Consider the following 204,965-nt stretch of genomic DNA (forward strand, 5'->3'; position numbering starts at 1 on the left):
TTTCACTCATAGAGTAAGAATTACTAGGCCAGGTACGGTAGCTTATGCCTTTGGAAGGCCAAGGCAGGAGAATTGCCTGAGCCCAGGAGTTCAGGACCAGCCTGGGCAACAGGGAGACTCCATCTGTACAAAAATAAAAAAATTATAGTAGAAAAGGTCAAGTAGAACACTGAAATAGACTTCATGCAGAAGTTAAAAACAGCATCACATAACAGTGGTAATGGTAAACATTAATGCTACCCTTAAAGATTTAAAGAATGCAGAGATAGTGGTTCCTCTTATACCTGCATTTAATTCACTTGTCTGGCCCTGCAGCTACTATGATGAATGTCATATATTTCCTAAGACAGTTTAGCATGGTTTACGGTTTTTGTATCTGTTATGTCTGACCTCATCTCTCCCACCCTTTTTTCTTTTTCTATTTATAGGCATATTTGTTTTGTTGCTTATTCATCATCTTTCATTGGGTTGCTTTTGTTTGCTTTTTCCTCCAGCAGTTTGGAATATGTGTACCCTAGCCCGACTCATCTACGGCTTTCCTTTTTCCTCTTCAATGTTTCCTCTTCAATGTTTCTTTGTAGCATTGGGCACGCTGACTGTCTTTTTTGTTTTGTTTTGTTTTGTTTTGTTAGGTTTTTATTTAGATCATATTGCCTCCTGCCATACAGGGCTCTGTCTGGCATTTTCTTCCTATGTTCTTTATCTGGGTGACACCTATTCATTCTCTAGCCGATAACACTGTCTGATAGAACTGACTGAGATGTTGGAAATGTTCTATAGCTGCACAGTTCAAGTGGTAATTACTAGCCCCATGTGGCTTTTTAGTGCTTGAAATATGGACAGTGAGAATGAGAAACTGAATTTTAAATTTTATTCCATTTTAGTTAATTTAAATTTAAACATCCACCTGTGGCTCGTGGCTACTGTATTGGAACGCTGAACTCCCAATCAATAGTCGCTTCTCAGAAATCTTTCTCTGATCTCCCTGATCAGGTCAAATCTCTCTAATATAGGCTCTCATGGTAGAAGGTCTTCTCATTTTTAGTTGTGAGTAAATTGCAATTTTATATTTATTTCTGTGATTACTTAAGGTCTTTTTTGTCAGACTATAGACTTCAGTAAGATAAGACTTTGGTTATCATTAAGCAAGTGCCCAGCATGTAGTGGATCATGATATATATTTGTTGAACAATTTGTTGAATGAATGAATGAATTATAACAATGCTTTACCTCTAAGGAGAGCAGTAGAAGGGTAGATAAAAAGGGATTTCTGATTTATCTTTATATATCTCAACACAGAGAACAAATTCATGCATTAAATATGTGCAATTAAAAACATTTAAAATTTTTCCTCAGCTTTACAAAACCCACTGTACAGACAATAACTTCATATGAACAGGTAATAAATCATACATGAATAAAGAGAAAGAAAAAAGGAAAGAGAAGAAGGGAGGGAAAAGGAGAAGGAAAGAGTTGATCATTCTATTTTGTGACACAGATTAAAGGGGGACAAGAATAGAAGCAAGGAGATCTGCTAAGAGGCCAAATGAGTGATGAAGGTAGCTGGATTTAAGAAGTAATTTGGGCTGGCCATGGTGGTTCTTGCCTGTAATGCCAGCACTTTGGGAGGCCCAGATAGGAAGACTGCTTGGGGCCAGGGTTTGAGACCAGCCTGAGCAACATAGTGAGATCCCTATCTCTACCAAAAAAAAAAATCTTTAAATAAAATAAAAATTAGTTGTTGTTGTTGCACATGCCGCAGTCCCAGCTACTCAGGAGGCTAAGGCAGGAGGATCACTTGATCCCAGGTGCTTGAGACTGTAATAAGCTATGATTGCACCACTACACTCCACCTTAGGTAACAGAGTGAGACCCTATTTCTTTTTTTATTTTTTATTTTTATTTATTTTTTTTGAGACAGAGTCTTGCTCTGTCACCCAGGCTAGAGTGCAGTGGCACGATCTCGGCTCACTGCAACTTCCGCCTCCTAGGTTCAAGCGATTCCCTTGCCTCAGCCTCCTGAGTAGCTGGGATTACAGGTGTCTGCCACCACGCCCAGCCAAAGTTTTTTGTATTTTTAGTAGAGATAGGGTTTCACCATGTTAGTCAGGCTGGTCTTGAACTCCTGACCTCAGGTGATCCACCCGCCTCGGCCTCCCAAACTGCTGGGATTACAGGCATGAGCCACCATGCCCAGGCCCTATTTAAAAAATAATAATAATAATCTGGAGATAGCCTGTAATCCCGGCACTTTGGGAGGCCGAGGCGGGTGGATCACAAGGTCAGGAGATGGAGACCATCCTGGCTAACATGGTGAAACCCCGTCTCTACTAAAAATACAAAAAATTAGCCTGGCGTGGTGGCGGGCACCTGGAGTCCCAGCTACTGGGGAGGCTGAGGCAGGAGAATGGCGTGAACCCGGGAGGCAGAGCTTGCAGTGAGCCGAGATCGCGCCACTGCACTCCAGCCTGGAGAGCGAGACTCCGTCTCAAATAATAATAATAATAATAATAATAATAATAATAATCTGGAGACAGCATGGAAAACAGTGAACTTGGAGTTTGAATTAAGGTCTTGCCAGAAGCTAAAATATAAAGCTTTAAAGTGTACATATATTGTAGTTATGAGAGTGCCTATGATTGAGATCATCCAGGGACAGTGTGATGTGCAACGGATAAAAGGGCTGAAGTTAAAGCCTGCTAACATTTGAGGTAGAAGCCTTGAAAGAAGTATCTCCCCAGAGGAAAGAATTGCAGGCAGTTGGAGAAATAGAATAAAGCAGTGTCTTGGGAACTGTATTACTTTGTTTCAAATAAGCAAGTTCTGGTTTACAGCAAGATTCATTTCAATCTGTGAAAACTAGAGTAACTTAAATTTTAACGTCCCATCTTTTGTTAAACTTCCAAGATTTTGCTTATAAAACAATCAGGATTTTTTCCCCACTAGATGGCGGTATTATTTAATGTTTTATAGAGCAGCCTGCTTTGCCTTTTTTTTCTTCCACTGCCTTAGAAAAGGAAAGTGAAGGAATATTTATTCAATATTTACTGAGTTAAGCACTTAACTGAGTACCCTGTATAGGCAGGGCGCGGTGGCTCACGCTTGTAATCCCAGCACTTTGGGAGGCTGAGGCGGGCAGATCACGAGGTCAGGATATCGAGACCATCCTGGCTAACATGGTGAAACCCCATCTCTACTCTAAAATACAAAAAAATTAGCCAGGCGCCGTGGCAGGCGCCTGTAGTCCCCAGCTACCGGGGAGGCTGAGGCAGGAGAATGGCTTGAACCCGAGGCGGAGGCTTGCAGTGAGCCGGTGATCATCATGCCACTGCACTCCAGCCTGGGCGACAGAGCGAGACTCCGTCTCATAAAGAAACAAACAAACAACGACAACAACAAAAACAACTGAGTACCCTGTATATGCTATCTCATGCAGTCCCTGCAATAATAATGTAAGTCAGAATCTTGGCATTTCTCTGTGCAAAATGCTTCAGTGGATTCTGATCTCCTTTAGAATAAAAACCAAAGTCCTTACCAAGGCCCATAAGACCTTACACAATCTCCATTGCCCCCACCTACCATAACCCATACCTTGTCACATTTACAGAACACACTTTTACCTCAGGGCTCCTTTGTTTTTTTAATCAACCTTTTTGAGGTATAAATTAAGTAAAATAAACTGCATCTGTTTAAAGTATACAATTTAATCTTTTGGCACACGTACACACTGATACCTTCTCTTTCTTAGAGGCAGGAGCAAACTTTTTGGGGTGATGAGAATATTCTGCATATTTGGTTTTTAATATTCTGCACATTCTCATCACCCCCAAAAGTTTGCTCCTGCCCTAAGTAAAAGAAAGAGAAGGAATATTTATGAAATACTAATTTCTATTTACTTTGTGTTTGCGTTACTCTTCTTTTTCTAGATTCTTATCATTGTGTTAGACCTTTCTTCTTTTCTAATATAAATACTTAAAACTATTAATTTTCCTCTAAGCTCTGCTCTAGTTACATCCCACAAATGTGGAGATGTAACTGAAGTATTGGAGAGTTATCTTTCTTTTCTTTTATTTATCTTTTTGGAGACAGAGTCTCACTCTGTCACACAGGCTGGAGTGCAGTGGTGCAATCTCGGCTTGCTGCAACCTCTGCCCCCTGGGTTCAAGCTATTCTCCTTCCTCAGCCTCCCAAGTAGCTGGCATTACAGGTGCCTGCCACCATGCCCAGCTAATTTTTGTATTTTTAATAGAGACAGGTTTCCCCATGTTGGCCAGGCTGGTCTTGAACTCCTGACCTCAGGTGATCCACCCGCTTTGGCCTCCCAAACTGCTGGGATTACAGGTGTGAGCCACTGCACCTGGCCGGAAAGTTATCTTTCATTACTACACAGTTTGAAATGTTTTGTAATTCTTGTGATTACTTATTTGATCCATGGATTATTTGGAAGTGGATTGTATTTCCAAGTATTTGTGATTTCCTAGATATTTTACTAATTTTTAATTTAATACTATCATGGTTTAATTTAATTTAATGCCATTATGGTATTGCTTATATGTGGAGAACATACATACTGTCTATGATTTCAATCATTTTGAATGTATTGAGACTTTCCTGGTGAAAATATTATTTTCTTATTTGTTTTTTCCCCTACTTTTTTCTTATTTCCCTCACTTTTTGCCCGCTTGTGGACTATTTGAATTTTTAAAAGAATTTCATTATAATTTATCTATTGACATTTTAGCCCTTTCTCTTTGCATTTTTTTTCCAGTCATTATTGTAGAGGTTAAAATCTACATCCTTAACTTTTCACTGCACACTTAGAGTTAACACTGATCAGTTCATTTATCATGTAGAGAACTTGCAGTCATATAGATCCCTTAAGACTGTCTTTCCATCCCTTGTGCTATAGTTGTTGTATGTATCATATCTACATACATTATAGACAATGGTGGCTGGTTAATGTTTGACAACCGGATCTAAAGAAAAAGGTCCAGTTTACAGTGTTTGCTGATTTCCATAGTGTAAATATTCTCACCATGGCCAATTTCAAGTTACCAGTGTATCTTCAACTGGTTCATAAATTTCCTGAAAATTTAGCAATTGGTTCTCATGAGCTAGTACATGCCAGCTTTAGTATCCTGATGATTATAAACCCAACAATGTTATAATTTTGCTTTAAACAATCACATATATTTTAAAGAAATTAAGGCCAGGTGCAGTGGCTCATGCCAGCACTTTGGGAGGCCAAGGCAGGTGGATCACCTGAGGTCAGGAGTTCGAGACTAGCCTGGCCAACATGGTGAAACCCCGTATGTACTAAAAATACAAAAATTAGCCAGGCACGGTGGCATGCGCCTGTAATCCCAGCTACTCGGGAGGCTGAGGCAGGAAATCGCTTGAACCCGGGAAGTGAAGTTTGCAGTGAGCTGAGATCACGCCATTGCACTCCAGCCTGGGTGACAGAGCAAGACTCCAAATCAAAAGTAAATAAATAAGAAATAAAAATAAAGAAATTAAGAGAAAAAAAATCTGTATTTTCCAAGAGATATACATATATCGTTTGTTATGCTCTTCATTTCTTCCTAAATTCTGAGTTTCTAATGTGGTACCATTCTCATCAGCATGAAGGACTTCCTTTGCATTTCTTGTAGTGCAGGTTTCCCAGAAACAAATTTTACTAGTGTTATTTTGTCTTAAAATATTTTTGCAGGTTTATTTTTTGTGTGAAAAACAAAAACGATATAAAAATTTAAGAAATATTTTAATTTCATTTAAATACTTGGCCAGGCACGGTGGCTCACACCTATAATTCCAGCACTTTGGGAGGCAGAGGTGGGCAGATAACCTGAGGTCAGAAGTTCAAGACCAGCCTGGCCAACATGGTGAAACCTTGTCTCTACTAAAAAATACAATAGCCAGGCATGGTGATACACACCTGTAATCCCAGCTACTCAGGAGGCTGAGGCGGGACAATCGCTTGCACCTGGGAGGCGGGGGTTGCAATGAGCTGAGATTGAACCATTGCACTCCAGCCTGGGTGACAGAGCAAGACTCTGTCTCAAAAAAAAAAAATTCTTTATAGTCTAGAATTCTACTTTTATAGCTTTTTCTTGCAGCACTCTAAAGAGATTATTGCACTGTCTTTGACCGCCATAGTTTCTCAGTAATCCATTTCTTTTGAATAGTTGTTCATCTAAATATGATGGGTTGCTTTTCTCTATCTATGTTAAAGATTTTTCTCAGGCTGGGTGCGGTGGCTCAAGCCTGTAATCCCAGCACTTTGCGAGGCCGAGGCAGGCGGATCACAAGATCAGGAGTTCAAGACCAGCCTAACCGACATGGTGAAACCCCATCTCTACTAAAAATACAAAAATTAGCCAAGGGTGGTGGCGCATGCCTGTAATCACAGCTACTCAGGAGGCTAAGGCAGGAGAATCTCTTGAACCCAGGAGCTGGAGGTTGCAGTGAGCCAAGATTGCACTACTGCACTCCAGCCTGGGCAACAGAGCGAGACTCTGTCTCAAAAAAATAAAACAATAAAGATTTTTCTCTTTATCCTACATAAACAAAAGCACACTGGGGCCCTGAATAATTGTTTAGAGTGTAAATGAGTCCTAAGACTAAAAAGTTTGAGGCCAGGCGTGGTGGCTCACACCTGTTATCCCAGCACTTTGGGAGGTCAAGGCAGGAGGATCACTGGAAGTCAAGAGTTCAAGACCAGTCTGGCCAAAATGCTGAAACCCCAACTCTACTAAAAAATGTAAAAATTAGTCATGTGTGCCCGGGCATGGTGGCTTATACCTGTAATCCCAGCACTTTGGGAGGCCAAGGCAGGTGGATCACCTGAGTTCAGGAGTTTGAGACCAGCCTGACCAACAAGGTGAAACCTGGCTACTAAAAATTAGCCAGGCATGGTGGTGTGTGTCTGTAGTCCCAGCTACTTGGGAGGCTGAGGCAGGAGAATCACTTCAACTCGGGAGGTGGAGGCTTCAGTGAGCCCAGATCACATCACTGCACTCCAGCCTGTGTGACAGAATGAGACTGTTTTTTTTTTTCTAAAAAATGTTTGAGAACTGTGGACTTATATAGCATCTCCTGCGGGTGGAGTGGGGATAATCTGTAACTTACATTTAATAGTGATGCCATGGACTCTGCTGCCTGTTGGAATCTTCGCTCTGCCACTTACTGGTTGTATGACCTTGGGGTAAATTTCCTTAACTTTGCTTCGGTTTCCTTTCATATAAAATAGAGATGATGATACTACCTAGTCAGGATCCCAGCAGAAAAACAGAACACTCGCTAAGCATTTAAAAGAGGAGAATTTATTATGGGAAATGGATTTTATGTGTAATAGAAGATCTGAGAAGCCAAGAAGAGGAAAGGAGAAGCAACTGAGAGAATAGTGACAGCAGGAAGCCTCTACCATCCTCAAGCCAGAGAGACAAGAGAAAGGGACAGTGTTCCTGGTCCCTAGGAGCTGTGGTTCCCCTGGGAAATATAATGGACCTGTTGAGGAAGACCTAAAGCCACAGAAACAAAGAATGTGAAGGAGAAATGCCCTGACTCCTCCTTTATGCCTGCTTTGCAATCTCCCACCAGTACCTCCCATTAACTGAATCCAACTGGAAGCCACATTTCAGTGGCTGGGTCTGGGAAATGCAGCATGCAGGGTCCGGCCCCTTGTGACATAGAGTAGAGCTAGGAAAGGATCTAGGAATTAGAGAGCAAACAGATCCTAAAAGATTAGCACTCTGTCTCATAGAAACATTGTGATTAAATGATTTAACATTTGGGAAATAGGCCGGGTGCAGTGGCTCACGCCTGTAATCCCAGCACTCTGGGAGGCCAAGATGGGCAGATCGCAAGGTCAGGAGTTCGAGACCAACTGGCCAACATAGTGAAACCCCGTCTCTACTAAAAATACAAAAATTAGTCAGGTGTGGTGGCATGCACCTGGAGTCCCAGCTACTTGGGAGACTGAGGTAGGAGAACCGTTTGAACCCAGGAGGCGGAGGTTGCAGTGAGCTGAGACCGTGCCATTGCACGCAGTGAGCTGAGACCATGCCATTGCACGCAGTGAGCTGAGACTGTGCCATTGCACGCAGTGAGCTGAGACCATGCCATTGCACTCCAGGCTGGGTGACAAAGTGAGACTCTGTCTCAAAAAAAAAAAAAAAATTGGGAAATGCTTAGAATTGTATCTCGCACATAATAAGTGCTCCACGGGGGTTTGTTAAAGACAGCATTACTTCCAACTGTTATAATACTGTTTTTGTGTTTGTTTTAGGGTATTAAGACTTTTTATTATGACAAACTGCAAAGTTTTGACTTTTTGTTTTTAGTGCCTCTGTTGAGAGAACTCTTGTGGCCCTTTATCAAGCAAAACTTTCCAGTAAGCACACATATTTATATCACACTCAGTGATTTTTCCAGGTCATCTATTGTGATGGACAAAGGTAAAGATATTTGATAACTTCATCAATGGTATTTTCATTTGAATACAAAATAATATTTTAATGTTGCAAGGCACTGAATAAGCACATTTTCTGTGCCTAGAACTGGGCTGGACCCCACAAAGGAAGAAAGAAGGATGACAAAGGTGCCATGCTTATTTATAATTTAGGAGGAGAGAGAAGACATACACTCAAGAAACAAAATCTATTCCACGCTGTATTGGAGTATGCTGGATTATATAACATAATGCTGACTGAGGAGTGTGACAGTGCAGGAGTCAGAGCAGGGTGATCTCAGAGAATTGCCATCATTTCCCCTCCTTTTTTTTTTTTTTTTTTTTTAAGAGATGGAGTCTCACTATGTTGCCCAGATGGCCTGGAATTCCTGGCTCAAGTGATCCTCCCACCTCAGCCTCCCAAGTAGCTTACCACTGTGCCTGGCTCCCCTTTATCTGATGTAGTTAGAAAGCACTAGCTGATTATCCAAGCCCGTAGGGGGATAGAACTGATACCATGTACAGCACTTGCAAAGCTCCTTCGAATTTCCCATTCAGTCCTGTGAAGTTGATGTTACCATCACATTCTTGGTCTGAAACAGCCAATAGTGGAGACAGTTGGGGCTCTCAGTGGCTAGGCAGCCTGGAGGTAATACCACCTACATCACAGGGTTGTGATGAGGCCAGTAAAGTACATAGAAGAGAGCAGCTGGCCTGTGGGAAGAGCTTGGGGCTCAGTGATCTATTGCCTCTATGGAGAGGCAGTAGAATGGAGGAACTTCCAGCAGGGTCTCTAAAGCCAGAGAGGCTGGGTTCAAACCCACCTTCTATCATCTACTACAGAAGACTTGCCTAGTCCTCTTTGGGCCTCAATTTCTTCATCTGAAAATGGGAAAGAAAATAGCCAACTCACAGGGTTATTTTGAGATATAAATGTAATACTTTTTGAACATGGCACATAGCAAGAGCTCAATAAATATAATCTTATTGTTATTCCAGCTAAAAAATTCTAAATCTTACCTAATTCAGTGTCTCCTTTAAAAATAACAGATATGTGGCTGGGTGCGGTGGCTGAAGCCTGTAATCCCAGCACTTTGGGAAGCTGTGGCTGGTAGATCACTTGAGGTCAGGAGTGCGAGACCAGACTGGCCAATGTGGTGAAACTCTGTCTCTACTGAAAATACAAAAATCAGCCAGGTGTTGTGGTGGGCGCCTGTAATCCCAGCTACTTGGGAGGCTGAGGCACAAGAATTGCTTGAACCCAGTAGGCAGAGGTTGCAGTGAGCTAAGATTGCATGACTGCACTCTGGCCTGGGTGACAGAGCAAGATTATGTCTCAATAAATAAATAAATAACAGATATGTAACTCTCATTTTATTTTGTTGTCATTGAATTAATAGATAACATAACCTTGCTGTGTACGTAATATGAAAAATCAATACAATGCCAACAGAGTATTAAAAAAGAGAAATTATGTGTAATAGTGTATATTTCAGTATTTAAATGATTACAGTAGAAGGCCTAATGTGATAGTTGTAGTCAGATGTTTACAACTACTCATAATGAATAATTTTAGAGTAAGAAAATTAAGACAATATTTAGCTGAATATTGCCATCACTTCTTTTTTATACTTAGCATTTTAAACTTTGGCTAAATAATATATTCCTATTCAACACACACCTAGAATCACCCCACATGCGACAGCTCCAAATGCAGACTGAAGTTGTGTTATACTGGAGGTGTGTATGCCACACAAATGGCACAAAAGAGGAGTAATTTTATGCAGTGATAAACCTTTCTTAGTAATACTCACCCGGCTAATTTTTTGTATTTTTCTTGAGGTTTCACCATGTTGGCCAGGCTGGTCTCAAACCCATAAGCTCAGGTGATCCACCCTGCTTAGGCTCCCAAAGTGCTGGTACCACAGGTCTGAGTTACCGAGCCCAGCCTACATACTAAAATTGTGACAAAAATACCTCATAAGAAAAACATTCAGGATTTGGACCAACCCAATTTTTTTGTGAGTTGTTGTCCCTAACAAGTGACAATATCTAGCATTCCTAGTCTTCAATCACTAAACCGAGTAGCATTCCCAATAATATGACACACCACAGCCTCCACCCCAAATTTCCCAACAAACCCTCCTCGGGGGTGACCCTTTTTCTATAACCTACAAGCATTTAATGTCATTGCGAAAGCAATCACTAGGTGGCAGCCTATATCAAGGTATTCAAGACCATGCGCGACCCAAGGTTAAGATTAATAAGACTTCCTGGGAGGTGAGCGGGGTTGGAAATGAAGGACAAGAGGATTTCAGCTTTATTTGTAATGTTTTATTTCTATCACTACAAAAAGATTACTCAAATATGACAAAAAATATTAAAAATGGGTGTGAATGAAAAAAGCCATGGAAATTGTACTTTTCTCTATTTTTACATTTATTTATTTCTTTATTTATTTAGAGATGGAGTCTCCCTCTGTCGCTCAGACTGGAGTGCAGTGGTGTGATCTGGGCTCACTGCAATCTCCGCCTCCTGGGTTCTAGTGATTCTCCTGCCTCAGCCTCCGGAGTAGCTGGGATTACAGGTGTGCGCCACCATATCCGGCTAATTTTTGTATTTTTATTAGACACGGGGTTTTACCATATTGGCCAGGTTGGTCTTGAACTCCTGACCTCAGGTGATCCACCTACCTTGGCCTCCCAAAGTATTGGGATTACAGGCATGAACCGCTGTGCCTGGGCTTTTACATTTATTTTTAAAAGACAAGCCCCTTCTTAAAGGATTTACAAACAGAAAGATCTGCACAGAATATTGCTAAATCATCAATCTTCCATTCACAAAGGGAATAAAAATTGTGGTAGCTGAAGAATCAGGACTTCATTAATGGTTAAGAACAATTTAAATGTTCTGTAAGAAGATGTATATTTGGGCTGAGCGCTGTGGCTTACGCCTGTAATCTCAGCACTTTGGGAGGCTGAGGTGGGTGGATCACCTGAGGTCAGTAGTTCGAGACCAGCCTGGCCACATGGTGAAACCTTGTCTCTACTAAAAATACAAAAATTAGCCAGATGTGGCGGCACACGCCTGTAATCCCAGCTACTCAGGAACCTGAGGCAGGAGAATCGCTTGAACTCAGCAGGTGGAGGTTGCAGTGAGCCAAGATTGAGCCATTGCACTCCAACCCTGGCGACAAGAGTGAAACTCAGTCTCAAAAAAAAAAAAAAAAAAAAGAAGAAGAAAAAAAAAAAGATGTACATTTGTAGGAAAGAGTGAAACTGCCTTTGTAAAATTATGACTAAGACAGCAAAACTAACTTAACCAGCTCCGTCTTGCTTCTAACATCCAAGCTGTCCTTGTTCATTCCTGGGTGTTGCCTGAACTAACTTGGGGAGAAACTTAGATTATAGTTTAAAGCAAAGACGGTAACAGCCCCTTCACAAAGCAGACCTCCTTCTTGCCTGGGGACTAGATTGCCTCCGTAAGACTAACATTAGCCTTAAGATTAGAAATTATAGTTTAGGGATCATGTAGCTGGAGGCTACAAGATTCTGACCCTCCCTAAACTGCTCCTAAGATCAGTGCTTGTGATATATTGCAGACCCTGAACTTGATGGATCAGCTGGCACCCCCCAGATCGATTAACTGGCTCATCTGATCTGGGGGTCCCCCACCCAGGAACTGACTCAGCACAAGGAGACAGCTCTGACTCCCTATGATTTCATCCCTGACCAATCAGCACTCCTGGCTCACTGGCTCCCCCCACCCACCAAGTTGTCCTGAAACACTTCTCACCGAATGCTTGGGGAGACTGATTTGAGTAATACTAAAACTCTGGTCTTCTGATTCTAGATCCTTGAGAAATCGCCACACTGTGTACCGCAATGGTTTAACTAATTTACACTCCCACCAACAGTAGAAATAAAAACAAAACAAAACAAAAACAAAACAAAAACAAAAAAAGTGTTCCTACTTCTCCACATCCTCTCCAGCGTCTGTTGTTTCCTGACTTTTTAATGATCGCCATTCTAACTGGTGTGAGATGGTATCTCACTGTGGTTTTGATTTGCATTTCTCTAATGACCAGTGATCATGAGTTTTTCTTTATATGTTTGTTGGGTGCATAATACCATTTGACCCAGCAATCCCATTACTGGGTATATACCCAAAGGATTATAAATCATTTCACTATAAAGACACATGCACACGTATGTTTATGGCAGCACTATTCACAATAGCAAAGCCTTGGAACCAACCCAAATGCTCTTCAATGATGGACTGAATAAAGAAAATGTGGCAGATATACACCATGGAACACTATGCAGCCATTAAAACGATGAGTTCATGTCCTTTGCAGGGACATGGATGAAGCTGGAAACCATCATTCTCAGCAAACTAACACAGGAACAGAAAACCAAATGCCCCATGTTCTCACTCATAAGAGGAAGTTGAACAATGAGAATACATGGACACAGGGAGGGGAACATCACACACCGGGGCCTGTCAGGGGGTTGGGGATAGGGGAGGGATAGCATTAGGAGGAATACCTAATGTAGATGATGGGTTGATGGGTGCAGCAGACCACCATGGCACATATATACCTATGTAACAAACCTGCACGTTCTGCACCTGTATCCCAGAACTTGAAGTATAATTAAAAACAAACAAACAACAACAACAACAACAACAACAAATACCTCTGGTCTCTGGCACAGCCGGCTCTGCGTGAATTACTTTCTCTATTGCAATTCCCTGTCTTGATGAATAGACTCTTTCTAGGCAGTGGGCAAGGTGAACCCCTTGGGCAATAAATAGTGATAAACTGCTTGGAGAAGTACAGGAGAATAGCACAGAGAAGGTGGCATTTCAGTTAGTCTTTAAAATCAGGCAGGATAGCCAGGCACAGTGGCTGATGCCTGTAATTCTAGCACTTTGGGAGGTCGGTGGGAAGGTCACCTGAGGTCAGGAGTTCGAGACCAGCCTGACCAACCTGGTGAGATCCCCATCTCTACTAAAAATACAAAAACATTAGCCGGACCTGGTGGCACATGCCTGTAATCCCAGTCACCCAGGAGGCTGAGGCCTGGAGAATTGCTGGAACCCGGGAGGCAGAGGCTGCAGTGAGCTGAGATCGCGCCACTGCACTCCAGCCTGGCTGATAGAGAGAGACTCTGTCTCAAAAAATAATAAATAAATAAATAAAATTCAAGCAGGAATAATACGAATGCATATTAAAAAGCAACAATAAGCATGACAGCTAACATATTAAACTTCATAGCTGACAGTATTCTTTCACGTGTTTTATCAACTCAAGTTCATCTCCTTCTCACATTGCTGCAGACCCTTAGGAAGAGTTCATTACACCAGTGCTACTCCTAGTGTGGTTTGCTAACTGGGCATGATCTCGCCTCACTGCAGCCTCCGCCTCCCAGGTTCAAGCAATTCTCCCACCTCAGCCTCCCAAGTAGCTGGGATTACAAGCACCTGCCAACACGCCTGGCTACTTTTTATATTTTTAGTAGAGACAGGGTTTCGCCATGTTGGCCAGGCTGGTCTTGAACTCCTGGCCTCAAGTGATCTGCATGCCTCGCCCTCCAAAAGTTCCGGGATGACAGACATGAGCCACTGAGCCTGGCTTCATTTTTATTGTTGTATTTCATCAAAGTATCAGGTTTCAATGGGTTGAAAGCATACACACACACACACACACAGCTGGTTCCCCCCACCAAACCTTTGAGAAGCACTGGCCCCAAAGCACCAAAACACACAGAAGGCATGAAAGAGGTAGGTGTGGAGAGCTAGAAGAGAAAGCTCACACTTCATAGTTCCCACCTGTAATAAGTGCTTTCAGTAAATTTTATTTAATCCTCCCAATAACCCAATGGAATTGGTGTTATAATCTTAACTTTACAAAAGAGGACAGCAAATTCAGAGAAGATAATGAACTTGCCCAAATATGGCCAAGAATCAAACCAAGGTTTGTCAGAATTCTGTTTTTCTAAAATATTTATGCTGAATCAATTGCCATATCAGTGTCCTTTTCTCCTTGATCAATATCTAAAAATTACAGTTTACTGAAACCAGTTGCTCCTGGGCTCACAGTCATGGACATGTCTTCAGGATGTGGCTCACCATTTTTTCCCTAAGTTAGGAAAATGATCTGTCTTCTTACCCAGTGGAGCATGGTGTGTGTCATATGTCAAAAGGTCAAAACAATAATAGCAAACCGGTTCCCATTTCCTGTTCACATATACCTACCTATACACACACCACCCCTACACACACTTCTTGTCAGGCAAGAAAAATAAATCATGCTCTCTCACTGTCACTGGAAAAATAGCATCAGGTATTTTCCTGACTTGAATTTTCTTTTCTTTATGTTAAGGTGCTTTTTTATCTTAAACTTACAAATTTGTGTTACTGACATGGATCTTAGAAACTTTACATAATATAAATTTTAATGTTATTTCTTTTTTCTTTTTTTTTACGTGTCAGGGTCTTGCTCTGTTACATACACTGGAATGCAGTGGTGCAATCATAGCTCACTGTAACCTTGAACTCCTGGGCTCAAGTGATCCTTCCACCTCAGCCTCTCAAGTAGCTGGGACTACAGGTATGCACCACCATGCCTGGGTGTTTTTTTCTTTTTTCTTTTTTTTTTTTTTTGTAGAGACAGGGTCTTGCTATGTTGCGCAGGCTGGTATTGAACTCTTGGCCTCAAGCAATCCTCCCGCCCTAGCTTCCCAAAGAACTGGGATTATGTTATTTCATTTACACCACACAACATCCCTATGAAGTAGAAATTATTATTCCTGTTTTATCGATAGGAAAGGGAGGCTAAGAGAAATAACTAGCATAAGGTTGCAAAATTAGCAAACGACAGAACTGAGATAGAAATCGCATGTTTGACTGAGAAGCCTGTGCAAACTCTTGATATTCTATTTAGTAGTTAAAAGATTAAAATATGAGCAACAGACACCTTTTAATCTCATTAACTCTGAGACTTCTGTTCAATGATTTATCTATTTTATGCAGAATAAGGCTCTTAGAATTACAGTCACCTAGAACTATGTCTGCCTTGGTCTACATGTCTATTGTGGCCTATTTAAAAAGTTAAGAAGCTTAAATAATTTCTTTTGGCAAAAGAGTCACCTAACATCTGTCTCATGCAGAGTCAGAGCTGGTCTGCTCATGGATGCTCAAGACAACTACTCTTTTTCTGGAGTGGGGCTGAGTATGGCCTTGGGAATCTGCGGAACCAGGGTTTAAGGGCTGCCTAACTTTCTAGGCAAATTACTTCATCTTTCTATACTTAAGCTTTCTCATTTGTAAGTTGAAAACAATACCAAACTCCAGGGTTTTGTGAGGATAAGGTGTTTAGCACAATGTAAAGCACAGAATAAATGCTCAACACACATGAATACTGACATAAACATTACTTCGCCATCCTGCAGACCAACTCCAACTCTGCATGAAACAGAAAAACGAAACATTTATTTGGTACTAATCAAATTTCCTTTCATAATCTTTTATGGGTAGACAATACCATTGTATCCCCATTTTAAGAGGCAGTCTTTCAGTATTTTCAAAGCATAACTTTGAAGCCAGAATGGCCTGGGTTAGATTTCTTCTTATACTTATTATTATTATTTGAGACGGAGTCTCGCTCTTGCTGCCTAGGCTGGAGTGCAATGGCACTAACTTGGCTCACCCGAACTCGGCTCACAGCAACCTCCGCCTCCCGGGTTCGAGCGATTCTCCTGCCTCAGCCTCTCAAGTAGCTAGGATTACATGCATGCACCACCACGCCTGGCTAATTTTGTATTTTTAGTAGAGATGGGGTTTCTTCATATTGGTGAGGCTGGTCTGGAACTCCTGACCTCAGGTGATCTGCCCGCCTCGGCCTCCCAAAGTGCTGGGTTTACAGGCATGAGCCACTGTGCCCGGCTCTTCTTACACTTATTACTTGCTTGCTTTAGACAAGTAACTTCACCTCTCCAAGCCTGCATCCTGATGCAAAACAAACACCAATATCCATTTTATTATTTATTGTAATAATTAAACGAGGTAATAACATATCTGAAGTATCTTTAATGCAGCAGGTGTCAAAAAGTGGTCGCCATAATTATTTTTATTTTGTAAGGGAGGATTAAACACATTTAAATAGGACATCACAGGAGTGGAGCTGGATCCCAGGTCCGACTGATTCCTAGGCCTGCGTTCCTTATTGATTACAACATAAGACAAACAAGTCGTCTTTGGTGAGAGAGGTTGGGGAGAGAAGAATGTTTAATTTCTCCGTGCCCTGCAATGACATGTATAACCTTCACTGTTGACTATTTGGCCAGATTGTTGAATTATGTTTTGTTCTTTGGCAACTGGGGGTATGGAACGTAGAATAACAACGCCTTCACACTAGTAACCTCCAGGCTTGTCCCTAGGATTCTACAGCATGAGCTTTGTGGGTAAAGAGAAGCTCACCGAATTCAGCCTCCAGCAGCACACACAGCTCGGAAGCAGCGCCCCGCCCAGATGTTTATATTTTGCTCCATCGGCCCCGCCCCCCGACCACGAGGGGCTCTAGCTACGCCCCCAAGCTCAAGTTTCTGGGGCCGGACTAGCCCAGCGCGTCTGCCTACCCACAGGGATTCCCTCTCCAGCCAATCCGCTCAGAGCAGAGGAGCTGCCCCGAACAAAGATGGCGCGGGAGGCGTCTGTGAGGGCAGACTGATCCGAGCACCCAAACCCTCGGCGGACAGCGGAGCCAGTGGTAGCGGCACGGCCCCAACCATGGAGGAGGGCGGCAGCACTGGCAGTGCTGCCAGTGACAGCAGTACCAGCGGGAGTGGCGGGGCGCAGCAAAGGGAGCTGGAGCGCATGGCTGAGGTCTTGGTCACCGGGGAGCAGCTACGGTAAGGCAAGAGACACAGCGGGTGAGCTCACGATGGCACTGCCAACGCGTGCCCGCTGCAGTCCTGCGCGCACGCGCTCCCTGGCTCGTGGCTTGCGACTCGCGTGGGGCGCCCGGACGGCTGCAGGCGCGTGGATGGTTCTTGGTGCGCCCGCGCTTAGCGGCTGCAGCCCGGGTCCCTGAGGACTCGCCACACGGGGCTGCTTGGCAGAAGCCGACGAGCGGGTGGTGAGCGCTGCGCCCTAGCCTGGCTGCTGCAGCCCTGTGCCCGACAGACTCCCTGGCACCCACCGCGCTGTCCGTCTTCCCGTGTACCTGGACGCCGCCAGGCCTCCCGGCTGACAGCCTGCGCCTCGTCCGCCAAGAGAGCAAGAGGGGTCGGTGTGAGGTCCCGAGGAGACCCCAGCCCCTCTACTCCTTGCTAAAAGGAGCAAGACCAACGATGGCCTTCACTAGATTTTCCTTTTTGCTGACAAGTCTTCCTTCACTTCCCTGAGCCTCGGTGTTTTACATCTGTAAAACAGGGCTGATCACCACGCCTCATTTCAAGGACTTTTGTGGGGTTAAACTGAGAGAGCATTTCTGAAACCCTGCACCTATCAGTTAATTGGCACATCGTCCTCAATCATTTGGGTCCGCAAGGGGGCGTGGAGGCACCTTGTCGGGCTGCCTTGAGGCTGTGCCAACTCCCAGGGCTCGCACGTTTTGGGCAGCAGGATCCATGGGGACCCTGGCTGCTGCAAGAATTAGGACTTGAGGCGTCTCATGGAACTTGGGAACAAGCGATGACCCCCAGAGTTCCCCTTGCCATTCCCATCCCTGTATGGTCCTTCCTCTAGGGCTGTTTGGGAATAGTACTTATAGTCTAACTGGTTCTGCAGCTGCCCTTCGTGTGGTCATAAATCAGTTTGCCAGGAAAAAAGAAAACCCAGCTCTGCGGCGTTTGAGCCACAGCTTGTACTCGGGCCCCTGTTCCTTCTAGTTCTTAGCCTGAATTCCCCAGCTCGTTTTAGTGTGTCAGTGGCTGTGTTTCAGGACCTGAAAGAGTGTCTTGCAAAGGTCTCTGAAGGAAACCAATATTGGAAGTCAGAATTAACTGATTTTTAATGTTACAAAAGGCAAATTGCGCCTATCGATTCTTTGTTGATTTTTAAAAATTTGTGGTCAAAATTAATTTCCTTCATCAAGAGTACTTTCTAATGAAACCTGTCAAGCCTGTCTGTGTGAAGGGACCACCAAACAAGCTTTGTGTGAGCATGAAAGCTTTTTAATCCCCTGGGTGCAGGCAGACTGAATCTAAAAAGGAGTCAGCGAGGGGAGATGGGGAAGGGGTTGCTTTATAGGAGTTGGCTAGATAATGGATAATGGTGTAAGTTTGTGAAGTGCAGTCCAAGAAGGCGGGGGTGACTGCGTAAAGCCCTGTTGTAAAGAGTAGAGTAAGGAAGAAGAGACCTGATATCCCTTGGAGAATAAATGTTGAAGGAGCAGGAGGGTGTCTTGCTGAGAAGATTCAAAGGAGGGGCTACAAAGTAGAAGGTCATCAATATATTGTACAAGGAGAGAAGCAGAGGGGTGGAAAGAAAGTAAATCATGAGAAAGGGCTTGGCTGAAGTAATGAGGGCTGTCCCTGAAGACTTTCGGCAGCACAGCCCAGGTAAGCTGCTGGGACTGATGGGTGTCAGGGTCAGTCCAGGTAAAAGCACAGAGAGGCTGGGACGAGGGGTGCAGAGGAATAGTGAAAAAGGCATCTTTAAGATCAAGAACGGAATAGTGAGTTGTGGAGGAAGGTATTGAGGACAAAAGAGTGTACGGTTTGGGCACCACAGGGTGGACAGGCAAAACAATTTGGTTGGTAAGGCGCAGATCCTGAACTAACCTGTAAGACTTGTCTGGTTTGGGGACAGGTAAAATGGGGGAATTGTAAGGAGAGTTTGGAGGCTTTAGAAGCCCTAGCTGTAGCAGGCAAGTGATAGTAGGCTTCAGTCCCTTTAAAGCCTGCTGTGGGAAAGAAAGTTTAATTTCTCTGCTCTTCATTACTGGGCCATCTTTTTAAAAGTCTTTCGTTGGATAGGGTTACTTATTTTTCATTTATTTTACAAACATTAAATTGCATGATGGCTCTTTTTGTCCAGCAAGTACTTCTTCCTTCAAGATGCAGTTTAAATGCCTCTTCCTCGCAGTCCCCAGAGCACTTGTTATTCCCTGCTTTTCTAGAGCCTGTCTACACTGCAGCAGTTTTGAGAGCCATCCTTGTCACACAGGAGTTAGACCTGGGTTTGGATGACTGCTCCACCATTATGTAGGCAAGTGTCAGCATTAAGTTGTTTCAAGGAAGACTTTAAGCTAGATTGAATCTTGGCTTTGCTGCTTACCAGTGTGGGACCTTGGACAAGTTAGTGCACCTGTAATCCTAGCCCTTTGGGAGACCAAGGCAGGCAGATCCCTTGAAGCCTGGAGTTCAAGACTAGCCTGACCAACATGGTGAAACCTCATCTCTACTAAAAAACACAAGAATTAGCCGGGTGTGGTGGGGCACGCTTGTAATCCCAGCTACTTGGGAGGCCGAGGCGAGAGGATTGCTTGAACCTGGGAGGCAGAGGTTGCAGTGAGCCAAGATAGCGCCACTGCACTCCAGCCGCCACAACAGAGTGAGCCTCCATCTCACAAAAAAAAAAAAAAAAGAATGAAGAACGATGGGTAATAATGGAATTTACCTCATAGTGTTACTGTGAGGATTAGATGAGTTAGTGCTTAGAACAGTTTCTGATAGATAGGTAGTAAGCACCAGGTTAATATTAGCTAAGGTAGAATTCTGTGACTTTGGACAAGTAAATTCACTTCTCTGAGTCTCTGTTTCTGCGTTTGAAAAAGACAATGAAGATGAATGTATTTCATGGAGTTGTGAGAATCTGCCCCTGGGCTTCATGTATTAATGAGCATTCAACAAATAGTTCCTGGAATTAATTAGTATTATTGGTCTCTCTGCATCACTGCATGTGACTTCCAGCCAAGCAAGATCGGGCAGGAAGGATTGGGTGGTGGTGAAGAGCACAGGATATAGAACTAGGCTGCCTGGGTTCTTATTCTGCCTCCACCATTTATTCTGTAACTTTAGGACAATACGTTTAGCCTTTCTGCGCCTCAGTTTCCTCTTCTACAAAATGTTATTCTGATGATGCTTCTTCAGGAGCTCTGTGAGGATTAAATGAGATGCTACATGTAAAAGGCTTAGTAAATGTTAGCCACTTAATTCTACTTTGGAAAATTTTAATCATTGCTCTTTTTTTTTATCTCAACTGTTTTGGCACTGTAACTAGCACATAGTAACTAAATGAATATTGTAAGTATTCAATCTACTTCTGTTAGTACAGAGCAATATAATAGTCAGAATTTAGGAATTAAAGTGGTCGTATGCCTGGTTTCCTAGTTATTGGAGGATTGGAAGTTCAGTCATTATTGTCACTTTCACAGAGTTCTTCTGTCTGCAGCTACCCTCTCACTGCAGGGTTGTAAGTGCTTTGCAATGTCCAGGCCTCTTGCCTCTAAGTGCTTCACACACTCTCAGTTCCCCTCTGCTTTCTCTCATTTTGCATTACTTTCTGGGTCATCAAAGATGAGGTAGAGGTGATAAGAGGAAACCAAGGACTAGGATTTGAAATAAAAATTTGGCCTCTAGACCCAGTTCTATCAATTTCTTTTTCTTTCTCTAATTGTAGCTATGCCCCCTTGAGCAAGTCACTTAACCTCTCTAGTCCTAAGCGTCCTTCCCTACAGAATGGGAATAATAATATCTTCTCACATTAGATTTGTGGTATTGATCAAATAGGGTACAACATGGGAAGAAACTTTGTAAAATAAATCAATAAAGCAAGAAGAGTGTTGTTATGACTATTGTAACCTCCAGATGTGAAATTCGGGGCTGGTTCCACAATCCTGACACTTTATTTGTTGTTTGTTGTTTGTTTTTTTGAGATGGAGTTTCGCTCTTGTTGCCCAGGCTGGAGTGCAATGGCGCGATCTGGGCTCACTGCAACCTCCGCCTCCAGGGTTCAAACGATTCTCCTGCCCCAGACTCCCGAGTAGCTGGGATTACAGGCATGCGCCAACATGTCCTCTTTTGTATTTTTTTTATTTATTTTTCTGGAGGCACAAGAATCGCTTGAACCCAGGAGGCAGAGGTTGCGGTTAATTTTGTAATTTATTTATTTATTTATTTATAGTAGAGACTGGGTTTCTCCATGTTGGTCAGGTTGGCCTCCAACTCCCGACCTCAGGTGATCCGCTCACCTCGTCCTCCCAAAGTGCTGAGATTACAGACATTAGCCACTGCAGCCAGCCAATCCTGACACTTTTTTTTTTTTTTTTTTTTTTTGAGATGGAGTCTTGCTCTGTCACCAGGCTGGAGTACAGTGGCGCAATCTTGGCTCACTGCAACCTCTGCCTCCCGGGTTCAAGCAATTCTCCTGCCTCAGCCTCCCAAGTAGCTGGGACTACAGGTGCGTACCACCACGCCCAGCTAATTTTTTTTTTTTTTTTTTTTGTATTTTAGTAGAGACGGGGTTTCACCCTGTTGACCAGAATGGTCTCGATTTCTTGACTTCGTGATCCACCCGCCTTAGTCTCCCAAAGTGCTGGAATTATAGGTGTGAGCCACCGTACCTGGCCAGTCCTGTCACTTTAAAGGGCAGTTGGTTGTATAAGGACAAGAAATTAACTAACAGACCTAAAAATGTCTCTTGCTTCCTTTTTCAGCTTAACTGCAGGACCCATTTGTTCAATTTTCTTCATATTTTTCCCTTGTCATAAAAGATTTTACTTCCTTCCCCCAATGTCTTTCTGGTTTTGCATCTTAAAGATGCATTTGGGGCTGGGCATGGTGGCTTAACACCTGTAATCCCAGCACTTTGGGAGGCCGAGGTGGGCAGATCACCTGAGTTCGGGAGTTCGAGACCAGCCTGACCAACATGGAGAAACCCTATCTCTACTAAAAATACAAAATTAGCCAGGCGTGGTGGCACATGCCTGTAATTTCAGCTACTTGGGAGGCTAAGGCAGGAGAATTGCTTGAACCCAGGAGGCAGAGGTTGCAGTGAGCCGAGATCGCGCCATTGCACTCCAGCCTAGGCAACAAGAGTGAAACTCCGTCTCAAAAAAAAAATGATGCATTTGGACACTACTTCACAGCCCCCAGCATGGGTATAACAGAAAAGACAGTCACAAGTGTTTGTGAGAATGTGGAGAAATTAGAACCCCTACATACTGCTTGGTGGGAATGTAAAATGGTACAGCCACTTTGGAAAAAAATTTGGCAGCTCCTCAAATAGTAAACATAGAGTTATCATATGACCTAGAAATTCTGCTTCTAAGTATATACCTAGGAGAAATGAGAAAACATGTCTACATAAAAACTTGTACACAAATGTTCACAGCAGTATTATTCATAATCATAAAAAACAGGGCTGGGTGCAGTGGCTAACGCCTGTCAATCCCAGAAATTTGGGAGGCTGAGGTGGGTGGATCACCTGAAGTCAGGAGTTCCAGACCAGCCTAGACAACGTGGAGAAACCCTGTCTCTACTAAAAATACAAAAATTATCTGGGCATGGTGGTGCATGCCTGTAGTCCCATCTACTCAGGAGGCTGAGGCACAAGAATCGCTTTAACCCAGAAGGCAGAGGTTGCAGTAAGCTGAGATTGCACCATAACACTCCAGCCTGGGTAACAGAGCAAGATTCTGTCTCAAATAAATAAATAATCAAGGGGCCGCGCATGGGGGTTCATGCCTGTAACCAGCACTTTGGGAGGCTGAGGTGGGCAGATCACTTGAGGTCGGGAGTTCGAGACCAGACTGACCAACATGGAGAAACCCTGTCTCTACTAAAAATACAAAATTATCTGGGCATGGTGGCGCATGCCTGTAATCCCAACTACTCAGGAGACTGAGGCAGGAGAGGTTGGCAGGCGGAGGTTGCAGTGAGCTGAGATGGTGCCATTGCACTCCAGCCTGGGCAACAAGAGCAAAACTCCATCTCAAAAATAAATAAATAAATGATCAAAAACAGAAACAGCTCAAATATCTATTAACTGATAAATGGATAAACGAAATGTGATGTGTCCATATAATGGAATATTATTCAGCAATAAAAAGGATTGGCCATATAATGCAATGACATTTATTTATTTATTTATTTATTTATCTGGGATGGAATCTCACTCCGCAGTGGCTCACGCCTGTAATCCCAGCACTTTGGTAGACTGGGGCAGGTGAATCACGAGGTCAGGCGTTCAAGACCAGCCTGAGCAAGATGGTGAAACCTCATCTCTACTAAAAATACAAAAATTAGCCGGGTGAGGTGGCAGGTGCCTGTAGTCCCAGCTACTTGGGAGGCTGAGGCAGGAGAATTGCTTGAACCCAGACGGCAGAGGTTGCAGTGAGCCGAGATCACACCACTGTACTCCAGCCTGGGTGACAGAGCAAGACTCTGTCTAGAATAGAATAGAATAGAATAGAATAGAATAGAATAGAATAGAATAATCCAACAATATCACTATTCTCTTTCTAGCAATGGTAGCAATTATAATAATAACAATAACACTTACATGGCACCTATTACCTGCTAAGGACTCTTCTAAGCACTTTATGTGTAGTAATGCCTTTAATCTTTATAGCAACTCTGTATAGTAGATTCCTTTATTACTTTTATTTCATAGATTTAAAAATTGAGGAAAAGATCATTTAAACCAACAGGCCGTAGATTTTTCAGCCAGAAAATTATGGGAGAGTTGAGAGCTTCTGCTCTTAAGCTACAATAGTGTTCCCAACTAGTGACTTAGAGGGTTAAAAAAAATGAAACACTAAAACAACTTTAAAACAGAATCATGTATATGAGAATATCACATTGCAGTGTGACAACTTTGGTAAACAAAAAAGTAGACAAGTAGCTTTTCCATTCTGTTAGGGAAAATCTAATTTTTTCCTGTATTTATATTTCGACAAGTTAGGATTGTTACTTTCTCTACTAAATATTAAACTCAATCTTTCTTGACATGTGGTTTTGAAAAGTGAATTTGGACTCCACTGATTCAGAATTTGCAACCATTTTAATAGGAAGATAAATTGCAGTTCTATTTTGCCATCTGTGAGAATGGGAGTAGGGTAGGGAAGAGAATTAAGAATGTATAATAAAGAGAATGCTTAAATAGAGAGAAAATGCGTTAATCATCAATTTCACTTTAATTCATTTAATTTCATTAATTCATAATTAATTTCACTTTTACTCCTCTACCAAGATGAAATGTGCTAATTACAACAATCTTACCCAATCACTAAGGCTGACTTCCCAAAAGCAACTTACTAGGCTATGAGTTTAGTTAGCTAAATTGGAGGAAATGCAGTTCTTTCAAATTGTTTGTCACCTTTGCCTTTTTTCTATAACAGGCTGTCTTTCAGGGTCTTACAGGCTTGATATTGTCTTTTTAATAAAAACGTCCTTAATAAATATTGAATTGCTTTCCTGAATTTATTTTGCAAATGTTAATGCAGTTTTCAGAGAAAAGGTAAAATCAGCCCAGCTGTGGTGGGTCAGGCCTGCAATCCTAGCACTCTGGGAGGCCAAGGTGGGCAGATCACTTGAAGTCAGAAGTTCCAGACCAGCCTGGCCAACATAGTGAAATCCCGTCTCTGCTAAAAATACCACAAAAATTAGCTGGGCATGGTAGTGCGTGCTTGCAGTCCCAGCTACTTGGGAGGCTGAGGCAGGATAATCGCTTGAACCAGGAAGGCAGAGGTTGCAGTGAGCCAATATGGCACCACTGCACTCCAGCCTGGGAGACACAGTGAGACTGTGTCTCAAAAAAAAAAAAAAAAAAAAAAAAGGAAAAATCAGCCATTGAACCAAAGATCAAGCTTTAATAAATCAAATCTGAGATAACAAATTTAGAGCATACACAACAGGAAAAGGGGAAATAATTCATTTTATTCAAACAGGAACCTAAGGAACTTTACAGTTGGTATAGGAATATCTTAGGGGGTGTCCCCTTAGAAGCTAGGACTGAAATTTTCTTCTCCTAAACAGCAGAGAGAGATCCTGGAGTCAGGAAATTACTGCCTATACAGATTTTTAAAAAAGAAGGCTTTAGGAAGTGAAGAGTCCCTGTATTTGGAGTCAATGGTCAAGAGCCTAATTCATGTAGGGTGTTTATTCTATTTTAATTAATTTATGTATTTTTGAGACAGGGTCTCACTCTGTCACCCAGGTGGAGTGCAGTGGTACAATCTTGGTTCACTGCAACCTCTGCCTCCTAGGTTCAAGTGATTCTCCTGCCTCAGCCTCCTGAGTAGCTGGGATTACAGGCATGCGCCACCACGCTTGGCTAATTTTTTTATTTTTAGTAGAGATGGGGTTTCTCCATGTTGGCCAGGCTTGTCTCAAACTCCTGACCTCAGGTGTTCTACCCACCTTGGCTTCCCAAAATGCTAGGATTACAGGGATTAGCCACTGTGCTCGGCCTTGTAATTACTTTTCTAAAAGCCCATTGCTGATACAAGTTATGGCTTCCATCAGCTTTGGAATCAATAAACCTGAAAATAAGTTAAATAAACCTCAAGAAAAGAGACTGCAAGATGAAGGAAGGTCATTCTTCTGTCCTGTTCTGTTATTTCTTTCTTTTTTAATTTTAGAAAAAAATACATTGCTGTATCTCTCTCTCTCTCTCTCTCTCTCTCTCTCTCTTTTAGACAGGGTTTCACTCTTGTCGCCCAGGTGCAGTGGCATGATCTTGGCTCACTTCAACCTCTGGGTCCCTGGCTGTAGTGATGCTTCCACCTCAACCTCCCAAGTATCTGAGACTCAGGCATGCACCACCACACCTGGTTAATTTTTGTATTTTTTATAGAGACAGGATCTCGCCATGTTTCCCAGGCTGATCTCAAACTCCTGGATTCCAGTAATCCTCCCACCTCAGCCTCCCAAAGTGCTGATATTAGAGGCCACCAGCACCAGCTTCCTGTCCTGTTCTTTCTAGTTTTCATTTGAGTCAGGAGTTCATTTCTCCTTCATTGGTGGCTCTTAAATGGTTGGTTTCTGTGAGTTTAGTGATTAGGAAATGATGAAGGAAAGAACAAGCAGTCCTTTCTACACCGTAATTATACTTTTCCATGCTCCATTATCTACCAAGGAGAAGTGGGTACCAAATCTGAGATCCTTGTTCTAGTATTATCGGCCTTAACTAAACTTAGAAGTTTATGTCAGTGATTTTTTCTATGTATCATTAGATACATGGGGGACATAGTGAAGATGGAGTAGGGGAGAGGATTTAGTGGTACATACAGCATGCTTGCAAGCTGGTACCTTCAGGATCAACTTGAGCTGTTTTCATCAGGGCTGGCTGCGGAGAATCACTTTTTGGTAGCTTTAAAAATATTTGTGAGGTTGGATGGGGAGGTGAGGAGAGAAAACACACCCGGCAGTGTGAGACAAGATATGGTTTAGGGCCAGACGCAGTGGCTCACGCCTGTAATCCTGGCACTTTGGGAGGCCGAGGCAGGTAGATCATGAGGTCGGAGATGGAGACCATCCTGGCTAACATGGTGAAACCCTGTCTCTACTAAAAATACAAAAAAGTTAGCCGGGTGTGGTGGTGGATGCCTGTAGTCCCAGCTACTTGGGAGACTGAGGCAGGAGAATGGCATGAACCCGGGAGGCAGAGCTTGCAGTGAGCCGAGAAAAAGAAAAAAATGATATGCTTTAGTATTCCCACTTTTCAGATAACAGCTGTTGCTAGGGTGTGGCAAAAGGGAACAAATGTCACAGCCTGTAGCTTGGGGAAGCCCATGGCAGCTGCAGAGAAGGTAGGTAGCAGCTGAGGGAGGCTCAAGGTTCAAGTCTTTCCCCTATAATCCTCAGGCTGCTAGTTATAGATCTGTTTGTTTATGTTTGTTTACTTTGATCCTTGTGTCCTCCTATCTCCCTGCAATACTTTTACCTACAGATTTTGGGTTCTGATATTTACCCAGAAGCTCCCTTTATTGAGCAAGCCTTGGGCCAGTACCTATCTATATCTTGGCCTTGTTTAGATCATCCAACTCTATGAAGCTCCCCTTTGAGTGGTGAAACTGTTACAGCTATAGAGAACCGAACCTTGTCCTTTGTGTGCAGAGCACGCAGGATTCAGAAGGACTAGTCCTAGCACAGTACGCTCAGTAGCTACTCTGACCTTGACTAAAGGTGTAAGAAACAAATGAACATTTTCATGGCCGTTGTCTCATTGCATACCACCCTAGTTTCATGAGAGTTAAGTTAGAGTTAGAGTGAGATGAAGTTTCTCTGTCGCCCAGACTGGAGAGCAGTGGCACGATCTTGGCTCATTGCAACCTCTGGCTCCCAGATTCAAGTGATTCCCCTGCCTCATCCTCCCCAGTAGCTGGGACTACAGGCGCACACCACCACACCTCACTAATTTCTGTATTTTCAGTAGAGATGGGGTTTCACCATATTGGCTAGGATGGTCTCGAACTCCTGACCTCAAATGATCTGCCCGCCTCGGCCTCCCAAAGTGCTAGGATTACAGGTATGAGCCACTGCACCTGGCCAGTTGCATTTTATTATGTATGAAGTTTGGCTAACATCTAACAAATATTGAAATTCTGGAGGAATACTGTGTGAGTGGTGAGTGGTGTCCGAAAGCAAAGAAGATAGTGTAGAGGGGGAACAGTGTAGAAATAAAGAATTATGTGCTGGTTTAAGAACAACCAATACGTGAAAAGGCAATTTGCAAAGAAAACAAATACTTTTAGAGGATTGGCTTTTTTTTTTTTTTCATGTTGAAGGATTGAGCACATATTTCTATCGAGGATCTTGAGTTAGTTTGCTACTTAAAATGCAAGTTCTTTATACAAATAAGGTTTGTGTCCTATTTCCAAACACATACAATGAGGGTATTAAAGAGGGAATTCCTTTTTTTGTTTTTCTTTTTTGGAGACAGAGTCTCTGTCACCCAGGCTGGAGTGTGGTGGCGTGATTGCAACCTCTGCTTCCAGGGTTCAAGCTCACTGCAACCTTCACTTCCAGGGTTCAAGCTCACTGCAACCTCCGCTTCTAGGGTTCAAGCAATTCTCGTGCCTCAGCCTCCTGAGTAACTGGGACTACAGGCATGCACCACCATGCCCAGCTAATTTTTTGTATTTTAGTAGAGATGAGATTTTACCACGTTGTCCAGGCTGGTCTCGAACTTTTGAGCTCAGGCAATCGATCCATCTTGAATTACAGGCATGAGCTACCTTTCCTGGCCTGAATTTCTTGATTTGAAGAACTATTGTTTTGCTTCTTAGTTTCTTTCTCATTTCCCAGGAGAAAAGGAGAATGGGGTAACCTTGGACCCTCTTTTCACTGAATTTTTTTAAAGCGCTACTTATTTTTTACTCTTTCACTTTTCTGTATATGAAAGTGACGTACACAGAATATATTCACTGCAAAAAGTGGGGTTTATTCCCTGTAGTGGTATATGACTGTGTTTTACATTGAAGTGTGAAATGCCCCTTAATCATCTTAAGTTATAGTGTGGTTGAAAAATAAGACTTTACCAAAGCTCTTTCTATTTTGTTCTGAGGAACTGATAATAATAAAACTGTTTAGGGATGTGGTTTTGAGGGAATTACCTAATGTATGACTCTGATTCATTTTCCTTCACATTGCCGATCACATTCTACAAACCAGTCATCAATAAAATAAATTCTAACAGTAGAAACAAATTCTACTGTTATACAGTGAGCATAGCCTAGATCGTCATGAGAAAGGATTAGCAGGCCTTGACGCCATGATAAGGAACATTTTTTTCTATTGCCATACTTGAAGAGCCAGAAGCCATCACATAATATTTAAGGACATCCAAGTATAAGCAATAGGAGTAAGCTAGAGCTTTTTCCTCTAACTTTGTATTATGAAAAGTTTCAAATGTACAGAAAAGTTTAAAGAATTTTACAGTGAACACTCATGTCCACCACTTAAGATTCCACAATTAACATTTCACTGTGTTGCTTTATCATATAACTATCTATCTAGCTGTCCCTCTATCCATCCATCAATTAACTCATCTTTTTTTGGAAAGTATTTCAGAGTACATTGTAGACAATAATACACTTTTCCTAAAACCTTCAGCCATCAGTGTACTGACTAGTATTCACTATTTGCTTTTGGTTCTTTTTTTCAGAGATAAAATGTATATAGAATAAAATATACCATTTGATGAATATTGACTAAGGAAATTGTACATCTATGCAATCCAAATCCCTATCCAGATATTTTTTAATACTCTTGACTGCAAGAAACAGACAATCAATTTAAACTTATTGCCTCCGATAAGTGGAAGTCCAGGAGATACAATGCCTTAAAATTTAATTCGTTCTCTGCAATTCTTTTGGTTCTCTTTTGTAACTCCTTCATGAGCCAGCTTTTTTATTGGTTGGCTTCATCTTCCAGCCAGTGGTAGAACAGGAATTTCAGGCCTCATATGGCTTATAATAATGTCCAGGAGAAAGAGAAGCATTTCCACTCAGGATTCCAATCACAAGTCCTGAGGTTTGCCCTAATTGCGCTGGTTAGGTCACATGCCTATTCCTGAGTCGGTGGGATTGTAGCCAGGGGAGAGGAACGACACTAGCCAAGGAGGCATCTCCCCCAATACATACACACAGACACACATATATACACACAGACACACACACAGACACACAGAGAAACATACACAGACACACACACACAGACACACAGACACACATATATACACACATGTACACACACAGACACACAGAGACACACACACAGACACACACACACACAGACACACACATACATGCAGACACACACACACACACACACAGACACATATAGGAGTCATTCCACGATTCACGCACAACCCTATGCTACCACTTCCAGAAAAATTGCGCTGGTTAATATAATTTTCTGCTATTTTGAGAAAGGGAAAATCCCACTAGTATATGTTGTTTTGAGAAACAGAAGAATAGTGTAACAAATTAGAAAATACTCCAGTGAAAAGACAATTTTTTATTTCTTTGCAAATGTAAAACTGCGATGCAGGAGGTCAACACTGTGATAGTAATCCTTAAACTTATAATAGACAACTATATTTCAGCTAATTTTATGAGAATTTCTGTTAAACAAACCTTATTTTTGGCAAATGATACCATTTCTTCACTTGCTCAGCTCGTATTTACTCAGTGCCTGTTATTTGTCAGGCATCTCAGTACTTGCTGTGAGAGATACAAAGTGAAATAAGAGGTTTTTATTCTTGAGCAGCTCAAAATATATCCTGCCCTGTTTTACTAAGTGTGTGTACTAAGTGGAATTCATGACCTAAAACCACATTATATTAAAGACTATGGAGAAATGGTTATGTGCTTTTACCAGTTATTCGTCTTCTCTTCTCTCTTCTCTCTTCTTCTTCCTCCTCCTCCTCCTCCTCCTCTCCTCTCCTCTCCTCTCCTCTCCTCTTCTTTTCTTTTCTTTTCTTTTCTTTCTGGAGTTTTACTCACTCTGTCTCCTGGGCTGGAGAACAGTGGTGTAATCTCAGCTCACTGTAACCTCCACCTCCAGGGTTCAAATGATTCTCCTGCTTCAGTCTACCAAGTACCTGGGATTGCAGGCATGTAACACCACACCCAGCTAATTTTTTCATTTTTAGTAGAGATGGGGGTTTCACCATGTTGGCCAGGCTGGTCTCCAACCCCTAACCTGACCTCAAGTGATCCACCTGCCTCAGCCTCCCAAAGTGCTAGGATTACAGGTGTGAGCCACCGCGGCTGTTTTTGTTTTTACTTTCTTTGTTTTGCTTTTTGGATCCATGATCTTGCTCTGTCACCCGGGCTGGATTGCAGGGGCATGATCACAGCACACTGCAGCCTTAACCTCACCCACTCAAGTGATCCTCCCACCTCAGCCTCTGCATAGCTGGGACTACAGGTGTGTGCCACCACAACTGGCTAATTTTTTTTATTTTTAGTAGAGCCAGCATCTCACTGTATTGCTCAGGCTGTTCTCAAATCCTGGGCTCAAGTAATCCTCCCACCTTGGCGTCCCAAAGTATTGGGATTACAGAGCTGAACCACTGTACTGGGCCTCAGTTATTTTTATTTTTTTACTATAGTAATTAATTTAAAATGTTATTTGTTTTATTAGAAAGAGAACACAACATCATATTTTTCTCCTTCTAGGAGAAACACCTCCTCCAAATAGGATAACCAAATGGTATCACACTCATAGGTAACATTGTTTGTTCTGAAATTATACTGCATCCTTAGAATTATGATCCTATACTATTAGAATTGTCATACATCAAGCCCTCTCCTTCCCTCCTTTTAGCTCCTGACTTAGCAGAAGTGTCAAAAAGCTATAGAAAAGATTGGATTGTACATTTTGAAGCCAAAAGTTGACTCAACAGTGGCATAAAGGGCTCTGTCTTCCTGTTGAATTCTGGGCAGGATTTTTCTCAGTGCCTCATCACTGGTTTGATTAACAGTCAACAATCAACAATCTTGATTAATAAACAAGAATTCTTTATCCAAGGCCGGCACGGTGGCTCATGCCTGTAATCCCAGCACTTTGGGAGGCCAAGGCTGGCAGATGGCTTGAGGCCAGGAGTTCGAGAGCAGCCTGGCCAATATGGTGAAACCCCACCTCTACTAAAAATATAAAAATTAGCCGGATGTGGTGGCGTGTGCCTGTAATCCCAGCTACTCGGGAGGCTGAGGCAGAAGACTTGCTTGAACCTAGGAGGTGGAGGTTGCAGTGAGCAGAGATTGTGCCATTGCATTCCAGCCTGGGTGACAGAGTGAGACTCTGTCTCAAAAAAAAAAAAAAAAAAAAGAATTCATCTGTTCATTTGTATTTGTCCTGAGGCAAAATCAATTTTATGAAGGGGTTTATATCACATAGGAGTGGGAGTTGGGAGGATGCCTGGGCGGAAAAGGGCAAAAAAGCACATATTATGGAAATCTCATGTCTCATGCACTATTCATATAATGAATTTATTTAAAAATTTTTACATAATAACTTTAATAAATATATTGATAATTCAATAGATATAAAAACTGAGAAATATTAAAATGAAGTCATTCAAAATCTAAGGGTGGAGGAGTTGGGGAGTATTGATGATGTTATCAGGCATTCTTGGCAAAGAAGGACACTTAAAAAAGGAAGTCATGCTTTAACACAAGGGAAGATTACTGTCTTAGAAACTTCCACAGAAGCTGGGTGCGGTGACTCACGTCTGTGATATCAGCACTTTGGGAGGCTGAGGTGAGAAGGTGGGAAGATGGCTTGAGCCTAGGAGTTTCAGACCAGCCTGGGCAACATCGGGAGACCCCATCTCTACAGAAGTTTTAAAAATTAGGTGTGTTAGTGCACACCTGTGATCTGAGCTACTCGGGAGGCTAAGGTGGGAGGATCACTTCAGCCCAGGAGGTCGAGACTGCAGTGAGCCATGTTCGGGCTACTGCACTCCAGCCTGGGTGACAGAGCGAGAGCTTATCTCAGAAAGAAAAAGAGAAGAGAGGAGAGGGGAGGGGAGGAAGGAAGGGGAGGGGAGGGAGGAGAGGGAAGAGGAGAGGAGTAGAGAAGGGAAAGGAAAAACTCCTGCAGGGCAAGGGGGCTTAAGACTGATAAACCTCGGATGAGTGATAAAGAGCCTACGTTGCGGGAAACAGGCCAGAATTGACCCTTTAGTTTCTGGGTTGCCCTCTGACCTAACAGGCTTGTGGCAGTAGCTCAGTACAGTATGAAGATCTTCTCATGACTTTTAGATGATTTGGGACAAAAAGTTAGCGATGATGATAATCATTGTAGAGGAGGGTGATCAAGGTGTCTTTTTTGTTGTTTTGTTTTTTAGATGGAGTCTCACTCTGTTGCCCAGGCTGGAGGGCAGTGATGCAATCTTGGCTCACTGGAACATCCGCCTCCTGGGTTCAAGTGATTCTCGTGCCTCAGCCTCCTGAGTAACTGGGATTACAGGCATGGGCCACCATGCCCAGCTAATTTTTGTATTTCGGGTAGAGACAAGGTTTCACCATGTTGGCCGGGCTCATCTCGAGCTCCTGACCTCAAGTGGTGATCCACCCACCTTGACCTCCCAAAGTGCTGGGATTACAGGTGTGAGCCGTCACACCTGGCAAGGTGTCCATTTTTATATGAATTTTTTTTTTTTTTTTTTTTTTGAGACAAAGTCTCACTCTGACACCCAGGCTGGAGTGCAGTGGCATGATCTTGGCTCACTGCAACCTCCACCTACCAGGTTCAAGTGATTCTCCTGCCTCAGCCTCCCAAGTAGCTGGGATTACAGGTGCCTGCCACCACACCCAGCTACTTTTTATATTTTTAGTAGAGATGGGGTTTCACCATGTTGGCCAGGCTGGTCTTGACCTCCTGACCTCAGATGATCCACCTACCTCGGCCTCCCAAAGTGCTGGGATTACAGGCATGAGCCACCGTGCCTGGCCTATATGTGAGTTTTGAAGAAATGCAACAATTCAGTCATTTGTTAAATAATAGTAATAGCAATGTGTCATGTCCTATTTTATGCTTTTATATGTACATTATTTCCTTGAATTCTTATAATAATTTTATTATTTCCATTTTAAAATGCTCATATCTTGGTTTCAAGATATGAGCAACTTGCCACAGTCACATATGTGGTAAGTATGGGGGCTTGGTTTATTGGTTTTGAATCCAGGCCTCTCAGAATACATACATACAGCTGTGGAAGTAGCCCTGTAAAATATCAAGAAGTAAGGCTTATTCTCTTTGCCTTCAGCTCACCATCTAAGCAGGATGGGAAGGGGGAAAAGACGTATGCATTTAGGTACTAATTCAAAAGGGCAGTATATAGAATTGTTTAAACAATAATGGGGATTTCTTTTTTTTTTGAGATGGAGTCTCACTCTGTCAGCCAGGCTGGAGTGCAGTGGCACGATCTCAGCTTACTGCAACCTCCGCCTCCCAGGTTCATACCATTCTCCTGCCTTAGCCTCCAGAGTAGCTGGGACTACAGGTGCCCACCATCACGCCCGGCTAATTTTTTGTATTTTGAGTAGAGACGGGGTTTCACCATGTTAGCCAGGATGGTCTTGATCTCCTGACCTCGTGATCCACCTGCCTGGGCCTCCCAAAGTGCTGGGATTACAGGCGTGAGCTACCGCGCCCGGCCTAACAATGGGGATTTCTTAAGCTTATGTAACATTAAATTTTGGGAGAGGTTTGGTCAGAATTTCATGTCTATTCCTCCCATCCAGGTACTAACCAGGCCCGTCCCTGCTTAGCTTCCGAGATCAGATGAGATCCGGTGCTTTCAGGGTGGTATGACTGTAGACTCAGGTCTATTTCTCTCTCCCTCTCTCTCTTTTTTTTTTTTTTTTTTTTTAATACTTCAACTTCTAGGGTACATGTGCGCATTAGGTCTATTTCTCTTAAATTTCCTTGATTCTACTCTAAGCATTCATGATGTCTTCATGAAGACTTCTTTTATAGTCACACAATGGGCACCCGCAGCAATCAAGACTGAAGACAGAGCTGTCTGCCATTCACCATCCGCAAAAGTCGTGAACTCTGATCTTTTTGAATCATCTTAACTCACAGACCTACTAGATATTAAGGCACAGCAGTGTCCTTCCTTGGTTGAAGAAGTGTTCCACAGAAAGATACAGGGTGGGAAAAATTAGGAGACATTAGCATACATTTTGTTCCTCACTACTTACAATGTAATTGTCCTGGTAAACCTCCTCACCATGAGGATAGCCTGTTCATCATGCTCACTCCTTCACCCCAAACCATTCCCTTACTTGGAAGATAGGTCCCCACCGCTGCCCCTGCGACGATTTGCTCAGTAATAAAGTAAAACAGAGCTCTTAACATATGACTGAAGTGGCAATGGGCTTACGTTCAAATTTCATGGAGTGATTTTTGTATTACTTGAGTTTTGATGTCTTTCCAAGAAACACCTCCACCCAGAAAGAGTCCCAGCCAAAGCTGTATAAAAGTCATCTCTTTGTATAAGCAAAGCTACTTAAGGAATAATTAAGATGCAGACTTCTGGGAAAACTGCAAAATGTTCTTTAGTTGCATAACTCAATTGAGTAAAGGTCTTTTAGGTCATGTGTTTCAATATATTTGTCATCCCCTCAGCCTCCATTTTCTGCAAACTGGAAATTGGAGATACCTTTGTTTTTTTGTTTTTTGTTTTGTTTTGTTTTGTTTTTTGAGACAGAGTCTGGCTGTGTCACCCAGGCTGGAGTGCAGTGGTGCAATCTTGGCTCACTGCAACCTCCGCCTCCCAGGTACAAGCAATTCTCCCACCTCAACCTCCCAAGTAACTGGGACTACAGGCACGTGCCACTACACCCAGCTAATTGCTGTATTTTTAGTAGAGACGAGGTTTTGCCATGTTGGCCAGGCTGGTCTCAAACTCCTGGCCTCAGGTGACCCACCCCACCTTGGTCTCCCAAAGTGCTGGGATTACAGGCATGAGCTACTATACCTGGCCTGGAGCTACCTTTGATTATCAAAGTGTCAATTTTTTTCTCCATTATTAATAAGGTTTAAGCTTATACCTCAGTATATCATTGCATTGACATTACGACAGTAACTCTGGCATTGATTTTGTACTGCATCTTACCATAAACATATAATAGGAATGAATCCAAATAAAAGTGGTTTTATGCTCAGATAATACTGTATGAGTTTAGCCTTTTATTCTCTGAAATGGGTAGCACGTGTCCACATGCAGCAAACCTTTTGTACTCAAGTACTGACAAGGAACTGTGATATGAAAAGCATGATTTTTCTTATGCCTGTGTTGACTACAAAAGAGAGAAGCTCCAGTTAAACCCATTGAGAAGCATCCATGAAATACAAGAAGCTGGGCTTGGAGCCAACACATTTGTCTACATGTTCACCATTTGCTGAGTTTGCGCTAATGAGAGCTTTAAGCCAAAAAGAGCAGAGTTTGATTACTAAGGACTTTATTATAATTTACAATTACATCTTTCAAGTGAAGGTATAGTGGTTAGGGGCAGGAATTCTTTAGAAACCTCTATCCCAATGCACCAGGATTTATTGAGCCATTTTGTTTATCATGGGACAAAAAGTTACTTGATTATTTATATGCTTAATTAACCAGGGGGAATCTCTTCAGTTGTCTTCCTCTGCTTTCAGTGGTTATTTGGCTGCTAGATAATTTCTTTCCCTAAAGGGGAACACAGAGAAGGAGAGGAAGTTGGTTTGGCTACTTGTCAGCAGTTCTGGAAGAATGTTTATTCAGGGAGGAGTTTGAAATCTGTGAGGATTTGGGGATTATCTGGACATTTTTGGTTCCTTCATGTTGTTCCTATCTATCTGTAGTCTATGATTTCCTGGTCGAAGCCAGATTTACTGAGAGTGCATGAAGCTGGTGGATTAATCTCATAAAGATCTCTCCCAGGCCAGGCATGGTGGCTCGCACCTGCAATCCCAGCTCTTTGGGAGACCGCAGTGGGCGGATCACTTGAGGTCAGGAGTTTGAGACCAGCTTGACCAACATGGTGAAACCCTGTCTCTACTAAAAATACAAAAATTAGTGGGCATGGTGGCATGTGCCTGTAACCCCAGCTACTCGGGAGGCTGAGGCAGGAGAATTGCTTGAACCCAGTGACAGAGAAGACTCCCTCTCAAATAAATAAATAAATAAATAAATAAATTAATTAAAAAAGATCTCCTCTCCGTAGGTTCTTGATTCTTGAGATTCAGAAGACTGCTCTGTCACCTGTAACTCTGCTACCCTACCAGTGTTCCTCCATTGAGTCTCCAGCCTCTGCCAGAGAAAACTTCTAGTGGCCAAACTTCTATCTCATCTTCGTGAGCTTCTAAATAGACAGGTGTTGAGGGGAAGGCCACCATCACTATGATAGTCATACTAACAGGATCTATATACTTTTGGGGAAATCATTGCAATCTTTATTAACAGCTTATGTGAAAGGAAATTTTATTATGATATATATCCTCACAGTTGTTTTGTTTTTTGATACAAGGTCTTCCTTTGTGGCCCAGGCTGAAACGCAGTGGTGTGATGATGACTCACTGCAGCCTTGACCTCCTGGGCTCAAGCGATCCTTCCACCTTAGCTCCCGCTTGAGTAGCTGGGACTATAGGTGCACACCACCACACTAATTAAAATTTGTTGTTGTTGTTGTTGTTGTTGAGACACGGTCTCTCTATGTTGTCCAGGCTGGTCTCAAACTCCTGGGCTCAAGCGATCCTCCCACCTCGGCCTCCCAAAATGCTGGGATTATGCCTTGGGTGTGAACCACTACATCTGGCCTCTAATACTTAAAAGTTAGGGCCAAGCGCGGTGGCTCACGCCTGTAATCCCAGCACTTTGGGAGGCTCAGGCGGGCGGATCACGAGGTCAGGAGATCGAGACCATCCTGGCTAACACGGTGAAACCCCATCTCTACTAAAAAATACAAAAAATTAGCGGGCGAGGTGGCGGGCGCCTGTAGTCCCAGCTACTCGGGAGGCTGAAGCAGGAGAATGGCGTGAACCCGGGAGGCGGAGCTTGCAGGGAGGCGGAGCTTGCAGCGAGCCGAGATCGTGCCACAGCACTCCAGCCTGGCCGGCAGAGTGAGATTCTGTCTCAAAAAAAAAAAAAAGTTAGTAATTGAATTTACTATTATTAATAGAACATAATCACAGTTAGTTAATATGCCTGGAGAGTCCTGGGAATTGGACTTTCATGGAAAAGTAACGAAGACAATACTTATTTATAACTACCCTTAGGTCTATTCAGAATCTTTTTCAAAGATTACATCTGAAAAATGCAGTTTGTCATTTAAAATTTGCATACATTAGAAGGCAGACATTTGTACCACATAAGGCCATGTGGCTTTGGGAATCGAATCTGTGTGACCTGAAATGCCTTCCATGGTAGAATGTTGTCAAAGTGAGATATGTTTTTCTCATAGGGCAGATATTTTCTACTCGAAGAGCCCCTATGTCCCATTTGATAATTTTCCTGCATAAAGGTCAAGGTGATTGCAGGCCTGTCTCCCCCTCTCCTTCAGACTTTCAGGAGTGGAAAGTGTAAGCAGTAGTTGAAACCTGAAAGAGAAGTACAACTGTAATTGCTGGACTCATTATTCTAGTGACTTAAAAGAATGGGCGCCCTTCCTGCGTTGAACCTTTTAGTACCTTGCATAGACTTCCATCAAAGGGTCTCCAGTGTTGTACGTTTCTGTCCCCTTTGTGTGGTGAAGTAGATAAAGGTGAATACCACAACATTTTATGGTCCAGATTAAGGAACAGCTTCACTGGGAAACCATAAATGCAAAGCGTCAGCAAGAAGGGATGTAGGGTCCTCTGTCCTCTTACTATCCTACAATGAGTTGGGCAGGTACATCAAGCTGTCTGGCCAAGCTGCATGTTTCTGTTCCTTAGGGGGTTCCCTATCGCTCTGTTAGAGTGTAAGCATGAGAACGGCTGAATGGCTTTATTTCTGGAGGACAAATATTTTGAACTCAGGCACAGAAGAGACAGAGCTGGGAAAGAGTAGGTGCTGAAGCCTTGGGGGCTTGGCTAAGGCTGCAGCTTCTCCTGCTGTGGAAAGGCCAGGCTACTAGTCCCAGCACACTCACTGCCTGGCAGATCAAGCTGAGCCTCTGAGGTCACATCCACAAATTCTGTGGGTCCCTCCACAGCTGGCATGTCTGCACACTTTCCAAGGTGAGGTACGGTGCCCTATTTATTCATATATCCAGGGTTTCCCTGCTTAAAATCCAGGAAGAGGCATACCATTGTTTCCATGGTACAAAGGCATTTTGACTTACACCGGTGCTTTGAAATGAGGACTTTAAACTTTACCTTATCTTATTAGATAAGGATGTTTAGATCAAAGGTTAAGCTAGGTTATTTTTTTAACCTCTGACTCTTTTTAATTGTTTAATACTTTTTAATACTCTATTTTATGTCCGCCAAGATACATGGCTAATTTATTCCTTGGAAGTAGGTTGTAAATTTTATGCTATTTTTTGCAGTATTTATGGATTTTATGCTATGTTGATTTTCTTTCAACCTTCTCAATATATAGTAACAGCAATAATAAAAATAAAAACCAGTATTTACTGAACCATACTATGTGACTGGTAGTGGCATGCAGTTTACTTGAACTGTATCATTTAATCCTTGAGTAAGTATCATTAGTCCCATTTTAGAAATGAGAATGCAAAGGCTTAGACAGATTAAGAAAATTGCCCAGGGTTACGAGGTGAGCAGGTGGGAGCTGGGATTGCAGCTCCAGTTTCCCTCCAAAGGCCATGCTCTTTGATGGTTGAGGACATAGCTGGGCTCAGCCCTAAGCTGTTGGAGTGTGGTGGTCAGAGGCAGAGATGCCCCAGCTATTGTGGACATGCAGCCTGGACCTTTGAACTTTGACTTTTCTTTGTTTCTTTGTGTTTTTTTGTTTTGTTTTGAGACTGAGTCTCGCTCTGTCTCCCAGGCTGGAGTGCAGTGGCGCCATCTCAGCTCATTGCAACCTCTGCCTGCTGGATTCAAGTGATTCTCCTGCCTCGGCCTCGCGAGTACCTGGGATTACAGGCATGTGCCACTGTCTGGCTAATTTTTGTATTTTTAGTAGAGACGAGGTTTCATCATGTTGGTCAGGCTGGTCTCAAACTCCTGATCTCAAATGATATGCCTGCCTCAGCTTCCCAAAGTGCTAGGATTACAGGCATGAGCCACCATGACCGGCCTTGACTAATCTTTGAATATTTGTGTCTGTGTTGGGCAAAAATTAAACTTACATAGATGATTATAATTGTGTCAACTACATATATGGAAATGATTAATAACAACATTAATACATCACAAATGAAGAAATATTTATTAATAAAAACTTGGGTCAGTTGCATGAATAATTATTTATTTATACTATTATGTATGCCTAGTTACCAGACAACATAACTGATCAGTGTATGGTATATGTACACATATAAGAAGATATCACTATGGTTTATGATTAAAAAAAATAGAAGTTCTAGAATATGAGTATAGTTGGCTATATTTTAGGTTCTCGAAGAGTTTCTATGACATGAAACTCTAGGAAAATGCATATCCCCAGCCTGTATGTGTTTTACATATAAGGGTTAGATTATCCAACAGAATCTCATGTAAGGATCATCAAAACATATTCCAGGGCGGGTGTGGTGGCTCACACCTGTAATCCCAGCACTTTGGGAGGCCGAGGTGGGCAGATCACAAGGTCTGGAGTTCGAGACCAGCCTAGCCAACATGGTGAAACCCCGTCTCTACTAAAAATACAAAAATTATCTGGGCATGATGGGGAGCATCTGTAATCCCAGCTACTTGGGAGGCTAAGGCAGGAGAATCGTTTGAACCCAGGAGACAGAGGTTACAGTGAGTTGAGATTGCACCATTGCACTCCAACCTAGGTGACAGGGCGAGACTCCATCTCAAAAAAAAAAAAAAAAAAAAAAAAAATTCAAAGCATTATTTGGTATATTGTAGTATAAGAGCTTTTCAAGATATTTCTCAATTTCTGTAAGCACTGGACAATTAATTCAAGACACTCCTGCTTTCTTTGTAGGAATGGATAAGGAAATAATTTTGACTATAACTGAATTTTTTCACACAAGACCTTGAGATTTGGTAGAAAATAGGATCTGCTTGATCCAGCTGCCTTGGTCTCCCAAAGTGCTGGGATTACAGGCATGAGCCACCAAGCCTGGCCTTTTTACTGTTCTATAAAATAAGAATAATAAAAGGGTTATTTGAGGTACATGCATTTGAAGTTCTTAGAATGAGACCTAGCATGTAGGAAACACTCATTGTTTGTTGCTCCTGCTATTAATAGTACTAAATAGGTCAACATGACTCAGTTAACATTCAGGAAGTACCTTTTTTTCAATTATGAAATGAGGATGTACAAATTTTCATACATCATTTTAAATGTAGAGATGTTTAAATTATAGATGCCTATGTGAGGGACAGGCAACAACTATGGCTACCTGTATAATAAAGTTTTACTGAAACACAGTCATGCCCACTGATTTACATATAGTCTGCAACTACTTTTGTGCTTCAACAACAGAGTTAAGTAGTTGCAACAGAGATTGTGTGGCCTCCTAAGTCAAAAATATTTGCTATCTGGCCCTTTATAGAAAAATTTTGCCAACCCTTGGTGTATATCTAAGAAAGAAAAGATGTGTGTTGTGTACATATGTGAATGTCTGTGTGTGGTTTCTATATCGTTAAACTAAGCAACATTTACTAGAAGTTGTTGACATTCTCCCAAACAAGAGATTATAAATGTATAAATTGATTTTGAAAGCTTTGGTGTTATGATAATTTTAATTTTAAAAGCCTTGTATTGGGCTGGGCATGGTGGCTTACATCTGTAATCCCGAGAACTTTGGGAGGCCAAGAAGGGCAGATTGCTTGAGCTCAGGAGTTCAAGACCAGCCTGGGCAACATGGTGAAATCCCACTTCTACAAAAAGTACAAAAAATAACTGGGTATGGTGGCATGTGCCTGTGGTCCCAGCTACTCAGGAGGCTGAGGCGGGAGGATCGCTGGAGCCTGGGAGGCAGAGGTTGCAGTGAGCTAAGAGTGTACCACTGCATTCCAGCCTGGGTCCCTGTCTCAAAAAAAAATAAAAACTAAAAAAAAAAAAAAAAAAAAAAAAAAAAAAGCCTTAAACTTTAGGAAAGCAAGCTTAGAGACATTGTGATAAGTTTTGATCAAGGGTAAAAACTTTACTTAAATAATTAGCCATATAGAACCCTAAACCATTTGTTTTCTGGTTATTTTCCTGTCAGCATAGATGCCTAACACTTATTTCATTGATACAGAAGATGACATTAATAGCATACATGCCACTAAAGACTAATGGGTTCTCTCTGTGCAGCCTGTGCCAAAAGCCCATATTCCTTTTGGTGAAATTCATATGAGACCACATGTATTGTTGTTTTAGCCAAATGTGGAATACTGACTTAATTTTTCTCCCATCTCTTTTGGTGAACCCTCTATCAGCTGCTGTAAATTTAAAAGTAGTATTGTAGGTAGAAAGTCATACTGTTCTTCAGCTTTTCCCTATCCTGTAATAGAATGATTTATTCATTTTGTCATATATTTATCAGCTGCTTGTTTCTGTTACTGTTATCAGTCTTCCTCATGTTATGAGACAAGCAATTACTTTAGAAGCCTGTTATTATTTAGCTGGATTGCACTTGACTAACACAGGAGTCTCTTTCCATGTCTTTTAATTCTTGTTCTTTGTCTCAGGATTTTATCTAGGAGCTGAATGAAGGCTGAAGAAGGAATTACCTACTCTTTTCATTCATTTTCATATCTTCTTTAAGCGGGAAAAGTTGTTTATCAGTTGGACCCAAAAGGCATGCATACATTCATTCAGATGCTAGATATAGACTTATAGGTTAATGCCTTAAATCTGTGCAAGAATCTATGTGTATTTACATTGGTAGTCAAAAATTTCAGTTAAGTAAAGTATCTGCTTTCTGAGATGAGTTTTCTGGCATTGGCAATTGGAATGGTTTTTGTTTTGTAAAACATTTTTTTTTAAAAATCACAATCTGTTATGAGACAACCATAATTTGTGCTCCGTGAATCACTACATAGCTCAGAGAAACTTGCAAACCTATTTCAAGATCGTGCAGTCTATATCATCTAGAAGTTCTTAAATGTCTCTGGATATCTCTTACCTATCTAATTTTAAATCCTTCTAGCAGTTCCTATGCTTCCCTAATGAGACTCCTGAGCATAGTCACCGTTATACAGTCATTTTTTTCTGAGCTTTGTTTTTTAGCCTTCCCTTGAATTTATAAGAACCTCTATATCCTTTCAGTAAAGTCCCTCTTTGCTTAAATTAGCCAGACTTTGTTCTTGTTTCTTGTAATCAAAGAACCATAATTAACACGGAGATTAGTACCAGGAATGGGGTAAATATAAATTATATATGACAAAAATTATAGATGTCGGCTGAGCGCAGTGGTTCATGCCTGTAATCCCAGCACTTTGGGAGACCGAGGCAGGCAGATCATAAGGTCAGAAGGTCGAGATCAGCCTGGTCAACATGGTGAAACCCCGTCTCTACTAAAGATACAAAATATTAGCCAGGTGTGGTGGCGTGCACCTGTAATCCCAGCTACCCGGGACGCTGAGACAGGAGAATAGCTTGAACCCAGAAGGCGGAGGTTGCAGTGAGCCAAGATCATGCCACTGCACTCCAGGCTGGGCGACAGAGTGAGGCTCCATCTCAAAAAACAAAACAAACAAACAAAAAAATTATAGATGCCTATTACACCACCACCACCCCTGCCCTTTTTTTTTTTTCTTTTTTTTTTTTTTTTTTACACTGTTGCCTAGGCTGGAGTGTAGTGGCATGATCATAGCTCACTGCAACCTTGACCCCCTGGGCTCAAGTGATCCTACTATCTAAGGTTCCTGAGTAGCTAGGACTACAGGCATGCGCCACCACACCTGGCTCATTTGTAAATTTTTTTGGAATGACAAGGTCTCACTATGTTGCCCAGGTTGATCTGGAACTCTGGGGCTCAAGTGATCCTCCGGCCTCAGCCTCTCAAAGTCCTATGATTACAGATGTGAATCAGTGCACCTGGACCTTACACATTTTTTTTTTTCCCCTAAAAGCACAAATACAGAGCTATTTGTATTAGAGTATTGCCTGATACAAGGTATCAGCAAAGGCTAATTCTGGTTGGTATAGAATAACCATCTTATCCCTCACATTTATATGAGCTCTAATACCCAAAAATGTTTGACTTCTAACTACATTTGTTATATAAATGGCTGAATGTTATTCTATTTTTGCAACTCTCACAGCATCTTCAATCTTCTAGGCATAGAGTAGAATATAAATAAATGTGAAATGCACGTTGATTGATCCCTAGTGAAAAGTAAAATTGCTTTTAGTTTCAAAGCATTGAAATTTCGTTCTCCTCTTTCCTTTTTTAAAAAGTAGGAAAACTCAGAGATTTTAAGAATTGAAGCTCTCTGTGCTTTGGAATTCACATTGGGAGTAAGAAGCGGAGTGTTTGTACTTAATTGGTTTCATTTGGTTGTTTGCAGTTTCAGATCTGTGCACGGACAAGGATATTTATACAATTCTCTCATGAGCCATTAACTGTCTATTAGTCTTTTTATGTTTCAGTCTGTCACTTCAGTGTGCTATTGAAACTGCTAAATATTTAGGTACAAACACAAACTCCCACTTCAGAATCAGCTGATTATGTAATTGCAGGTGAGAAGATACACAAACATATTCGTATTTTCAACTCTCCCTGATGCTGTCAGAAAGATATGATAATTTCAGCCAAACATGGTGGCTCACACCTGTAATCACTGCACTTTGTGAGGCTGAGGCGGGTGGATCACGAGATCAGGAGACCGAGACCATCCTGGCTAACACGGCGAAGCCCCATCTCTACTAAAAATACAAAAAATTAGCTGAGTGTGGTGGCGGGCACCTATAGTCCCAGCTACTTGGGAGGTTGAGGCAGGAGAATCACTTGAACCCAGGAGGTGGAGGTTGCAGTGAGCTGAGATTGTGCCACTGCACTCCAGCCTGGGCAACAGAGCAAGACTCTGTCTCAAAAAAAAAAAAAAAAGATATGATAATTTCACTCTCATGGATTCACAGCAGCTATTAGTTGATGGCTGGAATGCTTTCTGAAGCAAGGGACACAGGTCATACTGTTAGCCTTTGTTCTGTAGAATCACAAGGAACACTTGCTGGGTGACATGAAAAGATAAGGAAATTCCACTATTTCTGTATTTCATAACAGTTTTCCTTTTCTTTTATTTCATTTTATTTATTTCTTTTTTATTCTTTTTAAACTTTTTTTTCAATTTTTCTTTTCTTGATTTTAGTTTTATGCTGTCTGTGATACATATTATGAACATCTGCTAACATTCAAACAGCATCTTATATTTTGGAAAGAGATTTTATATACACCATTCTATTGATTCCCAACATTCTACTGACCCTTAATCCTGTGAACAGAGAGGAACCTGAGTGATTATGTTGATTCCCAATTTAGAGATGAAAAGCTTTACGTGAAGTCTTGTAATACTTCCTTGCCCTATGTTGTGTCCCCAGGATTTGGCACAAAGATGGGTATATAATAGACATGGAATAAAAATGTGCTAAATGGCAAAGTAAATGGATCTCAGAGAGAAAGTAAGTGACTTGGCCATGGGCACACATGACTAAGTGATGGAGACAGTGCTCAGATTTAGGATTTAGGATTTTTTTTTTTTTTTTTTTTTTTGAGACAGAGTATTACTCTGTCTCACCTAAGCTGGAGTGCAATGGCACGATCTCAGCTCACTGCAGCCTCCACCTCCCCAGTTCAAACAATTCTCCTGTCTCAGCCTCCCGAGTAGCTGGGACTACAGGCATGTGCCACCACACCTGGCTAATTTTGTATTTTTAGTAGAGATGGGGTTTTACTATGTTGGCCAGGCTGGTCTCAAACTCCTGACCTCAGGTGATCCACCCGCCTTGGCCTCCCAAAGTGCTGGGATTACAGGCATGAGCCACTGCACCTGGCAGATATAGGATTTTTTTGACTCCAAGTTCCATACAGCTTTCTAATGTTTATGCTCCAAAGAGGACAACTGAAGTAGTTTATAGTGATGCTAAGAGCTAAAGTAAAGAAGTACATTTGAAATCTTAAGATGTAGATTTCTTAAGTTGGACGAGGAATTATTTTCAGCTAAAATTAAGTTGTATAGTTCTTATGTGTTCAAGGGAAATTTTTAAAAAATATGCAGAATTGGAGAGGACATCTTGAGGGTCATGCCATTTTGGAGTTTAGAGTGAATCAGCAAATTTCAGGGTTTTTAGACACGAAAGAACCTGTACATTCGGAGACAAGTGAAATATACTAAAATTGTGTGCTCTGTGAGGGGAGGGTCTATGTATGCCTGTTTACTACTCTATACCCAGTGTCTGGCCCAGTGCCCAATGGACAGCAGTGAAGTAGGAGTTCAAGTAATATTCATGGGCTGGGTGAGCTCCTTTTTTTTTTTTTTGAGATAGAGTCTTGCTCTGTTGCCCAGGCTGGAGTGCAATGGTGCGATCTCGGCTCACTGCAACCTCGGCCTCCTGGGTTCAAGCAATTCTCCTGCCTCAGCCTCCCAAGTAGCTGGGATTATAGGCACCCGCCACCATGCCCAGCTAATTTTGTATTTTTAGTAGAGGTGGGGTTTTGCCATGTTAGCCAGGCTGATCTCAAACTCCTGACCTCAGGTGATCCACCTGCCTCAGTCTCCCAGAGTGCTGGGATTACAGGCATGAGCCACCGCACCTAGCCAAAAATACTAGTTTTTTGCCCTAAGTTTGTTGACATAAGTCACCCCTTAAAATAAGGGTCTTCCTAAAGGTTACTCAAACCATGCATGGTTGATTAACATACCATCTTTATGTCATCAACATAGTGAAGTTGTTGAAATTTAGGCTGGAGGAAACAGCAATGATCTAATCCAGCTCCTTTAAAGGACTCTTGCTTGGCCATCTGATTTGGTATTAGATCGGGGATCAGAACTGACAGTCTTGGTCTCCTATTTCGTCAGGTCAACTATGAAAGTACGTATGAGGAATCTAGTCTGACTCCTCTGGAGACTGAGTGGCACCCGAGGTAACCTACAGAGACTAAGCAGGACATGAGTCTCACAGCTCTGTCCTGGGCTCCTTTCTGGTCAGTCCCGCAGGCATATTCATGGGGCTGTGCCATTCAAACACAGCATATTTCTGCATTTCCAATTTGGTCTTCCCAGCTTTATCAGTACTTAGTCTCAATCTTTAATTCAAGATTGAAACTGGGCAGCCCTCACTGGTAAATTTAAAATGGGTAGCACTCCCACCTCCCTTCTGTAAATGTTATTCCTGACTCTGGGGGTCAGCGGTTGTTACTCTGACATCTTGAGCCTGAACACTCTTCCCCACCCCAAAGTGCCTCTATCCCTCCACAAGAGGAGGAGGAAGTAAAGGCACTTGGTTTAATTGGCTGTGTGAAACCTCAGTTCTCGCTCGCTCTCTTTTTTTTTTTTTTTTAAGATGGAGTCTCACTCCATCTCCCAGGCTAGAGTACAGTGGCCCGATCTCAGCTCACTGCAACCTCCACCTCCCAGATTCAAACAGTTCTCATGTCTCAGCTGCCCCGAGTAGCTGGGACTACAGGCTCCTGCCACCATGCCCAGCTAATTTTTGTATTTTTAGTAGAGACAGGGTTTCACCTTGTGGATCAGGCTGGCCTTGAACTACTGACCTAAGTTGATCCACCCGCCTCGGCCTCCCAAAGTGCTGGGATTACAGGCATGAGCCACTGCGCCCAGCGTAAACCTCAGTTATCTTTAAATCGATTGCAGGTAGAAAAAACTGGATACATTTTTTTTTAATTAACCTTATTTTTATTTTTATTTATTTATTTTTTTGAGGCAGAGTCTCACTCTGTCACCCAGACTGGAGAGCAGTGGTGTGATTTCGACTCACTGCAACCTCCACCTCCTGGGTTCAAGCAATTCTCCCTGCCTCGGCCTCCCAAGTAGCTGGGATTACAGGTGTGTGCCACCATGCCCAGCTTATTTTTGTATTTTTAGTAGAGACGAGGTTTTGCCATGTTAGCCGGGCTGGTCTTGAACTCCTGACCTCAGGTGATCCACCTGTCTCGGCCTCCCAAAGTACTGGGATTACAGGCATGAGCCATTTTGCACCCGTCGTTTATTTTTAAGAGACCAGGATCTTGCTCTGTTGCCGAGGCTGGAGTGCCGTGGTGTGATCATAGCTCACTACAGCCTCAAACTCCTAGGCTCAAGTGATCCTCTCACTTCAGCCACCCAAGTAGCTAGGACTACAGGCACATGCCACCATGCCTGGCTAATTTTTGTATTTATTCATTTTTTTCTTTGTAGAGACAGAGTCTCACTATGTTGCCCAGGCTGGTTTCGAACTTTTGTCCTCAAGCAGTCCTCCTGCCTTGGCCTCCCAAAGTGCTGAGATTACAGGTGTGAGCCACCATGCCCAGCCAGTGAATACATTTTTTACCTAAACTGTGAGAGTCTCCTCTGTGCCGGGCCCTGTGCTAGCCCTTGATGGCAATATGAAAACCACTGGAATCTCGTCCCCAAGAAGCTCACAGCATGAGATTCCAGACAGCTACAGCCAGAGATAGAAATGTGGACAAACAATTACAACCCAGCCTGAGAATTTCTGCAGTAGAAGGATGTGCAAGGTGAAATGGGAGCTCCGGATAGAAGTGACAGACTGCCTGGGAGAGTGAGATAGCCAAGACTTCCTGCAGCAGGTGACAGCTGAGCCAGGTTTGAAGTTTGGAGGTGTTTTTACTAGGAGTGCAGTGCAGGAAGGGAGAAGCACCATACAGAGACAAGAGCAGGTAGAAAGAAAGGTGTGAAATAACATGGCATGTTTAGGAAAGTTCAAATAGTCCTGTTGTCTAGTGGTTTTCGATGTTTCTGATGTTTCTGCTTGCCCATCCCTATCTGTAAAAATATTTTAGGCATAGATTTTTCCCCAGTACAGGGGTTTTTTTTTTTAGACAGAATCTTGCTTTGTTGCCCAGGATGAAGTGCAGTGAAATGCAGTGGCATGATCTCGGCTCACTGCAGCCTCCGCCTCCCAGCTTCAAGCGATTCTCCTGTCTCTCAGCCTCCTGAGTAGCTGAGACTACAGGTACATGTCACTATGCCCAGCTAACTTTTGTATTTTTAATGGAGATGGGGTTTTACCATGTTGACCAGGGTGGTCTCGAACTCCTGACCTCAAGTGATCCACCTGCCTGGGTCTCCCAAAGTGCTGGGATTAAAAGCACAAGCCACTGCACCTGGCCAATTATTAAAATGTTATTTATTTATTTATTTTTATGGAGACAGGGTCTCACTATGTTGCCTAAGCTGGTCTCGAACTCTTGGGCTCAAGCAGTCCTCCTGCCTCAGCCTCCCAAAATGCTGGGATTATGGGCATGAGCCTCTGTGCCTGGCCTAATGTAACAGTTACACACATGTACTACTATACTAATGCATTATGTATATCATAAATGTACACACACAAAAATTTTTTGCTGGGCACAGTGGCTCACACCTGTAATCCCAGCACTTTGGGAGGCCAAGGCAGGCAGATTGCTTGAGCTCAGGAGTTCAAGACCTACCTAAGCAACATGATGAAACCCCATCTCTACTAAAAATACAAAAAAAGAAAAAGAAAAAAAAAGCCGGGTATGGTGGTGCATGCCTGTGATCCCAGCTACTCAGGAGGCTGAGGTGGGAAGATCACTTGAGACCAACGGGTGGAGGTTGCAGTGAGCCAAGATTGTGCCACTGCACTCCAGCCTGAGTGAAAGAGTGGGACCCTGTCTCAAAAGGAAAAAAAATCATTTAAAATTCTTTTAAGAATAAGCATAGATATGCTGATGTTTTCTAGCTGTGAACCAATGGTTGGTCTTAGGCCCCCCCTTTGTAGGCCACTCTTAAGACTCTAAGCCCTGTGAGAGAGGCCAGGTCTGTCAGATTCACTGCTGTATACCCGTTGTCTAGCATTACTAGGCACCCAATAAATATGGGTTGTTGGATTGAGTTTGATTTTCCCTATTGCTGGACCATAAGCCTCAAGTGATGGCTGGTGACAAATGTTTATAGACTTTACTGAAGGCAGGCCTTCATAGGATTTCCCAGAGCTCTATGCAGGACACCAGAGCTTTGATTTTGAGCTCTAGCCCTCTCTGTTTATGTTAGGGTTGTCAAGACCCTCACATAATTTCTCTGCGTCTTCTGAGGGCATTCGCATTGTTCATCAGGGCCAATAGTATTCCTGTGCATTACATGGCGCCCGTGGTAAGTGATTAATAAAAGGGATATTGTGACTCTCTTGGCAGGGATGAAAGGACTATCAACATGGTAAATAGCCCTTGTATAAGCAGGCGAAGAGAATGAGGCTATTCTTCCTCCCACCATGGCTCTTACTGGTGATGATAACAACACCAAAAGCATATTTTTCTGTTTGACTTTTGAATCCAGGGGTCTATGATGTTGTAGCAACAGAACTGTTTTTCACATGGCAACAAAACATAAGATCTGGCCCATGACACTACCTTCCTACTAATGGATGGATTGGAACAAGGTTGAAGGGTAGTGTTTTGTGTGCAGTTAACATTGTATTACAGATTAATTTGAGATTTTTAAGAAATATATAGGGCACAGGTTTCTTCACCAAATTTCAAAGAAACCTAGATATATCCTTTTTAAAAAAATATTTTCTTCCCAGAATGATTTTTTAAATACATATGCCTGCCGATAATGTTATATGTTTAGTTAATCAGTCTATAAATATTTACTGAGGGCCTGTGGGACCAGCTTTTGCTTGTACTAAACAAAATATCAAGAAATAGACACCACGATTCCTGCCCTTAGGGAGATGACTTTTTACATAGAGAAAGAACATAAGGACTGGCGTGGTGGACTTTGGGAGACAAAGGCCGGCAGATCGTTTGAGGTCAGGCATTTGAGACCAGGCTGGCCAACATGGTGAAACCCCATCTCTACTAAAAATACAAAAATTAGTGGGGCGTGGTGGTGCATGCCTGTCATCCCAGTTATTTGGGAGGTTGAGGCAGGAGAATTGCTTGAAGGTTGCAGTGAACCGAGATCATGCCACTGCACCCCGGCCTGGCAACAGAAAGAAACTCTGTCTCAAAAAAAAAAAAAAAAAGTGGGGCGGGGGGAAGAAAGGAAAATAAGAATCCATGAATCAATGGAGGGCAACTGAGTTACTGTGATATAATATGAAATGTATTTAGTCCCTGGTTCCTCACAGAGCTTAAACTCTCAGAATTTCCCAAGTGACAAGAGAGTCTATTGTTACAATAAGCCCTTATTAGCACAACTGAGTTTATGTTAATAAAGTGACTTAGGGTGGGACCCCTAGCTAGCCTCACAATGGGGCTGGCCATCAGAAAGACCAAGTGATTAGAGGATGAGAGGGTTGGAACTTGCAACCCCATCCACCAACCACCAGGAAAAGTGGAGGCCAAAGGAGGCTGGAGATCAAACTCTAAGGCTCTTGAACAATGAAATTTGATGAGCTTCTGAGTTGCTGACATGGGTAGGTGCTGGGAGGGTGGCTGGCCAAGAGAGGGCATGGAAGCTCTGTGTCCCCCTTTCTATACCTTGCCCTATCCATCTCCATCTGGCGTTCATCAGTATCCCCTCTAATACACTGGATAAAAAACCAGTAATGGGTGAGGCACAGTGACTCACTTGTAACTCCGGTGCTTTGGGAGGCCCAGGCAGAAGGATGGCTTGAGGCCAGGAGTTCCAGGCCAGTTTGGGCAACATAGCGAGACCCTGGTAGTATAAAAAAAAAAATGAAAAAAAATTTTTTAACCCAATAAATGTAAGTAAGTGTTTCCATGACTTCTGTGAGCCTTCCCAACAAATTATTTCAACTTGTGGAGGAGATGAGGGGAACCTTGATTTAAAGCCAGTCAGTTAAAAGTATAGGTGACCGCCTGCTACTTGTAATTGGTATCTGGAGTGGGGACAGTCTTGTGGGACAAGTGTGGCTGGAACTACAGGCATGCGTCACCCTGCCTGGCTAATTTTTGTAGTTTTAGTAGAGATGGGGTTTCGCCATGTTGGCCAGGCTGGTTGCAGCTCTTTTCTTACAACAAAGAAATTGAGGACTTGAGTTGCTATTGAATCAAGCTGTTTGTCCCTGAGCTTCTCTTGTGTAATCAATGGGAAAATTACAAGTCTGATAAATGCAGACTCGTTTTCTGGACATTTTACATTTCGTTGGAAAAATAAATCAGTTATCAGATTCCTCCAGGGCAAACGTAACTGTGATGTAAATTAGAGTCACCAAGGAACAGAGCCCTAGGCTAAAATAGATGCCAGGGCCTCATTTAAAAACCATGACATACAGCCCACTACTTCTCAGAACACAAGTATCATTTACTTCTTAGTGCCTGGAGTGAGAGTTTGTCATGATGGCTTTGCTTCCTAGCATCTCACATAATAACAAATGCTAGGATGGAACGATATTGGAGACAGGTGCAGTAGCGTGATTATGTTAAGTTGAGAAAAGACTTTCAAAGGCTCTCTAGAATCTTAATGATTTCCAAAGGGTCCTCTTTCAGCTTGCCTACCTTGCCTCTGGTAGCCTAATTAATAGAGTGTGACTTTTTAGTTCTTGCCAAGTGCCACCCCAGTTCAAATGACAGCTGTCAGGAGAATGTGACAGATAACTGATGAAATCTTTAGTTACCTAGCTATCTTTAGAAGACACGGTCTTTGGCTTAATGAGTGCTGTAGTTTATAAGTAGCCACAGGTGTTTGGCACCCTGTCAGCATTCTTGGGGCTCTAAATAGAGTTAAGTTTTCCGTCTTTATATAGGCATCAGCAGAGTTTGAATACCTGCCCATCTACCATAGCAAAGTAGAAAGTTACAGAGAGAAAACAGAGACTTTAGGGTGGCATGAAAGGTATAAATATGCAAAATAACACTACAGATAAAACCATTAATGTAACCAATTGCAAACCATGCAGAAATATTAATAAGACTAAATATACTCTTTCAAATGTGAGTCTTGATGAGTGAAAAACCTTAAGTTCTAGGTTCTATATGTGGCCCTGCCACTTGCAAACTATTAAAAACCAACTCCAATCACCAGACTTCTGAACCTTTTTCTCGTCTACAGACAGGGATTAATCATCTCTTAACTAGGTTACATGCTTGTTTGCCAAATCAAGTTTTTGCAAATGAGATGCAGTATGTAGAGGTAATTTATAAGCCATAATGTGCTGAGCACATGAAATTTGCATTTATTATTATGTAGAACCTCATTAGGTATCAGATACATAGAACACTGGATAAGCTGGAGCTACCACCTAAAGTCTCACTCACACCTGACATAAATTTCCACTTGGCTGTTGATAATGGTTTTGGTGCCTCTTGTATTTTTTTCTGATCCTCAAACTGTTTGAGTGACCTGGGGATCCAGATAGAGGTGTATGTAGATATATGAGATTTTATCTACCAAAGCCTCATCATATACAGGCATATACCAAGAGTACTCAGGGGCTACACTGGGAAACAGGTAGCCCAAAAATTTGACTCTAAGTGTATAGAACACCTGCAAGAGTCAGAGCACCTATGTTAAGAAAGGGAAAATGCAAACCTGGTGTAAACCAATATACAGATTACCAGAAGGTGCTTTTCACTGGCTGTGTCTAACAGACATAGAAAAGAAGATTTTCCTGAGGGTGGTATCAGATATGATATGTGAAATAGCATTTTTTATGCAGCCCTGGGAAACATTTTTGTTTTCTACATAGTCAATAGTGAAATATAAATTTTTAGGGTTTTTGAATTTTTTTCAGGCCTAATTTTTTATTTTTTTGAGATAGAGTCTTGCTCTGTTGCCCAGGCTGGAGTGCAATGGCACGATCTTGGCTCACTACAACCTCTACTTCCCGGGTTCAAACAATTCTTCTGCCTCAGCCTCCCTAGTAGCTGAGATTATAGGTGCCCGGCTAAGTTTTGTATTTTCGATAGAGACAGGGTTTCATCATGTTGGCCAGGCTGGTCTCGAACTCCTGACCTCAAGTGATCCACCCGCCTTGACCTCACAAAGTGCTGGGATTACAGGCGTGAGCCACCACACCTGGCCTCCAGGCTTCATTTTAACTCACATTCTGTTAGACATAAAAAGAAATCACAGTACCACGTATATTTGATGTCTGCACTGAGTACCAAAGATGGCCTAAACATTTGACTACGTGAGTTAATGATGAGTAAGGGATAGTTAACCCCCAAAATGCTTAATGTGGAGTGGTTTGGGATCATTTGTGACTTTTTTGTTTCCTAGTGTGTGTGTGTGTTTGTATGTGTGTGTTTCCATCACTGCATCTGAGATTTTCAGTATTCAGCATTTTTGGTGGGTGCCGTTTTATCTTTTCAACGCAGCAGAGCTGCCTCTGCCCATTGCCTCACAGGACTTCAGTGAACAGGAGCACCTTCAGTGTTGGCTCTTTATCTTTGGGACTGACCAGATACTGTGGCCTTCTATCAATTTCCCTGCTAGCTAATGCTCTGACTTCTTTGCTCAGCTGTCCATTGTCTCCTGGAGTGCCCTGTGAACCAGACTGAGTTACACCTATCCAGAGCTGCCTGGATCCTGACAGCAGAGCTTCAGCCACAGCCAGGACTGTGCTGTGTACACACATTCTTTTTTTTTTTTTTTTTTTTTTTTTTTGTGAAACGGAGTTTCGCTCTTGTTGCCCTGACTGGAGTGCAGTGGTGCCATCTTGGCTCACCGCAACCTCCGCCTCACGGGTTCAAGGGATTCTCCTGCCTCAGCCTCCCAAGCAGCTGGGGTTATAGGCATGTGCCACTATGCCCGGCTAAGTTTGTATTTTTAGTAGAGACAGGGTTTCACCGTATTGGTCAGGCTGGTCTTGAATTCCCGACCTCAGGTGATCCACCCACCTCAGCCTCCCAAAGTGCTGGGATTACAGGCCTGAGCCACCACACCCAGCCCCTGCTGTGTACACATTCTGTGAAGAATAAGATGTGCCTTCCTGAAGGAAGAGTTATGTAACATTTCTTATCCAGTGGAACTAAACACACACATGGATAGTCCAAATAGTTGTTCATATTAATAGAAAGGTGATGGCGGAAACATTCTGAAGTCCTTCTCTTCCATGGACATGACTGCTATCGACACAACTGTCAAAGGACCCCACACTAGAGGCTCAAGGTTTGCATTCTGTACTACACTATGGTTTCTTTCTGTCCAGCCTGAAAAGAAGATGAAAATCCAAACCTTTCTACTCACAGAGTGTCAGTTACCCTAAGCCCTGTCCCACACACTTTGGGAAATATGAAAGAAGAATGAGATAGTTTTTTACTCATCAAATTTGCAGTATACTTGAAGAGAATTAATGCAAATAAGATTAAAGTAATACAAAATATTATATAGGTAAACATGAGCATTTTAGAAAGTAGATCATGTCTGTTGGACGAAAGAACACATCGTGGAAGAAGGCTGAGGCATTTGAGTTTGGTGGATAAATAGGAAAAGAGGGAGAGCATATTCTGAAAAGGGAGTAGCCTAAATATAGGGAAGAGGCAGAAAGGAAGGATTGGGCTAAAACTGGAAGAGGAAAATAATGTTGGCTAGATTGAGTTTTAACACATTAAGGAAACTTTGACTGGCATACACACACATAATTCCCTAACATATAGAATACAACATTTCCATATGGAAGAAACAACACCTGTTTCAGTTACATAATCCTTGAACTCCAGAAACTGGGCCAGCACGAACAGTTGTTTCAGCTATGCAAGGTATGCAGTTGGGAATCAATAAATGTGTTTCGGTTGAGAAATTTTTGCCAGCCCCTTAACTGAAAGCTGCCTCCGCGATAGCTGCGAATGTCCCTGAGAACACTTCTGAAGACTTGAAATATTTTTAAATCCAGAGAAACCTTGTCTATTTTCATGTCATAAACGTGCAACACTCAAAGCCTGTGGCACTCTGGCAGCCTCAGCATCTGTCCTGTGAACTGAAAATAGATGATCGTAACCCTAGACAGTGTTTGTACAGCATGCTTAGCACAAGATTCGCTTTAATGTGTTCATCCTTGTTTGGAAGCCCAAAGGAAATGAGATTTGCTGTTTTGTGCTCCCTGGCCTTGTGGTTTACGGTAGATCTTTTCAGTACAAAATGTGCCCAACACAGTTGATTCTATTTTGGTCTTGTGTGTGAGGATGTATCCTAGAGGCTGTCAACCTAAAATCTAGTTTTTTTGTTTTTGTTTTTTTTTTGAGATGGAGTCTTGCTCTGTTGCCCAGGCTGGAGTGTAGTGGCCCGATCTTGGCTCACTGCAACCTCCACCTCCAGGGTTCAAGAGATTTTCCCTCCTCAGCCTACCTAGTAGCTGGGATTACAGGCGCCTGCCACCACACCCAGCTAATTTTTGTATTTTTAGTAGAGATGGGGTTTACCATGTTGGCCAGGCTGGTCTCGTACTCCTGACCTCAAGTGATCCCCCTGCCTCAGCCTCCCACAGTGCTGGAATTATAGGCATGAACCACTGCACCTGGCCAGAATCTAGTTTAAAGAGTGTTTATTCAAGCTCAAAGTTTGAGGACTGCAGCACCAGGCACTTCCAAGCTGCCTTGGGGAGTGGTCTGGAAAACAAAAGAGAGGTTCACATTTTTAAAGGAAAAAAAGGACGAATCAGGAGAGGGGGCAATGACAAAAGTTGTTCATCAGGGATTTTCATTGGTTTACAGAAATAACATTGATTGGTGATTGGCTGTACATTGTTGAACTACAGAGTATATGGCATTTTATGGCTACTTAGTGTCAGTCTATAGCCCACAAACTAAGTGGCTTCAAGAGGTAATTAGCTCAAGTGAGACTGGGATGTGACTGCTGTTACCTTGTAAATGTCTTTCTAAAGCCTGATAGTTTAAAGGGGCTCATATTCCTCAGATAAAATGTTTTTATTTCTCAAGGTTCATCAGGGTGTCCATAAAAACCTGAGAAGTTTGAGTTGAGAGATTCTAGAGATAAATCCAGTCAGTTTCCTCAGGAAGCTGAGGTCTAGTTGGGTGAGAGATCTGCCCAGGCCACGTTACCTAAACCAGCAATGCACATTCTTCAGTTAGGTGTCCTGACTCCTCCTAGAGACAACACAGGCCCTGGCTTCTGTTGTTCCATCGAGGCTTGGGCAATTGTCAAGTTGACACCATGCCCTAGTGTCACCTCTCTGCATCCTTGCCCATCAGCGGGACAAGCCGTCCTGCTTTTCTTTCTAAATCCTGAGGCTTCCTAGTTTAAATTTCTTCCCCATCAAAATGGGAATGGCTTTCATACCTACCCAGCCTTCTTTTCTTTTTTCTTTTTTCTTTTATTTTCTTTCCTTTCCTTTTCTTTCTTTTTTTTTTTTTTTTTCTTTTTTTGAGAAGTTTCACTATGTCACCCAGGCTGGAGTGCAGTGGCACGATCTTGGCTCACTGCAATCTCTACTTCCTGGGTTCAAGCGATTCTCCTGCCTCAGCCTCCCAAGTAGCTGGGATGACAGGCGAGTGCCACCACACCTGTCTAATTTTTGTTTTTTTTTTTAGTAGAGACAGGGTGTTGCCATGTTGCCCAGCCTGGTCTCGAACTCCTGACCTTGAGTGATCTGTCCGACTCGGCCTCCCAAAATGCTGGAATTACAGGCATGAGCCACCACACCCACCCTCTTATTTATTTCATAACGCAATGTTGGCTCTGTTTCATTCCAACCCCACTGGCTTTGCAAAGTGTGGTCCCTAATCAGTATCATCAGCATCACCCAAGCCTTTTTTTTTTTTTTTTTTTTCTTTTTTGAGATGAAGTCTCGCTCTTTTGCCCAGGCTGGAGTGCAGTGGCATGATTTTGGCTCACTGCAACGTCTGCCTCCCGGGTTCAAGTGATTCTCCTGCCTCAGCCTCCCTAGTAGCTGGGATTACAGGTGCTTGCCACCACGCCAGGCTAATTTTTGTACTTTTAGTAGAGATGGGGTTTCACCATGTTGGCCAGGCTGGTCTGGAAATCCTGACCTCAGATGATCCACCTGCCTGGGTCTCCCAAAGTGCTGGGATGACAGGTGTGAGCCTGCCAAGCCCCCAAACACTTTTGAAAACTGCAAATCCTTGGGCCCACCCCAAACCTATTGAATTACAAACCATAGGAGGTGGGGCCCAGCCTTCTGTGTTTTACAAGCACTTCAGGTGATTCTAACACAGTCTATTTTTGAGAATTACTGCGGTCACCTTTTCTGACTGTAATAGTTGCAGTAGTCTGCAGATTACCTAGTGTGTATTTTTATATTCCATGGGGGGTGGTATATTGGGTAATATTATTACCCAGCCTGTCGCCAGGCTGGAGGGCAGTGGTGCAATCTTGGCTCACTGCAGCCTCTGCCTCCTAGGTTCTAGCAATTCTTCTGCCTCAGTCTCCCAAATGGCTGGGACTACAGGCATGTGCCACCATGCCCAGCTAATTTTTGTATTTTTTAGTAGTGGTGGGTTTCACCATGTTGGCCAGGATGGTCTCGATCTCTTGACCTTGTGATCTGCCTGCCTCAGCCTCCCAAAGTGCTGAGCTTACAGGCGTGAGCCACCACACCTGGCCTATTTTAGTTATTATTTAAATAATATTTTTATATTTGATCTTTCTATATATTTTGTCTTTGTCTAAAATTGTCCCTGAGACTGTTTCTTCTTAGGGAAGATGTTTTCAGTTTCCAGGACTAAACGTTTCATTGCAATGCAGTGTCTTTCTCAAGAGTGAGTAGCATCTGGGTGTTTCCAGAAATGACTTGCAGGGCTGTCACAAACAGATCCCAGGCTAACTCTCTCATCAGCGGTCCCCTCTTGGTTAAAGCACTAGATTAGCAACTTCTGTTTCCATAGTGGCACTCAACCAATATTCTGGTAGCAGTCAGGAGGTCAAGGTGGAAGTCTCATCTGGGAAAAGAGGCAAGTTACCTAACTCCTGTAAGTCTCCGTTTTTCCAGCTAGAAAACAGTGATATTGGCAAGGACTTGAAGTAGGTTGCCTGACATTTCTTTCCAGTTAAGACAATTAAGTGATTTTGGCTATCAGTTAGGTTGATACCGTAGAAGACATGAGGTTGATTCCAGCAAACCTCGCAGTAAGGAGTGGCCAAGCACTCTCTCACCTGGACTTTTCTCTGTTTTGACTTACCACTCCACCAGAAGGGCTGTCTTTCTAATCCTTTAACAAAAGAGAACAGCCAAGTCTCTCCAGTAGTTGCCAATCAATTAATTGTTCCTTGATTCAGGACTTCATTTGTTAAAAAAAAAAAAAAAAAAAAGCTGAAATGCTACTTAGTGGCCTCTTGATGGCACTTCTGGCAAAATCTGACTCTCATTTAATCCTCTCAATAACCCTATGAGACATACTCTATCATTCCCATTTTATAGATAAGAAAGTGAAGGCACTGAGAAGTTGAATGCTTTGTCCAAAGTTACACAGTGAATAATGGGTGGATGTTGATTTGAACCCCAGCTGTCTAGCTCTACAGGTCTGCTCTAAGTGAATGGTGAATAGTGAATTAGCATGGCAGGAAGTTTATTTGCTAACGAATGCAACTGGGCCCCTTATCCCAACTGGAAGCTATGCTTTCCTTTCTTCTCTCCTACTTGCTGCCACCTGAATAACAATGATTATTGGCCATATGCTTGACCTTGGAGACCAGAAGTGAGGGGAGGGACACAATGTATGCCCCAGTTTGAGAACTAGTGTTGTAAGTGAAGAGCAAACCCTGTGTTTGTGGAAAGGAAGGAGCCAAGACACAGCTTCGTCTCATTACAGAGGGCACAGCAGGGACAGGGACCCAGATTGGAAGGAAGCAGATGCCACAGGGCAGGGAGTGTGCTACCCCTGTCTTCTACCAAGACAGCAAGGACTTGTGATGCAGTAACCAGTACTGATCTTTTGAGTCACTCTGTCCTCAGCAAGTTCCCTGAATGATTCTGGGCTTGTTTCTTCAGCTGAAAAATGGCAATTAGAGGCCTAATACTCCTGGGGCTGGTGTGTAAGCAAATAATGATCTGTTTGGGGGGGAAAAAAAAAAGTCTTGGTGCTTCTTGGAAAGGTACTTTGCAAGTGGGAAGAGCACCATTCTTCTGGTTATCAGAGAGCTAGATCAGAGGTGGAGATGTTGATGTAATCTCTGTTCTTTGCTTGTTATTGGAGACCTTTTGGAAAAGAGCTCACATGGAGGAAGAATGAAGTAAAAGTCTCAAGTCAAAGGCAACAAGGAAGGCTGACTTAGGGACCCTGTATTTACTTCCTATCTCAAGGATGAGATGAGAGATTGAAAGGGCCTGGTGAACATTTACACACGCATCATTAAAAAGTATTCATTATGTGTCCCACATGCATTGACACCAACTCTTTGGAATGGTCTAACTCACCAACCCCATTTCCTGGATGCTGCCAGGAGTGTCATCTTAATCATACAACATTGGCTCATGCAAACATGAGGACAATGTGATGACTTCTTTTGTAGGCACTTCTCTGAGCCCCATCTGTATTTATATTGGTAGCAGTATCTGTGTGATATATAAATTGCATACATTCTCACTTTTATCATGGCACTTTAACACAGCTAGAATGTTTTCTTCTCCTTAGCCTGTATGAGCATAAAATAGGCAGAAAACAGATACTTCTGCCATTTACCATTTGGTAGCACAGAAAGCTCTCTAAACATAGAAATCAGAAGATCTGGGTTCAAGTCCTGACTCTTCATTAAAAATGTGACTTGAGCAAGTCACTTTAATTTTTCTGAGCTTCCTTCCTTATCTATCAAATTATTAATAATGACATTGCCTTCTTGATTGACGGATATTTTATATTATTATTATTATTATTATTTTTGCGATGAAGTCTCTCTCTGTCATCCAGACTGGAGTGCAGTGGCGCGATCTCAGCTCACTGCAACCTCCACCTTCTGGGTTCAAGTGATTCTCCTGCCTCAGTCTCCTGAGTAGCTGGGATTACAGGCACATGCCACCATGCTAGGCTAATTTTTTTTGCTTTTTTTTTTTACAGATGGGGTTTTACCATGTTGGCCAGGGTGGTCTGAAACCCCAGACCTCAAGTGATCCACCCACCTCGGCCTCTCAAAATGCTGGGATTGCAGGCACGAGCCACAGCACCCAGCCAACAGGGATATTATAAGGCTCAACTCTGATAGTGTATTATGGCTCCATTCAGATGTAAGGTATTACTGTTACTATGTCTGCTGTCCACCAAAGAAAAAGTTAAGTTTTTAAATAATTAAAGTTAGTTTTATTTGGAAGGCTTACTGAGGACTATAGACAGGGCCCAGGAGCTCAGGAGCAGCCCTTTAGAGAGGTTCTATCCAACTGCCCCAGCACAGTATTTCAGCCCATTGCTTATATACAGGTGGTGGAGGTTCAATACATGCAAAATCACATCAGACTTGTTCAGAAATTACATTAAGCTGAATCACGTCAAGGTTTGGATATAAGAGTGCATCTGGTTGTAGATTACAGAGGCATAATTACTAACCCTTCAGATGTTATCTTATGGGTAGGAAAAGGCAAGGACTAGAGTCCTTTATCATTTGTTTATTTATTTTCTTTTTTGTTTGTTTGTTTGAGACAGGGTTTAGATTTGTCACCCAGGCTGAGGCGTGTGCTGCCACGCCTAGCTAATTTTTTAATTTTTGTTGATAGAGATGAGGTTTCACCATATTGCCAAGACTGGTCTCGTACTCTTGGGCTTAAGCAATCTGACAGCCTTGGCCTCCAAAGTGCTGGGATTATAAGCGTGAGCCATGGTGTGGGGCCTCATTTATCTTTTAAGGAGTATGGTGACTCAGGCAAGAGACCTAGGGGGCTGTGTGCTCTATTCTGTTTTTTCTTCAAAGTATCTGTCTAGAGAGCTACATGTTGTTACAGAGTCAAGGGCTTTGTGAAATTATGTTGGCAAACAGAAATGAGCAAACATGCCCTCTTATGTGTGTTACATTGTCTCACTCTGCTAATACTCCATGTTGATTTCAAAGACAGTACATGATATATGAGATTCAGAATGAAACATGCTTCCTTCCTGGGTATGTTTATCCTCTCAATCCATTGCAGTGACAAGACACAGAGCTTGCATGGAACTTTGCTTTGTACTAACTTGACATGAGCCCTGGAAGGGCTCTGTATAGAAGCTGGGACTCTGATTTGTTCTTTATTCACAGAGCCATTGCTAGTAAAACATTTGGCATGGACCACCTTTTTTTTTTTTTTTTTTTGAGATGGAGTTTCACTCTTGTTGCCTAAGCTGGAGGGCAATGGTGCGATCTCAGTTCACTGCAACCTCCGCCTCCTGGATTCAAGTGATTCTCCTGCCTCAGCCTCCTGAGTACCTGGGATTACAGGCATGCATCACCATGCCTGGCTTTTTTTTTTTTTTTTTTTTTTGAGACGGAATCTTGCTCTGTTGCCAGGCTGGAATGCAGTGGCGTGATATTGGCTCACTGCAACCTCTGCCTCCTGGGTTCAAGCAATTCTCCTACCTCAGCCTCCCAAAGTGCTGGGATTATAGACATGGGCCACCGTGCCTGGCCTAATTTTCTATTTTTAGTAGAGTCGGGGTTTCTCCATGTTGGTCAGGCTGGTCTTGAACTCCTGACCTCAGGTGATTCGCCCGCCTCAGCCTCCCAAAATGCTGGGATTACAGGCCTGAGCCACTGTGCCCGGCCATGGACCACCTTATAAAGTGGTTACTACAGCTATTTGCAGTGTGTGTGTGTGTGTGTGTGTGTGTGTGTGTGTGTTGTCCAAGACCAATTGTTTCTGGCTCTACAGAATCACCTGTGCTCTATTTACATGAACCAGTTCTATTCTCTTTCCTGCCTATTTCTGTATTTGTTCTTTTGTTCTGATCAGGTTGGGAAAATTCAAGCATTTTTTTGAACCAAAACTACATGAAATGTGTATTATTATCCCATTTCATGTAAAAAATATACATATATAGCCATATGTGTGCACATACATAGAAGATTTCTGTAAGAATACATAAGCAGCTATTGCATTAGGTTCCTTTGGAAAGTGGAGGTCAAGGAAAGCCTCAAACATATGTATGGCACAGTAGGTAGAAACGTATAGTGACCTCCTATGTCCCCATCTCCTAGCTTCAGCAATGATCAGTTCATGGCCAGTTAACCCAGCTTTAATAATTGTCTGTTCATCTGAACCAAGGAAAGAGACTTTTGATTTTCATTTTTATACATATTTGAATTCTTTTCGACTGTGAGCATATATTGTTTTGATAATTAAAAATCTGAATTAGAAAATAAGTTCAAGTATTAAAAGGATATGTAGTGTGTTAGATTTCATTTTTCCTGTTTTTGTTTTTTTCTTTTAGACTCAGAGTCTTTCAAGGGTGAGTGATAAAGAGTGACTTTCCCCGGGTTCTCAGATCCCCAAGGACATATATAAGCTGTTGCAGAACATCTGGAAAGGAGGATAGCTGTAGTTTAAAGCACATCTATGTCAATACTGTCGCCCAAATCACAGGCTCACGCTGTCAGCCCCACTATTTGGCTTGCTGTGTTTGTTAAACTGTTTACTTTGGCTGAGATTTATGACGCTGTTTTAAAATGAGAATATGTGGTTTCAATCTCCCCTTTGTTCCCTGAGTCCCACAATCTGCTGCAGTTCTCTGCAAGCTATTTTTGAAAAACAATTTCTACTTTTCTTATCAGATGGACAGTGATTTTGCAGGTATTATGAACACCCTGCACCCAGTAATGTTTGTTCTCTTAGGGCTGGAAGAGGAAATGGTCTGATGCAATTTCAGCAGCTGGTTAGCTGGACAGGAATAGAACATTACAGAATCACCTTGAATCTAAAGCCTGTGAACCAGCTGTCTGAGATGAATAATAGGAAGGTTTTTTTTTTTTCTTTTTTCTTAATTTATATTTCATAGCCAGTGGGATTGAAAATGCAGCTAAAATACAGATGGTCACTCTTCCCAATGGTTTAATGTGGATTGATGGGGACTCTGCTGCTCAGAAAACTATTCTAGCTATGCTTCCCACCATGCTGAATACATAATATGCACGAATTAACTTTCACATCAATGAGATTGCTATCTCCTACTATTTGCTATGCACTAGAATTGCAACAACAAATAAGCAACTCTCCTTTAGTATCCCTGATGTCATCTAGTTGTAATACAGTGCGATGAATGCGTTACTGTTAGCACTACAATATTGTGGGAGAATAGAGGAGAGAGAAGGCTGTTTTCTGGCTTTGAAAGGCTGGGAAAATGTTCACAGAGGAGGTGCCCTTGAAAAGCTGACCCTTGAAGAGAAGTGAAATTGTTTTGAATTATTGAAGGCAGGCAGAAGGAGCATTCTAAGCAGAGGCATGGCGGGTGATTAGCATGGAGGGTTCAGAGGCTGAAGAAGAGTTCAGAATATTCAGAGTACAAAGCAGGAATGCATGTGACTGGGAGGTGAGAGAGACAAGGAAGCTGAAGAGGAGGCCTAGGATCAGGGTGGCAGGCCTCCTTAGCTCATGGGTAGGTGAGGTTCTTTTGGATTCAGGGAGTCAAGGCCCACTCAGCCCTCTGACGGGATTGGTAGTGTCTTGGTTATTATAGGAGTGCACATGGCTTGGAAGAGGAACTGGAAAACTCTAAGGAACTGAGGAACTCCTGCAACTTGTTCCTCTTGGATCCCTCATTTGCTGCTTTAGGGGCTTCCTGTTGCTTTCTTGCCTTCTCTTTGCTGCCTCCACTCCCCTCTCCTTCCTGATGGTCCAGTTTCCTTGATGACTTTTAGCACTGAGTTTATTTATTTGTTTATTTATTTTTTACCTTTGCTCCAATAATTCTTTTTTTGTTTTGTTTTGTTTTGTTTTTTTGAGGCAGCGTCTTGCTCTGTCACCCAGGCTGGAGTGCAGTGGTGCAATCTCAGCTCACTGCAACCTCTGCCTCCCGGGTTCAAGGGATCCTCCCACCTCAGCCAGCATAGTAGCTGGGACTAAAGGCATGTGCCACCACACCCAGCTAATTTTTATATTTTTAGTAGAGATGGGGTTTTGCCGTATTGCTCAGGCTGGTCTCCAACTCCTGACCTTGGGCGATCCGCCCACCTCGGCCTCCCAAAGTGCTGGGATTACAGGCGTGAGCCACCATGCCCAGCTGAAAATAACATCATTTCTATTAGTGTCTTTATACATTCATTGGTTCACCAAATATTAAGTATTTGCTGTGCCAGGCAAAACACTTATATGTGTGCAGTGTGAAAATTTTTATCTCTTTATTGGGACAGTTTTTCTGGAATATACAATTTTCAAAGCTCATTTTTAGAATTCTGTGTTTCTGACTACAAAAGAAAAAAAGATAATAGCACACTTCTTACAGATTTTAACCCCTGGTGACATGTCTAAAAATACTGAGTTCTAGGCTATATCCTGGATCCAAAATTATTTCCCACCCCCCACCCGGCACATCATGCTCAGTTTTCTTAAACGTGGAAATGTACCAGGCCCCACTGGGACGGTAGGAATATTGTGTAGTACTTTTCCCCTTCCACCCTTGCAGGGAATTCGTGGAAATCAGGAATGTTTAAGAATTAGCCCTAAGCTGAAGGGTCATGGAAGGATAATAACTGAAAGGTTCTATTCTGTAGTTTTTTTTTTTTTTTTTGAAACAGGGTCTTGCTCTGTCACCCAGGCTGGAGTGCAGTGGCGCGCTATTGCCTCACTGCAACCTCTTGCCTCCTGGGTTCAAGCAATTCTCCTGCCTCAGCCTCCCGAGTAGCTGGGACTACAGGCACACACCACCACGCCCGGCTAATTATTCTGTAGTATTTAAAGATAAATAGGCTGGGTGCAGTGACTCAGGCCTGTAATTCCCAGCACTTTGGGAGGCCGAGGTGGGCGGATCACCTGAGGTCAGGAGTTTGAGACCAGCCTAGCCAACATGATGAAACCCCGTCTCTTCTAAAAATACAAAAAATTAGCTGGGCATGGTGGCAGGCGCCTGTAATCCCCACTACTCGGGAGGCTGAAGCAGGAGAATAGCTTGAATCCAGGAGGTGGAGGTTGCAGTGAGCCAAGATCGCACCATTGCACTCCAGCCTGGGCAACAAGAGTGAAACTCTGTCTCAAATAAAAAAGATAAATACTACCTAATAATTCTTTTAGATTGGAAAGTTTACAGCAGCTAAATCTCTTGGCTCATAATATATTCCTCCTCCTACTATATATACCAAATTACACAGTAGCTTGTTCTTCCACATTTTAATTTCTAAGTAAATTGGCCTTCATTATTCTTGGATTCCTGACAGACATCGCATCTAAGAATTAATATTTTGCATTCTGCCACTCTGAGCATGTTAAACAAATTACTCAGCGTCGTTGTCACTGAATTAATTAGAAGGATTCATGTGATGACTTTAGCACACCCTATGTAAACTTGTTTTTTTTTTAAAGCTGCTGCTTAGTTTTTATTATTAATAATTACAACTCTACATAGGTATCATTTGTGGTTTTAGAATTGACGGCCTCAGGGAGTTGTTGTGAGGATTAATGCCCATAAAGCAGTTCAAACTGTCCCTAGCACATAGATGCGTAAAATTATCTTCATTTTACCAGTAAAAACTCTGATGCTCAGAAGTTATAGAGTTACTGGCAGCACCAGGGTGAGAACCAAGTCTTTGTATTCCTGATCCCGTTTTTCTCATTATCCTCAGAACTGACATTTTGGGGTGAAATCTGTGATAGTCGGAAATGAACAAATCTGTGTGGAGTGGAAATGTAGCAGGCCCTGGTGGGACAGCAGGGATAGTGTGCAGTGCTTCTCCCCAGGAAGTACTTCAGACCCAGGAAGAGTTGGTGGGTCTGCACTTCCCGAAACACCATCCCGGAACATGGCCTGGTTGTCAAAAGGAAGAACTGAACCTTGTTGGCTTGCTGGGAAATACTCCTGCCACCTCTTTTGTTCTAAAGATCACTTGGGACTTCCCTGGAGCTGTGTGCTAGAGGCTATTTTAGTTGGTTTTGTTTAGACTTATTATGTATGTTGAGGTAATATTATAAATTAATTTAGTGGCTTAAAAAATCTCCATGTCTATTAACTTCTGTCTGCTGTATATGTATGTATGTGTTTATTTATTTATTTTTGAGATGAGGTTTCTCTGTGGTGCCCAGGCTGGAGTGCGGTGGCATGATCTTGGCTTACTGCAACTTCCACCTCCCAGGCTCAAGTGATGTTCCCACTTCAGCCTCCCAAGTAGCTGGGATTACAGGTATGTGCCATAACACCCAGCTAATTTTTGTATTTTTGTAGAGATGGGGTTTTGCCATGTTGCCCAGGCTCATTTGAACTCCTGAGGTCAAGTGATCCTCCCGCCTCAGCCTCCCAAAGTCCTGGGATTATATGTGTGAGCCACCATGCCCAGCCTATCTGCTTTAATTGCTTTTTCTTCTTTGTTTTATCAAAGTATTTTTTCAAGAAGAATTTCATTTTTCAGCTATGTGATTCATTTGTCCTGACAGTTTATAATTTGCTTGATAAACTGTGTGACATTCATTTATTTTCCAAGATCTGTATCTCCCTCTTCAGAATTATTGTATCTTTGAGTCCTTATTTTCCTGACTTTATGTTCTTTTGAAATTGTTTTTAAATTTTTTATAGTTTAGAACACTTTTAGGAAATTGTCTGTTTCTTGAATTGTGTTTTCTTTCAGACAGAGTTCTTCTTATCTGCTGAATGCTCTTTTTCCCTTCCCTCTGTTTTTCCTTTCTTTTCTTTTTTCTTTCTTTCTTTTTTTTGGTATTATTTATTTTTGCTTCACATTATCACCTAGCGGTTTGCTTTTTCCCATGATGTTTATGCTTAATGCAGACAGTTCTGTCCATGCTTTCAATCTGTCCATACTCTATCTGTGCTCGGAAATAAAGACAGGTGACATCTCCTTAGCACCTTCCTAAGTCATCTCAGAATGTCATTTTCCCCTCTGAGCTAAATTTGATAGCTAATTATTTGTTCCAGTGTTTTACAGCTTAAGGGCTCCTGGTGATGGAAAGGAGAGAGTCTTGCTTCTGAGGTTTTGTTCAACTTCCTGTCCTAGGGTTCATTTCATATAGTCAGAGATGGATCCCACTGCTATGGAGGGATATTTTGGCCACTGCAATGGTCCCCAAATTTATTATTGAGCTTGGGAGGCTTCACTGTTAAAGAAAAGATCTAGTTCTTCATTTCCTTCATTGCACCTATCTTTCCCCATCAGCCATTTCAACTGTCTCCTAATCAGAAAACAGAAAACTCAGTTATTTATGGTTTTTTTTTTTTCTTCAAACTTTGGGGTTATTAATGAAAATTCTGAGGATTTCATTGACTTAGCAACAAGGCTTCTGGGTGATGAGAGTCTACTCGCCTTACCTTGCCACTCCAAAATCTCCTGTTTGTTTTTTTGACTGCTACTTTATTTATGTTTTCATCTTTTCCCTTTATTCAAAAATTACAAAGCCTTTTTTTGGTCGTTTCAATGAGTAGAGAGTATTTTAAGGCTAATCCACCCTACCTGTAATATAGGCCTAAATCACTTTATTATATCATGATTCCTTTTGTTTGTTTGTTATTTTTATTTTATTATTCTTTTCTTTCCAACCTTTGTTTTCACTTCAGGGAATTCACGTGCAGGTTTGTTACATGAATAAACTGCATGTCGCAGGGGTTTGGCGTACAGGTTATTTCGCCATCCAGGTAATGAGCATAGTAGGCAACAGGTAGTTTTTGGATCCTCACCCTCCACCCACCCTCCACACTAAAGTAGGCCCCTGTATTAGTACATTCTCATGCTGCTAATAAAGGCATACCTGAGACTAGGTCATTTATAAAAGAAAGAGGTTTAATGGACTGTCAGTTCCACATGGCTGGGGAAGTCTCATAATCATGGCAGAAGGCAAAGGAAGATCAAAAGGACTTCTTACATGGTGGTAGACAAGACAACTTGTGCAGCGAAACTCCCATTTATAAAAACACCAAGGCTAGGTGTGGTGGCGCACGCCTGTAATCACAACACTTTGGGAGGCCGAGGTGGGTGGGTCACTTGAGGTCACGGGTTCAAGACCAGACTGGCCAACATGGCAAAACCCCGTCTCTACTAAAAAATACAAAAAATTAGCTGGGAGTGGTGGCACGCAGCTGTAATCCCCACTACTCGGGGATTGAGACAGGAGAATTACTTGAACACAGAAGGTGGAGCCTGCAGTGAGCCGAGATTGCACCACTGCACTCCAGCCTGGGTAATAGAGTGAGACTCCGTCTCAAAAACAAACAAACAAATATAATATAAACAACAACAAAAAAACCCATCAGATCTCGAGATTTATTCATTACCACGCGAACAGTATGGGGAAAACTGCCCCATGATTCAATTTTCTCCACCTGGCCCTGCCCTTGACATGTGGGGATTATTACAATTCAAGGTGAAATTTGGGTGGGGACACAGTTAAGCCATATCAGTCCCAGGGTCTCTTGTTGCCTGTTTACTTTTTGGGTTTTTGACACAGAGTTTTGCTCTTGTCACCCAGGCTGGAGTGCAGCAGCACAATCTTGGCTCACTGCAACCTCTGCCTCCTGGTTTCAAGAGATTCTCCTGCCTCAGCCTCCTGAGTAGCTAGGATTATAGGCGTGCACCACCATGCCTGGCTAATTTTTGTATTTTTAGTAGGGATGGGGTTTCACCATGTTGGCCAGGCTGGTCTCGAGCTCCTGACCTCAAGTGATCCGCCTGCATCGGCCTCCCAAAGTGCTGAGATTACAGTCATGAGCCACAACGGCCAGCCTGTTGTTCCCTTCTTGATGTTCATGTGTTCACAATGTTTAGCTCCCTTTTAGAAGACAGAACATGTGGTACTGGTTTTCTGTTCCAGCATTAATTTGCTTAGGATGCCACTTAAAAACATTTATGGAGTTAGGGTTTCTTTTTCCTTGTCTGGCTACTTCTTTCTGCTGTTTTTTTGTTTTTTTGTTTTTTAATTATTTTCCTTAATATGAAGAAAAGGAGATTCCGTGCTTCGGTTTCACTCCACCAGCTTTACCAATTTATAATCTTTACAGTTCCCATTTCCTACCTGGTCCTTGGCAAATGAAAGCTAGTCTAACTCCAAGCACATGGGTTGAAGTATCTTCTGAAATACTTAAACGTGATGATTCAGGTGCTCTAAAAAAATTACATAACTAGCTTTCCCTAGAAGAGGAAGCCCTAAGGACTCAAAGTGTCTTCTGGCATCAATGTAGGTTCCTTTCTTTTTTAGCATAAAATATTAATCCTAATGTACTAACCTGCAAGTTGAATAAAATATATCCCCCATAAGGTTGTCAGAAAATGCAGAGTGCCCACTAAAATTTGAATTATAGATACAGTATAATGAATTATTTTTTTGTTTTTTTGTGTGTGACGGAGTCTTTCTCTGTCGCCCAAGCTGGAGTGCAGTGGCGCGATCTCGGCTCACTGCAAGCTCTGGTTCCCAGGTTCACACCATTCTCCTGCCTCAGCCTCCCGAGTAGCTGGGACTACAGGTGTCCGCCACCACACCCGGCTAATTTTTTGTATGTTTTAGTAGAGACAGGGTTTCAGCATGTTAGCCAGGATGGTCTCGATCTCCTGACCTCGTGATCCATTCGCCTTGGCCTCCCAAAGTGCTGGGATTACAAGCGTGAGCCACCGCACCAGACCTATGAATTGTTTTTTTTAAAGTATAAGTAGGTCCCATGCAATATTTGGGTCATGCTTTTACTACACAATGGTTTGCTATTTATCTGAAATTCAAATTTAACTGGGTTTCCTGTCTGGTTTTTCCTTCCCAAACCTGGTAGCCCTACTCTATCACCACCATCTTATGAGAATGTTTTCTGGGTCTATTGGATACCTCTCCTTCAGTATTTTCCTGATATCACTGATATCCTCATCTCTGTTACTAGTGGATTCATTGCTATGTCCTTTCCTTAGCCAATCCTATAGTATGACTTAACTCTTAAGTTTTAGATAATAAATATTGGCAGATGGTAGAACATTGTACAGTAAGTAACATTTATTACTAATTATTTAGCATTCAGCCAAAGAGCAGTAATAAAGGATATAAGATAGTCTTTGAGTGACCAAAATAGATGTCATAAATTCCATGCCCAAAATGCTCATTTTCTTTCTTCATAGATGCTCGTATCAGGCTTTTGCTCAAAATATTTTAACTCCTAAATACTGACTATGTAGCAGACCACGGCAGAACAGAAATAGCAGATCAGGGGAACTGCTTGAGTTTAGGAACAAGGACAACAGGTGCATATCACAGCAGGACAAGGGAAGGAGACAGGAGAATGAGAAACAGACCCTAGGAAGTTGTGGAACCACTGGGTGCAGAGTACATAGCTCTGGCCATTTATGTGATCTCTGAAGGCACCACTGTGGCAACATTCCGTGTCATGGAGCCATAAGCTGGCATTCACCTGGAGGGTGTATTGGGACAATATTGGTATTAGTAACAGATACCTGAATCAATTCAGTAAAGCACAGGGAATGTATCGATTCGTGTAATTTAAACCCAGGTTAGGTGACTTCATGAACTATTGAATTCAGGTGCTCAAACAGGGTTGTTTGTAATCTCTCTCTCTCTTTTATCTCTATCTCTTTATCTATCTGGTCCACTTTGCTCTGTGTTGTATTTCTTTCTAGGCAGGTTCTTCCTTTATGATGGCAAGATTGGCTAGTAGTAGTTCAAGATGCATATTTATATATGTATATGTATGTATATATATGTGTATGTATATATTTTAAGAAGGAGTTTCACTCTTGTTGCCTAGGCTGAAGTGCAATGGTGCGATCTCAGCTCACTGCAACCTCCACTTCCCAGGTTCAAGCGATTCTCCTGCCTCAGCCTCTTGAGTAGCTGGGATTACAGGCACCCGCTACCATGCCTGGCTAATTTTTGTATTTTTAGTAGAGACAGGTTTTCACCATGTTGGCCAGGGTGGTCTCAAACTCCTGACCTCAAGTGATCCTCCTGCTTCGACATCCCAAAGTGCTGGGATTACAGATGTGAGCCACCACACCCTGATGTATGTTTTTAGTGCCTAGAATTACCTAACAGGCAGGCAGTAGACATCCATTAATATTTGTTATATGAATGAATGACTACAAGTAGGGTGGGCCCTGAACAATTTGTGATAAAGCGGGTGCACTTTGTTTCAGCATATTGCTAAGGTTTTTGTTTGCTGGTTGAAACAGTAACCCCACTGGACAGAGAAAAAGCAGGGAGTGAGAAAGAGTAGGGGATGGAGAGCTTTTCTCACTCTCAGGAATGGCAGGAGAGTTCTGGGTTGGCTGTGATTGTTTTACCCTCGTATTTACCTCTGTCATCTAGATCAGAGGCTGGAGTCACTTTCTGGAGCCTTTGAGCTCTGACAGTATGGAAATCACCAAGTGAGCTAAAGATACTCAATAACACTCTCATGCCTTTGGAACTTCTGTTATGTTATTACTCTCTGGGATTGGTTTAATAATTTGTGCTGTCATCAAAATTTCCAAAGTAATTGCTAATTTTTCTTTCAGGCTCAGGCTGCATGAAGAAAAGGTTATTAAAGATAGACGTCATCATCTCAAGACCTACCCAAACTGTTTTGTCGCAAAAGAACTGATTGACTGGCTGATTGAACACAAAGAGGCTTCCGACAGAGAGACGGCAATTAAACTCATGCAGAAATTAGCAGACCGGGGCATTATTCACCATGGTAAGTGAGGTGGTGAGTCAAGATGACTTGAGAGAAAATGAAGGACTAAATCTTTCCATGAACATACCCACTTAAGAAAGAAAACATTTTGCTTTATTTTATCTCTACTGTATCTCTCCCTGATTTCATTTTCTTCCTCTAAGAGGCATTTTGGTTATTTCTTTTTTTCTTGTATTTTCAGTAGAGACTGGGTTTTACCTTGTTGGTCAGGCTGGTCTCGAACTCCTGACTTCAGGTGATCTGCCCACCTCAGCCTCCCAAAGTGCTGGAATTACAGGCGTGAGTCACTGTGCCCAACTAGCATTTCGGTTATTTCTATGTACTGCTTTATACCTCTTTCTCTATTCATCTTTAAGGAATGCATCATGTTGTCTTAAAAGTTTTCTCTCATTATAGAAGTGCATATTTATCCTTTTGCAACTTGATCAACACACTGTGAGCTTCATCCACGTTGATAGTATATGTCTTATTTGTTATTTTTGCTGTTGTATAATACATGTGTATAATTATGCCACTATATATTTTTCAGTGGGCATTTATGTGGTTTCCAAGATTTTGCTGTTACTCTCAGTGGGTTCAATAAAGATTCACCAACATGTCTTCTTGAAATCTCTCATCCTGGCCTCGACCTTCGCACATGTCGTCGTTCTCTTGGAATGCCCTTTCCCCTCACGTTTTGCCCAATTTCTCTTTGTTCTTCAGGTCTCCACTTACATGCAAACTCTTCAGGGAAGCTTTCTTTTTCCAAAGCTGGGTCACTGTGTTCCTGGGGCACTAAAGACAATGATGATGATGATGATTATGGTGATGGTGATGGTGATAATAATAGCTAAAAATACTGAGGACTTACTCTGTACCAAGTGCTATGTAACTATTTTACATGTATTAGCTCATATGGTAGATACTTGCATGCATGAAGAATTTGGTAGTGAAATAATTCTTATTAGCATCATACTTCACTTGAGTAATTAAATAAGAGTGATTTTTTTTCTCATTTGCTTCTCTGTGCATATTGTGTTTCAGTGTGTGATGAGCATAAAGAATTCAAGGATGTCAAACTCTTCTACCGCTTTAGAAAGGATGACGGCACCTTCCCATTGGATAACGAAGTGAAGGCCTTTATGAGGGGACAGAGGCTGTATGAAAAGTATGTTCCACATGAAATCCCCACTGTAATCTTGACTGGTAGAGAGAAGCAGAACTGTGCCAGTCTCATTATGTTGATTTCAGCATGGCTCTTCCATGTGGGCTGGTTACATAACTGTTCTTTTCCATATGAGAAAACTATCACCCATTTGCTTTCTCTTTGCCAGAAAATAAGTCAATTTCATAAGATTCTTATTAAAGAATTTATTTAAATCTTATTTTCTATATTTAAGTCAATTCTACAAAGCTCCAGAATTTTTGTTTACCATCAAATGATGTGGATGCCCCTTTTCCTTTCTTATTTTTATTTATTTTTTGGCACTGAGTCTCACTCTGTTGCCCAGGCGGAAGTGCAGTGGCATGATCTCGGCTCACTGCAACCTCTGCCTTCTGGATTCGAGTGATTCTCGTGCCTCAGCTCCTGAGTAGCTGGGAATACAGGCGTGAGCCACCACACCTGGCTAATTTATGTATTTGTAGTAGAGACAGGGTTTCCCCATGTTGGCCAGGCTTTTCTCACATTCCTGACCTCAGGTGATCTACCCACTTCAGCCTCCCAAAGTGCTAGCATTGCAGGTGTGAGCCACCGTGCCTGGCCCCCTTTTTTCTTTTAAATACTGTTGTTGTGTAAATTGGAGGTTCAGGCTTATAAGTGACTGGAGAAGCAGCATCAAGAGCAGGGGAATTGGTCAGACCAGGAGACCAGTAGTGGGAGAACTTCAGATAGCCGGATGTCTATGAGGAATAAGCTTTCAGCTCTTTCAAGAGATAAGTACAGTGTAGTACAGGAGTATTTGGTTGATGGGTCTTGAATCTTCTAAGTGGGCATCTCTGGGTTTATCTGCTACTTCTGTGGCCTCTTTACCATCCTGCCTTCCTCATTTAGTTTTCCAGGGCAACCATTAGAAAAAGGGGTGCAGAAGCAATGGTACCTCCTTTGTAACCCTGGCTGCCTTACAAGACTTGAGGGAATTGAAAAACACATATTTATCGGCCAGGCGCCGTGGTTTATGCCTGTAATCCTAGCACTTTGGGAGGCCGAGGTGGGTGGATCACTTGAGGTCAGGGGTTCAAGACCAGCCTGGCCAACATGGTGAAAGCCTGTCTCCACTAAAAATACAAAAACTAGCCCGCCATGGTGGTGAGTGCCTGTAATCCCAGCTACTCGGTAGGCTGAGGTAGGAGAATCGCTTGAACCTAGGAGGCAGAGGCTGCAGTGAGCCGGGATCACATCACTGCACTCCAACCTGGGTGACAGAGTGAGACACCATCTCAAAACTAAAACAAAAACAAAACATATTTGTCACATAAAATAGCCTGTTCTATAATGGGTGGGGGTAAGGGTCTGGGTGGGTGTCTGAGTGATCAGATTAATTGGCATGACGGTTAAAAGCCAGACGGAGTTTGAAGTGTAGCCCTGTCACCTTACCTTTGTAAAGCTCAGTGTCCTCTTTAGTGACAAGACAGCAGCAATAGAACTCACCTCCTAGTGCTGTTGTGGGAATTAAAAGGCTTAAGTATTTAGCTCAGGATCTCTGGTGTATAGTAAGACCTCACAGAGGATAGCCATTCCAGATATGAGTACAGTACTGATGGCCACCCTCGACTGTGTCCTTCCTGTGTTATGCACTCTGTCCCAGTTCTTGTCTCCGTTTCTTGAGGTGGTATGGTCACCACTTGATGTCCTAATTTGTACTCAGTCTACTATCACTTGCTTTCTATATTGAAATGGAGAAACTCTCTCATCTTTCTGACTCACATGAATTTGAGTGGAAGGGATCCATCAGTACCTCCACTTGTTTACTTGAGTGTGTGCATTTGTTTTGTTGCTTTCTTTTAATTTCTTAGTTCCTTTTGTAGAATTCTAGCAGGTGTTGGGTATTTCAGTTACGATGATGTTCCTTTCAAACAATGATTCTATGTTGGCCAAAATATGCATGTCATCTCCATGGATGAAGGCCAGTGGATTCTGTAACACTTTTCCTTTTTTTGAATTAAAAAAAATTAACAATATTATTATTATTGTTATTTATAAAGACAGGATCTTGCTCTGTCTCCCAGGCTGGAGTGCAGTGGCATTATCATAGCTCACTGTAACCTTCAATTTCTGGGCTTAAGTGATCCTCCTGCCTCAGCCTCCCAAGTAGCTAGGAGTACCGACTTATGCTACCACGTCCAGCTATTTTTTTTTTTTTTTTAACTTTTTGTAGAGACAGGATCTCATTATGTTGTTCAGGCTCATGTCAAACTCCTGTCCTCAAGTGATTCTCTTACCTTGGCCTCTCAAAGCATTGGGACTAAGCCGTGAGCCACTGTACCTATAACACTTTTCTCTAGCTACAGCTTATCTCTTGGGATCCGCATAACCACACTGTGGGGCAGGGATCAGCTATAATTGAAAATGTCTGGCAGAGAACTGTTATTGCTTAATGGGATAGTTATGATGGCAAGATAATAATAAGAAAAGTTAAAGTTGCTCACACCTTCTGGAAAGCAGACTTACTCCAGCCTCATATTCCGTTGCATCTCCTTCCACCCTGTGGACCAGTCACACAGCACTGTGTATCTCTGAGCATGTTCTTTCCTTTCAGGAGATGCATTAATGCATTAATTATTCAACAAATCTATATTGAGCCCTTTCCACTTGCTAGGCACAGCTAAAGATGCTAGAAATGCCTGTAGCAAAGCCCCTGCCTTCATGAGCTTGCACTTCAGTTAAAGAGGCAGACATTAAAGGCACAGACACATGAAGATGTGATATAGTATAACACGGGTGTCATTGGTGCTAGAAAGAAAAATAGATTTACTGAGGATGGTGGGGTACTTTAAATAGGGGGATCGGGGAAAATGTTTTTGAAGAGATGACATATGAATAAAGGAAGACTTGCAGATATCTGGTAGAAGAACATCCCAGGCAAAGGGAATGGTAAGGATAAAGGCTTTGAGAAGGGAACGTGCTGGACATATTTAAGGGCAGTAATGAGACCAGAGTGTCCAGAGGGCAGAAGAAAAGAGGAGAGTAGTAGGAGATGAGGCAAGGCCAGTTCATAATAGGGCCCTTAAAACCATGGTAAGAATTGATGATTTTAAGTGTAATGGGAGGCCGTTGGAGAGGAGGGAGTGAGGAAGTGGCAATCTGATATACTTTTTGCATGTGCTGTTCTCTCTGCCTAGAGGACTCATGCCACTCTCACCCCTTTGCCTAAATCACTGACTCCTGTGGCTTCACGTTAATTGTGAAGGTAGCTTGAGTAATGTGTGGTGGCTCATGCCTGTAATCCCAGCTCCTTGGGAGGCCGAGGTGGGCAGATCACCAGAGGTCAGGAGTTTGAGACCAGCCTGGCCAACGTGGGAAACCCCATCAATATGAAAAATATAAACATTAGCTGGGTGTGGTGGTGGGCACCTGTAATCCCAGCTACTCGGGAGGCTGAGGCAGGAGAATTGCTTGAACCTGGGAGGCGGAGGTTGCAGTGAGCCGAGATCACACCACTGAACTCCAGCCTGGGTGACAGAACAAGACTCCATATCAAAAACAAAACGAAACAAAAAACCCACAAAAAACAAAACAATGTTTATTGTTTGTAAGTTAAGCTTCTTAAAGCACTTCCTTTAGATTATTTTATCTAAGCTTCTTTTTAAAATAGATGGAGCATTACTTTACTGGCCCATTTTCAGAGAGAGCATCTGGGATCCAATGCATTTAAGTAATTTATATGTGATGTTGACACAGTTTGCGAGGGACAGGGGTGAGACAAGAACCTGGGGTGGCAGGTGTTGGGGCTGCTGCTGTCTCAGCAGCTCTGAGGGGGCGGGCATATTGTCAGTATTTCTTTTTGGCTCTTTTCTTGCTTGTTTGTTCTGTGTTATAAATAGGACTTTGTGAGACTTTGTGGTTTCTGACTGAGGTTTTGCTGAACCATGTTGATTTTGGGGAACCCTGGCTTTCTGGGTTTTTTTTGTTTGTTTTTATTTATAAGAGTCTCACTCTGTCGTCCAGGCTGAAGTACAGTGGCATGATCTCGGCTTACTGCAACCTCTGCCTCCTGAGTTCAAGCGATTCTTGTGCCTCTGCCTCCCAAGTAGCTGGGACTAGAGGTGTATGCCACCACACCTAGCTATTTTTTTGTATTTTTAGTAGAGATGGGGTTTCAACCTGTTGGCTAGGCTGATCTCAAACTCATGGCCTCAAGTGATCCGTCTGCCTCGGCCTCCCGAAGTGCTGGGATTACAGGCGTGGGCCAGTGTGCCCAGCCTGGGTACCCTGGCTTTCTAACCCATAGCAGTGTTTCTCAGACTGCTCATTGGTGGGATAAACCCAAGTCTGAAAACTACAATTTCAGTAACTCTGCTGGCTCTTAGTATGTGTGTCACTCTAGTTACTTTACTTGAGACATGCTGGAACAAATACTAATGAAGAAGCCAGAAGCTGGCCCTTTGAAGTTGTCCCAGTGTGAGTGAGGAAAGCTTTAGAGGAACTGGAGGCATGGATCATCCTGCATAGTGAGTGACAATGGCTGTAGGCTCTGGAGTCACACAGCCTGGGTCTTCCATCGCAGCTTCACAACTTGCTTGCTTTGTGACCTTCAGCAGGCTGCCTAAATCTCTCTGATCTGCAGTCTACCATGGAGATAAGGCTGGGACCCACTGCTGGAAAAAGCTGTAGCGGGGACTGATTGAGATCCATCTGTACAGTGCTGAGCACACTGCTTGACGTGGACTGAGAGCCTAGGGAATGTTAGCTGTTGTTATTAGAGTAGTAAATAATAATATCAATACGTGACACCTATTCTTCTTGTTTTCTCATATTATTTTAGGATGCAGCCTTGCATAGCAGATAAGAGCCCAGGAGCCCAGCTACCTGGGTGTGAATCTTGGCTCCATGCCTTGGGGCAAGTGGCTTTATCTCTATGTTTCCATTTGCCTATCTAGTAAATGGAGATACTGACTATGCTGACCTCATAGACGTGTTGTGGGGGTAAAATGGACTAATGGATATGCACACAGGACAGGGTCCGCATCAGATATGAGTATATGCTATTGCTCACCTCCTGCTGCCAACTTTGGGGAAGCATGAGAAAGAGGGTGTGTGCTTATGGATTGATGCCCTGATGTTATCATTTTGACAAATTCATCTGAGTGCATTCAGGGCACAATACACTTTCATCAACAAGCTCTAAGCTCTGTTGAGTCTTCATTATGGCCAGTCAATGGACTGAAGGTGCAAAGAATAAGGCATAGCATTCTGTCTCTTTGGGAGGGGCTTACAGCTTTCCACTTAATTTTGCATGGGCACAAGTACCCAAGACCCTCAACACATGAACATAAGTCATGTTTTCCCAAACAGTACAATTTTTACTTCTCAAAGGAGACCTTTATAAGCAGGATAGTACCCATAACTTAAAAGAACAATGTTGAATCTGTATACGCGACCTTAAGATGGTAAAAAGTGTTTTGAGTGCATGTTCCCCACTGTAAAACTTGATTGGTAAAATAGATTTCTTTAAGTAAAAAGCTGACCAGTCATGGTGGCTCACACATGTAAACCCAGTACTTTGGGAGGCCGAGGCGGGCAGATCACTTCAGGTCAGGAGTTCAAGACCAGCCTGGCCAACAGGAGGAAATCCTGTCTCTACTAAAAATACAAAAATTAGCCAGGTGTGGTGGCATGCACCTGTAACCCCAGCTACTCAGGAGGCTGAGACAGAAAAATTGCTTGAACCCAGGAGGCGGAGGTTGCAGTGAGCCGAGGTTGTGCCACTGCACTCTAGCCTGGGCAGCAGAGCAAGACTCCATCTCAAAAAAAAAAAAAAAAAAAAAAAAGAAAAGAAAAGAAGAGAAAAAGAAAAAAGTTGAATTCAGGATTATCAAGTCCTCTGTATAGTAACAAATAAAATCAGCTATAAAAGAGAATGTGCGTTTGAGGTACAATTTGGTCTTTCCTTACTAAACCTAGTAGTTGAAATGTATATTTTAAACTAACTTTGATTTCATCTTCAGATTTAGAAAAGACTTCTTAATTTTAATTTAACCTCAGTCTTGATATGGAACTAAATCCCCTGTTAATCTGGCTCATAGACACATTAGTCTAGTTTTTTGTTTGTTTGTTTGTTTGTTTTTTGTTTTTTCATCCAAAGGGCCATGATTTTCTCAGCAGCAAGAGTTTCTATCTCCAGCTACTATTAGTCTCTTTATCCTGCTTAGGAGTTTAGACCTGATTGAAGAATTGGCTTAACATGCCCGTATGCCATTAGATGTCTATTGAATTACCACTGCTTCCTTCAGTTTCTCTTCCACAGGACCAAAGAGAAATAAAAGGGAGAAAGTATATCCAAAGAGGCAAAGCCCTTCTGCATGTTTTATCTTATCAGAAGTTTCTCTACCCTGTGCATTAGGATCTTTCTCCTGTTCTCTCCCAGTGCCTGGGACAATAAATATTTGTTGAATGAACAAAGGGCTCTACATGTTGTGATTGCTATGAGCTGCTGAGCCTGTACCATGAGCTACACAGAGCTTGCTTTTAATGACAAGCAACAATAGCCAGAGATTCACCTTGTCTGGCCTCTTTAGAGCCCGCAAACCATCATATACATTAATTTGTTTGATCCTCTGTACAACTCTGTGAATTATACCCAGCAGGCATAATTATTTGCATTATAAAAATGGGGGACATGAGCTATAGAGAGAGGTTTAATGACTGAGATAGACCCTAGGTATGGAACTGGAGTGAAAAAAACAAAAGTCTTCAAGCTTTTTCTCCATCTTGTTCTATTTCCAGTATAGAGGTGTTTTTCAGGTGACCAGCCCAGGCAACATAGTGAGACTGTTTCTATTAATTTTAAAATAAGGCCAGGCATGGTGGCCCACACCTGTTATCCCAGCACTTTGGGAGGCCAAGGCGGGCAGATCACTTTACGTCAGGAGTTTGAGACGAGCCTGGTCAACATGGTGAAACCCCATCTCTACTAAAACTACAAAAATTAGCTGGGCATGGTGGCAGGTGCCTGTAGTCCCAGCTACTTGGGAGGCTGAGGTGGGAGAATCCCTTGAACCCGGGAGGCGGAGGTTGCAGTGAACTGAGATCATACCACTGCACTCCAGCCTGGGTGACAGAGTGAGACTCTGTCTGAAAAATAATAATAAATAAGTAAATAAAATAAAGTAATTTTTTAAAAAGAAATGTTTCTCAAACTGAGATCCTGAGTTTTACAAATTACAAACAGTAATAAAAATATTTTCTAGCCAGGCTCACGCCTATAATCCCAGTACTTTGGGAGGCTGAGGCGGCCGGATCAGGAGGTCAGGAATTCAAGATCAGCCTGACCAATATGGTGAAACCCAGTCTCTACTAAAAATACCAAAATTAGCCAGGTGTGGTGTCATGTGCCTGTAGTCCCAGCTACTCAGGAGGCTGAGGCAGGAGAATCGCTTGAACCCGGGAGGTGGAGATTGCAGTGATCCATGATTGTGCCACTGCACTCCAGTCTGGGCAACAGAGCGAGACTGTCTCAAAAAATATACATATTTTCTAATATATGCATATATATGCACTTTCACACTTTACTTGTGCTGCCCAATTAATTAGCGGTTTCGTAGAATTTTAGAATGAATGTTCTCAGCCTTCTTGGTTTATTTGAAGAATGTCCTAAGATTGCAATGTAAGTGGGTTAAAAGTTGTTACCTTTTGTAACTTTTTATTTGTGTGACCAGAGATGTTTACACTATGTAACTAATGTCAAGAACTGTTAGGAGTCTAGGATTTGTACCCTACTTGCAAGCTCACAAGTTTGCTGCCAGCATTTTGTGGATACTGGCAGAAAACAGAAGACCCTGGACAAAGACAGCTCATTACTCTCAGCAATAGCAACAGCCAGAGTATCATCAATTTTAACGAATCAGTTCCGAAGCCATAGTTCTCACAGAACAGCACATGCGGTGGGCTGTGTGACAGCAGAGGAACCCTAAGCTGGAGGAACCTGAATATTTTATAATGGTCTTCAAGAAAACTTGCCCTCTGTCTGAGATAAGGAAGATGTTATCTTCATTATGCTGGCAGAAAACAAATCTGCCCTTTTGCTCCAAAAAGAAATACTACCTTTATCTTTTAGGTCTGTTCACTGCACAGACATTCTTGAAAAGCTAATCTGGAACAAAAGCTGTCAGTGCTTCTGCTTGCAAGACGTAAAGAAACCCGACAGATCCATAAAGAATCGTCTCCCAACAACTACAACAAAATGTACAAGTAAATTGGATTCTGTAGCTGATCATTGGAGTAGCCATAATTATCCTCACCAATCCTCTTACTTCTGAATTTTTTGTGTTAATCAAGACTACCTTATAGGTTTCCCTGTTTAACTTTTATAAGTAAATGTCATAAACATGAAATTTGGAAATGGATTATCTGAAACATTTCAGAAAAGAAGTTAGTTTTAAAAGTTTTAAACCTATGCTAATTTTAAAGGGCCATCATCTCTTCCCATAGGGTATTTAATAACTTTAGAACAAAATTTAAGTGGTTTTATTGTTCATGTGCAGCTTAGAGCCATGGGAAATTTTTCACCTAGAAATACATGTTTGTTGGATGCTCCTGAAATCTTCTTTCTTTTTTTAATTTTTTTTTTTTTTAATTGAGACAGAATCTTGCTCTGTCGCCCAGGCTGGAGTGCAGTGGCAAAATTTTGGCTCTTTGCAACCTCTGCCTCCTGGGTTCAAGTGATTGTCTTGCCTCAGCCACTCCAGCAGCTGGATTACAGGCGTGCATTGCCACACCTGGCTAATGTTTTATTTTTAGTAGAGAGTGTTTTGCCGGGTTGGCCAGGTCGGTCTCCAAGTCCTGGCCTCAAGTGATCTGCCTGCCTCGGCCTCCCAAAATGTTGGGATTACAGGTGTGAGCCACCACACCCAGCCTGCTTGCCTGCCTGCCTGCCTTCTTCCTTCCTTCCTCCCTTTCCTTCCTTTCTCCCTCGCCTCCCTCCCTCTCTCCATCTTCCATCTCTTTCTTTCCTTCTTTCTTCTTTCTTTTCTTTCTTTCTTTCTTTTCTTTCTTTTTCTTTCTTTCTTTCTTTCTTTTCTTTCTTTCTTTCTCTTTCTTTCTCTCTCCCTCTTTCTTGCTTGCTCTTTGTCTCTCTCTTTCTTTCCTTCTTTCTTTCTTTCTTTCTTTCTTTCTTTCTTTCTTTCTTTCTTTCTTTCTTTCTTTCTTTCTTTTCATTGTGTTCCTTCTTGCTCTGTGTGTGTGTGTGTGTGTGTGTGTGTGTGTCTAATTTCTTTGTAGAAAGCCATGCAAAGTTGTCTAGCCTGACACATTATTCAGATTTGTAATTTGCGCATCAGGGGTCTTGGAGACTGAAGAGACTACATAAAGCAAACTCAGTGTTTTATAATTCTAAATCTCAACAAAAGTTTTATACTGTAATTATTTTAAAATAATTTCTCTGTGTAAACAATGCCTTATAAATTATAAGTGCCATTTAAAGTATGTCAAAGGGTGTGCTTGCATGTTGGAAATAACCAGCCCTAGGTTACCTAACTTTGTTGGCTCACTCATCTCTCATGGTGACAAGCTTGGTCTGCCAGGGAAGGGCCATCTCAGGAGGCAGCCTCATGGCTAGTTTCATCCAGGTAGCTGAGCTCAGTCCTCTTTCCTGGGAACACAAAAACTAGTCAGTGTCTACATATTTGGTTATACCAAGGGATGGTGGTAAAATGCATGTGTGAACATAGAGCTATTGGAAAACAAGTGGTGGGAGGCAACCTCTTCACATCTATTAGTATGGCTTTTTTTTTTTTGCCAGAGTCTCGTTCTGTTGCCCAGGCTGGAGTGCATTGCTGCAATCTCAGCTTACTGCAACTTCCACCTCCTGGGTTCAAGTGATTCTCCCGCCTCAGCCTACCGAATAGCTGGGAGTATAAGCATGTGCCATCATGCCTGGTTTTTGTAGAGGCGGGGTTTTGCCATGTTGGCTGGGTTGATCTTGAAATCCTGACCTCAAGTGATCTACCCAACTCGGCCTTCCAAAGTGCTGGAATTACAGGTGTGAGCCACCATACCCGGCCAGTATGGCTAACTTTAAACAAAAAAACAAACACATTTGTGTTGGTAAGTGGAGAAATTAGAACCCTTGTGCATTGCTGGTGGGAATGTAAGATGGTACAGCAGTTGTGACAAATGATACAGAAGTGGCTTAAAAAAGTATATGTGTAATTACCAGGCCAGGTGCGGTGACTCACACCTGTAATCCGAGCACTTTGGGAGGCCGAGGTGGGCGGACCACCTGAGGTTGGGAATTCGAGACCAGCCTGACCAACACGGAGAAACCTTGTCTCTACTAAAAATTCAAGATTACAGGTGGTGCATGCCTGTAATCCCAGCTACTTGAGAGGCTGAGGCAGGAGAATCACTTGAACCCAGGAGGTGGAGGTTGCAGTGAGCCGAGATGATGCCATTACATTCCAGCCTGGGCAACAAGAGTGAAACTCCATCTCAAATAAAACAAAACAAAACAAAAAACCATTAAATACCGTGATCCAGCAATCCTAATTTTGGGTATGTACCTAAAAGTAGAAAAGCAGGATCTTGAAGAGATATTGGCACACCCATATTTATAAGCAGCATTATTCAAAATAGCCAAAAAGTGGAAGTAACCCAAGCGTTCACTGATGATGAATGAATAAACAAAATGTGATAGTCACATATAATGGAGTATTATTCAGTCTTAAAAAGGAAAAACATGGCCGGGCACAGTGGCTCACGCCTATCATCCCAGCACTTTGGGAAGGCCGAGGTGGGTGGATAACCTGAGGTGAGGAGTTTGAGACCAGCCTGGCCAACTTGGCGAAACCCCATCTCTACTGAAAATACAAAAATTAGCCAGGCGTCATGGTGGGTGCCTGTAATCTCAGCTACTCAGGAGCTGAGGCAGGAGAATCGCTTGAACCCAGGAGGCAGAGGTTGCAATGAGCCAAGATCGCACTATTGCACTCCAGCCTGGGTGACGAGTAAAACTCCGTCTCAAATTAAAAAAAGAAAACAAAACAAAACAAAATTGAAAAAGAAAGAAAAAAATATTCTGGCACATGCTTCACAACAGGGATGAACCTTGAAGACATTGTGCTAGGTGGAATGAGCTCATCACAAAAGGGATAAATATTATATGATCTCACTTATGTGAGGCACCTAGAACAGTTAATTCATAGAGATGGAAAGTAGAATGGTGGTTGCTAGGAGCAAGGGAAAGGGGGGAATAGGGAGTCATTGTTTAATGGGTATAGAGGTATAGTTTAGGAAGATGAAAAAGTTATGGGGAGGGATGGTGCTGATGGTTGCACACTGCTATGAATGTACTTAGTGATACTGAACTTAAAAATGGTTAAAATGGGGCCAGGCGCGGTGGCGGAAGGCTGTAATTCCAGCACGTTGGGAGGCTGAGGTGGTTGGATCACCTGAGGTCAGGAGTTCAAGACCAGCCTGACCAACATGGTGAAACCCCATCTTTACTAAATACAAAAAATTAGTTGGGCATGGTGGTGTATGCTTGTAATCCCAGTTACTCGGGAGGACGAGGCAAGAGGATCACTTGAACCTGGGAGGCAGAGATTGCAGTGAGCAGAGATCGCGCCATTGCACTCCAGCCTGGGCAACAAGAGCAAATCTCTATCTCAAAAAAAAAAAAAAGTTAAAATGGTAAATTTTATGTTGTGTATATTTTGCCACAATAAAAAATAAAGTAAATCGATATTTTAAAACACATAAAAAGGCAGGGAGTGGGGAACAGACAGGCTTATCTTATCAGTGTACTGGAAAGCAAGAGAAAGCCAAAGTGATATCTAAACAGTTGGGGCCAAATGTTTTTGATCAGAGGAGTTGCAGAGATAGCAGAGTAAGCCTGGAGATGTTGATAATGATGAAGGCAGCAAACCCAGGGCAAGTAACCCTTACTGATGCTTACTGTATACCAAGGACTTCACAAGTATCTTCTAAAAGCTTCATTCTAATCCAAGAAGATAAATATGGCTATTCTCCTTTCGGAAAATAGGGAAATTGAGTCTAGAGAGGTTAGCTAACTTGCCTAAATTCACACAGCTGGAAAGAGTAGGAGAGCATCTTCAAACCCTGGTTTCCAGCTCCCATGATTTTAACTCTTTCCTTCAGTCCCAGGCAGCAACAGTAATGAACCCACTAAATAAAGGTAAACGATATGCAGCTTAATCAGTTTTTAAATGGGTGGGGAAAAAAGTGTCTGTTACCTGGTTCATGCCAACTTCTTGGGTCTGGTTTTGGAAATCACATCCTTCTTACTGTTTCTTTGTAACACCCCCCTCCTCCTGCTGTAACATATGTGGCAATGATATTAGAGCTTTGTTAACATGCAAAACAGGCAGCCGGCCAGCGGTGCTTGCCAGAAGCCATCAGCCCTAGATTGTCATCTGCAGATTTCTAGCTCTGGTTGATTATGTAGAAGTGACTTGATTTATTCTTTATTGATTGATAGATTCATTGATTGATTTTTTTGAGACGGAGTCTCATTCTGTCACCCATGCTGAAGTATGCTGGCATGATCTTGGCTCACTGCAATCTCCACCTCCTGGTGAGTTCAAGCAATTCTCCTGTCTCAGCCTTGCGAGTAGTTGGAACTACAGACGTGTAGTTCCAAAACCACGCCTGGCTAAGTTTTGTATTTTTAGTAGAGACGGGGTTTCGCCATGTTGGCCAGGCTGGTCACAAACTCCTGAGCTCAGGTGATCCACCCACCTTGGCCTCCCAAAGTGCTGGGATTATAGGTATGAGCCGCCGTGCCTGGCCGTGACTTGATTTAAAGGTAAATATCTTGCTTTTCAAATGGTGGACTGGATTCATTGATGTATAAAAAACACATGCCTTCCTACACTACAATTGTATTCAGCATGGTGAGATATTCAGCTTGTATGTGGGACATTTCTGTTTGTCCTTCCAGATCCATTCTCTATCCCTTTCCAATCTGCTGTGTCCCCAAGAGGCTGACTTATATGAATGGTTTCACCAGAGTCCATTGCTCTTTGGCTTCTGGTTCAGCTCAGTCAGTGGGAGGCACTAGTAGAAAGTAGGTGGGAGGAAGGAGATTGAGGTCAGGGTATTTATTCCCCTGCTTCCTCCCTACCACTGAAGGCCACTGTGTTAGTCCATTCTCACACTGCTATAATGAACTGCCAGAGATTGGGTACTTTATAAAGAAAAGAGTTTTAATTGACTTACAGTTCTGCATGACTGGGGAGGCCTTAGGAAACACAATCATGGCAGAAGGGGAAGCAGGCAAATCTTACATGAGGGCAGATGAGGGTGAGAGAGAGAGAGTAGGAGGAACTGTCAAGCACTTATAGAACCGCCAGATCTCGTGAGAACTCACTCACTATCATGAGAACAGTATGGGGGAAACTGCCCCCATGATCCAATCAGCTCCCACCCAGGTCCCTCCCTGGACGTGTGGGGATTATGAGGATTACAATTCGAGATGAGTTTGGGTGGGGACACACAGTCAAACCACATCAGTCGCGGTTACTGTCATGGAGCCCTCCCCTTAACATCTGTCCCCTTTGGTCTCTGGAAGCTGGTCTCTCTCTATAATCCTGAGGCCTAGAGTTGTTAATGACCACCCCATTCTGTCAGCCCAGGAGCTTCACTATCCTTTACAATTTCCCTTAACCCTACCCATAACTTTGGCAGTTCCTTTATTATAAACTGGTTTTTTAATTTTTATTTTATTATTATTATTATTATTTTGAGACGGAGTCTCACTTTGTCGCTCAGGCTGGAGTGCAGTTGCACGATCTCGGCCCACTGCAATCTCCACCTCCTGGGTTCACGCCATTCTCCTGCCTCAGCCTCCCGAGTAGCTGGGACTACAGGCACCTGCCACCACGCCCGGATAATTTTTTGTATTTTTTTAGTAGAGACAGGGTTTCACCATGTTAGCCAGGATGGTCTCGATGTCCTGACCTTGTGATCTGCCTGCCTTGGCCTCACACCTGCTGGGATTACAGGTGTGAGCCACTGCGCTGGCCTAAAATGTCTTTTTTATTAACCTATTTGCATAGCCTTGTTATTTCTGGCTGGGAGCCTGTGAAATCCACCTGGGAAGTGAGACGAGTTCATCTCCCATCTCCTTGAGTGGACAGGCAGGCAGAATTATCCACACTCTATAAATGGAAAAGCCACTTGCTCTTTTTGTTTTGTTTTGTTTTCTTCTGATTGTGTACTATGCATGATGTGATGGTTGAAGCTGGCACATTGGCACATGATCCACTTAGTGGCCACTGTTGTATGAGCATGGAATATGGCTGGATTATAATAAATTATTTTGACATACTTCCTCTCTGCTTCTGTATCACCCTGGTTCCAGCACTGCAGCCATCTCAACAGGGTGATTGAGTCTTGGTATTTCAGTCTGTCCAGCTTGACTATAAACTCTCTGAGGTCATGCACCTTGAGGCCTCACACAACTTTGATATACATACATAGCATATGCCCCATAAATGTTTGTTGAAGAGATGAATAGATAAATGAACGCATTTTTTTGTTTGTTTGTTTTTTGAGAGTGTCTCGCTCTGTCACCGGGCTGGAATGAAATGGCACAATCTTGGCTTACTGCAATCTCTGCCTCCCAGGTTTAAGCGATTCTCCTGCCTCAGTCTCCCGAGTAGCTGGGACTACAGGTGCGCGCCACCACGACCAGCTGATTTTTTGTATTTTTCGTAGAGATGGGGTTTAACCATGTTGGCCAGGATGGTCTCAATCTCTTGACCTCATGATCTGCCTCCCTCAGCCTCCCAAAGTGCCGGGATTACAGGCGTGAGTCACTGCACCCAGCCTATAATGAATTAATTTGACACCCTTCCTCTCTACTTCTGTATCACCTTGGGTTCCAGCACAGCAGCCATCTCAACAGGGTGATTGAGTCTTGATATTTCAGTCTGTCCAGCTTGACTGTAAGCTCTCTGAAGTCATGCACCTTGAGACCTCACATAACTTTGGTATATATACATAGCATATGTCCCATAAATGTTTGTTGAAAAGATGAATAGATAAATGAATGCATGGTAATTCTTAATTAGGAAAGAAGTCAATAAGCAGTCCCTTCCTCCTTTTCCTAACCTTGAGAATGTTGACATTTCAGTAAGACTAGTAGTAGATATTGGTTATTCTAAGGTCACTCTATTTGTGTTTATTGGTTGTGAGTTCTGATCATAAAAATTCAGAAGATAAGAATAATAATCTTAGCCATCATTTAATGAGGATTTCTATGTTCTAGGCACCTTCCTAAGTATTTTTTGCATATTAGTTCATTTAATCCTTCCTACACCTCTAAGAAGGAAATATTTTCATCACCAATTTACAAAAAAGGAAGGTGAATTTGAGATGGGCTAAGTAGATGCTTTCAATACTCCATTTGCTAAAGAGTGATTCTGGCCAAAAGTTGCTCATGGCATAGGCTCCTCACTTTCCCACAATTCTGCATTAAAAATTAAAAAGTTAACTTCCTTGCAGTGAACCTATAGAAACTGAATGTCATGTTCAGCATGTTTTGAATCCAAGAACCCTAGCTGCCACAGAGAGTCAGTTGATTCCATCTGGAAGAGAGACTAAAACTCAGAGTCCTTTCTAGAGGAAATCCCTCTTGTTTATTTTTATGTGTGGAGATTCTAGAGTGAATGGATGAAGGCACATGGGGCAGGGTTAGGCTGTGCTAAACATTCTAAGACACAGACAGAGCAGCAACAGGGTTGGGACCTTCTGAGAGAAGAGGCACGTACTGAAGTAAAAGTGGATATTTGAAGAGTGATACCAGTGGAAGGCATGGCTGGGAGTTTTTAAAGAAGGAGGATATTCTTTCCTGATTAAAGGCTTTGTCCATGCAAACCAAGGCTTCCTGGGTTGGTCGCTTTGTTGTTAAATGCAGAGATCATTCCAAGGGGTGTAGTTGCTGTGTTGTTTTTCTTGCTTTGTTTGCTAAATGAAAACATCCCTGCTTAATTGCAGTCCCTTCACACAGAGCTTTGGTAGGGAAAACAAAGGCATTGTTCCACCAAATGGAAAAAGCACCAAATTGACAAAAAGCATTTAATAATTGCAGACCCCCTAACAAAAAGGTGTTTCAGACCAGAAAGAAAGAAAATCCAAATAACATTTTTAACTTTATTAAAGTTAAATTTGTAATTAAATTTTAACGATAAAGTTAAATTTATTGAAATGTAATCTACATAGAGTAAAGTGAACATATCGTAAGTATACAGCTCAATGCATTGTCACAAACTGAACATATCTGTGGAACCACCACCCAAATAGTGTTTTTGTTTTGTTTTGTTTTTAAATGTTCTCTGAGGCCAGGTGCAGTGGCTCATGCCTGTAATCATGCCCAGCACTTTGGGAGCCTGAGGTGGTGGATCACTTGAAATCCGGAGTTCAATCCCAGATACTCGGGAGGTTGAGGCAGGAGAATCACTTGAACCTGGGAGGCGGAGGTTGCAGTGAGCTGAGATCGCGCCATTGCACTGCAGCCTGGGCAACAAGGGCGAAACTTCGTCTCAAAAAATAAAATAAAATAAAATAAAATAAAATAAAATAAAAAAATGTTCTCTGTATTCTACCAAGGTTTAATATCCTAAACAAAATTAACTTTTTCATCCGTGTTCGTTTCTTCTAGAATATAAAACATTCTTTTAAGTAATTTAAATTCCTTGGCTTTTCTCTGTTCCACCTGCCACCTGATGCCACTCTTCTTCCCTCACCTTCTCCAGATGCCTAGAATTTGTTATTCTGGCCAGTTCAGACTGTCATCCAGCCTCTGCAAGGGTCAGCTCTCAGGGGCATGTGTGTATGAACCTTGTATATCACTTGTTCATGCTACTTTATGCTAGGCAATATGCTAGATGCTTTAGACAGATTAGCTCTAATTTTCACAATGACTGTGTTAAGGTAAGTATTATTGTCCTCATTACGTACAAGAAGCAGATCAGGATCAGAGCATCCAACTGCAGCTTAGAAGTCACAGTTCAGAGATACAGTCCCAGGATGACTTCCCTCCTGCAACTACCTCTCCGGGGCCACAGATGTTCATAGGCAAGAAAGGAGGACAAGGTAATTGACCAGGTCATCCCAACACCTTTTGTGTGGCTCTGGAGTACTGTTTTGTACTCATTATATTTCCTTCCTGTGCTAGGACAGATGTATTCAGAAAGAACTGTGAAGTTTTCCCTTTCGATCATATTCCGCTTTTGCAAACCATTCCTTTCTCCTAGTCCATGCTGAGATGGTTGAGAGTCACCAAGCATCTGCCTGCACACCAGTGGCTCCTGCTTGCTGTGTGTTTCTTTTTCCCATCGACCCTAGACTGAAGTTAGTCACTGATGCTTTGGCTCTGATGACCCCCTTCTGGTTTCTAGCCAGTGGGTGAAATCATTATATATAAGAGCAGTTCCCAGCTTTCAAGAGGTTTGTTTACTTTGCTTCCTCCTGATCTTCCAAAGTGGAAATTTTGCCTTATCTTTATATTCCCAGTGACCAGCACAGGGCAGCATATCCAGTAAGTGCCTGAGACATTTGCTGAACTGAAAGCACTGTTGCCATAATGAAAGTGAAAAGGTGGTGGATAATCACAGTACAAAAGGATCATTATGCTGTCATCTTTATCCTGATTGACACTCTTGAGCTCAGAATTTTTCTGTGGCTATCACCTATAGGCAATGAAGCCTTTCTGACCTAATCTTTGCCTGCTGCCCATGCTTAGCTCCCTGTGCTTTGCTCTCCTGCCCTCCCCCATCCTCTCCCTGCCCAATACCACATGATTTGTCCTGACCTCTCATTTGCACCATGCATTTGTACTTGCTCCTTGATCCTGTGTCCTCTCACCGTCTTGAAGGACCAACTTCCATTTCTTCTTAACTTGGAACTTGAAAGCGCCCTCTGACTGTTAAGTATTTCATTCCCTTGCTTCCCCTTCATCTTGCATGTACCTGTATCTCTGTTATAGCATTTATCTGTCTTGCACATAGGTTTTTTAACGTTTGCTTCCCAATCTGATAGTAGGCAACTTAAGAGTAAGGACCACGTCTTTTTATTTCTGCATATCCTGGGAGACAGATGATGCTCAATAGATATTTAAATGGTCTAGGCATCATGGCAGGTGCCTGTAATCCCAGCTACTTGGGAGGCTGAGGCAGGAGAATCTCTTGAACCCAGGAGGTGGAGGCTGCAGTAAGCCAAGATTGCACCACTGCACTCCAGCCTGGGTGACAGAGCGAGACTCCAGCTCAAAAAATAAAATAAATAAATAAAAACTAAAATAAAAATAAGAATTAAAAAAATATTATTAAATGAATGAATGAACAAATGAAAGTACTAAATATGGATTTTTTAACAGCTTTATGAAGACATAATTCACATACCATACAATTCACCTATTTAAAACATATAAGTTAATTTTATACTTTTTAAAAACTTTGTTTATAATATAGTCACAGATGTATGCAACCATTACCACAGTCAATTTCAGAGCATTTTCATCACTTCAAAAAGAAACCCCTTACCCCATAGCTATCACTCCCCTATGCTTTAATCTACCCCCTCATCCCTAAGCAATCATTGATCTGCTTTCTGTCTCTATACATTTCTCTGTTTTTTTTATTTTAATTTTAATTAATTTTTTTTTCTTTTGAGACAGAATTTCTCTCTTGTTGCCCAGGCTGAAGTGCAATGGCGCAATCTTGGCTTATTGCAACCTCCATCTCCCAGGTTCAAGCAATTCTCCTGCCCCAGCCTCCCAAATAGCTGGGATTACAGACATGCGCCACCACACCCGGCTAATTTTGTAACTTTAGTAGAGACAGGGTTTCACCATGTTGCCCAGGCGGTCTCAAACTCCTGACCTCATGTGATCCACCCACCTCGGCCTCCTGAAGTGCTGGGATTACAGGCATGAGCCACCATGTCCGGCCACATTTCTCTATTTTGATAATTTTATATGAATGGAATAATATAACGTATGGTCTTTTGTGACTGTCTTCTTTCACTTAGTATAATATTTTCAAGATTTCTCCGTGTTGTAGCTTGTTTCAGTACTTCACTTCTGCTTATAGCCAACTACTAATTCCTTGTATGCATACGCCACATTTTCAATTTCATCAGTTGATGGATATTTGGGTTGTATTTACTCTTTGGCCTTTATAAATAATATCGTTATGAATATTCATCTGCAAGGTTTTCTGTGGATGTATGTTTTCATTTCTCTTGGGCATGTACCTAGAAGTAGAATGGCGGGATCATACAGTAACTCTGTGTTCAACAATTTGAGGAACTGTGAGACTATTTTCTGAAGTGCCTGCACCATTTCAAATTCCCACCAACAGTGTATGAGGCTTCTAGTTTATATCATTGCCAAAACTTGTCCTCTGTCTTGTTTCTATCCAACTAGTGGTTATGAAGTGGTATGTCATTATACTTTTTGTTTGCAGTTCCCTGATGCAAATCTTTCTATGTAATTATTGGCTAATTTTTATATTTCCTTTAGTTTATTCAGATCATTTGCCCATTTTTATTTTCATTTTCATTTTGAGACAGAATCTCACTCTTCACCCTGGCTGGAGTGCAGTGGCGTGATCTCGGCTCACTGCAACCTCCGCCTCCCAGGTTCAAGCGATTCTCCTACCTCAGCCTCCTGAGTAGCTGGGATTACAGGTGCCCACCACCACACCCAGCTAATTTTTGTATTTTTAGTAGAGATGGGGTTTCACCATGTTGGCCAGGCTGGTTTTGAACTCCTGACCTCAGGTGATCTGCCCACCTCAGCCTCCTAAAGTGCTGGGATTACAGGCGTGAGCCACTGTGACCAGACTGTAATTCCAGAAGAAGGGTAGTTTTAGCTTTTACATTTAGCTTTTAAATCTATTTAGGGTGATTTTTTCTATGCAGTGTGAGGTAAGGATCCAACTTCAGTATTTTGCACGTGGCTATTCAACAGTCCCTCCACCATCTGTCGAAAAGACGACCCTTTCCCCATTATATGGCCTTGACACCCTTGTTGAAATCAGTTGACCATAGATATACTAAATAAAATTTGTGTTAAGATAGGTAATAATATAAAACACCTTGGTTGAATAATGAAAGCAGAGACTGCTTCTCTTGTCTTTTTATATCGCTTCCACAAATATGAGGGACAGAGCAGCCCTGCTATCACCTAGTCTGTTATTATATAGAAAGGCAGCCCCTGCTTATTGTGTTCAATATTTTATCATTGTTGCTTTTTTAAATTTGAATTAAATTTAATTAAATTTAATATTTTTTTGAGACGAAGTCTTGCTCTGTTGCCCAGGCTGGACTGCAGTGGTGTGATCTCAGCTCACTGCAACCTTCACCTCCCAGGTTCAAGCAATTCTTCTGCCTCAGCCTCTTGAGTATCTGGGATTACAGGTGTGCATCACCCACACCCTGCTAATTTTTTCTTTTTTTCTTTTTCTTTTTCTTTTTTTTTTTTCTCAAGATAGAGTCTCGCTCTGTCAAACAGGCTGGAGTGCAGTGGTGTAATCTTGGCTCACTGCAATCTCCGCCTCCCGTTTCAGCGATTCTCCTGCCTCAGCCTCCCGAGTAGCTGAGATTACAGGGGTGCACCACTATGTCCAGGTAATTGTTTTTGTATTTTTAGTAGAGATGGGGTTTTACCATGTTTGCCAGGCTGGTCTCCAACTCCTGGCCTCAAGAGATCTGCCCACCTCAGCCTCCCAAAGTGCTAGGATTACAGGCATGAGTGACAGCACCCAACCATGTTTCTTATATCTTTTAAATATATTTGGCATGGTGAAGTGGCTCACACCTATAACTCCAGCACTTTGGGAGGCTGAGGTGGTAGGATTGCTTGAGCCTGGAAAGTCAAGGCTGCAGTGAGGTGTGGTCACACCACTGCACTTCAGCTTGGGTGACAGGGTTAGACACTATCTAAAAATATATATATATACACACACACACACGCGCGCGCACGCACACACACACACGCACACATCAATTTTCCCAGATTGTCCTCAGTTTTCCTTCATCACTTCATCTTACTTCTCCTAAATATCTTTATTTACTCCTCCTTTCTTTCTCTGTTTTGTTAGCAATTTCTTCTGTTTTCTAATAATTATGAAAGCATTCAAAATAAATAATAACCATTCCTGTCAAATGAGCTTTAGAATAGGTTTTAGAACCCGGCTTCCCTTGACATTTGTTTTAAAAGGCTCACTGAGGTTTGAATTGTTTTGAATTGAGGGTACAAGCACTTGGTTTCTCTCCTTCTTATATAATTTTGTGGTGATGAAGCCATAGTTGAATGTAGCCTTTTAGGATGGCCATGGCCTGAGAATCCACACTTGGCTTCTATCTAAAGCTGATTCAGATTCTGAAAATGGCTGTTGAATACAACACTAAAACCCATGGGGAATGTGAAAATTACTACTTTCCAGAATATCAGTCTCTTCAGAGCATAAAACTAACACTAAAAAGTTCTCATCTTTCTTTCAGCTAATTTGAAATAACAAGCAAAGAGGAAGGGATTTTATTTCCAAAAACAACACCCTCCATTACTGTTGCTTATGGTATTCACTTAGTTTTTAGTCACTTAGTTGATTAGAAGATATTTATTGAACACCTGATGTATACCTCCTCTCTGGGCTCAGTTTTCTAAGAAATAAAAACATTTAAGGCATGGTGCCTGTTCTTCAGAAAGTTCTAGTTTCACTGGAGGGATAAAAATAGTACATAAAAATTGAGAGGAAATTCAGGCTGAGTGCTGTGGCTCACACCTGTAATCCCAGTACGTTGAGAGGCTGAGATGGGTGGATCACCTGAGTCAGGAGTTCGAGACAAGCCTGGGCAACATGGCGAAACCCTGTCTACTAAAAAGCAAAAATTACCTGGATATGGAGGCGCACGCCTGTAATCCCAGCTACTGGGGAGACTGAGGCAAGAGAATTCCTTGAATCCAGGAGGCAGAGGTTGCAGTGAGCTGAGATCCGCAACACTGCACTCCAGCCTGAGTGACAGAGTAAAACTCTGTCAAAAAAAAGGAAGTCAAAGAATTTCTTTTTTTAAAAAAAGAGAGGAAATTCAGAGAGACGGCGAGTCCTGTGTGGATTGCTCCTTAGTTGGGATACGTTCACAGAGACCTTAGGGCTTAATCTGACCATTTAAAATAGTCCCACTATCTCCACTGACACTTTATGTGAATGACAGTCAGGCCCCTTCTGCTCTTTCTGTCTGGCTGGTGCAGCCCCTCACCTCCACACAGGACGCAGGACTGGTCATGAGGGCCTGGAGTTGGATTTCAGCCCCTGAAGCTATGTTCCCTTGTACAGTGAACAACCTATATTACTGTACAAGGAGCCCCTAAAGTTCCGAGATACATGTGTAGAACATGCAGGTTTGTTACATAGGTATTAACGTGACATAGTGGTGTGCTGGCACCTAGGTATTAAGCCCTGCATGCACCACACCCCCTAACTGGTCCCAGTGTGTGTTGTTCCCCCACTAGCTGTGTCCATGTGTTCTCATTAATGAGTGAGAACGTGCGGGTTTGGTTTTCTGTTCCTATGTTAGTTTGCTGAGGATGATGGCTTCCAGCTTCATCCATGTCCCTGCAAAGGACGTGTAGTTTCAATTTCTTCAGGGAAGGGAAAATGGGAAGAAGTGAGGGAACACCATGAGCAGGGAACCAAGGTGAGACTGAGTATGTTCTATTCAGTGTCTGATATGAAGGTTGGTGAAGGAGGGTAGAAGATCCTCATTGCCACACTATAAAGTGGTGTTTCTTCCCCTGTTCCTCACCTTTTCCAATATGTAGTATTTTTACTCACAAATATTAACTGAGCAGCTGTTTATTCGTTCCAAACCAAATTATTATGAAAATTGCATCAATTTAGCTATACATAGCTCTATAGACAATAGCATAGTCCTTAAAAATATCAATGCTCATGTGAGCATTTCTCCCTACTTTCTTGCTGTCAAGGCCAAGGGAAAACTTTCCCTTTCTTGCTGTTGGGGCAAGGGAGAAAAGGCATATACATTTATTCATAGTTTTATGTGACATAGGAACCTTTAAAATGAAGACCCAAAGATACAGGGGAAATTGTCCATTTTTATGCTTAGGTTCAAGAAATTATGGACAATTGTGTAGAAATATGACTGGAGGCTGGGCGTGGTGGCTCACGCCTGCAATCTCAGCACTTTGGGAGGCCAAGGCAGGCAGATCACTTGAGGTCAGGAGTTTGAGACCAGCCTGGTCAACATGGTGAAACCCTGTCTCTACTGAAAATACAAAAATTAGCTGGGCATGGTGGCACACGCCTATAATCCTAGCTACTTAGGAGGCTGAGGCACAAGAATCACTTAATCTCTTGAACCCAGGAGGTGGAGGTTGCAGTGAGCCAAGATCGTGCCACTGCACTCCAGCCTGGGTGACAGAGCAAGACACTGTAAAAAAAAAAAAAAAAAAGAAAGAAATATGATTGGACAAAAAGGGTATGATCTATAGTTAATAGACTCAGTGGGGGCAACCCAGTAAAGCCTGTCTATCTAGATTCTTCCTGGCCTCTCTGAGCATGCATTCCTTCTGTGTGTGGTGTAAGACCCTCTCTGGAATGGGAATCTTATGACCTACAGTCAAACAAGATAGGTCAGATAGCTTCTTCTTTTTTTTTTTTTTTTTTTTTTTTTTTTTTTTTGACAGAGTCTTGCTCTGTCACCCAGGTTGGAATACAGTGGCACAAATCTTGGCTCACTGCAACCTCCACCTCTCCGGTTCAAGTAATTCTCCTGCCTCAACCTCCGGAGCAGCTGAGATTACAGGTGCCCACCACCATGCCCAGCTAACTTTTTGTATTTTTAGTAGAGATGGAGTTTCACCATGTTGGCCAGGCTGGTCGAGCTCCTGACCTCAAGTGATCTACCCGCCTTGGCCTCCCAAAGTGTTGGGATTACAGGTGTGAGCCACTGCGCCTGGCCAGATAGCTTCTTTATTGCCTGTTTTCACACAGAGAGGCAGAGGGAAAGTTAGAGTGATATTTTTACATTTTATGGCTGGTTTTGGGAAAAGGGGTACTGGTTTCTATGATGTGCCTTGGGGAAGAGAGATTATAGTTTCTACGGCTAGCCTCGGGGGAGAATGGGACTGAGACACAGGATGACTGGAGAAGGTCAGAGAAACACTTTTGTTTCTGAGGCCTTCATTTGGGGGTATTGTTTTCTGAGTACCAACATTGCTAATCACACAAATCAGTGTTATACTTTCAAAACTATTGGAAGCATACATTTAAGTACATAATTAGACATTGGAAACAAATTTATTATATTGAGTATTAATATAAGAGTTTTGTCAGGAGTGAGTCATCTGGCTAAACCTAAACTGAAGCCTAATTTAATTTCTTGATTGATAACATTTTTTTTCCAGTTATAAACATAGTACATTTTCTTTGGGGGAGAACTTGAGTAATAGAGAACTCAATTTTTTTTTTTTTGAGACAGTTTTGCTCTTGTTGCCCAGGCTGGAGTGCAATGGTGCGATCTCGGCTTACCACAACCTCCACCTCCCGGGTTCAAGCAGTTCTCCTGGCTCAGCCTCCCAAGTAGCTGGGATTACAGGCATGCACCGCCATACCGGCTAATTTTGTATTTTTAGTAGAGATGAGGTTTCTTCATGTTGATCAGGCTAGTCTTGAACTCCCAACTTCAGGTGATCCACCTGCCACGGCCTCTCAAAGTGCTGGGATTACAGGTGTGAGCCACCTTGCCTGACTGAGGTAAAGGTTTTAATATTTGGGTGAATGAATATTAACTTTTTTTTTTTTTTTTTTGAAACAGGGTCTCACTCTGTTGCCCAGACTGGAGGACAGTGGTGCAATCACAGCTCACTGCAGCCTCAAACTCCTGGGCTCAAATGATGCTCCCACCTCAGCCTCCCGGGGGTAGCTAAGACTACAGGCATGTGCCACTACACCCAAATATTTTTTGGTATTTTTTGTAGATGGGGTTTTGCCATATTGCCCAGGTTGGTCTCAAATTCCTGGGCTCAAGTGATCCTCCCACCTTGGCCTCCTGAACTGCTGGGATTAAGGTGTGAGCCACCATGCCCAGTCTGTTTTGCTTTTAAAAATAATTGATCGTATTAACACATGACTTGTTTTTTAAAGCTCTCTTTCTAAATTCTGAAGCATCTTTTTGACCTAAGCCCCACAGGCCATTTCGCCTCCCTCCCTGGCTTTTGCTTCTGTACATCATTCACATCTATTTCCAGGTTACATAGGGCCTCCTCAGCTCTTTTGAATTTTTTTTCCCAATGTACAAGGAGATCGCTATCAGCTTATTTCTATTCTTGTACTGGCCCCTAAATGTAGTAGTTCCTTCTATTGTAGTGCTGCCTTCCCTCTGGGTTAATATGCATCTGGGAAATCTGAGTCAGATATAGACCCAGGAAAGGTAGAAATCAGTTCACATGCACAAGCAAAACCTGGTGAGTGCTTGCAGCAGGCAAATATTGTTTTTGTGTGTGTGTGTGTGTGTGTGTGTGTGTGTGTGTGTGTGTGTTTTGAGACAGTCTTGCTCTGTTGCCCAGACTGGAGTGCAGTGGCACAATCTCGGCTCACTGCAACCTCCGTCTCCTGGGTTCAAGTGATTCTCCTGCCTTAGCCTCTTGAGTAGCTAGGATTACAGGTGCCTGCCACCGCACTTGGCTAATTTCGTATTTTTAGTAGAGACAGGGATTTGCTATGTTGGCCAGGATGGTCTTGAACTCCCAATTTCTGGTGATCTAACCACCTCAGCCTCCCAAAATGCTGGGATTACAGGCATGAGCCACTGCACCCAGACTCTACAATTCAATTTTAAGAGTTATTATGTTCTGGATGCAAATCTGTTATTAGACATAGAATTTGCAAATACTTTCTCCCATTCTGTTCTTGATGGTATTGTTCGTAGCACAAAAGTTTTTAATTTTGAAATAGTCCAATTTGTCTATTTCTCTGTTATGTTGCTTGTGCTTTTGGCATCATGTCTAAGGAGCCACGCCTAACCCAAGCCTATGGAAACTTGCTACTTACGTCTTCTTTCAAACATAGGAGTTTTATAATTTTAGCTCTTATGTTTAGTTCTATAATCCATTTTAACATAATTTTTTCTTTCTTTTTTTTTTGAGACAGAGTTTCGCTCTTGTTGCCCTGGCTGGAGTGCAGTGGTATGATCTCGGCTCACCACAACCTCCACCCCCCTGAGTTCAAGCGATTCTCCTGCCTCAGCCTCCTGAGTAGCTGGGATTACAGGCATGCACCACCACGCCCAGCTAATTTTGTATTTTTGGTAGAGATGGGGTTTCTCCATGGTGGTCAGGTTGGTCTCGAACTCTTGACCTCAGGTGATCTACCCACCTTGGCCTCCCGAAGTGCTGGGATTATAGGTGTGAGCCACTTCACCCTGCCGACATAATTTTTGTATAAGTCATGAGGTATATATTAAAAATAGGTTAACTGTATGGTGTGTGAATTATCTCTGAGTAAAGCTTGAAGAAGAAGGAAGGGGAGGGGGTGGGAGAAGAGGGGGAGAAGAAAGAGGAGAAGTCATCCTGGCAGCCTCTGCTTCCTCTTTCTTGAGCCCCGCATCACCACGTCCAGACTTCCTTACTGGAGAGAGGCTATTTTGAGGGGCACCACAGAGCCAACTATCTGGTTCTGGCCATCATCTGCATGCAACTGTGAGTGATCCCAAGCTAGAGTCATAGAGGAACTGCCCAGGTGAACCCCAGACGATGCATCCAGTACTAAGATATAATTAAATGATGGTTATTTTAAGCCACCAAGCTTGTCGTATAGCAAAAGATAATCACAACAAGTAGTAAGTCAAATACTTGCTTTAACATTGTGACTACATATTAATCCTAAAATAAAATCCCACGAAAGGCTTGGTCTTCAAAATAAGAACCTGGATGGGGACATTAGTTGATTATAAGAGGAAGTGAAATAAGGAAGCGCTAAGGCTGGTGGAGCATGTTGTAAATGGCAGGTTGAACCAATCCAGGCAGGCATGCCAGCTGGCCTCCATCCTAAAGCTCACACTGGCAGAAGCAGCTAACCAGTCACTTGTCCAGAGGCCACCAGATACTTAGTAGGAGCTCTAGACGGCTGGCAGGTCATGTTTCTAGTTACAAGAAATGACACAAGTTAACCCCGTCTGCTCGCCCTCCCCATTGCCTGAAAGGAAAATCACTGAACTGGGAGGGACAGGGTGGTCCGAAACAGGGATAAAGGCCGGAGGGATAAAGGCTGGGAGTCTGTGTTTATATCTTAAATGGAGACTATCAGTAGTGCAAACTCTCTTGATTATCTCCACACAGGTCTCCTTTTTTTTCTTAAAGAGACAGGGTCTTTTTTTTTTTTTTGGAGATGGAGTCTCATTCTGTCGCCCAGGCTGGAGTGCAATGTCACCATCTCAGCTCACTGTAACCTCCACCTCCTGGGTTCAAGTGATTCTCCTGCCTCAGCCTCCCAAGTAGCCGGGATTATAGGCACCCATCACCACACCCAGCTAATTTTTTTGTATTTTTGGTAGAGACGGGGTTTCACCCTGTTGGTCAGGCTGATCTTGAACTCCTGACCTCAGGTGATCCACCCGCCTTGGCCTCCCAAAGTTCTGGGATTACAGGCATGATCCACCTTGCCTGACCAGAGACAGGGTCTTGCTCCATCCAGGCTGGAGTGCAATGGCACAATCATAGCTCACGGCAACTTCGAACTCCTGGGCTCAAGGGATCTTCCTGCCTCGGCCTCCCAAAGTGCTGGGATTAAAGGTGGGAGTGAGCAACTGCACCCAGGTTGGGGTTATTTTTAGTATATACTTGGATAATGATGTATAGCAGGAGAATCCTTAGAATTAAATTTAATTTATTCACTCAGCTTTTTGAAAACCTACTGTGCTAGGAAAAAACTGTGAACCACATAGACAGGTTCTCTGGTCTCAAAAAGCTTCTAATCAAGTGAGCAGGTAATTCCCCTAGTGCTTTGAGAGGGACTTTAGAAATGGTACATGGTCTGTATTTGCAGGAATTGGAGATTTCTTAGAGAAAGTGATATCTAAAACCAGAAAACTGAGGACGCTAGTTTTTCTTCCATTTTGTCCTCCAAGACACCTTATTTGAGGGTCAAAAGAAGTGAAGGAATGGTAGTATTTCTTGCCTGGGCATGCACATGGGTCATTCTATTTTTTTTTTTTTTGAGACAGGGTCTTGCCCTGTTGCCCAGGCTGGAGTGCAATGGTGCGATCGTGGCTCACTGCAACCTCTGCCTCCTGGGTTTGAGTGATGCTCCTGCCTCAGCCTCTCATGTAGCTGGAATTATAGGCATGTGCCACCATGCCTGGCTAATTTTTGTATTTTTAGTAGAGACAGAGTTTCACCATGTTGGCCAGGGTGGTCTCAAACTCCTGACCTCAAGTGATTTGCCTGCCTTGGCCTCCCAAAGGGCTGGGATTACAGGCGTGAGCCACCGCGCCCGGCCTCTATTTTCTTTTCTAGATTCTTGTCATCATTCCATGCGGCTTTATTCTATGCAGATTATTCCCTGGAACTTCAGTGTTCATCTGTCATTCTGTTGCGACTTTCTGAGCTATGTAACATGCCTCAGTGTGTGTGGTTTCACATATTTTGCCACCACTTATTCATACGAATGTGTTCCAGCCATCTATTCCTACACAACAAATCATACTAAGTATTTAGCAGTCTAAAACAACCATGATGTATTATTTCTTTTGATTCTATGGTTTGCATGGTGGTTCCTCTATTGTTTTCATCTGGGCAAGTTCATAGAGGTCAGGAGTTCGAGACCAGCCTGACCAACATGGTGAAACCCTGTCTCTACTAAAAATACAAAAATTATCTGGGTGTGGTGGTGCACACCTGTAATCCCAGCTGCTCAGGAGGCTGAGGCAGGAGAATAGCTTGAACCCGGGAGGCGGAGGTTGCAGTGAGCCGAGATTGCGTCACTGCACTCCAGCCTGGGTGACATAGTGAGACTCTGTCTCAAAAACAAAACAAAACAAAAAAAAAACAAAAAAAAGAAGAACCTTACTTTCACTGCATCCCATTGGTCTGAGCAAGTCACAAAGCTAGCCCAGGTTCAAGGGAAATTGAAATGGACTCCGCCTCTGGATAGGAGAAGCAATGAAGTCACACTGGAAGACACGTGAAGAACTACCGTGTCCATTTTTGCTTTGCATACATTTTCCTAGAGAGTGTTCTTATGTTTCTTTCACTTGTGTTGACATACATGTGACAGTTGTCCTTACCACCTTCCAAGAAGGGGTTGTCCATTATTATATTAAATAAAATTCATATTGCTTATACCAATTCAACTGTTACTAACTTTGGGAAATAAGCCTGTTGGGTATTTCTTTTTTTTTTTTTTCTTTTTTTGAGACGGAGTCTCGCTCTGTTGCCCAGGCTGGAGTGCAGTGGTGTGATCTCGGCTCACTGCAAGCTCTGCCTCCCGGGTTCATACCATTCTCCTGCCTCAGCCTCCCCAGCAGCTGGGACTACAGGTGCACGCTGCCACACCTGGTTAATTTTTGTATTTTTAGTAGAGACGGGGTTTCACCGTGTTAGCCAGGATGGTCTTGATCTCCTGACCTTGTGATCTGCCCACCTCAGCCTCCCAAAGTGCTGGGATTACAGGCATGAGCCACTGCACCCGACCGCCTGTTGGCTATTTCTAAGCATGGATTAAAGTGAAGAAGAGGTTTGATTTGGGAAAAGATCTAAATAAGATTTTTTTTTTTTTTTTTTGAAACGGAGTTGTGCTCTGTCCCTCAGGCTGGAGCACACTGGTGTGATCTCGGTTCAGTGCAACCTCTGCCTCCCAGGTTCAAGAGATTCTCCTGCCTCAGCCTTCTACCACAGTAGCTGGGATTACAGGCATGCACCACCACACCCCGCCAATTTTTGTATTTTTAGTAGAGATGGGGTTTCACTGTGTTGGCCAGACTGGTCTTAAACTCATAACCTCAAGTGATCTGCCCTCCTTGGCCTCCCAAAATGCTGGGGCTACAGGCGTGAGCCTCTGTGCTTGGTGTCTACATAAGATTTTTAAGTGACTTCTGTTACATGCTGAATGAGAAGGTCTTTAATGAGTTCTATTAGATGCTTATACCTTGTATACTCTTATACTCTTAATAAGGGTATACGTTCATGGGCCAGGCGCAGTGGCTCACACCTGTAATCCCAGCACTTTGGGAGGCTGAGGCGGGCAGATTACAAGGTCAGAAGTTCAAGACCAACCTAGCCAACATGGTGAAACCTCGTTTCCACTAAAGATACAAAAATTAGGCATGGTGGCACACGCCTATAATCCCAGCTACTCAGGAGGCTGAGGCAGAATTGCTCAAACCTGTGAGTCAGAGGTTGCAGTGAGCTGAGATTATGCCACTGCACTCCAGTCTGGGTGACAGGGTGAGACTTTCTCTTAAAAAAAAAAAAAAAAAAAGTATACATTCATATACTTAGAACTTCACTTGCCCCCAATATTTTTATTGATAACAACAATTTAGTGAAGCAAGTGGAACAGGTATTATCTTCCTCATTTAATATAAGTTTGGGAGACAGTGAGAAGTTACATGACTAGTTTGTAGCAGAGCTATGTTTGGGTCCCAGGCATCTAATTTCTAATCCTGAGCCCCTTCCATGGATTTCAGATAGAACTCTAATCATTCTAGGAAGAGAGAAGGGACCTTAAAGGAATCTCCATTTTCATGAGTTCATAGCTATGAAGGCAGAAATTCATCTTGCCCCAATGTAGGTACAATGATTACTTCCATAGCATAACACTTTGTGTATACTGTACATTATTTTTTATTACAAAGTTGTTTCATTCACACTCATATGATTTTCACAAAAGCTGGGTAAGGATACCATTATACTCTTGAGAAAAACAAGGTTGAATAAAAGAAAAGTGGCTCCCAGCACGTTGGAAGGCTGAGGCTGGCAGATCACCTGAGGTCAGGAGTTCAAGACTAGCCTGGCCAACATGATGAAACCCTGTCTCTACTAAAAATACAAAAATTAGCCGAGCTTGGTGGCACATGCCTGTAATCAGGAACTCATCAGGAATAATTTTATGGAAGAACATGGCACAATGACTGTGGCATTTTATATGGTTCAATTTTTAATTTAACAAAGTTTTATGGGCCAGGTGTGGTAGCTCACACCTGTAATCCCAGCACTTTGAGAGGCCGAGGCCAGCAGATCACTTGAGGTCAGGAGTTTGAGACCAGCGTGGCCAACATGGTGAAAACCCATCTCTACTGAAAATACAAAAAAAAAAAAAAAAATTAGCTGGACATGGTGGTGCATGCCTGTAGTTCCAGCTACTTGGGAGGCTGAGGCAGGAGAATCACCTGAACTTGGGAGGTAGAGATTGCAGTGCGCTGATATTGCGCCACTGCACTCCAGCCTGGGTGACAGAGCAAGACTGTCTCAAACAAAACAAAACCAAAAAGCCCCAAAGTTTTATGGACAAAAGTGGACTCAACCTTCTTGGAGCCTGCAATTGACCTATCTTTAATCTGATAATCACAGAAACTGTACAGGGAGCAATGAGATGGTCTAATTGAGACCCGACCATAACTGAGATGCAAAACAAGGAGTCAAGTAGGCACAGGAGGGAGTGGTGAGGAGAAGAGAGGGAAAGCATTCTGGTCATGGAGATGGCAAATTCAAAGGCCTGTGGTAGATGGGGCATGGTATATTTGAGGAACTGAAAGAGGGCAGGATCACGCATAGTTTATATGCCATGTGAAGAATTTTGGTCTTTATCCTAAAAGCAATGAGAAGCTATGGAAGTGTATTTTCAACAGGGGAAGGACATTATCAGGTTTGAATTTTTAAAAGATAATTTAATAGTTATGTCTAGACTTAGGTGTCCAAGGTTGGGTTGAGAATAAGAGTGGATGCATAGTATAGTTAATTAAGAAAACACTGTAGTTGTCTAGCTTAAAAGTATTGGTATTTTAGACTAAGGTAGTGGCAATGCCTGAGATGGGAAGGCTTAGACATACATGAGAGAGATTTAGTAGTTCAAGTTCACAGTTCATACTGATGACTGGGCAGGGGGTGAGGAAGAGGGAGGGGCCAAGGACAATGTCTCATTTTCTGGCTGAACAGTGTAAGCACTGACTGGCACAGGACCAGGTTTGGAAGGAAGAATGTGAGCTCAGTTTTGGGCTTGTTGATTTTGAGGTGGCTTTGAGAAATCTATGTGGATGCAAAGCTGTAGGGTTGGGAGTATAGGCCTGGTCTGGGAATATAAATTTGGGAATCTTTGGAACATGGATGGTAATTGAAGACAGGGACATGGAGGAGCTCACCAGAGAGACTATGGAATGAGAAAAGAGGTATGTAGGGACTGAATCTCAAGGAATTCCAGCCTTTAAAGTCCAGGGAGATGCAGAGAAGCCAACACAAGGGTAGCTGAGTAAGAGATAGGAGCAGAGGGCGGGTCAGAAACCAGTAGAGTATGATTGATGTCCCCCTAGCCGAGGACAGTGGTCAGTACCTTCTATTGATTTTTTTTTTTTTCTTAGAGGGAGTGTCCGTCACTCAGGCTGGAGCGCAGTGGTGCGAACTCGTCTCACTGCAACCTCTGCCTCCTGGGTTCAAGCGACTCTCCTGCCTCAGCCTCCTGAGTAGCTGGTACTACAGGCATGTGCCAATGTGTCTGGCTAATTTTTTCGTATTTTTAGTAGAGACAGGGTTTCGCCAAGCCAGGCTAATCTCAAACTCCTGACCTTAAGCGATCCACCCGCCTCGGCTTCCCAAGGTACTGGGATTACAGGTGTGAGCCACCATTCCCGGCCCCATATACTGGTATTAATGTCAACCAGAATAAGGACTGACATTTGCATTACATTGCATCATATATGGCTGCATAGGAGAACACATATAAGCCCAGATGGAGCTATTTTGGAGATGTGAAAATGGATCCAGAGGAGCTGAGGAATGCCTGGGAAGATAGGTGTGAGAAGCAAGCCATGTGGGTACGGGAGAATTTCAAGAGTCACTTATGTAGTCGTCTTAGTTCAGGCTACTGTGACAAAATATACCATAGGCTGAGTAGCTTAAACAACAAACATTTGTTTGGGAGGTCCAAGATCAAGGTGCCAGCAGATCCAGTGACACCTGCTTCTTGGTTTGCAGGTGGCTGCTTCTTGGTTTGATCCTACTTCTTGGTTTGCAGATGGCTGTTTGCTGGCTATGTCCTCACATGGCAAGAGCAGAGAGAAAGAAAGAGAGCAAGCTCCCTTTTGTCTCTTTTTATAAGGGCACTAATGCCATCGCGAGGGCTCCAGCATCATAACCTAACTACCTCCCAAATGCGCCACCTGCAAATATCATCACAGTAGAGACTAGAGATTCACAATATGTAATTAGCAGGGACGGCTGGGCATGGTGGCTCATACTGGTAATCTTGGCACTTTGGGAGGCCAAGACGGCAGGATCACGAGGTCAGGAGTTCGAGACAAGCCTGGACAATATGGTGAAACCCCGTCTCTACTAAAAATACAAAAATTCGTCGAGTGTGGTGGCATGTGCCTGTAATCCCAGCTACTCTGGAGGCCAAGGCAGGAGAATCGCTTGAACTCAGGAGGTGGAGGTTGCAGTGAGCCAAGATAGCACCATTGCCCTCCAGCCTGGGCAACAAGAGTGAAACTCTGTCTCAAAAAAAAAAAAAAAATTTAGCGAGGACACAAAACACTCAGTTCACAGCATTAGTCTTCTTAGCACAGAAGTGAAATAATGCAATTAGGAAAGAAATACTAGCCTTTTCAGAATGGTAGAGTAGAACATGAAATTGTAACTTCTTTTCAAGATTGCTAACTTGAATGCAGTCTGCTAATCATAGAGTTTTGGATTGCATTTCCAATTTTTTTTTTTCAAATTACTAGGATAAAATGCATCTTGGTTGCTTTTGAAGCAGATCTTCCTCTTAGAAATTACATGTATGGTAGGCTGGGCGTAGTGGCTCATGCCTGTAATCCCAGCACTTTGGGAGGCCAAGGCAGGCGGATCACCTGAGGTTGGGAGTTCAAGACCAGCCTGACCAACATAGAGAAAACCTGTCGCTACTAAAAATACAAAATTAACTGGGCGTGGTGACACATGCCTGTAATGCTAGCTACTTGGGAGGCCAAGGCAGGAGAATCGCTTGAAACTGGAAGGTGGAGGTTGCAGTGAGCCGAGATCATGCCATTGCACTCCAGCCTGGGCAACAAGAGCAAAACTCTGTCTCAAAAGAAAAAAGAAAAAAAGAAATTACACGTGTGGTGGCACCTGACAGCTGCATCTGTCTGACAACTTTGCTGTGGTACTTCACGGAATTCAATGATTTCAAATGAGCTGTTTTCCTTCTGTATAGGTTTATTTTTCTTTTCCCTTTTTTTTCTTCCCAGGCTGATGAGCCCTGAAAACACACTCCTGCAGCCCAGGGAGGAGGAAGGGGTCAAGTATGAGCGCACCTTCATGGCATCTGAATTCCTGGACTGGCTGGTTCAGGAAGGTGAGGCCACCACAAGGAAAGAGGCAGAGCAGCTTTGCCACCGGCTTATGGAGCATGGCATCATCCAGCATGGTGAGTGTATTGGGCAGCTTTTGCTGCAGTAACAAGCAGCCCCAAATCTTGTGTCTTACAACAAGTACTTATTTCTCACTCATGAATCTGTAAGTCAGTGGCACCTCTGCTTATGTTCAGCTTGTCTTCAAGCTGGGGGTCAAGTTCAGGGCTGTGCTCCATGCCTTTCCATTCTGGGACACAGACTAGAGGAATATCCACTGTTTGTGATGTGTTGTTTTCAACAGATGGTTGCAGATGCTAAAGAGGGCAGGCAAGTTCTTATAGCACCTCCAAAAGCTGCTGCTTGGATGTAATGTAACATCACAACTCTGTATCTAACTGGCTAAAGCAAGTCATGAAGTCAAGTATAATATGGAGTTGGGAAGTAGATGCCTCCCAGAAGGTTGGTTGTTAGAGGAGAATAAACATTTCCTGAACCATGATGTGAGCTGCCACAGTGAAGAGTTAATCCAAAGAGCCTTCATAAAAGTGTCACTTTCCTTTTAGGACTGAATCACAATGATGCAATGTAAGTTACTAGTTAAGAAGTGTTTTACAGTCAGCCCTTTGTATCTGTGGGTTCTGCGTCTGTGTATTTAACCAACCATGAATTTAAAATCTTTGGAAAAACTTGTGTCTGAACTACACCCACATAGACATTTTTTCATCATTATTCCCTAAACAGTACAATATAATAACTACTTACAGAGTGTTTACGTTGTATTGGGTATTATAAGTAATCTAGAGATGATTTGAAGTATACAAAAGGATGTGCATAGGTTATACATGTAAGGACCAAGAGAATACTTTCCCCTTTGCCCTCTGAAGGTTTGCTGAAAATCACTGACAAGAGGCAGATTTGTTTTGTTTTGTTTAAGACAGAGTCTCCTTCCATTGCCCAGGCTGGACTACAGAGGCACCATCTCGGCTCACTGCAATCTCTGCCTCCCAGGTTCAAGCGATTCTCATTCCTCAGCTTCCCAAGTAGCAGGAATTACACTGGGATTACAGGCGCACTAATTTTTGCATTTTTAAGGGAGGGATTTGCCATGTTGGCCAGGCTGGCCTCTAACTCCTGGCCTCAAGTGATCCACCCACCTTGGCCTCCCAAAGAGCTGGGATTACAGGCGTGAACCACCGTGCTGGACCCAAGAAGCAGATGAACAGGAGAAAAGACATACAAATTTATTAACATGTATGGGAGCCTTCAGAATGAAAACCCAGAGATACAGAGAAAATTGTCCGTTGTTATGCTTATATTCAACAAAGTATGGACAGTTATGTAGAAATATGATTGGACAAAAAGGATATGATCTAAAGTTAATAGACTGAGTAGAGGAGCCCAACAAGACCTGTCTGTATAGATTCTTTTTGGCCTCTCTGCAGCATTCATTCTTTCTGGGTGTAAGGCAGGACCCTTTCTGGAATGGGAGTCTTTTTTTTTTTTTTTTTTTTTGAGATTGAGTCTCTCTTTGTCACCCAGGATGGAGTACAATACCATGATCTTGGCTCACTGCAACCTCTGCCTCCTGAGTTCAAGTGATGCTCCTGCCTTAGCCTCCCAAGTAGCTGGGATTACAGACGTGCACCACAACACCCAGCTAATTTTTGTATGTTTTAGTAGAGATGGGGTTTCACCATGTTGGCCAGGCTGGTCTTGAACTCCTCACCTCAGGTGATCCATCCGCTTCAGCCTTCCAAAGTGCTGGGATTATAAGTGTTAGCCACCATGCCCGGCTTGCAATGGGAGTCTTATGACCTACAGTTAACCAAAGTAGGTCAGATAATTTCTTTATGGCCTGTTTTTACACAGAAAGGCAGAGGGAAAGTTAGAGTAATATTTTAAGATTTTATGTAATCCCAGCACTTTGGGAGGCTGAGGCGGGCGGATCAACTGAGGTCAGGAGTTCAAGACCAGCCTGGCCAACAGGGTGAAACCCCATCTCTATTAAAAACACAAAAAATTAGCTTGGCATGGTGATGTGTGCCTGTAGTCCCAGCTACTCAGGAGGCTGAGGCAAGAGAATCGCTTGAACTCGGGAGGTGGAGGTTGCAGTGAGCTGAGATTGTGCCACTGCATTCCAGCCTTGGTGGCAGACCAAGACTTTGTCTCAAAAAAAAAAAAAGAGTAAGTATTGTTTTACAATACTTTTATTTCATTTAGATATATGCTATAAAACATAGGGGCATATGCAGGTGTATATTGAATTACAACCTAAAATTATTTGTTACTGTGCATTGGAGTCAAATATTTTGGAAGCCGTGGATGTACAGGCATTGCTTAGAGTGAGTGACACTGTATTCCAGGCTGCTTTCTCCTGTGCAGTTCTGCCACAGTTGGACTCACAGCCGTCTGTTGGTGGCCTAACATGTCTAGCTCTGGTTTCAGTTCACTGAGGAAAGGAAGATGGACAGGGAAGCACAGTGCTGGTGTGATCCCTGACCTTAAACAGTTCATAGTATTGTCAGGACTACGGCATGGTTATAGAAGCAATTAGAGAACAGTAGAAGATGTGCTATTTTATTCATTTATTTATTTTATACTATGTGCCAGGCACTGTGCTAATCCTTTTTACCCTTATTAACTTACTAATAAATAAACTCTACGAGGTAGACACTTTTTAAAAAAAAAAAATGTATTGTGGTAAGAACATTAATATGAGAGCTACCTTCTCTTATTATTATGTTTTGAGACAGAGTTACTCTGATCATGCAGGGCCAGATCTTGGCTCACTGCCACCTCCACTTCCCAGTTTCAAGGGATTCTCCTGCCTCAGCCTCCCAAGTAGCTGTGTACCACCACACCCAGCTGGTTTTTGTATTTTTAGTAGAAACAGGATTTCACCATGTTGGCCAGGTGGGTCTCAAACTCCTGACTCAAGTGATCCACCTACCCCAGTCTCCCAAAGTGCTGGGATTACAGCATGAGCCACCATGCCTGGCCTGAGAGCTACCTTCTTAACAAATGTTTAGATGTACAATACTATAGGGTCAACATTCTTATTATCTCCATTTTACAAATCAGGAGGTGAAGGCACCAATAGGATAAATCACTTGTCTGAGGCCACTCAGGTAGTAATGTCCAAATGGATATTACTGCTAGTAAGTGTGACCTTGGAGTTGAGTGGGATGACTGGGGTTTTCCCCCGTGAAAAGTGGTAGGTTTGGGTTACAGTTGGTTCTTTCATATCTTTGCTCTGCAGAGAAAAAGTCAGATGAGGCTGGGCACGGTGGCTCAGCGAGCTGGCCAACATGGCAAAACCCTGTCTCTACTGAAGAAACAAAAATTAGCTGGGAGTGGTGGCAGATGCCTGTAATCCCAACTACCTGGGAGGCTGAGGCAGTGAGAATCTCTTGAACCCTGGAGGTGGAGGGTTTGTATTTTTAGTAGAGAGAGGGTTTCACCATGTCAGTCAGGCAGGTCTCGAACTCCCGACCTCAGGTGATCCGCCTTGGCCTCCCAAAGTGCTGGGATTACAGGCGTGAACCACCGCGCCCAGCCAATAAAAAATATTAACCACAGAAGTATGCTTTCCATGGTTGTAGGAGGACTGAATATTCTGCATAGAAACTGGGGTTTCTGAGGGAGTTTCAGTTTCCCAGCACAGTAATTCATTGCTAGGTCACAGGTTGTAACTTGGAGTTATGAAAATATGGCCACCATACCTGTGTATGTTAGAGCTCATGGTAAGTACCAGTTAGTGTCTTGAGCAAAGCTTTTAATTGTCTGGCTAATAATTAATTTCATAGGTTAATAATTAAGGAAAGTCAGCCTTTAGGCTTTGAGCAGAAGGTTTCTGGATAAAAGTGGTTCCCTATTTTGAAACCAGTAAGTGTAAAAATCAGGTTCACCTATAAAATCCTAACTAGCTTCATCTGTGAATGGTGACTGGTGCACTTTACTCAAGGCAGAAATTGTTAGATGAATAATTAACATGCATGTGTATTTATGTGGATATATATATGTGCATGTATATGTACATGTTTATACAAATGTCTATATGTTGACCACATCTATACATATTTGTCTAGCTTTTTAATTTATGGATGGGTACCATGTATAAAGGCATTAGGCTACTTTATAGATCTTAATATACTGTGTATTTAATATGTATGTGCTTCACACATATGCTTTGTATGTTGTACTTATTAAATCCTCACAGCAATTTTGTGGCATTAGTATTATTATTGCAGATTTACAGTGAAGAAATCTGGGCTTCAAATCTTTTAAGAGATTTTCTCAAGTTGCAGAGCTACCCTGTAGCTACTAGGTGTTGTATCTTAGAAAGAAGCTTGCCTTGGTCTGGGATGTATGTGACTGCGTATGGCTGCCTGGCACAATGGAATGAGCACAGTCTTTGGAAGGAGACAGACTGGATTTAGATGCAGCTTTTTCACCTACTAAGTGGCCACGTCTGCATCTCATAACTTTCCTATTCCTTGGATTTTGAAACTATAAAATTAGAGTTACATGATAGACCTTTGAGAGTTTGTTTTTCCAGAGACCTATGAGCATCCACATGTTCAGTGTGTACTAGAAGGTTTCAACGCGTAGTTGTATTCGTGGCTAAGATTTATTACAGTGAAATGATACACAGCAGGGTCAGCAAGAGACAAGGGCACATCAGGTGGAGTGTGGAGAAATCCAGGCACAGGTTCCTATGTTCTTCCTTCTTGAAGGGACTCCCTCCTCTAGCTGTGAAATGCAGTAACACGTGTGCAATATATCTGCCCAGGGGAGCCCTTGTAGGGGCCAAGGGAAAACATCCCCTTTCCCGTCTGAAGGTTGGCTGAAAAATCAACTCACAAAAGACAGATCAGTTGGAGAAAAGGCAAACCAATGTGTTAGTGTGTACACGGGGAGAACCAGAGTGATTACCTAATATCCCAATGCGGTACAGATACTATGTCCCCTGCTTCTTAGAGGAAAGGGAGATGGGGAAGTGTGAATGATTTTTAGGAGGATTCAATAGGCTTGAAGAATATACAATGGCCTGCTATGAAGTCCATTGGGTCAGCAGAGCAGACCATGGTTTGTGACAAAACTCTGACCAGGTTTGTCGACAGACTTCAGTCTTTCTTCCTGTCGTATGAGTTCAGTTAATGAAAACTCAGGGAAGGAACCAGAGGTAAATTGTTTTCTTCTTTGGCAGATCCAGACTTAGGCAGGTAGGAACTTCAGAGAACTTTATCCAGTGCTTTGGGGGACACAGAGGATTGAGGGACAGAAGCAGGGGAGAAAGTCAGAGAAATCGTAACTTTTTCTTCAGTTCAGCATATCAAAGTGCCACATTTTGGGGTATCCATTTCTGAGCCCTAATACCATGTTGAGGCGCAGAGCCAAAGATTTTTACTGGGGGCTTTTCTCATAGGTACGCTCTGTTTGCTCAGCCAGCCGCAACCAGCAGCATTCCAGTCTCTCAGAAGGAAAGCAAGTATTCTCCATAAATCACACTGTTTGTACAAACAGTCTAGGCAGGCCGATACAACACAATTCAGTGCGCCAGGTGGGCAAGGTCCTTATCAGTTAGTGACTTGGGAACCTTCCAAAAGCCAAGTTCCCAGATGCTAGCCATGGACCAGCCACATAAGCTGGCCCTTCTGTATTGGGGCTGCTATGGTAACTCTTTCCTGCACAGAATTGTTGGGAGAATTAAGTGATTGCACTTGGCAAAAGCTTTTAACACAGCATCTACCTCTTATGGCCTTCAAATGCTAGCTCTTGTACCTAATCTGATCTACTCTAAATAATAGCTGAAATGTATAGAGCTCTTACTATATCCCAGCCACTGTTCTAAGAACTCTATTCACATATGTATTTCCCTCAATAACTCTGAGAGTTAGGTATCATACTCATTCTCATTTTTGAGATGAAGTTAAGTAACATGCTGACGGCTGGGCATGGTGGCTCAGGCCTGTAATCCCAGCACTTTGGGAGGCTGAGGCAGGTGGATCATTTGAGGTCACGAGTTCAAGACCAGCTTAAGCAACATAGTGAAATCCTGTCTCTACTAAAAATACAAAAGTTAGCCGGGCATGGTGGCACGCGCCGGTAGTCCCGGCTACTTGGGAGGCTGAGGCAAGAGAATTGCTGGAACCAAGGAGGCAGAGGTTGCAGTGAGCTGAGATCATACCACTGCACTCCAGCCTGTGTGAAAGAATAAGACGTGTCCCCCCCCCCCAAAAAAAAAAAAAAAAAAAAAAGTAACATGCTGAAGATGAGAGCTACTGAGTGGTAGATTCAAGATTCAAATCAAGACAGTCTAGCTTCAGAGCCTGCACTCTTAACCACTAAAGAAGATGAGATGCTAACTGCAGGCCCCATTAGAAAAAAATTCTCAAGTTCTATTGCATCAGCTGAATCAGCCAACACAGCCTGGCAGATATTTAAACTATAAAAATTATTAACCTGTGAAATCTACAAGATTCTCTTCCCCCAAACAATGATCAGGGACCTTGAGATTTCTGGGTAACCTTTGCAAACAGGAAATGGGATGAACACACTTTTTTTTTTTTTTTTTGAGATGGAGTTTCGCTCTTGTTGCCCAGTCTGAAGTGCAATGGTGTGATCTCGGCTTACCACAACCTCTGCCTCCTAGGTTCAAACAATTCTCCTGCCTCAGCCTCCCAAGTAGCTGGGATTATAGGCTTGTGCCACTGCACCTGGCTAATTTTGTATTTTTAGTAGAGACGGGGTTTCTCCATTTTGGTCAGGCTGGTCTCGAACTCCCGATCTCAGGTGATCCTCCCGCCTTGGCCTCCCAAAGTGTTGGGATTACAGGCATGAGCCCCTGTACCTGGCCTCTTTTCTTTTTTTGAAACAGGGTCTTGCTCTGTTGACAGGCTGGAGTGCAGTGACATGATCATGGCTCACTGCAGCCGTGACCTCCCAGGCTAAATCGGTCCTCCCACCTCAGCTCCTGAGTAGCCAGGACTACCAGTGCTCACCACCATAGCCAGCTAATTTTTTTATCTTTCGTAGAGAGGGAGGTTGTTGTCAAGTTGCCCAGGTTGGTCTTGAACTCCTGGGCTCAAGCGATCCTCCAGCCTTGGCCTCCCAAACTGCCGGGATTACAGGTGTGAGCCACTGCAAAGGGCCTGAACACACTTCTTTAGTCACATAAGTTACCTTTCTCAACTCCTTTAGCTGCCATCCGGCTATTTTAGCAGCTTTAAATGGAGGGAGATGGAAACCAGATAATGACGTGGGTAAATTGCTCACAGCTGCAGCAGCTGACCCTGGCCTACCAGGCTACCGCTGCTGTGTCTGGGTGGATAATTTCCTCTTTTAGAACTTTAGTCAGAGCACTTCAACAATTTCCACACTAAGCCCTCTTTCTTTTTCTTTTGTTTTAAACATATATTTATGTAACACGGTGCCATATACAAAGCAGTTTTACATACATTATCTTTTTAATCCTCCCCGTTGCTTGAGAGTAGCTATGATTACCTCATCCTTCAGTGGAAGACAGTAGCAGAGACATTTGCTCTGCTGGCCATGAAGAGAGAATTTGGGATCCATAGCAAAGGAAGCTAGAGGCTACATCCAGACAGGAATTAACTGCATCTCTCCAATAATTAAGATAATTGATAGAGATCAGCCTAAGCCTGGAATAGCCCAGCTGGAAAGGAAAGGGGGAAAAGGGGAAGAGGAAAGGGAAGGAAGAAAAAGAAGGCAGTAACTGGGTGTGGTGGTTCATGCCTGTAATCTCAGCACTTTGGGAGGCTGAATGGAGAGGACTGCTTGAGGACAGGAGTTCAGGACCAGCCTGGGCAGTATAGTGAGATCTTGTCTCTCTGGAAAAAAAAAAAAAAAAAGAAAGAAAGAAAAAACGTACTGATGATTGAGGCTAAAGGCAAGCTTACACAGAGGAGGAAGAATAATTTTTTCTTTACTTTTCATGAGTTCTTAACTGAGACCTGCTATAACAAAGGACAGACTAACAAGAGAAAAATGAACAGAAGTTTAATAATATGTATGCCCTCTGTAAATACAGGTGAAAATACAGAGAAATGAGTAAATCTCTAGGATAGATATGAAAAGAGTAGTTGAGGTCAGGCGTGGTGGCTCACACCTGTAATCCCAGCACTTTGGGAGGCTGAGGCGAGTGAATCACTTGAGGCCAAGAGTTCTAGACTAGCCTGGCTGACATGGAGAAACCCCGTCTCTACTAAAAATATAAAAATTAGGCAGGAGTGATGGTGCGTGCCTGTAATCCCAACCTTATTTGGGAGGTTGAGGCAGGAGAACCGCTTGAGCTCGGGAGGCAGAGGTTGCCATGAGCCAAGATTGTGCCACTGCACTCCAGCCTCCTGGGTGACAGAGCAAGACTCTGTCTCAAAATAAAATAAAATAAAATAAGGGTTGTTCAGACTTCAGGCTTAAATACCATTATTCCCTGAAACAAAGAAAAAAAGATGTAACCCAGTTAAAACCAGAGGGCCAGAAAAAGCACCTTATACAAATGTAAGGTTGGTTATGCAGATTTAGGTCAACACCTTCTTTATTTATTTTGAGTCTCTAGTGACTTAATTTTCTTTCTGTCCCTGGTGCAGAGAGGGAGAGACCCTTACAGAGGGACATTTCCCAGCTGTGTATGGTGGCTCACACTTGTAATCCTAACAATTTTAGAGGCTAAGGCGGGAGGATTGCTAGAGCCCAGGAGTTTGAGACCAGCTTGGGCAACATAGCAAAATCCCATCTCTTAAAAAAAAATTTTTTTTAAAAAGGACAAAAGAACATTTCCTTTACAGATGTACATTTCTAAAAGGACAACTTTTTGGAGCTACTGTTGTGTCTGCAGCTTCTCAAAATAACCAGTACCAAACAATCCTTATGCCATGGAGCCATATTTTGGGCTGGCATGTCCTGAGCCCCTTCATTGCAACTTTCTCAAGACTACATGGCATTAAGAAAAAAATTATCGACACTTGTTAGAAAAGTAAGGAAAACTTTGTTTAAGATTATTACAATAGGGGTATTGCAATAGGGGAGACAGATTGGGCTCAACTTAAAATATAGGGACAAGTGGGGATTTAGAGCACAGTGTGGGGTTTGTCAGTGGATGGAAAATTACTAAACAGGAGACTTAGGGTGGGGAGATTCTTGCTCAAGACAGGCCAAGGACTTAGAAATCAAAGGTGGAGATAACAAACTTGATTGGGTATCAAAGGTGAGGGATTGTCAGTACACTGACTTATCAGGGTTCTTTGCTAAAACTGGGCTGGGTAAGCCAAGACAGCAGGATGCGGGTGGAGGGGAGGGAAAGGGGGCAGCAAGGTGGAGGCCGGGTAGAAAAGAGGGCTCAAAGGAGCCTGACTGAAGCTTGGTTCAGGGGAGCATCCGTCAGTGCCGACCTAGCCTTGCTTGCCCACTCGTCCTTCCTCTCCATCGCGGCTCTCCTGCTCTCCTACTCATGCTTGCTCCTTTTTTTTTTTTGAGATGGAATCTCACTTTGTTGCCCAGGCTGGAGTGCAGTGAACGAAGATTGTGCTGGGTTCAAGTGATTCTCCTGCCTCAGCCTCCCGAGTAGCTGGGATTACAGGTGTGTGCCACCACACTGGGCTAATTTTTGTATTGTTAATAGAGATGGGGTTTCCCCATACTGGCCAGGCTGGTCTTGAACTCCTGACCTCAGGCAATCCACCTACCTGGCCCTCCCAAAGTGCTGGGATTGCAGGCATGAGCCACTGCGCCCAGCCCCCTACTCATGCTCTCTGATTGGCATTTGCTAACTTCTTGCCAAGAGGACTTTCAAGTCAAGAAGAGGAAATGGAGGAGACTTCTTTACAGATGGCACCCTGTGTCTTAGCCTTTCTTTACCCCTAACTAGAGAGTAAATGCTTTAAGGATAGAGAAGTTGTTTTGTTCATTTCTGTATTCCTATTGGTTTGTCATATATATATACATGAGATATATATATACATGAGATATATATACGATATATATATATGAGATATATATATATGAGATATATATATATATATATAGTACTCAGCAAAAATGTATTGAATGAACAAGTGACAAAAGTGACCACTTACTGAGGACTTGGCCTTTGCTGGGCACAATACTGGTGTTTATACCAGCAAGCTTTCTTTGAATATAAGCAGCTCCAATCATCACTTCCTTTAAATATATGGCAGAGCCAGCTGATAGTTAAAGGTAATGTTGAAAACAAGGCTACCTGAAGAAGAGAAACTGAAGCAACTCTGGGGATCCAGGAACCAGGGACTAGTGACTAAAAGGTAATCCCTTCCAGCCACTTATGGCCAGGTGAATCAGCTCTGTTTTCTGCATATGCAGTTGCCTTCTCCAGACGCTAATGCTCTAGAGAGGACCCTTACTGGCTGAGTCAGGTCATAGGCTCGCCTCTTGACCCTGGGTGGGGACCCTTTGACTGACAGATTCACCAAGTGGGAGAATGGGGGTAGTTGTTCCACTCTCCCCACTCACACCCTGCAAAGAAAAACAAGAAAAAGCAAGCCCTGTTTTCACAGGGAAATGAGTGCTTGGCAGGCTGTTCTTTACTGCTATTAGCTCATTTAATCTTCACAAGCAATCAATGCACTTGATACTGTTATCTCTCTTTTTAAATTTTATTCCATTTTTTATTAGATGGAGTCTTACTCTGTCACCCAGGCCGGAGTACAGGGGCGCAATCTTGGCTCACTGCAACCTCCGCCTCCCGGGTTCAAGCGATTTTCTTGCCTCAGCTTTCCAAGTAGCTAGAATTACAAGCACATGCCACGACACCTAGCTAATTTTTTTGTACTTTTGGTAGAGACGGGGTTTCGCCATGTTGGCCAAGCTGGTCTCAAACTCCTGACCTCAAGTGATCCGCCCGCCCTGGCCTCCCAAAGTATCGGAATTACAGGCATGAGCCACTGCACCCGACCATCTCTCTGTTTTTTTAGATGAGGACATTGAGGCATTTGCAACTGGTATAATCATTCTTAGCTCCTAAATGTTAAACTTTGAACAGAAAAAAAAAAAATAGCTGGGTAGAGTATTTTCTCAATCTACTTTCAATATTTAACATTTCAAGTGTAATCTTAGCAGCAGCCGTAATCTAATCTAATTTTTTACTTTCCCAATTTAGACTTTCTGGGCATTTTCCCACTGTGCTCTCTCATATGCTTTAGCCCTGTGTTACTTTCTATGATAGCTGAATCCAGTGCAGGAGGAAAAATAGACACAGCCAGAATGCTGTTGTAATGTAAATAGAAAGGAACAGGTTGCTTGACAGAGGGCTAAGACATTGGCACACAATATAGTGTTGGTTTAGGTAAAAGGAAAATGTACCTATAACGGCACCAAGCCTTAACTTTTCAGAAAGTATGAAAGGAATACAGGATGCTTTATCTTATGTAATCTTCTGAAAGAAGAGTGTTATGCACACAGACCAGAGGCTTCTCTCTCTCTCTCTCTCTCTCTCTCTCTCTCTCGTTTTAAAGATGAGGTCTTGCTATATTGCCCAGGCTGATCTTGAACTCCTGGGGTCAAGTGATCCTCCCATCTCAGCCTCCCAAAGTTCTGGAATTACAGGCATGAACCACCATGCCCCTTTGAGGTTTTTCTTTTGTAAACAGTGTCATACCTATGAATATTTCTTTCCTTCTTGACATTTGTAGAATCTTTGTCCATTGTATATGAACTGCTTCTCGAGGTACAACCTACACTTATTTCTGAAGCCTGTGTTCCTACCCACTCCGGCCTCAGTCCTGACAGCTTGTCATGCAGTGTCCCCTGTAGTATGTGGTCCTCACTTTGCCCAAGCATGCGCTTTTACAACAGCACACAGAAGTCTTAAAACACAAGCACAGGATCTCTATGCAGTTGAGGTATACTGAAAGTGTGCTCCTACTGAGTGCTCAGCTTGGCCTTATCTGGTCATTTAAATCCTCAGCTGGGTTTAAGTTATCATTTTCAGTGGGATCTGTAGGCCGGGGTCTCAGGCTCACTAGCAGAGCATATCAGGTTTCTCAGTCTCCTGGGTGGAACAGAGAGTTCAAACAGCAGTTTCTGATATGCTTCCTCTCTCTCCTGGTCAAAGAGTGCTGTGGTATTAAGTTCCAGTTCCTGATGAACATGGGCCAAATCATACTCATCAATGGGAGGCGGGGGCTGAGGAGACAAGGGGACCAAAAGTTGAGGGGCTTTCCTTTAAGCAGGGAATTGTTTCCATTCTCTTTCCATCACAGATCTTTCTTCTATCCCTGACCCTTGTGTCAACCTTGGGTGAGTTTCTAGTATCAGCCCCCTCCCAGCTGGGTGGCCAGGGGGTTTGGGCTGGGATTCCTGTCTGGGACTCAGGCTCTCCTTATGCAGGTATAAATAATGATCACTCTCAGCCGTTTCAACCTTGCTGCACTGCTGTCACTCATGATTCTTCCTCTAGAAGTTTTTCCACTAACCTCTTCTGGCTTTTGATTCTGAGCCGCTCACTATCGTTCAGTTTCTCTGAGTTGATACTCTCATCTCAGTACATCTGGGTCATCTTTTCTGTTTGGCTCTCTGGTTCTTTGGAAAAACTCCTTCTTTCTATCTTCCCTCTCCCTGCTCCCTGCTCACCCCCACTCCAGCCAGGAATGGATAAACAAGTCCAAGTATGTTAACGCCAGGGAGTAACTACCAGGAATAAAACTGAGCTTAAGTAAACTCATCAGTGTGACCACGGAACGATATGAAGATGAAATTTAAGAAGGAATTTCACTTACACTCACATACATCTATCCTGATTATGATTGGAAAAATATGTGTGTTGATTAATATTCATAATCAGTTTTGATTTAGAGAGTAATGTTTTTAAAAATTGTTAATTAGTATGTTATTTTAAAATCAACATTTTAAAGGCTAGAACCTTTCATCCAGCTTTTTTTTCTTTTTTTTTGAGACGGAGTCTTGCTCTGTTGCCCAGGCTGGAGTGCAGTGGCATGATCTTGGCTTACTGCAACCTCCACCTCCCAAGCACAAGCAATTCTCCCTCCTCAGCCTCCTGAGTAGCTGGGACTATGGGCGTGGCTAATTTTTGTATTTTTCATAGAAACAGGGTTTTGCAATGTTGCCCAGGCTGGTCTCCAACTCCTGACCTCACATGATGCACCTGCCTTGGCCTCCTAAAGTGCTGGGATTACAGGCGTGAGCTACCGTGCCCAGCCCAGCATTTTTTCTAGAAAGCTTCCCTTTCCTTTCTTTCTCCTCTAAGTGATGACACTTGACCCAACAAGGAGCTTACCCCACTCCCCCTTCCATCCAAGGAAGGCCTGTGTATCAGGATTCATATTCTTTAAATTTTATTTTAGCCACTCCCCCAGCTGTCCCAGGTTTTGGTCATATTGGCAGTTGGCAAAGCCTCCAGGCCGCTGGAGGGAAGGGGTGGGTGTTGGTTTTGCCTCACTGGCTCACTCCTGTGACTCTGAAATCCTTTTTGGTGCTGAAAACATAACCTCAATGGGGGATTCCCCTTAAGTGGGAACAAAATGTGCTTCCTCATCAAAATAAGGGAAATGGGATCGGGGAGATAATGTGATAAAAACTGGAACAACTCTTGATCATTTGCGTGTTCAGGACAAGGATCATCTTCTGTGGCAAATGGCTTTCAAGGTGCTGTACCCGACGAAAGGGATGAACTAGTTTGTTGGTTGGCTGTTCTGTTCTTGTGGGAAACCAGCCACCACACCAGTGCTACCCAGTGAAACTATGCTAGGAGCCACTAAGACAATCTACATATGTGATTTTAAATTTTCTAGTAGAAATGGCACAAAAAAAAAGGAGGAATGGGTTAAATTAATCTTCATAATATACTTTAACTCGCCATCTCCAAAATATTATCATTTAAAAATGCAATCTATATGAAAAATACAAATTAGCTACTTTACATTTTATTATACTAAGTCTTCAAAATCCAGTGTTTTTTTCACTTAATCAGACTCACATTTCAAGGCTCATGTGGCTAGTGGCTGCCATCTTGGAGAACACAGCTCTAGACCGTTTTGAAACCAGCAGAGGGCAGCATGGTGTCCTGGCCAGTGTGCATTTCATTTTTCTTTTTTCTTTTCTCTTTTTTTTTTTTTTTTTTGGAGATGGAGTTTAGCTCTTGTTGCCCATGCTGGAGTGCAGTGGTGCAATCTTGGCTCACTGCAACCTCTGCCTCCTGGGTTCGAGCAATTCTCCGGCCTCAGCCTCCCAAGCAGCTGGGATTACAGGCACGCGCCACCACAGTCAGCTAATTTTTGTATTTTTAATGGAGATGGGGTTTCACCATCTTGGCCAGGCTGGTCTCGAACTCCTGACCTCAGGTGGTCCACCTGCCTCGGCCTCCCAAAGTGCTGGGATTACAGGCTTGAGACACTGTGCCCGGCTGCATTTCATTTTTCAGTCCCTTATCTCTGTGATCTTTGTTCCTCTATGTCTGAGATTTCTGACATCTGTGTTTTTACAGTGCCAATTTGGACATCTATATAAAGTGGGTACGAGCCACATAGGTAACAACAAATGTTCTCCCTTCCCCAGCACCATGATTTCACAATCCTATTTTCTTTCTTGCTCAGTTTTTGATGAGGAAGCTAAAGCCCAAAGGTATTAGGAAGTCACCCAAAGAAAACACAGTAAATGGCATGAGGAGAAATACAACTATAGTGTCTGACTCCAGAATCCAAGTTCCAAACAACTGTTCTATGGCCTCCATGAGAAAGAATTCCTGTACTTGTTTAACAGGTTCTCCTAAAGAATCGAAACAATGTCCATCAAACTGCTAATGTATGACTTCCAAACTGAATTAACACCAAATTCTACACTACCAAGTATATTTTAGGACGAGTCTATTCAGGTCCATTTGCAGCTTCAATTTTCTACTTTTTCTTTCCACTCCGTTTTTACTTTTGATTTTTTAATATTTCCAGAAGTCAAAAATGTAGGACGGGCACAGTGGCTCATGCCTGTATTCCTAGCATTTTGGGAGGCCGAGACGGGCAATCATTTGAGCCCAGGAATTCAAGACAAGCCTGGGCAACACAGTGAAACTCCATCTCTACAAAATATCAAAATAGTTAGCCAGGTGTGGTGATGCACGCCTGTAGTCCCAACTACTCAGGAGGCTGAGATGAGAGGATTGCTTGAGCCTGGAAAGGTTAAAGCTGCAGTGAGCAGTGATTGTGCCACTGCACTCCAGGCAACAGAGCAAGACCCTATCTCAAAAAAAAAAAAAATTGTAGTTAGCTATTATTGTTTAGACCGGACTTGATTTTGGCAAGTCTCTTAAATTCCTAGTCTTCAGTCTGGGCGTGGTGGCTCACACCTGTAATCCCAGCGCTTTGGGAAGCTGAGGCAGGCGAATCACAAGGTCAGGAGTTTGAGACCAGCCTGGCCAACATGGTGAAACCTCATCTCTACTAAAAATACGAAAAATTAGCTGGGAGTGGTGGTGGGCGCCTGTAATCTCAGCTACTCAGGAGGCTGAGTCAGGAGAATCGCTTGATCTGGGAGGCGGAGATTGCAGTGAGCCAAGATCATGCCGCTGCACTCTAGCCGGGGTGACAGTGTAAGACTCCGTATTTAAAAAAATAAAAATAAAAATAAAAATTTAGTTTTCATTGTGGGATCCTTTGGAGTTTTACTGACAGCAGAACAATATTATTAATGGTATATTAGCATTATGGAGACCCTGTCTTTCAGGGAGCGATTGGTTTCTACAGATTTATTAATTTCACTTGCTTTGGATAAAAGAATACAGTATCGTAATTTCTCTTCCACAGATGGAAAAATTGAGGCCTAGGGACTGAACATAACATAACTGAACATTCCCCTGTTCTATCGCAGGGGAATCTGAGCCACGTTGCTAGAAGCTAGGTCTTCTGACAGCTTGACTTCCTGTCTAAGCAGCTTCATGGCTTCTGAGTCAAGCATAGTTTCTTAACACAATATGGGCTTCAAATAGATAGAAAGTGTTTGTTTCCTAAGCTTTTGATCTTATGTCTCTAGGCTTGAATTTGGGATGCTATCTGAGTTGTGTTTAGCAACAAATAACAGAAAGTGCGGTAAAGATAGTTTAAGCAGTGAGGTTTCTCTGCCTCCTGAAGTGAGATGCCCCCAGGTCTAGAATCCCAGGCTGACACTGAGACTCCCGACATAGGTGCTGTCCATCTCTCTCTCCTGTTCTTAATGTACACCAGGCCTAATGTCTGCACTCTGGGCAGGAAGAACAGGGAATGACAAAGAGTTAAGAGCAGAGAGGTGTCACCTAGCAAGACTTTGCTTTTTTATTTGGGAAGGGTAGTTTGTCCCAGGGATTTCATCCTACATCTCATGGGCCAGAACTGTGTCACATGGTAACCCCAGGGTGGAAGGCAGTTGGTGACTCATATGGTTTTGGCTGGGCACACTACTGCCCTGAGCAAAATTCTTAAGGAAGAAGAAAGAGAGATTGGGTTTGAATAAGCAGCTGGCACTGTCAGCCACAAGGACAAATGTCTTTTTCATTAAATAACTAAGCAAACTTCCTTATGAAACATACCTTTTAAGGAACAGCTTTCTTCCTGTGTCCACACAAAGAGTTCCTTATAGCTCTAAGCTAGATTTAAAAGCAGATGGGTATACCAATGTTAATGTCTCAGTTTCAGCAAAGGTACCATGGTTTTGTTAACATTTGGGGGTGCTGGATGAAGAGTGTAAGGGAACTATCTGTACTATCTTTGCAGTCTTTCTTTCTTTCTTCCTTTCTTCCTTTTCTTTTCTTTTCTTTCTTTCTTCTTCTTTTTTTTTTTTTTTTTTGATCTGGAGTCTTACTGTGTCTCCCAAGCTGGAGTGCAGTGGTGCAATTTGGCTTACCTTGAGTGGCTAGGATTACAGGCTGTACCTTTCACAGCCCAGCTAATTTTTGTATTTATTTACTTATTTTTTTGGAATGGAGTCTCACACTGTCACCCAGGCTGGAGTGCAGTGGTGTCATCTCGGCTCACTGCAACCTCTACCTTCCAGGTTCAAGTAATTGTCCTGCTTAGCCTGTTGAGTAGCTGGGATTACAGGTGCCCGCCACCACACTCAACTAATTTTTGTATTTTTAGTGGAGACAGGTTTCACCATGTTGGCCAGGCTGGTCTCGAACTCCTGACCTCAAGTAATCTGCTTGCCTCGGCCTCCAAAAGTTCTGGGATTACAGGCGTGAGCCACTGTGCCTGGCCTTCTTTGTAGCTTTTCTATAAATCTAAAGTTATTCTAAAATGTGAAGTTTATTTTTTTAAAAAGTAAGTGGGTGTTTTTTTCTGCATCGTCTATCTTTTTTAAAGCTATGAACGATATAGAAAATATATAAAGACCGTTTAAAAAAAAAAAGACTATGTCTTGCCACTGCTATCTTCCTTTTCTGAACTTCAGCCTCTTCCTCCTTTGAGGGTCTGTTGACATACTGACTTTATCTCTTCCGTCTCAAAAGCAGCACCTGATAAATGACTGTGCAGTAAAGCACCAGCAGGTTAATGTGGTAACTTTCCTGGGAATACTAAGAAAATGCCATGCAGGAGTGAGCCTTTGGGAAGACACTTTCACATCCTGGGGTTCCTGGGAAGGATTTTATTTCAGTATCCCCAGTGTCTGTTCCCCGAGACCACCTAGAGTTACTTCTAGACCCTTCTATAAAAATAAGGTCTGAAAAGGCTTCTACCTTGGAAAGATACCCTTTTGGCCCTGACACCCTGGGCCCTTGCATGGAAGCACACATGGCTAATATTTATGGAATCCTTCTATGGACCAGGGACGCCACTAGGCCTTTTAGTTTACTTTTACATTTTATTTTATTTTTTATTTTTATTATACTTTAAGTTCTGGGATACATGTGCAGAATGTGCAAGTTTGTTACACAGGTATACAAGTGCCATGGTGGTTTGCTGCACCCATCAACCCATCATCTACATTAGGTATTTCTCCTAATGTTATGCCTCCCCTAGCCCCCCACCCTCCAACAGGCCCCAGTGTGTGATGTTCCCCTCCCTGTGTCCATGTGTTTTTGTTGTTCAACTCCCACTTACGGGTGAGAACATGCAGTGTTTGGTTTTCTGTTCCTGTGTTAGTTTGCTGAGAATGATGGTTTTCAGTTTCATCCATGTCCATGCAAAGGACATCAACTCATCCTTTTTTATGGCTGCATAGTATTCCATGGTGTATATGTGCCACGTTTTCTTTATTCAGTCTATCGTTGATGGACATTTGGGTTGGTTCCAAGTTTTACTATTGTGAATAGTGCTGCAATAAACATATGTGTGTATGTGTCTTTATAGTAGAATGATTTACAATCCTTTAGGTATATACCTAGTAATGGGATTGCTGGGTCAAATGGTATTTCTGGTTCTAGATCCTTGAGGAATCGCCACACTGTCTTCTGCGATGATTGAACTAATTTACAGTCCCACCAACAGTATAGAAGCATTCCTGGGCCGGGCATGGTGGCTCACACCTATAATCCCAGCACTTTGGGAGGCCAAGGCAGTTGGATCACAAGGTCAGGAGTTTGAGACCAGCCTGGCCTACATAGTGAAACCCCATGTCTACTAAAAATACAAAAAATTAGCTGGGTGTAGTGGCAGGTGCCTGTAATCCCAGCTACTTGGGAGGCTGAGGCAAGAGAATTGCTTGGACCCAGGAGGCAGAGGTTACAGTGAGCCAAGATCACGCCATTGCACTCCAGCCTGGGCAACAGTGCGAGACTCTGTCTCAAAAAGAAAAATGTTCCTATTTCTCCACATCCTCTCCAGCATCTATTGTTTCTCAACTTTTTAGTGATCACCATTCTAACTGGCGTGAGATGGTATCTCATGGTTTTGATTTGAGTTTCTCTAATGACCGGTGATGATGAACTTTTTTTTTCATGTTCGTTGGCTGCATAAATGTCTTCTTTTGAGAAGTGTCTGTTCATATCCCTCACCTACTTTTTGATGGGATTGTTTTTTCTTGTAAATTTGTTTAAGTTCCTTGTAGATTCTAGATATTAGCCCTTTATCAGACGGATAGATTGCAAAAATTTTCTCCCATTCTGTAGGTTGCCTGTTCACTCTGATGATAGTTTCTTTTGCTGTGCAGAAGCTCTTTAGTTTAATTAGATCCCATTTGTTAATTTTGGCTTTTGTTGCCATTGCTTTTGGTGTTTTAGTCATGAAGTCTTTACCCATGCCTATGTCCTGAATGGTCTCTAAGAACTTGCTTTATGAATCTCAGTTCTCCTGTATTGGGTGTATATATATTTAGGACAGTTAGCTCTTCTTGTTGCATTGATCTCCTTATTATGTAATGCTCTTCTTCATCTTTTTTGATCTTTGTTGGTTTAAAGTCTGTTTTATTAGAGACTAGGATTGCAAACCCTGGTTTGTTTTTGTTTTTGTTTTTGTTTTTTTTGCTTTCCATTTGCTTGGTAAATATTCCTCCATCCCTTTATTTTGAGGCTATGTGTGTCTTTGCACATGAGATTCATCTCCTGAATACAGCACATCGATGGGTCTTGACTCTTTATCCAATTTACCAGTCTGTGTCTTTTAATTGGGGCATTTAGCCTGTTTACATTTAAGGTTAATATTGTTTTTTGTGAATTTGATCCTGTCATTATGATGCTAGCTGGTTATTTTGCCTATTGATGCAGTTTCTTCATAGTGTTGATGGTCTTTACAATTCAGTATGTTTTTGCAGTGGCTGGTACCAGTTGTTCCATTCCATATTTAGTGCTTCCTTCAGGAGCTCTTGTAAGGCAGGCCCGGTGGTGACAAAATCCCTCAGCATTTGCTTGTCTGTAAAGGATTTCTCGTTCACTTATGAAGCGTAGTTTGGCCTGGATATGAAATTCTGGGTTGAAAATTATTTTCTTTAAGAATGTCGAATTTTGGCCCCCACTCTCTTCCGGCTTGTAGAGTTTCTGCTGAGAGATCTGCTCTTAGTCTGATAGGCTTCTTTTTGTGGGTAACCCTACCTTTCTCTCTGGCGCCCTTAATATTTTTTCCTTCATTTCAACCTTGGTGAATCTGATGATTATGTGTCTTGGGGTTGCTCTTCTTGAGGAGTATCTTTGTAGTGTTCTCTGTGTTTCCTGAATTTGAATGTTGGCCTCTCTTGCTAGGTTGGGGAAGTTCTCCTTAATAATATCCTGAAGAGTGTTTTCCAACTTGGTTCCATTCTCCCCGTCACTTTCAGGTACACCAATCAAACGTAGGTTTGGTCTTTTCACATAGTCCCATATTTCTTGGAGGCTTTGTTCCGTTTCATTCTTTTTTTCTCTAATCTTGTCTTCACACTTTATTTCATTAAGTTGATCTTCAATGTCTGCTATCCTTTCTTCTGCTTGATTGATTCAGCTATTGATACTTGTATATGCTTCACAAAGTTCTCATGCTGTGATTTTTCAGCATTATCAGGTTATATGTATTCTCTAAACTGGTTATTCTAGTGAGCAATTCCTTTAGCATTTCTTCAAGGTTCTTAGCTTCTTGCATTGGGTCAGAACATGCTCCTTTAGCTCAGAGGAGTTTGTTATTATCCACCTTCTGAAGCCTACTCTGTCAATTTGTCAAACTCATTCTCTGTCCAGTTTTGTTCCCTTGCTGGCGAGGAGTTGTGATCCTTTGGAGGAGAAGGGATGTCCTGGTTTTTGGAATTTTCAGTCTTTTTGTGCTGGTTTTTCCTCATCTTCGTGAATTTATCTACCTTTGGTCTTTGATGTTGGTGACCTTCGGATAGAGTTTTTGTGTGGATGTCCTTTTTGTTGACATTGATGCTATTCCTCTCTGTTTGTTAGTTTTCCTTCTAAGTCAGGCCCCTTTGCTGCAGCTCTGCTGGAGTTTGCTGAGGGTCCACTCCAGACCCTGTTTGCCTGGGTATCACCAGCGGAGGCTACAGAACTGCAAAGGTTGCTGCCTGTTCTTTCCACTGGAAGCTTTGTCCCAGAGGGGCACCTGCCAGATGCCAACCAGAGCTCTCCTATATGAGATGCCTGTTGACCTCTGCTGGGAGATGTCTCCCAGTCAGGAGGTATGGGGTTCAGGGACCCACCTGAGGAGGCAATCTGTCCCTTAGCAGAGCTCGAGCACTGTGCTGGAAGATCCACTGCTCTCTTCAGAGCCGGCAGGCAGGAATGTTTAAGTCTGCTGAAGCTGCGCCCATAGCCGCCCCTTCCCCCAGGTGCTCTGTCCCAGGGAGAAGAGAGTTTTATCTATAAGCCCCTGACTGGGGCTGCTGCCTGGACAACAGAGCAAGACTCCATCTCAAAAAAATATTTATAAAAGAAAATTTAGACCTGGGCAAGATGGATGAACAGGAACAGCTCTGGTCTGCAGCTCCCAGTGAGATCAACACAGAAGGTGGGTGATTTCTGCATTTCCAACTGAGGTACCCGGTTCATCTCATTGGGACTGGTTAGACAGTGGGTGTAGCCCATGGAGGGCAAGCAGAAGCAGAATGGGATATCGCCTCACCCAGGAAGCACAAGGGGTCAGGGAACTCCCTTCATCAGAGATGCCCTGCCCAGAGTGGAGGAATCTAGAACTGTCTAGATTCTCATATAGGAATCTAGAGAGGCAGCCTGGCTACAATGGCTTTGCGCAGCTGTGGTGGGCTCTGCCCAGTTCGAACTTCCTGGTGGCCTTGTTTACACTGTGAGGGGAAAAACCGCCTACTCAAGCCTCAGTAATGGTGGACACCCTTCCCCCCACCAAGCTCCAGTGTCCCAGCTTGACCTCTGACTGCTGTGCTGGCAGCGAGAATTTCAAACCAGTAGATCTTAGCTTACTGGGCTCCACTGGGTTGGGAACTGCTGAGCTAGACCACTTGGCTCCCTGGCTTCAGCCCCCTTTCCAGGGGAGTCAACAGTTCTGTCTCGCTGGTGTTCCAGGTGCCACTGGGGTATGAATAAAAAACTCCTGCGGCTAGCTCAGTGCCTGCCCAAATGGCTGCCCAGTTTTGTGCTTGAAACCCAGGGCCCCGGTGGTGTAGGCACACTAAGGAATCTCCTGGTCTGCGGGTTGCAAAGACCATGGGAAAAGCATTGTATCTGGGCTAGAATGCACTGTTCCTCATGGCAGAGTCCCTTACGGCTTCCCTTGGCTAAGGAAGGGAATTCCCTGACCCCTTGTGCTTCCTGGGGGAGGCGATGTCCCATTCTGCTTCTGCTTGCCCTCCATGGGCTACACCCACTGTCTAACCAGTCCCAATGAGATGAACCGGGTACCTCAGTTGGAAATACAGAAATCACCCATCTTCTGCGTTGATCTCTCTGGGAGCTGCAGACCAGAACTGTTTCTGTTCAGCCATCTTGCCCAGGTCCAAATTTTATTTTATAAATATATTTTTGAGATGGAGTCTTGCTCTGTTGCCCAGGCTTGAGTGTAGTGGTGTGATCTTGGTTCACTGCAACCTCTGCCTCCTGGGTTCAAGTGATTCTCCTGCCTCAGCCTCCCAAGTAGCTGGGATTACAGGTGTGTACCACCGTGCCTGGCTAATTTTTGTATTTTAAGTAGAGATGGGGTTTCACCATTTTGGACAGGTTGGTCTTGAATTCCTGACCTCAAGCGAACTGCCCGCCTTGGGTCCCCAAAGTGCTAGGATTACAGGCGTGATCCACCGTGTCCAGTCTACTGGACCTTTTACATATGTTGTTTCATTGTTCCTCCAATTCATTTTATAGATGAAGAAAACTAAAATTCAGAGCAGTTAAGTAATTAAGTAAATAGTGAAACTGGGATTCAACCCTGGGCTCTCTGAGGTCAGAGCAATGTTTTCTGTGCTATAGCCATATCCTTTTTTTTTTTTTTTTTTTTTAAATAGAGATGGGGTTTTACCATGTTGCCCAGGCTAGTCTCAAACTCTTGGGCTCAAGTAATCTGCCTGCCTTGGATTCCCAAAGTGCTAGGATTATAGATATGAGCCATCGTGCCTGGCTGCCACATTGTTTTGGTAAGCAATTCCAAAGTAATTAGCATTTTATGGTGGTGAATATTTTTTTAAAAATTATTTTAAATAAATAGAGACAAGGTCTCACTATGTTGCTCAGGTTACTGTCAAACTCATGGGCTCAAGTGACCCTCTTGTCTTGGCCTCCTAAAGTGTGAGGATTACAGGCAGGAGCCACGGTGCCGGGCCAATGGTAAAGAATTTTATGGAAAACATTTCCAGCCAAATTACCTTCTGTAAACTGGAAACAGGAATAAATGTGGGCAAAGCAGACTCCACGCTCCTGTGTTTCAAGCTTGTCTGCCTCCTTGTTTATCATGATCACACCTTGGAATGGGAGACAGGCTAGTGTGGAGGTTCGGGGTGAGGCCCTGGAGTGAGTTTGTAAGCACTTCTGTCTTGCATCTTCTTGTTAGTGACTCTGAGACACTCAGGCAATTTGCCTTGTCTAAGTCCCAGTTTCCTTATCTGTAAAATAGGAATCATAATACGGGAATATAATATATATGGGAATATAATAACTCTTTCATAGTACTGTTGTGAGAAGTAAATGATATAAACCTGTAATGTGCTTGGCACAGGGCCGTGCACAGACTCTCTATCATTCAGTAAATGATAGCTGATAATTATCTTATTTTTATTGTCTACATTCTCATTATTGGATGCCTGGGTGGGCAGAGCTTAATGTATTTGATGACCTCATCCATTGCTGGTCTTAAATGGTATCTTATACTCTCTGCTGTTACATACTTGTTAAGTAAATCAACACTGAAATACTTTGATCTGGCCTTTGGGTTTGTGCCAACAATTTCAAAAGATCTAGAACACAGTTACAGATTTCTTTTGTTGAATTTTGTATCTGAGATATTCCATTTGCCAGACGAAATAATTTTGTTTTTAGGCTTCTCTGCACTTACAGTACAATCTAGTCTCTGATAAACAAGATTATCTCTGAAAATCCTACCTTTTGTTCTGCATGTTATCACTAACAGTAGAGGTTCTTTCTAGTCTTTGGAATGTACCCAGCTGTTATTGAATGATACATGCAGAAGAATAAAACATAGGTCGACTTTCCATCTGTTTATTGCCTTTACATTTCTGGCAGTAAGACACAGAAGCTGCAGCACTCAGACAATCGCAGTGTCATGTTTCGTTTTCTATCTTTACTAAAGTTACTCTGAATCCTTTTACCTCTTTTCTATCCTCTTGCCTCTCTTCAATCAATTAAATAAGTGTAAGTGGGTTATAACTTTGTGAATGTGAAATGTTTTGTTTCAGTAATATCAGTTAATAGGATTTTACGCCCTACAATCGAGTTCCTGCTTTCATATCCTCTTCTTAATGTTGTGAGTGCTAAGGAAGTCATTATTTTAGTCCTCTGACTCACTGTTGTTACTGCCTTTTGGAGAGTTTTGTATCCCAAGCAGCTAGCACCGTTGTTTTGGAGTAGGCACTTAAAAACAATTGCTTAATGTTTTCGATTCAAGGACTTTTGCTGCTTTAGGAAATAGGGCTCCTTCAACTACTGCTTTCATTTAGGATGGCTTGAGATGCTTGAGATGGCCTTAAGTACAGCTCAGGTTCCTTCCTTCCTTCCTTCCTTCCTTCCTTCCTTCCTTCCTTCCTTCCTTCCTTCCTTCCTTCCTTCCTCTTTCTCTCTCTCTCTCTCTCTCTCTCTCTCTCTCCCCCCCCCCCCCTTCCTTTCCTTTCCTTTTTAAAACATGTTTTATTCTTAGTTTGGGGGTACATGCGAAGGTTTGTTATGAAAGTATACACGTGTCACGGGGGGTTATTGTACATGTTATTTCATCACCCCAGTATTAAGCCTGGTGCCCAATAGTTATCTTTTCTTCTCCTCTCTTCCTCCCACCTTACCCCCTCATGTAGGTCCCAGCGCCTGGTCTTTTTTTTTTTTTTTGAAACAGAGTCTTGCTCTGTTGCCCAGGCTGGAGTGCAGTGGCACAATCTTGGCTCACTGCAACCTCCGCCTCCTGGATTCAAGTGATTCTTGTGCTTCAGCCTCCCGAGTAGCTGGGATTACAGGTGTGTGCCACCACACCTGGCTAATTTTTTTCTATTTTTAATAGAGACGGGGTTTTGCTGAGTTGGCCAGGCTGGTCTCGAACTCCTGGCCTCAAGTGATCTGCCTGCCTCAGCCTCCCAAAGTGATGAGACTACAGGCATGAGCTACCACGCTCAGCTCGGCTGTTGTTTCCTTCTTTGTATTCATAAGTTCTTATCATTTAGCTCCCACTTATAAGTGAGAACATGAGGTATTTGGTTTTCTGTTCCTGCATAAGTGTACTAAGTTTAATAGCCTCCAGTCAGATTTTCTTTAAAAAAAAAAAACTTTAACTTTTCTATTGTAACTAATTCTTAATTAAGGCTTTTCTACAAATGCACAATTAAAAAGCGTGTTATCCATATTTCTTCAGTCTTGACCATTTTTAAATTATGAAGCAGACTAAAGGACATCAGATGCTTCGACTCTGTAGGACTGTGATCTCGCAGAACCCCAAAGACAAAATACTGCAAATCTATCCCTGGATGTGTGAAAGAAGTTAAAGCTTATGTCTTGCTGGCGGGGAAATCACAGCACTTTTGTATGCAGAATTTACTCACCTTCTAGAAACACCAAGTCTGAGGAATAGGTCCACCATCTGTTTATCCTTGCAGTTTATCAGGGATCTTGAGCAATGTCTATCAGGGCTAGGTGACTCTTTTAGGAAAAGATACAGAGATCAGTAGTAGCTAAGAAAATAAGAGGAAAAGGAGTGAATGGTTGGATAGAATACCATCCCTGGTGACCAAAAAAAAATGATCCCTCACAGGAGCCCCACCCACCCTTGTGTGCTTGGTGAAGCAGTGAGCCAGGCAGCTAGCCAGGGTCTTCTGTCTTCAAGGTGATCTTGATGACCTTTGTAACTTTGACACTGGTGTGCAGTTAGCCCCACCTTGCTGACCTTCTTCTTCCTCAGTAGGATAATCATCATCTTTAATCCCTCTCTGTTTAAGTCTGATTTCAGTCTACTAAGTTGTTTATGTGACCGTAAGTCCAAGACCACATTTTAAAAATTTTTGATGATGTGCCATCCAGGGCACAGTTGGTATCTGCGCATTCCCTGTATGCTGCTATCATAGTGCTGGATTCAGTTCACATGTTTCATGGTGCCTGTTGTGTTACATCATTTATGAGCAAGCATTTCAAGGATGAATGAAAGTATGTGACCTTCCTCCTTCCAACTAGATAAGTAGACTAAATTTTTGTTTGTTTGTTTCTGAGACAGAGTCTCACTCTGTGCCCAGGCTAGAGTGCAGTGGCATGATCTCAACTCACTGCAACCTCCACTTCCCGGGTTCAAGAGATTCTCAAGCCTCAGCCTATCAAGTAGCTGGAATTACAGATGTGCGCCACCATGCCTGGCTAATTTTTATGTTTTTACTAGAGGCAAGGATTCACCATGTTGGCCAGGCTGGTCTCGAGCTCCTGACCTCAGGTGATCCACCCGCCTCAAGGCCTCCCAAAGTGCTGAGATTACAGGCATGAGCCACCGTGCCCAGCTAAAATATTTTTATATTCAGTAGAACTTGTAGAATTCAAGATGATACATTTTTATATTCATCCTCAGACTACATGCATGAGTTGAATGGAAGTCAATTTTCCCCCTTTTAAGTAATCAGCTTCTATTATTTCTTTGCCTGCTAAAATCATCCTAATAATATACAAGGGAGGAAAATGTAGTCACAATATCCACAAAAAGAAGAATATACCTGTACCATGTCACTTTATTATTTTGGTAAACTACATGACGTTTCCCTCATGATTTCTGCAGTTAAGCATAACAGTGTATAGGGATCTGTTTTTCTTTGACCAAATAGTGAATTGAGTGCTTCTAGAGTCCCAACTTTCCTAAACAATGAGATCCTCTCGCAAATATATGGCTCTAGCTTTCTGGCTATGTCTGCTTTTCTTCCTAGTTTAAATCCCATTTAATACGAAGCCAAGCCAAGCCCCTAGAGAATTCTACCAAAGCAAAAGGGAAGGCTTGGAAAGTCCCAGAAATTATAAATTGAATGAGTACCCAATTGTCAGTTTTCAATTACAACTGCTGTTAAGATCACAACTGTAATATTAGATATTGAATGTAGATATTGAACACTGTCTCTTTGAATTGTTGTCCTGTTTACAGATAAATAGTCCCAAGGAGCAAAGAATGAAATGAAATGTATCAAATGGTATATATTACATTTACTATAATACGAAGGTGCTGTATATCACTGGGATCTGAGAAATGTAGAATTGGAACAAATGTAAGACAGGCACAAACAAACTGTTCCCCATGCTTTTTCCTCCTTCTCTTTACTTTTTTTCCCGTATCATGGATTATTGTTTTCTGTGTTTAACAAAAAGTGAGTTGTTTATGTAGCAAGGATTTTTATATTCAGTATGGAGAATTACATGTTAATGTGGAGAAAAAATCAGGCTGAGGCCGAGTGTACGGTGGCTCACACCTGTAATCCTAGCACTTTGGGAGACTGAGGCAGGTAGGTCACCTGAGGTCAGGGGTTTGAGACCAGCCTGGCCAACATGGTGAAACTCCGTCTCTACTAAAAATACAAAAATTAGTGGGACATGGGGGCACGCACCTGTAATCCCGGCTATTCGGGAGGCTGATGCAGGAGAATTGCTTGAACCCAGGAGGTGGAGGTTGCAGTGAGCTGAGATCGCATCATTGCACTCCAGCCTGGGCAACAGAGCAAAGACTGTCTCAAAAAAAAAAAGAAAAAGAAAAAGAAAAAATCAGGCTGGGCGTGGTGGCTCATGCCTGTAATCCCAGCTACTTGGGAGGCAGAAGCAGGACAATCACTTGAACCCTGGAGGCAGAAGTTGCAGTGAGCCAAGATCGCACCACTCTGGGTGACAGAGTGAGACTGCCTCAAAAAAAAAAAAAAAAAAAAAGTGTACAAAAAACATCAACTTTTCTCTCTCTGGAATATAAACTCTATGTCATTTAGCTGTTGTTAATTCTTGAACCTCTACTTATATAATTTATGACTATAACAATGATCTTTGACTTTCATAATCTAGTTACTTCCCAAACTTTACTGTGTCTTAATGCACTGCTTTATTTTTTGCTTTCTGTCAACTTCTGAAGTTTGAATATCTTTGAGTGGGGTACTCACTAAGCTTTAGCTGGATATCTGGTTATGATTTCATATGTTTTTCACGGGTGAAAAGGTAACAAACTGCTCAGAGAAGGGCAATGTGTTCTTTAAAGAAAGTTAGGCCGGGTGCAGTGGCTCACGCCTGTAATGCGAGCACTTTGGGAGACTGAGGTGGGCAGATCACGAGGTCAGGAGTTTAAGACCAGCCTGGCCAACATGGTGAAACCCCATCTCTACTAAAAATACAAAAAATTAGCTGGACATGGTGGTGCAAGCCTGTAGTTTCAGCTACTTGGGAGGCTGAGGCAGGAGAATCGCTTGAACTCAGCAGGTAGAGCTTGTAGTGAGCCGAGATCGCACTATTGCACTTCAGCCTGGGCAACAGAGTGAGACTCTGTCTCAAAAAAAAAAAAAAAAAAAAAGAATGAAAAAAAAAAGTTAGAAGAATTAGAATTTCAGAATAAGTGGTAAATTAAAAAAAAAGAAAAAAATAAAGGCAGAAAAGATAGAGGAAATGAGTTCTCCATAGGAACTTAAATGAGCAAAGTGTGAAGTCAGTCTTTAGAAGTCTAAAATGAAGAATGCTTACAACACTATATGTCAGATGCCATGCCACATCTCTTACATAAATTATTTCATTTTTCCTTCCCACAGAATATATGCAAAAAATTGAATAAGTTGCCCAAATACTCAGATAGTGAATGTGGAACAGCTAGGATTGAAACTGAAGATATCTGGCTCTAAAACTTGTGCTTTTCGTTGTGTGATAAATTTTCTAAAAGTAGACCAGGCATGGTGGCTCATGCCCGTAATCCTAGCACTTTGGGAGGCCGAGGCAAGTGGATCACTTGAGGTCAGGAGTTCCAGACAAGCCTGGCCAACGTGGTGAAACCCTGTCTCCACTAAAAATACAAAAATTAGCCAGGTATGGTGGCAGGTGCCTATAATCCCAGCTACTCGGGGGACTGAGGCAGGAGAGTTGCTTGAACCCAGGAGGTGGAGGTTGCAGTGGGCCAAGGTCACGTCGCTGCACTCCAGGCTGGATGACAGAACGAGGCTCCTTAGTCTCAAAAAAAAAAAAGAAAAAGAAATTTCTAAAAGTTATTCAGCATAAAAATTGTCAATAAAGTTCCAACTTAATTGCTTCGTTCTTGTGTGAAATGATGTCTCTTTTAGCAGGCTTTGGCATTGGTGAGCATAAAGAGATGAGCAGATGAAGGTGTCATATTTCAATCACAATGTTAAGATCAGTAGCTGGGATGGAGTATGATACTTAGTAGGTGCTCAGTTTGTCAAATAAATGAATGGATGTCATGTGTGATTTATTGATGCCATAATATGGCTGTCTACCTGAACTCCTTCAGCTTTTAAAGTTGTGATTATATATATTAAACCTAAAACTTTACTCACACAAAAAGCAAATGTATGAAACTCAATGTTTATATCATTAAACTGTTTATATCATTAAACTTTTAATGAGAGACAGAAAAAAGGCAAAATATTAATAACTTATTGGCAATGATGCAAGTGATACATACAATTGTCACTTTTGTATGCTGAGAGGAGAACTCGACTCCATCTGTGTCAGCCACACAGCTAGGTGAATAAACATGTGGCAACCTTCATTCCAGGGAGGGTGGCTGCTCCTGAGACACCCAGATCCAAATCCATCCTTGAAAATTGAGGTGGGGCATTAAATATTATATCCCATAAAATTGAATTCTCCTAGGCCAAATGGCAGCATATCGTCAACAGATGATGATAACAGTAAAAAAAACAGTGGTTGTAAAATAATAAAGGTATAATTTATTGAGTGCTTACAACGTATTTGGCATTATGCTGAACACTTATAGTTGACTATCTCATCGGACCCTCATGTTACCTGATTTCATTATGTTTGAGGTCACCTATTCTATTGGGGAAAGAATGTGATGAGGAAGGACTATTTAAAGTTAACTTTTGTATTTGATCTTAGATAGAATGTTTGCCCGGTTGGTTATAGGTGGTATAGAGGTGGGGAGGTGTAAGATGGAGACTGGGTGTAAATTAAACACTGGGTCAATAATTAAAGCTGGAGGAGAGACATAATTAGGTCAGTGGCCAAATTTCTATTTCATTTAAAAATACTCTTAAAGTACTTTGAAGTCTGTTATACATTTTTTTTTTTTTTGATTTAGAATGCTTTCCTGGATTTACTTATACAGAGGCAATATTTTATGTAATTCACCGTGCCAAGAGAAAATAGTAGGTCTTAATAAATGTCTACAGAGCTATATATTTGCAAGTCATAATTTTAAGAAACTTGCCAAAGTCAGCTTGAGGATTTTTTAAAAATCTCAACAAACTCAGAAGGTTACCAGAAATAAATAACTTACCTACAAAATTTTATTATAGCATTACTGAGTATAGTGATATAGTAAATTTATGTAAAAATTTGACTATCTTCAAGAGGACCACGTTGGTAGCTATCATATCAAAGTGTGATTGGCTTATGCAACCAGATTGCATTAGGTGAGCCTCTCCTGAATCCAAGGATGGTTTGTTTATTTATGATTTTATTTTATTTTATATTTTATTTTTTGAGACAGAGTCTCACTATGTTTCCCAAGCTGGCCTTGAATGCCTGGCCTCAAGTGATCGTCCCATTTCAACCTCCCAAAGTGCAGGGATTACATGCACGAGCATTCATTGATGACTGATTGGTTGATTGAGACAGGATCTCACTCTGTTGCCCAGGCTGGGGTATAGTGGTGTGATCACAGCTAACCGCAGCCTCAACTTCCTGGGATCAAGCGATTCTCCTACCTCAGCCTCCTGAGTAGCTGGGACTATAGGCATGCACCACCATGCCTGGCTAATATTTTAATTTCATTTTATTTTTAGTGACAGAATGTGTTGCCCAGGCTAATCTTGAACTCCTAGCCTCATGCTATCCTCCCACCTTGGCCTCCCAATGTGCTGGCATTACAGGTGTGAGCCACCACAGCAGTCCAGATTATTTATTAAGAACATGTAGAAATACCACTGAATTAACTATATTTGTCTTTGAGGCCAACATATTTCATTTGGCCAAAGTGAGTATCACCATTTAAAAATTGTGGAAAGCCGTATGAATTATTAGATTAAATGCTGGCACTGGCACTCTCTTAGTAGGGACCCATGTTGTAAGACTTGATATTTATGTGACCAGAAGAACTGTTCATTAACATATGTGGATAATAAATATAGTTACAACCCTAGACTGCATTTGTTGATATTGACCTAAAGAGGATGTGATGCTGTTTGTGAAATAGCAAAAGAGACTGTTGAACCAGTTGGCATGATTGATAAAGGTGTTAATATGATTCTTACTGGGTTTTTATTATCTAGATTCTTTTCCTAGTGGTTTATAATATTTTGAATTTTACAATCCAAAAAAAAGTTGCCAGGATTGAATTTTTTGTTTAACTTCTGTTTTTACCATTTTTTCCTAAAACATTGGGCAAGAAAAGTACCTGGTATATAGTTAACCTAACTCAATACATGGTAGTTGAATAAATAGATGGATGATCAAACAACAAAAAAATAGTGGAGTCTCGCTCTGTCACCCAGGCTGGAGTGCAATGAAGTGATCTTGGCTCACTGCAACCTCCGACTCCCAGGCTCAAGCGATCCTTCCATCTCAGCCTCTTGAGTAGCTGGGACTAAAGGCATGCTCCATGCCTGGCTAATTTTTGTATTTTTAGCAGAGGTTGGGTTTCAACATCTTGGCCAGGCTAGTCTCGAACTCCTGACCTCAAGTGATTTGCCCGCCTCGGCCTCCAAAAGTGCTGGAATTACAGGCATGAGCCACCGCACCTGGCCTCATTGTGGGGTTTTAATGTGTATTTCCATATTGACTAATGAGGTTGACCCTGTTTTCATGTGCTGATTAGATATTTGTGTGTCTTCTGTTTTTGTGTTGTCTATTCAAGTTTTTTGCTTTTGGGGGAAAGTTGCATGGGACGTCTGCATGATGGTGACCAGTTTGCAGAGTTCCTGATGACTCTGCAGATGAACAGAAATGACCCAGGAACGTGGCTTTTGGGGCCTGAGGTACCACCTGCACTATAGCTCCAAGAATCATGAACTCAAAGTGTAAAATTGAGGCAATAAATAAATCTCAATGGATTTCTAAGATATAAATCGTATAGAATTGGGTGTACCTTCAGACTGATAGTCATACATGAGCAGTTTTGTGGGACATGGTTTTGATTTTTATGATGATCTAGAGAAGGAATAGTTTCTCATAGAAGCAGTAAGAGCAGTGGTTTGGAACTTGGACTCTAGAATCAGATACTGTGTTATATTTCTACCTCTGCCATTTACTGTGTCTTTTTGGGGTGACTTCCTAAACCTTTGGACTTCAGTTTCCTCATCAAAAATAGGAAAAAAAAAAGAAATAAAATAGACTGGGCGCAGTGGCTCACGCCTGTAATCCCAGAGCTTTGGGAGGTTGAGGCGGGCGGATCACCTGAGGTCAGGAGTTCAAAACCAGCCTGGTCAACATGGAGAAACCCCGTCTCTACTAAAAATACAAAATTAGCTGGGTCTGGTGGTACATGCCTGTAATCCCAGCAACTTGGGAGCCTGAGGCAGGAGAATCGCTTGAACCTGAGAGGTGGAGGTTGTGGGGAGCCGAGATTGTGCCATTGCACTCCAGCCTGGATAACAAGAGTGAAACTGTCTAAAAAAAAAAAGAAAGGAAATAAAATAATGGTACCTATATCCCAAGCTGTTGTGATAATTAAAGGAATTAGAACATATAAGACACTTACTTAAGGTCATGCTGGGTTTATAGGACATGCTGTATGAGGGCTAGCTCTTGTTATTACTAATTTCAAGTTGACACACTGGCATGATTATATCACTGTAAAGTGTGGATTTGGGCTGGGCACAGTGGTGTGTGTCTGTAGTCCTAGTTACTCGGGAGGTTGAGGCAGGAGGATTGCTTGAGCCCAAGGGTTTGAGGCTACAGTGAGCTATGATCGTGCCACTGCACTCCAGCCTGGGCAACAGAGTGAATCTCTATCTCTAAATAAATTAGTAAATAAATAAAGTATAGATTTCCTTAGGGACTAAGCAGGCTTTATTATTGGATAACCATTTATTTATGTATTAAACATCAAACATAAATGGCAACAGACAGTATGATTCCACTTACATACTGTTCTCAAAGTGATAACATTATAGAGATGGAGAGCAAAGGTGGTTGCCAGGCGTCAGGAACTCAGTGAAGGAGACCATAGAGGGGAAACACAGGGAGAGAGCGCCTTTGTCATGTTGTCCTGGTGGTTACAAAAATCTCTACATGTGATAAAACCTCACTGAACTCTATGTGCTCATGCACACAGATGCACACTCACACACACAAATGAGTGCATGTAAAAGCTGATGACATCTGAATAAGGGCTATAGACTGTACCGATGTCAACATTCTGGTTTGATATTGTACTGTAGTTATTTATGTAAGGGGTTACCATTGGGGAAATCTGGGTGAAGGGTACCCAGGAACTCTCTGTACTCTGTTGAATTTTTTAAACAGCTTTATTAAGATATAGTTCACATACCAAGCAATTCATTAAAGTGTACCATTGAGTGGTTCTTAGCATATTTACAGAGTTTTGCAATCATCACAACAGGCAATTTTAGAACATTTTCATCACCTCAAAAAGAAATTGCATGCTGTAGCTAATACCCCTCCCAACCCAACCCCAAGGCCCCCCTCCAGCCCCTGGCAACCACCAGTATACTTCTGTCTCTAGAAATGTCTCTGTTTTGGACATTCCATATGAATGGAATCATACAGTGTGTGGTCTCTGTATTTTCTTTGCAACTCTCTGTAAGTCTATAATTATTTCAAAATAAGAAGTTATTTTGTTTTTTCTAAGACAGAGTCTTGCCCTGTTGCCCAGGCTGGAGTGCAGTGGTACAATCTCGGCTCACTGCAATGTCTGCCTCCTGGATTCAAGTGATTCTTATGCCTCAGCCTCCCGAGTAGCTGGAATTACAGGTGCATGCCACCACACCCGGCTAATTTTTGTATTTTTAGTAGAAACGGGGATTCACCATGTTGGCCAGGCTGGTGTCAAACTCCTGACCTCAAGTGATCCACCCATCTTGGCTTCCCAAAGTGCTGGGATTACAAGTGTGAGCCACTGCACCCGGCCTCAAAATAAAAAGTTTTTAAAAATGAATTGAGGGGGCAGGCGTGGTGGCTCACGCCTGTAATCCTAGCACTTTGGAAGGCTGAGGCAAGTGGATCACTTGAGGTTAGGAGTTCGAGACCAGCCTGGCCAACATGGTGCAACCCCATCTCTACGAAAAATACAAAAATTAGCCAGATGTGGTGGTAGGCACCTGTAATCCCAGATACTTGGGAGGCTGAGGCAGGAGAATCGCCTGAATCCAGGAGGCGGAGGTTGCAGTGAGCCGAGATCATGTCATTGCACTCCAGCCTGGGTGACAGAGCAAGACACCACCTCAAAAAAAAAAAAAAAAAAAGAAAGAATCGAGTGTTGCTATGGGACAAGGTCTCTGCTGGGCACTGGGGACACATGAGTAAGTGAAGCCGTGATCACTGCCCCAAAAAGCTTAGAGTTTAGAGGGAAAGACAGAGAAGGGGGCAGACAGTGAGGGTGCAGTGTTATCGGTGCTTTGGTGGAGGCGGCACAGGGGCCAGGAGAACACTAGGAAGAATAGAACTCAGATTGAAAGCAAGGTCAGACAAAGTTCCCCAGAAGAATTGGTTAGCAAATTTTTAAAGTGCATGCCATGTGGAAAGAACTTGGGACCATAGATGGATGGACAGCAGCTCATGTGGCATCTGTGGAAGAGAAGTCTTTCTTGAGACTTTTGTCCCTGTTGCCTGTGGTCCTTTGGCTGTCGTGCTCAGTGTCCAGGATGCCAGATAGTCCTCACTGGCTGTTTTTTTTTTTTTTTTTTTTTTTCTCCCCAGTGTCCAACAAGCACCCATTTGTGGACAGCAATCTTCTCTACCAGTTTAGAATGAACTTCCGGCGGAGGCGAAGACTGATGGAGCTGCTCAATGAAAAGTCCCCTTCCTCCCAGGAAACTCATGACAGTCCCTTCTGCCTGAGGAAGCAGAGCCATGACAATCGGAAATCTACCAGCTTTATGTCAGGTATGCCATCCCAGCGTTTATTGGAGCTCAAGTGTTTGTCTTTTGAGAAATAGTGGAGCCTTGACTCACCTTTGTGAAACTCTGTTCTCTATGGGAGAGTAGACTTTTTACTTATTCATGGCCGGATGTGGTGGCTCACGCCTGTAATCCCAGCACTTTGGGAGGCCGAGGGGAGTGGATCATGAGGTCAGGAGATTGAGATCATCCTGGCTAACATGGTGAAACCCTGTCTCTACTAAAAATACAAAAAATTAGCCGGGCGTGGTGGCGGGCACCTGTGGTCCCAGCTACTTGGGAGGCTGAGACAGGAGAATGGCCTGAACCTGGGAGGCGGAGCTTGCAGTGAGCCGAGATCACGCCACTACACTCCAGCCTGGGCGAAAGAGTGAGACTACATCTCAAAAAAAAGAATTTTTACTTATTCATAACCAAGAAGTATGAAAAAAATTCCGAAACCCTGAGTTTTTCTTGGACAGCCAACTTAGATGCCAGGACTCTGTTTTATAAAAGTGTGTATTTGAATTATAGAAGGCCTCTCATGCTCTCACTCATACCTTATTTATTTTTCATTGCAAGCCATTCGTGCCTGGCATGATGGCGCACACTTATAATCTCAGCTACTTGGGAGGCTGAGGTGGGAGAATCACTTGAGGTCAGGAGTTTGAGACTAGGCTGGGCAATATAGCAAGACCTTGTCTGTCCAAAAAATTTAAAAATAAATAAATAAATACAAGTTTTTGTTTGTTTGGTTTTTTAGATGGAGTCTCACTCTGTTGCCCAGGCTAGAGTGCAGTGGTGCGCTCTTGGCTCACCACAACTTCTGCCTCCCAGGTTCAAGCAATTATCCTGCCTCAGCCTCCCAAGTAGCTGGGACTACAGGCGTGCATCACCATGCCTGGCTAATTTTTGTATTTTTAGTAGAGATGGGGTTTCACTATGTTGACCAGGCTAGTCTCAAGCTCCTGACCTCATGATCCTCCTGCCTTGGCCTCCCAAAGTGCTGGGATTACAGGCATGAGCTACCATGCCCAGCCTTACAAGTAGTTTTTACATATCATTTAATTATTCAGTTTTGTAAATCACAACTTCAAAAAACTATCTATTTCAAAGATGAATAAGAAGATTATTTCTGTGGGCATTTACACTGGTAACCACAAAAAAGTGACTGGTTATCCACCCATTATCAGTGGGTGACAGAGAACAAAGAAGAACAATGCAAAGCTGATACAAGTCTCATAGAGCATAGCAGCCGGGGGTGTTACACAGTTAAAGTCCGACAGTCTCAGATGTGCAGTTAGCTGTGATGGAAATGATGGTGATTGGATGTAAAGGTGACCTGGCTGTGACAGCTGTCCCTCCATTGATTATGAGTGCTGATTTGGTTGATCTGTCTGTCCAGGAGGGTGTAAGAGGAAAACAAAAATGATGTGATTGGTGTTCACAAATGAGTGCATCCAGAAAATGTGAACTTGAAGTAAGTATCCGTCTGTTTAAGAGGGTGAGGTGCTTAAAGGGGTATCTTGAACTGCCCTGAAAACTTGGTGTTACCTCGAGAAATTGGTTGGTTTAAGGTTTGAAACTACTGGGCTTAACTCAGCACAATATGAAAGTGTCATGACTTGGTTATGAACAGGAGATGACAGTGAGAGCACTTACAACTATATGTATTTTACTTATTTATTTATTTATTTATTTATTTATTTATTTATTTATTTATTTTGTTTTATATTTTTTTGCGATGGAGTTTCGCTCTTGTTGTCCAGGCTGGAGTGCAATGGCGTGATCCTGGCTCACTGCAACCTCCGCCTCTCGGGTTCAAGCGATTCTCCTGCCTCAGCCTCCTGGGTAGCTGGGATTAGAGGCATATGCCACCACACTTGGCTAATTTTGTATTTTTAGTAGAGTCAAGGTTTCTCCATGTTGGTCAGACTGGTCTCGAACTCCCAACCTCCGGTGATCCGCCTGCCTCAGTCCCCCAACGCTCTGGGATTATAGTTGTGAACCACTGCACCCGGCCACAACTATATGTATTGAGGTCAGGTGTGGTGGCTTATGCCTGTAATCCCAGTACTTTGGGAGGCCAAAGCGGGAGGATCACCTGAGGTCAGGAGTTCGAGACCAGCCTGGGCAACAAAGTGAAACCCTGTCTCTATTAAAAATACAAAAATTAGCTGGGTGTGGTGGTGGGTGCCTGTAGTCTTAGCTACCCAGGAGGCTGAGGAAGGAGTATCACTTGAACCCGGGAAGCGGAGGTTTACAGTGAACAGCGATCTCGCCACTGCACTCCAGCCTCAGTGACAGAGCGAGACTCTGTCTCAAAACAAAACAACTGAATGTATTGAGACATTTCTGTGCCCCAGGCCCTGAGCCAAGCTTGGTTGTATGAATTTTCTCATTTAATTCTTACTGTAACCCTAAGAGAAAGGACTTTTCTTATCCCTATTTTACAGTTGAAGAGATTAAGATACAGAGCAATTAAGTGGCTTACGCAAAGTTGGGAAGTGGTGGGCAGAGCTCAGTCCACCAGCTGTAGCTAACACCAGCTTAGCTCCCAGCAGTTTTGTTTACTCCAGTGCTTTTAATATGCCACCACCTCCCCGATCCCCCACACCCAGGTTCCTCAGACGCAGCCATCTGGAGGAGAGAAAGAAGCATGAGCTTCTGTGGGAAAAGAAAGACTGGCTGAGGGTCAGGAGGCTAATCCTGTGCTCCCAGGCCAATCTGGTCAGGTCAAGAGGACACACTTGATATATGTCTCCTTAACATTGTAAACTTCTGCAGAGTGATTTTACTTTCTCACAAACAAGGGTTTGCCTGTTTCTTGAGTGGGCCCGATAGACCTGAACAAGTGATAATGATGAGTAGAAGGATATAGTAACCATGGTAACCTGTATTAGTCCATTCTTGAATTGCTATAAAGGAATAACTGAGATTGAGTAATTTATTAGGTTGGTGCAAAGGTCATTGCGGTTTTTGTTGTGAAAAGTAATAGCAAAATTGCAAAAAGTAATGGGGCACAGAAATGTCCTATAGTTGTAAGTGGTCTCATTGTCACCTCCTATTCTGTCCACCAGCTTTAGCTAACATCAGTTTAACTCATACCAAGCTTCATGCACCCAAGCTTGGCTCGGTGCCTGGGGCACAGAAATTACTATTAATGGCAAAAACCGCGATGACTTTTGCACCAACCTAATATCAAGAAAAGAAGTTTAATTGGCTCACCGTTCTGCAGGGAAAACAGGAAGGATGGTGGTATCTGCTTTTGGGGAGACCTCAGGAAGCTTCCAATCATGGTTGAAGGTGAAGTGGGAGTAGGGGTCTCACATGGCGCAAGTGGGAGTGGCAGGGGTTGGGGGTGGAGGTGCCACATACTTTCAAACAACTAGGTCTCACAAGAACTCACTTACTATGGTGAGGACAGTGTAATGGGGATGGAACCATTCATGAGAATCCACCCCCATGATCCAGTCACCTCCCACCAGGCCCCACTTCCAACATTGGGGATTACCTTTCAACATGAGATTTGGGTGGGGACATATATTCGAACCACATCATGACCATGAACACCAGCATTTATTTTGGGCTTCCCACGTGCCAGGGTCTCCATGATTTCTTTCATTCAGTCATATACCCTCCCCATGTTGAGAGCCAGCTTACTCCATGACAGAGAACCAAATCAGAAAAGTAAAGACACTGCCTTACATACACGCTCAAAGCCTGAATGTGTGCTCTGTATTTTAAGCTCCTTCTTCCATGGCTCTGGATGATTAATCCTTCTTTGTTTTTGTTTTTATTTTTTCTGAGACAGAGTCTCACTCTGTCGCCCAGGCTGGAGTGCAGTGGTGCCATCTTGGTTCACTGCAGTCTCTGCCTCCCAGGTTCAAGCAATTCTCCTGTCTCAGCTTCCCAAGTAGCTGGGATTACAAGTGCGTGCCACCATGCCTGGCTAATTTTTGTGGTTTTAGTAGAGATGGGGTTTCACCATGTTGGCCAGGCTGGTCTTGAACTCCTGACCTTGTAATCTGCTCACCTCGGCCTCCCAAAGTGCTGGGATTACAGGCATGAGCCACCGGGCCCGGCCTGATTAATGGTTTTATTTGAAATCAGAAGGCATTTATTTTCACTGTTGATTCATCCCGTGTAACTAGCAAGTCATTTATATCCTAGCAAGGACTGCTCAGCATGGATGTGGTAGTTCTTGAAATAATATCATCTTTTCATGCTCATGATATAACCCACCCCTTGCACAATCCTATAAGACAACATTGTTCTCACTTTACAGTCAGGGAAATTTAGGCTCAGAGAGCTTCCCTGAGGTGACCCCAAGTTGTGCTACAAGTGGCAGAGCTGGCCAGGCATGGTGGCTCACATCTGTAATCCTAGTGCTTTGGGAGGCTGAGATGGGTGGATCACTTCAGGCCAGGAGTTCAAGACCAGCCTGGCCAACATGGTGAAACCCAATCTCTACTAAAAGTACAAAAATTAGCCAGGTATGGCGATGGGCACCTATGGTCCCAGCTACTGGGGAGGCTGAGGCAAGAGAATTGCATGAACCCAGGAGGCAGAGGTTGCAGTGAGCCCAGTTTGTGTCACTGTACTCCAGCCTGTGCAACAGGGTGAGACTCCATCTCAAAAAAATAAAATAATATAATATAAAGTAAGAGTAGAGCTGCAACTCAAGCTCTTGTTTTTCTGCCACTAAGACCAGTGTGCTTTTTCCTGGCCTCCCTGGACCTTGCAGTTGAAAGCCTATGTGCTCTAGTGAGCCGAGACCATCCCCTCGTTGACTGTGTGTGTTCTCTGGCCTACACAGTGAGCCCCAGCAAGGAGATCAAGATCGTGTCTGCAGTGAGGAGGAGCAGCATGAGCAGCTGTGGCAGCAGCGGCTACTTCAGCAGCAGCCCCACCCTCAGCAGCAGCCCCCCTGTGCTCTGCAACCCCAAGTCCGGTGAGTGCCCAAAAGGTGGCCCCACTCCTAAGACTGTGGGGACTTGGGCAGGTCCCTGGGAAGCAGAATCTGAGATAGCAGGAGACTAGTGTGTGGGTTCTAATAAGTTAGAGCATGCTCTTGGGTTCCACACATGTTGAAGGAAGAATTGGGCTGAAGGAGAAATTGGGTTGTAGCCCAGTCTCAGTGAAGGCTGTCATTGACCCAATAAGATCTCAGGAGCTGGGATGGCCCTTCCAAGTTGCCTGGAGTTGTGTTGAGGGGCTGGGCCTTTAGATCCACGTGTTGGCCACTTACTAGATATTGGCTGCCCCTGGGAGGAGGGCATGACCTTGGGCGAAGCAGCTGTCTTCAGAGAGATGGTCCCCAAGGCAGCTGAGGGCTGTCGCCATGCCATTAGCACTCCCTGAGCTGGGAGGAGTTCCTGAGCCCTGAAGGGGGTTTGGGTCAGTGTGTGTAACAGTGTTCACAGCAGGGGAAACAGCACTTCCCCCGAATGCAGCCGATGCAAAGATCTGTTGGGGCCCAACACTCTTAAAGAAGAAGCATGGATGTGTGCAAACCTAACTATCCCTGGAATTGACCCTGGGTGCCTTGTGGCTTCAAAATCTGCTCCTCAACCTCCATGGCCTTTATATTCCAGGAAAAAAGTCTAGGCACAAAGATTGTTGGTGAACATGTACTTAGAAACAATCTTTCTTCCACCCAATCAGTTAACCCCCCAGGAACTGGCAATCCATTGAAGCTACCCTTTCTCACCATCCCTTACCCATCTCCTGTCCTCACTGTTCTCCTTGCCAGGATGAGGACATGTGGTCCATCACTACAGCAACTGCCAGAAAACACTCTCAGACCCATTTGTTTAAGGCCCTGTCCAGTTTGTCACCTTCAAGGAAGAGGCTCTCTTCCTTTTGTTCATGTTGTTTCCTCATCATCAGATCCTGGGGATACAAAGATGACTGACAGGTCATAACCCCCAACTCAGTGAATACACCACCTCTTTGGAGAACAAAACAAAATATTTCACGTTAGTAAGAATAAGGACTAATTGATGTGGTTCAAAAGGCTTTGAGAGAAAACCCTGTCATCTAATGCTATTATCTAGGAAGGTGGCTCTTTTTCCTGATCTAACTTTTTTTCTTTTTTTGCTGCCTTCTGGAGAGTTAGCGGCAGGAATAAATGTAACCTGTAAGTGAATGAAGAAACTTGCTTCCACACTGTACTGGCTGAAGAGTCGTTGAGTGCTAGGTTTTTCAATTCCTGGAGTTTGCTGATGAAGCAGAATGAAAAAGGAGAACTGAATTCTTAGAAATAGGATGTTTGAAGCCTTCATAGAAATCTGACAGGCATCCTCAAAGTTAAAAGCAAAAGATCTCAGTTTCAATAGAAGGGTCAGTGGTGCCATAACCATTTTACATGTTTTTGATTGCTTATGATGGAATACGAAAAAAGTGTGAATTACTGAAATTAGCAACACAATCCATGTTCTCTGAGGTAGGTTAGTATTGTTTCCTCTTTCTCCTTGCCTCTGGGTCAAAGGCAAGAGTTTACTGTTATGCAGGCAGAAGAGAAAGGTCTTGTTTCCTTTCGTGGGTCTCCAAGGACAAGAGCTGTCAGGACTGAGCTGTGGTTTGTAAATCCCACGTCTTACCCATAGTTTGACAAGCTTCTCTCTCACTCTTGAGAGGGTTCCCAAGACCTAGTGAGCTCATCTGTGATTTTTTTTTTTTTCTCAAGCAGATGATCAGGCCTTCACAGTGATGCATTTAAAAATTAATTATCCTAAAGATAGCAGGATATGTTTTTTAGTACTGTATACAAATGCCCTAAGCCAGACATAAAAAAACAGTACTAAAGACATTGATGTTATCAGTATCATCATAATAAGCAAATAAGCTTCCAAGGATATGAAAAGAAAAAAGCTTTTCCTGGGCCTCAAAGTTTCTACAGTTTTCAACATAATAAAGAGGAGACGTGCATTAAAATGAATGGTCAGCACTGCTGCCAAATAGTACAGTGTGATTCATGTATCCAAATTCATAAGCCCCTGAGGGTTTCTGGGGAGTGGAGAGAGAGTTATCTGACAGGGAATAAAAAAGATCTCAGTCCTCAAATATTGACCACTTTTCTTCTCTCCCATCCATCTGCTGAGAGATACTATTTCCATCTTGATGTTTGACCTACTCCCTCTTGTTTAACGACCATAAATTAATTTTCACTTTCATGAGATTTCTGAAAGCAAAGGTGATAAGATCAGCAAACTGTCACCTCAACGAGAAGCACTGGATTGCCTTTCACTGAGAGGGTGCTTGTCAGACCAGAAGGCCACGCATGTAACCAGCGGGCAAGGCCCAGCTGCCTGGTGGATCATCAGGCCTCTCCCCACACTCCCTTTCCTTGTCTGCTGCACACTCATTCCAGGACTGGTACCTGACTTCTGACTGTCACTAGCAAAGGGGATCGGAGGATGCCACTTCACCAGGTTAGGCCCCGTGGCTGGGCCTTTTCTGTTTGTCTGTGGCACTTCAAGTTCACGATGTCTACAGAGCTGGTTTAGAATGGTCCCTGTCCCCTGACCCCCTGGCTATTTGGGGAGGATATGACAGCCCCTCTCCAGTTCTTAGTGAGCACAGGATGGATGGGGAGGTTCATTATCAGTGGGTTTTAGGCAGCCACAAGTCAGGAACTGGCTGCTGTCTGCTATCTTGGTGGGCAACAGCAGCGAGCTGATGTGAGGAGGATGGCATGCCACTATCTTCCTGAGCTTCTAGACCCTTTCTTTTGCTTGCAGGACAGCATGGCCCAGAGTGAGTGTGGCACAGTAGCTGAGAGTGTGGGCGCTGGTGTCTAACGCCTGAGTTTGATTCTACTTCTGCCACCCATTAGCTCTGGAACCTTGGACACAATCAATTTAACTTTTCTAAGGTTGTTTTTGCAGTTATAAAATGGGGATAACAACGATCCTAACTCGTTCATTCTTGTGATGATTAAGTGAGTTAATATATTCACATCACCTCGCATGGTGCCTCTCTAGCACATGTTAAATACTCAGAAAAGTTCACTAGCATTATTACTCAGGGCAGAAAGCAGTGTGTACATGCAGTCCTAGGTGTTAAGAAGGAAATGAGGCCAGGTGGCTCATGCTTGTAATCCCAGCACTTTGGGAGGCTGAGGCGGGCGGATTGCCTGAGGTCACGAGTTCAAGACCAGCCTGGCCAACATGGTGAAACCCTGTCTCTACTAAAAATACAAACATTAGCCAGATGTGGTGTTGGGTGCCTGTAATCCCAGCTACTCAGGAAACTGAGGTGGGAGAATTGCTTGAATCCAGGAGGCGGAGGTTGCAGTGAGCCGAGATTGCATCATTGCACTCCAGCCTGGGTGACAAGGGCAAAGCTCCGTCTCAAAAAAAAAAAAAAGAAAGAAAGAAAGAAAAAATTGACCTGTCCTCTTATCCCCACCCCCGGCATTCTTGCTTTTCTTCCCTTTCTTTTTTTCCTTAGCTTTGTAAGGTAGGTTTAGGGTTATGTATGTTTGCTGCTATTTTCTGTCTCCACTCAGCTAAAATATAAACTATGAGGCAGGGATCTATGCTACTTTTTCTCACTGATGGTCACCTATGAGATATCAATAAATAGCTGCTGAATACATGGATGGAGGACTTGGAAGTGCTTATGTCTTGACATTGTGTTTGTCTGACAGTGCTGAAGAGACCCGTCACCTCTGAGGAACTCCTTACTCCCGGGGCTCCGTATGCAAGGAAGACATTCACGGTAGGCTGATGGTCTGGCCTGTTTCTCCTGTGCTGCCCATTTTTCTGCGCCGTGTGCATGTGTCAATGGGTAGCTTATAGACTGACCTGAAAACTGTTTTTCTAGTTTTCTTTTTGTTTTTAGCAAAATTATGATAATAGGCTTTCTTGACCTTAAGGCACTAAGATGCATTAGGACTTCACATGCTTTATTATTCATATAGCATTTAACATTTTTTTTAATGTGTTCTTTGTTAAAGAAAAGATTTCCATTATGCGCTTATTCTAATTTAATTGCAAATTTTAAGATTGGCATCATTTGCACTTGCATTTGCCTTAAAATCTAATAATTTTAGATTTTATTTCCCACCATTAGTCATTTAAATTATTATTAATTTTATGGCAAATGGAAGTGCCAATGATGCCAATAATCCCTTCTGCATTATAATTAATTCTAGACGTTATTTAAAACATTAGGGGAGTGTTAAGGTAGAGAAAGGAAACTGTGGGATAAATTGTTCTACTGTAGGCAGGGTGCTTCGACAATGTGAGCATGCCTTGAGGTACACAAGCCTCTGACTTGCTGTGAGCAGCTCCGGACCGCCTGCCCCTTCTTGGAGGTCCTTTAGGTTCCTTCTGCCTGCATTGGATTTCTTCAAATGGAATGAAAGTGCTCCTCTCAGCATCACCACCCCCACTCCCCTTCCCGTGTCTCCTTCTGTCAATCTCCTCAAATTCACGTTCATACCCTCTTCAAAACACTTCTACTTCTCCTTCATCTTCTAACTTAGTGGCATTACCTCAGGCTGGGGGAGAATTCTATCCACACTCAGTCACGCAACAAACATTTGCTAAGGGCCGCTTCACATTCTGAATGCTGAGGAGTTAATAGGAGAAAGGCCCTGATAACACGTCTGTACCAGAGGAAAAGATAAACTGTACCTTCGGAAGTGAAATTGAATATAATACACAAATAACAGCAAACTGTAAAGTAATGGAAGTGCCTGAAAATCTTGAGCATTTCCACAAAAATTTTCGTTTACCTCCCTGTTTCTCCCTGTTTTTCCTCAGTCTCCAGCATTGAAGAGAGAGCAGATTGTATTTTGAAAGTATTTGTTTTTGATTTTTAATTTAAACGCCAACATTGTTAGTAATTGATTGTGAATGTGTTTCAGCTGTGTTTTAGTTGTGCTATGTGTGAAAGACATGGCTAGGAGCTGTCCAGGGAATGAAACTGTCAGCTCTAATAATGATTTCTATAGAAAAGGCCTTCTCTAATTCCAAACAACTTTTGGTTTACAGTCTACTTGTACATTGTACATTGTGAACTTTATGTACTTTTTCAATTTTTCCCCCCCTTGGTGGAGAATATTGTGTTTTTAGAAAGCCAAGTCTAACCTGGGCATGAGGGCTCACGCCTGTAATCCCAGCACTTTGGGAGGCTGGGCGAGCAGATCACCTGAGCTCGGAAGTTTGAGACCAGCCTGACCATCATGGTGAAACCCTGTCTCTACTAAAAATACAAAAATTAGCCAGGCGTGGTGTTGCGTGCCTGTAATCCCAGTCACTCGGGAGGCTGAGGCAGGAGAATCACTTGAACCCGGGAGGTGGGAGTTGCAGTGAGCTGAGATTGCACCACTGTACTCCAGCTTGGGTGACAGAACAAGACTCTGTCTCAAGAAGAAAAAAAAAAAAAAAAAGAAAAGAAAGCCAAGTCTCTTCATTTCCCACCATTAGTAATTTAAATAATTATGCTAGACTTTAATGACATTGCAGGATCAAGAGTGTATCATTTGGATACTGGGGAAAAGAACAAACTTAGAGTAGAAATTGTATCTGGAGAGACATTTCAACCATGTTATGACTTTTTCTAAACCTTCTATTGGAGTCTGACATTACATTGTATAACAGCCTAAGAAAAAGAAAATCTTCCAGTTGTTTATTGAATCATGCCCTCACAGGAGCATCTTCTTTCTGCCAAACAGGTTAGATTTTTTTTTTACCACCTTTTCTACAGGGAGATGCCTGGGTTTGTGATAGAAGCAGTGTTCCAATCCCCTGGCAGGGAAGAGAGAAACAGAGGAAAATATGTCACAGTGCATACTTAATCCTGGGCTGGTCTTCCCTCCCTCAGAAGAATAAGCAAATTGCCGGAGACAGTCGGCTGCTTGCTAATTGTGGTTTTCCTCTCCAGATTGTTGGTGACGCGGTTGGCTGGGGTTTTGTGGTGCGAGGAAGTAAGCCATGCCACATCCAGGCTGTAGACCCCAGTGGCCCTGCAGCCGCAGCCGGAATGAAGGTACTAATGGGTCTTTCTCACTCTCTTTTATAACTGTCTTGGGTTCTTCATGCCAAATTGGCCATGGTTCTTACTAGGGATCCAAACCCATCTTATTTTGTGTCCTTTTCTATTTCTGCCCTCTCTTTCTTGTTCTCCAAAATCTTTAACCTTTCCCTGGGTCTTCTCTCTCCTCTAATAAACATTTAGAAGTATCTAGCCGGGCGTGGTGGCTCACACCTGTAATCCTAGCACACTCGGAGGCCAAGGCGGGCAAATCACTTGAGGTCAGGAGTTCAAGACCAGCCTGGCCACCGTAGCGAAACCCTGTCCTTACTAAAAATACAAAAATTAGCCAGGTGTGGTGGTGCACACCTGTAATCCCAGCTACTCAGGAGGCTGAAGCAGGAGAATTGCTTGAACCCAGGAGGCAGAGGTTGCAGTGAGCCAAGATCGTACCACTGCATTCCAGCCTGGGTGACAAAGCGAGACTCTGTCTCTAAAACAAAACAAAACAACAACAAAACAACATTTAGCGGTGTCTAAATACCTCTAGCTTAATTTCATTATTTGATGTCATGTGTGCTTTTTCTCCCTAAGTGTTTTGGCTTCACTTTTGTCAAATTTCCTTTTCCCTTTCTGAATGGGGTTAAAATGAAGGCAAGCACGTATGATACAGGAACCAGGAGAGCAAGTTTTCCTACCTGCCTGGTGTTTGGAGGTTTGGTCTCCAAACTTCCCCTGGTGTTTTACATGTTCCCCCTCAACCAATACTGAGTTTGAAAAATTATGTATTTCCCTTTGCTTAAATCTTTGTGTAAGAACTCCAATGCTTCTATTCTGTGCAAGGTATATTCCTGTGGGGTTTATGTATCTAGTAGCACATACTAGACCATACGACATAGCCAATATTGAGAAAAAGAAAATAAAAGCCATGAAATTTGGAAGAGATCTGGAGATCTAGATCTTGGTCCTGTTAGTTACTAGCTTGTTGACTTTGAATAAGTTTTATAACATCTCAGAGTCTGTTTTCTCCTCTCTGAAATGACAGTCATACTATTTCCCATTGTTTTATGGATTAAATGTGTGGAAACCTTGATAAAGTACAAAGAGCTACACAAACATCAATTCATTATTGAATGAATTAAGGAAGATTTTTTAAAATAACTTTTACGTATTTACTGAAATGATACATATATGTGCCAGGTATGGTGGCTCATGCCTGTAATCTCAGCATCTTGGGAGGCTGAGGCGGGTGGATAACTTTAGGTCAGGAGTTCAAGACTAGCCTGGCCAACATGGTGAAACCCAGTCTCCACTAAAGATACAAAAAATTAGCCAGGCGTAGTGGCTCACTCCTGTAGTCCCAGCTACTCAGGAGGCCGAGGCAGGAGAATTGCTTGAGCCTGGGAGGCAGAGGTTGCAGTGGGCTGAGATCAGACCCATGTACCCCAACCTGGGTGACAGAGCCTGAGACTCTGGCTCAAAAAAAAGAAAAAAAAAGACACATATACAGTCAAGAAAATTTGGAAAATATATGCGAGCAGGAAAAAAAGTAAAATTACTTCTAATCTTCCCTAACTCAGAGATGACTACTGTTAACATTTTTTAAGCAGCTTTGAAGTGTGTAATTGGCATCCTATAAAATGTAGCCATGAACATTTTGATTTATATTCTTCTAGACTTCTTGTGTGTATATATATTATATACATTGTTTTTATTTAAGAGGATGTTGAGGTTTTTTGCTTTGATATACCTTTATATAGCACAGCTTTGTTCTATTGCCTGTGAAATGTTTCATAAGAGGATATTTCTGTCTTGATTATCTGAAACTATAAGAGGATGCAGAAGGCTTAAAAGCTAAAGATCATTCCCCTGTTCATTTATTCGATACTTTCATCCTCTTCCATTAGCCTTTTCTAGAGTAGCAATAAGCATGATTGGGATCTCCGCCTTTCGAATTTCCAGCATGAGCTCTCTGGCATTGGTCTGCATGCTGGAAAAAATAAGTGGGCAACAGAAAATGGCTCAAGGAAGCGAAGAGCACCTTTACTGCCTGCCCAGGTATCAGCACGGGTGTGATTAGGGGCTGCCTCTGCCTTTTGATTTGAACACCTCACTCATGTCGGGGAGGCACAGGCCCTGGGATCCTGTGCTCGGGGGCAGCCATGGAAGCCCTGCTGGCTAAGGCAGTGCATGGCAGAGCCCTTTTACCTTCCCAAGACTGCAGCGGGCACAGCACCAAAGCAACTCAGAGTAGGAATGTTGGCCAGGCTCATAAAAAAGCAAGCATTTGCATCCATGCCGAGGCTGAATTTTTCATTTTCTAATGGAACTTTTGGCTGGGGAAGGATTTTATATTTTATTTCCACAATAAAGTACCTACTATAAATTTATTTTGGCACAGTGCTTCTGTTCTGAGTGTGTACTCACTAGCATGATGCTTTGGCTTAAAGAACATTTCTTTTGAGGAAAGCAATGAATTTATTTACATTGCAACTAAAGACCTTGTTTTGTTTAGCCAAGTGTACAGTGAAATTAATTGATTTTAGTTTATCTTTGTTGATGTACATACATAACCATTCTGGGCAATGTCAACTGATTAACTCTTTAATGTATATACCCTGACTGATGTTTTACCTTATATATTTTTTCAATTTCATAAGTTAATGCTTCATATGGTTTATATGTTGAGTTTCTTCAGAGGTACACAGTGGTTTTCTTATGTTATAGAGCTTTACAGAGTTCATTAGAGCAGCCTTTCCATCATTGTATTATTACACAGCTCTCTGGTCCAGCAAAACATCTGTTCTGAGGTTCTCTGATCAAAGCAGTTTTGAACTGCCACATACTTTATCCCCCTCTTAGAAATTCACAAAACACATGAGTATATTGAAAATTCTGACAAACCTGGCAAGAGGAAAAAAATGATTATTTAAATTGTTTAACATAACATATTATCATTTAAGAGAAACACACAAAAGGAATCTTTATCAGCGTTATTGTTAAGATATAGCCCTAAAACTCTTCTAAGAAGATGCTTTTGGCCAAACTGCTTTGGAATTAATATAAAGTCGCCACTTAATGACAGGGTTATGTTCTGTGAAATGGGTTTTAAGGCGATTTTGTAATTGTGTGACCATCATGGAGTGTACTTACACAAACCTGGGTGGCACAGCCTACCACATACCTAGATATAGCCTATCGCTCCTAAGCTATAAACACTTTACAGCATGTTACTGCACTGAATACTGTAGGCAGTTGTAACACAATGGTATTTGTGTGTCTAAACATAAAAAAAGGTCCATGACAACTATGATGTCACTGGGCAATGGGAATTTTTTTTAAAGCATTCTCTCTCATTTTTTTTTTTTTTTTTTTTTTGAGACAGAGTCTGGCTCTGTTGCCCAGGCTGGAGTGCAATGGCACAATCTCGGCTCACTGCAACCTCTGCCTCCTGGGTTCAAGCAATTCTCCTACCTCAGCCTCCCAAGTAGCTGGGACTACAGGTGTGCACCACCACGCCCAGCTAATTTTTGTATTTTTAGTAGAGACAGGGTTTCACCATTTTGGCCAGGATGGTTTCGATCTCTCGACCACCTTGGCCTCCCAAAGTGCTGGGATTACAGGCGTGAGCCACCATGCCCAGCCAAATTTTTCAGCTTTATTATAATCTTAAAAGATGATGGGGGGCCAGGCTCAGTGGCTCATGCCTGTAATCCCAGCACTCTGGGAGGCTGAGGTGGGAAGATCACCTGAGGTCAGGAGGTTGAGACCTACCTGGCCAACATGCTGAAACCTAGTCTCTACTAAAAATACAAAAATTAGTTGAGCATGCTGGTGGGTGCCTGTAGTCCCAGCTACTCAAGAGACTGAGGCAGAAGAATCGCATGAACCCGGGAGGCGGATGTTGTAGTGAGCCAAGATCACACCATTGCACTCCAGCCTGGACGACAAGAGGGAAGTTCCGTTTCAGAAAAAGAAAATGATGGGACCACCATCATATATGCAGTTCATAGTTGACTGAAACATCATTATGCAGTGCATGACTATACAGAGAATACATTTTTAGTATTACTGTTTGTTGGTTAAATTAAAAGGACAGCAAATACTATGTCCTTCCGTATAGTTTAGCTGTTTATATTCATTAGAAATTATTTTGTACATTATTTTCTTACCTAAAACACTGACTCAGTTTTTTCCTATTTTACCATTTGTCATAGAATAATTTCACTTACAAAGAAGCCATTTGTATAATCTAATCGTAAAGGCTTGTTCCCAGAAACCTGTCATTGCTGATACCTTCAACTCGGAAAACTACAGAGTTTGAGGTGTGTAGTCCTCAAGAGGGTCCTGGGGTGCCCTGTGGGAAGGATCCTCCCAGTTGGGCACTGATTAACCTGCGAGGTCTGGGTGGTGGAAATTGTCCAACATTCTGAGCACATGCCTCCTTTTGGCATCTCTGACTGTCCAGAGCTAACCTAGGGTAGTGTAAAGTGCCTCAGTGTCCCTTCCTACACTGAATGTCGGGCTCTTCCTTTAGTCAGAGTTCTCATTTTCTCTAGGTTTTGAATGGGGGCAGAGCCCTGTATCTGGGCCTATGTGGCTGCTCCATCCAGGGAAATTTTTATACTTCTGCTATGACTACTTTTTTTTTTTTTTGAGATGGAGTTTCACTCTTGTCGCCCAGCCTGGATTGCAGTGGTGCCATCTTGGCTCACTGCAACCTCCACCTCCTGGGTTCAAGTGATTCTCCTGCCTCAGCCTCCCAAGTAGCTGGGATTACAGGCATGCGCCACCATGCCCGGCTAATTTTATGCATTTTTAGTAGAGATGGGGTTTCACCATGTTGACCAGGCTTGACCCAGCATCTTTGAATTTGAGTTATTCTTATTTTGAAAGTTCTTTTACTTAAAAAAATAAAATCTGTAAACCCTGGGCTTGGAGGACTTTTGTTTGGCACTACAATTCTAGAATGGAGCGTGAAATATGGAAGTCATCAAAAGTTTCATCAACCTATGCAATGCATTTACATCGAGAAGTTGTTTCCTGCAGTTTTCCTTTGATGACTTTTCACTCATCCTTGAAGAATTTTATATCCAGGGCTTCTGATTTCCTTTCAATGCAAAGGGGAAAGGAACAAACAAGAGAAGGAACTGTCTCTTCTACGTACCTGACCCTGTGCCGTGCGAGGCTCTTTCTCTACAGGAGCTCATTTAATGTCAGCATCCAAATACTCATGTCCTAGAGGAAGAAATCATTCCAGGAGGAAAAAATTCTGTCTCTTATCTCTTTGCTGCTACTTTGAAAGAGAAGCCAGTTCCTTCCCCAAGCTATTTTTTTTTTTTCCTTTTCTTAGACGGAGTCTCACTCTTGTCACCCAAGCTGGAGTGCAGTGGTGTGATCTTGGCTCACTGCAACCTCCACCTCCTGGGTTCAAGCGATTCTTCTGCTTGAGCCTCCCAAGTAGCTGGGACTACAGGCATGTGCCACCACACGTCATTTTGTATTTTTAGTAGAGACAAGGATTCACCATGTTGGCCAGGCTTGTCTCAAACTCCTGACCTCAAGTGATCTGCCCACATTGGCCTCCCAAAGTGCTAAGAATAGCTACAGCTATTCTGTAGGTTACAGTATAATGAATATTGTGTAAACATTGGTTTCATGTTACAACCTTGAATGATATAATCTTTTTTTTTTTTTTTTTTAAATCACATCAAGTCTAAACCCATTTCTGGACCATACTATCTATGATAACCTTATTTTACATGATCCTCTAGAAGACATCCTCTGCTTTAGTCAGGAAGAATTTTTACATTTCAGGAGTACATCATGATTATGCCTATGTCTGCCTATTAAAGAAAATCTAATTAAGTGACTCAGGCACTCAAAATACTCTAATGGCTCCCCATTACAATAAGAAGAAACTCAGATGTTTTCTGTGGTCTACAAAGTCTGTAATCTGGACCCTACTTATCATGTCTTTATCTCCTTCCCTGGCTTTATCTCTGTTCCTCCCAGACACTGGGTTTGCTCCTGCCTAGGGCTGAATAGCTGGTTCCATTGTTGTCCTTCAAGTCTCAGATTAAATGTTAATTTTTCAGAGAAACCTTCCTTGAATACCCTGTGATATTCCTCCTGTCTTTCTCCAATTACTTCTCCTCGTATCACCATGTGGTCTTAGTCATTTTAGGCTGCTATATAGAATTGATGGCTTAAATGACAAACATTTGTCTGGGAAGTCCAAGATGAAGGTGCTGGCAGACTCGGTGTTTGGTGAGGGTCTACTTTCTGGTTTGCAGTTGGTCATCTTCTCGCTATATCCCAACAATGATGATATGGCTCCAATGAGTGGAGGAACACCAGGTTCTTTGTCTTGAATCAAATTGGAAAAAACGACATGGCCACGTGTGGAGTGGTTTTAAGGAGTAGAGAGTCTAGTAGGCAAGAAAAATGGGAGGATGCCAAAAATAGATGCTCCCCTGTGCAGAGACAGAGGGAGGGGGGCTCCACAGCCGAAAGAGGAGACCCCAGGTGCCACAAATACCAGCCAGTTTTATAAGAAGGCGGGGGGAGGTGGTGTCTGATTTGCACAGGGCTCAGGGGATTGGTTTGACAAGGCATGTCATTCACGTAGCCCGAAAAAGCTGGCCCTCCCACCCTAGTCTTTTAATATGCAAATGCAGGGCACCATGATGTTCTACACACATTGGGATAGGTGGGGGCAGCCATGTTGCCAGCAATGTGTGTCGCAAGGGCAAGAAGGCCAGGGAATCGCCATGTTTGGATGGACCCAGTTTCTAATGGCCGCCATTTGCATATTAAAGATTGCTGGCCTGGCTCTAAGAGCTGCTTTAAAAACGAAAACTTCCCTAGGACCCCTTTTCCTCTCTATCTGCCTAAAATAACTTCTTAATAACTTACAACAGTGATATAGTACAGACAGAGCAAGAGCAAGTTCTCCAGTCTGCTTATAATGGCACTAATCCCATTCATCAGGGCTCAACCCTCATGACCTCATTTCCTCCCAAGGCCCCACCTTCTAATACCATCACACTGGGGGTTAGAATTTCAATGTATCAAAAAAAAAGTTTGTTGTTTTTTTTTTGAGATGGAGGTTCGGTCTTGTTGCCCAGGCTGGAGTGTAATGGCCCGATCTCAGCTAACTACAACCTCTGCCTCCCGAGTTCAAGTGATTCTTCTGCCTCAGCCTCACAAGTAGCTAGAATTACAGGTGTGCAACACCACGCCCAGCTAATTTTTTTGTATTTTTATTAGAGACAGGGTTTCACCATGTTGGTCAGGCTGGTCTCAAACTCCTGACCTCAAGTGATCCACTTGCCCCAGCCTCCCAAAGTGCTGGGATTACAGGTGTGAGCCACCATGCCTGGCCATGGAATTTTTATTTATTTATTTATTTATTTTAAAGAAAGAGTTCCACCTTGTCACACAGTCTGAAGTGCAGTGGCCTGAACATGGCTCAATGCAGCCTCCATCTCCTGGACTCAGCAATCCTCCTGTCAACCTTCCAAGTAGCTTGGACCACAGGCACATCATGCCACCACGCCTGGCTAATTTTTATACTTTTTGTAGAGATGGAGTTTTGCCATGTTGCCTAGGTTGGTCTCAAACTCCTTAACTCAAGTGATCTGCCCACCTCAGGATACCAAAGTGTTGAGATTACAAGCTTAGGCTATCACAACCAACCTCAATGTATGAATTCTGGGAATACACAAACGTTCAGTCTGTAACACCTGTCTTATTGTCTCCATCATATTTTTTAGAATCTGATTGTATATATGTTACTTGTCCATCTGTTTTCAATGACTGTCTAAATGTAGAGCCCTTGTTTGTCTTAACTACTATATTCTCAATACCTAGCACAATTCTTGGCATTTAGTAAGTGCTGGAAGCAAATTTACTAAATGATTCAATGAACTGATACTTCCAAAGAAAGGCTAAGGGAATATACTTAGTGACCACCAGCATTGTGTTCCCATGAACTCTTACTGTTCCAACAACTGCTGAAGGTGGGTAGGTAGTGTTCTCCTTACTTTACAAATGAGGAAACCGAGACCCAGTTTATCCTTTTCCCTAGGTCACCCAGCTTGTAAATGTCAGAGTTAGATTCAAATCTGATATATCTCCCCCAACACCCACATGCTTCCTATTGTATTATTTCAAAAAATGCAAACCCATGAGGTGGAGGCCAATAGATGACATATTCTATTAAACCCTGAAATCCCTGGCAAACTGCTCATAGATGCATGACCTTTTGTGTCTTCCGCAGAGAGAATTTGTATTCTTGTTGGAGTGGTCACGTGTTCACCTGGGTTGACTTGAAGAAGATCAAATAAATAATTTTCATTCTTGGCATCAGCTCCTCACTTAGGTCAGGACTAGATCTACCAGGGTCATCCAAGTGAAAAATCCCAAATCCTCATTTTTGATAGTTTAATCAAACACTTGTCAGAGCAAACCATTCAGCCTTCAAGCTCTGAAGGAATTTGAGCCCTACTTAACAAATCAGGAACAAAAGATATCCTTGCTCTTTTCTGGAAAGTTTGTTTTTTCTTATGGGAATAATTAAATCCTGTGAGAAACAGTGTTCAAGTTTTCATGCTACCCTGTGCCAAGTCTCAGAGGGATTTCAAGCCTCCTGGCTTCTTTTCTTGTTTCCTGCCGTGATGAATTGATGGATGTGGACTTAACGGGGCCTTTTTTTCTCTGTTTATCTGTTTCTTTGCATATTTACATAGAAACAGAACCGTCTGAGTCAGAATAAAGAATTAGTGGCCATGATGTCCTTTCTTTCCTTTTTCAAAATTTCTTATTTTTCATAGCAAGGAAAAAAATGTCAAAATCCTGCTTTTTGATCTTTCCCTCTGATGGCAACATAACTGTCTATTTCATGGAATTTTCCTCCTGAACCAAGAGAGGCCAGGTTCCGAAATTAATTTGGCCAAGATAATTTGGGCACTGAATAAACAAATTGTGGAGTAACTATCCACACAAATGAGAAAATCCCCTCTGTGATTTTTTTTTTCCCCTAGGACATAGATCCTGAGGTGATGTTTTAAAAATATGTAGTTATAGACAGGTGTGGTGGCTCATGCCTGTAATCCCAGCACTTTGGGAGGCCGAGGCAAGTGGATCACCTGAGGTCAGGAGTTCGAGACCAGCCTGGCCAACATGGCGAAACCCTATCTCTACTAAAAAATACAAAAATTAGCCAGGTGTGGTAACATGTGCCCACAATCCCAGCTACTAGGGAGGCTAAGGCAGGAAAATCACTTGAACCCAGGAGGCAGAGGTGGCTGTGAGCCGAGATGGTGCCACTGCACTCCAGCTTGTGCCACAGAGCATGACTGACTCAAAAGAAAAAAAAAAAAGTAGTTCCTTTCCAGTGGAGTTCAGGAGAGTCATATGGGATAAACGGTGTTGTTTTATATGCAGTGCTATGTCTCACTTTTGCAGAGTTGTAGCTTCTCAGTTAACGAAAATTATAGGATCAATGAGCCACTGCTCACCACTGGGCATGACTGGGAGGGGAAAGATGACCACTTTGCTATGAAGTGGTGGCCTGAGAGGGTGTCTTCTCAGGGTCTCAGCACAGAGCCCTTTTCTGCTCTGTGTCCTTCCTTTGCAGGGATTCTTCTTCTTTGCAGGCTCTGGTGCCCTCAGTAATACAGTGGTAACAGTGCACAGTTCCTTGTTAGTCACTATTCACTGACCACTACCATGTGCTAGGCATTATATTAGACCTTCATGGGATTTATAGCCTAGAGAGGAAGAAAGGCATTTTTTAAGTGCACAGCTTTTGGCCAGCTGTGGTGGCTCATGCCTGTAATTTCAGCACTTTGGGAGACCGAGGTGGATGGACCACTTGAGCTCAGGAGTTTGGCACCAGTCTGACCAACATGGTGAACCCCCATCTCTACTGAAAATAGAAAAATTAGCCTGGCGTGGTGGCCCATGCCTGTAGTCCCAGCTACTCACAAGGCTGAGGCAGGAGAATCGCTTGAACCCAGGATGAGGAAGTTGCAGTGAGCTGAGATCATGCCAGTGCACTCCAGCCTGGGCAACAGAGTGAGACTCTTAAATAAAATAAAATAAAATAAAATAAAATAAAATAAAATAATGCATACCTTTTAAGTGTATAGGTTGGTAAGTTTGTCAGATGTGCACACTGGTGTCACTCTCAATCAGAACACAGAACACATCTGTCCCTCCAGAGATCCCCTTGTGCCTCTTTCAAGTCAGCCTCTTTCACCAGAGGCAACCACTGATGTGATCCTGTCACGAGAAGTTAGTTTAGGCTCTTAGAGTCAGACAGAATCCTGGCTCCACTCCTCATGCCCGTGTAACTTTTGGCAAATTGTCTCATTTCTCTGGGCTTCCTTCTCATCTGTTAACTAGGGATATGTGTGGTGTCTTCCTCATAGGGTCGCTGAGGGATTAAAGGAAATAATGCATGCAGGGCCCCTCATGCCAGTCAGCCATGTCGTCCTTCCCTCCTTCGCCACAGTCTGAATACCTGGGCACATCTCAGAGGCACAACCAGCTTGTGAAATAAATCTGAATAATTCTTCAGTCTTGGAAATATGTCTTGAGTTCTCTGAGGTTCAGCTTTCCCAGATCGAGTTGCCCTCTGCCCTGTCACCCTAGAATCCTGCCTACTCCTTTCATGTCCCCCAAGTTCCTGTTCCTAACTTCATCTAAGTCACTGCCACACTGCTCGTTACTGAGGACCAAGGTCCTTTCTGACTGATTTCATTGGATTTCACCTTCATCCTGGTATCCCCCATCACCAGCACTGCATGTTCCCCCACTTTCCAAAATCTCCAGAAGCATCTCTGACTTCTCCTGCCAGTTCTTCTCATTTTCTTTACTTGTTTGTTTTTTCTTGCTTGTTTGTTTGTTTTGAGACAGAGTCTCACTCCGTCACTCAGGCTGGAGTACGGTGGCATGATCTCGGCTCACTGCAACCTCTGCCTGCCGGGTTCAAGTGATCCTCCTTCCTCAGCCTCTCAAATATAGCTGGAACTACAGGCATATGCCAACACGCCCAGCTAATTTTTGCATTTTTAGTAGAAACGGGTTTTCACCATGTTGGCCAGGCTGGTCTCAAACTCCTGAGCTCAAGTGATCCACCTCCGTCAGTCTCCCAAAGTGCTGGGATTACAAGTGAGAGATGCCACACCCAGCTTGTTTTGTTTTTTGAGACAGGGTCGCATTTTGTCACCCAGACTGGAGTGCAGTGGTGCGAACATGGTTCACTGCAGCCTCCACCTCCTGGGCTCAAGCGATCCTCCCACCTCAGCCTCTTAAGTAGCTGGACTACAGGCATGAGCCATCACACCTGATCTCCTTCTCATTCTTTTCATCTGACACATCACATTCCCTTTGCCTTATAGCCCATGTTTGTGTTCATTAGGGCTTGAGTTTCTAGTTTGTGACTGGCAGGAGGGCCACTGCCGAAGAGCCCTGCCTTAAGTGTCAGACGTGGGGGGTTTGAGTCTTAGCTTCACCACTTTTATAGGACCAAAAATAATTACTTAAACTAATAATTTTTATATTATTAGTTATTTTAACTAATTTTAAATAATAATTAAAATAATTACTTAATATAAGCCTCAAATTCTTCACCTTTAAAATGATGCTGGCCAGACACGGTGGCTCATTCCTGTAATCCCAGCACTTTGGGAGGCCAAGGCAGGTGGATTACTGGAGGTCAAGAGTTTGAGACCAGCTTGTCCAATGTGGCGAAACCCTGTCTCTACTAAAAATACAAAAAATAGTTGGGCATGATGGCATGTGCTTTTAATCCCAACTACTCAGGAGGCTGAGGCAGGAGAATCACTTGAACCCAGGAGGCAGAGGTTGCAGTGAACTGAGATCACACTACTGCACTCCAGCCTGGGTGACACAGCGAGTCATAAAATAAAATAAAATAAAATAAAATAAAATAAGGCTGGTAATAGTCATGATTAAACGGAATATGTGGGCTGGGCGCAGTGGCTCACGCCTATAATCCCAGCACTTTGGGAGGCCAAGGTGGGCAGATCACCTGAGGTTAGGAGCTCGAGACCAGCCTGGCCAACATGGCAAAACCCCATCTCTACTAAAAATGCAAAAAATTAGCTGGGCGTGGTGGCAGGCACCTGTAATCACAGCTACTTGGGAGGCTGAGGCACGAGAATTGCTTGAACCCAGGAGGCGGAGGTTGCAGTGAGCTGCGATTGCACCACTGCACTCCAGCCTGGGCGACAAGAGCGAAACTCTGTCTCAAAAATAAATAAATAAAAAATAAATGGAAAATGTGTCCTAACTCAGTAGCTGCTTCATAATCAACAATAAATATTTCTGAGTGTCTTTTATTATATTGCTTATTATCAGCAATAAATATTTCTGGGTGTCTTTCATTATATTGCTTATTTAAATAATTGTGTTACTCAGAGTCTTCTGACTGATTGTTGCTTAAGTACATTTATATTTGCAAATGAAACACGAAGTAACAAAACAGTAGCTAAAAGGGGATAACAGAGGGAGAGGGTCTATGTAATCACATGTTTCTGCCATATTGCAGTATACTATTCCAATTCTTTCTAGTCTTAGAAAAGCTAAGTCTAGGTTTCTCATTTTTAAGTAGCGATAATAATTGCTTTATAGCATGGTCATGGGGATAAATAAAGATGTGTGTATGAGGTATCAAGCCCATGCCCATCATGTGATGGACATTCAATGAGCACTGTCTACTATATTTCATCAAATACAAGATGCATGGATTGTAGCTGGGTGTGGTGGCTCAAACTTTTAATTGCAACTTTTACGGAAGCTGAGGTGGGAGGATCACCTGAAGCCGGGAGTTTGACGACCAACCTGGGCAACATAGCAAGACCTCACCTCTACAGAAAAAGTTAGCCAGGCTCAGTGGCACATAGTCAGCCACTACTGGCATGTAGTAGTCCCAGCTACCTGGGAGGCTGAAGTGGGAGGATCACTTGAGCACAGTAGTTCAAGGTTACAGTGAACTGTGATCCTGCCTCTGCAGGGTGATCCTGCCTGGGTGACAGAGCGAGCCCATCTAAAATAAAATAAAATAAAATAAAATAAAAAGATGCATGGATTGTAAGATATGCTTTGATTTCAGAGTTGCTAAAATGTGCATCTAAAAATCAGCAAATGCTGGTATTACAAGTTCAAGCCTCATTGACTACTACATTCCTATCAGTGGGTTCATTTTTGCTAATTGCTAAGTTTGTTTAACATTTTGTTGACACTAAACATTTTTATTCACAACAGTAGGAAAAGTTCGCTTTTCCAAAGCCGATAAATGGAAAGTTTTTTAAACATCTTGGTACAATCCTGTGCTTCTCCTGAATTGATCTGCTATGGGTTTTTAACTCTGCCTTTTAACTCTGTGTTGGATCCTTAAAGACAGTAACAAGGGCCAGTTCTGAGAAAGGGGCAGTCTTGAGGCTCCTACAGCCTCAGAAGCTTAGGCAGCTACTCTATATTTCCAGGTCATACCCAAATAACTAGTGTGAGGCCAGATCTGTCACCCCTTTGGAGGACTCTTCAAAGCTAGATAAGTCCTAAAATTATCCTCACTTTTTGTTTTTTAATTTGTTTAATCTATTTTATTTTATTTTATTTTATTTTCTAGAGATGGGAGTCTCCTTATGTTGCCCAGGCTGGTCTTGAACTCCTGGGCTCAAGCAATCCTCCTGCCTTGGCCTCTCAAAGTGCTGGGATTCCAGGCGTGAGCCACTGCACTCAGCTGAAACTGCCCCCACTTGTAAAGTCAGGGACTACCCTCGACTGACCTGTACCTGGAAGAGATTCAAAGCTGATCCAGCCCAAGCTAGGCATCTTTTTTCAAAGATGTACTCTTGAATTCATCCATGACAGTATCGGTCAGTTAGGAATGCCATAATAAACCACAGACTGGATGGCTTAAACAACAGATTAATTTGCTCACAGGTCTGGAGAATGGAAGTCTGAAGTCAGGAGCCAGCATGGTGAGGTGAGGGCCTTTCTCCTGACTCATAGAGGGCGGCTTTCTCACTGTGCGCCCACAAGGAAGATAGAGACAGGGAACTCTTTGGAGTCTCTTCTCATTAGGCCACTAATCCTATAGGGACCCACCTTTATAACCTCATTAACTTTAATTACTTTTTCTTTCTTTTCTTTTTGTTTGTTGGAGACAGAGTCTCACTCTGTGGCCCAGGCTGGAGTGCAGTGGCACAATCTTGGCTCACTGCAAGCTCTGCTTCCCGGGTTCAAGTGATTCTCCTGCCTCCACCTCCCAAGTAGCTGGGATTACAGGCACGCACTACCACGCCCTGCTAATGTTTGTATTTTTAGTAGATACGGGGCCACCACACCCAGCCTAATTATTTTCTTATTCCACATACAGTCACATTGGGCATCAAGACTTCAGCATCTGAGTTTGGGGTGGGAGGGAACAATTCAGTCCATAGCAGTGACCAACCCAAGTATCTTGGGAAGTAAAGATAAACATGATAGTGCCTTTACTATATCTGCTGCAATGTTACCTGGATAAGATTCTATGTATCAGTTACAATTAGCTTCATTTGTGAGTGTCATAAATGCTCCAAAACAATGACTAAGATTAGTATTTTAGTATTTTGGGTGTTTTTGTTTCTTTGTTTTGTTTTCATGTCAAAGCCAGAGGGAGGCCAGTTCAGGGCTAAGCTGTGTCTCCAAGGTTTCAGTCACCTATTTTGTTTTTTTTACTTTTCTTGGCTTCCATTCCCAAGGTTACTTCAAGGGCTGAGACAGCTGCTGGAACTGTAGTGATTAGGTCTGTGTTCTAGCCACCCAGAAGGAAAGAAGGGAAGCAGAGGGCACTATCCTTTTTTAAAAAAGCCATCTCCCTGGTCATGGTTGCTCATGCCTGTAATTCCAGCACTTTGGGAGGCCGAGGCAGGCGGACCACCTGAGGTCAGGAGTTTGAGACTAGCCTGGTCAACATGGCAAAACCCTATATGTACTAAAACCACAAAAACTTAGCCAGGCGTGGTGACATGTACCTGTAGTCCCAGCTACCTGGAAGGCTGAGGCAGGAGAATCTCTTGACCCCGGGAGGTGGAGGTTGCAGTGAGCCAAGATTACTCCACAGCACTCCACCCTGGGTAACAGAGCAAGACTGCATCTCAAAAATGAATAAATAAACAAAAATAAAAGACACCTTTGGAAGTGGCACACGTGACTTCTTTTACATCCCATTAGCTTCCGACATAACCACACATGGCTGCACTTAGGTGTGAGGGAATCTGGGAAATGTGGAAGTTATTCTGGATGGCTGTTAGGGATTGAGTTGGGTCCCCCTAAAAAGATACGTTGAAGTCCTAACCCCCAGTGCCTCAAAATCTGACTCACTTTGGAAATAGGGGCCTTACAGAGGTAGTCAAGTTTAGATGAGGTCATAAGGGTGGGCCTAATCCAGTATGACTGATGTCCTAAGAAGGTGAAATTGGCCACAGGACAGACATACACAGAAGAAAGATCATGTAAAGACACAAAGGGGAATTGTCCATGTGACTGGAGTGGTGCATCTATAAGCCAAGGAGTGCCAAGGATTGGGGGCAAACTCCAAAAGCTGGAAGACATGAGGAAGGATGCTCCCCTAGAGCCATCAGAGGGAGCATGGCCCACCCTGCTGAACCTTTGATTTCATACTTGGAGCATCCAGAATGTGAGACACAAAAAATTTCTGTTTTTAAAACCATCCAGTGTTTGGTACTTCGTTACTGTAGTCCTAGGAAACGGACACAGTGGCCATGTGTCCAGAAAAATAATGGGGGTTCTATTAGAAAAGGGGGTGGGGCGTTGGATATAGGGGAGAAATCAATAGTTTCTGTCATTGGCCAGAAAAAACTGTACAAACATCTTTCAGCAAGTATTTATTGAGTACCTACCGCATATAGTACACTGTGACAGGTATTGAGGATCCAATTGTGAGCAAAGCCAGTGAGGTCCCTGCCCTCAGGGAGCTTCAGATCTAGTGACAAGACAGATATTAATGACTTGCAAATGTTTAATTACAAGCTATGTTCATACACACAGATTTTAATTAAATGTAATGTTTAATTACAGACTGTGATATGTGCATTTGGCAGGAACGTTACTGGGTAAAAGACAGATTCTCAAATACATATTTTGGCATATTTGGACATTTCATTCATTTTCAGAATTTCGTGATGAAGACTATAAAGTCAAGTGTTGGGTCTGTCATTTTGCCTTTAGCTTCAGAGTCTCTTAATTCCACCCACCATTTTTTTTCTGCCAGATGAAATCAAGTATTGTTGGCATTCTAGTTACAGCTTATGGTTCTCCAAGGAGAGTCTGTGAGAGAGAAAGAAATGATGGAAAGCCAAAATGGGAACACATTTGTTTGGCAGAGGGTCAGATTACTGGAACAGGAATTATGGAGCTTCAGTTGATTGAATGCTTTGTTTTGCACATTCCTGTTCTTCCTCCAGTCTCTTCCAGCTCAGTAAATATCATCGCCATCCACTCAGTTACTGGGGCCAGAAACCTACAAGTCATGCTTGCTTTTCTCTTTGCCCTCCGATTATAAGTACTTCCAAAATGCATCTCAAATGCATCTTTCCTCATTTTCCTAAATCCAAACCACAATCATCTCTTACCAGTACTACTGTGGCTCTAGCTGCCCTCCTTTCATCTACTTTTACACCCTTATCATCCATTTCCCACCAAGCAAACAAAGCAAATCAGGAAATGATGCCACCCTCCTAGTTGAGATCCTTCATTAGTTTCCCACTGCATCCTTACCTTGGCCCAAGCAGTCCTACCTGACCTGCCCTCCTCCTTCCTTCCTTCCATTCTTGCTTTTTAGCTCCTGAAACCAGTGGTAGCTTTCCCTCTTAGGGCTTTTGATTTTTCTTTTCTTTTCTTTTTTTTTTTTTTGAGACCGAGTTTCACTCTTGTTGCCCAGGCTGGAGTGCAGTGGTATGATCTCAGCTCACTACAACCTCTGCCTCCCCGGTTCAAGTGACTTTCCTGCCTCAGCCACCCAAGTAGCTGGGATTACAGGCGTGCACCACCATGCCCAGCTATTTATTTTGTATTTTTAGTATAGATGGGGTTTTGCCATGTTGGTCAGGCTGGTCTCGAACTCCTGAGCTCAGGTGATCCGCCTGCCTCAGCCTCCCAAAGTGCTGGGATCACAGGCATGAGCCACCGTGCCTGGACTCTCTTAGGACATTTGTACTTTTTGTGTCTTCCTCCTGGAATTCTTGTTTCATGGCTTTTCACTGAGTTTATATGTTTTACACCTTAAACGTCTCCTTCTTTTTAGTTAGAATGGTACTATGGTCTGAATGTTTGTGTTCGCCTCCCACACCCAAATTCTTATATCAAAACCCAATCCCCAGTGTGAGGTATTAGAATGGGGCCTTTGGAAAGTGCTTAGGTTTTGAGAGTGGAGCCCTCGTAAATGAGATTATTGCCCTTATATGGAAACCCCACGGAGCTTCCTGGCCCCTTCCTTTATGTGAGAACACAGCTAGCAGTCACCATCTATGAAACAGAAAGTGGGCCTTCACTAGACTCCAAATGTGCTGGCACCTTGATCTTGGACTTTGCAGCCTTCAGAACTATGAGAAATAAATTTCTGTTGTTTATAAGCCACCCAGTCTATGGTATTTTGCCATAGCAGTCTGATGAGACTGATGGAAAATTTTCATAGAATTTCTGCTCACAGCTCGTTGGTTAGAATTGTGTAGCGTGGTCACTTTAAGGGGGGCAGGAACTTGACTATTTCAGTTTTCATTTTATAGGGCAAAAGAAACAGAGATGGAAGTGGGTTAAGGTGAATGACACCTAGGGTATCTGTAGGGCCCCTTGTTACTCTCCTCTCTTTCATAATCCTTGTATATTCTTTCCTCACAAAAACAAATACTTATTTTTCATCTTGCTTTTTTTTTTTTTTCCTCACAAAAACAAATACTTATTTTTCATCTTGCTTTTTTTTTTTTTTTTTTAACATAGGGTCTTGCTCTGTCATCCAGGCTGGAATGCAGTGGCATAATCACAGCTCACTGCAGCCTCAAATTCTTGGGTTCAAGGGATCCTCCTGTCTCAGCCTTCCAAGTCACTGGGACTACAGGTTCATGCTATCATGCCCAACATTTAACCCCTCTAGAATATGTGCTGTACATCTGTAGAAATAGTATCTAATTGTTTTTTTTACTATATGTCCAATAAATGTTTGTTGCATGACTAAATTAATACTTCTGTGACTAGAGACAATGTATATTCTACTCTAGACACTCTACCTTACTAGAATAAAAAGGCTTGTTGTGATAGCAGATAGCTGGCGGAATTTCATTCAAGTGCCTGTAACACTACATGACATTTAAGAGGTGCTGAAAACTTTAAAGAAAAGATCAGTTGATTGAATCTATTTATTCACGTCTTACTATTTCTAATATATGAATTAAATTCTTAAAAGTTTATCCTCAAACCACTATAATTATAATCTAAGACAAATATAAAATGTACTGCCACTCAGCAATAACAAGATAATTTATATGAAAATCCCTACCATTTTACCTGGTACTAAGTGGGTACTCGCTTTTATGTTCTAAAATAATTTGAGCATGTCAGTGAATGTCCAGACAATGTATTATTTCAGTCAGATACCAAGGCAGACAGCACCGAGCGTGTTTGTATTCCTAAAAAGGTAGTTTTTTCATGGAATCCTCCTCCACTCGTTTTGGTAGATTTCATGGATAACTGGTGAAAATAGTTCTAAGATATATTAGGGCAATATTTATTGAGTGATCTCATGTTCTAGGCACCATGGTAGGTTCATTATCTCTATTTTATCATTTATAACAATCCTGGGATGTAGGTATTAGCTCCATTTTTGCAGATGAAAAAAACAAGGTTCAGAAATTTGCCTATCATGTATGAATTCAGATATGCCTAGACCTTGATCTTCTGCTTTGGAATTGTTATTGTACACCTGTGGAACTGATTATCTTAAGAGAGGGTATTGTCCAAAAATACCTTTCCTATGATAGGAGTTCAGTTGATCTTTAGTTGATCTTGTGGTGACAAGCATATTACATTTGGGTTCACTCTGCATTGGCTCTTGCTGTGTAGGTATATCCTCTGAGAACATGCTGCTGCTAGATGGTGTTTTGGGGCAGTGAAAAATTCCAGTCAATAACATTTTTAAAACTTAAAGGACTGAGCTCTAGAAACTAGAAAGAATCTGTCCTTGTCCTTGAACTTTCTGTATCCCAAGGATTTCAGCGGCCCAAATCTGTTGACCTTTAGGATGTATATGATATTCAGAATTTTAGCCTGTCTCCTGAATAAGTATCTTCTATTGGCATGAAGTCCACAAGCATGAACTCTAGTGTCTCATGTTACCAAGTGTAGATCCTGAGGATGTGGTTATAGACAGCCTGCAGCAAAGTCTGTACTGAGCCTCATCGGACACCTTGTTCCACTCTGGGCTTTAGGATCTGTTTTTTGCTTATTCTGTGTTTTGTCTGACACTGATTCAAGTTCTTATTCTGACTGAGTTCCATAGTTAGACTTGTCTCCCTTTGCCCTGAGACTTCATTTCCTTCCCCATCCGTCCTCCAGTCCCCATGCATAAATATACTCTTCCACCAGTACCACTGTGGAATGAAAGGTCAGAATCTGCAAAAGGCCTCCAGACTGGGAGGGGACCAAGGATGTCTTGAATCCAGCAGGCCCAATCTGGGCTGATGTGAATTTTTTGGTCTTTTGAGATCACCTGCAAACTAACTTCTAGGAAATGAAGGAAGCCATTGACAATGCTTAATGGGCATGGGGTCAGCTTTTATTCTTGGCTCTTATCTAAGATTTTGCATTGGATTGCTTTGTACATGAAATATTGGGATAAAGATAGTTTTGTCAAAAATGTGTTTGAAATCCATCCATAAATAAATATGTTTTGAGTTCTCAAAGTACTGTTTGTTTCTACTACCAATAATCAGAAACTTAGAACTGGAAAGATTCCTCTGGTTATTAACATTATTTCGGTGTCATATGCTTCCATGGGAATCCAGTAACAGCTATGGAACCTAGTCTTAGGAAAAAGGTGGGCACATGTATGTACCATATTTGCACAATTTTTTTTTTTTTTTTTTTTGGAGACAAAGTCTTTCTCTGTTGCCCAGGCTGGAGTGCAGTGGTGCAATCTCGGCTCACTGTAAGCTCCGCCTCCCGGGTTCACGCCATTCTACTGCCTCAGCCTCCCAAGTAGCTGGGACTACAGGCGCCTGCTACTATGTCTGGCTAATTTTTTGTATTTTTAGTAGAGATGGGGTTTCACTACGTTAGCCAGGATGGTCTTGATCTCCTGACCTCATGATCCACCCACCTCAGCCTCCCAAAGTGCTGGGATTACGGGTGTGAGCCACTGCGCCTGGCCTCAACTGTTCTTAATAATAATAATGCCTACCGGGTGTGGTGGCTCACGCCTGTAATCCCAGGACTTTGGGAGGCGAGGTGGGTGGATCACCTGAAGCTGGGAGTTCGAGACCAGCCTGACCAACATGGAGAAACCCCATCTCTATTAAAAATACAAAATTAGTGGGGTGTGGTGGCGCATGCCTGTAATCCCAGCTACTTGGGAGGCTGAGGCAGGAGAGTAACTTGAACCCGGGAGACGGAGGTTGCGGTGAGCCGAGATTGCCTCATTGCACTCCAGCCTCAGCGACAAGAGTGAAACTCCATCTCAAAAATTAATAAGAAGAATAATAATGCCTTTCTTTTGTAAAACATTTGTCAAAGGATGTCACATTTCTCATTGTATTTTCCCAACTTTCTGAAATAGAGGTGAGTAAGTACTACTAACTCAGTTTCACATGTAACATGATGAAGACCCAAAGAGGTTGTTCAGGACCAAGTTAAGAGTAAATTCTAGTCTGGACACAGTGATTCACACCTGTAATCCTGGCATTTTGGGAGGCTGAGGCAGGTGGATCACGTGAGGTCAGGAGTTCAAGACCAGCCTGGCCAGCATGGCGAAACCTCGTCTCTGCTAAAAATACAAAAATTAGCCGGGTGTGGTGGTGCATGCCTGTAATCCCAGCTACTCAGGAGGCTGAGGCAGGAGAATTGCTGGAACCTGGGAGGTGGAGGTTTCAGTGAGCCGAGATCGCGCCACTACACTCCAGCCTGCGCAATGGGAGTGAGACTCCATCTCAAAAAAAAAAGAGTAAATTCTAACCCTCGCATGCCATGAATTCCATTTTCAGGTACTGGGCTGGAATAGAATCCTCTTATTTAAAACCAGCATGAACAAGAACACGGAGATCCTTGAGTGAATGCCCAGACTAGATTTTCTCAACTTTTACTATGTGTTGGAATCACCTGGGAAACTCCTAGAGAATATCCAAAGATGCTGACTCAGTTGGTCTGGGGTAAGGCCCAGACATCAGCACTGTTTGGAAACTCCCAGGCAATTTTAATGTGGAGCTTAGAGGGAGCCTACTGGCCCAGACCTCTTAAAGATGCATAATCTGGTCATGTTGTTGGATAAAGGGCTGCATTGATTTTCATGCCTCAAATTCAAATGGAAGGTGGTGTTCCACAGTTTGCTTATGAAATACACTGTGAAGGTATTTAGATGATGTACTTCTTTTTTTCTTTTTTCTTTTTTTTTTTGTGGAGGTGGAGTCTTGCTCTGTCACCCAGGCTGGCATGCAGTGGCATGATCTCGGCTCACTGCAACCTCCACCTCCCAGGTTCAAGTGATTCTCTTGCCTCAGCCTCCTGAGGAGCTGGGATTACAGGCACAAGCCACCACAGCCAGATAACATTTTTTGTACTTTTAGTAGAGACAAGGTTTCACCATGTTGGCCAGGCTGGTCTTGAACTCCTGACCTCAAATAAGCCGCCCACCTTGGCCTCCCTAAGTGCTGGGATTACAGGCATGAGCCACTATGCCCAGCCTAAACGATGTACTTTTGACATTGCAGTATTTCCTTGCACAGTATCAGTTGCACACACATTTGGGAATTTCTTAGCTCCACGTGATATAAAAATTTTCACGGGCAAACCAAGCAAAGAAACAGCTCCAAATCTTTTTTTTTTTTTTTCCTGAGATGGTGTCTCTCTGTCACCCAAGCTGGAGTGCAGTGGCATGATCTTGGCTCACTGCAACCTCCCTCTTCCAGCAAATCAAGCAATTCTCTTGCCTCAGCCTCCCAAGTAGCAGGGATTACAAGCGCCTGCCACCACGCCCAACTCATTTTTTTGTGTTTTTAATAGAGATGAGGTTTCACCATGTTGGCCAGACTGGTTTCGAACTCCTGACCTCAAGTGATCCACCCACCTTGGCCTCCCAAAGTGCTAGGATATAGGCGTGAACCACCATGCCCAGCCCCTCCAAATCTAAAAACAGTTTTTGAAAATCAAATATTGCAGCCAGGCACAGTGGCTCCTGCCTGTAATCCCAACACTTTGGGAGGCCAAGGCAGGAGGATCACCTGAGGTCAGGAATTCGAGACCAGCTTGACCAATATGGTGAAACGCCATCTCTACTAAAAATACACAAACTAGGCAGGCATGATGGCATGTAACTATAATCCCAGCTACTGGGGAGGCTGAAAGAGGAGAATCGCTTGAACCTGGGAGGTGGAGGTTGCAGTGAGCCGAGATCGCGTCATTGCATCCCAGCCTCGGCAACAAGAGCAAAACTCCATCTAAAAAAAAAAAAAGAAAAAAATCAATATTGCTCGTGCACTCTTCTTGGTTACTTTGAATCATTATACCTATGCCATGTAACATGCGAGACACCTGGCCTGTCTAACTGCCAGTGTAAAACATAGCTCTTGTTTCATGTACCCTACCTAGTGAGCGCACCCATGAACGGCTTTGGTCTTGTACCCTAGAAAGCCTCTACTGTTCTCTTTGAGCAACGGACACTTTTTTAAAGAACAGGAAAATATCCTTCATACTGTCCCAAGGAAAGTTCAAGGAGGGCAATATCTTGTTAATTCAAATATGCTTTGAGTCTTGAGTTTTATTTTATTTATTTATTTACTTATTTATTGAGACAGAGTCTCACTCTGTCACCCAGGCTGGAGTACAGTGGCGTGATCTTGGCTCACTGCAGCCTCCGCCTCCTGGGTTCAAGCGATTCTCCTGTCTCAGCCTCCCGAATAGTTGAGACTATAGGCACACACCACCATGCCCGGCTAATTTTTGTATTTTTAGTAGAGACAGAGTTTCACCATATTGGTCAGACTGGTCTTGAACTCCTGACTTCAGATGATCCACCCACCTCGGCCTCCCAAAGTGCTGGGACTATAGGCATGAGCCATTGCACCCAACTGAGTTTTAAAATATGGATTTTTTTTTCTGCTGAAAAGAAAATGTTTACTTCTCCCCACCCCTCCTCATAATACCTAGACCTGTATCCACTCCATTTTGGCAGGAGTTTGTGCTGACTGATGGAAAGTTCACAGAGCCGGGTGTTAAATGGGCCTTACCCTTGCGATGGAGAGAGTGCAGAATGCCAGCTATCTGCATAAGGGAGGCCCAGAGAGCCCCTCTGTGTCTCTGAGGAGAAAGCTGTCTTTATCTTGGCCACATGTGGCCAGCTGTGTAATTGCTGGGGCCTTAACTGCCCTGTGTTCTGGGCAGGGTGACCGCCTGCGTGTACCCACAGCTGGGTTAATGAGATCAAGTTTCACTTTGTAGAGCCAGAGTAATCAGGACCAGGCGCAAATCATATCCTCGTAAGCCTGGGGGTGCATGGGGGTCCCCTGCCTGGGCCAAGCCAGGGAGGCCAAATACCATGGCGGACCGTCGTCTGTGTAAGTTGGAATCCTGGGCTCTGATGTATCTGCAGAAAATACTTTAGTGTCTCCAATCCTGCGGGAGTCAAATGTCCTTTCTCTTCAGTTATTTCTGATATTGTAGAAATAGGATAGGTATTAAAATAAATTAACTAGAGAAAGTACCTGTTCAAATGTTTAGGGCAGGGACACTACTCTGTCTGATACTATAATGGTGGGTGCATGTCATTATACATTTGACCAGAGCCATAGCATAAGCAACACTAAGAGTGACTCCAGTGTAAACCATAGACTCTGGGTGATAATGACGTATTGTGTAGGCTCATCAAAATGTTTTTTTTTTTTTTTTTTTTTTTTTGAGCTGGAGTCTCACTGTGTTGCCTAGGCTGGAGTGCAGTGGTGTGATCTTGGCTCACTGCAACCTCCGCCTCCTTGTTTCAAGCAATTCTCGTGCCTCAGACTACCCAGTAGCTAGGATTAGAGGCGTGCCACCACACCCGGCTAATTTTTGTATTTTTAATAGAGATGGGATTTCACCATGTTGGCCAGGCTGATCTCGAACTCCTGACCTCAAGTGATGCACTCACCTTGTGCTGGGATTACAGGTGTAAGCGCCATGCCCAGCCTCATCAATTTTTTTGTTGTCAGGACAGGATCTGGCTCTGTCACTCAGGCTAGAGTGCAGTGGCTGGATCTAGACTTACTGCAACCTCCAGGTTCATCAGTTGTAACAAATGTACCACTCAGGTAGGGGATGTTGATAATGGGGGACGCTGTACCCATTTGGGGCAGGAGGCATATAGGAAGTCCTATAGCTTCCTCTCAATTTTGCTATGAACCTAAAACTACCTTAAAAAATAAAGTTGATTTAAAAAATACTAGTGACTCCTGCCCATAATCCCAGTGCTTTGGGGGCCCAAGGTGGGAGGATTACTTGAGCCTCAGGAATTTGAGACTAACTTGGGCAACATAGTGAGACCCCATCTCTACAAAAAATTATTTTTAAAGGCCAGGCATAGTGGCTCATGCCTGTAATCCCAGCAGTCTGGGAGGCCGAGGCGGGTGGATCACCTGAGGTCAGAAGTTCAAGGCCACCCTAGGCAACATGGTGAAACTCCGTCTCTACTAAAAATTCAAAAATTAGCCAGGTGTGGTGGCGTGCACCTATAATCCCAGCTACTTGGGAAGCTGAGGCAGGAAAATTGCTTGAATCCAGGAAGCACAGGTTGCAGTGACCCAAGATTGCGCCACTGTACTCCAACCTGGGAGACAGAGTGAGACTCCATCTCAAAATAATAACAATAATAATAATAATAAATGCATATTTGCATTTACTTACATGCTCCATCCTGCTGTAAGGATTTCATGCCTATCCCTCCCATTTTATCCATCACTTCCCAAAGCTGACTGCACCCCATGCTTCCTCAGAGCTCCTGCCCGTATTCCATCCCATCCCAGACACCAGTGCCAGCACATCTCATCAACACAGTGATGCCTCTAAGTCTCTAATCATCTTTACCTTAAACTTCCTTCTCCTGTTAATCCCTTCCCCCATTTCCATCATTGCCAACATTTTTCTTCAAATCAGGCAGCCTTGATACTGGGAGCTCTGTTGCCTTCTCAGCCTCCCTGCTCAAACCTGGGAAGCTTCCATTTTTACACCTTTCAATTCCCACTGCTGTGACTTGAGATCTGGCTCTTTCATCCTCTGTCTCAAGCCTGAGGGAGAAGTCCTTTTTTACCAGTCTAGGAAAAAGAAAGGGCCTGGTGGTGAGCTGAGGCTTCTCCCTGTTAGCAGGGCTGGCGGTTGGGATAAAGAGCTGGACACAGAGTGCGGGAGAGTGAGAACAAGTTAGAAACTAATAGCACTTCCGCCTTTTCCTCTCATTTCAGAGAACAGGTTGTAACCCATCAGCATCTAGCCTCTGTATTAATAACTTCCTTTTCTAATATTTATTTCATATCCCCTGAGCCCTCAGCAAGCTCTTCAGTTACTTATAGTTCCCAAAACTTCTTATATGACACTAACTTTCTTTTTTATTTTGAGACAAGATCTCGCTCTGTCACCCAGGTTGGAGTGTAATGGCATGATCTTGGCTCACTGTAACCTCCACCTCCTGTGTTCAAGCAATTCTCCTGCCTCAACCTCCCAAGTAGCTGGGCTTAAAAGGTGCCTGCCACCATGCCCAGCTAATTTTTTGTATTTTTAGTAGAGATGAGGTTTCACCACATTGGCCAGGCTGGTCTCGAACTCCTGACCTCAAATGATCTGTCTGCCTCTGCCTGCCAAAGTGCTGGGATTACAGGCATGAGTTACCACACCCAGCCAACACTAGCTTTCATTCCTGAAGGTTCCAGAGTGGGACCACAAGTGAAGCTAGTGATGAAGCCTGTGACCTTGTTGGCTGGCGGGGGCCTTGAGTCCACTGTTGGTCAGTAGGGCCATCAGCTGGGGAGCAGAACTGCATGTGGAGCAATGGAGAGCAAAGCCGAGCTGAAATCCTTCAGCACCTCTGCCGCTACCTCTCACTGCATTTAACCATAACAGCCATGAGTCATGGCGGCTGCTTCACTTCCACCTTCCAGGTATTATGGAAAATTCTTTTCTGGCCAACTTGAATCTGGAACTGTGCAGGAAAGGGAATCTGAAAAATGTAGCTCTCACTTCAGAGAACTGGTTCTGCCAAGTTGACACCACAAAGCTCCACCCTGTTATTTAATTCATGTTCTTTCTCATAAATGGTCCAGAAAATGTGCTCGGTGCAAGTGTGAGCCAGGAATGGGGAGAATGAATGTGAGATTCATCCAGTAAAGGAGAAGTGAGGAAGGCCTGATAAGGCAGGTAGAGAGCTTCTGGTGAGTATCATACCTAATACATGCTACTGGATATGTAATTCTTTTTTTTTTTTGAAACAAAGTTTCACTCTTGTTGTCTAGGCTAGAGTGCAATGATGTGATCTCAACTTACTGCAACCTCTGCCTCCCCGGTTCATGCAATTCTCCTGCCTCAGCCTTCCAAGTAGTTGGGATCACAGGCATGCACTACCACGCCTGGCTAATTTTGTATTTTTAGTAGAGACAGTTTCACCATATTGGTCAGGCTGGCCTCGAACTCCTGACCTCAGGTGTTCCACCCACCTCTGCCTCCCAAAGTGCTGAGATTACAGGTGTGAGCAACTGTGTCTAGCTGTGAGCTATATTTTATAGTTGAGGCTGAAAGAGTTTGAGTCACAGCCTCTTGTTGTGTAACTACATGGCAGAGCCAAAAGCCAAGCTAGCCCAGGTCTGTCTGGCTCCAGAGCCCTTGGTCTTTCCATTATATCACAGCACCCTTCAAATGTGTGATATTACCTGACTTTTCTGATCCTCAGTTTTCCATCAGGCTGATATTGGCAAAATGTTATTCACTCTGCCAGAGGTTAGATGTTCTCTAGGAATGAAGATTTGGAGGGATCTCAATCTCCAAATCCATAGATTTCTCTGACTGGTGTGCTAGGCTTCTAAAGATGACAAGACACAGATGGCTCACTGGCCCACATTCACTTTTTAATTGCCAGGCAAGGATTTACTCCCAATCTTTAGCCAAGTCAGTATAGAGCACTCTCTTAAGCCTTTAGCGTGACTTCTTGAACTGAGTCAGTCCAGAGTAGCTTGATTGGCAACCCCAATCCCTGTCCCACAACTTGCTTGGTCCTGAATATGGCCATGTACTGGTAGACAAAGGAAGGGGCTGCTGACTCATGCCTGTAATCCCAGCTCCTTGCAGGGCTGAAACAGGAGACTTGCTTGAACTCAGGAGGTGGAGGCTGCAGTGAGCCAGTCACGCCATTGCACTCCAGCCTGGGTGACAGAGCGAGACAAAGGGGCTCTGGGGCAGAAACCAGCTACTTGGCACTCTTCCCTGGGGGCATCCAGCAAAGGATGTCGAAGTTTGCTTAGTCCCGATCTCATCACACCCAAAAAGAGGTTGCTCCATGCTCAGTTCTATTTATAATCCTTTTACTTTTCCCACCAAAACACTACCAACAAGATGGTGGTATAACTGTGTGTCTCTGCAAAGCATGTACACACACACACACACACACACACACACACACACACACACACATGCATTGTATTCTTAGCTGAGATGAGAGCAGCGCCACCTTGGAGGAAGAATAAGGGGAATGGGATATGTTGACTCACCCTTACATATCTAACTTAGTTAGATAATGTCACTAACACATCCTAAATCACCCCCTACGAATGAGATATAAATATGAAAAAATGCACTGTATTTATAAAAACAAAGCTGTAATGTGATTAGTTGCATGATTAGTAACTTTTTTTTCTTTTTTTTCTTTTTCTTTTTTTTTTTTCTGAGATGGAGTCTTGCCCTGCCACCCAGCCTTGGAGGTGCAGTGGCTTAACTCAGCCCACTGCAAGCTCCACCTCCCGGGTTCAAGCAATTCTCCTGCCTCAGCCTCCAAAGTAGCTGGGATTACAGGAGCCGGCCAGCACGCCTGGCTAATTGTTTTGTGTTTTTAGTAGAGATGGGGTTTCTTTGTGTTGGCTGTGATCAGTCTCTGGAACTCCTGACCTCAGTGATCCACCACCAGCCTCCCAAAGTGCTGGGATGAGTAGGCTTGAGTCAATGCGTTGCCCCGCCAGCGCGATTAGTAACTCAATACTACATCTTGTTTAGTATTTAATCTTTTAAAATCTTTGTTATATTAATTTTGCAATTTTGGCATAATCCAGAAAAAAGAAAAATAATTTCTGGGTGTTAAATAGTTATTAATAAACATTTATTAAAGCCAAACAGATAATTGGGCAAAAGATTCTTACGGAGGAAAAAATTTGAGATCAAGGAGGAAGTTTGTCCTCGTGGAACCTCTTTCCTCTTTGCTATAAGCTTGTGTGGGAGTGATATATGTGTTAAGACTGTGTCTCTTGGCCAGGCGCAGTGGCTCATGTCTGGAATTCTAGCACTTTGGGAGGCTGAGGCAGGCAGATCACTTGAATCCAGGAATTTGAGACCAGCCTGGGCAATATGGCAAAACCCTGTCTCTACAAAAAATACAAAAAAATTTGCCAGGCATGGTGGTGCATGCTTTTGTAGTCCCAGCTACTCAGGAGGCTGAGGTGGGAGGATTGCTTCAACCTGGGAGGCGGAGGTTGCAGTGAGCGGAGATGGTACCACTGTACTCCAGCCTGTGAGAGAGAGTGAGACCCTGCCTCAGAAAAAAAAAAAAAGAAAGAAAAAAGAAAAGAATGTGTCTCTTGCTGTTGGAACCGCTCCTTCCCATCCCATTCAAAATTTTGGGGTATTCTAAAGAACTTCCTATATCCACAGTAAAAGCAAATGTTGCATGAAGGTATAGGAATGTAAGAGTGAGAATTTGTTCTTAGGTGATAGATACCTTTCCTTCAGTGGTAGAGGAGGGAGTCCACAGAACCTTGTGGTCATAGCGTGTAAATGTTGCCTTCTTTTCAGCAACTGGAGTGCAGTGGCGCAATCTCTGTTCACTGCAACCTCCGCCTCCCAGGTTCAAGTGATTCTCATGCCTCAGCCTCCCAAGTAGCTGAGATTACAGGTCCCCACCACCACGCCCGGCTAATTTTTCTATTTTTAGTGGAGACGGGGTTTCGCCATGTTGGCCAGGCTGGTTTCGAGCTCCTAATCTCAGGTGATCCGCCCGCCTCGACCTCCGAAAGTGCTGGGATTACAGGCATGAGCCACCGCGCCTGACCGTGCAACTGAATACTTCTTATAATGTTCAGAAACCACCAGATGAGAGAATGCTGTCTGTCCTTAATGCAAGCAGCCCTTGGAATTATTTCTAGAGCTGTCATGAGCTGCCGATGGGAAGGTGACATGAGCCATCAGTGTCAGTCACAAATTCTCCGTTCAGCCTGATCTATGCCTTTAGAGAGAATTCCCAGGAAGGCAAGTTTTTGCCGTAACCTTGGGAATCCAGTATGTATGGACTGAACCAGGGTTCCCCATACCTCCCCCTCTTTTATGTACACTACAATCACCCTGTGATTGACGCACTCTGCTGAGCAGAGCGTACCAAGAGGGAGTCTAGATCTTAAACAGAGCTTTGATTGATTGGGGCTGAAAGGGGGCAGATTCTGTATGGGATCAGAAGGCACTATGAATTTCTCAATTTGAAACAAAAATGCTTTAATGCTACTTATTGTTGTTGTTTTATTGTGAAAAGTAGTCGTTCTCACATATGGTTGGCTTTCTTTCAAGGCCAATTGCACAGTCTGTTCTTTGGGGGCACCGCATAGCCCCATAGTATGCTTAAAATGCGTAAAGCTTAGAGGAAGACTAGTTCTCTGGAGAGAATCCTGTGTTTGTCCAAGAACTGGATCCCTGCCTCCTCCCACACAGTCACTCTGCAGCCAGTTGCATACTTGGCGGAGAGATTTATGGGGCTGAACATACAGCTGCAAGTTTTCTTTTCTTCTACTTTTTTTTTCTTCCAAGAACAGTGTCCTGCTGTCAGGGCTGTGTGCACTAGACGCAAACACATAACTTATTTACTACAGCAGTATCCAAAACCCGTAAGTAGTGTCCTTGCTGAACGTGAATGTTTTCATGAATATGAAACATTCTACAGATGTGAGGAATTCCTAGATACAAGCCAATCTTGACTCGGTTTACATCTCTGTCTAATATTTTGATGAAGGACCATCCAGGAGTCTAGTTACACTGTACAGCTGTTTCAGTTCTAAAGCAGCTTGGTTAATGTGGATACCTTATGGTCAATATCAGAGATTCCTTAACAGAATCTGACTGCTCTGTTTCCTTTAAAAGTACGCTGATTGTTTATAGTGGCTTCTGGATTCTCTGTCCTTGGGAGGTTCTCTTAGATTGGAGCAAATTCCCTCTCATACCTGTGTTGGTTTTGTTTTTATTTTAATTTTTCCTTTTTGATTTGAATGAATAACATCATCTCTTAACACCTAATGCCATCTCCAAGACAGAATCCCAACAGGCTTTTCTGGGTATGGACCCATGCAATGGTTTGTCCGCCTTTCAACAATTTGCGTTCTCTTGGCCGTTTGGGGGAACAGGGATTGTGCATGAGGAAGGATGGAAGAGGAAAACCAATATTTATTTAACATTCAGTGGTAATAAACACTGGGATTAGTGCTTAATTAGAGTTAATCCTCATAATAAACTTGATCCCCATTTTGCAGATGAGTAAATTATAACTCGGAGAATTTCTAGCTTGCCCAAAGTCATACAACTAATAAATTGTAAAGGTGGGAGTTAAAGCAATTTTTTATTGAACTATGTAGAAAATGTACAAATTATTTATACACATCTCCAGTTATTACAAAGTGAACTGCTAGGCCAGGCCTAGCTCACACCTGTAATCCCAGCACTTTGGGAGGCCAAGGTGGGTGGATCACCTGAGGTCAGAAGTTCGAGACCAGCCTGGCCAATATGGTGAAATCCCATCTCTAAAAAAAAATACAAAAGTTAGCTGGGTGTAGTGGCAGGTGCCTGTAATCGCAGTTACTTGGGAGGCTGAGGCAGGAGAATCGCTTGAACGAGGGAGGTGGAGGTTGCGATGAGCCGAGATTGTGCCACTGCACTCCAGGCTGGGCAACAGAGCAAGACTCCATCTCAAAAAACAAAAAAACAAAAACAAGCAAACAAAAAAACAAAGTGAACTGCTATTGTAAACACTACCGAGAAATTCTAAGATCATAGATTATTTGTATACTCTTGAACTTTACATAAATTAAGTATGCTAGAGTTATAGTATTGAGTACATATTTAGGAGTATAATTACTGGTCATAGATAATGTATACGTATTATATATCTAGAGTGATCTTCTGCCTAGCTGTCCTATGCTTTATTGAAAGTGGGACCAAACTATTAGGTCAAAATACTTGTTTATCTCTTGGATTCTGTGAGTTTTGTTTCATGTAATTTAGGGCTTTTTTGTTGGGTGCGTGTTATGTTTTTAATTTTCATATCCTTCTCATGGATTGGACCTTTTATCATTATAAAAGTTCTCTTTTCTGCAGCTGCCTTTATCATATGTCAAGTGTCTGTGTATGGGGTTTAGTTTCTGAATTTTCAATTCTGTTACATTCGTCTATCTGTCTATACCAATACTACACTGTCCTAAAATAATATAGCTTTATGATATATCTTTTGGCTTTTTTGTCTGTGTGTGGGCATGAGAGAGACTCTCATCTTACATTCTTTCATTTGTACTGTTCTGAACCTCAGTTTACATATCCAAAAAGAGTGTTTTCTTTGCAAATTTAATATAAACAAATGCCTGGTCTAGTTCTTATAAACAGTAAACCAAAGCTGTTGGTTGTTGTTAATAGTAAATGAGTTTTTCAATCGCTAACAAGTAGAAGTTATTTTTTTCACCTAAAATTTAAGAACTGAAATACACTTTTTTTTTTTTTTTGAGACAAGGCCTCATTGTGTTGCCCAGACTGGAGTGCAGCGGTGTGATATTAGCTCACTGCAGCCTCCGCCTCACTGATTTAAGTGAGTCTTGTATCTCAGCCTCCTGAGTAGCTGGCTAATAGCTGGGATTACAGGCATGCACCACCATGCCTGGCTAACTTTTTTATTTTTAGTAGAAATGGGGCTTCACCATGTTGGCCAGGCTGGTCTCAAACTTCTGGTATCAAGTGATCTACCCGCCTCAGCTTCCCAAAGTGCTGGGATTACAGGTGTGAGCCACTGTACCCGACCATGAACTGAAATATACTTTAAAGTTCCTAGTAAGTATAATTTTTTTCTGCCCAATTTATCAGATGGAGAACGAACGCTTTGCGAAGTGAAGTTGCATGTTCACAGCAGCTTAGCTCATGAAATCCAGGGCTGAGACCAGAGCTTATCTCCAGTCTCCTGATCCAGTGTTTTCTTCATTACCCTGTACTTAACTTTAGCCCTGGGGGAACCATCACTGAGGAGAGAAGAAGGAAGAGAATGAGAGTATTCCTGAAGATAAACCTTTTTTTTTTTTGAGACAGAGTCTCACTCTGTCACCCAGGCTGGAGTGCAGTGGCACAATCTGGGCTTACTGGAACCTCTGCCTCCCGGGTTCAAGCGATTCTTCTGCCTCAGCCTCCTAAGTAGCTGGGACTACAAGTGCATACCACCATGCCTGGCTAATTTTTGTATTTTTAGAAGAGACGGAGTTTCGCCATATTGGCCTTGCTGGTCTCAAACTCCTGACCTTGTGATCTGCCCGTCTCGGCCTCCCAAAGTGCTGGGATTACAGGCGTGAGCCACCGCGCCCAGCCAAAGATAAACTTCTTAAGGAATTCATTTTTGCTATGAAGGGTGCCCCCATTGGACATAGTAACATTCATGGTGTGTTGATTACCTCATACCGAATTTCTCACCCACCTACAGAAGACAGATGGTAAATTATTTAATCCTCTGCTGTCTTGTTTCTATTATGAACCTAAGATTGCAATAACAACAAAGAAGGAATGTGAGTGGAATGGGTAATGTCAGTTAAAGGCAGAGATTAGGGGATGCCATCAGTCACTGTGATGAATGGTGTGTGGGGGGAGCTTGCTGGCTGAAGCATTGTTACCATGGGTAATTATACACTTTATATTCATGTGTTATCCTTCCTCCTGGAATCTTTAAACTCTTCATCCAGGAGACACTAATCTTCACCCTATTATTACGTCCTAGTGTCACTCTAACAGAAGAACGGGGCTGCCAATAGGGAGAGGGAACTTTCTCCTTCTCCTCCAGGTTGTAAGAAACATGATTATTTGTTATTTGAACTCTGGCTGAAGAGAACACCCTATATGCCCCTGCCAGATATGGCCCAGGTGTAGAGATTAGTCCAGGTTATTGTTAAAAGAGTGAAAATGCCCCTGTCACATTCCCCATCATTTTCTTCCATCTATCAAGATGATGGCAATGGTGTTGGCAATGGTGGTGATAATGATGATTATCGAGTGAGCATTATTCCATTTTCAGGCATGATGGAAGGAAAAGTCAAATGCAATGTTCTTAAGAAATTTGGCTGGGCCCAGTGGCTCACATCTATAATCCTAGCACTTTGAAAGGCCGAGGTGGGTGGATCACTTGAGGCCAGGAGTTCGAGACCAGCCTGGGCAACATGGTGAAACCCATGTCTCTACTAAAATACAAAAAAATTAGCCAGATGTAGTGGTGCACACCTGTAGTCCCAGCTACTAGGGAGGCTGAGGAGTGAGAATTGCTTGAACCCAGGAGGTGGAGGTTGCAGTGAGCTGAGATTGTGCCACTGCACTCTAGCCTGGGTGACAGAACAATACTCTGTCTCAAAAAAAAAAAAAAAAAAAGGAAAAAAAAGAAATTCGCTATAGGCTGGCACAATGGCTCACACCTGTAATCCCAGCACTTTGGGAGGCCAAGGCAGGTGGATCACCTGAGCTCAGGAGTTCAAGAGCAGCCTGGGCAACATGCCAAAGCCCTGTCTCTACCAAACTTAGCTTGGCGTGATGGCACACGCCTGTGGTCCCAGCTACTCAGGAGCCTGAGGTAGGAGGATATAGCTTGAACCTGGGAGGCAGAGGTTTCAGTGAGCTGAGATCGCACCACTGCACTCCAACCTGTGTGACAAAGTAAGACCCTATCTCAAAAAAAAAGAGAGAAACAAATAAATAAATAAGAAGAGAAGAAAAGAAAAGAGGTGCTTAGACACCAGGCTAGGATGCTTATCTACGTGGTATCTGTGCCAATTTGGGGGAAGCTGATTATCCATTGCTCAGGGGGCAGAGTAGCCTAGGTCTTAAGTGTACAAGTTTCGAGTCAGATCCTGGTTTCACCACTTACTAACTCTGTGAACTTGGGCCAATTACTTTACTTTCTGAATCTACCCCCTCAATCGTGAGATGGAAATAAAAATAGTAGGACCTGCGTTGGGAATTTTTAGTGAAATTACACATGTAAACAGTTTTGGAAAATGGTTAGATGTTCTTATTAGCTATTATAGCATTGCTCATGCTGCCTGGCAAGTTGTGACCTAAGACGTCGTCTGGGGATATGAACTACTATGGTCTGAATGTTTACATCCCCTCCAAATTCATACGCTAAAATCCTAACTCTCAAAGTGATCAGGTATTAGAAGGCAGGGACTTTGGGAAATGCTGAGGTTGCTGGGTCAGAGCCCTCATGAGTGGAATTAGTGCCCTTATGAAAGTGGCTGGAAAGAGATTCCTTGCCCCTTCTACCATGTGAGGACATAGAAGGTGCCATCTACAAAGAGGCAGCCCTCACCAGACACCTGCCAGCGCCTTGATCTTGGACTTCACCAAGATATAGAAAAGGGAGAAGTAACTATTTATTGTTTATAAGCCACTCAGTTTATGGTATTTGATGTCTGTTGTAGCAGCCCAAACAGACGAAGACACGGATGGACCCAATGGCTAGGCTTCCTCAGGTGTAGAGGAGAAATAACAAATTATAAGAAGATAGTGCTTTATCTGAATGTGTATGACATTGCTTTCACAATCTGATATCAGGTTATGAAAATCAGATGTATGATTTAGAGTAAAGTTTAAAGAAATAGAAACAATCAGAATAATAACTTTTCTTTCAAAAATCTAAATTTCAACAGCTTTCAAATATTTCTTAATCTACTCATGATTTTTGTTGCTCTGCTTCACTCTCCGTCTTTTTCTTTTTCATGTTTTGGCTGCCAAAAAGCCTGAGTTCTTATTCTCAGGAGGTCTGATTATTATCTCCAATAATGGTACTAAACTTAGTCATTTTTTGTCCATCATTATTATTATTAGTGTTGAAGTTTAAAAAATAGCAAAATTTGGCTCTAAAAATGAAACAGACTTCCATCAAGTAATAATTTTATTGTTTTTTGTTTTTTGTTTGTTTGTTTTTTGTTTTTTGAGACAGAGTCTCACTCTGTTGCCCAGGCTGGAGTGCAATGGTACAATCTCGCCTCACTGCAGTCTCTGCCTCTCAGGTTCAAGCAATTCTCGTGCCTCATCCTCCCAAGTAGCTGGGACTACAGGCACACACCACCACACCTGGCTAATTTTTGTATTTTTAGTAGAGATGGGGTTTCCCCATGTTGGCCAGGCTGGTCTTGAACTCCTGACCCCAAGTGATCCGCCCGCCTCGGCCTCCCAAAGTGCTGGGATTACAGGCAAGAGCCACTATGCCCAACCTTTAGGCAAGCAATAATTTTAATAACTAAAACATCAGCCTTCTTCTTGCATGAGGCAGTTGATGCTCATGGTCAAAGAAGGCTCTCTTACAATACTAACAGGTATGGGATGAGCATTTAAACTAACTTTTGGTAGAAAAAATCCTAGCAGATAATTATCGGCACTGTTTCTCAATGTAGTTCTGTACACAAATCACCTGATATGCTCAATGAAATTGCAAATCTTGGGACATACCTCCAGAGGGTCTGATTTGGTAGGTCTTGGGTGAGATGTGAGAATTCATACTTAGAATGGGATCCCAAAGGTGACTCATATTTACACTACGGTTTGAGAGCTGCTTTTTTGTGTGTTTGGGTGTGCTTTTTCACTTGAGCAATTGAGCAGTGAAAATGGCTTTAATAATGTTAACCGAATGCATAGCTAGAACTTCTAACACGCAACTGTACTCCAAAAGTCTTCCTCATTAAGTGGTGCATTTCCTAATGTAAGTATTCCAGGGAGAAGGGCTGGATACCTAGTAGGGATGTGTAGGAAAGAATTCCACTTTTTATGGGAGTTGGATCAGGGTGATCTCTAGAACACAGATGAGTGCTCTACTTGATTAAGGTTTTAGTCATGGCTTGCTACTTAACATCTTGTTCTGCTTTCTGTATCATTTAATTGGCCAGCCTTTCCTACTCTACTAAGCAGATCTCAGCTCGCCCTGGTCATTTTCCACATCTATTTGTGTGTATCTTATCATTCTTTTCTGTCTGACTCTTTCTCTGTATTGTTAAATGTTTTATGTTATTTTCAGGGATAGTCAGAAGCAGCCTTCCCCTTCAATCCTTCGTTCTCCTTCAAGATCAGAAAGAAAAAAACAAGAAGGCATTGACATGAATGCAACAATTTCTGGGATGCAAATTTCTTGGTGAATACAGACTTCCATGGCAGTGAGAAGACAATTATGTAATCATAGGTGTAGTGTTTCTCCCCAAACTGACTCCCACTGTGGATGAAACAATCGAATCATTGTGATGGGACGCCAGCCTATAAGAACAAATGTGCAATTGAACAATCCCATGGGCACTCAATTTATCCAGAGGATTATCGTACATCTGCCAGGACTGGCGCAGGGAGAGGAATTGGAGGCAAGATTATTTAGTGAGTTTGGCTTACTATCAGGAGGAAGGCTGGAGTTCAGCCTAGGTATTTATCCCAACCTGATCACACCCTGAAATGTGCTGAGTCCTGCCTCCTGCTTCCTGTTAACTCTTACAAGGCTAACTTTGGTTCTTATAACTTTTTTTAAAAATTATTCAAACAGGGTCTCACTCTGTTGCCCAGGCTGGGGTGCAGTGGCACCATCTCAGCTCACTACAACCTCTGCCTCTTGGGTTCAAGCAATTCTTGGGTCTCAGCCTCCAGAGTAGCTGGGATTGCAGGCGTGCACCACCATGCCCAGCTGATTTTTGTATTTTTGCTAGAGATGGGGTTTCACCATGTTGGCCAGGCTGTCTTGAACTCCTGACCTCAGGTGATCCACCCACCTCGGCCTCCCAAAGTGTTAGGATTACAGGCTTGAGCCACCACGCCCAGCGGTTCTTAGAACTTTCCTCCACTGCCCACTTGCTTGGAGACATTACTTACCAAAGCTTCATATTACTTGTGAAAATTTTGTTCTTCCTTTTCATTAGAGAATTTGCCCCTTATCCCTTCATTTGAAAGTGAAGGTACTACCTCCTTGTGGGAGATGAGTTACAGAGCAGTTATGTGAGCTCATGATTGATCCCTTTTCCAAGAACTAGGGAAATGCAATCCCATCTTTGAAAACAGATCCGATAAAGATAATTATAAGGGGGAAAAAAAAAAGTATTGCAACCTTACTTGAACTCTTGTTACCACCAGTGGGTGGCACCTAAGTCACCCCACCTCAAGTAGAAGGCCTCCTAAGGTGGCCCCCCGCCATTCAGAGGTAGTCACGCGTTCTGTGTGTTTGTGCCTGTGTGCTTTTGAATACAGAGGAAAAATAATTTCCCTCAGGCTGAGTGCTTCCTGTGGTTACTCATAATGTGTGTTGATTTTCAACACATAGTGTACCATAGATGTTAATTGAAAATTCATCATAACTGAATGTGTTTCCTAGTAATACCTACATTTCTAGATCGTTTTGTACATTTTTACTAATAGGACATGGGAATTGCTGGAACCACAGCAGTTGTTCAGACCACTTAGGGAGAGATGACATCTTTCCTAACAGCCTAAATCTATTTTTATTTTATTTTTTATTTTTGAAACCGAGTTTCACTCTTGTTGCCCAGGCTGTAGTGCAATGACACTATCTTGGCTCACTGCAACTTCTGCCTCCCAGGTTCAAGCCATTCTCCTGCCTCAGCCTCCCAAGTAACTGGGATTATAGGCATGCACCACCATGCCTGGCTAATTTTTGCATTTTTAGTAGAGACAGGGTTTCACCATGTTGGGCCAAGCTGGTCTCGAACTCCTGACCTCAGATGATCCACCTGTCTTGGCCTCCCAAAGTGCTGAGATTACAGGTGAGAGCCACTGTGCCAGAGTATTTTTTATTTTTATTTTTTAAATTTATTTTATTTTATTTTGTCGAGGCAGAGGGTCACTCTGTTGCTCAGGCTGGAGTTCAGTGGTGCAATCTTGGCTCACTGCAAACTCTGCCTCCCAGATTCCAAGTGATTCTCCTGCCTCAGCCTCCCGAGTAGCTGGGATTACAGGTGTCCAACACCATGCTTGGCTAGTTTTTGTATTTTTAGTGGAGACTGGGTTTCACCATGTTGGCCAGGCTGGTCTAGAACTCTTTTTTTTTTCTGTAGGTAATTGGGGAATAAGTGATGTTTGGTTACATAAGTAAGTTCTTTAGTGGTGATTTGTGAGATTTTGGTGCACCCAACACCCGTGGTCTCGAACCCCTGACCTCAAATGATCCGCCTGCCTCAGCCTTTCAAAGTGCTGGGTTTACAGGCATGAGCCACCGTGACTGGCCCTAATAGCCTAAATCTAAAATTACTACCTTGAATATTAACATGATAAATATTTTGAAGGCATTGTTTTTTGCCTTATTCAAGGAAAAAGTTTGAAATAAGTATCTAAGTTTACATATTATTCAGAGTTTTTTAGTGACACAAAAAGCAACCCAAAACCTTAATTGAATAAAAAGCTTCTTAAGAAGCTGAAAGAAGCTAAACATCAACACTGTAAGATATTTGAGTGGACCTAGGGACTGATTAACAGTTAAAGAGAAGAAACGTTTGTCATCCACTATTCTGTGCATGCCTGAGAACTTGCATATACATATTGTACTTTATAAACTTGTACTCATGCAGAGCTGTGGAGTATGGAGGTCAGATTCCAGATGCAGCAGTTAGTCATGTGACCTTGAGCAAATAATTTAACCTCTCTGACATTTAGTTTGTTTATAAAGATTGCATTGGGGGCCAGCCATGGTAGCTCACACCTGTAATCCCAGCACTTTAGGAGGCTGAGGTGGGTGGGTCACCTGAGGTCAGGAGTTCAAGACCAGCCTGGCCAACATGGTGAAACCCCGTCTCTACTAAAAATACAAAAATTAGCCGGGTGTGGTGGTGTGTGCCTGTAATCCCAGCTACTTGGGAGACTGAGGCATGAGAATCATTTGAACCCAGGTGTAGGAGGTTGCAGTGAGCCAAAATCCTGTCATTGCACTCCTACCTGGGAGACAGAGCAAGACTCTGTCTTAAAAAGAAAGATTGCATTGGGGATGGTGGGTTGCCAGTGACAGAAATCAGCTAACCTAACAAAAAAGAAAAAAAAAGAAAACGATTAGAAAGATATTAAGTACGTAAAACAAACAAAGGCAGATCCAGAGAACCAGGTAGATCCAGAAAACCAAGCTTTTTTTTTTTTTTTTGAGGTGGGATTTTGCTCCTGCCTCAGCCTCCCAAGTATCTGGAATTACAGGCATGCACCACCATACCCAGCTAATTTTTTGTACTTAGTAGAGACGGGGTTTCACCATGTTGGTCAGGCTGGTCTTGAACTCCTGACCTCAGGTGATCCACCCCCTCAGCCTCCCAGTGTGCTGGGATTACAGTCATGAGCCACCGTGCCTAACCTGGAGAACCAAGCTTGATAAAGGACAGGAACCAAGGCAGATTTGGGGACCCAAATACCAGAGGAAATGAACTTTCCTGTGTTAGCTCCACAGTCCGTGGTCCAGGAGACAGAGTCTGATTGGCCAAGCTTGGGGTCAGGTGACCCTGTGAATGGGGGAGGGCAGGGCATGTTGGTTGACATTCCTATCCTTACTACCCACAGCAGAGGAAAGGTGATACCTGAAAAGGATATGAAGTCAGTTGTAGTGAAACGAAGCTGGATAACCAAAAACCAATAGATGTCACCATATGACTTTTAGGACAGTTTTTATTAAGTGTGTAAAGTACTTGGATTGGCACTTGAGAAATAATAGATTTTTCAATATATGACTGAATCGATTGAGAGGTTACCTGCTGTTTTGAAAAGGATCCTGCCTGTCATACTCTGCCTCCTAAACTAAATTGTAAGCTTCATGAAGGCAAAGATGCTGGTATTTATTAGATTGGTGCAAACGTAACTTGCAATTGCTTTTGCACCTACCTAATAAATCTTTAAGTTCTCCACACATTAGTTGGTATAAGATGTTGTGGGCTTTTTCTCCAGAACACCTGTGACAGAGGGTCTTCACCTGATAATCTATACGCCTAGAGATGTGCTCAGGTAGCAGCACAAATAAGAAGGTTTGTGGGAAATGAGCAGTTCACGGTGCGCTTGCTCTGATGCCACTCTTGACGGACTGCTCTGGACAGCATGTGGGAATGCAAGGGAGTGAGGCTGTCTTTATGCCTAGGGTAGCCTTGAAGCACCTTACTTTATGAAAGACTGCATTCGTCACAAACTTTGGCATTTGAGAAATGTGTGTGTGCATGCACTTACACAACAAAAACAAGAAATGACCGTTTTCTGTTTTTCTAATTTTTTAAATTTTTTTTAGGCAGGATCTCACTTTGTCACTCAGGCTGGAATGCAGTGGCATGATCTTGGTTCACTGCAGCTTCAACCTTCTGGGTTCAAGCGATACTCTTGCCTCAGTCCCCCAAGTAGCTGGGACTACTGGCGGGTGCCACCACACCTGGCTGATTTTTTATTTTTATTTTTTGTAGAAACAGAGTTTCGCCATGTTGCCTAGGCTGGTCTCGAACTCCTGAGCTCGAGTGATCCGCCTGCCTTGGCCTCCCAAAGTGCTAGGATTGCAGACGTGAGCCACTGCGCATGCCCGGCCTGTTTTTCTAAAATTAAATTCAGTTGAAGTGACCATCACCAAGCTTCATGACAAGTTCAAGTTCAATGTCAGATCATTTTGGTGTCCCTTGCCTGTGTCCTTCCCACTTGAGATCATGTGCACCACACCCCACCCCAGCCCCCATCCCAGGGCTTATAGGCAGTCCAGTGAAATGAACCCTGACCAGTATTAGTGACTGGTGCCCCTGGCCCTTGGCCAAACAGCCCTGCTGACTGCCCTTTTCCTACCCCTGAACACCTGGGTAAAGGTCCTGCGCAGAGGTTACCTGGTACTCATCCTCCCACACATACAGCCTTGACGATCCTAGCTTTTGAGGCCTCTAAGAGCTCCTCAGTCAAGAGGTACACAGGACCCCATCTTGAAGCAAACCAGCCTCTCCCTTCTGTCTACAAGGATCTACCCACTGTTAGCATCAGGGCCCTCTTCCCTTCAATGTTTATTGTTTTGTTTTGTTTCATAATTTAACTAAGAGCTTTATGGAGGTATAGTTCACATACCATGCAATTTTTCCATGTAAACTGTAGAATTCAGTAGTTTTTAATATATTCACAGAGTTATGTCACTATTACAGCAATTTTAAAGCATTTTTATCACCCCTAAAAGAAACCCTGTACCCATTACCAACCACTTACATGCCTCACCCCACCACCCCTGCTCCCAACCCTAAGAAATCAAAAATCTATTTGCTGTCTCTGTGGATTTGCCTATTCTGGACATTTCATATAAATGGGCTCTTACACTCTATGGTCTATTCTGATTGGCATCTTTTACTTAGCATAATGTTTTCAGGGCTCACCCATGTTGTAGCATGTTGTATATTCCACTTTATGGCTGAATAATATTCCACTGTACGGATATACTGAATTATATTTCTCCTTTCATCTGTCTTTTAAAATTTTTTAAAACATATATATGTTTTTATATATGTTTTTTAACATATATATGTTAAAAACATATATATAACAATATATTATATATTTTTATGCAAAGATTTTCTAAATTTTATTTTAATTTTTGAAATGAAGTTTCACTGTTGTTGCCCAGGCTGGAGTGCAATGGTGTGATCTCGGCTCACTACAACCTCCACTTCCCGGGTTCAAGCAATTCTCCTGCCTCAGCCTTCCAAGTAGCTGGGATTACAGGCACCCGCCACCATGCCCAGCTAATTTTTTTGTATTTTTAGTAGAGATGGGGTTTCACCATGTTGACCAGGCTGATCCACCTCAGGTGATCCACCTGCCTCGCCCTCCCAAAGTGCTGGGATTACAGGCATGAGATACTGCACCTGGCAGATTTTCTAAATTTTAAATGCTGATCAATTAAAACAAACACAATGTGTGACAGAGGACACAAAATTGTGGTTAAGACTAAATGCTGAGTCCAGGTGCGGTGACTGACATCTATAATCCCAGCACTTTGGGAGGCCAAGGTGGGAGGATCACCAGAGGTCAAGAGTTCAAGACCAGCCTGGCCAACATGGCAAAACCCCGTCTCTACCAAAAATACAAAAAATTAGCTGGGCGTGGTGGCACACACCTGTAATCCCAGCTACTCAGGAGGCTGAGGTGGGAGGATGGCTTGATCCTGGGAGATGGAGGAGATCGTGCCACAGCATTCCAGCCTGGGCAACAGAGTGAGACTCCATCTCAAAAAAAAAAAAAAGAGTAAATGCTGAATGTGATCCCTGAGAGATGCGGAGACATGACTAATCTCAGGGAGTCTTCAAAGGGTCAGCTGGAGGGGACACTCACCTGGCAACTCCTGCCCTCTTATTTGGCAGTGCAAAAAGGCTCTTCATCTTTTTGGAGAAGGAAATCCCTGTATCTATGGAAAAGACAAGGGATTTGAAAGGCCCAAGTCTAGAGTCTAAAGCTCTGGATTGGGAAGGAGGTGAAATTCTTCTCATTCTTTGGCTCATGAGTCTGCTGCAGCAGGAAAAAAAACAAACCCCAGGCTGATGCCTACATCAAATTACTGCTAAATTGTCCTGCAAATTACTGTAGCCTAGTTCAGGATAGATTGTGACCTGCTAGCGTGACCTTGATTATGACTGTGACCTCCACCACGGTTGAAAACTGCTGATTTTGTATAAGATGTGCCCTGAGGCCGGGCGTGGTGGCTCAAGCCTGTAATCCCAGCACTTTGGGAGGAAGAGGCGGGCGGATCACTTGAGGTCAAGAGATCGAGACCATCCTGGCCAACACGTTGAAACCCGTTGGTGAAACCCGTCTCTACTGAAAATACAAAAAGTAACCAGGCGTGGTGGCGGACACCTGTAATCCCAGCTACTCGGGAGACTGAGGCAGGAGAATTGCTTGATCCGAGGAAGTGGAGGTTGCAGTGAGCCGAGATCGCGCCACTGCACTCCAGCCTGGGCGACAGAGTGAGACTCTGTCTCAAAAAAAAAAAAAAAAAAAAAGATGTGCCCTGAATCCGTGAAGACAAATTTGTGGAACCAAGAAAGAGAAACAGTAATAGTGTGATCTTATGTGGAGAAAACACCCTCGTCATGTAGGTTGGGGAATGGAAAGTATCTAAGTTTATGACAGCAACAGCAAGTGTTTATTGAGTAAATAAGCAGTCTCTGTACTACTGCCCACTTTTCATTTTGTTTTGCCCGTGACCATGAAGGAAGTGGGTATTTTTTAAAAGGAAAGAAATTAATAGAACTCAGCATCGGTGTAGTGCTTGGTGTTTGCAAAGAGGTTTCAAATGCATCTCACAGTCTGAGCCTGTGAGAATAGGCGTTTTTACCTGTTTTACAAATGAGGCATTTATATCATTGAGACATAGAAGAGGAGAAATTACTTGATTAAGGTATTCCACCAAAAGGACCTATAACTTATATCTGTATCTTTGATTCTAAGTACCCCATCTTTTCCACAGTGACAGTGCTTTCCAATCCTCTCTCCAGTACTCTCCAATTTTGTTGTATCTAAGTAAAAAGTATAGATATTTTTGAACTTAATACCATGTTTAAGTTTATATTGATATTCCCCACATAGAAAACAATAAAAGGAAATGATGGTTCCCAAGGTGTTTTGGTATTTTTTACATTCTTTGGTTGAGTCTCAACACCAATAATTAATAATTGGGAGCAAGTGTGCCTGTGAATTACTGCAAGTAGAAACTCTATATATGTCATTAATTCTTACAACAGTCTTACAAGGTAGGTATTACTCATTATTATTATTAATTCCTATTTTAGGGTTGAGGGAAATAAAGCTCAGAAATTTAAATACCTAGCTAAAGCTAGTATGTTTCTGAGTTAGGATTTAAGCCCAATTTTGTAAAACACTAAGATGATTTATTATTATTATTATTATTATTATTATTATTATTATTATGCTGCCTTCCAGAAAACGTGTAGCTCCTTGGAAGTTATTGAATTTTGGAGTCGTCAGCTGGATACATTTGGATATTTTAAGAATGAAGTTACCTGCTAGGACTACACACCGTCTTTATTAAAGCTTTGTGCAAAACCAGGTGCTACAGTAGATGCTCTTTCTTTGCATCTTTCCTTTAGGTCTGTCAGTTTGTCGTCTCTGTCAATGGGCTTAACGTCCTGCACGTAGACTACCGGACCGTGAGCAATCTGATTCTGACGGGCCCACGGACGATTGTCATGGAAGTCATGGAGGAGTTAGAGTGCTGAGCTTCTGGGCCTCCCAGCCCTCCAGCGGCCTGTGGGTGATCGAAGCCAGAATGACACAAAGCAATGCAATGGCAAGATTGCCATGCAAATGGATGGTTTTGGACATACGAATCTTCTCCGCACATACATGTCTAAAGTTGAGTTTTATACACTGAATGTGGAAGAACCGGGTATCATATCTTTTTAAAAAAATGTCAGTGTAGAAAACATTTGGGAAACCGTTTTCCTACATGATAGAACTGCCTTACTAGATTTCTATTTGTAGTTCTCATTCATTGTTTTTTATCTTAGTTTGCATTGTTTTGTATCTTAGTGTGTTGAAATGCTTCTCTAGCACAAACAGCCACATCTAAAGTCCCCTTCCTCAGAGTCAATAGAGTAGTTGTTAAAGGTTTTAAATTGTACTTTCTCCAAAATTAGCATGCAACTATTTAATAGGGAATCTAGATTTCCCCAAGATTCAAATCAAAGCAACATTTAAAGGAATAAGACCTGCTCACTAGCATTTTCAAGGGGATTCTAAAGCATTCAAGTGCTTAAAAGCCATAAAAGATGACTTCTTAATTCCTGCCTTTAGTGTCAACTTTTAAGTTAATACAGGTTTCAATTGTGGCATTAGCAAAAAAAAAAAAAAAAAGGAAACAAACAAAAAAAACTTTGTGATGCTATGGGTGGGGGTAGTTAGGGAGAGACTACATAAAATTGTGTGCCCCTATTTTCTTTCTGATCCTAAATCATTTTGTTTTATAAATCAGCTATAGCATCTTTCTAGAATTAATCCTGAGTATGTTGAATGTTAAAATAGAGAAGTTTGTATATACACATTATTAAAAATCAACCCTTCTGGCAAGATTTCACTTTGAAGGTGTCTGTTTTTAAAGGAAGTCTAAAACTTTGCTGATACGTGATAAAACTTGAACTCTAAGTTGTCTCCTTAGCCTGAATTTTTACTAGCTTTCTAGGGTAACATATTCTAAGGACATGACATGCTGCTTATTTGGGGGGATTATTTTTCACCAAAATGATCATCTTGTGTTGTAACTTTTCAGCTCACTTGTATATATGCATGTTTTCATTTTTGGTCTAGAAAATAGTGCATTTTGGGGCTTGGTGTGCAGAGGAAATTCCTCAAAGTGCCAAATTAGGGAGTCAGGGAATAGTAAATTCTTCATTCCAAATAATGGATCTGAATTATGAGGTTAATTTTTTATCATGCATTAACAAAATAAAATATGAGAATTGTACCACAGTCATTTTTTTCATTATGTTATCATAATGTATACGTACTGGCGGAATGGACCTACCATGCTAAATATGTTATATATATATATTTCTGGTAATCCAACTTTTCTGATTTGTAGCTTTAGTCAAGAATAGGATTTTGGAGTGACAGAGAATGTCTTAACAGTAATACTGTTGATATACATTTGAGAAATACTGTCACCTCTGTGTGGGTGTGCGTTTGTATGGTATGGCAGACTGTGCATTTAATATATATGATATCCTTTAACTCTCATTACAACCTTGCAAGGTAGATATTAGCATCCACATTTTTCAGATGTGGAAGGTAAGTCTGAGCAAGTTTTAAAATGGTCTGTAAATTCACACGGCTGCAGGAACTACTAAGTGAAATAGACTGACTGTAAACACAGTTTAACGCTAAATCCCGTGTTACTCCCCTCAACTTTTCCTCATTTAAGGACCTTATATTGAGGGTTTATTCTGAGCCAGGCTCTGTGCTAAGACTTTACGCCATTTGTCCTTATTGACCTATGAAGTCAATACGGTCATTATCTCCATTTTACAAATGAGGAAACTGACTTGTAAAGTGGTTAGTCATATGCCCAAGGCCACAAAACTAATAAAGTGGGAACCTTTACCACTGGCTTAAAAAATTTTTTATAGCATCTTTAAAAGATGAGTCTTAAATGCTTTCTGTGCTCAGGTATTCATTAAGTGACAAAAGAAGAAGGAACACCTTTCGAGAAATGGTATCTCCTTTTGAGAAATGGTGTCTTCTTCTTGCCTGCTTTACCCATTATCTTGGACCCTGGCATAATAGAACTTCCCTTTACCCAACCCTAAGCACCAGAGAGGCATCTCTCTGTATCTATTGCACACAAATCTCCTCTTGGCCGTGAGGAAGGAAGGAAAGAAGGGAGAGAGGATTTCCTTCTTTGGTTCCCTTCACCCTAGGTTCAAAAGCCAAAGGTCATGGGAGCTTTCCCTTAGCTACTCCTCCAGCCCACCCCTGACATCTTGACATAGCAATTAAAATGACTACCCTTACTTCCCTGGGGACCCTGTCTCACTCCCTCCAGCCTTTGCACACATACTTTCTTCTTCGTGGAAAGAAGAATGTTCTGTCTTACTGTTTCGTGGAAAATTCTTTCTTCATGTAAATTCCCTTTAGAAATTGTCTCCTCTGAGAAGCCTTCACCGGCTCACCAGTTCTAGGATTGATGCCTCTTCTCTAAATTTACATGGATCCTTAAGTCCTCCCTGTGCCCCATTAGAGCACTGATGACATTTACTTTGAAATTCCCCTGTTGCATGTCTGTTTGCCTAAGTAGACTCTAAGCATCTGCAGAACAGGGGCTGTGTCTTAGTATCCAGGGTATTTTCTTCACCTAGCACAATTCCTGCCACAGAGTAGTGTGTCAGCTCTCCACTGTTGTCTAAAAACCCACCTCAAGGGTGGGGCGCAGTGGCTCATGCCTGTAATCCAGCACTTTGGGAGGCTGAGGCAGGTGGATCATTTGAGGCCAGGAGGTCAAGACCAGCCTGGTCGACATGGCGAAACCATGTCTCTATTAAAAAATAGAAAAATTAGCTGGGTGTTGTGGCATGCACCTGTAATCCCAGCTACTCAGGAGGCTGAGGTGGGAGAATCGCTTGAACTCATGAGGCGGAGGCTGCAGTGAGCCAAGATAGTGCCATTGCACTCCAGCTTGGGCAATAGAGTGAGAGTCCAACTCAAAAAAATAAATAAGTAAATAAAAAATAAAAACCCAGCTGGGCACAGTGGCTCATGCCTGTAATCCAAGCACTTTGGGAGGCCGAAGTGGGTGGATCACTTGAGGTCAGGATTTCGAGACCAGCCTGGCCAACATGGTGAATCCCCATTTCTACTAAAAATACAAAAAATGAGCTGGGCGTGGTGGTGCATGCCTGTAATCCCAGCTACTTGGGAGGCTGAGGTGGGAGAATTGCTTGAACCAGGAGGTGAAGGTTGCAGTGCGCCAAGATTGTGCCACTTCACTCCAGACTGGGCAACAGAGTGAGACTCTGTCTCAAAAAAATAAATAAATAAAAATAAAAAAATAACAACAAAAACACATCTCAAATCATGACTTAAAAAAAAAAAAAAAACCCACCTCCAATAATGGCCTTTAGCAACACCATTTATTTGCTTATAATCCTGTGGGCTGGCAATCTGGGCAGAGCTCTGCCGGTGTGATCCACCACTGCTACATGGGTGCCAGTTGGGACTCCACACACCTTTGTGGTTAGTGAGCAGATTGGTTGGAGGCTGATTGACCTTGACTGGCCTCATGTTTGTGTCTCAAAGTTGGCTGGGGCTGTCAGCTGAGATTCCTTAGTTCTACTCCCCATGGCCTTTCCCCATGGCCAGCCCAGGCTGAGATCTGAGATTGAAGAGGGTGAGAACAGAAAGTACAAGGTCTTCTCTTGACTTGAAAGCTAGTCCAGAATCAAGGGAAATAAAGCCCACCTTTTGATGGAAGGAGCTTCAAAGAATTTGTAGTCATTTCCAATCCACAAAGAGTAGGTACTCACTATTTGTTGAATAAAGTCCTAAGAGTAGGTACACACTAAGCGTAGGTACCCACTATTTGTTGAATAAAGCCCTATCGAAAGCTTTTTAGCTATCCAGATGCAAATTACTGGCCAATCTTTGGACAGAATTATAAAATTCTACCAAATTACTTGTACTTGTAAAATTCTACCAAATTACTGGCCAACTTTTGGGTAGAATTGTAAAATTAAGTTGTGAATAAAGCTTATTGCCTAATAAGAACTTCCAAGTCAGAGAATCCCAAAATGATTGTGCTACACAGGGCCACATAGAGCACAGCTTTGTCTTTTTTATTTTTTGAGATGGAGCCTCGCTCTGTTGCCCAAGCTGGAGTGCAGTGGTGCAATCTTTGCTCAAGGCAACTTCTACTTCCCAAGTTCAAGCAATTCTGTTTGAGCCTCCTGAGTAGTGGGACTACACGCATGTGCCACCATGCCCCATTTTGCATTTTTAGTAGAGACGGGGTTTCACCAGGTTGGCCAGGCTGGTCTCTAACTCCTGACCTCAAATGATCTGCCTGCCTTGGCCTCCTATAGTGCTGGGATTATAGGCATGAGCCACCATGCCTGCCTGCTTCGTCTTTTCACTGGGCTAATGAAGATACAGGTGTGGAATGGTTTCATGGCATGCCCAACCTCATGAGGCTTGTTGGATCAGAGCCTGTGCCAGATGCCAGTCTTCTGCCTTCCAGTCTTATAGTTGTTACACTATAGCCTTCTGCAGTGGATGGTAATGTGGCCAAAATAAGCCTTTGGTTTTGGAGTATTCATAAGCTGAAAGTGGGGCCATGTACCTTGACGCTGGGGGAATATATTTTAATTGACTCAAGCCTTTCGTTGCTGAATATCTTTTTTAAAAAAAAAGTATTTTGCCTGATATTTTCACAATTGTTCTGCTTGAAATGTAAAATTCCAGTTTCTAAATGTAATACCAAGATTTATCCTAAATTAACAATAAGCAGTGTTTCTAATAGCTTTTATTTCATATATATGTGTGTGTGTATAATCTTCAAATAGGAAAGTGTATTGTGCATGAGGTTTCACTCACTGAGAACCTCTGAAATGTTTTATTTGCCCCCTTTAAAAGAAACCGTGATTTCCAGGCATTTGTGTTTATGTTTTTGCTATGGAGATGAAAGTAGTTTCTGTTTCTTCATTAGCATAGGATGTGCACATTGAAAGCCCTGTTCCCTTGTAGAAAGAAAAATGCTGTTGCCTTTTGGGTTGATTCTATTGTCTGATGTTTTATTAATCTCTGTGAAATAATTGTGTAAATTAATATAGAGACTAGTTGAGAAACGGTGGATAACATGAAGAAGATACCCATTTTTGCATAGATCAGATGTGATCAACTT

General features: G+C 42.8%; 1 protein-coding gene across 2 annotated transcripts; it reads left to right on the forward strand.

Annotated features, from left to right (window-relative positions):
- Nucleotides 1-17,054: 17,054 nt before the first annotated feature.
- On the forward strand, nt 17,055-201,038 carry DEPTOR (DEP domain containing MTOR interacting protein). Of its 2 annotated transcripts, none has more exons than XM_031669716.1 (9): nt 17,055-17,361; nt 72,619-72,797; nt 73,821-73,944; nt 108,418-108,596; nt 143,639-143,824; nt 148,638-148,772; nt 152,475-152,545; nt 154,718-154,822; nt 199,666-201,038. In XM_031669716.1, the coding sequence occupies exons 1-9, from the start codon at nt 17,240-17,242 to the stop codon at nt 199,792-199,794; spliced, it is 1,230 nt and encodes a 409-aa protein (XP_031525576.1). In that variant the 5' UTR covers nt 17,055-17,239; the 3' UTR covers nt 199,795-201,038. The 2 variants fall into 2 exon arrangements, with proteins under 2 accessions (XP_031525576.1, XP_031525577.1); XM_031669717.1 differs by lacking the exon at nt 199,666-201,038 and adding an exon at nt 191,610-192,135.
- Nucleotides 201,039-204,965: the final 3,927 nt, after the last annotated feature.

The sequence above is a fragment of the Papio anubis genome, chromosome 8 (genome assembly GCF_008728515.1).
Source record: "Papio anubis isolate 15944 chromosome 8, Panubis1.0, whole genome shotgun sequence".
In the NCBI taxonomy this organism is placed as follows: domain Eukaryota; kingdom Metazoa; phylum Chordata; class Mammalia; order Primates; family Cercopithecidae; genus Papio; species Papio anubis.

Excerpts from the sequence above, each read along its gene's own strand:
- DEPTOR (XM_031669716.1), top strand. The coding sequence starts at position 17,240 with ATGGAGGAGGGCGGCAGCACTGGCAGTGCTGCCAGTGACAGCAGTACC. Across the intron at positions 17,362-72,618 it reads GTCACCGGGGAGCAGCTACG|GCTCAGGCTGCATGAAGAAA; the intron begins GTAAGGCAAGAG and ends TTTTTCTTTCAG. Across the intron at positions 143,825-148,637 it reads ATCTACCAGCTTTATGTCAG|TGAGCCCCAGCAAGGAGATC; the intron begins GTATGCCATCCC and ends TGGCCTACACAG.